The 243,793-nt window shown below is 40.3% G+C and overlaps 1 protein-coding gene and 3 long non-coding RNA genes across 7 annotated transcripts; 2 read left to right on the forward strand and 2 right to left on the reverse strand.

Moving 5' to 3' along the window:
* Window positions 1–24,213: 24,213 nt before the first annotated feature.
* On the forward strand, window positions 24,214–31,463 carry LOC306654094. 3 transcript variants are annotated; one of them, XR_013761879.1, is made up of 6 exons: window positions 24,214–24,311; window positions 24,406–24,660; window positions 27,464–27,499; window positions 28,548–29,395; window positions 29,708–30,642; window positions 31,093–31,463. It is a non-coding gene; the product is annotated as an uncharacterized lncRNA (long non-coding RNA). The 3 variants fall into 3 exon arrangements; XR_013761878.1 differs by having other exon boundaries at window positions 28,548–30,642; XR_013761880.1 differs by lacking the exon at window positions 27,464–27,499 and having other exon boundaries at window positions 28,548–30,642.
* Window positions 31,464–39,650: 8,187 nt separating this feature from the next.
* LOC306654628 lies at window positions 39,651–62,032 on the reverse strand. The gene is made up of 4 exons (XR_013762010.1): window positions 61,261–62,032; window positions 42,230–42,353; window positions 41,928–42,026; window positions 39,651–41,567 (listed from the first exon to the last, which is right to left on the reverse strand). It is a non-coding gene; the product is annotated as an uncharacterized lncRNA (long non-coding RNA).
* Window positions 62,033–67,208: 5,176 nt separating this feature from the next.
* Window positions 67,209–141,367, reverse strand: HMG20A (high mobility group 20A). Of its 2 annotated transcripts, XM_079128923.1 has the most exons (11): window positions 141,050–141,367; window positions 117,822–117,866; window positions 95,413–95,505; window positions 86,417–86,564; window positions 83,447–83,659; window positions 79,795–79,927; window positions 78,612–78,643; window positions 71,807–71,882; window positions 70,879–71,094; window positions 69,975–70,117; window positions 67,209–67,397 (listed from the first exon to the last, which is right to left on the reverse strand). In XM_079128923.1, the coding sequence occupies exons 3-10, from the start codon at window positions 95,499–95,501 to the stop codon at window positions 69,981–69,983; spliced, it is 1,044 nt and encodes a 347-aa protein (XP_078985049.1). In that variant the 5' UTR covers window positions 95,502–95,505; window positions 117,822–117,866; window positions 141,050–141,367; the 3' UTR covers window positions 67,209–67,397; window positions 69,975–69,980. The 2 variants fall into 2 exon arrangements, with proteins under 2 accessions (XP_078985049.1, XP_078985048.1); XM_079128922.1 differs by lacking the exon at window positions 117,822–117,866.
* A 14,953-nt stretch (window positions 141,368–156,320) lies between these two features.
* On the forward strand, window positions 156,321–231,203 carry LOC306654915. Its single transcript, XR_013762127.1, has 3 exons — window positions 156,321–161,034; window positions 182,435–182,489; window positions 229,030–231,203. It is a non-coding gene; the product is annotated as an uncharacterized lncRNA (long non-coding RNA).
* Window positions 231,204–243,793: the final 12,590 nt, after the last annotated feature.

Here is a 243,793-nt window from a genome sequence, read left to right on the forward strand (position 1 = left end):
CACAAATCGATCAGCCACTTGCTTTTTCCCTCACCAATATATTGTGGACATCTTCCAGGTCAGTACATACAGATCGATCTTGTTTTTAATGACCGTGGGGTGTTCCACGGTACTGCTGTCCCACCACTTAAACCTCGGATGCCACATCGATGCACACCTGGGTTGTCTCCAGTTTGGGGCTGTAGTAGTTTTTGGAACTATAAATAATGGTACCTGACAAGCCCCATAGCTTCATGTCTTTAAACAGGTATTTATTCTGCTCACAGTTTGCAAGTTGGCTGGGCGGCCGCAGGCTGGGCTGATTCCCAGGTGGGCTCTCGCAGGTCTGTGGTCAGCTGGAGGCGTGGCTGGGGGCTGCTGGTCTCTGATGGCCTCTCCTGGGATGACTCAGTGCTTGTCCATGTGGTGGTAGCAGGTTTCCCGAAGAGCAAGTGGGAGCGTAAAAGGACTCAGGTCTACACTTGAAGCTGGCACTTGATTACTTCATCCACATCTCTCTGGCCACTCAAATGGCCAAAGGTAGTTAGGAGACCAGTCCAGAGGTGAGGGATGGAGAAAGTGATTCCTTTTTTTTTTTTTTTTTTTTTTTTTCCCCAACAGTACCTGATATTGAACCCAGGGGTACACTACCACTAAAAGTCATTTTTTAAATTTTTTAAATTTTTTTTATTTTTGGTACTAGGGATTGAACCCAGAGATGCTTAACTGCTGAGCCACCTCCCCCGTCCCTTCTGTTTTTTTATTTTGAGACAGGGTCTTGCTAAGTTGCTTAGGGCCTTGCTAATTTTCTAAGGCTGGTCTCAAACATGCATTCCTCCTGCCTCAGTCTCCCAAGTTGCTGGGATTACAGGCATGCACCACCATGCCCAGCCTGATGCCACCTCTTGATAGACGAAGCTGCAAAATGACTTGGGAGATGTGGTGAATTGGGGCCACTGATCTGCCAAAGAGGCTGTTACTGACAATTCTGAGATGAACACTTTTGTACCTACCTTCTCTCTGTGCTGTCAGGCTGGCATTTCTGCAGATGCCAAAGGGGCGTTACCTGGGGTGCTGCAGCTCTTGCGTTGTTGAAGGAGGGCGCTATTGACTGTAAAATTGTCCCTCAAACGTTTGTATCAGTGTTCACGTCCACTGACTTTCGAAATAGACAAATTGGAGAGGGACGGAAAAATCTTTGCAGAGCCTTCCTATCTCACAGTGAGACCATTACTGACACTTGCCAACCTCAGAAGTCCAGAAAGAAAAAATGATGGTGATCATTGTAGAAGACCCAAAGAACCTGACTGCCTAGTTCAGCGCTCTCCTGCCTCTGGGCCCAATAGCCTGGTTTTCCCCAGCCCCGGGCCTTGCGTTCAGGACTTTGTTCATGGTGAGGTCATTCTGTGTAGTCGTGAGGAAGGGTCCACCATCATTCTTATGCAGGTGGCTGTCCAGCTGTCCCAGTCCCATGTGTCAAAAAGACTATTCTTTCCCCCTTTGAGTTGTCTTGGCTCTCTTCTTGAAAATCAATTGACCATAAATGGGAAGGTTTACTTCTGAATTCTCATTTCTATTCCATTGATCCATACGTCTGTCTTCATGCCAGTCCTACATTGTCTTGATCACTGCAGCTTTGTAGTAAGTTTTGAAATCTAGAAGTAGGAGCTTGCCAACTTTGTTGTTTTTCAAGACTATTTTGACCACTCAGGGTCCCTTAAATAGACTTTATTACTTAGAGTATGTTTAAGTTCATAACAAAATTGAGCAGAAGCACAGAGTTCCCATAGAATCCCTGCACACACCTACAACCTCCCCTGCCGTCAACATCCCAGCCAGACTGGTACATTTGTTACAATCAGTGAACCTACATTGACATGTCGTTATCATCCAAAGTCCATAGTTCACATTAAGCTCTCACTCTTGGTATTGTTCCTTCTGTGAGTTTTGACAAACGACTATCATTGTATCCTATGGAATATTGTCACTGTCCTAAAAATCCTCTGTTCCATCCCTCCCTCCCCACAACCCCAGCAAGCTCTGACTCTATAGTTTTGCCTTTATCAGAATGATGTTATGTAGTTGGAATCAAATGATAGCCACCTTTTCAGACTGGCGTTTTCCATTTAGTAAAATGCATTTAATGTTCCTCCATGTCTTTTCAGGGCTTCATCCCTCACTTCTTTTTAGCACTGAGAAATATGCCATTGTCTGGTTGTACTATAGTTTATTCGTTCCCCTACTGAAAGGTATCTTGGCTATCTACAAGTTTGGGCACTTACAGGAAAAGCTGATATAAACATCCACACACAGGGCTTAGTATGAACACACGTTTTCAATTCATTTGGGTAAGTAGCAAGGAGCCCAGTTGCTGGATAGTATGGTAAGAGTATATTTAGTTTTGAAAGAAAATCAAACTGTCTTCCAAAGTGGCTATGCCATTTTGCATTCCTACCAACATCCCCTTATGTTTCCATAAGAGTTTTAGGCTTATCTTATCAGTTTCTTCAAAAGACCATCTGAGATTTTGATAGAGATTGTATTGAATCTGTAAATCAATTTAAGGAGTATCACGTGTTTAATGATATTGTCTCCCAATCCATGAATATGGGATGTCTTTCCATTTATTTCAATCTTCTTTCCTTTCTTTTAGAATGTTTTGTAGTTTCCAGGGAAAACTTAAATTTATTCCTAAGTATTTTGTTTTTTTTTAAAGCTATTATAAATGGAATTGTTTTCTTAAGTTTGTCGTTCAGTGCCAGTGTATAGAAATATAATTGATCTTTTGTATGTTGATCTTATACCTCATGCTCTTGATTATTTAGTCCCATTTTTCCCAAATAAATCTGACCAGAGGAATGCTTGTTTTAAATAACATTGATTACCATCCCTCAGATCTAATATTCTAACAATCCAGCCCTACACAATTTCAGTGACCCACGTGGTCACATGCTTTCAAATGGTCACATGCTTTCAAACTTTATTCATGCTGCAACCCCTACAAGAAATGTTCTCCCCTCCTAGACTGCTTGGGAGTTTTTTTTTTTTTTTTTTTTTTTTTTTTGGGGGGTGGGTGCTGGGGATCAAACCTAGGGCCTTGTGCTTTCAAGGCAAGCATTCTACCAACTGAGCTATCTCCCCAGTCCCTGCTTGGGAGTTTTCTATGTCTCCTTTTGAAGCCCACTCAAGTCCCTCCTGCTCTGTGCCTCTTTCTCTGATGCTTACCTCTCCTCTCCACACTTGGACCATTACTTCATGTGCTGGTTTGTCCTGTCTCTTTATGCCTCTGTCTCCCTCTTAGGATAGGCTGTGAATGCCTCAAGTGCCAGGCTCAGAACAGGCAGCTTTGATATTTGTAACACAGTGGATTGACTGAAGGAATGACAAGAGGAGGAGGGCAGGTAATGAACCCCTCTCTGCTCCCTCACCCTCTTATCTCTTTGCCTCTCTTTGTCTCCTGCCCTCCCTTGCTTTCCTGGCTTGCTCTTGGTCCCCAGATCCCATGCAGGGCCAACACAGTCCTGATCTGGCTCTGCCCCGGTCAGCACCCATGTTCTAATCTGTATTCAGGACCAAGTATTGAGTCACCCTTTGGCCCTTTGGTGACTCCCTTTGGTGACTCCCGCCCTTCCAGTCACTCTTGGCTCTAGCCAGGAGAAGGAACTTATTGGAAGGGCTCAAGGGCTTGCTCTCCCACCATCAGCAAAGTGGCAGATCTGGGAATTTGACTCTGTCCTTCTTTGTTTCTCTGAGCCTGCTTGTGCTCACTGTCTGCCAGTGTCAGACCTGAGCATCGGGAGGACGCATAGGGCATGGCAAATTGCCCCACACATCTATCACACTGAGATAACATTCAATGAGCACCAGAGATAGAGTCCCAAGACACAGAGAGCAGATGCTGTGCTAATCATATGACTAGTATGCAACTCTCATGGGGTTTTCGTGCCTCCTGAGTTGGTTTGGGAACCAGCCTGGGGAGGTCACCAGGCCATGTGGCTTCTGACCACCCCTCCTCTCCATCCAGGCCAGTCTCCTCCCACCCCTCCACACCTTCCCTCTCCTTCAGGGGCCCTTCGCTTGGAGCCTGTCCCCATGAGCTACACCTGCTCCACACATAGCCCCTCAGTCCTGCCTTTCCATGAGTTCTCAGAAGACAGAGCTGGGTTTCCAGTAGCCTCCCCTGGATCCTGGCCTCCTTGCTGGGCACCCTGAAATATTTAGTTCCATTGGTGTATACAGCAAATGATAAGAGACATTTTTAGCATCATGTTGTGCATCAGACAGCAGTGTCTTTATGCTCATCCATCTCATTTTATCCCCACAATCATATGGAGTTAGTGCGATTATTATCCTCATTTTACAGAAGAATAAATGGAATCTCAGCCCTTGGGAGTATCTTGCTAAGATCTCAAAGGCATGATTTACCTCTGCATATACTGCCCTAGGACAGCCCATTTCAACCCCAGAATGCAGCGGAAGGATTGCTCTTGGGAAGCACTGGAGGAGAGATTGAAGGATTATAAAGTGAGATGATCCAAGGTCCCTTACCTTGAACCCTTATGATCCTGACCCATAGTAGATGCTCAATAAATATTGGCCAGTGAAGGACAGCAGGAACAACACCTGAGGATCTGAGGCTCGGTCACAAGCCCACAATGAGACATGGTGTCTGGGGTGTGGAGATGGTGGAGCACTGGCCCTTGGTGGCTGTGCCTTTGCTGGTCTTATGGGGCAGGACCTGGGGTGTCTCTGCTGCCTCCCCAGTCCTGCCTCAGTAGATCAGCCCCCAGCCAGCCAGCCAGCCGGGGAGTTCTGCAGCCTGGAGGCCAGGCTCCTATCTCCTTGGGAAGGAGGCTTTATCAGAAAACACTGCTTTGAAAGCCTGATTGTCAAGTATGGTCCCATCACAAGGGCCGAAAGGCAGGCTGGGCTGGCTCCCACGATGACTGGCGGGTGTGTATTTTAAAATATCTAAATGCAGCTGAAAATAAAAATTATTTACACTCCCCAACCAGGCCAGCAGCATTTTAAAGTGTGCGCTGACGGTGCCTCTCCCTCGCTGATAAAGGGCCATAAACAAGGCTGACACATTTGTAATAACCTTTTTCTTCGTCTCCTTCCTCCCTCTCCTGGGCTCCCGGCTTGGCCTCTCACTCACACGCGATGAGGGATAATTTTTTATTATTCTGCCATTAGCAGAGAATAGAGAGTTTGATGGGGGAATAAAACGTCAAACCATTCAGAAAGAGAGGGCGAAGAAAACAAGCTGGCAACTTTTATTTTTCCACGTCAGCAGCGACTGCTGGGATGTTACCATACAGGATCCAAAATCTATCTTCTAATATCTCTGACTCCCACTCTTCCATTTCATTTCCCGCTTTCTTTCCCAAAGGGACAGAGTCAAGTCCCACAGGACTGGGGTTGGGGGCCGGGTTTTTCCACCAGATTTCCCATGGAGTCTGGATTCAATGGAAGGTGGTGTGGGATTTCTCTGGACTTGAAGAAGGGGCCTGCAGGGCCCGGGCACCTCCTGTGAGCAGGTGTGGATGCCGCTGTTGATGTGAAGAGGAGGGCAGGCGGGGACTTTGGAACAGCTTTGACTTGAGATGCATGGGGGAGAGGCCTGAGCAGAGCCTGGAGGGGTTGTAGGCCCCAAGATGGGAGTCCCAGGAGCAGGCCCCAAAACACAGGGTGAGCAGCCCGGGATCCACAGGCCTCCCCAGCAGAAACCTGGCACTGGGGAAAGGGCGGGGGAGAGCTGTGCGGGCCACAGGAGATGGGGCCTTCCCAGGGAATGTGGGAGGAGGGCAGTGACACACCCCTCTATACAAAGGTCCTTTCCAAGGAGCCCAGACGAGGAAGGCTCTATGGCCCTGTGGCTTGTTGGGCCTGTGGAGCTACAGCAGGAGCCGATGACATTTCCTCCTGGTCCTCAAACTGGGACGAGCCACACCTTTTCTTCAGCTAAGTGACTGACCAGGATGATTCTCTTCCCCTGGGGATCAAAATCCTCCTCTGCACCCACCCTAACCCAGCTGCTTCCCGCCCTCCAGAGCCCCTCAGACGCTGGTGGAGGGATGGCTGGGTCCCTCCGGGTGTGCCCTGTCCAGGGAATGGCAGCAGAATGGAAGGGGCTGGCTTCCCCATTGGAGGAAGCCCAGCCCTCTCCTAGAAAGGACCCCACCCTGGAACCGGGGATCTTGGACAGGACACTCCAGGCCGCCACTTGCCTTCATGGAGAGCCGGTTGCAGGCTCCACGCTGGGTGCTGTGGAGGCCCCTTGCGCTGGGTGACTAGAGAGGGCTTTGCTGAGGAACACGGGCCCCAGAGAGGAGGGGCAGGGAGAAGGTCCCAGCCCTCACCTCGCAGCCCCAGAAGCACCGCTCGCTTTGTGTTCGTCCTCAGTCTGCGGCCGACGACAGGAACAGGACTGGAGAAGGGACACTTTTGCAAATTCTAACAAAGGCACCTGAAGACCTGGCGGTGGAACTGTGGGCAAGTCAGCAGGGAAGCCATGGGAGCTGGGAGGAGAAGTGGGACCCACGAAGCCAGGGGTGGCCAGGGGAGGTGCCTGCTAGCTGGGGTGGGGGGCAGGCCCCACACAAAGCACGTGTGCTCCCAGGACACACGTGAGACTCCTGACCCAGGTGACTGCAGGGCCGTGGTGTGAGGTGGCCAGCGGGCGTGGGTCCTGCTCTGCTTCATCTCCTTCAGAACACAGCTGTCTCTCCTTGGCCAGACTGGTCACCCCCATGTAGCCAGGAACACAGTGGCCCTTCAGGGTTCTGGGTACCAGGAAGTGGCCAGCAGTTGACCCCTGTCTGGACCCGATCCCGGGGCAGCTGCCCATTCCCTTTGCAGATGAAGATCCCAGTGGGGAGTCTGGCTTCACAGTCCAGGGGAGGTACAGGACGTGACACCAGTGATGGGCTCTCTTCTTCTGTGGGTGGCTGCAGGGAGCAGACTCCATCTCCCCTGCCCCCCTCACTTGCTGTACAACATCCTTTCTTCTCACCATCAAAGGGACATCTGTCTCTCTGTGGGAGGGAGACCAGCATCCTGGGAACACACTCTGGGCTTTGATGTCCAGCTCAGCCATCTTGGCCAGGCCAGCAGCAGCCCCTCCTCCCCTTGCCGCTGCCCCAGGGCTGCTGGTCGCTGTCCTCTGAGCCTTCTCCACGTCTGTCCTCTGTGCACCTGCCTAGCTCTGCTCTCTCTAACCTGGCCCCTCCAACCAGCTTGGCCAGGAAGCTCGCCCTCTGCCTGCCCTTGATCTGGATGGGGGCCCTGGAGGGCTCTGTCCTTGTGCTCCCAGTCCCCAGGGGCTGAATCTGCTCCTGCCTAAGACCCCTTAGGACCCGCTGTCCCCTCATCGACCTGTGTCACATCCTGGGCATCTACACATGTGTGTCTGTCTCTGGTTCCCCAACCTGCAGGAGGGAGGCCCCCGAGCCAGGGCCTGTGCCCGTCCTCTGCCTGGCCTTTGCTTCCTTGTTGTGCCTGGCAGGGCAGGCCAGGGCCAGCCCAGTCAGTGAGCTGCAGCTGCTGGGACCTCAGGAAGTCACAGAACCTGGAGAACAGGGAGGGGAGAGGAGCCCTAGGTCCACCAGGAGCCCTGGGACCCGGGAGCGCACAAGATGGGGCAGAATCGTCCGAGGGCTGCGGCTACCCGCTTCTCCGCCCAGGCCCATGCATGTCCCCAGGGAGGAGGAGGCTGGCCCTCCAGGGCAGCAGGACAGGTGGGAGGGGGGAGCTGGCCTTCCGCCTGGCTCCCCTCGTCCTCTTTCCTCTGGCAGCCATGTGCATCGCTAGCAGAGGGCGGGAGGAGACAATCAGTCCCTTAAAGGGCAGTGGGCCCCAGGAGGACAGGCCCAAGCTCCACAAGATGTGCGCCGGACCTGTTCCGCTCTGAGTTAGCGGGTGGGAGACCTCCCTGGTGGACATCAGTTGTTCCCTGACATCTCTCCCCAGTCTCTCTGTTGCCCTTTCCGAGCAGTGGGACCAGGGTTATGTGGGGTCTGGGATGGGGACAGATGTGGAGGGATGGAGGCCACCCCAATAGCCTATGCTCTGGAGATTTCAGGCTTCATTGAGAGACATGGGCATCCAGAGGGAGGGAGGTGACATACCGCAGATTCTCAGCAGGACCAGTCTAGGCAGGATGATGGGAGGGAACAACCTGCTCTCCCCGCAGAAAACTGGCCCAGGAGGGGGACAGTGTGAAGTCTCTTTCTGCACATGTCTACTGTGACTGGAGGCTGTAGGGACCTGGGGAACAGGTCCAGGGTTGAGAGTGCAGGAGCTGGGTGCAGTGGCGCATGCCTATAATGCCAGTGGCCCAGGAGGTGGGGCAGGAAGATCACAAATTCAAAGCCAGGCTCAGCAACTTAGTGAGGCCCTAAGCAACTCAGCAAGACCCTGTCTCCAAATAAAATACAGAAAAAGGGCTGCGGATGTGATTCAGTGGTTAAGCACCCCTGGGTTCAATCTCTAATACCAAGAAAAAAAAAAAAAGAGAGTACTGGACAAAGAGCTTTGGTGTTCCCAGGCACAAGGGGACACACGCTTCTCACACACACACACCCCTGCACAGTATCAAACAATTCCCACACGCTGGCATGCGCACCCCTCGTATGTCCACTTCACACACATGCCCACAGACACACGAGTACACACCGGCACATACTGCACACTCATGTTTGCAGAGTGCACATTTACCACCCACACAACGTGCTGGGCACACCCACAGCCCCTGCCTGCTCCCCCAGGCACAGGTTGAGAACTGACACCTCCATCCCTTGGCCCACAAACCCCTCAACAACTAAGGCAGAGAGAACCCGCTCTCCACTCCAACTCCTCCACTGTGCTCAGATCGTCCCCACTCAGCCATGTCCCTCTTCTGAGCCCATCCACGGGCACCAGGCAGGTGCCCCGCTCGGGCAGCCCTGGCCTCCATGCCGACTCGGGCCGCAGTGCATGGGAGTAAGAGAAACAGGAGACCGAGCAGGACTCCTCTCCCCATTTCATAGATGGGGCCGTTGAGGATCCAACAAAGCAGGATGGGCCCTTGTTTCTGCTTCCCAGGCCAGCCTGGGAAAGAAGGAAGGGAAAGACCAGGCGCTCCACATCTAGCAGGGCGAGGGCCGGGTTGCTCCAGGGAGAAGCAGCAGGACGCAGCCCCATCTGCGCTGGATGAAGAGGATCCACGATAGTGGCTGTTCCTCCAGGAGACACCAATCCCAGCAAACGTCAGGACTGGGAACAGGCAAGGGCTAGTGACAACAGTCGGTCCTTGACCATGCACACGGAGGAGCGGAGGGAAGGGGCTGTGCAAGGGGGCCTGGGCTTGAGTCCACAGGGACCTGGAGCCAGGCTCAGGCCTAGTGCTGGCAGGGAGCCCCTCCTGGCCCAGCTGTCAGCCTTGGCCTCACAAGACTATCTGTGCGGCCTCAGGGCCAAGATGGGGAGGAGCCTGTCCAGAGCAGGGCGGGGCCAGGGCTGGGCTGCTCCTGATGGGCACAGGCCAGGCACTCTCTGGGCCCAGAGGCTGCCCTGCAGGTGAGGCCCACTTAGCCCACCCTGAGATGGGTGGCACTCTGGAGCCACAGATGCCCCTGCTCGAGGACATCTTTATACTAAATAAGACTTTATTATTCGAGTAGGAGTCACTGCCCACCCCAATTCACTATTCCCATTGGTTAATGTGACTTGGGCGGAGTCCCAGCAGTGAGTCCCAGGAGGCAGCAGCTCCCACTCTCTGGCTTGGGCTTAGATCTGTTGAGGACTCACGTTTGGGGGCAGGCCGAGGGTGTTGCCCTTCTAGACTCTCCTTAATTGAGATCTCTGGGGAGTGTGGAGGTCCAAGGTCAAACCACTTTAAGGAACAGACTGGCCAAGGATGCTTCTTGGGACTCCAGGTTTTGCATGTTTTATAGTTTGCGTATCAATCTTTTGTTATTATTGCTGATGTTCTGTTTGTTCCAAGTAAATATCTGACGATGTTCAGGACAGAGGATTCGGCCGACGAAATGCTCCATGCAGCGTCCCCTGAGATGACCTGAAAGGGTGGCACAATCACAGGGCTTCCCAGCGCACATGCTTGACGCAGACGTGAACGTGGGAATGAGGTGGGGCAAGGCCAGTTCTCTGCTGCCTGCTCTGTCACCACTGGCTGGGCCCCAGGAGAGAAAGAAGGCCTAAGGGACAGAGACCAGAAGGACCCCACCTGTCCCAAGCAGCTTGGTAGCAGCTAAGGGAACATGGTAGGTGGGGACAGTGCATAGGACTGAGTCCAGGCAGTAGTTTGAGCCTTGGAGGCTGCAGGCCTCAGCAGAATCCTGAACAGAGGAACGTGGGTGCGTCTTTTAGGGAACAGAGGCAGGAATAGGCCCCACATGACCTCATGCCCTCCCGGGCCTTGGGCTCTTCTGAGGACCAAGGCAGGCATTAGTGTGCTTCTGGGATTCCAACCAGGAGGACCCCAGTTCCTGCGGCCCAGGCTTGGCAGCCTCAGTGGGCCTCCCTCAAGGCTAGGAGCTCCTGGGGACTAAGAAGGGGCCTTCCTCACAGGCGGGTGCTGGGGAGGCCCAGCCTGGCTGGACAGTAAATGGGGCAGGGAGGTCATAAATCCTGGTTCAGTAGACCTGCCCCGCCTGGCTCCAGGGCACTTAATTTAACCACTGCTGTCACAACAGCTTTGTGGGCCTACTTGCCTGGGCCTGTGGGATTTATGGCCCCTGAGAGACCATCTCGCTCCTCAGACACTGGCTGAAAGCCTGGCCCCACCCAGCCACAGCCAGGCCCGGGTCCCAGCGTGAAGCCCTGCCATGGAGGGTGTCCCAGACAAGAGCAGCCCTTCCATCCCTCCCGGGGCACCCCAGCCTCTCACGCCTCTCACGCCTCTCGTGAACACAGTCCTTGCTGCTGACAGGGCACGATTGAGGGTCTCTGAGATGGGGACACTAACATGGCTCTGCCAGGCTTCCGCGTGGGACGCGTTGGGGTTTCCTCTCTCGCTCCTTTGGAGGATCCTGAGTGGGCCAGGCCTCCTGCCCTCCTGCCTCTCCATTCCGCATGGGCCTCCTTGGAGGCCGCTGCAGATCCCCTCACAGCAGGTCAGGGGGCAGGACGTTCATGGACTGTGCTGCCGGCCTGGGTCCCACAGCTGCCTCCTTCCGCATCCAAATGAAGTTCTGCCAGGTCTGGTAATCAGGCTGGATTACCTGCATAATCCTCCCTGCCCCAGGGCTCCATGCCTGCTTCTAAATGAGGAATGATGATGTCTCCTGACCTTGGGGTCAAAGCAGAGTGAGGAGGAACATTGATACTTTGCTCATCTCTCCCAAAAGTCACATGAACTCTCCATGCCCTCCCCTGCCAACAGAGTGCATAACATCCTACCTACCACCTATGGTGCTCCTTTCAACCAGTACCAGCCATAGGACTAGGCCATGCAGGGTTTCTATTCTGAACCAGGCAAGATTGGGTTGTAATACCAACTCTTCCCATCCCTTGCTGTGTGACCTCGGGCAAGAAGCTTAGCCTCTCTGAGCCTGAAAAAATTTTTAGCATTTGAAATGGTGACATATAGGATTGCTGTAAGGATTCTGTGAGGTGAGAATCTAAGGCATCTGACCCAGAGGCTGACTCATCATAGGTGCTCAGAGAACACTGAAGTTTGATAGAATCACTGGATGGACTCCTTCTCAGTGGTGGGCCACTCAGAGCAGGAGAAATCAGCTGTGCCTCATCCCCTTCCCTCCTGTGACCAGTCTGGCAAGATGGGCACTGCCATTACTTTCTAGGGGCAGAAACTGGGTGGGCCCAGCTGCTTCCAGGTTCTTTGGCCCAGCTGAGAGGAGTCAGGAAGGCCACTGTTCCTGGCCTCTTATTGTCTATCTTTTCCCAATTCCAGCAGCTGGGTCAGGCCAGCTGTCCCGAATGCGTGGGCTGACTCGAAAGAGGCCTGCTGACCCTGCCAAGCCCACCCGTCCAGGGTCTTCCAGGCCACAATCCCAGCTGACTCAAGGCTAAGAACCTGAGTCAGTGGAGCAGGAGGAGCCAAGGCCCAGAGCGATCCCCTCGTATCCGAGTCCCAGGCCGGCGGATCTTGCCGGCAGCATGGACTCTCGCCTCTCCTGTCAGAGGGGGAGCCCCTGTGGGTGGGGACCCGTGCGATCTTAGAGCCAACCTTGCCCCTGCCAGCTGGATCCGTGCCTGGATCCACCCCTGGCCCTGTGTGCTCGGCCCTGGGCAGGCTGCTGCTGAGAGCCCACGGAAGGAGCTGCCGTCTTATCCTGGACCTGGGAACAGCAGGAGGAGCAGGGCCAGGCTGAGCCAGAGTCAGGGCTGGAGAACCCCGAGGATGAGCCCCTGGAGGTGGCTTCCTGGTAAAGGAAGAAAATCCGTGGGTGCAGAAAAGCGAGGCCTGGCAGTTGGAGGGAAGCAGGTATTCTTCATGGGGAGCCACCCCCCAGGGAACAAAATGCATGGCCCATTTCACGGATGAGGCCAGCGGGGTCTGGAAGGGACAAGAAGTATATTTAAGGGATCAGTCATGGTGGCACATGCCTGTAATCCCAGCAGCTGGAGAGGCAGGAGGATCACATGTTCGAGGCCAGCCTCAGCAATTTAGTGAGACTAAGCAACCTAGCAAGACCCTGTCTCTAAATAAGAAATAAAAAGTGCTGGGGTAGGCCACAGTGGTTAAGTGGCCCTGGGTTCAATCCAAAAAAAAAAAAAGAATACTTAAGGTCATGGGGCTGGCAAGGGACAAGACCAGGCCATCTGAAGCACAGCTGGAGCCGCAGCCTTGGGACCAGCAGTGTTCAGGCTGAGGAAGGGGATGATGGGAGACAGGAATGTGGGAGGGAGCCGAAAAGAGGCCTCAAAAACCCTCGGAAGGAGTTTGGTCTTGCCCTTCCCTCGCCCTTCACACAGCGGGAGGGACCGGGAAGCCTTGGGGAAGAATTTGGGGTCACAGACGGGGCCCACTTAGGTGGTGACGGTTCCTCAAGGCCTGGCCTCCACCCCCGCAGCTCTGGGAGGCTGAGAGGGAGGGGCTGCCCCAGCCCCTCTAATAGATTCCTCTTTGATCATGTTTTTGTGACCTTTGTAAAAGGCAATTTAAATTCTAATTGTCCTGTGAGTACCAAAGGAATCAATTAGAGACAAGAGCAGCTAATTGTGCGGGGGAGGCAGGTGGGGGGCAGGAGGTACAAGGAAGTACCACCCGTGCCCCACGCCCCCGGTGCCCGCCTGGCAGCCTCCCATCAGCCTCTTCCCCAGCAGGACCAAGGCAGGCTGCTGAGGCCGGGGCGGGAGGTGTGGGGAGGCCTCCCAACCCCGCAGGCTGTAACTGCCCTGCCTCTAGGCCCACCCAGAGCCCAAGGAAGCTGTCACCACCCCTGCAGTGGCACCTTCCTGTACCCCCTCTGCTGCCCCTCCCTGCCCTTTGGGGCTGTGGCTGTCCCTCCCAGCCAGTGGCCCCTGAAGATGAGGCTGGCGGCACCTCACAAGGGATCAGGTACACACTGGACACTCACTGCAGGACTCTCTGCATCATGGACTCACATTTGTTCCTTGTGTTTGGCGCTGGGCCAGGGGTGGCAGGTAGTGGCCTCTGCCTGCTCTCCCATGCAGGGGTCCTGCTTGGCTCAAAGGTAGAGTGGTCAGTGAGCAGGGTATCTCAGTCTGGCCTTCGAGGCCACTGTCAAGGCCCAAGCCCATTCCTGGGCCTTCCTCAGGTCCCTCAGCCAGGCAGTGGCCTCGGTCCCTAGGCCCCTAGGGATCTGCTCACACAGTCACCTGACACAGAAGAGGCTCAGGCCTCAAAACAGCCTCAGGCCTCTCCAATCCAACCCTTCTGAACCTCAGCAGTGTCTCTTTGATGTGAATGAGAATTGTTAGGTTGTAATATATCATCCTCTCATGAGGATGAAGTGACATAATATGTTTGGTACATAGTCAACACTCAATAAATGTTATGTATTACAAACATCCACCATCCCCTCAACGAGTCCATCTCACCTGCTTTCCCCCAACACAACACACAGGGTCAGCCAAGTACGCATCCCTGGGCAAAGCTGTGGCAACCCAGCCTGACTCAAGCACTCACTGTGCAGGGCACTCAGCGCTTAAAATAAGCACACTCATGTGAATCCTATGACAAACCTATGTGCTAGGTGCTGTCCTCATCCCCATGTTACAGATGTGAAATTGAGGTATGGGGAAGTGAAGTTATCAATCCATGATCACACCTGCGATGGGGACACCCAGGATTTGAACTCTAGACTCTGACTCCAGAGCCTGAAACTCAGCCACCATGCTGAACTCACCAGAGAAACATTCTATCTATGTCCAATGGATGAAGCAGTGCTAACCAGGTCCCAGGATGGAGATAGGGAACGACAGTATAATGAGGACAGTAAATAGCTCCTTCCAAAGACCACTCTGTCTTGAGGAACCGGGGAGCCCTGCTGCCGTGGGAAAGGCATTTTTCAGCAGGTGAGGCCCCTGATGCCACAGTGGTGGCTACCCAGATGTTGATGTGGCTCCTTTAAGGTGATTTTGAACCTTTCAATTGTACCACCGCAAGTTCCAGCATTTACATGTAAGCCAAGAACCCCAGGGAAGCTGAGAATCCTTGGGCCTGCACATTGCTTTCGTGACTCCAGGTCAGCCCCTCCTGCACTACTGTGTCCCTCCTTCATTCCTACTCCAGGGAGGAGAAGGGGAATGGAAACCAGAAGCCCTTCTTCAGAACCTCTTGCTGTAGGGGCTAGAGTTGTGGCTCAGTGGTAGAGCACTTGCCTGGAATGTGTGAGGCCCTGGGTTTGATACTCAGCACCACATATAAACAAAGAAAATAAAAGATCCATTGACCACTAAAAATATATTTTAACAAAAAAAAAAAAAAAAAAAGAACCTCTAGCTGTGGAGCCCAGGAAAACCTGCTCCTGTGGACTGTGACAAGGACCAGGGCTCAGTGTGTAGTCAGGAACAGGGCTCAGAGTGTGACCAGGGTCAGGGCTCAGTATGTGACCAGGATTAGGGCTTAGTATGTAAACCTGCTCAAAACTCAATCTAGGGCTGGGGTTGTAGCTCAGTGGTATAGTGTTACCTAGCATGTATGAGGCACTAGGTTTGACCCTCAGCACCACATAAAATTAATAAATAAATAAAATACAGGCAGTGTCTATCTAGAACTTAAAAAAAAAAAAAATTCAAACCTCAATCTATTAATAAAGTTGAGATTTAGTTCAGAGTCTGATCCTCAATATCCTCATTTTCCTGTTTGACAAGCAGGAATGTGACCTGACTCCCAGATTTTTCCAGGCAAATTTGGTATGGATTGTTGAGTTTGAATGCAGTAACTTCCCCTTCCCACATCCTCCTGGCTAGAAAGGTGGGGATTTTTTTGTTGTTGTTTTGTTTACTTTGTTTTTTGTACCAGGGATTGAACCCAGGGACACCTAACTGAGCCACATCCCCAGCCCTTCTTATTTTTTATTTAGAGTAGGGTCTCACTAGGTTGCTTACAGCCTCGTTAAGTTGCTGAGTCTGGCTTTGAACTGGCAATCCTCCTGTCTCAGCCTCCGGAGGAATTACAGGCATGCACTGCACCCCCAGTTCCAACCCCTAGGCTCTTAAGGGAGTGAGGGGAGACACCTGCAAAGGAAGAGGAGGCATGAAGGGGAAACTGGCAGCCAGTGCATATCATGGAGGCTGCAGGAAAAAAGAGAAGAGTGGAGGCCAGTTCACGGCACTCACTGTGAGGATAGTTTCCTGGAGGAGACATCCTTCAGGGAACAGAGGAGTGGGTAGGAAGTCAGAGAGCGGCAGTGAGTATAAAAACTCTTTCAAGAAGCAAGACTGGGACAAGACTGGCCGTGGCAGAGCGGAGGGGAGCGGAGGTCAAAATACAAGCACCCTCAGCCTGGGTGCTCCTTGGCACCTGTACCACTCTCCCCACCCTACGCTGCGCCTGGCTACCAACACTTGCCCTTGAAGACTCATGCTGAAGGAGGCGGGAGGGAGGGACATAAAATAGATTGTCAAGTTCAGAGGAGAGAGGTCCGGAGACAGGCCAGACTAACTCAAGGTCGTCTAGACCAGTTCAAGGTCATTCATATGCCAGCCACAGTTGCTGGTCTCCCTGTTCCTGCTCCCCATCTGCTCCCCATCTTGGGTCCTCAGGAGGAAAGGAGAGGCCGGAGGTAGTGGAAGGTGGGGGTGGAGGGCAGGAGGCTCCTTGGGCAGGTGAATTGCCGAGCAGACCCCGGGAGGAACCGTCCAATTCAGTCAGGGTGCCATCAAAATCCAGAGCTGGGAATCCGTGACAGTTCCAGGGTCCCAGACAGCCCCACCTTACCAAGTGATGCAGGGCCCTTCCCTGTCACATTCAAACTTCTGAGTCCCCATTTGTGACCGGAGGAAGGTAAGCGAGCTGCCCCCAAGGGCCTTCCTGCCACTTCTTCTGAGAGGTGAGAGGCAGGGGTCAGCGCGCTTCTCTGGAGCGCGGGCAGGGCCGGAGCCGGTGAGCGTCGCCGCACCACGTCCTGGCCCTCCTGTCTTGCGGAGGACACGGCAGTGAAATGTAAGTAAAAGCCGAGGCTAATTTCCTCGGTCAGAAGGAGGAGGCACTGCAGCATTTTCAGACCCTAATTAAACCCGCTCGGGCGGCGTAACACCAAAATCAGTTCCAAGATCAATATTGCTATTCATTTAGAAGTGTAACGAGGTTAGAGAGGTGAGCAAAGGAAATAATTAACTCATTTGCAGCCTTTTAAAACAGAAACAGTCATTTTAATCTCCAGGGTAATTAGCTATGCTCTGTCCATCAATCATGACGGTGGCCGTTATTTTAAGTATTTGATTCATCAAGGAGGGACGGGTTAAGGCACCCGGTCTAGCCCCCGGCCCTGGCCCCCAAGTCTGGAATGGCACCTGGGCAGGCTTGGGGACGGCTTCTCAGAGGAGTGGTCTTGGCCAGCACTGAGAGTGACTGGTGGGAGAGGCTAGCTGCATAGGTGTCCCCAGGTGGGGCAGGTCTGCAGGGACAGGAACAATTCCCTCTCCAGACTTGGATGCTGTGAGATGACAGTCCCTGCCCTAGACCTGGAAGCTTTGGGGACCTGGAATCCCAGGTTCTGTTCCAGGTGCCACCGCTGACTTGCTGAGTGACGACAGAGGTCAGGCCACCTTCTCCATAAGTCCTAGGTTGTGTTGGGTGCCAGCGGAATTAGACAGTTCACTGGTTCCAAGTGCCCAGGGGCCTCCGGCCACTGGAGGGCAGCAGAGCCCCAGGGACCCCTGAGCCCAAGGGCTGGGCCGTCCAGAAGGGGGCGGTGGCTTAGCCCGAACTGTTCCCTTTGGAAAAGGCTCTGGCTGCTCCTGACGGGAAAGTCTCCTCTGGCACCATCTCTGAGGACAAATCCAGCTGGCAGGGCAGATAGCAATTGCTGTCCCCATTTAGCAGATGAGAATTGAGGCCTCAGAGAAGGTCAGGATCTCCCCAGACCTCACAGCCCCTGTTTGGCCCTCATGCCCAGGTCCCTGAGACTCAGTCCTGAGACTCAGAGGAGGCCTTGAGGCAGGAGGAGGACAAGGGTGACCAGATTGTCCCCTGCCTTGTCTAACTGCCTGGACTTAGTTAGTCATCCTCACCAGATGAAAGGATCCTCAAAACCACTGGCCTGTCCCTCACATTCCAGATGGGAACACTGAGGCTCATAGAGAGGCAGAGTATTGCTCTCCTGATCTCCTCATTGTTTTGGTAGCACAGAATTTCTGGCCCAAGGACCTTCTGGTGCACTCAGGAGGAAAACGTGTAAACAGATGGTGACCACTGAGTGGGCGGGGAGAGCTGCAAGACAGGCCAGTGCAGGGGCCAGGGAGCCCAGCAGAGGAGCACACAGCCTGGGCAGTCAGGGGAGGCTTCCTGAAGGAGGGGGCCTCTCAGCTGAATCACAGCGAGGGCAGAGAAGAGCATTTCCAACCGGAGGCACAGAGAAGAGGGTGAGAGGCTGAGGAGGCAGGAGGCAGGCACAGGGGACTGGGGCGGGGACTGGGGACAGGCTTGGAGGGTGGCCACGAGCTTGAGCGCAGGGGTCTAGAAGGGGAGTTGACCTGAAAGTGCTGTGGCCTGGGGGTGTCACTGCCTGCTGAGGCCCCATCTGTCTGCTCTGAAGCAGCTGCATCCAGCGCCACTGGACACGCCCCCAGGACCGATCCTTGGCGCTGTCCTCCTCTCCAGGGCCCAGCTGAGGAAAGGCAGAGGCGGGGGAGGGGTCGCACTAAGGTCCTGGGAGTTCGGGGCACAGGGAAAAGGAGATGAGGATGAGAGGGACAGCAGGACAGCCATCAGCTGACCCTCACAGCCCTCCTTTTCAAGACTGCCTGGTCAGGGCAGGGGGTCCTCTCTGCCCTGTGGCCTGACAGCACCACACCATCCTCACTCCGAGGACTCCTCTTGTATGCCTCCAGCTCTGGGGAGCTCATCCCTCAAACAGCTCTCATGGGGAGAAATTCCCTGTGGCTGTTGAGAGCCCTCTCGTCTCTGTAGTCACTTGCTCTGTCCCTGGGGTCCCCTGAGAGCCTGCCTGAGAGTCCCCCCAGGACATCCCTTAGGCCTGCAAGACTGGATCCGCTGGACAGGAGAGAGAACATGACCCTCAGTCAACGAGGAGTAACCCAGAAAGGTCAGGGAGCTCGGCTGGGTAGTCCAGCTGGCTCAGAGTTTGGGGGGAGCCTTCTGATCCCCCACAGGTTGAGGGAAGGAAGGAAGGATGGGAAAAGGGGAGCAGAAGGAGGAAGAAAAGGAGGGAGGAAGGAGGATCTCGCTCATGCCTGGAGCTCGGTTGCTAGGGGCAACGGCAGGCATTGCATTCTAAGGAGGAACCAGATGCCGAGGAGGGCACAGGGAGCACGGGAGCTGGGGCCCAGGCTCAGAGCCACAGACCCAGGGCTCCGAGGGCTTGGGGTGGGGGTGCCTGTGCAGCCAGGACCCCAGGAGGCCAGAGTGTTTGTGGAGCCTGGCAGGAGTTCTGCGGTGCGGTTCTGACCCCAGGGCTCAGAGGCAGGCATTTCAGTGGGAGGAGGGGCGGGAGGGCTGGCCACCACCTTCCTAAGCTTCCCACAGCCCTCTCAGGGCTACAATCTGTCTGGGACTCCAGAGTTCAAGCAGTTGCAAGGCTGGAGTTGGGGCAGGGCTGGGGGAGGAATCTTAACCCAGCACCCGTGGCCGCACCCAGCACCCCTCCCCACCCTGCTGGAGCACCAGCCTGCCCTCCCCACCTTCCTGGCTAGAGCAACGGGAAGAACAGGCGGTTGCAGAAAAAATGCAAGCTGAAGACTGGAGTCCTCTGGGGCTTTGGCTCACTCCCAGCCCCTTCTGACTTCATTTTCTGTGTCTATAAAGTAGTACAAATAACCTTGTCCTTGGATACATTTATCAACAGTTAAGTCTATACACATGTGGGGGGGTCCCTTGTCAAGATAATAAAGGAGAAAAAAATGATAAAAGGAAGGGCAGTCACATTCACCTTGCATTTCCTCTGTACCAGGGAGGGATTTGTGCTCCCATTTCCCAGATCAGCAAACTGAGGCTTAGAGAGCTAGTTAGTGAGAGCACTAGGAACTAAACAGAAGACTCCAAAGTCCTCCTCTCCTCCAAAGCAACCTCTTGAGGTTGCTCCCACCAGGACTTCCCTGCTGTTGCCCCAGGGGTAACCCCCCAGGCGAGAACTCTGAGGTTGAAGCCTCCTTACCAAACTCCCCAACTTCATCCCCACTTTCCATAGCATCAGCCCCTGCTCAACCACCTCAGCCTCATCGGCCTAACCAGTCAGCCAGCATTTGAGTCCCACGCCATATCCCGTCATCTCCCATCTCCCAGCCCTGACACATGCCCACAGCCTGCCTGTTTGCTTCCCGCTTCTTCCACTACCACTACTGTATTGTGTAAGAAGTAGTGTGACCCGCCCCACAATGTCATGGCTTTAAACAGTGACCATTTCACTATGCTCTTGGATTCTATAGGTCAGATAATCGAACAGGGCACAAAGCGACTGCTGCACAATGTTGGGGGTGGGAGCTCAATGTCTGGAGTCAAGAATCATCCAGAAAGCCAGGTGCAGTGGCGCACACCTGTAATTCCTGCAGCTCCAGAGGCTGAGGCCGGAGGATCACGAGTTCAAATTCAGCAACTTAGTGAGGCCCGAAGCAAGTTGCAAGACCCTCTCTCTAAATAGAATATAAAAAGGTCTGGGGATGTGACTCAGAGGTTAAGCACCCCCTGGATTCAATCCCCAGGGGGTTGAACAAACAGAACCATCCAGAGGCTTGCTCACTCAAACCTGGCAGTTGATGCTGGTGTGGGTGGGGAGCCAGGCTGGGCCGCCAACCAGAACCACCTGCACATCACCCATACTCACCACGAACCTCAGGACATGGTGGCTCAGTCTGATAGGACACCTTACATGTTGGCTTAGGGCTGCAAGGGGGTCTCAAATGAGGTAGAAACTGCATTTCAGTTTATGACCCAACCTCAGAAGTCCCAGAGTGTCATCTCTGCCAAAGTCTATTGGTCAAAGCTGTCACCGGCCTACCCGGGCTCACAGAGGGACACAGACCTACATCTCCAGGAGCAGGGCCCAGATCACACTGTAGAAGAGCCTGTGGGATGAGGGAGACTGCTGGGTCCCTTTTTGGAAAATGCAAGCTTCCCTGTTGCCTGCCATCGCTGCCCATTTCCTTCTCTGAGCCCTGTCCCCTCCTGCCCAGATGCTGCCCTGTCTCCTGCAGGATCCATGCCCAGATTGAGAGCTACAGCTTCCATACTGAGGGGTCACGAGACAGGACCTCAACCCATGCACAATGCCTCCAGAGGAACGCCTGGGCTCCCTCTCCTTTCCTGGGCACGCTGGCTTCCCGGCTCCTCGTCTCTTGGCCACTACCTCATCTGTGCTTCCCGGGCCTCAGGAAACTCTGGATTACTCTCTGAGACTGGCACCCGCACCTACTTGCCGAGGAGCCTGCAGTCAGTAGTTCCAGCCCCAACACTCCCCAAAGGACCGCGCCCTCACTCGCTTGCAGGGGTCACTCGCTTGCAGGGGTCTCCGCCTCCCCGTCTGCTTCCACCAGCCTCCCCCACCCCAGTTCACGCTCCTGTGGGGAAGGGAGCTCTGGCCACCCTGGCACTCCAGCCAGAGGTGCTCTCCCAGCACCCAGCTCTCGGGCCAATCCAGCTCCAGGTCCTCTGGGCTCACGTGAGGCCAGGCCCTCCCGCTGCCTGGGCTCTCTTCCAGGTCACTCCCAGCTCTGCTCACCTGGAGGCCTGACCTTGCCTCTCCCGCTGAAACCCTTCCAAGACTCCCCGGCATTCAGCACACACCCCAGCTCCTGCCAACACAAGCAGAGGCTCTGGCTGCCATCTGAGTTCTTCCCTCCTGTCTGGTTTCATTTATCACTGTCCCCCTCCTCACACTGTGCTCAGGGCTCCAGGTCCCCAGGCAGGCCTCCTTTCTCTTCCAGGCCCTTCATGAGCTGCTCCCTGGAAGCAGCCTCTCTATGGCCCTTGCCCAGGGGAAGTCTGTTCACCCTCAGAACGCTGTCCCTAGACTTTTCTGTGACAATGAAGATGTTCTGTCTCTCACAATGGAATATGGTAGCACAGCCCACTTGAAATGCAGCCAGTGTGGCTGAAGAACTGATTTTCAATTTGTGGATCAATCAATTTAAATGTAAATGGCTACATGTGGCTAGCGGTCACTGTTGCTTGCAGCTCCAAGCTCCTGGAAGCCCTGCCTGACCCTCCATGCTAGGACAGAGGCCCCTCTTTTTTATGTTCCTACCGTGCTATGAGTGCTATGGTCTCTGAGGTGTTTATTTACCTGTTCTCCCTCACTTGCCTGAATCCTTTCAGGGACCACTTCTTTTTCTTTTTGCTTTCTTTTTTCTCTTTTGGCACTGGGGATTGAACCCAGGGGCACTTAAGCACTGAATAATGTCCCCAGCCCTTTTTTTTGTTTTGTTTTGAGACAGGGTTTCACCAAGTAGCTTAGAACCTTGCTAAATTGCTGAGGCTTGTCTTGAACTTGTGATCCTCTTGCCTGGGTCTCCCGAGTTGCTGGGATTACAGGCATGTGCCACTGCACCTGGCCTCGGGGCCACCTCTTAATCTTCATGGTGTCACCAACTCCAGGCTCAATAGCTACACAAAGTGACTGAATATTCTGAACCCAGATGTGGGCATGAACTGGACTTTCCATGAAGACCAAATCCAAAATCATTCTGCTGAAGATCTGAGTAACTGTGTGTGTGCACACGCATGTCAGCGAGCTCACGTGTGTGTGTGTGCACACCCAGGGGCCTCAGCAGGACCTGTGCAGGCCCCTACCGCACTGGGGACAGTGGTTTCACATGCATGCTGGCGCCCTGGGGCTGGACAGGAAGTGTGTACACCTCTGAATTGGCCTTTATGAAAATCAAACCCTGTTTCATTCTTGTTTCTAAGATGCTTCATCTGCATTGCTGATGAATCTTCAGGGAATTTACAAAGAAATGCTTCCAATCCTCCACCGTGGACTACCTGCCCACTCTGCTCCATGGACAATAAAGGGAAATTTGCCTTTTTTTGGTATGGGGTGGAGCCCAGAGGCACTTAATCACTGAGTCACATCCCCAACCTTTTTTGAAAATTTTGAGGGGGCTGGAGAGATAGCTCAGTTGGTAGAGTGCTCGCCTTGTAAGCACAAGACCCTGGGTTCAATCCCCAGCACCCAAAAAAAAAAAATTTTTTTTGAGATGGGGTCTTGCTAAGTGGCTGAGGCTGGCTTTGAACTTACCATCCTCCTGCCTCAGCCTCCCAAACCATTGGGATTACAGGCTGCACCACCGTGCCCAGATCATCTCTTGTGTTTTGATGTTCTTTTTAAGGTCTCGATATGGAGTTTCCTTCAGATGGGGTCTTAGTTTGTTTTCCCCACCCATCTCCTCTCCTCTCCTGCCCTGGCTCCCCATTTCTGCTGGAACATGGTTATCCACCACCCCCAATCTGGGACAGGTTCTTCCACCCAGTCACGCCCGAAGGGTCGGCTTCTGGGACTGGAAAGGGGACGCAGACATGGAGCTTGCCATCAAGGAGTTCCCTGGCAAGAGAGAACTAGTTGTCCTTCTGTCCTGTCCTCAATTCCCTACAATGTCTTTACAAAGCGGAATCTTGGAATTTTGGTGCTGGACAAGTTCTCAGAGGCCCAATGTCATTCCCATGGCACAGTCAGGGAGACTGAGGCGCAGGGAATGGACTGGACTCGCCACAACAACAGGGCGGGGAGCCTCAAGCCCCCATCCTCAGTCTGGGGTTCTAGGTACCGTGTCCCCGCATCGCCTGCTCCCCACCCATATTTCCTCCACCAGGCTGCTATGCCAGGGGCTCCCTGATTCCTCCTTGGCACAGGCTGGCGATTGGCTACCCTCAGCTAAGGCTGTGTTCTCCGAAGAGTCCTCTTATTTACAGAGTCACGGAAGACTGCCCCTCCGCAAGGCAGCTGACTGCTCCCCAACAGGGGTGCAGTCCTTGCACAGCCAGGCAGCAGTCGCCTGGAGGACTGCCATTGTGTCTCTTACAAAGGCATCGAAAGGGCGTGTCAAGACCTTGCACCCTGCAGTGGGACCCCCACAGAGGACTGAGAGCAGGCCACTGCGCAGAGGCACAAACAGGGTGCCAGGTGTATGACCTAGCCTGAAGCTTCCAGAAAACTGAGGAGATAGATTGGGAGAGGGCAGAGAATGTGGGCAGAGCATCCGACCTGCCATCTGCTCTTTTAGCCTCTTCCATTTCCCTGCCTCCATTGCTCTTGACCTTGAGGGAGGGAGAGAGGGGGGTAGTGCTACTAAGACCCTGCATGTGATGGGAACGGCACCCAGGGTCCTCTTCTCCCTGTGGCAGCCACTGCACCTGTGAACAAGTCCCATCCACCAAGCCTCCACCCCACCAAGGACACCCTCTTTCCCCAAACAGCTCCCCTAGCTCTGTCCCCACAGAGCCCTCCCCTGCCTGGCCCAGCCTCCCCTCGACATGCATGCCAGCTGAAGCTCCAGAGAACCAAAGGGAAGGAGCCAGTGTCCTCATTTGTTTTAACAATGAGAATGTCGGACAAAGCGCTTTCCAGCCCGTCGGACATTCGGAAGTGGCCTCCGCGCCCCAGACCCACAGTCACACGCGCTTTCTCTCACGTACACACAGTGTGCTGTGAAAAAGAGGCTCCATGCCAAGCAAGCTGGGGAAATGTGGCACCTTACATTCCCCCACGTGGTGGTTTCCAAAACTGGTGAGCATTTAAAAGCTCAAGCACTGGGGGAGTTCCACAAGAACTCAGCTCAGCCTGGCATCTCCCAAGCTTATGAGCCCGCACTTCTTTTTAGGACAACCTCTGACTCTCTTGGAAATTACTTTTGCCTGCTGGTAGAGGAGATCCAACCACAGCAACCGAAGCAAAGCGTTATATCTTTTACTTTCTGGTATCTGGAGGTCATCAGCCCAGGGTGGCTGCACTGTGTCATCGATATCCCAAACTCTCTCTTTAAGGACTCGTCTCAGCACTGGTGTCTAGCTCAGCATCACCTCGCACTCCAAAATGGCTCATCCTGTCTGCATTCCAGGCAAGAAGCAAGAAGCGGGTAAGTGGAAAGATCCCATGCTCTCTGCCTCTCTATTACACAACTTTCCCAGAAATCCTATCCAATTCTCTTGCTCCTATGTCCTTGGCCACCTGGCTTTACAGGAAGCTGGGAAATAGAAATGTAGTCTTTTAGGTGGGATAGGAAAAAGCAGACCGTGAGGACTAGGTAGATAAGGGCAGTCTCCTTACTGCTTCTTTATGTTATTATACTCTAGGAACTGGTTGAGGTCGGGAAGAGCTGGACCCAACCCCTATTTATACACTGTGTGGCCTTGGACAAGCTGTCTTCCCCGACCCCTAGTACTGAGTGGGGACTAAACCCAGGGGCACACTATCACTGAGCTACATCCCTAGCCCTTTTTATTTTTTATTTTGAGACAGGACCTCACTAAGTAGCTTAGGGCCTCACTAAGTAGCTGAGGCTGGCTTTGAACTTGTGATCCTCCTGCCTCAGCCTCCTGAGTCACTAGGATTACAGGTGCAGGCCACCATGCCCAGTTTAGATAAGCGTCTTAGCCTCTCTGAGCTGGCATTCTTGCCTCTAAATAGTGACTACTTTGAGGACCAAATTAGATAAAATATGTGCTAGCAGTTTAGAAACTGTAAAATGATATAAAATGAAAGTTCTTATTTTAATTTGTTCCTCTAAATAGCCCTTTGAAGCAGGCAGGGCAATACCTATATCCACATTTAACTGAAGGAGAAACTAAGGCTCAGAATTGACTTGTATGATGATGATAAAATCTATGCCCTGTTTTTGTTCACAGAATGAAACTTGATCCCAGCCTGAGCCTGAGCCATGACCTTGGTTACAGACTAAGTCTTGATCCTGGCCTGAGTTTAAGTTCTGAGTTTTAGACGGAACCCTATTGCTAGTTATAGAAGGAACTTCTATTTTCCCCCTCCTGCCAATCTAAGCCCTGATCTTGGGCTCTGACCTCTAATAAACACAGAGGCCCTCTTGAACCATCTAACAGCCCCAAAAGGTGTCTACTGGGTTCCAGAAGGGTGTATATGGGTGATGCCGATTCCCAGGCCTGAAGCACTGTCCTCCGGGGTGGGAGCTTCCTCCCACATTTCCCCAGCCATGGATAGTCAGGGAGAAAACAAGCCCCGTCTGTGGACCCTGGCGGAGAGAGCCAAGTGGGCGCCCAGAGAAACAGGAGGAGCACAGGGCCTGCTTCCCCCTAGTAATTTTCCCAGCCCAGACAGCTGTAATGGGGAAGGTATTGAAATTTAAATCAGAGCCCGGCCTAACCTCTCTGCCGGCACGGCGCTGCGGCTGCTGCCTGTAATCTCAGGCCGGCTATCTCCTCCTGGGGAGAACGACAAACCGACTCGGGAAAGTGATAAATTTTCAATTTTATTTTAAAATATACCAGATGGGAGATTTTATTGGAGCCATAAATATGTCAAGAGCAATGTTGGTGTGCGATGGGCGATGCCCCCTCCTCGGGGCCTCTCTCCCTGTTTAGAAATTCCATCAGATTCTTAATAAGAGGCTCCCGTTCGTCTGCAGCAAAATAGTCTCTATATTAAAGCAATTGAATTTCCATTTGCCAGACATCTTGTGCCTTAAGCTTCCAGGTTCCAGGGGTGTGGGGTTGCTAAGCCGATTCTAAATGAACCTAAACTAATAACTGCACAGCACGCTGGGGGCCGTGAGGAGTGGGAGGGGAGGGCGGGAACCGGAGGGGAACGGAGAGGACGCGCCACCAATCGCGACATCGGGGCGGGGAAAGGAGGGGCCGCCCTCACCTCTCCTCCGGCTGCCAGCCTGGGATGACAATTCTGCAGATGTCTGAGGAGCCAATCCCTTCCTGCACAATGGGGAAACTGAGACCGGGGCGACAGGGCTGGAATGCTCGTCCCTCCCGCCTCGTCTCCGTTGCTTTTGTTACCACCTTCATGGATTTGACATCAGGCTGTGCCCAAGGCCTGGGTATTCCCTAACCCCCTCGCCCCCAGCACCCTTCTCTCCATCACATCCGTCTTTGCTCCAATAGAGATCCCAAACTGTCAGTCAGCGACAGGCATCCAGAACAGGAGAAAAAGTCAGATGACAGGTTCAAGGACATCAGAGGTGAGATGATAAGAGGTCAGGGAAAGCGAGATCCAGAGAGGGTGCAGGGAACATAATTCTAGAACAATCCAGGGGTAATGCCTACCTACAACCTATGTACTCAGCCCACGGGGGCTACTTCAGCTGGGTCTCTGCAGCTCCTGCCTGGGTTTGGCAAAATGCCCAAGGGTGGCAGGTAGCGCCTCAGCAGGAATAGCACCTGAGAGTGGCCCTGCCTTGACTGAGCCTCCACTCTCTAAAATGGGTATGTGCTTCTGAATACCAAGAAGTCACAAAAATGCAGATACTGCTGCCTGTAACCCTGAATATGAGAGCTTAATGGAGCTCATCCATGGAATGTTTTGCCTAATGCTGGCTCCTCTTAAGTGTTCCAAAAGCATTACCTATTATTCCTTTGTTGTTATGATTGATATTACCTCCCTGAATGCTTCCGGTAGACACTGTATCTCCAGGTCATCTGACCTAGGATTGTGTAGACAGCCACGGTTGGATTCTCAGAGTTGTGGGTTTCCTGTCCATTAGATCTACATAGGGAACCTGGAGGCAAGCAGAGTTAGATAAACCCTAGTTTTCACTTCCTCTGTGTATTCCATGACCTCTCTGAGCCTCAGTTTCTCTATCTGTGAAATGGGTGACTAATCCTTTCCATGTCTTTTCTTTGGGGACTGTCCCATGAACCAGAGCTGGAGAATACATTCTTTGTTTTTTGTATTTTCAGTTCTGGGGATTAAACCCAGCGCCTCACACATGCTAGGTAAGTGCTCTATCCTGAGCTACATCTCTGGATCTTTTTAATTCTTTTTTTTTTTTTTTTTTTTTTTTTTTTTTTTTTTGGCCATACTGAGGAATGAACCCAGGGGTGCTTTACCATTGAGTTACATTGCTAGCCCTTTTAAAATTTTTTTTGAGTCAGTCTCACTAAGTTATTAACAAGTTTCTGACACTGGCCTCAAATTTGCAATCCTCCAGCTCAGCCTCCCAAAAAGCTGGGATTACAGGTGTGTGTCACTGTGCCCTTCAGAGTATACATTCTTATCTCTCTCTCTCTCTCTCTCTCTCTCTCCCTTTCTTTGGTACTGGGGATTTAACCCAGGGGCACTTTACCACTGATGTACATACCCAGTCTTTTTTATTTTTTATTTAGAGATAGTCTCACTAAGTTGCTGAGGGCCTCTGAGTTGCTGAGGCTGGGCTCAAACTTACAATCCTCCTGTCTCAGTCTCCCAAGTTGCTGGGATTATGGTGTGCCACCTTGCCCAGCTGTATATACTACATTTTAAAACTGTACTCCCAATCTTGCCAACCTGGGTCTTGCCAACCTGGGTGGAGTCACTGGGGACAGCATTCACCACCTGTCCCTGCCCCACCACCTCTAACCCAACTGCAAAAGTCCAGGGAGCTGCATTGAAAGTGTTTCTCGGACAAGGTCAGGGCAGTGAGCATCCGGGTTTCACGTGGGATGCTGTGGTAAGCTGACAGCGCAGCGCCATGGTTCAAACACACAGACTCAAGCAGCAGAGACCCAGGCCAGCCCCAGCCCGAACAGTGGCACCACCAGACATGACCACCTCATTGGTTCCTGGGGGTGATACTGTCAGCCTCCTGATGTGGACGTGTGCTTCTCTTTGGAGAGAAGATCCATAGTTTTCATCAGCTTCTTCCAGGGTGTCCAGACCCTAAAATCATTCAGAACCAGGAGCACAGGCCCTACCCAGGGTCTGCCCCTCACCCCCACACCTGAGGGGGAGCAGACAAGGGAAGGGGTGCATGCACGCCTGAAAGCTCCTTTCTCTGACCTTTAGGGAGACCTCGGACAGGAAGCTCCTGGGATGCAGGGAATTGCAAGATGGAACCCCCAATGCCAGATGCACACATGGGCTCAGGTGAAGGGTGACTGGGAGTTGTCACACCCTTGGACCAGCTCCCATTCCTCTCTGAGGGATGACCAGCGTCCACCCTGCTGACCTCCCAGATCCCTGCCCGCTCTGCTGTCCTCTGCTTCCGGGTGAACCCTGTGCTCCTTCCTCAGGGAGGAGGGGTGAAGTTTATTCCTTCCCGTTGACCCAGCAGCATCTGAACCTGGCGAACCTTTCTAGAAGGCTCACCAGGCCCGGGTGCCACCTGCTTGAGGGGCTTAGTCTGCTTCATTGCCCATTTCAGAGATGGAGAAAGAGGCTCAGGGAGGTCACAGCTAGCAAGTGTGGGCTGGATGGGGCAGAGAGTGGCAGGAGGGTCCTGTGGGTGGCCACCGCCCAGTTCTTTCCCAGAAACCATCTCTTTCACTGCTGCAGTCCTGTGAGGGGGACAGGATGAGGGAGACAGGACAAGGGTGCAGCTGGGAAGTCAAGGCTCTGAGATCCAGGGCGACTTCCCGTAAGCCACACTGCAAGGACACCGCAGAGGTGAGGTCTTCCAAACCCTGCCTTCCTGGGCTCCTACACAAACAACGGTTGTCACTGTGCTCTGAGAAGTTCTGAACCCGCCCATTCAGCCATTCATCTCTTCCACGGATGCGTACTGAGCACCTACTGTGTTAGGTGCTGCACCTTGTAGGGCTGGGAAGAGATTCCACAGAGCCAAGCAAACAAAAGTCCCTGCTCTCCCAGTGGAGGAGGAACAGAAAACAAAACAAATAAATTCATCACAGAGGGTAAGAGGGGGACAAATCTGTGGAATGCAACAAAGCAGGCTGGGGAGGGTGGGGAGGCCCAGAGAAGGCAGTTTAAATTGGAGTGTCCAAGGCAGGTCTCCAAAAACTGAGCGGAGACTAAGCAGAGCCGGGACCTGGGGGAGGAGCATGTTGGCAACAGGATCGCCAGTGCAAGGCCCTGGGCTGACAGAGGGCCCTGTGCTTGAGGCCAGCAGGGAGGCCCGTGTGACTCTAGCAGAGTGAGCAGGGTTGTGGGAGGTAGTGAGGTCGGAAGGGCCATGGGAATCATGTACGCAGGCCTTGGCCTTGCAGTCGCCATTGGACGGTGGGCCTCCGTGGGCTACTCTGAAGGTCTCTCTCATGGCGTTTCTGGCTCCTCACAGCCTGAGGTGGAAGCCCCTGGGACCAGGTGAGAAAGGCCCTTCTTCGCTTCTCCACACCTCCCTGCCCTGTCCCCCAGCTTCACTAGGCTAGGTGGAGTGAGGGAGGAAGCGCCAGAGCCTCCCCTGACTAGGCGCCAACTGGCCGCTGGTCTCTGTGGGTCTGGAAGCTGCCGGCCCCGCAGGAGCGCTAAAAACCATTAGCAGGCAGACGGAGGCCTGGGGAGGCCTCCGAAGCCACACGGAAGCCTGCAGCTAGGTTTGTTTGGGATTTAATAAAGGCCCAAAGCCCAGCCATAACCAACCCTGCACCTGCCCCTCGCCCAGGCCTCCCCGGAGGAAGCACTGTCCAGGGAGGCTCCTCCGGGCCACACAGCAATTCAAGGCCAAAGCCTAGCAGTCCCCAGACAGGAGAGGCTTTCCATACCCAGCCCTGAGGCCACTGTCACTGCAGCCCAGGGGCAGGACTGGTTTCGGTAGAGTGGGCAGGGGACTGTTCAGAGCCCCTGCCTCTGCGTTCTAGGACTGAGGCCTTAACTCTCCTGAGTTCTAGTTCTTATGTCTGTAACACATCAGAATCATTGTATTTCTCTGTGAAGATGTCACCAAAAGAACATAGCCTTGTCCCTTCCCAGGGATGAGTCCAGCCAGGCACAGGCACGGCAGGGGGTTCTGAAGCCAGAATTCCAGGGTTCCCTTCACAGCCCTGCCACATACCAGCTGTGTTGCCCTGGGTAAGTTACTTAACCTCTCTGTGCCTCATTTCCCCAGCTGCAAATGGGGTTAATAATAACCCTCCTTCCCAGGGCGCTGTGAAGATGAAATGAGTTCACCTACCTAAAGCACTCAGGCAAGTGCCTGGCTCAGGTAGGTGCGATCTGATCGCTGCTGTGCAAGTTGATCGCACACAGCTGTAGCGGGGGTCTTTCAGAAGCCTAATGTGCACAGGACAACCTCGCCGGCCTCTTGTCTTCTTCCCATGCCTTCCCATAGGTGGGAGGTTGCCAGGCAGCCCCCGGGCCTAGGTTCCCAGAGCAGACCCGCGCCTCTCGTCCCTGAACTGAGCCTGCCCTCCACCCACCCACCCATCGATCCCGTGGAGGCAGCCGACCAGACGGGCGCTTTTAACAGCTTTTAAATGTGATGGAGCTCAGTGAGCTCCAGAGTGGAGGCGCGTCAGGGGTGGTGGGGGTGGAGGAGGAGGGTTTCAAGGTCAGCCAGCATCAGCTTGACCTTGAAGCTGGTCCCCTCCCAGGGAACAGCCCCAGGGCTGCTGAGACTGGGACCAAGAGATGCCTTTCTCATTCTCCTGTCAAGGAGGCCCTGGGGGCCTGAGCTAAGGAGAAGGACTGAAAAAAAATATATCACGGAGAGGCGTTAAATGGATTAAAGAGGCAGGTGGCCAGAGGGGACGAGGGGCAAAGCCGTGCCAGACAGCAGCAGCAGAGACCTTCTCCTCCACGAAACTGCAAATTGGCTTCTCCTTCCTCATCACTCGCCAGAACAGTCCCCGGAGCAGACAGGCTGGGAAGATGAACGACAGCCCCTCCATCCTGGCTTCTTCTCGCAGGCTCCACAGCAGGATGGCTCTGCTGCCTTTGTCCTGCAGATTAAGAAAAAGCAGGGCGAGAGGACTCCCATCACCAGCTCCCCTCACCGAAAGCAGGAGGGAGGCTGGCGGCCACAGGAACAGGGTGGACCTTACATGGCGGAGCCACCCACCAGGTGGCCCTCACCCCAACACTGCCTAGATGGGGCGAGAACTATCCGGGGTATCCAGATGTGGTGGTGCACACCTGTAATTGCAGAGGCTGGGGAGGCTGAGGCAGGAGGATTACAGGTTTGAAGCCAGCCTCAGCAATGTAGTGAGGCTGTAAGCAACCTAGTGAGACCCTTTCTCAAAATAAATAAATAAATACGAGGAGCTGGGGATGTGGCTCAGCAGTTAGATCGGGGAGGGCTCAGCGCCTTCACTGCTCCCGTGGGCCCTGCCACAGCCCCAAGTGGCAGCAGGCCCCCGTGGGCAAGATGGCTCTCCTGCCTCTGTCCAGCTGCTGCTGCGTGGGTGGGTAGATGGCCAGTGTGTGCTGAGGCCTTGCAGCTCACACCATGGTTCCACTCCCATCACCCTCTGAGAGGTGGGGAGTCACGCGTCTGCCCTATAGTCTAGGGAGCCGGCCCAGGAGCAGCGTGGCTTTCCTAGGCTGTCAGCTGGTAGGTGGGGGAACGGGAGTTCAAGTCCACATCCTGGCTCCCAGACCTGGACAACGCAAGCCTATGCTGGGAGGAGGGTTCTCAGGGGTCACCCAGCCACCACGGGGACCGTAGGGAGAGCCAGAGCAGTGGGCGGCCCCTTCCCAACTTCCCTTCTGCCCAGAGTCTGGGCCATGGCCAGGGTGCAGTGGAGAAGGCCAGGCCCCTTCCAGCACACATTCCCTGCCCCAGCCCTGAGAGAAGTCATGGGAAACACAGGGCTGCGGGTGTCCCTGGGAGTCCACCCACCCCAGCAAGGCCCTAAGGGAGGAGGGGATTCCAGGCCTATTGACAGAACCCTGAGCTGGGAACCTGGTGGCCTTATTCCAGGCTGACCTGCCATGGGCTAGGAGGGGGCCTTGGACAAGCTCCTGTCCCTCTCTTAGTTTCCACATCTGTGAAATAGGAGGTGGGGCTTCAGGAGGAGAAGATTCCTCTGGCCTGCACCCTGGAGGACCTGGCCACCCACTCACTCGAACCTGGCCCAGGTAGACACAGTAGCTGGAGAAGCCAGAGCTGAGTCCCTGGCCCACAGTGTGGGAATTCCAGGACCTGGGCTGCCGAATTCCAAACTTTCTGTTGCACAGCCCAGACTTTCCCACAGGACCCAGCCCAGCCCCCAGAGTAGCCCCTGCTGTTCCCACTGTGGCCCTTCCAAGTGGAAACCGCAATGCGTGTAGAAGCCAGGCAGAAAGTAAACATGTCCCCAGGACCTCGAGGCCCTGGGCCCAGCCTAGGGCAGCCTGGGGAAGGCAGCCCTGACCAGAGCAGATTCCTGCCGAGCTTGTCTGGACTGGCCTGGGGCCCAGGGGACCAACCAGCCGCCTCCCTGCCCCCTGCTCAGATCAGACAAAATGCTCTGCTTCCTGCTAAGGAGCTGGGGGTGGCTGCCTGGGGACCAGGAGATGGGGGCGCCAGGTTCTGGTCTAGTCCTCCCACAGGTATGCCCTGTCCCTCCCTGGGCCTCACTGTCCCCATCTTAACAATACCCACGGAGCATCAGCTGCTTTCTAAGGTCTTTTCCAAATGCTGAGAGTTTGATCCTAGAACATAACCCAAGATGGTCAGCTGGAAATCAGAAGAAGCGGCAAGCAGTCTCAGGGAAAAGAGCTGGGATCACAGGCCAGGTCTAGTAGGAAGGACCCACGTGGGCTTTTAGTCCTGGCCTCTCCCTCCCTCTCCACATACCATCTGATAGCTGAGGAGACAGAGGCCTCTCCAAGCCGGAGCTGGACAGTGGAACCGACTCCCTCGGGGTTCTGAGCCCAGGGCCTTGAAGAGGCCCAGGCAGCAGGCAAGTGCAGGCCAGGCTGGGGCGGGGGCACCGGGGTAGGGACACCGTGGCACGAGCCGGTCCTTCCTGGCCTTCTTCTTTCTCCCCACCCTGTGCTTTCCCCAGGACCCAAGCCAGCCGCTGGTGGAGGGGAAGCAAGTGTGCAAGCATGGTGGGGGACAAGGGCCATGCAGACCTGCAGGACAGATTCCTCTCCTTCTCTGGTCTCCTTATTATGTTCTCTGCCCAAAGATCCTAGTTTCTACTGTCCCCAAAGTGGGTTCCTTGTCTGCACCCACATGCTGGACTCTGAGAAGATAGGCGAAGGCCTCTCTCCCTCGGCACCCCTGTTCTCCCACAACTTGAATCCCTATTGGCTGGGCTCCACAGCACCCACGCCCTCTACCCCTGCTCCCTCTGGGCACAGGGCTTGAACTCATGTCCCTGACACTGGTCAAGAGTCAATCATACCTCAGAGAGATCCAGACCACCCCATCCCTCAAGCCAGGCTGCTCCCCTGAAGGCCTGTCAAAGTCACCCCGCTTCTCCCGTAGCAAAAGATCCTCTGTTGACGTAGGTGGCCCATGACACATATTCCCCTTTAGGACTCTAGCTGAGACCTATCCACTCATCCCTGTGCAAACAGAAGGCTCCTGGGAAGGGTTTCACCTCAGGTTGTCCCTCAGCAGGATCCTTTGGGATTGGGAGGCAGAGGAAAGAGACACTGCAGGATGTGGACAGTGTCTCTCAGTGCCACTTGCCAGGTTCCACCAGAAAAATCAAGGACTAGGTCCTGGGCCAGGAGCAGGGTCTAGTCTCCTTTCTGCTATTGACTTGCTATGCGATAGTTGCAAGATGCACCCTCTCTGAGCTACGTACCTGTCTAAGCTTAGGCAGTGTGAACTGATCTTCCTTGGGTTTTAGGATCTCACCCCACCCCACCACCATTGCTGCCGAGGGGCTGATGTCTCCCTGGCATCTCCTCCTGCCTGCCGCCCCTACCCACTCAGAGGACACAGGCAGCAGAGTGCAAGTGCCACCTCCCAACTGAGGCAGCCAGCAGCTCTGATTCCCAAAATCAAGGCTTACGGCAGCCCACACGGACACATGGACATACAGACACCCAACCACGCTGCCACAGGACTGTAGTCGAGAACCCTTCTCTCTGCCGAGCAAGCTAAAGCCTTAATCCCTTTACGCAAAACCCACGGAATCCCTCCTCCAGGGAAGTGGGGGCGCCAGTTGGCTTCATTCACTCATCCAGGGTGGCCCGCTGGCTCGAGCACCCATGCCCCACTCACTGTACACAGCTGCTGGCTCACTCTGATGGCACACATGTCCCTAGCAACCCCACTCCCAGGCTCCAGGAACCCCTGAGATTCAGGGATGTGGAGACTCCATGGTCCTCCCTGCCTCCTTCCAGATGAACTGCTGGCTGGGGACAGACAGGTCTGGGCTGCCAAGTTCCCACATTGATTTGATGTCCCCAGCCCTGGGGAGGACTGTTATGACTGCTAAGGACAGTCAGAGGGTGCCAGAACCTGGACACCATTCAAATACCACAGAACGGGGAATGTTTCTCTGCCTCCCTTCACTGGATTTCCAAAGGCCCACCCTGGGCCCCTCCTGGCCAGAAGAAAGATATGGAAAAACCTCAAAAAAAAAAAAAAAAAAAAAAAATGTCAGAGCAGTCAGAGCAAGGGTCATCTCAGAAGGAGGCGTGGTTAACGGTGGAACTAAGGGTTGGATGCTTTCCTGGTATCCACAAAAGCCCATGGCTCTGTGTCCAACCATGTGTGTGCACGAGGTCAAGGGCAGCGCTGGCGTCTCTAGCGGCAGGCAGGTAGGGGCATGAGAACAGGACCACACAGACTTGTCAAGAGCATCCACAATCAACCTCATTCTGAATAACCCCAAATGGAAACAACCCTGGTGTCACCGACGGGTGCCTGGATACCCTGGGGACAGCTTTGCTATGATGTGTGGCGCTGTGCAGGGGGAGGAGCTGCAGAGTTGATGTCCTTCGCCTGCATGGAAGCTAAGACACAGATACAAATGACTATGTAGTGTGTTCTGGGAGAGGCACAGGTGGTCCTAACGAGAAGAGCTGGGGGTGATGTGGGACAGTGGAGAGTAGGGAAGACACCCCTTTCCCCAGGTAACGGCCGGGGTATAGATGTGGAGATGGGCAGCCTGGCCATGCTCCTGGAATGAATGGATGAAAGCAGATGGGACTAGATCACCAAGGGTCTGGAAGCGGCTGATGGGGTTTCATCCTGTGGGTATCAGCCTGGGGGGCTTACGAGAAGTTTGGTACAAGAGAATTATCCAAACTGATCCCAGATGCTCACCTGGGAAGGCCTCCGCCCAGAGTCTCCCCACCTGGCTTCCACCATTTGAACTCCCTTCCTTAGAGATCTAAAGACTATTCCCACTCCAAGAGACCTTCCCAAAGTGAGAACTCTGGGTGCAGCTCAAACCTTAATGGACCAAGATCCTCAGAGAGATTTGATCTCCGAGGTGAGGGACCCAATGCTGCCCTCATGGAGCTGTCCCTATGGCTCCCCCAGGGTGTTTCCAGACAGACGCTGCAGGACGGCAGGCTTTTCAAAATACACCAGAGGCGGGTCATGGTGGTGCACACCTGTAATCCCAGTGGTTTAGGAGGCTGAAGCAGGAAGATCTCAAGTTCAAGGCCAGTCTGGGAAAATTAGTGAAAATTCATCTTTAAAAGGGCTAGGGATGTAGCTCAGTGGTAGAGCCTAGTATGTGCAAGGCCCTGGGTTCAGGCATTGCAAAAAAATAAAATAATAAAATAAAATAAATAAAATAAATCAAGGCTGCTAACAAATTCCCGTGGGACCTCGGTGGGCTCCTCTCCTCCCCGACACCTATTACTCAGAGCTGGTGTTCCTCAGAGCTCCACCGCAGCTCTCTCCTCACTGCTCTTCCTGCCTCACCCACAACCCTCGCCCCAAAGCTGGCCAAGTTTCTTCTCCAACCTCCACCTCAGGTTTCTCAAATGGTGAATGCAAACCTGTTCTGCCTGGCCTGCAGCATTTACAGAGTTTTGGAAATCAGCAGATTTCCAGAGTAAGTCAGGAGGGAGTTCACTCATGATCATTTTGCAAGCTGTTCACTTAGAATGTACGCCCTCTTTTTTTTTTTTTTTTTTTTTAAAAACAGGGGATTGAACCCAGGGCCACTGAACCACATCCCCAGCCCTTTTTATATTTTATTTAGAGACAGGGCCTTACTAAATTGCTGAGGCTGGCTTTGAACTCGAGATCCTCCTGCTTCTGCCTCCCTAGCTGCTGGGATTACAGGCATGTACCACTGTACCCAGCATATGTCCTTTTTTTGTATGCATACTTCAATTTAACAATATTAAAAAAAAAAAAAAACACATTCCATGTCAAAATCTGTTTCCACCTTCTTTTAAGCATTTGGGGGGCCTGTTGCATTTAAACAGTCTCCCTGATTCTATTGCGATCACTGGTCACCCCCCTCATTTGGGTGCCATCCTGGCCCCTAATTATAGGCATTCCAGCCAGTTCTCTGTTTTCTCCAAGTGTTTCTTCCTACTGTCTCCTCTGCTGCCCCCAAACCTCCTCCCTTCCAGGATCCCAGTCCCAGAGAATTCATCACAGTGCACTGCTCACCCAAGGCAAGATCTGGGGTCTCTGAGACTCCTAGCTCCCCGGTTCTACCTACCCATTCATCAACAACCAAAGGATTCTGCACACCTGCCCCCTGTATTCCGTCACCACTGCCACCAGGCTGGGTCCACCACATACTCCCAGGCTGGGACACAGCCATTCCTCATTCCTGTCTGTCTGCCTCTATCCCTGCCCCTCTAACCTGTGGAACCCTTTGTAGAAACTGCATGTGATTATGTCACTTCCTGCTTAGACCCCTTAGATGGCTTTCCATTTTGGGGCGGGTGGGGGGGTGGGAATCCAAATTCCTTATAAGGAAAAGAATTGAAACTCCATACAAGGCTCTGAGACCAGGTCCAGCCTCCCTCCCCAGCCTCTTCTGTCCATTCTCTGATCCTTTCTCCATACTGTGAACTCTGACCTTTTATCCGTTCATTCAGCACCACCTTCCACGCTTCTTGGTTTTTGTCAACAGGAGCTGTAACTTTAACACAGCAGGCCGCCACGTCTCACACATACAGCACGATTGATTTCTCATATGTAAACCTCCACATCACCACTACTCAGACTGAGACACAGAACCTGCCAGACCCTTGGGAGTCTCCTTTATTCTCCCCTCAGACCATGCCCAGCCCTTATTCCTTAAATCCACTACACCATAAGTTTTACAACACGTCTGTCCTTTTCCTGACCTGCATATAAATAAAACCACACAGTATGTTCTTTTGTGTTCAAATTCTTTTGCTTAAGATTGTGTCTTTAAAATTAATCCACAGGATTGCATATATTAATGACTTGGCCAGTCTCCTTGCTGGGTGGCATTCCACCTTATAAATGTACCACCAGGTATGCTTCCTACTGTTGGTGGCCATTTGAGTAGGATTATGGACTGAATTGTGTCCCCTCATAATTTGTAGAATTTAGTTTGTTACCAGGTATTGAACTCAGGAGCACTTAATTACATATCCCCAGCCCTTTTTTGTATTTTATTTCTAGAGACAGGGTCTTACTGAGTTGCTTAGGGCCTCACTAAGTTGCCGAGGCTGGCTTTGAACTTGCAATTCTCCCGAGCCTCTTGGATTACCGGCATGAGCCACTGTGCCTGGCTAGAATGAAGCTTTAACCCCGCAATATGACTCTCTTTGAAGATAGCACCTTTAAGGAGGCGGCGAAGGTGAACCGAGGTCATGAGGGGGGCCCTATTCTAATAACCCTGGTGCCCTTTTAAGAAGAGGAAAAGACACAAGAGCGTGCACACACAGAGAAGGGGCCATATGAGGACCCGATGAGAAGGTAGCCATGTCACAGCAGAAGAGAGGCCTCATTAGAAACCAGCCTGGCCACACCTTGATCTTGGACTTCTAGCCTCCAGAACTGTGAGGACAGGAAGTCTGTGGTCAAGCCGCCCAGGCTGTGGCCTTCTGTTGAGGTACCTGAGCAGACTGACACAGGTAGCTTCTACCTGGGGACTATGACAAATAAAGCTGCTACGAATATTCTTCTCCATGACTTTTGGTGGACATTAGCACTTATTCCTGTAGGATATGTCCCCAGGAGTGGATCACAGGGCAGAAGAATTGATAGAAGCAGACGGACTTCATTTTAATTTGAACCTAGGGTCTCACGCATGCTAGGCAAGTGCTCTACCACTGAGCCATATCCCCTACCCTTTTAATTTTTTATTTTGAGACAGGGTCTCACTAAGTTGCCTAAGCTGGCCTCTAACTTATGATCCTCCTGCCTTAGTCTCCCAAGTCACTGGGCTTTCAGGCATGTACCACCATGCCAGAGAGAGGGAGTTGTTTTTATCTGAACCACTTGAGAGTAAATTGAAGCAGATACACCCTCAAGCAAAACCACATATTACAACCAATGAAGTCAGGACACTATGTTACTAACATCTAATCCACACATACCATTCCAGTTTCACCATAATGTCCTTTATATCAAAAGAGTCAGAAAGTCAGGCATGATACCATATGCCCTTAATCCCAGTGACTTCGGAGGCTGAGGCAGAAGGATGGCAAATTCAAGGTCAGCTTCAGCAACTTAGCAAGACTGGGTTCAATCCCCAGTACCACAAGAAAATGAGAGAGGAGAGCGAGAGAGGAAGAGAGAGAGAGAGAGAGAGAGAGAGAGAGAGAGAGAGAGAGAGAGAGAGAGAGAGAGAGAGAGGGAGAAGGGGAGAGGAGAAGAGAAAGAGGAGGAGATGTAGTTCATGATCACCTGTTCATTTAGCCAACAAGTCTCTTCAGGTGCCTTCAGTCCAGGACGGTCCATCAATCTTTACTTTGATACATTGACACTTGTAAAGCATTCTGGCTGGTTATTCTGTTATTCTCCCCTTGAGTTTTTCTGATTCTGTGTTGGGGCTGGAGCATGAGGAAGTGACACTGTGTTCTCATTGCATCCTATCAGGTTACACGTGTTAAATTATCCCCATTGCTGGTGATACTTACCTTTGTCCTTTAGTTTAGATGGTGTACACCAGGTTTCACTACTGTTGATTTTAGAGCATAATGTACCTCTTAATTTATAAGTAATTAATAAATATTTTGTAAGGAGAGAGTTTGAGATTGTGCAAATATCATGTTCCTCATCCAGCTTTCAGCTAACAAGTTTTAGCACCCATTAATCATGTTTTCCTGAATCAGATATTTCTACGACAATTGCAAAAATCTGATTTTTCTAATCCCATTATTCCGTTCACATTTATTAATTCACCCTCTTTTCTAGGTAAAAGCTTTTTCTTCTATTTGTTTATTCACTTACTTGGAATGATATTGTCTCACAGATCATTATTTATTTTGATGCTCAAATTGTCCCAGATTTAACTATTGGGAGCCCCATGTAGATTGGCTCTTGAGTCTCTTTTTCTTAAATTTTTAGTTTTCAAAAAAATCATAAAATACACAACATAAAATTTACCGTCCTAATCATCTTAGTGTCCAGTTCAGTGGCGTTAAGGACATTCACAATGTTGTGTGCAGACGTCACCATCTCCAGAATTCTTCATCTTGAAAAATCGATAGCTCTGTATCCATTCATCATGATCCTCTCTTCCCTCCTCCCCAGGCCCCGGGGAGCGTCACACTACTTTCTGTGTCTGCAAATCTGACTACTCTCAGTTTGTCACATAAGTGGGATCACACGGCGCTTGTCCCCTCATGACCGGCTTATTTCACTTGGCATGTGTCCATCCATGTCGTAACATGTGTCAGAATTTTTCCTTTTTACGGGAAAAGGACATTTTATTGTACGTACATACCATATTTTGCTTATCCACTCATCTGCCCTTGATGGGACCCTTGAGTTGCTCTCACAATTTGGTTATTGCTCAGGGGTGCCAGGCAGACCATAAGGAGCTGGCCTACACAGGCTCTGCACTTCCAGGAACGAGCTATTGCTGGAGCTTCTGGCAGTGGGTGACTGTGCTCATGCTGCCCTGGGTCCCTCCAGCATTTGAACCTGTCCAGAGACTGTGGACCTGGTAGGATCACACAGGACGCTGGGGCCTTGGTCTCCCTCAACAGGCTAGGGGACCCAGCTAGGCCCATCCCAGGAAGTCAGGGGGCGAATTGGAAGAGATTCATAATTGACGCAGAAACTCTAATTAAGCACAGCCCCCTGGCTCCCAGTACATTAAAGCTACACCTTATAAGTCTGGTTTCCCTTTTATCTTGGTCACTGGATTATGACAGGGTTTTCTGGCACTGTGACTTCCAGCCCCCTCCCTACCACCAAGGACACCTGGGAGGAAGAGGGGCCTCTCTGTCCACAAGAGGCCTGCTTAGGTTTTGAACATCTCTGGGTAGCCAGACGCCCTCACTCTCCCAGCCCGGGAGGCCTTGAGCCTGAGTGTCACTGAGGCCTACCATGAGCAGGGTCTTTGGGGGAAGGGCATTTGGAAGGACTTCAACCCTCAGGGAGCTCATAGCTCATCTATGATTACACGGCCCTGCCCGCAGCAGGAGGCAGGCACCCTGGATACCCAGAGATACCCTAGCTTGCCCGAGGCTGATCAGCAGGATGGACAGAGAAGATGAGGACGAAGCAGAACCCTCGGAGAAATCTTCTGGATGGACAGGCAGGCTTCCCAGCAGGCTTCTGGGGTACTTTTGGGTTTGAGAGGCCCAAACCTCAGGAACTCTGTAGTTTTTGTTATGGTTTGTATCTGAAATGTCCCCTGAATGCTCATGAGCTAAAGGCTTGGTCCCCAAGGCAGCAGTGTCCAGAGGAGGGGCCTTTGGGAGGTGATTGGCTCAGGAGGGCCCTGGCGATAGAGGAATCCATCAATGGAGTTATAGTTTCACAGGCTGTTGGGAGATGGTGGAAACTTCCAGAAGTGAGGCCGAGTTGGAGAAATAGGTCATGGGGAGTGCACCCTTAAAGGGTGTATATTGTCCAGGGCTCCTTCCCCGCTTTCCTTGATTCTGGTCATCTTGAGATGAGCAGCTTTCCTCCACCACATGCTTCTGCCTCACCAGAAAGTCAAACACCACTGGGCTAGGTGGTCATGGACTGAAGCCTCCAAAACCAGGAGCCAAAATAAAAAGCTTCTCCTCTAAGTCGATTTGTCAAAACGGCGGGAAATAGATTAACACATTCTTTAAAAAAATAAAATAAAATTATGAATACAAAATTAGGCAACAGGACTTTGGAAGAACTAAGCTTCCCTAGCTAACTTGGACAGCTCCCCTCTCCACCTCCACCATCCATCTCACCTGGAGACTCTCAGGACTTCAGAGCTGGGCTGAGGACTCCCCTCTCTCCTGGGAGCAAGTAATTCTGCTTAAGTTTTTCTTTTCCCTTCTAGAGTTGGTTTTTATTTATCACTTTTTTTTGGGGGGGGGGTTTACTGGGGATTGAATCCGGGGACACTACCACATAGCCACATTCCCCAGCCCTTTTTATTTTTCATTTTGAGACAAGGTCTCACTAGTTGCTCAGACTGGCCTCAAACTTACCATCCTCCTGCTTCAGCCTCCAGAGTCACTGGGTTCTAGGCCTACACTGAAGTACCCAACCCTTCAGAACTCTGAAGGCCAGTTGTCACGTCTCTCTACCTGTCTCCAATAGAAACCAAGCATAATTAGCGTTAGTAGGAAAAACAGAAGAAAAGAAGGGAAGCATGAGATTGTTCAGGGGAAAGAGATAATCAACTCGATTTACCAGGTCACTTGTGTGAATTGTGCTCTAATAATCCCAACAATCCATTCTCCCAGTTTCTAGATAGGGAAGCGGAGGCTAAAGGAGGGGGACTGCTTACCTGAGTTTCCCTGTTGGGAGGTGAAGGAACCTCCACGATCTTTTCCCTGTGTGGGCCATAGAGAAGTGGTGGGTGTCGGACAGGAAGGGGAGCTGTCGAAACTGCATCCTGCCAGAGAAAAGCCCTGGGGAGACCCCATGTGCCTCTGTGAGAAGAGAGTTCTTGGGGCTTAAGGCCAAAGCAGGGAGCATGGGAACTAGGCAGAAGGGGACGGGGTGGTGTGGGACACATACTCAACAAGGAAACAGAGATGATAAGAAGCCAAGTGGAAGTCAGTCAGGGGCCCCTCCCGCACCTCACCCTTCTCTTAGAAAAAAACATGAGGTAAGCTGGGTGGGATGGCACATGCCTGTCATTCCAGGGATTTAGGAGGCTGAGGAAGGAGGATCTCAAGTTTGAGGCCAGCCTCAGCAACTTAGTGAGACCTCCATCTCAAAATAAAAAATAAAGAAGGTTAGGGATATAGTCAGTGGTAAAGTGGTAAAATGCCCCTAGGCACTAACCTAGGCGCTCTGTGGTGCCTGAGGTCAATCTAATTCAGAATGGGTTAGCCAGCATTTCCTGAGAATGGGATAGCCAGCATTTCCTGAGTGGCTGCTAGGTATGCTGGGCCTGGGTGCTGGGGACCCTCAAGGGAATCAGATGTGACCCCTACCCTGGGGAGCTGTAACTAATTACTGTCACACCTGTTATGAAGGTGACCTCTAAGCAGCACTGCCTTTCCTCTGCTCCCAGTTGGCCTGGCAAGGATCTCAACTTCACCCAGCAGACGAGCACAGGACTTTACAGTTTACAAAGTGCATCTGAATTTGGGATCGGGTCCAAGAGCAGGGAGGAAGGTGAAAGGGCAGCATCCTCTCCATCTTGCCCAGGGCCCTGCAGATCCTGCAGGTAGAAGGTTCGTGATTCGTCTTCACTGACAAGGGCCAGGAAGCCAGGGGCAGCAGCTACTCCCTGTGGTCCCCTGTGAGCCAGGGCTGGGCAGGGCCAGATGAAGACCTTATTTAATGGTCCTAAGCCCAGAAAAGAATGAGGTACCCCTCACTGAACATGTGCAAATCCAAAATAGAGCTAGTCCTGAAATACAGAAGAAGTGTAAGACGGCCTACAAGGTTCTGAGTTTTCCATTATGACTGATCACAAATGCTTCTCCACAGCTTCTCACTTGGGTGTGCCCTGCATAGCTGGTGCCAAAACACTTACTCACCCTGACCAGTGGAAGGAGGACTCAGTCACTGACCTAACCAACTCCATTTTGCCCCTCTCTGACTCTGTTTGCCTTTTTAATTTTTTTTTTTTTTTTTTTTTTTTTTTTTTTTTTTGCGGTTACCTTGGATTTTGGGAACAGAATCTGGTTGATAGCATCTTTATGACAAGGAATCAAAACTACCTCACAGAACAGACCACCCATGATGAGATGCTCCTGCCCATCATTTCAGAATCGAGGCTGCCCCACCATAGCAATCTGCTTACGCTGGGAGCTAATCGGCCCCTCAAGCGATGATGACCCTGCAGAGCTTCCCAGGCCTGAGATAATGATCAACCAGACCAGGATGACCGACTGCCAGCATGCGCACCTCCAGCCATGAAAGCCCCAACCCTTGCCTTTGTTCTCTTTTTTTTTAACACCTGGAAGTTACCATCAGTCACTTGAAGACAGCTCTTTCACTCTGTACCCCAACACCTGCTCTTCCTGCTGTGACCAAGCTGATTAAAGCTCCTCTCTCCGCTTTGCCCTGCTCCTCTCTTTGATTTGCATGCGGGAACAAATGGCTGAGCCTGGTCTGTTGGGTCCCCAGGGCTGGGGACTTCAACCCTGGCCCATCCAGTCCTGTCTTGGTGTCACCAACTCTTATGGAATCCAGTGTGAACTCCTGGGTACAAGGTCTCAGAGGTGCAGAAAGACCCCCCAGTGGTAGGGTTTGGCAGGACTGGCCTGGAATAGGACACCAGCCACTGACACTGGGCCTGAGGTTCCTGTGTCTGCATTAATGGGCTCATAGTAGCCGCTTCATGGGGACACAGGGCACAGGACTTGGCATGAGGGGCAATGAAGTCAGGCAAGCAAAGGACCTTGCATGAGATCTTCAGCACAGTGGGTGACTTGGATACCTGCTGTCTGCAGAGAACATGACAGCTTAGCTTTCCATGTTGCTGTGTGGAGCAGAAGCCATAGGCCACTTGGGATGAGTAGGCACTGAGTGGGGGTGCAGGGCCCAGAGGCCTAGAAGTTGTGATCAGCCCCACCCTTGACTTAGCTCCTGGTGTCAGCCCTCACTCCCTGCCTGAAAGTCCTCAGTCCTTGGGCCCACCCCTCCTGGCCTCCTGACTGGGGGGATTAGTCAGGAAGTGTGCACAATGGGCTTATTGTTATTAGAGTGAGACAAAAATAGCTTGGGATTGCAGACTTGCAAGGGCGGAACATGAGCAGAGTGTATTACTCACTTTCCTAGGGAAACTTTTTCTTTTTGTACCAGGGGTTGAACTCAGGGGCGCTTTACCATTGAGCCACACCCCCAGCCGTTTTTTATTTATTTATTTATTTATTTTTGTATTTAGAGACAGGGTCTCCCCGAGTTGCTTAGGGCCTTGCTAAGTTGCTGAGGCTGGCTTTGAATTCACGATCCTCCTGGCTCAGCCTCCCGTGCCACTGGGATTACAGGCGGGCACCACCCTTTCTTCTGAGGCAAACAGACTCAGAGGTGCGCTTGGGGTGGGTCACCCAAAGGCAAAACCTCCTGACCTACACCCAGCATGTCACCCTGTGTTCCTTCTTCATTTCCCCAGGACTTTACCCCCTCCTCCCACCCCCTCCCAAGAGCTGGTACCTGCCCCTGTCTGTTGGACGCCCCAGGCTCCAGATCCACTGTCTGCACGCACCCAGGACAGGAAGTGCCTGGACATCCATCCCCCACGGCTGGGAGTAAGGAAGTACAAGTACCCCAGGCCCCTTGCCCCTGACTGGGACATCTGTCAATTGTCCTGGGCTCCTAGGGTATTAGACCAAAGCCACCCTTGTGCGATTCTGTTGGACGCCACACCCTTGCTTGGCTGCTTTCCTTTTGCTTCCTCGTCCCCCTTGCCTTTTCCTCTGCCACGGTTTCCTTTTAGCTTCCTAATAAGTGACTCAGACTGCGACAGGGGAACCCAGCCTGACAGTCCCCAGCCATAGGACCAGGTGCAGCGAGGGGAGGCATCTGGGAGAGATCTATCATCTGACTGGCTTCTGGAAGGTGCTGGGGGAGGTGTGCCCACATGGGTCTCTTACAGCGGAAAGCGTGGGGAAGAGAAAGGAAGGGATCTGTGTTAGTCAGGGTTCTCCAGGGAAACAGGGGCAGTAGGATACATAGGTAAACACACAGACATATCTATTACAAAGAATTGGCTCACAGATTTATGAAGGCCAAAAAAGTCCAGAGCAGGAGAGCTGACAGTGTAAGTGCCAGCCTAAGTCTGAGGACAGAAGACCAATGTCCCAGCTGGAGGATGGTCAGCTGAAGGAGAGAATGTTCTCCTGATGGACCCTGGAGCCTGTTCAGGCCCTCAACCAGTTAGACCTGGCCCACCCACCCTGAGCAGGGCCACCTGCTTTACTGAGCACACTATGTAAGTGTTAACCTCATCCAGAACCCCTCACAGATGCACCCAGAAATAAAGTTTGGCCAAACAGCTGGGCACCCTGCAGCCCCTCCAGGGAGCACATACAGTTAGCCACTACAGGGCCTTGCTGGCCTTGCTCTCCTCTGCAGCCCTGGGGTGGAGGTCCTGTCTGGGATTGCCCACACCCTACAGGTGTGAAAACCAGACAGGGCGGTGGGAACCCTTTCTTCTGGAATCCTTTCCTACACCCCCACTTTGGGAGCTAGAGAAGAATAAACTGTGTTTTAGGTGCTTGTCAACAAAGGCAAGGTGACTGAGTGTTGGTAATGAAGAGCACACACCCAGAGTCGAGAGAGTCACGGCACTGGCACCGGGCCCTGCAGAGATCAGATGCTACACACAGAACGTGCTGCTGCGGCTGGCGGCAGAGGAGAACGCAGCTCAGCCTCTGCCACCAGCCAGCCTCAGCTGCAAGGAGGCCAGGGTGGAGGCAGAGTCACCGGGGCTGCTCATGAAAGACTTCACCACCCAACGGACAGGCCCTGTGGCCCTCTCTGTTCTTCTCCAGCTCTCCCCAGAGAGGAGTTAGCTAGGAGCAGGTGGGGAGTGGGTAGGATTGCAGATAAAATACAGGGCCCTCCAGTTAAGTCACATTCAGATGAGCAACACATAACTTTTTACATATTCGTTTACATGGAACTGGGGATTGAACCCAGGGCTGCTTTTCCACTGAGCAACGCCCCCAGCTCTTTCATTTTATTTTATTTTGAGACCGGATCTTGCTAAATTGCTTAGGGCCTTGCTAAGTTGCTGAGGCTGGCTTCAAACTTTTGATCCTCCTGCTACAGCCTCCAGTAGCTGGGATTCTAGGCATGCACCACTGTGCTAGGCCTACACCTAACTTCAGTATAAGCATGTCCAAATATTGTACAGTATGTACTTATATTAAATATTATTTGCTTGTTTATCAGAAATTCACATTTAATTTGGTGTCTTGTATTAATACATTATTAGTGTTTTCTAACTCTACCAGCCCTAGGTTGGGGGCAGGAGCCCACATGGGAGAAACTAAGAAGGTTCATCTGATGCTGTAGACTTTGAGGACAAGGAACTGCTTCCAGTTCCTGAGAAGCTGCCCTGGAATATTATATTTGGAAATAGCAACTATATGATCTGCTCTAAGAGAGAGTGGTGGGCCGGGGATTTAGCTCAGTGGTAGGGTGCTTGGGATTTAGCTCAGTGGTAGGGTGCTGGCATGCATGGGAGACGCTGAGTTCAATTCCCCAGCACCACACGAGGTGGAGGGATGGGGAGAAAGAAAGAAAAGAAAAAGAGAAGGAGATGTGGGACATGGGAACAGAAGGGGTGAAGCAGAGCCCAGTGATCAAGCCCCCTGGGTTTACATACTGCCCAGACATGACCTTGGGAGTCTCTTGCTCCATCTAACTGGACATGAGGTGACTGAGCCACCCTGAAAGCCCGTGGTACGCAGGAGATGCCCAGGGGGAGATACTTCTGGGCAGTCACTGGCTCCAGGAACTTTCTCTGCAGCAGTGCTTCCCCTTGGCCTTGGCAGGTTCTTCCTGCTTCAGCCTCGTCAGTGAGGGTGGACTCTCAGAGTGGACATCCCCACTTGGGTTTTGCTGGTCAGAACCTGTAGCCATCTGGAGCACAGGCCAGGACTGGGAGGGCACTTGGGGATGTCTGTGCCAACCCCTCTTCAACATTCACGTGAGCAGCAGGCCCCGGGACAGGAAGGCACTTGATGAAGGCCAGCCCAGGCCTCTACGACCACTCAAGTGCTCAGTCGTCCCCAAGCCTCAGGCATCCCACATCCACTTCTACCCCACAGCATCCAGCAGAGACGTCCTGGCCCCTATTGCTTCATTGCCCCTCTCACAGGAAACAGAGGAGGCTTGGAGAATGGCAGAAACTCGCTGCAGCTGATGAGTGGCAGGGCCAGCATTTAAGTCAGGGTCTCTACCTGCAAATGTGCCACTTTTCCCCTCCACTTCTGTTAGCTCGTAATGCCCAGCTCCCTGCTGCCAGTTTTCCCCAGGACCTTTGGGACTTCTCCAACAAAAGCCTTTCTTGCCAGCTAGCTTCCAGAGCTGCACCTCACTGCAGGCCCAGCTTCTGCCCCAGGACCCTGGCATTTGCACAACACTCTATAGTGTACAAAACTGTCCACAGTACACTGTGTCGTGTTGATTTCCCCAACCGTGACTCTGGCCCAGCAAGGAGCACCTGTGCCTCTTGGGCAATTACTCTGGAGACACCAGAAGGCGCACCCGCGTGCAGAGGGTTCCTTGCAAAATGTCAGTCTGTTCCAAGTAAACGGAAACAGGCCCTGAGCCAGCTCAGCTGTGGCAGGAGGATCTGGGAATTAAGGCCCCCCAGGCTGAACTCTCTCTCCTCGAAAGCCTCATCCCTCTTCTCAGCACCTGCAGCGAAGAACGCCCTGCTCATTAGCCACCCTGGGAGCTACAGACCAGAAGCGCAGCTTCCTTTCCTCATTTTTCAGGCCCTAGGTTGCCATTAGGCTAGGTGTGTGGTCACTTGGCTCCCTCTGGGTCCTCAGGGCCCAAACCTATGCAGACATCTACCTCTGTGTGCTCCAAAGGGCCTGTGCCGAGTTCTCCTGGACAGCAGGACAGACCTTAGTTTCTCCTTATCAAGCTTCTTCCAGATCCCCAGACACCACATTCCCAGAAAGGAGGTACTTTTTGCAAAGTCCTGGTTCAGTATCAAGAACACCAGACTTTGAGTCCAAAGACCTGACATTAAACCTCACATCTGCTACTGTGTACTTGGCAGGGTTGCTGTGTACAACTGTGCAGGTTGTACACTACCTGACTAGCTAGTCAAAGTGGGGTCCAGAGATCAGTATCATTCATATCATATAGGAGCTTGTTAGCAATACAGAATCCTGGGTCCTATCCCAGGGCAACTGAGTAAAAATCTGTTTTAACAAGATCTCAGTGAGTTAAACATCAACATTTGAGAATAACTGATGTATTATGATCCTAGGGAGCATCTCGCGCAGACTGAGATATGAGCGGCACCTTTGGAGTCCATGTGACACTCTGTCCCTGCTTGGGTAAGTCACTTCTCCTCTTTGAGTCTCATTTTCCTACCTGCCAAACTGAGGCAATAATGCCTGTCCCCCAGAGTTGTAGGGCTGCTTAAGTAAGGAATGGGTATAAGAGGGCCTCAAGAGGAGCTGCCGTTGAAGGAGGCTGCTGGGGGTCACACGGCAGCTTCTCCTGGGAGGAGAGCTTGGAAATTTTCATTGCCCTGAGGAAGACACGATCCTTAGATTTTGGGGCCGGGGAGGATTTCAGGGAATCCTGTGCTCAAGCAGATATCCAATTTTCGCTCCTCAGTTTTACAGGTGATGAAATGGAGGAAGGACAGGTGCAATAGCAAAACCCACGTAAGTGTCTGAGCAAGGACGGAGCCTGGGGCTTGTTCCACCTCGCTGGCCCTCCAAAGCCTGGGCATTCTCACAAAGCTGACCTTGCAATTTGCCTGTGCCTTGTCTTCAGCACCTCATGGTGCTCAGTTAGGGGAAACTTGGGTGAAATTTGCATCTTCCATAAAAGAGAATACCTAAGCACACACAGTAGGGAGACATCTCTCTCTCTCTCAGACTTCAATAGCGGAAATGTCAGGAAAGAGGAGACCATTCAGAAAGGAGTTATTGACATTTACTTTCTAAGTATGCATGATGTTATAGGCCTGCCCTGGGGCAGGGGAATACATGACACCATCCTTCTCCTCACATTGCTCCCAGTAGGGACAGGACACGTCATATGCATCAGTAAAAGCCCTGGGTGGTTAAGTCGCCGCCCTTAGTTATTACTAAGAAGGAGGAGAAACCATTGGATGGAGCAGTGATGGAAGATTCTAGAAGATGCTGGGTTAGTAAGGCCTGAGGTGGGTAGAATTTAGACAGAGAGCAATAGAGATCAGTTTGTATAAAACTGGAAGTTTGTAAGGTATGTTTAGAGGACCGGGGGGCTGGCTTAGAGCAGGCTTGGCAAACTTTTTTTTTTTTTTTTTAGTAGAAAGCCAAAGAAGGTCATGGGTTCTATGTTCAACTACTCTGCCCTTGCAGCGTGAAAGCACGGATGGGTAATTAGTAAACAAACAAGTGTGGTTTTGTTTCATACAACTTTATTTATAGAAACTGAAATGTGAAATCCATCTTTTTTTTTTTCTTTGGTGATACTGGGGATTGAACCCAGAGGGGCTTTACCACTGAGCTACACCCCCAGACCTTGCTTATTTTGAATCAGTACCTCACTAAGTTGTCCAGCCTGTCCTGGAACTTGCGATCCCCCTGGCTCAGCCTCCCAGGTAGTTGGGGTTACAGGCATGTGCCACTGAGCCTGGCATGTATCATTTTCATGTGTCACAACATATTATTCTTCTTTTGATTTTTTCAATTATTCAAACATATAAGTCTTTGCTTATGGACTGTATAAAAATATATGATGGGCCAGATTTGGACCAGTCTGTCCATTTCTGATCTAGGAGTGAGAGGAAATCTGGGACTGATGAAATGGGCTTGGGCCAATTCTGCCAAGCATCAAATAGTAGTTTAAAGAATCTGCTCTTCTTCCAATTCCAAGTCGGACGTTGGAATCCATGGTATTCAGATATTCCTAGATTGCACCATTATTCCAGGACACTTTCTTCTTCTTCCAAGAGAGTGGCTGCCAAGTTCCCAGGAAGAGAATCCATGATCATTATTGTTTTACTAAAGGGAAGGATCAAGAGAGGAAAGGCTTAGAGGGTAAAATTGAGAGTCAATTGCTAGGATTTTAAGCCTGAGATACCTAAGTAGCATCTAAGTGGAGCAGGTCATTAAATATTTGACTATAGAGCTGAAAGCTGAAGGTGGAGGCAGTATTTTAAACTGCAGGGAGTAGACCAGTCATGCAGGGGAAAGGAGCCCAGGACAAGCCAGAGGCTTCATCTGAGGGTCAGACGGAGCATGGAGAGAGGTGGAAAGGCAGAGAACACAGAGGCTGTGGAGCCAGGAGAGATTCACAGAAGAAGGGAGTTAACTGTGTCCGTGCTGCTGAGAGCGGGGCGGGTGAGGGCAAGAGAGAGTTGGGGGACCTGGTAACCCAGAGGACTCTGGTGACTTTGCCAAGAGCAGCTTTAAGTCAGAGAAAATAGACATCGGCAACTCTTCCGAGATATCTAATCTTTGCAAGATGGTCGAAATGAAGCATTCATCATAGGCAGGGATGAGGGATTGAACTAAACAAACTTCTACTGAGTGCCTACTGTGTCCCAGGCCCATTGCCAGGCTCCCAGGATACAGAGACAGCGCAGAGAAAGGCCTGAAAAGTCACACTTCAATACGATCAGCATGACATAGGTGTAAATAACAAGGGGGTTGGCAAAGGAAGGTCAGAGCCATGGCTTCTGTGTTTGGGGATCAGTAGAAGTTTCATAGGGTAGAAACTGACCTGGTGCTTGCAGACAAGGAAGGATAAAGGACAAAAACGGCTTGCCACCCCTGAGAAAAAGGATCGCAGAGACAAAGATAAGAAAGAAAAGGGAAGATTTGGGAAATAGTGAGTGGTCAGATGTGGCCTGATTGGTGGTGGTGGTGGTGATGAGCCAAAGGGAGCAACAGGAGATGCATTTGGGGAGGTAAGCCACCCATGTTGGAATAGGCCTCTGTATCTTGCTAAAGAAGGTAAAGTTTTTAAAAGAGGGGAATATAAGGAAAATAACTTTCGGGTTGGGGATGTAGCTCAATTGGTAGAGTGCTTTCCTCACAAGCACAAGGCCCTGGGTTCAAATCCCCAGCACCACCAAAAAAAAAAAAAAAAAAAAAAAAAAAAAAAAAAAAAGAAAGTAAGTTTGGTCCACCAGGTATGTGTCTGGTACTGAACTTACTACTTTAAAGACTTTCGAACCTGGGTTTTGCAATGTAAGACGGAGCTGAGTTCAAATCCTGATTCTGCAAGGTATGGTTGCTACATATTAGGTCTTTTAAGCTAGTCAAGTGTCAGTTTAATCCACAAAATAGGACAGTTCTTATCCTATAGAATTTTCCCAAGGTTTAAATGAGACGATAAAAGTAAAGGCAGGGCCAAGGTGTGAAGCCAGAGGTGCTTTACCACCGAGATATATCCCCAGCTCTTTTTTCCTTATTTTGAGATAGGTTCTCACTAAGTTGCAGAGGTTGACCTTGAACCTCTGATCCTTCTATCTCAGTCTCTTGAGTAGCTGGGAATCCAGGCCTGAGCCACCATACCCAACTGGCAGTGAAATTCTTAACTAAGCTGGTGGATGCTGGAGAAGATATGGGATTGGAGAGACTATGTATTTAATTTTGAGCAAATTAAGTGGAGAATTCTGCAGGACACCAGATGGTGAAGACCTGAGGGAGCCAGAAATAGAGATCAGGAACTCCAGAGAAGGCGGGGCTGGGGGGGGTTCAGATCTGGGCCATCTACATGCAGGAAGCAAAGCTGGCTCCAGAGGAAGATCACCTGGGTCCAGATGATGTTTGAACAGAGGGATGCAGAAAGGTCCCTAAGGTCCTTAAGGTAGTTAGATTGAATGGGAATAATGGAAGACATTGTCCACATAGACCGTATAATTAACTAGAATAGCATGTGGTTTTTGTTTTTTGTTTTGTTTTGGTACTAGGGATTGAACAGTATGTATTTTATTTCTTTTGGTTGAAACTTGGAGATTTGGAGCTGGAAGGGACCATCTAGTTGTTTATGTATTCAGAACTTTGTAGGGTCAGGCCCTTAGGGTAGAATGCGAACTAATAAAGATGAAGTGGGGTTCAGTGGTGCATGTCTGTAATCCCAGCAACTCAGGAGGCCGAAGCAGGAGGATCACAAGTTCAAGGCTAGCTCCAGAAATTTAGCAAGGCTCTTAGCAACTTAGTGAAACTCTGTCTCACTAAAAAAAGAGCTGGGGATGTAGCTCAGTAGCAAAGCATCCCTGGGTCCAATCCCTAGTACTGCCATGGCCCCTAAAGACGTAGCTGGAATAATGGAAATAGAAAATCACAGAAGGGCAGTGAAGACCCATCTCCTAGTGAAGCCTTTACAGTGCAACCCAAACCTAGAACCTGAGTGTCTGATGGAGAGATAGGTTGGGGGAGGTTTAATGGCTCCTTAGGTGAAGCAGAAGTGGCCCAGTTGGGAATCAGAGGATGGGTGTCTTTATAGACTCCAATGGCGTGTTTTTCTACCATGAGATTGTCATGTGTCAACAGCCTTTCCAGGTTCATGAGGTGGATTAGAATCTCCATTTAATAATGAGAATAATGAGCTTCTGAAAGACCTGCCCGAGACCACACCAATGCTAACAGGCACGGAAGTGGGGTGAATCCCAGAATTCCCAGCTGCCGCCACACACAGGCCTCCTTTGGCTGCCTGAGATAGAAGAACACTGCAGGCAGAGCCAGAGGGGCCTGGGGACTGCGGCCCATGGGGACGGGCATGGGGAGAGAGGAACACCACTTGAGTTTCAAGTTGCTAGTTTTGCACTGTGTAAAATTACGGCACCAGTCCCATAGAATAAACAGAGTTAACACCCCATTAAATACAATGGACTTCCACCATTCACGCCAGACGTGCCTAGATTGAAACTAGCTGAGCGGGAGCTGGTCCGTGAGTAAAATGTATCACACACGCGCTGCCTTCGTGCTTCCTAAAGACAAATCCAGCGGGGGGGAGAAAGCGCCGGCAGCAGCTCTGCAGGCTGGGACTGGAGGATCTGGTAATGAAGTCTTTTTGGAAGGTAAGAAGGGCTGTGTGCCGCGTGTGCTATTTTTAAACATGCTGGAGCAGCACCAGTATTCCTGCCCCTGCACTTTCTCCAACAGAGGAGGGGCTCCGGGGAACGCAGCCAGGAATTTAGATGCTATTTATTGTATTTCCTTTTATCAGTCAAATGATTTTCCTATTTCCCACCTAGATAAAGATCTTCCGCTCACAGCTCCAGCCTGTTGACCTTGTCAGGACCGCTCTGCAGTCTGGAAATTGGTCCCAGAGAGAGAAGGGCATTGTTGTTAACGGGCTGTTGGGCGGATTGGGCTTTCTCATCTCCCAGCAGAGAGGAGATCGGTTTACCGAAAATAAATAAATAAATAAATAGATAGATAGATAGAGCAGAACCGTCCCCAAATACAAAATGGATTGTCTTATGCCTCCTCCTTTTTTTTTTTTTTGCAAAACTGAAAGGTTGTCGAAGAATTGGTTTGCTGTGCTCCCCACTGCCCCACAAACCTGGTCTTTCACCAACACGCACGCACTTCTGGTGAAGACACACACACACACACACACACTCCTGCAGCAGCAAGCCCAGCCTGACTGCTGCGGAGCTGCTGTCTTGGCAGTCAGCAGGGCAGAGGGGGTGGCAGCTGGGTCTTAGCTTGTAAGCTGAGCCAACGTCTGGGTTGTGCCAACTCTTGAGGCCCCTGGGAGATGCCAGCATGCCTGAATGGGAGCAGCTGCAGCTTCCACTCAGCTGGAAGCCTTGGAACCAGCCAGGCCTCTGGAAACTGCCTTCCAGGCCAGGGTGTGGCATGGGGCGGCCTGTCAACCTTGGGTATGGGATTGCTCTTCCTGGGCAAGCTGTCCCCATTGTCTCACCTTGCCCGGGCCCACTGGCCAGGTTCATGGGCAGGAGACAATGCCACTGCTCCCCACCTTCTTGGAACCAGACTCAGCAGATGCTACGGGGGATTGGGGTTTTAATGTAAATCCTCATCATTTCTGGCTCATTCACAGCCACAAAGCATCAAGAGAGCCAGCTAGCTGGAGGGGAACCAGTCCTGTGCAGGCTCTCGGCGTGAACAGCAGGGAGCTTTGGGCCCCCTCCACACTGACTGGGCTGGCTGTGGATTTTAACAGAGCCCCTGGCTTTCCAGAACCTCTGGGATTTTTTTTTCCCCCACCATTGCGGAGCTTCCTGTCCAGGACAGCAGAGGGCGCTGGCTCTCCCGACAGCACTGTCCCAGGCTTCTCTGCCACATCTGGAAATGGGTTCTACCACTCCCTTACGAGAAATACCAGCCCGGGATCTGTCTGTGAGATGTGTTGGCACGCGAGAGAGCATGCATACCCGTCAAGAGCTCCACTTTCTCATGAGTTAGATTTCCCCCTCAAGAGCACTTGTGGAATGTGGGGAACTTGCCTTGCCAAGGCCGTCAGCACATCTGAGTCTTGGACTTGGTAGGACCTGGGTGGAATGCTTGGACAGACCACCTCTGGTCTGAAGACTTTGCCCTCCCCTCCCACACAGAGAGGGGAGAAAAACAGGAGGAGACCTCCCAGATCTTTTCCCCAGGGGAAGAAAACTAAGAATGTTTGGCTCTGACCTGCCTGGGCCTCCTTCTGAAGAAAGCAAATGCCCCACATTTCCTAAAGAAACAGGATATAATTCCAAGAACACATCTTCCTAAATAACAAGTGATTAGAAGTGCCAAAGCAACATGCAGAGAATGGAGATGAGGGAAAGGAGAGACTGGACAGAGGAGCACCAAGCTGGAGCCACTGAAGGCCCTGGTTGCTATTCTGAGACTGCTTCCTTGACTTCCGAAAGCTGCATGCATTTAAATGTCCACATTTTCCCGCAGAAGCCAGCAATCTGTACTTCTCTTGGCCAAACAACACATCAGTCTAATATGGTGTGGGAGAAATATGTTACATTCTTTTATGAACAGAATGTTAACATCACCCAGAATCAATATTTATATCCAAGAACACAATGAACTGGCTTGTTTTGTACTGCATGGGTTTAAGACAGGGACATTTGGAGGGAGTCGAGAGGTCCCCTCCTCCTACCCAGAAAGGCAGACCCATGGCCAACAAGCTGAGGCTCAGGCATTCCAAAAACTTTCTGCCTGTGAGACCTTGTTCAGTTCCCCTTCTGTCCCTCCAGTCCTCTGACCCTTGGGATTGCAAGAGGAAGCCACTGCAGCAAGCAGGGCAGGAATTGGTGGTGAGGGCCAGGACGTGAGGCAGCATCCTGTCTGTAGCAGCGCCCGGTTAGTGGGGGCTGCAGAGAGGGAAGGAGGGCCAGGACTGTACCCAGGCCTTTCCAACCACATATCAAAGTAAGAGCTGACAGATGTTCCACAAATCCCTGCATGAGGGGAGATATGTGGGGGCTGAAAAATAAGTAAGTTGATCAACATGACACTTCTTTTTTCATGCTGGTGATATTTCCTGGCCAGGCCATTATCCTCACCTGAAGCTGCCACTGTGAGAGGTGGAAGCTGAGGGTTCCTTGCCTCCGAATGCCTCAGGTTCCTTCAGAAGCTCTGGGCACACTCCATCAAGCTCCTGGTTTGTTTGTTACTTGCTGCTGTGTTTTACTTTTCTGTCTTGGTAGCTACGGGTCCTGCAACGTGCTTGCTCCTTATGTGTAAAATCCTTACCTAATCACAAAACAAAAACCTCTCCCAGGAGGTTTAACGTTCGCCTGCAACAGAGCATCCAAAGACATGAGCCTCTTTGTCAACTGGCAAACACGACTGGGCCTGGTCTTGCAGAGCAAGCATGCCCACTTCATTGTTACATTAGATGCTGAAGGTTACGGCTTTCAGCAGTAGCACTTGTCTCTCATTAATGCCTGCAGCTCATTATGGCATATCCTGCTAAAAATGTCTTTACTGCCTTAATAGACATGATCTTTAGAAAAGATCCTTTGGCTTATGTGTAAGATCAAGTCATGATTAATCTTGGCCCTGTTCAGCTGTAGGTCAAGTCTTCAGGCTACAGTGAAACCCCTCCTTGTGCATGATCACAATTTATAATTTTCTGTAATCTGTACCCTTTCCTCTGTGTTGTCAGCATGTTTTAGTTGCTGCAATGCACTTGGTCTGTCCTGTTATTTTCATTCAGCTCTAAGAGACGACCAGTAAGCATCACAATCACATTTGTTATGAAATCAGCCAAGATAAGCAGATATTACTTCACTGGAAGGAATGTCTAGCGTCTTTACAGCTGCAAAGCTCCCCCTGCAGAATCTTGTGCAGGAAACCTATGTTAGTAAAAGGTCCGAACAACTGCAGAGATGCCACCTGATTTAAATGGAGAGAAAAGTTGCACCTGGTCCAGATGTGGTTCTGGTGTCAAGGGCAGGACAAAAGAATTTTCAAGGTTGGCAGTAAGGCAAAGGATAAGACAGCGAACTCTTTGTTCAGGGATGATGCAAGTTGGTGAGGTCTGACTGCCTGCTAGCTGTGCCAGAAAAGGCTAACACAAAAAACTTCTTTGGAAGTTTTTGGTAAATGTCATCGCGCATCCAGACCTGTCTTTTAAGTTCTGGGTTGTCAGTAGAAATACTTACACATACCTACACCCCTGCATCTCAAGAGCCACAGTGATCTCTGATGTGGGTCACTCCTACCCTGTCAGGCCTTGAAGTTCATCCACAGTTGCTGTCTCCCTCCATCCCACCTCCAGGCCTGCCCCCACCTTGTTCATCCTGTTCATTCTACCCAGGGGCCTTTACCCCACCCTCTACCCCTTTCCTTCTTCATCACTGCAGCCTTAGTTCAGGTCAAGGCCACCTCTAGCAGGGACACAGCCACAGCACCACTACCTCCCTATTTCCATGCTTGCTCCCTACCATCTGCTCTTTGCAGAGCAGCCGGAATAATCTTTTCTTTTCTTTCTTTCTTTCTTTCTTTCTTTCTTTCTTTCTTTCTTTCTTTCTTTCTTTCTTTCTTTCTTTCTTTCTTTCTTTCTTTCTTTCTTTCTTTCTTTCTTTCTTTCTTTCTTTCTCTCTCTCTCTCTTCTCTTTCTTTCTTTTTCTTTCTTTCTTTCTTTCTCCCTCCCCCCCCCCCCCCTCTCTCTCTCTCTCTCTCTCTCTCTCTCTCTCTCTCTCCCCCTCTCTCTCCCTCCCTCTCTCTCTCTCTCTCTCCCTCCCTCTCTCTCTCTCTCTCTCTCCCTCCCTCTCTCTCTCTCTCTCTCTTTTTTCTTTCTTTCAGTGCTGGGCATGGAACTCAGGGCCTTGCACATGCCGGGCAAACACTCCACCACTTGAGCTACATCCCCAGCCCCAGAAGAATTTTTTAAACTGCAAAGTGGATTATATCACCTCCCTCCTTGAAACCTTCAACCGTTTCTCCCTGTACTCAGGAGAACATCCCGAACCCTTAGGATGGCGTGACCTCGCACAGCCTTACACCTACCTACCTACCTTTTACCACTCTTCGCCCACCTCCAGCTCCCCTTTTTCTTTCAGTTCCTCTAAAGCACCAAGAAAAGCTGGCCGTCACCTTCTTTCCCTGACCCATGCTAAGCATGTCCTCAGAGGGGCTTCCCCTACTTCCTGCCAACGGGCTCCTGGAATGGCACTGCTCCTTTCCTGCATGCATCCCCGGGTGGTGATATGATGTCTGCTTCAGTTGTTGAATCTTCTTCTTCCAGTAGAGAGTAAGCACCATGACAGCAAGAGCAAGTCCGCTCTGTTGTGTTCCCAGTGCCTGCCACAGAGGGTGGTCAATACTAGCTGAACAAATTCATGAGACCAGGCTGCGTGAGGAGAGTTGCCTGAAGGCTTAATGGTGCCTTGCTGCTCAGGTGGGATGTTACCAAGATCCCTGCTGGAGGGATTCCTCACCCAGGTTAGGAGGAACCAAGACAAACTCTGCTCTGTTCCCACCGCAGGTCTTATTATCTCTTGTCCTATTTTATCAGTTTCCTACCCAGTCTATCTCCATGCTGCCTTGAATTCAGGAGCCTGAGGACCACAAACATGGATGGGAAAATTTATCTCTTTTTTAATTTTTTTGATACCAGGGATTGAACCCAGGGGCTCTTAACCACTGAGCCACATCCCCAGCACTTTTTTATATTTGATTTAGAGACAGGTTCTCACTGAGTTGCTTAGGGCCTTACTAAATTGCTGAGCCTGGATTTGAACTCATGATCCTCCCGCCTCAGCCTCCCGAGCTGCTGGGATTACAAGCATGTGTCTCCGTGCCTGGCAGAAAGTTACATCTTGATTTTCATAAACCTCTACCTGAAAAGTTGCATTTCCTTTGATGATAAACATTGCCAACAAAACCCAGTAGTATTGGCAGGGATTTTGAATTTTGCCACCAATAGAATCACAGATATTTTTATACCACATCATAGCAGATATTGAAATATCACTTATGATCATTAGTACTTCAAATATGTCTACATAACACTTTTTTTCCCCCCTTGGTGCTGGAGATTGAACCCAAGGGTGCTTTACTACTGAGCCACATCCCCAGTTCTTTTTATGTTTTATTTGGGACAAGGTCTCACTCAGTTGCCTATGTTCTCCCTAAATTGCTGAGACTGGCCTTGAACTTGGAATCCTCCTGCTTCAAATCACTGGGATTAAGGCATGTGCCACTGTACCCAGGATGCAATGCATTTTTACTATTTTTGATAGTTATTTTTCAATATAGTGGACTTGCTTTATAACTTTATTTGTGCTTTATTTTAAGCACTTAAAAACATTATTTTGGGCTGGGGATGTGGCCCAGTGATAGAGCACTTGCCTAGCATATGTGAGACCCTGGGTTCAATCCTTATTATGGCAAGAAAACCCAACCCAAACCAAAACAAAACAAAACAAGAAAACATTCTTAGAAGGACCCACAGGAATCACTAGATTACCAAAGGGGTTCACAGCAGAAAAATATCAAGAACCTCTGGTCTAGTTTTTCATCTCATGGTATTGTCTTGCAAGACCAGCCTCGGTGACTGCAAAATAAAAGCTAAATCCTTCAGCATGGCATTCAAGGCTTCTTTATGATCTTTTCCAAAACCTCTCACTGTCTTTATTTTTTATCCATCCCTTGGATATAATGTGTTCCAGTCACAATTACTTGAGAGTACACCAACAATGTACTCATATTTCCAGGTCTATTTCTAGATTCTTTTAAAAACTACTCTTGTTCTAGGGCCCAGCTCAAAATATTATCCTGCTAAAGCCTTCTTTTGACCTCTGCCAAGCACAACCACTAAATTCTCCCCTCTGTTCTCCAGAACATTTTGCTCACAGCTGTTTGACCGCTTATCAGACCCTATTATAGTTAGCGTTTGTATCTATTTTTTGTTATAATGTGAGCTCACTGAGGAGAGGGACTTCCTCCTAAACTTTACACCCAAAACATAGTAAATACTTGGAAATATCTGAGTGAATGAATATGTCTAAAGTATTCTCCTGAGGGATGAGTAAAATCCATAATAACCACATCAGTCTGTCCTTAAAAATAGGCATACCTTTTGATAAATATAAGCTCACTTGAAGAATTCACCAGCCCCAAGAAAAATTGAAGGTTTTCATCTTGCTTTCTGCTGCCTGGTCTCAGCTGCCGTAAAGAAGGCAAAAGCCCCCCTAGCAGCAGCCTGTTTGCTGAGATGAGAAACCTCTTGGCTGTATCACTGATGTCTTCTCACATTACCCTTCTTTGAATGATGCCAAATATATTTTCAGCCAGTCTCCTCCAAGCAGACGCTTTCCATTACTTATCCCAGGATTTTCAAGCCATCAGGTTATGGTATGATTTTTATATCCTACAACATTCAGCTGCTTTTTGCCACTCTTAAACAAATGCAGATGCAAGGCTTCAAAACTTCTTTTCCTAAGGAGCTTGAAAAATTAACAAGGAGACCATTCCTTAATTTCATAGTTCAATGAGCAGCTTGAGTAACTGGGTCTTATGCTTGTGCGCATGCGCTGATCATGGAAGGAATGTTAGCAAATACTGACTTGAAGTTAGACTCTCGTGGAACCACGGGACTTAAGAACTGAAAGGAATTTTTATTTAACTGATAGCAGAGAAATTGAAGTGTGTTCCCCAGGGGCTAATCCTCTGGTGGAATCTCCAATTTAGCCAGTCCAAAACGGAATTCTTAATCTTTCCTCCATATTTTGTCCTTAAGGATTAGCCATCTCAGGCAATGGCACCTCTAGCCACTACCCAGCTACTCAAGACAAAAAAATAGGAGTCTTTTTTCTTTCTTTCTTGTTTCTTATGGTGCTGGGGATTGAACCCAGGCCTTGGACGTGCCAGGCAAGTGTTGACCACTGAGCTACATCCCCAGCAGGAATCATTCATTTTTTAAAAAACATTTTCATTAGTGTATTATAATTATACATAAGTGGAATTGATATCAGCCAGAATCATTCCCGATTCCTTTTCTTTCATTCTCTACATCCAATCCTCGTCCATTATACTTGCAAAACATAACCTGCATCCAGCCGCTAACTCCACCCCGTTGCCTCTGCTCTAGGCTAAGCTGCTGCTGCTTCTCTCTGGGTTCCTGCACCAACCTTCTAATCAACCTCTCAATTCTTCTCTTGCCTCCCCGCAGCGAGGGATCCTTTAAAACTACAAATTCGACCTTGTCACTGGTGTTAAGCCCTCTTCACATCACACTTACAGTGAACTTCAGGCTCTTCGCCATTTAACAAGGCTCCTATCCCCAGGCTCCGAAAGTCGTGCTCCTTCTCGTGCATTCGGCTCCAGCCTCCCCAGCTCTTTTCTGCCTTGGGACTGTGGCCTTCCTGTTCCTTCAGCCCCTCACCCGACTGGCTCCGTCCAATCAACCTGGGCCTTCTTTGAAAGATACTTTTTCAACGCCTTTCCTCAATCCTAGATTTTATCATTCCATCTTGGCAAGTGGCTGAGGTGAGTGTTAGGTCATGGTTTACAGTCTCTTTTTTTCCCAGCAGGATATAATCTCCATGGACCTAGAACAGCTCCTGACACAGAAAAGTTCAACAAATATTGTTGAATGAATAGGTCTAATTCCAGCTCTCACAGCCTCCACACGAGGCTGCTGCTGTCAACTCCTCCCAGAGCCATCAGACACCTCAAGGCCCTGCACTTACCATGGAACGTGGAGTGGAAGGATCCTTCTCCACCTGTTTCTAGTTGTGTAACTGTGTAAGTTACTTATCCCTGAATCTTTACTCACCTGCCAAATGGGTATAGTAGTCCTACTCTGTAAAGTTTTGTAGGAATTAAATGACATAATTTATACAAAACGCCTAACAGTGTGTCTAATTGTTTCTTTTTCCCTGAGTCTTCCGTAAACTGTAAATTTATACTTAAGTGTTTTCGACTCTGTGAAAGGCACTATTCTTAAGTGTTTTCCATGGATTCACTAATTTACACCTGAAAACTCTGTGGAGTTGCGGGGAGGTGCTAGAGTACTTGCCTAGCATGTGCCAGGTCCTGGGTTGATCCCCAGCTCCACAAAATAAATTCTGCTTATATTGCAGATAAAGTCTTTATTAGTTAAGTTACTAATCCACCAAGACTCAGATTTTCCCCCTTTTGAATTTATAGATAAAACCTCTCTTGTCAGGTGAGAAATAAGAAATTCCTTCACTCCTTAAAATTTTTTTGCCTAAGGATAGGAACATAGCTCAGTTAGTATACTTGTCTAACATAGTCATGACCCTGGGTTTGATCCCTGGTACTGCAAAACACACACACACACACACACACACTCCAAAAAAAAAACGCCCCCCCCCCAAAAAAAAAAAAAAAACCTTTATTAAAACTCTTCATACCAGTGCTGGGGATATAGCTCAGTTGGTAGAGTGCTTGCCTAACAAGCACAAGGCCCTGGGTTCAATCCCCAGCTCCGCAAAAAACAAAATAAAACAAAAAAAAACCCAAACAACAACAACACGAAAGAAAAACTCTTCATACCAGAATAGCAGGGCAGCTGGGTGTGGTGGTACACACCTGAAATCCTAGCGATTCAGGAGGCTGAGGAAGGAGGATCTCGAGTTCAGGGCCAGCCTCAGAAATTTAGCAAGGCCCTAGGCAACTCAGCAAAACTCTGTCTCAAAATAAAAATAAAAGGGCTAGAGATGTGACCCAGTGGTTAAGCACCCTGGGTTCAATTTAATCCCTGTACCCTGACCCCCCAACCACAAAAAAAAAAAAAAAAAAAAAAAAGCTGGGTGAGGTGGCCCATGCCTGTAATCCCAGTGATTTGGGAGGCTGAGGCAGGAGGATCTCAAGTTGGAAGCTGAGGACAGCCTGGACAACTTGTCTCTCTAAGTTAAAAAAAAGCATTAGGGGTGTAGCTCAGTGGTAAAGCACCTCTGAGTTCAATCCCCAGCAAACGGGAGAGGGATGGATGGAAGAGGACTCAATTTAAGAACTGTTTATGTACGTCTGTTTTTTCTATTAGACTATCAGAAACCAAGTTTTACACACACTTTTTATAGTCCCAAACAGTGCAACCCAGTGAAGAAGAGCTCTGGTTCTCCAGTGTTGGTCGGATTGTTGGAGATATAAGCAAGAGAACCCCTAGCCTTGCAATCTCTGGACCTTCCCACTGAGCCAGTGGTGCTGGTGATTACAAAAGTTCTATCTAGAAAACTGGCATTGCCTAATCTTAAATTTTCAATGCTATGCCTACGCTCTAATGGCTCCTTCTTTCTGCCTTTTGCTAGGCTAAGAGATCGTATATTTCTACCTCTGGTAAAAGTTTCTCCCTGCAGACACATAATCCCATTCTAGATGAATAAATGGACGCTAACATTTTCACCTGATCTTTCCTGACTCAGTCCTCATTCCTTTTATGAGCTAGCTTATGAGCCGGTGTTTATATCTACAGATATTGTAAAGTATGGATCAGAGCGCAGGCTATGTGTCAAAGGTAAATAAATAAAACAAAGAAAAACCCATCTTGGAACTCTCAATTGCAAGGCAGGAAATTCTTTCAGAGAGCAGGAAGTAGCTATGAGCTTTTCTGCCAAACAATCTCTCAATATCCCCACCCTTAGGGAAAGATTATCCTGGTGTTGTTTTAATTCAGCAGATGCAGAACAGTTAGAGAAAGGGCACAAACAACTGGGGGAAGTATTACCACCTGTTTGTGTTGACTTTTACCAAACAAGCCTGGCTGCCAGCTGTTGACCGGGAGGGGAGGAGCTAAGGTGGGAGCAGCAAATGCCAACTCAGACCCCCATGCTGGTTTTTTTGGGTTTCTTTTTCAACAGCCAGAAAACAAGGAAGTAGGTGGTTATTTTCAAATGGCCAAGAGGCAAAAGAAAGGTAATACATTCTGCTAACTAACATGGTGGGGCTGGGCTTAGTGGAGGTGAACGAGTTGCAAAACTACTCTATATTCATTTCCACCTTCTTCCTTACTAAAACTTGTGCATTGCTGTGTATTAACAGTAATGTCCACACAGAATGACATTTCTCAGTCTCCCTTAGAGTTAGCCACAGTCACGTGACTGAGTTTTGGCCAAATTAAGTGAAAGTGTTGATTATGATTTCCAGGAAGAGTCCTGGAACTAATCTAGGCTTGCCCGTTTTGTCCTTGCCTTCTCTTTCTGCTGCCAGGAATTTCAAAGTGATGGCTGTTGGCCAAGGGGCTATATTGAACCATGAGGTGACCTTGAAAAAGACGGCAGCCTGCACACTGGTCTTGGACTGGCTATGTTTCTCTGAGAGAGATCCCTTCTTAGTTTAGCTGATGCTGATTTGGGGTTCTGTTAAATGTGGTCAAACCCAATCATAACTGATATGCCATCATTCTCAGCATCGTGTAACAAACGCTTCCAATCCTCTGAAGTGTGGTGACTTCTGTTGCCCTAATTCTATTCCTCTAACAATACTAGAGGGGAGCTGGGGCATGTGTTATGTCAGAAGAGAAAGTGGAGTTGAAACGACTTGCTCAGTGCCAGGTGACCGGCTACCTGGAGAGCCGTGGGCTCTGGAAGTCAGGTTGCCTTACCCTGAAGGCTGTAAAAGCATGGCAGAGATAGGTGACAAACATCTTTTAAAAATATTTTGGGATGGCTAAGTAGCAGTTATTTTTAAAAAGCAAGCATTTAAGCACAACTTACCCTTTCTGTCAAAAGATCCCCTATCAAGGGGACTTCAGAGTCACTGACTTTCAAAGGCTCCTTCAAGTCGCCTCCAGAATTCTACTGCCACATTAAAATGAATTAGAACTCATTGTATTGTTATAACATACATTCAAAGAACTGAATTCTCAAACAGGTGAAGACACATTTTGAATAAGCAATTAGTAATATGAATGTGAAGTACTGTTTTTCAAAGCCTAACAGTTTTGATGAATGTAGGGTTGACAAAGTCTTTAAGAGGAAAAAGCAGAGGCAGGTCTTCTTTTTTCATTATAATGCAAGTAAACTGGATCAGGTGGATTCGACATAGAAAAGTTTTAATGAGACAAATGTCAAGCAAGCGTATCAACTTCTTAAAAAACAAAATCTAAAAGTTTAATTACAAAAACACTTGTACAGAAAACTTGGCATTTCAACAGTTCCAAACACATGTACACAATATTTTTTCTAAAATTTGTCAGAAATAAAACAATCTTTTCTCCCTTTCTCCAGCTGCTGTTTGTGTTTTAATAAAAGGAAAGAAGGAAATCAGAAACACTGAATAGGCAACAGCTTATTTCTTGAGAACACAAAATTGCAGTAACCTCTTCAGATTTATTAGGGAACATGACATAGGTCTTGCACCAGGCTGTAACCTCACCTCCACTGCTTGGTGAGCACAGAGGAGAGGTTCTGTGGCAGCTGAGTTCCAACCACCCCTGCCAGGTGCAGGACTCCCGGGAAAGCCCTCATTTGGGAAGCAAGCTTCGGCTTCTGCACTGATGACTGGGTACCGCAGGCTCTGGTGAGCTCAGGCACATGCCTGGTCACTGTGAGGTATCCCAGGCTAGGGTCAGGGATGACTTCTGGACCAAGTTACAGCCTTTAGTGGTTACAAAAGTAGTGCTACTGAAGCTGCACAAAACTTCATAGGAAGGAGAAGCAGCAACACCAGGAGGAAGGAAGAAAGGACAGAAGCATTTGGCAGATGGCAGACATAAACTTCCCGAACCAGTTTGGACATCCTTCTGCCATGGACAGTGAGTTCTAGCTCAGAGTTAGCAGGCAAGGAATCTAAGAGAAGTGGCAAAAACAGCAGATGAGAGCAGGGACAGTGGAAAATACAGAGAGGCAGGAGACTTGGCTGGCTGTATAGCAATAGCTAATAAAGGGGTCTTATTCTAAAACATTGCTAAGTGGTGGTGTGTGGGCTTCAGTGCATGGAAATTTGATGTGTGTCCACATAAGAAATTTTAAAAAGAAGATTTTTGTTGCTGTTGTTTTCCTTTGGACTAAGAAAGAACAAAGAGAAGGAGAACACAGTGCTGAGAAGCCAGGATGGTGCAGCTTCGCGATGGGGTTTCTGGCTTGCACCCTGGCTTGTCAGCATGTTGTGAGGGGCCACACTTCCATCCACCTGCCTTTGATGGTGGGGTGCCTAGACAATGGGCTCAGCATGCTCTGCTTTGGTTCCAAAGATCTCAGCTGCCACCTTAGCCTTGTGCTCTAGAGCGTAAAGAAGAGAGAGAGAGAGAGAAAAAAGACCCTGAGGAGAGAATCAGAACCCTCACTTTTGCTGTTGAAAGCCAAAAATCCCTTACTAAGGAGAGTGAAGGAAGGGAAGCCTGTCTTTTTCACATAGTTTTGGCAGTTAATGGCCAGGGAAGGAAGACAAAGGGCATGAAAACACCTCTCTGCCCATTCAGTCAGCACAAGAGACTATTCCCAAAGCCCTTTCTACCTATATCCACGGATCTGATTACCTAAAAAAGACAGGGATTCCCTCAGTTTTCACTTAGGATCAACTCTGGGTGTTTTTTCAATACCAATTCAGAACTACCCCTTTCCTTTTTGTTTACCAATGACCTTTTCCTCAGCGAAAATGCTCCGCAAGACACTGCCAACAGACGGGGACAGAAGAGCCTTGCTGGGGCTGGACTCGGGGTCTGTGCAGGAGCCATGCTCAGAGAGCAGCAGGCGGCAGGAGGAGGAAAGTGAGCGCATTCTCCTTCAGGGCTGCAATCGGGAAGCCGGCACCCACCGAGCACCACGTGGGGCAGGAAACAGCCTCACTCCGCAGGGCACTGTCAACAAGAAGCTCCTTTCTTTGGAGTCACAGCAGGGCAATGATGGGAGAAGACTGGGCCCATCCAATGAGAGAAAGTCTCTTTCAGAGCCCTGCTGAGCAATGAGGCCCAGAGGTCAGAAATGGAGATGTACAACTTGGTGGGGGTGAAGAGAAGCAAAAATCACCCCCAAAGGCATTAAAAAAAAGCGACAGCTAGGTAAGAAAATTAGAGCTCTGCTGATAAAAGGGTCCAATCAGAATGGCAACAATGGGCAGTCTTCCTTTCTGCTGCAGAAGATGTCAGCTTCAGGGTCACCTAGTCAGCAGAACATATGCAGATCTGTTTGAGCAGAAATGGAAATGATAGGAAACTGAAGATTTGGGAGAGGGTTGTGCACTTTGAAAGCTTCACTGGAGGATGACTCCATAGGAAGTTCTGACGCATGTGCCTTTTGCTGCTCCCTCACAGGGCTTCCTGGGGTGAAGGTCTCTTATTGACAATTCTTTCCCAAGTAAAGGGATCTGTAGTCCTTCTCTGCTCCAACTCAGTTCAAATTTTCATGGATGGCTTCTCATTCCGCACAAGTAAAAATGCTTACAGAACAGCTTGGGAGCTCTAAGACCTGTAGACTGTGGGGAGATACCAAGAAGGAAAATATAGATCAGAAGAGGTTAGGGTTAATGAATTTAAAAAATGCTTTGTTTTATTTTCATAGGGGTTAAGGGGTACATGTAAATTAAAGAGCTGGTAGAGCTGCAAGCAGGCAACTTCATGGAGATGTTTCAGATAACATGTCAATGAGAAACATGGCCCTGCTACAGTTCAGCAACAATGGGAAGTAGGAAATGAGCAGCTGAACACAGAGGAGCATCAGGTCTGATGAGGGGCAATCAGGATTCCACTTTAGTCCAAAGAATGTATGGTTAATCAAAACCAGTTTTCTTCAAGTATAAACCTGAGGATATCTACATGTGTAGGAATGTGTTATGTACATATGTCATCATATGTCAGAATACATCTTCTTACATTGATAAAAAATGCAATATAATCATATATTGCATAAAATGCAATATAATCATATGTAATCACATGATTTTTTTTTCAGTCCTCAAATATATATCATTTGGGTCAACTGAAATTGGGCAACACATAGATTTTAAGAGTTTATGTGAAGGCTGGGGTTGTGGCTCAGTGGTAATGTGCCTGCCTAGCACTTGTGAGGCATTGGGTTCAATTCTCAGCACCACATAAAAATGAATAAAGAGTTTATTTAAAGTGGTCATCTCTCAACTCAAAATCACCCATGGCTTCCTACTGTTTCCACTGGTGTCTAGGTACCAGTGAGCCCTAAGAAAGGTGAGAGCTGAGGAAGTTCTTTCATTATATACCTATAAAAATAATTTTTAAATGCACTGGCCAAAATTTTGTTACTTCATAATTGCTGGATTGTAGTATTTTCTTCTTTATCTTAATGCTCTACTACAAGAATTTTTAGTACTTTTGCCCCACCCCAACAGTGCCTCCTTATTGTAACAATGTTTTAGAAGCCCCTCTGAATGAGAAAACTTGAGATGTCTGTGTTCTGGTCCTGGTTTTTTTGCTCTTCTACCCAGTATTTTCAGGCAGGTCACCTCATCTCTATGGGAGTCAGTTCTTTATATATGAAGTGCTGGATTTCTAAAGGTCCCTTCCAGCTCCAAGAGGCTCCTCTAAAACTCGCAGACCATTAGCTTCCCTTCACTCAATGGTTCCCGACAGTGGAATGAAACCTTTGCCAAGCTCATGTCAGAGTAATTAATTGCACTGTGAGTGCTGGGGACATCAGGCCTAGCTGTCTGTACATATTTGTATAATGAGGCCAAGCTAGTATTAATCACACTCTTTATAATTGTTTCATTTGACAGTTTGGGGGGGTGGGAAATATCTATTCTTAGTTATGTTTCATGGTTAGATTTTAAGAATCTGTAGTAATATAACAGTTTACATTTTCAGGTAATTTTTCAAAGACAAAATACTTATGTCACTAGGCATGGTGGCACACATGCTTGTAATCCCAGCTACCTCAGAGGCTGTTAGGAGGATTGCAACTTGGAGACTAGCCTTAGCAACTTAAGTCAGACCTCATCTCAAAAGAAAATAAAAAAAAGGCTCAGTGCTAAAGTGCTTGCCTAGCATGTGTGAAGCCCTGGGTTCAATCCTCAGTACTACAAAAGAAATATATTAAAAAAAAATTGTACGTTAAAATCAAGGACAGAGGTAATAATCTATGCTTTTCAAAGACACTTCAGAGAACATGTACTACAGTTTTTATTCTTAAGATAGATAGATCTTTAGGAGAATATGAGTGGTAAAATGGTCAAAATGGAAAACCACTCTTGGCTTCATACTTGCATTCACTGCCTTACACCTAGGTGAGGCGACACCATGTTATCAATTACTATTTTCTTTGACAATCTTTCATGCTGTTTTTCTCAGCTCTCTCTTTTCAAGCATACAAGAGTGCTAATTGAAAACACTGTGTGAAAACGAGAAGGATGATGAGCTCCTGAAAATCCCAGGCCTAGATGTACAAGCTGTTTCTTTCATAAGCAGCAGCAGTAATGCCACTTCTTTATTCTGCAGGGAGTCCAACCATCTCTTAGAAGTACAGTCCGTTCCATCTGGCTACTCACTAGAAGGATCCTTTCCCCATCTGAGCCTGGTGGAAGCTAAAAGTATAATGAATTGTCTTGCACAGTTACCATCCAAGGGCATGACCAAGAAGGATAAAGACTTCTGCCTTTGTCTCTGCTAGCAGATGTTGCCTCATTAGATAAAGAATAAAAAATTAAAAGGGCTGAGGATTGGCTCAATTAGAGTGTCATGTCTCTGGGTCCAATCTCTAGAACTGTCAAACAAACAAACAAACAAACAAACAAAAAGCCCCCAAAAGAATAAGTTGCATATCCAGAACTGAGGTCCAATCACAAAAGTTATGTTCTTTCCTTAAACTATTCTGATGCATACATGAGAAAAAACTGCTTTGATTCTATTTTCTAATATTATTTAGAAAGACTTTTTAGCAACTATGCAAGAGGAACCTAAATCAGGTTTCTACCTCATTCATTCAATGTAATTCCACAGTTTAAACTGTACCAATAAAGTCTGATAACATCGTATTTTTGATGAAGTACTGGCATACAAGTATCTTATTACTGGGCACTCACCAGTCCCTAACGATCGAGCCTATTCACAACTTCTCGAACTGTGGCTATGAAGTTTTCATTGTCCTGGGGATTAGCTAAAATAATACTGTGCAGTCTGTTCATATATGAGTCAATGGTGTCCATTGTTGGTGTCTCTCCACTTCCTGAAGTGAAATAAGAAGAGAAAAAGTAAGAAAATCTTTCCCATTCAGTTCATCTACAAAACATTTAAGGAAATACACAGCAAAAGAAATTGTGACTCTAATGTGGTTTGTTCCATAGGCAGATTTTAATTCTACAGGTGAAACTTTTTTTTTTTTTTTTTTTTTGCGGTGCTGGGGATTTGAACCCAGGGCCTTGTGCTTGCTAGGCAAGCACCCTACCAACTGAGCTATATCCCCAGCCCTGAAACTTTTAGACTTCAAAGAAATGAAGTAAATCCACATACTTTAAACAGACGGGTTATATACTACAGTATATATAAGTACTTAGCTATATGTAACAAAAGGTTAGAGGCTCATTAACTTTCTGCTGTGACTTTCCTCAAAATGAAAGAATATATAAAAATAATAGTGCTTGTTTCCTCTTCCTTCCCATTAATAAAAAAATACAAGGAAAGCAAATATACCTAAGAGAAAGTGCTCTCTTCAACATTTACTACTGCTCCCATTGTTTTGAATATCAATTTAAGTTTAACAAAAAAGAAAATAGTTTATATTAGAATAAAAAATGGACAAAGTTGAAATGACCAGAGAACCTGAAATTTTGGATGATTTTAGCCCAATGCTGACATTTCTATTACATAACCAACAGAAAATACTGAGGAGGAAAAATATCTTAATTTATTGATTTTCTCAAATATGAATAAAAAGAGCAACCTCCTGCCCCACCCTGCACTAGAAGTGCTCAAGTAGGGTGACATTACCAGGTAAGGGCATGCTGGCAAAGCTGCTGGTCAACACCTGCCGCAGGGTCTCCAGGTGCTGCTGTAAGACTGTGTTGCGGCTCCTCTCCTGGATCACATCCACCTCCAGCTTCTCCACCGCTGTGCGCATGCTCTCCACGTGCTTTTGCAGGGCTGCATTCCTCTCCTCAAACTCCATGTTGGATTTACGAAGCTGGCGAAGCTCTGCCTCCCGAGCTAAGGACACACCCCCGACACCAAAACATATGCAGCATAAGAAGGAGTCTCGGAGGAGTCCCAGTGACTCTTATAAAAAAGTTCTGCTTAGCTGTCTCTCATTAGCTACCCCACCTCATCTCCCTATTCTCATTACAGCACTCTAGATAGCAATTTCAGCAATGAAACGCCTGGTTCCCCAGAGCTATTTTAATTCTTAAAGTTGAACATTCTGTACGTAAGACTGCAACAAACAGTGGCAATTCCTCGTATTTTTTGTTTGTTGGTTAGATTTGGCTTTTTAAAACTGTGCAATGAGAAAACTGAGGGGCTTCGCAGGGGGATCCTGGGAGACTGGCCAAGCACAGCTGTTGGTACCCATCTGTACTGCAATGGGATCAGCTTTGCAATTACTTACTTTATATTTTGGACTCCCAAGTAAGCTTTCACTTGTGCAAAGGGTTTCAGGCTACACATCTAAAAGCAACTGCATTAGTGATTTACATTTATTTCTTTGGATCCATAGACCAAAGAAGCTTTGACAACACTGACCCAGCTTTCTTTCACTGATCTTTGAGTAACTACCTCTACTACAGGGAGAAAGAGGAGCAGTTATTCTTCTAGACTAGTCCTAAGGAGGGCTATCACTATCACTGATTTTGAGCAATGAACTCCTTCTGAGAAGTAATTCCCTGTCAAACTGGAGGGACACAAAAAACACTGCAGTAATCACCTTTGCTGTGGTTTAGGAATTCCTCTGTAAATATAGGAATGTCAAAAACAGATCGTTCCTTTACCTCTGTTTCTTTCTGTGAATCAAGAACAAAAGTTAATTCTTAAACAGAAGCTAAATTAAATAATAGTGCCTGAGGCACAAAGATCATGTCTTCCTTAAAGAAATAGGGTTAAAGGTAATCAGTCCAGATGAGCCTTTAAGGGAAATGCATTCACCTTTTCACTGGAATCAAACTTTCACACAGCTCAAGCTGGTTAAGTACTCAGTTCTCTCAGGTATACAAGTGCTGTGCAATGAGAAACCTTAAAACAAACTTACATGTATTTTTCTAATATAGAATTTGGAAACGATTTGTGTTTTGAATAGTCAACCGTATTCGGTTGTGTGAAGTGGCTGAGGCAGGGATTGAGAAAAGGTGTTTTTCAGTCACTTGGTTATGCATACAAAATGCTCTCTGAGACAGGACTATGCAATCCACATTTGCAGAGTGGACAGCAAGAATTTTGAGGAGAGATCTTCCAGTCAGAGCAAAAATAATGGTATTCCACTGGTACTTCTATGTATTTACAATGGGGCAGTCTATCTCCGGGGCTCTTGTAGCCTTTCTTCAGACACAGAAAAAGAAATGAACAAAACCAAAACAATCAGAAACAATCAAAAACAATCAGGCTCTACAAATGAGAGTTAAGAATTGTGTGGGATACAAAAGAATAACAAAGCCTAACATTAATTCACCAAATAAACCATTAAGATAAAAATCCCACGAAACCACACAAAATATATTCAACAATGACACTTAGAATATAAAGTCAATATTTCAAGATGCTTTGGCTGATATTTCTATAGTGAAACCAAAGACTCCAAAACCTTTATAAAATGAAAAACAGTAAACAAAATACTTAGAAATAGTTTCTATACAAACATGTTTAAAGCTAGAGAGAGAATATATCTTTTATCTTATTGTTTCTACTAGTTTTTGTTTTTGAACTTGAAGACTATTTATGCCCAAGCAGTTAGGAGCCTCTGAGGGAATCCCAACAGCCAGGGTCCTGTTTCATAGTGGTGTCTATTGAGGAAGCAGGGTGAGCTGCATGACCTGCCTGTCAGTGAGAGAAGAACAGGATAGATATTCTAAGATGGAAATCTGCAAAACTATGTATTATCTGAGGAACATTTCAGAGCACTTAATTTTTACTCTTTTTTTCTTTCTAACGAAAGAAAGCAAAGTTTTCCAGAGCAATTTAAAAATAACAAATTATCATTGAAAGCCTCAAGTTTTAACATGTAAAGCTCTACCTCAAGCCAGTTCCTAGTAGATTTCACTGAGAACTAATGGACAAGAAAGGCTGGTTCCAGCAGTGATCTTAGACATATTTTCCAGTGGCTCTCTCTCCATTCTGCTGGATTACTATATGCTTTAACTCTGTTACTGGGTTGCTGCAGGAAACCAGAAAACTTTGGACACACAATCCCAGCATGCATAAGATGTAACATACAAGTGTAAGTTCACAAGGGACTCAGGATGAGTGCTATGACTTCAATCATCCTACCTTGTTCAGTCTCCTACCTCACTGCATAGCCATATATGAAATCAATTACCTCGCCATAGGTTTCAGTGTTTACCAGTTAGAGGGTAAGTGTGGGTGCCTGGCTCCCATTTTCACAATACAAAGATCCCTCTCCAAGGTCTCAACTCGCCTCAGACTGGCAGTTCTGTTCTCTTCATTGCTAGAGCAGTCCAAACCAAGCTAATGGCAAAGGACAGCACCACATAGGTACATTAACACTCTGCCCCTTGGTACAGATTCTTAGAGTACAAAACAAGAAACATTAAAGCAATTAAATGAAACTGTTCAGTGTCTGAAAGCAACAGAGAAATTCTACTTAACGGAAGAGTGGTAATAAAAACCATCAGCACTCTTCCATTACTGAGTGCATTACTCGGCATGGAGAGGATCCTCCTGGGGGCTTGGATATACTTAAGCAGCTCCAAGGATCGCTCAAGGGATTAAAATCATAAGGATTTGATTACCTCCTCATTGAAAGGGTCTAATTTGTTCAGGCTGAGTGTCATTTTGTCATTTCTCATAAATTAAAGGAGAAACAAAATTATTGTTTCTATCTTAGTCCTCACATGAGATGTAGACACATTCTTGAGGGTAATGCTAGTTGACTCATGGGTCTAGTGGGCTGGCTTTTGATTTGACAGAAGCATGAATATCTTCAATTCAGTTTTTCATTCTATACATTGAGTGGAGGCTCTTTTGAACTAAACCTATTTTGCTGTAATCTCGGCTCAGGGCCAGAATTTCAGAGTGTGATATGCTTCCCTCAAGTGCCCTTTTCTTTGGGGAACACTTTTAATATTGTGTACCAGGCTAAAGTGCCCCACTGCTATGCAGAATGGCTTTCAGGTCAGCATGTCTTTAGCTCTTATATGCACTTTCCAGCACCTGGCTAGGTAACAACATCTGAGGGATCCAAATTCCATTTAGAAATACAACAGGTTGGCCAGGCACAGTGATACATGTTTGTAACCTCAGCTGCTCAGGAAGCAGAGACAAGAGGACAGCAAGTTCAAGGCTAGCCTGGGCAACTTAGTGAGCCCTGTCTCAAAATAAAATAAAAGATGCTGGGGATGTAGCTCAGTGGTAAAGCACTTGCCTAGCCTGGGTTCAATCCTTAGTAATGAAAAAAAAAATGAAATAAATACATAAAAAATAGGTTTCTTTATTGTACATAAACCAAATAATCTGCCTTCACTAGCAACAATTTTTGCTAACATCTCAGGCAACCAGGCCTATTTTCACTTTCAATAGTTTTTTCCTACATAGCATGGCATATGCTGCCAAGAGTGATAGACTGTTATATAGAAGGCCTGAGTTTCAGCCATACTTCTGCCTCTAATTTAGTTCAGTAAGTTATTCTGGGTAAATTCTTTCCTATCTTAGGCAAGTCACTTCTCTCACTGATAAAATGCATTGGTCAGTTAAGAGGATCTCTGAGGTCTTACTATTCAAAGATGAGCCTGACGACTATTCTATTGCTCATTTTTCTCCGCATAGGATAAGGGAAATATGTATATGTATTCAGAATCTATGTTTTAGGCACTTTGCAAGACATTTTCTCTTTTATGAACTTATAACTCTGTTCAGACACCTCCCCCATTCCCCAAACCAGGGTCACCTTTAATTCCATTTTTCTTTTCAATGGGAGCTTTTGTGGCTACTTTTTACCCATAGTGCGTTCTTATTTTTTTGCTACACTAAGAAGTACTATGAAAGAAGCTGTGTGTGGTGGCACACACCTATAATTCCAGTACTTGGGATTCTGAGGTAGGAGGACTGATAGTTCAAGGTTAACCTAGGCATCTTAGCAAGATTATGTACTAAAATAAAATGAGAAAGGGGCTGGGGTGTAGCTCAGTGATAGAGCACTTGCCTCACATGTACCAGGCTCTGAGTTCAAAGCACACACAAAAACAGAGAAGTTATTTGTAAGTAACATCCTATGAGTAAATTTTTAAAATTGTTTTAAAAAACTTTTAAACATAAAGGACATTTATGTTTAAAACGATTAAAAAATTTCAAACTAGTCCTTTTATGTTCAAATCATACAGAAATTACCCACTTTAGGAAATATATTATTCAATGAAAGATAAAACTGATAAAGTGGGGAACATTAATTTGATCAACAACCTAAGAGATGCTTATCCTTTTTTCTTTTTGATGGTAATGTGTATTAAACTCATGGCCTTGCACATGCTAGGCAACTGTTCTACTACTGAGCTATTACCTAGAGCTTTTATTTTTAGTGTATTTTGAGGCAGGTTCTCTTTAAGTTGCCCAGGCTGGCCTCAAAATTGTGATCCTCCTTCCTTAGCCTCTTTAGCAGCTGGAATTATGAGCATTATTCTGATGTGGGCACAGCAATGGACAGGCATACAGAACCTACTGCTGGTTCTCCACCTACCCACCTTTTCTTTTTCTTTTTTTTTTTTTGAGTACTGGGGGTTGAAACTCGACCACTGAGCCACATCCCCAGTCCTATTTTATATTTTACTTAGAGATAGGGTCTCACTGAGTAGCTTAGCATCTTCCTTTTGCTGAGGCTGGCTTTGAATTCACAATCCTCCTGCCTCAGCCTCCCAAGTCACTGGGATTACAGGCGTGTACCGCTGTATTTGGCTCTTTTTCTTTTCTTTTCTTTTTTACTTTGCTTTAACAAGTATCTGATCCTCAAATAGGAAAAAAAAAATCACACAAATCATAGAAATCACAAATATTCATATCATACAATGTATTTTCATAAAAAGCTTTACTTCTTAAATCAGCAGCAACAGCAGCAGCTTCTCCAACTGATTAAATTCACTACATCTTTTTTGACTGTGCCTATCAACATTGCTGAAGACAAAAATGGCAAATATAGTTTGGCCAGAAAAACCCAGGTTGATGAAATCAGTTAGTGATGGATTAGAAGATGTGAGACCTAATGTTTCAGATTACTGTTCAAATTCTCTTTTGTAACCATTAAGGATAGAGGTGCAATATAGTAAGGAAATTTCATGACATTGGTGAGTGGGCATACAGACAAAGAGAATTAAATACTAATTGTGCAAGTGTCTGATAAAAGGAAAATTTGCAACATTTCAATTATTTAAAATACAAAGTATACATACATACAAACTTTTTCAAGCAAAAATATTCATAACACTTCATCCAAATTAGAGCACAGAAATCTCATATGTAATTATTCAAGTAGGATTTATGTGAAGAATAAAATGCTAATATTTACTATGCTTCCCACTTTATAATTCATGAATAGTAATAAATCTACTTGTTTTGCGAATCTGAATTTTTTTTCCATAGTTTGAAGGTTACCAACATCAAATCAGGTACAAGGACTACAACCTCAAGATAAATAAGTTTTTAATTTGAAGAAATAATTTTCTTAATTTAGTAAAAATGAAAATACCTGTAAAAGAATATATAAGCTGGATGTGGTAACACACACCTGTAATCTCAGTGACTAAGAAGGCTGAGGCAGTAGGATTTCAAGTTCGAGGCCAGCCTCAGTAATTTACTGAAACCCTAAGAAACTTAGTGAGACCATGACTCAAAATAAAAAATAAAAAAGGCTGGGGATGTGGCTCAGTGGTAAAGTGCCTATGGGTTCAATTCCCCGGTACCAAAAAACAAAACAAAACAAAACAAAACAAAACAAAACAAAAACGAATCAAATAAACCTAAAGAAGAGTACATAAGAAAATTCTTTTTCAAATTTCCATTGTTATTTCAAGTAAATTTTGTTTTTTTTTTGTTTGTTTCTTTATTTTTTAAAATTTTGTTCTAATTAGTTATACATGACAGTAGAAATGCATTTTGACACATTGTAAAACTTTGGGTTCTTCTATACAAATCAATAATTATTTTTGGACAGGCTCCACGCAAGGGCTTCATGTTAGGTGGTATGGGGTTGGATACAAAGATAGAAACTAGACCACAGAGAGGTATACCTGCAGCGAGATCATAATCCACTATTGTGAATAACAGGAGTACCCGAATAACCAACCCCAGGCCAGATCAGCCAGAGCATAGAAGTACTGAGATCAATGAGGGTTAAAGGAAGGGAAATAGGGGTTTGGAGGATGATTAGGGAGTATGAGAGCCACAAAGAGGAGGGTAGGAGGTGAAGAACTGTGTGAGGGGAGGGAGGGAAAGCACTCTCATAGCAGAAACAAGAGCACAGAGCAGGGCAGGGCACCTAGAGGAAGGGCGTGTATGCTACCTAGAGTTACGGTATTTAGAAGTTGGGACTTAATTATGGAAAACCCTGAATGCAGAATTCCAATGAGATTTAGTAAGCAACGAGGAGGCACTGAGCATTTTAAAGCATGAAATTACCATGGCTTTTCCCGTCTTATAACCATATATATTTAAAGCATATACACACATCGTCAACACAAACTGGCCTAAATCTTGTACATGGAGAGGAACACAGGCCTGAATTCTATTGATTGGGTTGAATCAAAGGAAAGGGAAGAGGCCTTTCAGAAAAACTGTACGAATGAGATGAGGGAATAAGAAAGGAGGTATAGGAATTGAGCTACTGTCAGTTGTGTTCTATTGACATTGTAGTTACTCATTTTAGCCAGGCTGGGTGGTACATGCCTGTAATCCCAGCGGGCCTCGGGAAGCTGAGGAAGGAGGATTAAAAGTTCAAAGCCAGGCTCAGTAATTTAGGGAGGCCCTAAGCAACTCAGTGAGACTGTCTCTAAATAAAACATAAAAAAGGGCTGCTCAGTGGTTGAGCACCCCTGGGTTCAATCCCTGTTATCTAAATAAATTAAAAAGTAAGTAAATAAATAAATAATAAATAAAAAATAATAAAAATAAATAAAAAAATAAAGATAAAAAATTTCATCTTAACCAAATGCTGGATTACTTAAATAACATCCTGAGAATGAGACTATGGTATCTGGTGATGATAAACTATGATCAATTCAGACCCTTCATCTGGTTCTCATTTCTATATTTCCCTCTGAATTCCAGCCATCTTTGGCATTTAAAGCCAAATTCTCAGACCACAGGAACAGATTGGGGCTAGGGCATGTAGTTCAAAGGCAGACTCACGACCTAAGTGTCTGCCATATGTTAAGAACCTCTGAGCTAAAGCAACTCACCCAATGTGAATTCTGGGATAGGAAACACTCTGTCATTCATTAAAAAAACAAACAAACAAAAGCATTTCAAACAACATTATTATAAATATATGCATGATATATAGACAGAAGGTTATTTACCTCATGATCATGAGTGGCCTGTCGGGCTGCATCTAAAAATATGAAATAAGAAAATATTAAGTCGAAAAAGAAAACAGTAACAAAACCCAAGCATTACACTGTGCCAAACTACAAAACTTGCCAGTATATGTACTTTTACAACATACAATATTTTCCGTTATGGCTTTATTAATGGGTCAGTCAACAAAGGTTACAGAGAATCCAACACCTACAGAGAACACAGGCATAAGAGAATAGCAGACACAGTTCTTATGTTTGAAGAGAACAGGGTGGGAGGGTAGGCAGGAAACCCATACCAAAGGCTGTTTGTACAACACTATGATTCTGGCAGCTTAGATGCCCAAACGTGGAGAAGATGCAATGGCTGAGGCATGACAGACTAGCTGTGGGTGGTGCTTCTTTGGCAGTGTTTCCTGAAGAAGGGGAACTGGAAGCAATACTTATAAGGGTGTGATGAACACTTTTAACAGAGAATAAAAAACCATGATTTATCTACTTTGTTCACTGCTGCATCATTAACAGCTAAAAGAGAGCTTAAAGAAGGTGCTTAACAAATTTTTTTTCCCCTAGTAATAGGGACAGAACCCAGAGGTGCTCTACCACTAAACTACATCCACAACACCTTTTCCATTTTATCTTCAGACAGAATCTCACTAAGGTGCTGAGGCTGGCCTCCAACTTGAGATCCTCCTGCCTCAGCCTCCCAAATTACTGGGATTACAGGTGTGTACCAACATGCATGGCTTCAATAAATATTTTCTGAATGCACGGAGGCATGAATGAATGAATGAACAGGATCACTGGAGACTGGAAGAGATGGCACATGAAAAGTTTAGAAATGAAAGGTTTAGAAGTGTCAGAGCAACTCAGTTATATAGTTTAGTAGACAGACCTGTTTTGAGGCAGAAAAATGCCTAAACTGAGGATTAGGAAAAGAAGGGCAGGCAACTAATATTGGTCTTGGTATACAAGCCAAACTGTTGATCCTGGATATGGAAATCTATCAGAAATTTCTAAATGAGAGCAAAGTGATTTTTAATACAACTGAAAGATAATACTTGTTCTTAAACATAGGATAAAAGAGAAATAATAGAAACATCTTTTATATTTGTCACTCTTTAACAGTTATGTCATTATATCATGCATGACAAACTACAAATGAACTTGGTTCTGGTACTGATACCTTGCCTGTGAGATTTGCCTTTCTGACGGTCCTGAGTTTTTCTACTGAAGACCTTGTAGGCTTCTGTCTTTTGATATTGCTCCAGTTCCTTCATGTAACGCTCCTTATCTCTGTCTGCTTCGTCAAGGTAGCGCTAGGAAAGAAATGTGGGGTTACAGTTACATTTAAGAAACTGAGAGCTCATTTAGGTAATTATTAACAATCACTTTGAAGAAAACAGGACAATTAGAATATAGAAAAGAGTATTCAGAAAATATATTTAAGGGAGAATCAAGAAAGCACTCATGAATAGAATAATCTCAATTATAAAAAGAAATGAGTGATTCTCACTTTCTACCACATTTATTACCTTTTTTAGTTTAATGAAGATAAGTTCTACTGAGATCACACTCATTAAAAATTCAAAGATGATTACAGTTATTCCTTAACACCACAGACAGAACTCCACATGGCCACTAGAATCTTTAGGAGGTCTACCAGCCACACGGGCACGCTTAGCTTTCCCAGGGGAAGGAAAGGAATATTACTTTGTTTTTCTATCCCCAACTCATTTTGAGGGAATGATCTCATGTATCAATTGGCTTTTTAAGAGCTACAAGAGTAGAGCACTAAAGCCAGAAACAAAGAACATAAAAAGAATGACCTCATCCTATGTATGTGCCTAAAAATGGACTACTTTGAAAGAGCCTGTATCTACATACTTTGTTTTATGCTATTAATTATTTAAACAAAGTTCATTGATTTACTAGGACTATTTTGTTTAATGCCTTGTCTTCTTCATTCATCAAAATAGGTATAAGAAAGCATACCAAGATATTGCTTCTAAGACAGCTCAAACCAGAGTGAGAAATTATGTTAAAAATCTTGTTACACAGGCTGGGCACAGTGGTACATGCCTGTTATCCCAGCGACTCTGGAGGCTGAGGCAGGAGGATTTTGAGCTAGAAGTCAACCTCAGTAACTCAGCGAGACCCTGTCTCAAAATAAAAAATAAAAAGGGCTGGGGATATGGCTCAGTGGTAGAACACTCCTGGGTTCAATTCCCACTATCAAAAAAACCCAAAAAACAAAAAAAACCCCAAACTTCCCTCTACTAAAAACCCAAACAAGTTGGGTGTGGTGGCCTATACCTATAATCCCAGAAACTTGGGAGGCTGAGGCAGGAGGATCAAGAGTTCAAAGTCAGCCTCAGCAACTTAGTGAGGCCCTAAACAACTCAGCAAGACCCTGTCTTAAAATAAAATATAAAAAAGGGCTGGGGATGTGGTTCAGTGGTTAAGTGCTCCTGAGTTCAATCCCTATTACTACAAAAACAAAAACATAAACAAAACAAAACAGAACAAAAAAACCAAATAAACCTATTCCATAAGAGCCAGATGTATGGGATACCTAACTGGCAAAATCTAGGACAACTTAAACACAAAAATAATTAAGTATGGCAATAAGTTATTAACCATTAGAAAAAAAAAATCATACCATTAATAAAAGATATAATACAACCTAAGTTTATCATAACAATAATAACCAGATAACAAACAAAAGGGGGAAGGAGGAGGCTCTTGATTAGGTTAAAGAACTAAAAGCCAACTCAAATGTGGGGGCAGTGCTACAGCTCAAAAATCCTCATTTTTCAACTATAATGATAAAGACTAGATTAGGTAAAAATCATCAATAGATGCTAAATTCAGGGGAAAATTATGATGTGGAAGAGGCAATTTACATGTTCTTAAAATGTCTCCCATAGATTGCTTACTAATTATAAGAGAGAACTTAAAACATTTACCAGGTAAACAAAATTAATATCACTAATGAGGAACAAAAGGATACTGTGTGCCTGTGTGTGTGACAACACACAGAGGGATACAACACTACCTAATCAGTATTCTGACCATGAATACATAGCTGCAATCTAATCACAAGGAAATATCAGATAAACACAAAATGAGGAATGTTCTGTTAAAAGTAAATTAAAAAAAAAAGGGGGGGGGGCTGATGGTGTGGGAAGACAGGGATTATATTCTTAAAAAATATCAAAGTTATAAAAGACAAAACAAGTTTCTGGAAATAACTCAGTTTAAAGGAAGCTAAAGAGATTTGGTTAAAGACAAAAGTGGACATTAGACTAAAACCTGTATCAGAGATGAAACTTACAAAGGAACAATGTTACCTCAATATATAGATGAAGATTGTTATGTTACTATAAAATCATTAAGTTAGTAAGTAATTATATTATAGTTATGTTAAGAGACTATCTCTATCCTTAGGAAATACACACTGAGCTCATCAGGGGTGGAGGGATACAATGTATGTAATTTACATTCAAATGATTCAGAAAAAAAGTTCTGTGTATGTGTGTGTGTGTATACATGTGCAAGCCAGAGAGAGAGACTGGATGTATGGAAGAACAGTCCTTATGCAAATGAAGAAATAGGATAAACTATGGTACTAATAGGTGAAGCTGCATAAAGGGTATGTGGATACTACATGTACAGTTTTTATGCTTATAACTTTTTGTGCACTTGAAATTATTTTCAAATAAAACAGTTAATAAAACAAAACCAAACACAAAACCCCTGTCCTACTCAAGTAGGTTATCCCCAGAGATAACTCTTACTTTTGCTTTTTGTTAAAACACTTCTGCATTATCTGAAAAAAAAATTTTAAACAAGGAACAGTATTAATTTTGAAATAAAAAGAAAAAAGAAGAAAACAACCAAGTATGTTCAGTCCACGATCCCATTGTTTTGTAAAGCCAAAACAATGGCTGATATAAACTGCCTTCTATGAGCTTTCCACCACAAAGACAGTTTCAAGTTGCAACTTAATCTGATCTCTTTGAAAATTTCTGAATTCAATTAATTCCCAAGAGAAGAGTTTTCAATTTGGTTTTAGTCTGGAATTCATTTTAAAGAGTGTAAGTTATAGAAGAGTTTAAGACAAAAGAAATATAGATCTTTCAGATACTGGGAAGGGTGGGAACTTTTAACCCAAAGCCAATTCCACAATCACTATCCTTACTTTGCGTTAATGGCATTTCACCTGGCTCATGGCTATCTTGTCCTTAATTTCCCTCCAATCTCTTTAACAAATAGATTTGTTTCAATTTGGCAACAGTAAGTTTCTGTCTTAGAGAAGAGAGAATTCAAGTAGTTCTTCCTTTACTTTCCCATAGTGGGTTACATTTGCCAGAATACTAGTTAAATTATTAAGTAGTAAAATCTTTTTCCTAAACAAAATTCTTATGTGAATTGCAGAATTTTATCAAAAGATTTTTTCCTCATTTAATTCATAACTTTTCATTTACCTCAGTCAAATACATTACATTGATAGATTTCTTAATTTCTCAATATTGAGCCACCTTTCAAAATAATCTTATATGAACACGCAGCATATAAATCAGATACAAGTGGAACTGGTTTGGTTAATGGAAGTCCAAGAGTTCTTCCTGCTCATATCCCTGTAGCAATCCTGCTGTAGTTTAAAAATCACTGTGCTAGAGAAAAGAGTTATGAAGGGCCCTGTTATTCTGTGTCTGCTAGGTGCTGTGACAACATTGAAAAATCAACTGTCTAATCCTCTTTGTTTTTCTGACAGAAGTTATTTTTGAGATATAATCAAGTGCAAGCAAAGGATCAGGAGTAGGAACAATTACCTGTTTTTCCTCAGGAGGCAGTTTACTCCATTCATTCCCTAACATCCTTGTAATTTCTGGAAATGGAACCTCTGGTCTTTTTGCTCGAAGCTGTTCTCGACGCTCATTCATGAACCGAACATATCCTGTAAGGGGGGATTTAGGTGCATTGCTGTCTCGAAGAGGTTTCTTCCTCTTTCTCCCTTTAGACCAACCTCCTCGTTTACTTCTTTGCTATAAAACAAAGAGGAAAAAAAAAAAAAGACCAAACAACAATGATCACCCCAAATAACCCAACAACAACAAAAATGAACAAAGAAAGCAGGATACGAGTTGCATTTTTCTGTGAATAAGGCCCTGGGTATTCAAAGCTTTCCAGATGTGTCATAGGACAAATGACTGTAATGTTGAGTAAGAAGGGATTCCAGATAGTTCACTTGCAGACCTTTTGAGGCACCACATCACAAACCTCAAAAAATGAGTCTAGGGGGTGCCACGATCATGCCAGTTTTGGCCTTCATATGTATGCAACAGGTCCTGAGTCCTGACAAGGGAATATTCCATGCCCCCCCTTTAGTATCAGGATTGAATCTAGGGGTGGGATGCTTTATCACTGAACTACATTCCTAGCCCTGTTTAAAAAAATTTTGAGATAAGATCTCACTAAATGTCCCAGACTAGCCTAGAATTTGTATCCTCCTGCCTTAGTTTCTCAAGATACTGGGATTATAGCCATGTACCACTGTACCCAGTTACAGATGAATATTCTAAGTGAGAATATTCATACATAGCACTGTGTCAGAGAATCACAGATCAGAATAAGATGTCATATACATAGGGCAAAAGAAGAGACAAGCTGTATCACAGGGATCAAAAATAATTCATGCAAGTGTTTTTCACTGATACTATTTGAAAAGTTTTTTTTTCCACAGCAAAGAGCATATAGATTTTTAAATTAATATCTATGTCTTAAAAAAATTTCAATAAAGGGGGGGGGCAGGAACTGCAGTTCTACTGATGTTTTACCATGGGCTTTTTTACTTGGCCTTTTAAATGAGAATTAAGGTACATCCAATTTTTTGCTTCACAATTTAACATACACAGAACCTATGTAAGTTAATAATGTTTTATGGATACAAGAATTTTTTATTTCAGAGAAGAGGAAGATAAGAAGGGACAAAAATATTAAGTATTAATTAATTATAGTATGGTACTCCTCCAAATACATAAATATGGTTCAATAATTCCCAGTTTGGAAAATGATGTATTTGGTAATATTTATTTAAAATAAACCTGGTAGTGTTAAAGCTACTAAGAGGGTTGGACATGTAGCTCAATTGTAAAGCATGTGCTCAGCATGACCAAGGCCTTGGGCTCAATCTCCAGTATCACACATACATACACACACATATAAAATAAATAACTAAATCTACCAAGATTTTAAAGTTGTTTTAAGAAACTTTACTTGTTCATTATAACCTTTAAGAATGCCAAAGGTAGGCTGGGTGAGGTGTGCACACCTGTAATCCCCGTGGCTTGGGAGACTGAGACAGAAGGATTACGAGTTCAAAGCCAGTCTCAGCAACGGAGAGGTGCTAAGTAACTCAGAGACCCTGTCTCTAAATAAAACACAAGATAGGGCTGGAGATATGGCTCAGTGTTCAAGTGTTCCTGAGTTCAATACCTGGTATCTAAAAAAAAAAAAGCCAAAGGTAGCTGGGCGTGATAGCATATGCCTATAGTCTCAGCTATTCAAGAGGTTGAGGCAGATGGATCACAAGTTTAAGGCCAGTCTGGGCAACTTAGTGAGACACCGTCTCAAAATAAAAAATGAAAGGAGTTGGGGATGTAGTTCAGAGATAGAACACCCCTGGGCTCAATCCTAGTACTATGAGGAAAAAAAAATAATGCCAACAGATAGATGAAAAAAACCAGTTCTTTTAAAATAATAATATAGACGTAGACAAAAATCAATGATGATGTTCTTTCCTAAGTAAAAAAAGAAGAGTAGCTTAAAACAAACAATGTAGCTCAGTGGTAGCATTCATCTATAGTCCCAGCTACTCAAGAGGCTGAGGCAGGAGGATCACTTGAACTCAGGAATTTGAGATCAGCCTGGGCAATACATCAACACCATTTCAAAACAATAACAAAAATACAACTCCCCCACCCCCCCACACAGAGTTATCAGTCATTTGTAAGGCACACTGAAAATCCAACCAGGGCATGACTACCCAAGCCTATATGGAAGCGTCACATGAAACAGAAAAAGGTAGCTTATATGGGAGGGTAAAGTTGGTGATGATATAAAATATTTGGGCATATATGGCTCCATGCTGCAGTGCTTGAAGAGTAGAGTGGGGTCCTGAACCAAAGATACATGGACTTCTCATTAATTACTTATTTAATTAAATCATTCATTCATTCAAGAAGTATTTGTTGATTTTATTTGTTTGCAGTCCTGGGGACTGATCCCAAGGCCTTACACATGCTAGGCAAGCACTGTACTACTGAGCTACATCCCCAGGCCCAACAAGCATTTATTGAGTCATCTAATATGAAGTAGTTATAATTTTTTTCTTTTTTAGTATTGGGGACCGAACCCAGGGGCACTAAATCACTAAGCCACATTACCAGCCCTTTTTTATATTTGATTTTGAGACAGGGTCTCGGTAAGTTGCTTAGGGCCTTGTTAAGTTGCTGAGGCTCACTTTGAACTTGTGATCCTCCTGCCTCAGCCTCCCAAGACATTGGAATTATAGGCATGCACCATTGCGCCTGGCTATAATTTCTTAAGCTAGGGGAAAAAATAGTCTGTCATTAAAAGCCTTAATATGGTTCTATCTAAAGCAAGAAATATACAATAGAAAATTCTGCAGGTATCATCTTAAGAAGGTAAGAAGACAGATGATCAACACCTCAATCAACACTTTCTTGGTTGACTGCTTCTTTGGAAGCTTCAAAGCACAGTAACAGGAGACCTTAGCTTACCTCATCTTCATGTCTCTGTTCATTGCCATCTGCAGTGTTTGAAGACTCATTCTGAAGCAACTGACCTTGGGACAGATCCTCCACAAATTCTGGATTGTTGGTGGACGATGTAGCTCCACTGCCATAAGGAACCTCTGGGTGTGTTAATCTGAATAACAGGCAGAAGTGCAAAAGTTCAGGATCAACAGCATCAAAAACTTTTATTTACAAAGGTTCAAGAGCAATTTTCCTGCCAGCAAAGCACATGCCAGTACTTGAATTAATTCTCCCACTACAATCTGTGTAAATGTAAACAATGTCTCTATAGAAGTTACAGTACCTTTGAAAAAATATTTTAGTGTTTGACTGAATCAGGATGGTGGCACTAAAACTCCTACCAAAAAACAGATACAATCTCTTTCCTTCAAAAAGTGACCACTCCTCTCTACATAGACTTGTTTTAGTTCTGAGGCTGCAACAGAATCTGAATTTTAGATGCTACCTTTCATGTATCTCTGATATGAAGGGGAAACATTATTCATGGGTAAGATGAATAGACTCGGGAGCTGTGGAGGCAGTTTGTCCCCAGCACAAAAGAGAGATTTCTTAAAGGGCATAAGAAATAACTCTATGGCACATAACACAGGTTATTTCTCCTTGGATTACTGTATATATTAACAACCAGAGCATCCAAGAAAAATACTAAGTTCACTAAGTTCAAAAATGTTTTGTTTTTGAGGTACTAAAGATTGAATCCAGAGCCTTACACATACCAGGCAAGTGCTCTACCATTGAACTACACCCTAATTTAAGTATAAATGTAAATAAATCAGGTAGACATTTATTTTTGTTCCTACTAATCTATTATAGATGAGTTAGCAAACCAAGTTTCATCCTTCTGAGAAGTGGACAAAAAAGGTATAAATGATGGTGGAGACTGATTTATTCTATCACATGTGAATAAAGGAATGGAAGAAAAGGTGGGCAACGTGCTAGGGAGTCCACCCTGCTCCCACCCAGGGAACTGAACCCAGGGGTCCTTTACCACTAAGCTACATTCCCGCCCCCCCCCCCCCCTTTTTTTATGAGACAGGATCTTGCTAAGTTGTCCAGGCTGGCCTTGAACTTGGCAATCCTCCTGCCTCAGCCTCCTGAGTTGCTGGGATTACAGATGTGTGCCACTAACCCCGGCAGGTTTTTTTTTTTTTCAGGGAAGAATTGGGAAGGTTGAGAAGGGCAGGAAGAAAGGCAATAGAATAGCCAAAGCAATCCTTAGCGAGAAAAGTGATTCAGAAGGCATCACAATACCAGACCTTAGATTATACTACAGAGCTATAGTAACAAAAACAGCATGTACTGGCACCAAAACAGACATGTAAACCAATGGTACAGAATAGAAGAGACAGAGACAAACCCACATAAATACTGTTATCTCATACTAGACAAAGGCACCAAAACATACATTGGAGAAAAGATAGCCTCTTCAACAAATGGTGCTGGGAAAACTAAAAATCCATATGTAGTAGAATGAAACTGAACCCCTATCTCTCACCATGCACAAAACTCAAAGTGGATCCAGGACTTAGGCATTAGACCAGAGGTCCCATGCTTACTAGAAGAAAAAGTAGGCCCAACTTTCCATTATGTTTTTATGTTGGTTTAGGAACTGATTTCCTCAATAAGACTCCAAAAGTGCAAGAAGTAAAATCAAGAATCAATAAACAGTAGTATGGTATCAAACTAAAAAGCTTCTTCACTGCAAAGGAAACAATCAGGAATGTGAAGAGAGAGCCTATGGAATGGAAGGAAATCTTTGCCACCTGCACCTCAGATATAGCATTAGTCTCCAAGATATATAAAGAACTCAAAAAACTTAACACCAAAGAAACCAATAACCCAATCAATAAATGGGCAAAGGAACTGAACAGACACTTCCCAGAAAAAGAAATATGGTCAAAAAATATATGAAAAAATATTCAAATCTCTAGCAATTAGAGAATTGCAGATTAAAACCACACTGAGATTTCATCTCACTCTAGTCAGAATGGCAATTTTAAAGAATACAAGAAACAATAAATATTGATGAGGATGTGGGGAAAAGGTACTCTCATACATTGCTGGTGGGACTGCAAATTGGTGCATCCACTCTGGAAAGCACTATGGAGATTTCTCAGAGAACTTGGAATGGAACCATCATTTGATCCAGTTATCCCACTCCTTGGTCTATACCCAAAGGATTTTAAATCAGCACACTACAGTGACACAGCCACATCAATGTTTATAGCAGCTGAATTCACAATAGCCAAGTTAGGGAACCAACCCAGCTTGTCCTTCAATGGATAAGGAAAATGTGGAATATAAATACACAAGATATATTATTCAGTCATAAAGAATGAAATTATGGCATGTGCTAGTAAACGAATGGAACTGGAGAATATCATGCTAAGTGAAATAAGCCAATCCCAAGAGGAATGTTCTCTCTGATATGTGGATAGTAACCCACATCAAGGGAGGGTGGGGAAGGGAAGAATAGAATTCCATTGGTTAGACAAAGGGGAATGAAGGGAAGAGTAGGGGGAGAGGACTAGGAAGAACAGTAGAATTATCAGACATAACTTTCCTATCATTGTAGTTGAATGTACGACTAGGGTAACTCTGGATCATGCGACCACAAGAATAGGATCCTATTTAGAATAAGTTATACTCCATGTATGTATAATATGCCAAAATACATTCTGCTGTTATTAGTATCTAAAAAGAACAAATAAAATTAAAGGGCAAAAGAGTAATATTCAGTTATTATTCTGAAAGAATACATACTCCACAGGGTTGTTATAGGCACCAATTACAATACAAGTACTAAAATAGAGGTTTGTAAAAAATGTCACAGAGGCACAGTAGTGGGTATGATGAATTTTATATTTATGGAGAGGCTGTTAAGGAGGATTTTACCAAAGAGGTTTTAAAAGATGAATAGGTATTCATTAGGTGAACAACATCATTCCATTCTAACAGAATAAAGGAAGACCTATCAGAATGGTGTGTAATAGACTAAGTAAGAGATAATGCAGGATGATGGAGGTAGGAGAGAAAGCTAAGGGGTAGAAAGGAGAGAAAGTGATGATTGATTTAATTTAAATAGTGGGGAAAAATAAGAGTCAAAGGTAATGCTGAGGTTTCTAAATTGGTGATTATGTACTTAATATAAACCAAGCAAAAAACAGGGTAGGTTGTGTGAGAGAGAATTGAAAAAAACACATGAGAGACAGGCCTTAGCCCACAGAAATCTCAGCAGTGCTAGAAGGGTTAGAAATGCTGGGAAAGGTATGATGTTGACCAAATTATATTGACAGTTATGTACATATGAATAGGTAACAACAAGTCTCATTACCAGAGACCCTGCATCTTATAGAAGAAAAAGTAGGTCCACATCTTCACCTTGTTGGCTTAGGATCAGACTTCCTTAACAGGACTCCCATAGCACAAGAGACAAAAGCAAGAATCAATAACTGGGATAGATTCAAACTAAAAAGCTTTCTCTTAGCAAAGGAAACTATCAGTAATGTGAAGAGAGAGCCTACAGAGTGGGAGAATATCTTTGCCACTCATACTTCAGATAGAGCACTAATCTCCAGAATCTATAAAGAACTCAAAAAACTCTACTCCAAGAATACAAATAATCCAGTCGACAAATGGGCTAAGGAAATGAATAGACACTTCACAGAAGAAGATCTACAAGCAATCAACAAACATATGGAAAAATGTTCAACATCACTAGTAATAAGAGAAATGCAAATCAAAACCACCCTAAGATTCCATCTCACCCCAATTAGAATGGCGATTATCAAGAATACAAGCAACAACAGGTGTTGGCGAGGATGTGGGGAGAAAGGTACACTCATACATTGCTGGTGGGGCTGCAAATTAGTGCAGCCACTCTGGAAAGCAGTGTGGAGATTCCTTAGAAAACTTGGAATGGAACCACCATTTGACCCAGCTATCCCACTCTTCGGCCTATACCCAAAGGACTTAAAATCAGCATACTACAGAGATACAGCCACATCAATGTTCATAGCTGCTCAATTCACAATAGCCAGACTGTGGAACCAACCTAGATGTCCTTCAATTGATGAATGGATAAAGAAACTGTGGTATATATATATACAATGGAATATTACTCAGCTATAAAGAATAATAAAATTATGGCATTTGCAGGCAAATGGATGAAATTGGAGAATATCATGCTAAGTGAGATAAACCAATCTCAAAAATCCAAAGGACGAATGATCTCACTGATAAGTGGATGATGACACATAATGGGGGATGGGAGGGAGCAAGAATGGAGGAAGGAGGGACTGTATAGTGGGAAAAGAGGGGTGGGGGAAGGAAAAAATAACAGAATGAATCAAACATCATTACCCTATGTAAATGTATGATTACACAAATGGTATGCTGTTACTCCATGTACAAACAGAAACAATTTTGTTTACAATAAAAATAAATTAAAAAAATACATATGAAACAAAAACAAGCTGGGAAAGAAGACTTCAAAAGAATTAGGACACGACTGCAGGGGACAAGACCGGAAGACTTTTAAGAAGAAAAGGTGTTAACCAAGTAAAAAGCTGCAGGTGTCAAATAGGATAAGCTAAAAAGATTGATACATTTGAAGATCTAAGTGTCTCTGGCAATTTTAGGGAGTAAGTTTTTGCGGAATTGGAATAAACACCAGACTAGAGTGGACACAGAAATGAACAAAAGCAGATGCACTCTGTACTGAAAATGAAAGAAATTACTTTCCTGACCTTTTGTAGGAAACACTGTAGATAAATAAAAGCAGGTAGTTCCTAGATTTTTGAGGTCATTTAAAAAAAAGAGTATGTAAAAATCTGAGACGAATGCAAATCATGTTCTCTGAAATGAAGTACCACCGAAGATCCAGTTTGTTCTTGGTGGTATTATTTTCCAAACATTTCAATCACTTCAGATGTCTTAGGCAACTTGTTATTTCGTTGTCCTTTTCTTTTCTTCTTTCTTTTTCTTTCTCTTTTTGGTGCTGGGAATTGAACCCAGGGCCTTATGCATGTGAGCAAACACTCTACGCACTGAGCTGTATCCCCAGCCCTCACTGTCATTTTCATTTCAACTATGCCATCAATTTTTAAGCTATTATATTTTGTATATTCTTCTTTTAGTAAAATATGACAACAAGTTTGGGAAAGAGTTCCCCTGACTGAAGTGGACAGGCATCAGAAGGGAGTGGTCAAAGCCAAAGTCTTTGTTACCATGAATGAATTACCCCTGCTCTCAGCCAGAGCCAACAACCTTCTGTTTAGGCCCTTGATCTCACATTCTCTTGCCTAACCAGGGACAGCATTTTTGACAATTCTGCCCTCTCTGTCATCACTAATTCTTTCCTTTCTACAGGAACGGCCCAATCAATATTATTACTTTTATCTTAAAGTAAAATGAAACAAAACAAAAATACTTTCTCCGTCTCACTTCTGAAATCCTTATTTTTCTCCTTTCCTGTACAGAACTCCTGGAAAGATCTGCTTGTACCTCCTCCATTCTCTTCCATCCTCTTAAACCCATTCCAAGGGAGATAAGAACTTGCAACTCTTGTGTAAGCCACCAATGACCATGCTACATCCAAATAATTTTTAAGACTCCACCTTATCCAATCTACCAGAAGCATCTGACACAAGTAGATCTCTTCCCGTCCCTTCCCTTTTTACTCATTTTACTTGGTTTTCAGGCCTCCACGTGCCTCTGGTTTTTCTGCTACCTCTATAAGTACTCATTTTGGCCTTTGCTAACTCTTCCTTTTCTGCCTGTCTTCTAAATGCTGGAATCAGAGTTCAGGTTTTCAAGATTTTTTTCTCTTTTCTAACTGCCGAGTGCTCATTTTTTTTGGTGATCTCATCTAGTCTCAAGGCTTTAAATATCAGCTACATGCTGATTCTCCTGTTTGTCTTTCAAGCTTAAACCTCTCCTAACTTCAGAACCTGGTATCGATCAAACTTCTTATTTGAAAACAAAAAATCACAACAAAAAACTTCCTATTTGACATCTTTGTCTGGTTTTCTTCTTCTTCTTCTTTTTTTTTTTTTTTTTTTTTTTGGTACTGGGGACTGGATCCAGGGGTGCTTAACCACTAAACCACATCTCCAGTCTGTTTTTATATTTTTATTTTGAGACAGGAACTTGCTAAGCTGCCTAAGGCCTTGCTAAGTTGCTGAGGTTGGCTTTGAACTTGAGATCCTCCTGCCTCAGCCTCCAGATCCACTGGGATTACAGGCGGGTACCACTGTGCCTGCCTCCTGATCTTTTTTATTTTTTATTTTGAGATAGGGTCTCACTAAGATGCCCAAGCTGACCTCAAACTTGTGATTCCTCTACCTCAGTCTTCTGAGTTGCTGGGATCACAGGCATGTATCACTGTGCCCAGCTAGATCTCTAATAAGTACCTCAAATTTAAGATTTCCCAAACTCAGCTCCTATACTTTCTTTACTACTTGTTCAGTTTCCTCATCTAAGTTAATGGCAACTCCACCCATCTGGTTGCTTAGGCCAAAACACTGGAATTGTTTTTGCTTTTGTCTCCTTCCTTACATTGCTCATCTGGTTTCTCGGGCAAATCCCGTGTGGCTTGTCTTCAAAAATATGTCTAGAATTTTCTACTTCTCACTGCCCCCATTCCCAGTGTCTTTGAAACATACTCCAATGAGTGCGCCCCTATTCTTCCACCAAAAATATTCCTGTCAAAGTCACCAGTGATCTTTACCTGGTTGATTTCACCCTTACCTGAATGATTTCAAGAGCCTCCAAACTGGTCTCTTTGGTCCAGCCCCCCTGCTCCTTTCACTATTATCAACATTACAGTCAGAGGGATCCTATTAGAAATATTCAGATCACATCACTCTGCTCAAAACCCTTCTATGTTTTGCCATCTCAGAGTAAAAATTAAAGTGTTTGTTCTTCCATCTGAAGTCCTACTTAATCTAGGCCCTCACTTTTCAAAGCATGGGACTCATATTAGCAGTTCTGGCATTACCTAGGAGCTTGTAAGAAGTGTACTCTGGCCTAATTCAGGCTTTCTGAATCAGAACCTGGGGCGGGGTCCTAGCTCAGTGGCAGAGCGTTTGCCTCGCATGTGTGAGGCACTGGGTTCAATTCTCAGCACTGCATATAAAAAAATAAATAAAATAAAGGTCCATAAACAACTAAAAAATATTTTAAAAAATCAGAACCTGCATTTTGAGAAGATCTCTAGGCAATTCATACATATATTAAAGAAACACCTATGTAGTCCCCTCCGGTACCTCCCCTGGTACACACCAGTCTAGCCACACTGGCTCCTGGCTATTTCTTTTTTTTTCGGTGCTGGGGATTGAACCCAGGGCCTTGTGCTTGCACGGCAAGCACTCTACCAACTCTCTCCCCAGCCCCACTCCTGGCTATTTCTATGAAGGAGAAACATCCTTATCTCAGGGCTTTTGCACCAAGTGCTACCTCTAGAAAAATCTTCCCTAGTTAGCTGCATGCTAGTTGTATTATTTTCTATCATTACATTATTTTCAGATTATTATTCAAGTTACTTTCTTGTTAAATGTTTTTTGGCCACTGTGTCTAAACCATACCCCCAAACCCTCTGATTCCTCTTCACCACTTTATTTTTTAATCATAGTTCTTATCAGTGTAGCATGTATTCACTTGATTTATCCTGTTTAGCATTTGACTTCCCCAGCAGAATTTGAGCTCTAAAGAGGCTAGCTAAGGTTTTTGTCTGTTCTGATCACTTCTTTAGAACTAATGCCTAGAAAATTATCACATAGATACTATAAAGATCTCTCTCTCTCTCTCTCTTTTTTTTTTTTTTGTAATGGGAATTGGACTCAGGATGTTTTACCAGTGAGTCCCATCCCCAGTCCTTTTTTATTCTTTCTTTTGAGACAGGGTTTCAGTTAGTTGCTGAACTTGCAATCCTTCATTTGCAGGTATGTGACTGACACTCTGAAAAAGCTTTATTGAAGGAACTGGATTTGGTAACTATGCAGCCTTTAGAAAAGTTTTAGAGAACAGTTTCATGTGAGTATCAAGGACAGAAGGTAGATATTAATGAGGTGAGAAATGAACATGAGGGAAGGAAACAATTATAGAGTGTAGTCTAATTTTTAAAGTGCTCTAAAGAATATTAAAATAATTTTTCTTAGAAATTAGCTAGCACTTTAATCTATTAGCTATATTTCCTCTTTGGCAAATAACTTCTAAATATCTAGAAAAGATAAAAATTCAAGTGAAACAGAGACTTTTTAAGGAAAGAGGTGAACTATTTCTATTAATTCTTTTCTATATTCCTTTATTTATTTTTTCAAAGAGCCCACAGATGGGGTGGGAGGTAGGGACAAAAAGAGCTGAAGTCAGCTAAAGCTCCTAAGCAACCTTTTTAAAAAATTTATTTATTTTTATTCTTTTCATACATGTGTATGATGTCTGTCTCATTCTACTGTGATCCTAAGCATCTTGAATAAAGAGCCACACTAAGGGTGGGGCTGTAGCTCAGTGATAGAGTGCTGTCCAGCACGCATGAGGCTCCATATTCAATGCCCTGCACTGCAACAAACAAATAAGAAAACTGAAACATTTAAAAAGCTGACCTCTGAGAAAAAAATTATTTTAACAACTGCAGCAATTTGAACACAAACGAATTTGTTTTTTAGAGCTAGCTCTGTGGCAGGTGTTTCCTTAAGGGTGACTATGTGATTTTCTTAACTGTAGTTATAGTCGGTATCCTACATATTGCTGTTACCAGTTCACAGGAACCAGAGCTCTGCGAAAGACAGCTGAAAAAAGACTACAAAGCAGTTTACAATGGCTCTCGCTCTATTTGAAAAGCACAACTAATGCACCTTCTATTCTTATGATACAAAACTGCCTCTTTTGCACCTCATACTTTGTCAGAAGCTTGTAGTGAAGTCTACACAGAGGCCCAATGTCCCAAAGCAGCTGCTCACCCAGTTGTAGCCAGATCATTACTCTCCTTGGAGCCATCTTCATCTGCAAAAAGGGGCGGCAGGGTGGAACTAGTCATCAAGCTTTCCATCTTCCTGAAAGAAAGAATAAAAAATAATTAATGGCTTAATTATTTCCAGTTCAAGTTCTACTAATTTAAGAGCCAGGCTTAACTTTACCATATCAGCTGCAGAACAGAAACTGACCTAAATATTTTCCTGACTTGGACAAATCAATTTAAACTCTCTGGTTATGGACTTTTAACTCTAGTCTTATCAACTGACCAGTCAAAAAACAAGTTAGATTTTAACAACTAGTAAGTGGTTTGGAAAAGTCCTTTTTATTCATTCAGAGTATCTTCAAAAGTACCCTTCATTTCCTCCAGAAATTGTTAAGCAGAGTAACTCAAAAGCACTGCAACCTTGAGCAAGGTATTTAACCTCTTTGAGCTACAATTTCACCATCTTAGACACAGATAAAATTGCTGACTTAACCTACAGGGTTGTTGAAAGGGATTAAACTGAAAATGCCTCATAAGAGAAAGGCTAAGATAGTAAGTGCTTTGAGTATTATCATATAAAGAAAAGTACTGTCATTACAGTATTACCAGTTCTCAGTCCCACATGAATCATGCTTAGATTAAATGGCGACAAATGGAGTCCTGCGAAAGGAAATAATGCAAAGGAAGTGGAGGGTGGAAGATATACTGATGTGGTTCTGAGTCAAAGAAACCACACTTCCAGGTCAGAAATATGCTCCACTTCGCTATCATACCATCAGCAGAAATAGATGCACCTGGGTACAGGAAACAGCTAAGCTTAATTGAAGAAAACAAATAAATCACAAGAACCTGAGGTTATCAGACCAAAAGGATAAAAGGACAAAGTGACAAAGAGAGTAATTTCATTTAGCATATCACTACAAAGAATTTTTTTTTTTCCTTTCAAGGCTTGCCACCAAGGACTTCACCCCACAAAGCTAAAAGTAGCAGTTTCTCATTCATTATGAAAGAGATATTCAAACAAAACATTCAGTAGTGACCCCAAACATCAGCCCTCTTAAGTGGAACTGTAAACCACTCAAGAAAAGAGGGCCTCCATCAACTGGTAGAATCGAGAAGCAAATTATGAGAATTCATTTAGAAGCTCCCTCAGCAGTTCTTTCAGGTGCTGCTGCTTGGGAGACCTAGTGAAACAGCAATTAAAGGAAAGCACAGCAGCCACAGCCGAGTTAGGATTCTTTCAGCTCTGGGAAATATTAAGAAAATGCAGACAACCACAATACCATGTTCTCAATGTCTAGTTGAGTGGTTTCTCAAATGCTAATACTGATGTTTTGCTTCTTGTTCTTACTTATTTTCACTTCTAAATGTATTATTTAGCAGACCAGCTCCATAAGTAGCTTACCAGCTTAATGTGACAAAAAAGCATCTCAGCATATATCATACCCATTACAGTGGGTAAAATCTGGAATGCAGAGAAGAACTTCTGCCATTCAGTCACAGAACAGGGAGTTTAAGCCATGTGCAGGGATGCTCAAACCATTTTCAAGACAGAATGTTTATAAGCAGAATAGCTCTAACAATTCCACAGAATTCCATTCTACATGCTTTCTAGAATGATCCTGACTCACATGTACTTGAATTTTAATTCATATTATACAAGACAGATGAAATCGCAGGCTTTCAGAGCTGCTAACTTTACCTTACACCAGTGCCAATGCTCATTTCACCAAAAGAAAACTATCGATTCCTGCATTCTTCCTTGAATGTCTATTCACCTTCCTAAATAAACCTCTGTCTATGCTTAAAAAAAAAAAAAAAAGAAAAGAAAGAAAATAAAAAGAACAAGAAAAAAGAAAACAATCACACAGAGCCTAACTGTACTGGGCAATCATTCGAACAGCCAGGTATAGACCTTCAAACCTTAAAAGGGCTCAGTAGACTAGTGTCTTTCTAAAAGTGTCCCTGGAAATTCTTGGCTTTTCAAGAACCTCAAGATTCTGCATTTGAAGCTCTTGGCATTGCTCCCACACCTCCAAAGTAGACACATTATCTTGTGGGAGACAAATGAAGTGTCTTTTCATTCACTATGCCAACATGACCCCCTAAAGAATGTAACCCAGATATCTTTGGTCATTTCTGAAAATTTAGGAGGCAGCTGGACAGCATAACCTTAACCTTAACAACATATAAACAGATCATATAAACAAAGGAAGTTCAGAGAACACATATTTCTTTCCCCCACCCCTCTCTCTTAAAGTTTGTTTTACTCAACCCATATGGCTTCAGATATTTTCTCAGTGTTTCTGAGTAGTCAGGTCCCTAAGAAATGAGTAATAAAGTGGGTGGAAGGTGAGGGGGCCAAGAACAACAAAAGAAGGAAATGAAGAAAAGTCCAGTGAAACCCAAAGGTCTCTGAACTAGTCTAATAAGTTGGAAAATAAAATGATTCCCAAGAATATGGCATGGATCCTGCAAGAATGTGCTTTCATTTGGTCTGTGAGAGGGTGATTCAAACTGAATCATGGCTACCAAGTCACTGAATGCCAGAAACCATTCAAGTGTAGCATCTGTGCCTGATAAAGCCCCAGTACAGAGGTAAAACTGAACTTTGAAATCCTATGCAAAGCATTTAAGAAATGCAACGAATGTTCCCCTGAAAGAGGAAAGAAGACATATTCGTTCAAGATAAAACAATATACAAGTCTGCTTCTCCACTGCAGTTTACACAGTAGGTCTATCATGCCGATGTTTCCTTGCAGAGGGAACTTACCCAGTGAAGGTAAGCTTCAAAAACGGTATTACTCAGGAGCTTACACTCTGAACCAGCTTTGGTAAACCAAAGATTCCCTGTAACACTAATTACACACACACACACACGCACACACACACACACACACACAGGCATCTACCAAAAAATGAAAGGTCAATTTAAGATATTTTAACAATGATTACAAAAACTGTAATGAGAATTATATTAAGTATAATTACTGACAACACATTCTGTCTCTGGAGAGACAAGTCATAATCAGAATATTGCTTTAATCAATTTGGGGTCAGAACAAAGAAAATTAGGTGAAGTTTGAGAAATTTTGCTTTAGAAACTTTTCCTGTCGAAGGGGACAATCTCATCAATGAGACTACGTTGCTCCAAGTGTACTGGACAGTGCTGGAAGCATCATTTGTACTTCTGTTTCCTGGAGCTGGCTCTTTCATGCCCTCTCTTTTCTTTACACGTGTCAGTCCCACTTCATTAGGTCCTCTCATGGAGATGCTGCGTGACTCTTCCCTAAAACACCACTCTCCAATCACACCAGAGCTGAGAGGAGGGATTTTGCACTCCTCCTTTTCCATACTTCAATCCTTATGGCAAAAACTCTCAGGTCCTTTAAAAACCAGGTCACTTGGCTCAAGCTTGAATTAAAAATCCTGGACCATTTCTATCATTTCAGCTTTCTTAATTTCTCCTATTACAACTGACCTTCTCCTCACTGACCCTTGATTTTCTCTTCTTTGTCCAGCTGGGATTCCATAGTTACATTTCAAATGTTCTTTTGCTAACTCTGTTTTGTTTTTTGGGTGGTACTGGGGACAGAACCCAGGAGCACTCTTATCACTGAGCCACATCCCCAGCCCTTTTCATGTTTTTTTCTTCTTGAAATAGGGTCTCATTAAGTTGCCTTGAACTTACAATCCTCCTGCCTCAGCTTCCTGAGTGCTGTGGATTAGAGAGGCATATGCCACTGGGCTTGGCTTGCCAACACTTCAATTCCCTCGCCTTGCTCTTTTTCTGTATACTTCATGTAGATCAACATTAAATTCTGGCTTAAAATGGAGGGAAAAAATGACAAAATAAAAAATGTTACTGTAAATTTATAGACTCTAACCATACCTAACCCCTCAGTGCTCTCAGTAATCTTTCTACATATTCTTAGGATATTTCCTAACTGCCACTTCATCTCCATCAATATGTTACAACCCAGTTCAAACCTAACTCACCCAAAAGCCACCAACCCAGCTTCATCTTTTTATATTCCCCATTCCTATACCAAATAGCATCCTAACTTGTTTTTTTAAATATAGTCCATCATCCACACTGTAGGTGGCTCCACATCTGCAGATTCAACCAGCTGCAGAATGAATACTTGGGAAAAAAAATTGTCTCTGTACTTTCACTGTCATTATTCCCTAAACAATACATTATAACTGTTTACATATGATTTATGCTGTATCAAGTATGATAGAGATGATTTAGACTGTATGGGAGAATGTGTGTAGGTTATATGCAACTACTATACTATTTTATACAAGGGACTTGAGCATTTCCAGAATTTGGTATGGGGATGGGTTCTTGCAGTTAATTCCCAAGGGATATCAAGGAACAACTATCATAAAATTTACAAGTGTAAAGTATCCAGCTTGCTTATTTTTGGTATATTTATAAGATTGTGCAATCAACACTATAATCAATTTTAGAACATTTCTATCACCCCAGTAAGAAACCTGATACCCATTAGCAGTCAGTTTCCATTCTCTCCTCTTCCTGATCCTGCACAACCACTAATCTATTCTTTGCCTTTATGAATTTACCAGTTATGGACATTTCATGTACAGTAAATGAAATCATACAATATGTGGTCTTTTGTGTCCAGCTACTTTTATTTAGCATACAGTTTTCAAGGGTAGCATGTGCATTTCATTCCTTTTTATAGTTGAATAATATTCCATTCTATGGCTATAACACATTTTGTTTATCCATTCATCAGTTAATAGACTTGGGTTGTTTCTACTTTTTGGTTACTGGAACGTTGCTGCTTGTGAACATCCATGTGTAAATTTTTATATGGATATATTTTCATTTCTCTTGGGTATATACTGAGGAGTAGAGTTGCTGGAACATATAGTAAATTAATTTTAATATTCTGAGGAACAGTTGAACTATTTTCCAGAACACCTGCACCATTTTACATTCCTACTAGCAATGCGTTATGATTCCAGTTTCTTCACATTCTCACACACTTGATTCCAGCCATCCCACTAGATGTAAAATGGGATCTCATTGTGACTTGGGTTTGTATTTCCCTAATGAGTAATGTTGCTGAGCATCTTTTCATATGTGTATTGGCCATTGTATAGTGTATCTTTTTTGGAGAACTGTCCATTCAAATCCTTTACCCAGTTTTACATTGAGTTAGTTGTATATTTGTTGACTAATACTAGACCGTTTGGGCTGACATTAGACCATTATCAGATATATTATTTGCAAATATTTTCTCCCATTCTCTGGACTGTCTTTTCACTTTCTTGATAGTGTCTTATGAAGCACCAAGGCTTTTAATTTTAAAGCCCCATTTTTTTTTCTCTTTGGTTGCTCTATGCAACCACTGCCTAAACTGGGCACAGTGGCACACGCATACAATTCCAGAAACTGGGAAGGCCAAGGCAGGAGGATCACAAGTTTGAGGCAAGAGTCAGCAACTTATTGAGACCCTGTCTCAAAATAAAAATAAAAATGGACTGGGTGTGTAGCTCAGTAGTACAGCGCCCCTGGGTTCAACCCCTAGTCCCTCAAAAACAGAAACAAAACAAAACAAAACAAAACAAAAATTGCTTAATGCAAGGTTGTGAAGATTTACTCCTATAATACTTTTTATTTTTTAGCTCTTACTTTTATTTCTTTGATCTATTTTGAATCAATTTTCATACATTATGTACATAGAAGTCCATATTCATTCTTTTGCAAGTAAATTATCAGGTTGTTTCAACATCATTTGTTGAAAAGATGATTCTTCCCTCATTAAATTGTCTTGACATCCCTAAATTAGCTTTCTACTTAAAAAAATACCATGTTCTCTCACTTCCACATCTCATAGCTGCTATTTGGTGTCTGACATTTGGAATACTTTGGTATCCCAATTCCTTTTGTACTGGCTAATTACTTACTCATCTTCCAGGTCTCACTTCAGATGAGCCTTCTTTCAGTATATTTTCCTGGATCAATCAAGCCTTTTATGCACTCCCAGAGAACCCTGTTCCGAATCCCCATTATAACATCTGACTCACTGTCAGAGGCACAGCCTTGTTTACCTTTAAATTCCCCTCAGCCTAGTTTTGAGCACACCAATGGTATTTGTGAAACATATATTTGATGAACAAATACAACTATGGGCAGACTTTGCTTAAAATCCTTTGTCCCTCAACTGAAGGAAGCTCTGCAGTTATTCAATGATTATTTTTCTTTTTTTAATGATTATTTATTTATTGTTCAGGTAGGTGTTTTGGCAGATGGCCAATTTTATTCACTATGCAACTTTTAATGGGATAACTCCTGAATTATGAGGACTCTTTGTGTGTTTTCTTTCTTTCTTTTGTACTGGAGATTGAGCCCAGGGGCACTTTACCATTTGGCTACTTCCCCAACCTTTTTTATTTTTAATTTTGAGAGAGGATCTCGATAAATTGCTGAACCTAGCCTTGAACTTGTGGTCCTGCTGTTTCATTTTCCAGAGTTGTTGGGATTATAGGTAGGTGGTATAGTGCCCAGCAGCCCCTTAGTGTATTTCCTAAATGTATTCTCTATAGGTTTTCTTCTTTATTCTTATAAAGACTGAGACTGTCTTAAAAAATGGAGTTAAGGAGGTTTCAAGATGGCGGCCTAGAGGGTGGCTGCATTTCGTGTTGCTCCAGGACTCGGGATTCAAAGGAGGAGATATTGGGACGCTTGGGACCAACTCAAAGCAGCCGGGTGACTCTCACCCCTTGGGAGGGCATCCCGGATGGGACGGTGGTCCCGGAACGCAGGAGGCTTTGTGAAGTAGAGCTGCCGGCGAGATGCCCCTCCCCCCGCTGGAGCGGTGAACTCGGACATCTGGGAGCATCGTAAAGGAGGCCGCTCGGCACAGCGCTGGGACTCGGAGCAACCACTGGGGCTCCGGCGGCTGCCCAGGGGAGGAGTGGCGAGGAGAGCTGTGTGGACTCAGGACACCGGGGCCTGCCCTGAGGAGGAGGAGAGGAGCGTGGCCACTTGGATTTGGAGAGACTGCACCAGAGCTACAGGCGGTTGCCAGAGGAGAAGCTGCGCGGCGAGGTGTTTGGACTCAGGGCAACTGCTTCTGAACCCCGGGGCCTGCCCTGAGGAAGAGGAGGAGGAAGAGGAGCGCGGCCACTTGGATTCGGGGTGACTACACCAGAGCTACAGGCGGTTGCCAGAGAAGGGGCTGCGTGGCGAGCTGTTTGGACTCAGACCCCTTCTGAACCCCGGGGCCTGCCCGGGGGGGTGGGAGGAGGAGGAGGAGGAGCGCGGCGGGACGTTTGGACTCGCAGTGACTGCATTGGTGCTCCACGTGGCTGCTCGGAGGAGAGGCGAGTGGTGAGTTGTTTGGACTTAAAGTGACAGCTCCTGAACACAGGGGGGCTGCCTGGAGGAAAAGCGTGGTGGGTCGCTTGGTCTTGAGTGGCTGCACCAGAGCTCCGGGCGGTTGCCCAGAGGACCCGTGCAGCAGGTCACGTGGATTCAGAGCCACTCAGAGTGACCGCTCCTGAACACCCGGGGGGTTATCTGGAGAAGGAGGAGGAACGGGGAGGGTCACTTCGACTCGGAGTGATTGATTGCCCAGGGCTACGGGTGGTTGGTGGGAGGTGGAGGCACGCAGTGAGTTTCTTGGACTCCTGGTGACTGCACCGGAATACTGGGCGGCTGTCTGGAGGAAGAGGTGTGTGGCGGGTCTCTGGGACTCAGAGCGATTGTACGGGGCCCCAGGTGGCTGCTCAGAGGAGGGGCCGCATAGTCAGGCGATTAGGTGCAGAGCAGGGTCCCAGGATCTAGGAGGCTTCTGGGTGGAAGAGCCGCACAGAGACAGGCTTAGGGCAGAGCGAAGGTTCCAGGCCTGCGGGCAGATTCTCTGAGGAGGGGCAGCCTAAGGAGATTCATCTGCGAAGGGTGAGGCTCCCAGGCCCACGAGGTAGGGCCGGGCCCCTGGGAACTTTGCAGAGGAAGGCAGCCCAGCTCAGGCGGTAGCTGTAAATTGAGGGGAACCTCTAGGAGGGAACTGACCAGCGAGACCTCCCCACTGGGTGAGTCTTCCCTGCTGGGTGAGGTTTCCCCTCAAGGATGGTAAAACCAGAGACTCAGGCCCAAACAGGCCTTGCCTCAGCCCGCAGCCTAGGTCCCCTTTGGATGACCATTGGTCAACAAGTGGAGGCACCTCTGCCCACTAGCAGGGATTATACCCCACCTGAAGGCCACCACTCCTAGAGAGGCAGCTTCCTTGTGGAGCACCGCATTATCAACTTCCTCCAAGACTTCAGCCTACTGAAGGCTAAGAGGGGATATATATAGAAATCTTCAGGGACATTGTAAGTCAATAGAGGAAATCTGCAATATCTCAGCGGTCCACTGATACCTGAACAATATGAGAAAACAAGGAAAGAAAATGCTGCAAACAAATCTAGATGTTACATCAATAAAACCCAGTGACAGCATGGCAGAAGAAATGACAGAAAAGGAGTTCAGAATGTACATAATTAAAATGATCAGAGAAGCAAACGATGAGATGAAAGAGCAAATGCACGCACTGAATGATGAGATGAAAGAGCAAATGCAAACATTGATTGATCACACCAATCGACAGTTAAAAGAGCAAATACAGGAAGCAAAAGATCATTTCAATAAAGAGTTAGAGATATTGAAAAAAAACCAAACAGAAATCCTTGACATGAAGGAAACAATAAACCAAATTAAGAACTCCATAGAAAGCATATCCAATAGGATAGAACACCTGGAAGACAGAACCTCAGACATTGAAGACAAAATATTTAACCTTGAAAACAAAGTTGAACAAACAGAGAAGATGGCAAGAAATCATGAACAGAATCTACAAGAACTATGGGATATCATGAAAAGGCCAAATTTAAGAATTATTGGGATTGAGGAAGGCCTAGAGAAACAAGCCAAAGGAATGAACAATTTATTCAATGAAATAATATCAGAAAATTTCCCAAATCTGAAGAATGAAATGGAAAATCAAGTTCAAGAGGCTTATAGGACTCCAAATACACAAAATTACAACAGACCCACACCAAGGCACATTATAATGAAAATACCGAACATACAAAATAAAGACAGAATTTTAAAGGCTGTGAGAGAAAAGAACCAAATTACATTCAGGGGGAAACCAATACGGATACCAGCAGATTTTTCAATCCAGACCCTAAAAGCTAGAAGGGCCTGGAACAACATTTTTCAAGCCCTGAAAGAAAATGGATGCCAACCAAGAATCTTATACCCAGCAAAACTTACCTTCAAATTTGACGATGAAATAAAATCCTTCCATGATAAACAAAAGCTAAAAGAATTTTACAAAAAGAAAGCCAGCATTACAGAACATTCTCAGCAAAATATTTCATGAGGAAGAGATGAAAAAGAAAGAAGCAAATCAGCAAAGGGAGGAATTATCCTAAAGGGATTGTCAAATAAAGGAGGAAACAAGTTGTGTCAAACAAATAAATAAATAAAATTTAAAAAATGAACCAAATGACCGGGAAACCAAATCATTTCTCTATAATAACCCTGAATGTTAATGGCCTGAATTCATCAATCAAAAGACATAGACTGGCAGACTGGATTAAAAAGAAAGATCCACCAATATGTTGCCTGCAAGAGACTCACCTCATAGAAAAAGATACCCATAGACTAAAGGTGAAAGGATGGGGAAAAACATACCATGCACATGGACTCAGCAAAAAAGCTGGAGTATCCATCCTCATTTCCGATAATGTGGACTTCAAGCCAAAGTTAGTCAGAAGGGATAAAGAAGGTCATTTCATACTGCTTAAGGGAAGCATAAATCAGCAAGATATAACAATCATAAACATCTATGCCCCAAACAGTGGCTCATCCATTTATGTCAAACAAATCCTTCTCAATTTCAGAAACCAAATAGACCATAACACAATAATACTAGGTGATTTTAACACACCTCTCTCACCACTGGACAGATCTTCCAGACAAAAATTGAACAAAGAAACCATAGATCTCAATAACACAATCAATAATTTAGACTTAACGGACATTTATAGAATATACCATCCAACCAAGAGCGAATACACTTTCTTCTCAGCAGCACATGGATCCTTCTCTAAAATAGACCATATATTATGCCACAAAGCTAATGTTAGCAAATATAAGAAGATAGAGACACTAGCATGTATTCTATCAGATCATAATGAATTGAAGTTAGAAATAAATGAAAGAGTAAAACACAGAAACTGTTCCAACATCTGGAGATTAAACAATATGCTATTATATGATGAATGGATAACAGAAGATATTAGGAAGGAAATTAAAAAATTCTTAGAGGTAAATGAGAACAAAGAAACATCATATCAAAATCTCTGGGACACTATGAAAGCAGTACTTAGAGGGAAATTTATTTCATGGAGCGCATTTAATAAAAGAAGTAAAACTCAACAAATAAACGACCTAACACTACAGCTCAAAGCCCTAGAAAAAGAAGAACAGAACAGCACCAAAAGTAGTAGAAGACAGGAAATAGTTAAACTCAGAGCTGAAATCAATGAAATTGAAACAAAAGAAACAATACAAAAAATTGACAAAATAAATAGTTGGTTCTTCGAAAAAATAAACAAAATTGATAAATCCTTAGCCACACTAACGAAGAGAAGACGAGAGAAAACCCAAATCACTAAAATTCGGAATGAACAAGGAAATATCACAACAGACAGGATTGAAATACAAAACATAATTAGAAGCTATTTTGAAAATCTATACTCCAACAAAATAGAAAATTTTGAAGACATCAACAGGTTTCTAGAGACATATGAATTGCCTAAACTGAACGAGGAGGACATACACAATTTAAATAGACCAATTTCAAGTACTGAAATAGAAGAAGTCATCAAAAGCCTACCAACAAAGAAAAGTCCGGGACCAGATGGGTTCTCAGCCGAGTTCTACAAAACCTTTAAAGAAGAGCTCATTCTAATACTTCTCAAAGTATTCCATAAAATAGAAGAGGAGGGAACCCTCCCAAACTCATTCTATGAAGCCAATATCACCCTGATACCTAAACCAGACAGAGACTCATCAAGGAAAGAAAATTTCAGACCAATATCCTTAATGAACATCGACGCAAAAATTCTCAACAAAATTTTAGCAAATCGCATACAAAAACATATTAAAAAGATAGTGCACCATGATCAAGTTGGTTTCATCCCAGGGATGCAAGGTTGGTTCAACATCAGGAAATCAATAAACGTAATTCACCATATTAATAGACTTAAAGTTAAGAATCACATGATTATTTCAATAGATGCAGAAAAAGCATTTGATAAAATACAGCACCCCTTCATGCTCAAAACACTAGAAAAAATAGGGACAGTGGGAACATTCCTTAACATTGTAAAGGCCATTTATGCTAAGCCCATGGCTAATATCATTCTAAATGGTGAAAAACTGAAAGCATTCCCCCTAAAAACTGGAACAAGGCAGGGATGCCCTCTTTCACCACTTCTATTCAACATCGTTCTTGAGACTCTGGCCAGAGCAATTAGACAAACCAAAGAAATTAAAGGGATACGAATTGGGAAAGAAGAACTCAAACTATCCCTGTTTGCTGATGACATGATTATATATTTAGAGGATCCTGGAAATTCCACCAGAAAACTCTTAGAACTCATAAGTGAATTCAGTAAAGTAGCAGGTTACAAGATCAATGCCCATAAATCCAACGCATTTTTATACGTAAGTGATGAATCTTCAGAAAGAGAAATTAGGAAAAATACCCCATTCACAATAGCCTCGAAAAAAATAAAATACTTGGGAATCAAGCTCACAAAAGAGGTGAAAGACCTCTACAATGAGAACTATACAACACTAAAGAAAGAAATTAAAGAACACCTTAGAAGATGGAAAGATCTTCCATGTTCTTGGATAGGAAGAATTAATATTGTCAAAATGGCCATACTACCTAAAGTGCTATACAAATTCAATGCAATTCCAATTAAAATCCCAATGACGTACCTTACAGAAATAGAGCAAGCAATTATGAAATTCATCTGGAAGAATAAGAAACCCAGAATAGCTAAAGCAATCCTTAGCAGGAAGAGTGAAACAGGGGGTATTGCAATACCAGATCTTCAACTCTACTACAAAGCAATAGTAACAAAAACGGCATGGTATTGGTACCAAAATAGAAAGGTAGATCAATGGTACAGAATAGAGGACACGGACACAAACCCAAATAAATACAATTTTCTCATACTAGACAAAGGGGCCAAAAATATGCAATGGAGAAAAGATAGCCTCTTCAACAAATGGTGCTGGGAGAATTGGAAATCCATATGCAACAGAATGAAACTAAACCCGTATCTCTCACTATGCACGAAACTAAACTCAAAATGGATTAAGGACCTCGGAATCAGACCAGAGACCCTGCAGATTATAGAAGAAAAAGTAGGTCCAAATCTTCACCTTGTTGGTCTAGGATCAGACTTCCTTAACAGGACTCCCATAGCACAAGAAATAAAAGCTAGAATCAACCACTGGGATAGATTCAAACTAAAAAGCTTTCTCTCAGCAAAGGAAACTATCAGCAATGTGAAGAAAGAGCCTACAGAATGGGAGAATATCTTTGCCAATCATACTTCAGATAGAGCACTAATCTCCAGAATCTATAAAGAACTCAAAAAACTTTACTCCAAGAATTCAAGTAATCCAGTCGACAAATGGGCTAAGGAAATGAACAGACACTTCACAGAAGAAGATCTACAAGCAATCAACAAACATATGGAAAAATGTTCAACATCTCTAGTAATAAGAGAAATGCAAATCAAAACCACCCTAAGATTCCATCTCACCCCAATTAGAATGGCGATTATCAAGAATACGAGCAACAACAGGTGTTGGCGAGGATGTGGGGAGAAAGGTACACCCATACATTGCTGGTGGGGCTGCAAATTAGTGCAGCCACTCTGGAAAGCAGTGTGGAGATTCCTTAGAAAACTTGGAATGGACCCTCCCTTTGACCCAGCTATCCCACTCCTTGGCCTATACCCAAAGGACTTAAAATCAGCATACTACAGAGATACAGCCACATCAATGTTCATAGTTACTCAATTCACAATAGCCAGACTGTGGAACCAACCTAGATGCCCTTCAATTGATGAGTGGATAAAGAAACTGTGGTATATATATACAATGGAATATTACTCAGCCATAAAGAATGACAAAATTATGGCATTTGCAGGCAAATGGATGAAATTGGAGAATATCATGCTAAGTGAGATAAGCCAATCTCAAAAAGCCAAAGGACAAATGATATCACTAATGAGTAGAGGATGACATAATAGGGGGGAGGGAAGGGTTAGTGTTAGGGTTAGAGTTAGGGTTAGGGAGGGGGGCAAGTATGGAGGAAGGAAGTACTGTATAGAGGGTAAAGAGGGGTGGGAGGAGTAGGGGGAAGGGAAAAAATAACAGAATGAATCAAACAACATTACTCTATGTAAATTTATGATTACACAAATGGTATGCCTTTACGCCATGTACAAAGAGAGAAACAACATGTATCCCATTTGTTTACAATAAAAACAAAAACAAAAACAAAAACAAAAAAATAAAACAAACCGAAAAAAAAAAAAAAATGGAGTTAATTCTTGGGTCAACTATAGTGAACATGGTTCCATTTATGCCAAATAATGAACATGGTTTCCATTTATGCTAGATATTCATGTCTAAGCATTTCTTTTCTTTTTTTTTTTTTGGTACCAGGGATTGAATCCAGGAGTGCTTAACCACTGAGCCATAACCCCAACCCTTTTTATTTTTTATTTTGAGACAGCATCTTGCTAAGTTGCTGAGGCTGGCTTTGAACTTGTGATCCTCCTGCCTCAGCCTCCCGAGTCATTGGGATTACAGGTGTGCACCACTACACCCAGCTATATCTAAGCATTTCTTCTCATCATTTTTGCTCAAGATTTACCTAAGTGACTTCAAGTTCTCACCTATTAAAACAAAGGAAAACTTTTCCTGCTTATTCATTCATTTAGATAATTGTTGAACGTCAACTAAATGCCAGGCACTGTAGTAGAGCTTGAGAATTAAATACAAGTAATATGTTGTACACATGGAACCTGCCCTCAAGGTATAATGTACTTCCAGTAGATGAAATTCTTCCCCTTTCCCAAAACACAAAGAAACAATCAGGGCGGGGGTATAGCTCAGGGGCAGAGCACTTGCTTAGCTGTGTAAGATCCTAGATTGATCCCTAGCATTGCAAAACAAAAAACAAACAATGGAGACACTTGAAAAAATCTTATTCTAGGGATTTAATGAAAAAAGTAAACAATATGCAAGAGTATATGAACAATGTAAGCAGGTAAGTGGAAATTCTAAAAAGAATAAAGAAGAAGTGCTAGTGAAAAAGAATTGTAATAGAAATGAAGAATGCTTTTGAAGGGCATTTTGATAGGCAAATGAAGATGTAGTCACTGGTAGGTGAGATGGCAAGTCAAAACAGGGCTGTGAGAAAATTGAGGAATCTTCTTTAGGCACATCATATCCTAGAAGATTTAGATTTTCTTATACAGAAGGCTGGATTCTGCTGCCCAGTTTGTTTCCTCTTCTACCCAGGTGAAAAAGCAATGACAAATCACTGCAAGAGTACACATCATAAGCAGAATACAGAGAAGTTCATGGCCAAGCAAAGAAAGGAAAAGGAGCAGAATGAGACTAAAGACAGAAGCTCTAAGTGACTGGGGGAAAGGGAAAAGAATTCATCAGAAATTTGTTTAGGGTCCAGTTGATTTGTGTATTTTTGTTATCACTTAATTTATGATTTTTGTTTCAGAAGCAAATATTCATGTTGTGCAAATTTCTGATTGCCCTTGATGTAGAGAGACTGATGGGGAAAGTATGATGGGTTTGATTTTTATATCAAATTATCAGACCTAGAGAAATGTCTTCTAGAAGTGTTAAAATAAATGTTCCTACTGTATATTTAAAATACAACAAACAAACAAACAAACAAACAAAAACCCCGGGGCTGTGAAATATTTCAAGTGTTGTAGGAAAAAAACAAAAACTGAAATTCTGCACCCTGCAAAATTATCTTTCAAAAAATTATCAGACAAAAAAATTTAGGCAATTTATTATCAATTGCTTTGACTTACAAGCAATGTCAAAATAAATCCTTCAGAGAAAAGGAAAACGATATAGTTCATAATCTTAGAATTATATAAGAAAAGAGCATCAGAGAATGAATAAAAAAGATTAATGATTCTTATTATATGGCAAATTTTAATTCATCTATATCAATAATCACCTTAAATATCAATGATCTAAATACATCAATTAAAATAAAGAGACCATCAAAGTGAATTAAAAACTAAGACCTAACTACATGTCATCTAAAAAGAAAAACACTTTAAGTATAAAGATATATAAAAGGGGTAGAGAAAGATATACCACACTAACACCAATCAAAAGAAAGTGGAAATAACTATACTCACTTCAGACAAAAATTTGTATTCTGAAATAAAAAAATCAAGAAAATGAGAAAATAAGTCATGTTACTGGGAGAAAATATTTGCAAAAGACATATCTCATAAAGGGTCAATTTGGAAAATGAGTCAAAGACCTGAATAAATGCACCATCAAAGAAAATATGAAGATGGAAAATAAGCATATTAAATGATATTCAATATGTTAATAAGCACTTGCCTATTAAAACAAAATTAGCTACCCATCACATACTTATTAGAAATGCCCAAGTTCAAAACACTTACGGTTCCATATGCTGGCAAGTGTAGTGTGTTAGTTAGCTTGTTGTTACTGTGACTAAGATAGCTGACAAGAACAACTTAGAGGAGGACAAGTTTATTTTGGGCTCATGGTTTCAGAGGTTTCGGTCCATGACTGGTCAACTGCATTGCTCTGGTTCTTAGTGAGGCCAAGCATAATGGTGGAAGGGTGTGGTGGAAGAAAGCTGCTCAGCTCACTATAGATAGGAAGCAGAGAGAGGGGGGCAAGTAAAAATATCTAAGCCCTAAAGGCACACCTCAAGTGACCTACTTCCTCTAGTCATGCTACCATACCACCCCGTTACTCCATTTAAATTATTAACCCATCAATGAATTAATCTGCCGATTAGGTCACAGTCCTCATAATCTAATCATTTCATCTCTGAACATTCCTGCATCAACATAGGAGCTTTTGGGGGATACCTCATGTTCAAACCATAACATGGAATAACAGTGATTCTCCTTCATTGCTAATGGGAATGCAAAATGGTACAGTTACTATGAAATATACAGTTTAGTAGCTCTTAAAAAAACTAACCATAGTCATATGATTCAGCAATCATACTCTGGTATTTATCCAAATGAACTGAAAACTTATGTCAACATAAGAACCTGCACATGGATGTTTATAGTAATTTTATTCATAATTGCCAAAATTTGTATACAACCAAGATGTCCTTCAATAAGGAGTGGATAAACCATAAAATACCTCCACAATAGAATTATTCAATGATAAAAAATAAACAATCAATCCATGAAAAGATGTGGAGAAAATTTAAATGCATATTATTAAATGAAAGAAGCCAATCTGAAAAGGCTATATACTATATGAATTTACCTATCTGACATCCTGGAAGAAATGAAACTATAGACAGTAAAATGATTAATGATTGTCAGGGTTTAGTGTGCAGAAGATGAGCAGGTGGAACACAGATTTTTTTAGGGCAGTGGAACTCTCTAGCAGGATAACACAATGGAGGACACATGTCATTATGTTTGTTAAAACTCATACAATGAACAACACCAAACAGAACCCTAATATAAACTGTGGTGATAATGTGTCCATGTGAGCTCACTGTTATAGTTGGGGATGCTATGCTTTGTGTGGAGAAAGAATATATGGGAACCCAGTACCCGCCCCCCCACCTTTTTTTCTGTGAGCCTAAAGATGCTTTAATAAAATACAGTTCATCCTAAAAACATACTGTATATTATATACTTAGTATATCATAATTATTTAATCTATTTTAACATAAAACTGGTATAAACAGGTTTGGGCATAAATACAACTGACTTCAGTATGCAGACAAATTTAACTGGAGGAAGTGAAAGCACAAAGCCTTACTAGTGCGTGTCTACCAGCTGTGAACATTTAGCCAAGAACATTCAGCAGGCAATCGTCAATATGTTTTACAGTGGGAAAGACAACACTGGCTAATCCCACCAGGCAGTTAACTGGGGTTCATTTAAGTGAAATTCAGTTAATAACTTTTTCACTACAGGGTTTTATATGAGAGATAAGAAGGAAAAAGATGAGAGATATTCTGGGAGTAAGTATTTACTTTTGGGGGAGGGTTGGGAAAAGGGGAGGCAGTTAATGTAATAAGGCTCTTTAAGTAAGGATTTAAGAGATGGGCATAAGGAGGTGTGTCTGCTGGAGTGGGCAGAAAATATTCCTAGAGTTTAGAGCTCAGGCTCCTATAACTAATACTATTACTATTTGATTTTTCAAAATGTTGGTAGGATAGCCTAGGAACTAAACTCTATGGAAACTGATTCATTAATTCAACAAATATTTATTGGGCCTCTATAATTCTAGGCATTTTCTAGGTAGGCACTGAGGATAGATACATCAGTGATTAAGACAGGCAAAATCCCTGCCCAGACAAGGGTCACAGTATACTGGGACAGACAGATAAAAACAACAAAAAGTAAGTAAAATGAATAATAATACATAGTGACAAGTACTAAGAAAAAACTACAGTAGGGAAAAGAGGTTAGAAAGAGTTCAAGGGAAGGCAGTATCTGTACTTTTATATAGAGAGGTCAAGAAAGGCTTCAATGAAGTCATCTTTTGGGGAAAGAGTTAAAGAGATTCAAGAGGGAACCGTGCTCAGATGTGGGGGGAGAGCAGTCTGCGGGGTGCAGACAACTAATACCTAGGACTGTGCTTGGTGTGATTCAAGGAGGTGGCAAGTGTGGTTGGACTGAGCTAGTCTAAGAGTTAACTGGGATATCAGATTACGGAAGGCTCTGTAGGTTTTAGTAAGGATTTGGCTTTTACTCTGAGATGAGAAGCGTCTAGGAAGTTGTGAGTAGACGAGGCATGGGATCTAACATTTTTATAGGATTACTGTGGTTGCTGTAATCTACTAAGAAGTAGAGAGGAAAAAGGGTGAAAGTGTGGCGATCATGTGGGAAGTCTCAGCAATGATCCAGCTGAAAGCAAATAATGGCTTAGATCAGAGTGGTCACAGTGGAGGTGGCGAGAAGGAGTCAGATTCTTGGCATATTCTGAAGGCAGAGTCAATCAAGTTCTAAGTTTAACTAAACAAAATTTAGGAATAAAATCTGTTAAATGAGGTCTTCAAATACTTTTAGCTAAATTCTTATCACCTGATTAGTGATAAAGGGTGGGCTATACTGAAAACGTACTACTTGTAATTTTTTTGAAACTAAATGTAGTGATTTTTTGGCCATAAAAGAAATAATTAAAAATTCAGCCTCTACCTAATGAAAATGCCTAAAGACTGTACATTTCAGCAACAAACTTTTTTTTTTTTTTAATCACCTTCACAATGTGATTAAGATTATGCTTCAAAGAGCTGGGGAGATAGCTCAGTGAGTAGAGTGCTTGTCTTGTAAGCACAAGGCCCTGGGTTCGATCCCCAGCACCAAAAAAAAACAAAAAAAAAAAATTGTGCTTCGAGTCAAACAGTAGTAGCTCTGCTTTATAATCTCTGTTTGGAAGGCATTAGTATTCTCAAAAACAAGCAGGAAGAGAGCAGAATTAGAAACAAACATAAAACTTCTATCTTTGTATGACTTTTTGAAGTAAAAGTCTGTAAAACTTTTGAATCACATTCTTAAATATCATAGAATTACTGGATCATCAAAAGAAATTGCAAGCTGCATGTGGTGGCACACACCAATAATCCTACTACGTGGGAGGTTGAAGCAAGAGGTCCATAAGCCTGGGCAACTTAGGAAGGCCCTGTGTAGAAAAAAAGGTCAGGAATGTAGCTCAGTGGTAAAGTGCCCTGGTTCAATCTCCTCTACTGGGGCAGGGGCTAGGGGGAAGCAGAGTTAGATTTCATTCTAGACAGCTGGATCACTGTATATGCCCCACCCCCATGAACCCCAGAGAGAGAATTATTATTAGAACACAAAATGTGCTGTGACGAAAAAACCTCCACAAAACCCAAGCATCTAGAAAAAACAGTATTTATGTACTGTACTAGAAAAAACAGTATTATGTAAGTCACTGTGATAACACAGGGAAAATAAAAAAGCACTTTATTCTGCCAAAGCAAAATTTGTCATTTTATAAGTAGGGTGTGTCTTTTGGAGTCACAGTCCATTTATTTAGCTGTTTTATGGTACCTGTTGGTCCCTGCATAAACCATCTAAGCACTGCTTTTATTATTAGTAAACAAGGAGATGAATGCCTAAGTAAGTCAACTTGAGCCAGCACCAGAACTGAGTTAAAGTCATCCAATAAAATGTGGCATTACTTCCCAGCGTAGAGTACTTTTTCCTTATTTCCTGGGACACTGGAGTACTATGAAGCAGTAAAAAGATGGGTGTGTATAAGGGGAGGAAACCAGGATAGCCATATTCCCTCTAGGAGGTCATGTGATATATGAAAAGGCATTTCCAATGACATTCAATTTTATATTTGGAAAAAGGAACCAAGTTTATATTGATATACAAAGTATAAAAGGTTCATGTTCTTGCTGGGCATGATGGCGCATGCCTGTAATCTCAGCTACTCAGGAGGCTGAGGCAGGATTGCACGTTGTAGGCTAGCCTCGGCAATTTAGTGAGAACCTGTCTAAAAAATAAAAAATGAAGGGCTGGGGTTGTGGCTCAGTGGTAGAGTGCTTGCCTAGCATGTGTGAGGCACTGGGTTCGATACTCAGCACCACATAAAAATAAAATAAAGGTCCATCAACAACAACAAAAAATTAAAAATATATATACTTTAAAAAATTTTAAAAAATGTAAAGGGTTGGGGATATAGCTCAGTGGTAAATTCCCAGTACTTGAAAAAAAAAAAAAGTTAATGTTCCTGTTTGGTGAAAATGTATGTATTTTCCACTCCCATCTTGGTAATTCTCATAGAGGGTTTAATAGAATAGTTTATGAATAATTTATGTTAATCAAAAGGGGACATGAGTTTTAAAAAATCTGAAAAACACAGCCTTTAACAGTTTACTATATGTCACTGTGTTAGGTACCAAAGACAGATTTTAAAACAGTTACAACAAACCCTTGTCCTTTTACAGTTCACAATCTGATCAGAAACGGATGGATGAATAGCTAAAACGGGAGAAAGGTGATAATGTGCATTAAGGTATTTATTTAAGTACATAAGAAAAACAGGGATGAGATATTGATGAATTGAATGAGCGAGGTAAACAGCTAAGATAACTACCACTTATCATAATAAATTCACAGATGCACTACAAAACTGAGGGAAGCAGAAAACAACAGCTGAGTAAACACCTGAGAAGGAACACTTAGCTCAGAGTACTTAAATGTTTGGAAATCCAGCTCATGCCAAGGTAGGTAGCTCCAAGGTAGGTAGGATTCAAGGACGGAGTCTGAGCAAGGCCATATATAAGAAAGAATCGAACAGAGGTCCCTAATATCCAGACCCGAATAAAAAATTAATAGTTAACAACTCTAGGGCAAGGGTCCTTATTGGCGCAACAAACACTGTCCCTCTATCTTCTTACATTTTTTTTTTACATTGCTTTCTCTAGCTCAAATCTGCAGCTGTGAAACAACACTGAATAGGAGGAAAGAATATTGCTTTTCTTTTATAGGCCAATAAATCCTAAATCTTTACCTTCTCAAGAGCCAATGAAGACTACAAGAATGACATGTTTGAAAAGGAAAATCAAAAAGAACATTTATAAAAACTATAGGGTAATCAGATGGGCCCAGTGATGTGCCCCTGTAATCCCAGTGACTCGGGAGCCTGAGGCAGGAGAATCACAAGACTGAATCAGCCTGGGCAACTTAGCAAAACCCTATTTCAAAATAAAAAATAAAAAGGGCTGGGGAAGGCGGGGGCTGAGGCTCAGCAGTGGAGTGCTTGCCTCGCACACATGAGGCAGTAGGTTTGATCCTCAGCACCACATAAAAATAAATAAAATAAAGGTTTTGTTTCCATCTACAATTAAACATATTTTTAAAAAGGGAGGGGCCTGGGAATGTAGTTCAGAGGAAGAGCACTCCTGGGTTCAATCCACAGTATCACAAATAAGTAAATAAACTACTACTGTAATAAAAGAAAACAGGGCACATCAAAGTGTTCTTAATTTCTATCAGCTGATTTACAAATTAAATTCTCTTTAAAAGAAAAAAGAGAAGATACTGGGTAGTAGAGGAATTTCTTCAGCTAGAAGTTGAAGACAAAAAGAAAACTTTAATTACAGGGAGGCAAAGTCGTTAGTGGTCATCACTAGTGTGAACAATAAAATGAAATTTAGAGTTTTCCTAAAGAAACAAATAGGCACAATTGGAATGTGTTTAACAATTTAAACTGAAAGAAATTTAAAAACTCAGAACTATTTTGCTTTTAAATTCTAAAGTTGATGATGCTTGGGACTTCAGAAAGTTACAAAATAATAATAAATTTAAGCTTCACATATTTAAAACTCTTGACAAACCAGTTCCCAAGAATATGTCTCCTCTAATAACAGATTTGACATAAGGCCCCAACCTTCATACAGAATCCTCCATCACAATGAGAACAAGTGGTCAGAGGTAGTAACTTCTTTAATGTATAAACTTCTGACTTTGTTTCCCTTGTTTCTAGATCAAATGAGAACAAAAAAGTTTAAAACCATTTCAGCTGAAACTTTAACAGGAGAGTAACCAGACCAATTAAGGCACTTCAAGATTCTTGATGTTTTATGTATTTACTAAAATCTGTATTTTCAGAATTGCCTACTGCTGTTCAAAGGTTCCCCTTGGTTCAATAAGGCAGGACTAGGTCCCAGGGAGTAAGAATTTGCAGAAAGAACCAAGTGCAATGAATGACAAGCACCTATAATTCCAGCTACTCCAGAGGCTGAGGCAGGAGGATCACCAGTCTTGGCAACTCGGCGAGACTCTGACTCAAAATGAAGGCTGGGGATATAGCTCAGAGGTCAAGTGCCCTTAGGTTCAATACCCAGTAAATGAGGGGAAAAAAAAAATTGCAGATGACTTGTTCTGTACTTCTTTGCAAACTAAATGTACCCACTTGCCTGTGTTAGCAAGTACTTCTGTCATGAAGTATGGACCAACTAGAGACTTTATATGATTTTCTGCTTTCCATACCTTTAAACGTAAAATGTGACTAATATCTACTCTACTCACCTCAAAAGGGCATTGTGAGGATCAAATACTAATTCCTGACATGCTCTGCAAAAAACAAACAAAAGTGACTTTTGTTAACTGTCACAAAATTTCCAATGAAATATCTATGAGTTTACTATACAAATTTTAAGTATATTAAAAGAATGAATATATAAGAAAAAAGATTTAAAGGAAACACACCAAAATGTTCAAAGTAGTCATGTTAGGGTGGAAGAATTATGACTAATTGTTTTCTTGTCTTTCATTTAGCTTCCCAACTTTCAGTAAAATAGTTATGTTACTTTAAACAAAGTGGAAAGTACCATCAGGAACCACAGTCTTTTTATTTACTTATTTTTAGTAAGGGGGATTGAACCCAGGAGCACTAAACCACTGAGTTATATCTCCAACCCTTTTAAAAAATAATTTACTAAATTGCTGAGGTTGGCCTTGAACTTCCGATCTTCCTGCTTCTGTCTCCCAAGAAGCTGGCGTGCAAGCACTTGGCTAGACTAGAGAATCATAGACTTTCTGAAATTAAATTTTAATTTCATATGCAATAGAGAAATAAATTTAAAAAATATGATTACACAGAGATAAAAATTTTGTTACCTAGATCTCCCTATTTCCCTCTCTAGAAAAAGAACCTATGTAGTAGTATTTTGCTTATTCTTGAAAGAAGCTTTAATGATAAGTTTCTAGTCTGTGTCTTTTCTTCTCTCTTCAGAATTAGCTCTACAGGGCAGAAAAGAGTAAGCATTGCTAGGAGGGAGAGTATGAGGGTACAGTCATATTTTCTATTAAAAATTCACTTAAAGTTGCATTCAGTTTTATAGTGTTTTTTTAACAGAAAAATTAATATGCTAAATTACAGGAGGTTAGGAAATGACAGATCAAATTCACCTTCTGACAGGCAACTGATAAATTTTGATACTGAGGGTTTGAAAAAGTGCTGCTTCTTATTTCTTTTCCTCTAACAGAATGAGAGAAATTCCTATTCTTGGTTAGAAATATATGGCTAATTCAATTTATATCCTGTTAACTTTCTAGATAAAAGTACATAAAAATACACTAAAATTATCATAAAAAAATCCGATTTAATTATGGGAGAACAGACCATGACAATGAACTTGGTATTTCCTTACAAGGTTTAATTTTGAAAATTTTGAAAACCTTGTAAGGTTTAATTTAATTAATACATCAGAGGTTGACAAATGTACATTTTTATGTAACTGTTAGGAAAGCAATACACTTTTAAATAAATAAATCATTGTTTTAGTTTTTGCTAGAATAACTTAAATCTCTAGTACAATATAATTGATTCATCACTAGTTCCACTGTTATCTCTTAGACTTCAGAAATTTGACTCCAAGTTGCTTTACATAAAAAAGAAAAATTTATGGTACTTTTAAGCTCATCATTATAGTCTTTTCACAGAAGCACCTTCTCTGGAGTCATTTATTCTTTTTAAAAAATTAAATACACACACACACACACACACATATATAATTAGTTGTAGATGGACACAATACCTTTATTTTACTTATTTATTTTTATGTGGTGCTGAGGTCGAACTCAGTGCCTCACATGTTCTAGGCAAGCGCTCTACCACTGACTATAACCCCTGCCCAGGAGTCATTTATTCTTGCAATGAAGTTTCTACAAATATCTAGCTTGACTCTGGGTGTTTAGAAACATTTAAAAGACAAAATTGATTAATTCAATCAAGATGTAGCAATGTCAACTCTGAGGAAAAAAAGTGTAACTGTTGTTTTCTACAATAAATTCACTCAAAATTTAGTAAAGAAAAAAATAGCACCTCAACTGTAGGATTTGTTTCAAGAGGTAATCCCTGTAAATGAAAAGAGGGTGTACTGACAACACACAGTAAAAACCTATTAACAGTAATGACAGCTGGAATAGGAGCAAACAATTTCTCTTTTCTAAGTACCAGGCTTATATAAGAGTTACTCCTTTAATGCTCACAACCACCATATTAGGTACATATTATTATTAGTGGTTATTTTATGGTGAACAAACTGATCCACAGAATGGTTAAGTAACTTACTTGCCCAGGTTTACTGTGACAGAGCAGGACTCCACTTCCTTACTGCCTCTGAGCTAGGAACTACGACTATGTAACTCACATGATCACTGAATGAAAATGATATATGATTCTTCTGGATAGAAAAATGAGAGTCCTTAAGCAATTTGCCATTTCCCTTCTCATGCAAGTATGTATTATGATGGAGTTTATGTCAGCTGGGTTGCCAAAGTGAACAAAATACCACAACCATCTATACCCATTACTGACCCACTCTGGACAAGCAATATTGATGATGATGATGATGATGATGATGATGATGATGATGATGATGATGATGATAGAGGAGGAGGAGGAGGAGGGGAAGGAGGAAAAGGTAAAAGAAAAGCTACTGAGACTTTGTGGTAGTTTATTACCAGAGCAATAACCTATCCCATCCTCACTGGTACCTTCACAGTTATAAATTTCATATTTAGTATCATGGCTATCTACGTACCTAATGACTGCTGAGATCCCTTTCAGCTCCCCAAATTCCAGATTTGTATAGTTTTATTAAGTACATGTTTCTTTCATTTGCCTTGTTCTCCACACCTCTGGATTTTATTTTATTATTATTACTATTATTTTTTGTACCAGGGATTTAACCCAGGGGTGCTTAATTACGGAGTCACATCCCAGCCCCTTTCTGTATTTATTTAGAGACAGGGTCTCACTGAGTTGCTTAGGGCCTCACTAAGTTGCTGAGACTGGCTTTGAACTTAAAATTCTCCTGCCTTAGCCTCCCTAGCCACTGGGATTAGAGGCATGCACCACAATGCCCAGCCTGAACTTTGCTCTTTCAACCCAAGTATTCTAAGGTTATGATTCAAGCTGAATAGGTTACTAGCTTGTAGAATTTTACTCAAAATAGGAATTTTAAAGATATATTAATATTTACAGTATACAGCTGGCCACATGTGTATGCTTATAAGAGCAGGAAGAAAGATCTCTCAGTTTAACATGCTAGAATAGCATGCTAGAGAGTTCCCCACAAAGAAGACCTAGCTCATTTGAATTTGGAAAATGCTTACTTCCATTAAATGCTTAGACTGGGAAGATGGGAAGTGTATCTCAGATAAAAAGTAAATTAAGTCAGTGGTGATTATTTTGACAGACACTGGGAATAAGGATGAACACATGGAAAGCACTGGTTATGCCTAAAGAATGATTCATAATGAACTTCATGAGCAAACAGAAAAGTATTTCCCTAACCTCAAGCTGCCAATTGAAGAATTCATGGAATTGTGCGTTGTTAGGCATTCAAAAGTCTCTATGGAGTCAAGTTTAGTAGTTAAATGTAAAAACAGAATTAGAATTTCACACTAAAGATGTGTGTTCTAATAGTTGTTAGGACTTCTGTTTAAAAAGCCAAATCCTAACAGTTGCCCATATTATCATTTCATGAGAGTCAAAGCTGCTACAACCTCATAATCTTATTGTTTTTTTTCTTTATTAGACTAGAACAATAAATGTATCCAAATTAACTCAAGATTACTGGCTACATGAATTATATACAATAAATCTTGATTCCAAACAAAATATATTCATTTTGTAACTCTGTCAAAGTTTTGAGGCAGAATATATACTATGAATGAGAAGAGACATTTGCTTTTGGTAGTGCTTTATTGTAAGCTGAGAGAGAAATTCTGGCATGCCTATGCGCTCCAAGGGAAAAGGTACCATGAAACTGATGGTTCTAAGGAGTTGGCAGACAAATAAAATACCTGAAGTCAATGAAGGTCAGATGTCAGATTTAACCAGGGAATTCAACTTAGAAGCTGAATCATCACCAGACTCAGAAAAACAAGGGTCGAATATATGTGAAAGCTAGAGTAAAATAAGGGAAAAAAAGGAGTTTCGAGTGGGGGTCAGCTGTCATACAAAGATATAGGGAAGATCAGTGGACTAGAAGGAGAGGGAGGAAGTATGGGAAAGGGGAGGAAATATGGAATAAATTTAACAAAATCATACTATATACATCTATCAGTACACAAAAGGGAATTTCTTTATATGTAGAAAGTTATCAATTGAAAATAAATAGTTAAATAAATGAGTGAAAGGGAAATCAGTAGAGAAAGAAGAATAGAGAGAGGTGGGGTAAATGGGGGAGAATGGAGACTGAAATGAAATTCCTTGCATGTAAAATTCTGTCAAAATGTACCCTACTATGTAGAACTATAATGCTCCAATTAAAAAAAAATGAAGAAAAGAAGAAGAGTTGACTCATTAGTAATACTGAACTCAAAGTTTATATTGCATACTGCTCAATGGTGCACTGATTTGCACATCTAAAATTGAAATGTAGGAGGATATCCTACCAAGTTTACTAAGCACCTGACATCAAACTACCATGCTTTTCTAAATTCTCTCAGAGCTACTGGTCCTTTCCTTTTATTCATTTAATACTTGATACTTCAACTCTAGTATCAGAAATCTTATCACTTTGTGCTGTAGTTTCTTGTGTACACAGCTGTCTTCTCCACAGAAGCCACCATGTTTTAACTGACCTTCTAGCTTCTTTAAGGACTTTGGTTCTCTTACTATCAGTTTAATGTCTTGCAACAATGATTGTTCCTTTTTCTTTCCGATGTAAATAAGCTCTGGTTCTAAAATGGAACAAAACAAAGCTCATAATAAAACCCTCCAGTGATTTCTGTCTTCCAGTATTCTAGGAACTGCCCATTCACTTACTTTTTCCTTATAATCAAGCTACTGGAAAGATTACTCCAGTCACCACTGCTACTCAATCTGAAACCTACAGTACCCTGGCTTCTATCTCTAACTCACCCTACAGATTGTTTATTCACAGATACCAGTAATCTCTAAAGTGTTAATTTTAATCGACACTTTAAAAAACATTTAAAAAATTTTAAAATTTCTGGTGCTGGGAATTGAACCCAGGGGTTCTTTACCACTGAGCTATATCCCTAGCCCTTTTTATTTTTATTTTTAGACAGGGATCAGTAAGTTGCTTAGGGCATCACTAAACTGCTGAGGCTGCCCTTGAATTTGCAATCCTCCTGCCTCAGCTTCCCAAGTCACAGGGATTACATGCATGCACAACCACACCGGGCCTCAATGGACACTTTTAAATCTTTACTGTTTGGCTTCTAATTGAACTCTGAAGCTGTAAATGCCTGCTCTTCAAATGCTTCACCCATTGTTTCCTGTATACCACATTCTTCTTTTTCCCTATTCCTTTAGCCATTCCTTCAGGTTTTGCCCTCTTCTCTCTCTGAGACCCTAGTGCGCTCTCTCAGTTCCTATGTTCAATAACCACTTATACTGATGGCATATAAACTCACCTCTTTTAAATTCTTAGCCTATATTTCAAAGGGCTAAAATAATTACCCCCCACCCTTGGAGTGTCACAGGCAACATTTCACATGTAAAAACACTGAATTCATACTCTTCCTCAAAATCTGTTTTCGGGCTGGGGATATAGCTCAGTTGGTAGAGTGCTTGCCTTGCAAGCACAAGGCCCTGGGTTCAATCCCGAGCACCGCAAAAAAAAAAAAAAATCTGTTGTTTTCCATGTTCTCTAAGTCAGCTGAGGCTACTCTACCCTGTCCACTCAGGCTAAAACTCTGAGTGTCCTGATTCCCAAGATTTCCCCTGTCCTCCCCATCATATTCAATCCCTTACCAAGCCCAGTTGGTTCTCCTCTTCTGTGTTCTCATTATTATTGTCACAAAGTTTTTTTTTTTCAACCCTGACTAACAGCCTTCAACCCATCTGTCCTTCCTGTCTCAAATGTTTCCACCCAGTTGCACAGTGATCATTCTAAAATACAACTATAATTATGCATAATATTCCTTATTTAAAATCATTCCAGAGATTACCCACTACATGTAAATTTTTATTTTTTCTTTTAAAAGTTGTCTGTTTAAAAGAAAAAAAAAGTTATACTTATTTTGAATGCTTTAATACTTGGAATGTTTTGCAAGAAGGATACCATTTTATCACTTAAATAAGTGATCAAACTTGGTACCATAATAGTGAATGACTAAACTAGTTTTGGGATCAGGACAAAAGGAATCTTGACATGTTAAAATGAAACAGAACATGCAAAGTTTAAAGCAATATATTAAAATAATTAAATCTTCTCACACTGGATTCACATTTTTGATACCCTTTATGTGTTCTCAAATAAAACATTATACAAACTTACCCCTTTAGGGAGTAAGATTCAGTTGACAAGCTAATAAGGCTGATATGACTATAATAATAAAAATATGCAGTCTTGACTTCCACTTCTCTTTAACAAAAGAACAATAAAATATATCAAATAGCTTATGTCCAGGAAATAACCTGGATATTAAGAACAGAGATGGAATAAATGACTATCATTAGATTTATGGCTCAATTTACATAACTACTTATGATGGAGTTTTACTCTAAATTTTCAAAGTAGGAACATCACCTTCTGTGGTATCATACTTAAATACATGTTTCAGGTCTTCAAATTAACAGGTTATCAGATAGAGTTATTTTTAGCCTTTCTCATAACCCTCTTAATTACAGTATCTATCTTCTTTCCTGCAATACATTTGCTACAATCAATTCTAAGACCTCTTGAGAGTGAATGCCACTCAGTACTATTATACATGCATTACCAAGTAAGGTAAGAAAGCTGTAAAACCAACTGAGATCCCATGATGCTAGTTATGCTTCAATCTTCCTTCCACTGGCTCCCCAAACATGTCAGTGCTATTGTAGTAAAGTGGGTTGTAAGTTTTGGGTGATGTGATTAGCTTGAAAGATAAAGAGAACAGAGTATAGAAAAGACTATTATAGGTTATAGCAGAGTACCTTTGGAGCAGCAGCTACATTTCATCTTTTTTATGAATAATTTTTACGTACCCAGGCAACAAACATGAAGCCCAGCTAGAGCTGCATACATCAGGTTAAACACAAGTCTTCCCTGTCTATAAGACAGCACAGTTTGCAAAAAACAATATTTTGGGGGTGTAGGGGTACCGGGGATTGAACTCAAGGGCACTTGACCACTGAGCCACATCCCCAGCCCTATTCTGTATTTTATTTAGAGACAGAGTCTCACTGAGTTGCTTAGGGCCTTGCTTTTGCTGAGGCTGGCTTTGAACTCACGATCCTCCTGCCTCAGCCTCCCTGAGCTGCTGAGATTACAGGTGGGTGCCACTGTACCTGGATGAAAAAAGCAATTAACACTTTAAGTGGGTAGAAAGACAAAAAGTTCTCAAAGCCATTATACCATACTCACTGATTTCTAAAACAGTTCATTAAGTAGTACTCTATTTACTGACAAATCCATTTACTCTATTGAAAAATAATATTGTGAATTAACATCTTTGAACTCAAAGCATCCTATTGCATCACGACTGTTAATTAACAGTATATTACTTTTGATATAAAATGATTGTTATTTCACCATTTGTTAGATATTTGCTAACTTAAAATAACAAGAATGAGATTATACCAATTCCTCCCTAGTCTTCTACCTAGCTTTCTTGCAGTAGCAAAATTCACCTATAGGGCAGCACTAGGGTGGAATGAAACAGAGAGGTCAGTTCCAATCTTATGTGTCTGAATGATTTCATTACATGACATTATGCTACAAAACTGCAATTGAGTTGCAATTTCTACCATGATAGGTTTTACTTATCTTGGTAAACATTAAACTCTTTTTTTTTTTTTCTGGTACTAGGGATTGAACCAAGAGGTGCTTAACCACTGAGCCACATCCCCAGTCCTTTTATTTTTTATTTTGAGACAGGGTCTCACTAAGTCCTTAGGGCCTAATTGCTAAATTGGCTTTGAACTTGGTGATCCTCCTGCCTCAGCCTCCCAAGCCACTGGAATTACAGGCATTGTACCTAGGAAAAACATTAAACTCTTTACAGAAGGACAATTCTACTGATGTGGACATAGATATAAATAGACTATAAAAAGTGTATCTAAATCTTTGCCAATGATGATGCTGCTAGACAAAATGGCTAAAATAAAAAGGACGCATAATTTAAAAGGCTGAAAGCTAGAGAGATAAAGTTGACCCAAGTCTTTCTCTGAACATTATCCTCAGTATCATGTGTTGCTAGTGAAAGATTTTAATTGAACACCAGGAAGAAGAAATCTAGCAATTAGAATTATGTGAGTAGTATGTTTTGCTAGAAAATACATGGCTAGCTCCTGACACTGTATTTCTGGCAAAATGAAGCTGCTCTTTCCCCCTTTTCAAAATAAACACAAAACCATTGCATTACATTTATTTAACACAGTCCCTAAAATGGCTATTAGCTTGAGAAGACTACTTCTTTTTCTTTTTCTGGAAATTGAACCCAGTGGTGCTCTAACACTGAGTTACATTCCCAGTCCTTTTTATTTATTTTGAGACAGGATCTTGCTAAGATGCTGAAGCTGGCCTCAAACTTGCAATCCTCCTGCCTCAGCCTCTTGAGTTGCTGAGATTACAAGCATGTATCACTTTGCCTGGCAAGAGGACTGTTTTTAAGTATGGCAGTTTTCTGTATTCTAACTCCCCTTCCCTCTCTACAACCCAAATGTAACATATTTACATAATACTGTAGTACTATGGAAATAACCTCAATATTCCTCATATTCTTTCACCAACTCTAGAGTCACTAATCTATATTTTAAAAACCAAAAGAGCCTGTGGTAGCAACCAGAAGATTATGAAATCCCAAAACTTATTTAGTCATACCCAGCAGCAGATACTTATAAAATCTTATGAGCTCCTAGTTTTATTGACCCAAGAATAGTTATGAATCTCTGGTAAATCTGCAAATATCAAGAAATAGATGAAGTTTTAAAAATTATTTCACTCAGAATAACAATCTTGCTAAAGGCAGAATATATAATATTGAAGTTGGAAACTTGGCCTTTTCTAAGTATTCGAAATACTTCTTCCTATTCTACCCCCTTCCCCACCAGGGCCTTGAATCTGCTAATATGCATATAAATATTCATCATGTTTTTTCAATTTATAACAAGTTTTTAAGTGGAGTATCCAGACTTTAGGAATAAACAAGAACACCTCATTTACTATACATTAATTGTTTTAAGAAATACAACAAATCTCTAAAACATCTCTTCTTGAAATGAAATTTACCTGTTCTAAAATTGGTACTAAACTGGCATTTTTTTCATGGGTCTTTTTGTTTTTTGTTTTTGGTGCTGGGGATTGAACTCAGGGGCACTCGACCACTGATCCACATCCCCAACCCTATTTTGTATTTTATTTAGAGACAGTGTCTCATTGAGTTGCTTAGCACCTCACTTTTGCTGAGGCTGGCTTTGAACTTGAGATCCTCCTGCCTCAGCCTCCCAAGCTGCTGGGATTATAGGTGTGTGCTACTGTGTCCAGCTTTTTCACGGGTTTTGAAAAATGCTAGTCACCTAAAAGCTGTTTCAGACTACTAGACTTATAATTTTCTGTTGCATATACAATTAATCATCTCATTTTACTGAAATCAGCTTTAAAATTTTTAATTAAAAACTGAGCTACAGTCCCAGTGCTTTTTAAAAATTTATTTTTATTTTATTTTTCGGTATTGGGGATTGAACCCACGGGTACTCAACCACTGAACCACATCCCCAGTTCTTTTTTTTATTTTGTACTTTGAGACAGGGTCTTGCTGAGTTGCTGAGTGTCTCACTAAGTTGTTGAAGCTGGCCTCAAATTTGACAATTCTCCTGTCTCAGCTTCCCAAGTTGCTAGGATTATAGACATGCACCACCATGCTTGGTTCCCAGTTCTCCATATTTCTGGTTTTTATCTTAGCACTTAAATTAAAGAAAAATTTTTGTTGTTGTTGTCAATGGATCTTATATTTATTTATTTATTTGGATAGGCAGAAATAACACTGTCAAAATGGCCATAATATCAAAAGCACTATACAGATTTAATGTAATTCCTATTCAAATCCCAATGATATTCTTTATAGAAATAGAAAAAACAGTCATGAAATTCATTTGGAAAAATAAGAGAGCCAAAATAGCCAAAGCAATCCTTAGCAAGGAAAGTGAAGCAGGAGGCATCAAAATACCAGACCTTAAATTATACTACAGAGCTATAGTAATAAAAACAGATGCCTGCTGGAAACTGGAAGCTCATTGTCTGGTACCTCTCATGCATCAGACTACTGAAGACTGGGAGGCTTAAACACTGTTATGGTATAGATGTCCCCCTCCCCCTTTTTGAAATTTTAAGTTTTTATTTCTTTATTTTTCTTGTTCTATTTTCCTTTTGTTTACCTGTTTCCTCGGAGTTTTTCTCCTTTTTCCTCATGCTAACAATCAACTAATTCTTCTTCTTTTTCTTTTTTTTTTGTGGTGCTGGGGATTGAACCCAGGGCCTTTTGCATACGAAGCAAGCACTCTACCAACTGAGCTATATCCCCAGCCCCATCCAACTTCTTTTGATTCCGCTTTCACTTTTCATACAATCTAGTACCTCTATATACTCTTTGTTTATTCCCTTAACAGTTACATCCTCTCCATCCTCTTTGTCCACCATTAGAAACTGTAGACTTCATTGCAAATCTACTGGTTGTACTGTAGCTAATAATATAATTGAAATTATCATCTGTTTATTATGACAATACTGTTAATGTCTTCATAGGGGCTATTTGGTTTAGGGCTGCATATTGTCTGTACCGGGTGCTGCTATTATTGATCACCCCTTAAAAGAGAGGTTTTGGAAACCTGCAGGGTCACTATAAGCTTATGGCGGGAAAATTGTAATACCCCAGATCCGCACTGCTAGAGGTGAAGATATGTGAACAACATGAAAAAAAACAAGGGAAGAAAGTGTTCCAAACAATCCAAGATTCTATATTAATAGAGTCCAATGACAGCATGGTAGAAGAAATGTCAGAAAAGGAGTTCGGAATATACATAATTAAAATGATCCACGAATCAAAGGATGAGATAAGAGAGCAAATGCAGGCAATGAACTATCACTCCAATAAGCAGTTAAAAGAGCAACTGCAGGAAGCAAAAGATCATTTCAATAAAGAGAGAGATTCTGGGAAAAAAAAAAAAAACCAACAGAAATCCTTGAAGTAAAAGAAACAACCAAATAAAAAACTCAATAGAAAGCATCACCAACAGACTGGACCACTTGGAAGACAGAACCTCAGACAATGAAGACAAAATATTTAATCCTGAAAATAAAGTTGACCAAACAGAGAAGATGGTAAGAAATCATGAACAGAACCTCCAAGAATTATGGGATATCATGAAAAGACCAAATTTAGGAATTATCGAGATTGAGGAAGGCACAGAGATACAAACCAAAGGAATGAACAACCTAGTCAATGAAATAAAATCAGAAAATTTCTCAAACCTGAAGAATGAAACGGAAAATCAAATACAAGAGGCTTACAGAACACCAAACGTACAAAATTACAACAGATCTACACCAAGGCACATTATAATGAAAATGCCTTACATCCAAAATAAAGAGAATTTTAAAGGCTGCAAGAAATACATAACATAATTAGAAGCTACTTTGAAAATCCATACTCCAAGAAAATAAAAAAAATCTCAAAGACATTGACAAATTTCTAGAGATTCATGATCCACTCACAGAGTCAGGAGGACATACACAATTTAAAAAGATCAATTTCAAGCAATGGTCCAGGACCAGACAGATTCTCAGCTGAGTTCTACAAAACCTTCAAAGAAGAACTCATACCAATATTCCTCAAAGTATTCCATGAAATAGAAAAGGAGGAAAACCCTTCCAAACTAATTCTATGAAGCTAGTATCACTCTGATACCAAAAACAGACAAAGATGCATGGAGGAAAGAAAACTTTAGACCAATATCTATGATGAACATAGATGCAAAAATCCTTAACAAAATTCTGGCAAATTGCATGCGAAAACATATTAAGAAGTCAGTGCACCAGGATCAAATGGGGTTCATCCTAGAGATGCAAGGTTGGTTCAACATTTGGAAATTAATAAATGTAATTCATCACATCAATAGACTTAAGGTTAAAGTTAAGACTCATATGATTACTTCAAATAGATGCAGAGAAAGCATCTGCCAAAATACAACACCCCATGCTCAAAACACTAGAAAAAATAGGGATAGTAGAAACATACCTCAATATTGGAAAAGCTATTTATGCTAAGCTCATGGACAACATCATTCTTTTTTTTGGGGAGGGGGGGGTGCTGGGGACCGAACCCAGGGCCTTGTGCTTGCAAGGCAAGCACTCTACCGACTGAGCTATCTCCCCAGCCCCGACAACACCATTCTTAATGGAGAAAAACTGAAGCATTCCCTCTAAAAACTGGAAAAGATAGGGATGCCCTCTTTCACCACATCTATTCAAAGTCATGCTTGAAATACTAGCCAGAACAATTAGACAGACCAAAGAAATTAAAGGGATATGAATAGGAAAAGAAGAACTCAAGCTATCACTATTTTCCAATGACATGATTCTATATTTAGAGGATCCAAAAAACTCCACCAGAAAACTTCCAGAACTAATAAATGAATTCAACAAAATAGTAGGATATAAAATCAACACACATACATCTAATGCATTTCTATTTATAAGCGATGAATCCTCTGAAAGAGAAATTAGGAAAACTACTCCATTCATAATAGCCTCAAAAAAATAAAATACTTGATAATCAATTTAACAAAAGAGGTGAAAGACCTCTACAATGAAAACCACAGAATACTAAAGAAAAAAAATTAAAGAAAACCTTAGAAAATGGAAAGATTTCCCATGTTCTTGGATTGGCAGAATTAATACTGTCAAAATGGCCATACTTCGGAAGGCACTATACAGATTTAATGCAATTCCAATTAAAATCCCAATAACATTTCTCAGAAATAAAGAAAGCAATCATGAAATTCATCTGGAAGAACAAAATACCCAGAATAGCCAAAGCAATCCTGGGCAGGAAGAGTGATGCAGGAGGTATCACAATACCAGACCTTAAACTCAACTATAGAGCAACAGTACCAGAAACGGCATGGTACTGGCACCAAAATAGACAGGTAGATTAATGGAATAGAAGACACAGAGACAAACCCACATGAGTACAGTTATCTCATACTAGACAAAGGTGCCAAAAATATACATTGGAGAAGAGATAGCCTCTTCAACAAATGGTGCTGGGAAAATTGGAAATCCATGTGTAGTAAAATGAAATTAAATTCCTTTCTCTCACCCTGTACAAAACTCAACTCAAAATGGATCAATGATCTAGGAATTAGACCTGAGACCCTTCACCAAACAGAAGAAAAAGTAGGCCCGCATCTTCATCTTGATGGCTTAGGACCAGACTTTCTTAAGAAGATCCTTAGAGTGCAAGAAATAAAAGCAGGAATCAATAAATGGGATGGATTCAAACTAAAAAGCTTTTTCTCAGCAAAGGAAACAATCAATAATGTGAAAAGAGAGCCTACAGAGTGGGAAAAAATCTTTTCCACATATTCGTCAGAGCACTAATCTCCAAAATTTATAAAGAACTTAAAAAACTTTACACCAAAAATACAAAGAACCCAATCAATAATAGGGCTAAGGAAGTGGGTAGACACCTCACAGAAGATATACAAGTGATAAACAAATATATGAAAAAGTGCTCATCACCTCTAGTAATTTGAGAAATGCAAGTCAAAACCACCCTAAGGCTGCCCTCAAATTTGTGATCCTCCTGCCTCACCTTCCTGAGTCACTGAAATTACAGGTGTGTGCTGCACTTGACAAGAGCATTCTTTCTGTTTTTTTGGTAATGGGGACTGAAACCAGGGGCACTTAATCCCTGAGCCACACCCCCAGTCCTTTTCAATATTTTATTTAGAGACAGTATTTTGCTGAATTGCTTAAGGCCTTGCTAAATTGTTGAGGCTGGCTTTGAACTTATGATCCTCCTGCCTCAGCTTCCCAAGCCACTTGGATTACAGGTGTTTAACACTGTGCCCAGTGCATTATGTCTTAATAACTGCTCAATACTGTTTCTATAACACTTTTAATATTGTTCCTGACACCAGTAAGTGCTCGATGTCATGTTATTATATATATATATATATTGTAATATATTATATGGAGCAAATATAAATGCTCCATAAATATACACTAATTACATTTGTTTTTCTATTTTGTGTTCCCCTATATTTTCCTCTTCTTTACTTTTTTCTTCAGTTTTGCAAAAACATTCTTATAACATCTTCAATGCATTTTAAAGGAACCAATGGTAAAAATGTCTAATGACCCACTGAAGAGATAGGTAACAATCTGCTTAACCACTTTCCCATTGTTGGTTATTTAGAAGGTTTCAAGTTTTTAAACAGTGTAAATGTCAGTGATATTAACATTTTGTCTTTATCATCCTTACTTAAAGTATTTCCCTAGAATAAAGTTCTGTAAGTGGAATTACTGGCTCAAAAATATGGACATTTTATTACCGTTCACTAGTCAGCTATATTGTTTCCCAAAATAGTTGCAATAATTGTGCTACCACCCGCAACAAAAATGAAAGGTATGTGTCAAGATCATAAAAAGTAAAGCAACAGAGTAAAGGAATGAAAAGTATGTGGAGATGGGAAAGAGAAGGGAGAAACAAATTTTGCAAATGGGTAAGAAAAAAGAGGAGTAGGTGGACACTTTTTTTGTGAAGGAGTATTAGTTTCACTTAAAGGGGAAGGGATGGAAGAAGAGAACTGGGTTTACTGAAAATTTAAAAGCTTAAATTTACACACAAGGCTACATCATTATCTTTCAAGGAAATTGTTTCTATGATAGTTACTGCTTCCATTTAGTTCAGACAATTCAGTAAAATGGACTCGGAAGGAGGAGGCCTATGTTCAAGGGCCCATTCAGTCACTTATTTGGTATGTACTCTTGGGCTCTGATTGCTTTATCTATAAATTGGAATTATATTTTACCTAAAGTCATAATTGAAACATGACAACTTTTGTTTTATATTTTTGATATTAAATTTGAAGAATACTTGAATGAAAATAAAGGAATCTCTTCTCTTGCTACCACATTCCATACTTTGAATATCTAGCTTGTTATATAGTCATGCACTGCTGAATGACAGGACTCATTCTGAGAAATGTGTCATCAGGTGGTTTCATTGCAGTACAAAAATCATACTGTGTACTTACATGAACCTAGATATACAGCCAACTATACTCCTATGCTATATGGTATGTACCATTATATATGCAGTCCTTAGTGATTGAAATGTTATGTGGCATGACAATCTATCACACTGTTATATTAGATGTGAAGTTACTATTTTAAAAGGTTACTTTGTGGCACTCTTAGTGTCAAGCCACTTATCTGCCCATCTTATAGGCAGAAATATCACTATCTATACCACTTCTTTCCTTCTCTTTCCCCTCTGCCCTCATCATAGAACTTGGAGTAGTATATACCTGATCAGCAGGGAAAAACAAAGAAAGCCTTGAAAATGTGGGCTTAACTCTACCAAGATCTTCCTCTTCATGCACTAGAGTCTCCCCAGTAAAAATAAAATAAATAAATAAAAACCAAGAACCATTTCTGTTAAATACTCTATTGCATAGTAGGTAAGTCTGTGTTTACTTGTCCAAGTTCTATTTTAGATTGTTTTTCCAGTTTCTATTATGCCCCAGTTAATTTAGCAGTGATACTGAAGGATCATAAAATATGAGAGTCATCAAAGGATCTGCATTCAAATATTTCCTCTATCACTTACTGGTAAGCAACTTTGGGCAAATGACTTAATATCTCTAAGCTTCAATTTCCTCATATGCAAAATGCCAAATTATTAGAATTAAGATAATATGTGGGGAGCTGGGATGTGGCTCAAAGGCATAGTGCCTGCCTAGCATGCATGAAACTCTGGGTTCAATTCCCAACACAGGATGGGGGAAACAAAAAGATAACATGTGGAAGCACCTAGCATATTACCAACCAAATGGGAATTGGAATTACAGTAAATGTGATTCAAATGTGAATGTCATTTAGAAAATAAGGTGAGCGCCACTGAGCTGATTAAAATTAGGGGATAGTTTGATTTCTAGGGTCTTCAGAAATCTATACATTTAAAAAAGTCATTCTAGATGGGAGAAGCAAATATAAAGGCTCTGAATTCATTACTATTCCAACAGATGCAAGTTCCCCTGAATGGAAACACGTTAAAAACAAGTACCAAAATTAAAAATAATTTTATGCCTATTCAATTAGTCAAAAATGTTGCCATAAAGTTGTGGTGAAAACAACGTATTTTTATCTTGCTGGTGTCATAAAAAATCAGAACAATGTTTTAGGGAAAAACAGGTATTGTACTGAAAACTATAACATGTCCAGACCCTTGAACAAGACTATAAGACTATCCAAAGAACATCATAATTCAAATAAGGAAAACAATTATAGTTTTATTTAATAGTGACTGGCACATAAAAGGCACCAAAATATTTCTTCAGATGAAGACTTTTATTTATGAACTTTTCCAAATCACTGTTCTTGGTTCCTTTCCATTAGGATTTATCTCTGTCAATCACCTAAGGATAGTTTTAGAATCAAATTAGAATATCTTTGTCTAGTCTCTGTTCGCTCATTTTCTCTAGTAACTTCATGTTGCTTGCTATCAGACTCTTCATGATACTTTCACCCTCTGAATTCACTTGACCTTTACACAGAAACTGAACAGCCTATATACCACATCCTTGACGGAATCAAGGAGAAATCGAGCCAGTTAATCTCACCCACACGAGAGCCTGAGGCAAAAGGATTGTGAGTTCAGGGTCAGGCAACACGAGATCTCATGGAAGGAAGAAAAGAAGGGAGGGGAGGGAGGAAGGATGCTAAGATGTCCTTGTCCAGTGGTTGTTAACACCCCCACAGTCTAACCATTCACCTTGCTGCCTGCTTCCTTGAGATAAAGGACAGTCATAAGCTATCTTCACATTCATCTTTAACATACCTCTAGCCCTATACCTAACCATTTCTACTTCCCTCTAGAAGATGAGGAAAAATGATCACATCCATGCTTTCCCATCTTTTGCTTCCTTCCAGTGCCATCCAAATTCTCCATTTTTTAAGTCTCTTGTTTTTTAGAAAAATTTAATACCTGTGTATAGTACATGGGTTTTTAGAATACCGGTATCAAGTTGTGCAACCAACACCGCTATGCAATTCCAGAATATTTTTAACCTTATCCACTAGCAGTCACTCCCCATGCCCATCCAAGAATAAAGTTTCTATCTTTATGGATCTGCTTATTTTATTTACATAAATGGGATCATACATAAGCGATTCATTGTGTCCATTTTCTTTCACCACAATGTTTTCAAGCTTCATCCATGTTAATATAGCATCATCACTACTTTATTCCTTTTTATCACTGAATAATATTTCATTGGCTAGCTATATTACATTTTGTTTATTTATTCATCAACTGATGGATATGTGAGTTTGTTTTCTTTGCTTATGGCGAAAAAATGCTGCTATAAATATCTGCATACAAGTTTTTGTTGCGAACATGTTCAGTTCTCTTAGATATTAAGTAGGAGTGGAAATACAAGTATCCAAATACTTGATATCAAAATCTGTGTAGTTTCTGAGTTCAGATAGCAAGGGATATCTCTTAGAATACAAACAACTCTGTACTGATCTCTCCACCCCACCCCTACTCAAATATCTCAGTCTTCCTAGTCTACAAATGTTAGTTACAATTTACTCTTATTCCAAATAAACTGAAGACAGGGATCAGCTGTCATAGTTCTGATCATAAAGTAGGTGTTTAATATATGAACATCAACGTAACACCTTAGAATGCTCACAAATTAGAGAATGATGACTTATCCACCCTTGCATTCTACAAGTATTAGAGTGTCTATTTTATGCTGGCCACTGTGCTTGATCCTGAACATAAGTAGCGGTGGACGTAAGTTATTAGTTTCATCATCCCAAGTGCCAGTTCAACTTCACAAATATTTACTGAATGCCTGTGCTGTGAATGGAATTGTGCCAGGAATGACAGCAGGTCCAGAGAAGAATAAGATATAGTCTGCTGCCTTTTTTTAAAAAAATACCTTTATTTTTATGTGATGCTGAGGATCGAACCCAGGGCCTCATGCATGCTAGGTGGGTGCTCTACCACTGAGCCACAACCCCAGACCCTAGTCTGTAGCCTTTTATGGGAAGAAATAAACTGTATATATGACAATAACAACAACAAAAATAAACAACAGGAGTACTGGATATTAAATGCAGTAAGAAAGGTATAAAATGCTCTGGAGGGTTGAAGGATGGAACACATAAGGTTTGTCAGAGTGGAAAGAAGACTGACATCAGAAAATATTTCTTGAAGGTGGTGCTTGAAAAAGGGCTTCAAAGGTGGCATTTTGATGGGAATTTCTAGAAAAAGAAGTATTTCAGGCAAAGGATAACAAGAGCAACAATAGACAGACTAGGTATAGTACAGAATTTTTTTCAAAGATCATCCAATTTGGAATGTGTAGAGAATAATGAAAGATATGGTAACAGTGCAAAGGGGTTTAGTATTTAAATAGGTTTAGAAGGAGTTGAAAGTCTTCTTTAATAATTAAAATTATTTTAGTTATGACATTTTTCTTGAAACTTTTCTATTATATATATTTTCTAAATTAATCATGGAAATTAGTGATTTCTCCTTCCCACAAGAAATGACAAACAATCTTGACAACCAGGTGAGCATGCTGACAGAGGGAGAACACAGACTCTCAATACACCTAATACTGTACTTCACACTTTTGGAATAAATAAGGCTTAAAAGACAAGGAGGGGTGGGGATGTAGCTCAGTAGTACAAACACTTATTTGAGGCCCAAAAGAGTGCAAAAGAAGGAGGAAAACAAAAACAAAAAGAAGGAAGAAAACAAACAAAAAACAAAAACAACAACAACAAAAACCTATCAGAAAAGTGGGCAGCTCTGGGGTTGTGGCTTAGTGGTACAGCACTTGCCTAGCATGTGTGAGGCACTGGGTTTGATTCTCAGTACTGCATATAAATAAATGAATAAAGGTTCATCAACAACTAATAAAAATATTAAAAAAAAAAAAAGAAGTAGGCAAATCCCAATAGCCAGAATAGCCAAAGCAAAAGTAGGGGTAAAATAACAGCATTTATTAAGCTCTAAGCATCTGGATTGAACCAGGTGATTTACATATCTTTGTTCTACCAACCCCCCTGACCCAGTTTAGATTTAGGGAAACTGAGGCCCAGGGAGATTAAGTAAATTGCTTAAGGTTACCAAGCTAGTAAAATGTACAAACTAGTTTTGAATCTAGGCCTGTCTGATCCCCTAGTTTCCCTACTATTCACTTTTACTTGTTTATACAGTACAAAGGAAGCTAGAATCATGATGCATTTGTCAATGAAAGGGTTGAATCCTAAACCCAGGGGTTTATATGGTCTGGAGAAAAATTAAGATGAAATATTCCAAACTGGGTTTAAAATGGCTAGAGATCGAGACCAACAAATCAAATTCACAGTTGCATCTTGATCCAAGATGAACAATGATTACAAAATAGGTCTCATTTAGGAATAGAAAAGAAACAAAATTCTAGTTTTGACTTGTACACTATTAAGAATTAAACGCCAAGAGAATATGGTATTTGTCTGTATTTACTATATTTAATTCCCTAGAATAGTGACTGGCACATAGTAGGCACTCAATTTTTGTTGAAATAATGAAAAGTCCCGTAAAAGGAATTCTCATTTGAATACCCTTGAAATCTCTGAAATAAAGGGGGCAGAGTAATAAGTTTAAAAACCATTTAGGGCTGGGGTTGTGACTTAGTGGTACAACACTTGCCTAGCACGTGTGAGGCACTGGGTTCTATGCTTGGCACAAAATAAAAAAATAAAAATAAAATAAAGATATTGTGTCCATCTACAATTTAAAACATTTAAAACAAACACTAAAAAAACAAAAACCATTTAATGCTGGGTGAGGTGGTGCACACCTGAGGCAGGAGGACTGTAAGTGTGAGGCCAAACTTAGCAAGACCCTGTCTGAAATAAAAATTAAAAAGGGTTGGGGTTGCAGCTTAGTAGTACGGTGCCTCTGGGTTCAATTCCTAGTGTGGCACAGGGGTGGGGGTAGGGAGAGAAAACCCCAAAAAACATTAAGGTTTTTAGGATACTCCCTTTAACTCTCTCAACTCCACGGCAAAACCAAAAACCAATCATTACCAAAACATCAAGTGAGAAAGCAGTCAAGTTATAAAATATTAGCATGATTTTACACAGTAAGGCAGACACAACAATGAAAAGACACTTTTGTATTATGTATAACTTCTCTGTGGATAATCAAATTTCAGTGAGATGGAATCTAGAGTTTTAAGACCTCTAACTGCTCTGAACAGTGTATCCAATGACTGCTTTTGGAAAAGAAAATGGTTATTTAATCCAAGTACTCTAAAAATATCAATAATTTCTTTATTATAGATGACAAGTCACAGAATGAAAATCTCTAATTCAGTAACTCAAGGAAATAACTGAGTATACTTAACAAAAATCTTTATTTTTCTGATTTTGATACTATGTTTCTACTGGAAGGTGCAAAGAAAATGCAGCAAAGGGCATTAAGAAACAACACCACATCTTTGGAAGACAAGCAGCCTCTTCACAGAAACACCTTTTTAAAAAGAAATACAAACGGGGTCCACAGACCTTCCCTATTTTTCACAAGCTTTTCTAATATTTCTTCTTTGAAGGAACCCATGAGTAACTGTCACTTATCACAAGACATCTTCTTCCTGATATGTACTTTATATATTGCTGTCTTCTTAACAGACAGTACTTCAAGCCACTCAAGTCTTTCAGCTGTGGCGATTTTTCTTCGTTCTATTATACTGCACTTCTTCGATGGAAAATCATGTGGACCAATTTAATAAACTCCTTTGCTTTCCAAGACATTTCCAAAAGGCTATACTATAGCATCTTAATCAATATTTTAACATCATTTTCTTTTTCATTTAGTTCTACAATCTTTCCACACTTCAACAATTCTGATGACTGTAGTTTAATTTCAGGGTGATTATGCTTTCTTCTATATTAAACTAATATATAAGAGTGAACGATTTCTAATCACTCGATATGTATTTGGGGCAGCTTACATGCTCTAGCCTTTTAGTAACAATACAGACATTACTTTGCCTTGCCTTTTCAATCACTGCAGCAATTGTGTGATTTTTCAAACAATTGATTTTAGGGTCTCAGATCTATTTTTAAAAAATAAAACTTTTTTTCAGAGCTGGGAATTGAAATCAGGGCCTCCCATGCTAAGCAAGGACTCAATCAATGAGCTATGGCCCTATCCTTTATTCTTTTTAATTAATTTTTTTTGTGGTATATTGGGGATTAAACCCAGGGGTGTTCTAACACTGAGCTATTACATTCTCAGCACTCCACTCCCCTTTGAGATGGGATCTGGCTAAATTGCGCAGGTTGACCTCAAACTTGGATTCTCCTTCCAGAGCATCCCAAGTAACTGGGATTACAGGTGTACACTACTGTGCCTGGTATTCCAAGCCTATCAAACTGACTTTAAAAAAAATAAAGGCTATAGGTTAAAATATTTTAATTTTCACATTTAATTTAAAATATTTTCCAATCAACTCCAAACCAAACAGCTTTTTAAAAGAACTAGAATTCGAATAATTGCAAAATTTGAGGCTAGACTAATTCCAAAGGAAAAAATACATTGGCCTTATTATTTTAAAAATTCTTGAAAGACATTCAGTTCTAGGTTTTCTTGATAGATATCCTAAAATTACCATACAAGTGCTGTGATTTCACAAAGCAAGCTCCAAAAACATTGGTACCTTCTAGTACATACACCCAAGTATTGGTACTTGACAAGAGAAGCCAAGGAATCAAAATTGTTGAGTGTTCATTACCATCTGACATATAGTTTATTACACAAAATAGAGAATATAGGAGATTACTTCTTTATTATTTATCTTTTGTGAGCCATTTTCCCCATACTTAAAATGTAAGCTGAGGTCATGACCATTGCACCATGCTTTAAAATCACAAAGAACAAGTATCATTTCTTAATCAGTGCCAAATTTATTTAAATTGCAAGGTGGAAACTGTACTAAAACACCCTTTCACACGAGTTACATATAAAATACATATAAGAATTTTATAGAATAATTTTTTATTTTATTTTATTTTTTGTACTGGGGATTGAACCCAGGGGTGCTTAGCCACTAATCCACATCCCCAGCCCTTTTTATATTTTATTTAGAGACAGGGTCTCACTAAGTTGCTTAGGGCCTCGCTAAGTTGCTGAGGCTGGCTTTGAACTTCAATCCTCTTGCCTCAGCCTTCCTAATCGTTTGGATTAAAGGCGTGAGCCACCACACCCGGCTCATGGAATTTTTAGGCTGATGAAGCTGTTCTCAGGCACAGGGACCAATCGCCCCAAATCAACAGGTCTAAGAACGTAAGATACCAATTATGTCAATTTAAGTAATATCAAATTTGACTACTTCAGTATGATGCTTTCGCCTGCTAAAATGAAAATGCCCGGTAATGTGAGATATTTAATGCTCTGGTAATCCTCCTTAAAGGAGTATATACGGAGTTCCTGTTGTATAGTCATGGCAGAGATCACTGTATCTCAGTCAAGGTTGAACTTGAGTAGGGAAGCAGGGATGGGCAATTCATGAGTCACACAAAAAAGGCATGTCCATCGGGTAACAGGATTTTAACAAGGGGTTTCGAATTCTTTGAAGAAACTTCTGTTGGGGAGGAAAATTTCCATCTTACAAGTGGAAACCAAACACAAAAATACTGATTGGAGGCTGAAGATGAGCGTAATTTGGTGGAATAATCTAACTTTGACATAAAACACAATCCCAAAGCTCTAAGATAGCATCTCTGCAAATAATACCAAACACCACCTTTCCAGGCCTTCACCAGCACGGGAAGCGGGTTGGACACCCCCAAACCACCATCCTACCCTCACAGGAAGTGAGTTATGTTCCCCCTCCCCCATGACGGCATTCCTCCCCTCCCCCAACCGGAAGTAAGGCGCCCCCACTCTGTTGGCCTCAAACCGAGACAAACCAATAACAGCAAAAGCGGGATGATCATCAAGGGGCGAAGGACATCTCGACTGTGGCCACCCCCAAGCTCGCCTTGCTTACTGACCTGCTGATGATAGGGGCAGGCAGGGGCCTGAGGCCTAATGAAAGTCCCTTGCACAGAGGACAATTCCCTCAGCCCCTCTCAATCGCCTTCACTCTTCGCACTCCGTTGTTTCACAGCTTGACAGAAATTCCTCCGCAGCACTTTATTTTGACATCCTTTCTTTCTCTTTACCTAACCGCTTAACCGCCGCCTCATAGGTAACTTCTCCTATCGTGGTAACATTTAAAACTGTTCCAGTAAGGAGAAAAGTGAAATATTATTGCTGATACCTTCAGAAAAATGAAGGGATTATTTTGTCCCAGTGCGGCGAAAGCCTACGTGATTACGTAAGGTGAGACTCGCGGAGCTTCATGGGAGATGAAGTTTTTTAAATTGAGAGGTAATGGGACTTAAACTGGTGATTACTATATACTGGAGTCCTTGAAATCACATATTCTCTATTCGATGACTTGCTAAGATAGGAGGCTCCGATAACCTAAATTGGCTAAAACCTCGTTGCACTTTTTCTTTACCATTTAATTGAACCCGAATTTCCTGTCACGCGTCCCAAGGTTCCAGTCGCCCCGCCTTCTTTCTTTGGCCCCGCCTTCCTCAGCCAATCAGGAAGCCCTCTAGGTCTCTCCCTGGGAGGTTGGACCGCAGAGGGGCAGGGCCTCGAGGCGACTCCTCCCACGAGACTGAGGAGAGAATTGGGAGAGGGCTGGGGCCCCGTGCGCGTGCGCGTGCTCGCTCCTCGAGGAGCGCAGCGGTCGAGGACGCGCGCGGAGGGGTGGCGCGCGGGGTTGGGAGGAGCGGGCAGGCTGGTGGGCTGGGCGGGCGGCAAGCGGCCGGGAGCGCGCGGTGGACTCGGCGGCGGCGAGTAGTTAGTTAGTTGTTGTTAGTCAGTGTCAGTTGCTCGGCGGCGACGGCCGCGAACACCAGGAAGGGAACGGGACGGGCGGCGATGCTGGTCACCGCAGGAGCGTGTGCGCCCCTCAGGTAACGGGGGCAGGGCTGCCCGCGTCCCCTCCGTTCCCTTCTCCTCACGCTCGGGTTGGTGGGGTCGGGGTCGCCGCGGGGTGAGGGTGCTGACCTGGGGGAATCCAGGGAGGGCGGCGCCGTGGGGGCTCCGGCGGCCGGTGCGTCCTGCCGGGCGCGGGCTCTCAAGACCCGGCCACCCCCGCGCCCCGCCGGCGCCGCGCGCCCCCTTGCGCCCCCCGCCGTCCCAGCCCCCTCCCGCGGCGGCGGCGGCGGCGGCGGCCCCGGTAGCGCGGCGCCCCCCAGAGGAGGGAAAGTTGGGACCTGGCGGTGACGGACGCCCCCGGGCGCGGCTGGGAAGCTGCCGGGGAAAGTGAAGCCTGGAGGAGCTGGACTCGGTGAGGCTGGAGCAGGAAGAGCTTCTCTCGCTCCTGCGAAGTCTACACCATCATCCCGCTCCCAAACCCGGGAGGATCCGGCGCAGCCTCGCCAGCAGCTTCAGGACCGGGTGGGTTTCCGTCTGCTCACTTCACGCAGTGGCTGGTGAGCCCCTTTCATGAGGGCTTGCTGGGGGGTTTGAGTGGTTCGGTTGGTCTGTTTGTTTCTTCTTTACCATTCGGCTCGTCGATTCATGTAACTTTTCTCCTTCAAAGAGGACTTGCCGTCTGAACCGCGTCCACCCCGCTTCCCTTTCCACATCCTATGCACCATCGGTCGGAGAGCTTGATTTTGTTTTTTCCTCCTTTGACTAAAGACTGCTGACAGCAACAGGAGAGAGGCTACCTCCCTTTAAATGTTACTTCTGCAATCCTTGTTTTTGGAGATCCAAGTTTAGGAAGCAGAACTGTGGAATGGAGTTATTGGAAGACTGGCATTGAAAGGATAGTGATGAGTTAGAGGAAAACTATGATTTCATCTTTATTGGCCTTACTATAGAAAACTGAATGCGTTTTCCTTCTGCCTTTATCGAATGTGGTAAGATTATGTTGAATTAAGTACTAGGAGGCTTACATAAAGGTCTATTTTTAGGTCAATGGGTGATGTACGTGAACAGCTTTTCACCTGAATTGGGATTGCTTCGAGGATTCTGTTTTGGGGCCTACCTACAGATTTTTTTTTTTTTTTTTGTTCAGCCACAGCATTCTTTCTTTCTTTCTTTTTTTTTTTCCTGATAAATGAAGTGATGTAGTAATAGGTATGGTCAGAGAACCCATATTGCTCTATGCAGTGTGAAAGTGAAAAAAACTTGAATTATCCACAAGGGTAAAACTTTCCAAGAGCAATCTTGGATACTCATTTCATGATGGCTTCTTTAATCTCAGAGAATTTCGAGATTGCTCAGTTCATTGCCTATACTAATTACTTTCCAAAGTGCTTGGCATTTCTTTTCTTTGGTGGCTCATTTAGTAAACTATAAAGGCAGGTATGGTACATTTTCTTTTGGTTTCAAAGATGGAAGTTAATAGCTTCAGCACAGAGATTAACAGTTAACAATGGAAAGAGAACTCATATCACTGCTAGTGAGTTTTGGCTATGACCAACTCACAAACTATGTGAAAAAGCAAACATCCCTTTCCCATAGAAGTCAAAGGGGAAGAGGAGAAAATATTTTATCATGTCTTTATTTTGGAGACTAACATGATCATAAAATGTTTGTGTGTGTAAAGAGGGAATGTCAGATTATTTTCTTTAAAGTTTTTTGATGCATGGTCCACCTCCTCTCGACTCCCCATGTAGGGGCTGACATTTATGTTTGGCTGGTTTCCAGGGTTGGAAGAGAAGTGTTTTGGTGAAAGGAAAAGATAAGATTGCTTTGAACTGTTATAATACTATTACTATTCATTTTGCCCAGTGATAGTGCAGAGAAACTTCTAGGATGATGTTTGTACCCCATTAACATTCTGTCAGAATTCATTTTTAAGAGTCTAGCTTGAGGCCCATAAAGAAATAATACCACTTCATAACTGTTTCCTAACAATCACATTAAAAAGTGTGTTCCTGAAATGCATTATATGTGTAGTCATATAAACATTTATCTTTGTACATTTATGGTAATGTAAATATTTAAGTCTAAGAACTTAAAAACTTTTATTTGCTTATTTGCATGCATGCTTTTCAACATCTAGCTGTGCCAACCATATTTGCCAAATAAGCATCAGCCATAAATTCACGCTTTGGCACATTTCATATAATATAACTCTTCTGAATTGCTCCATGGTGAAGCATCATGAGATTAGCATTTGCTTCATGAGAGAGATTTGTTGTTTTTAACTGTAATGATGTGCTGTTTAAATGGAACAGGTGCTGGGCTCTAGCTGTTTGTGTTGAAACCTGCCAAATCATACTTTTTTGTTGGATGGGTTGCTTAAGCAATTTAGGAATCAAACTGTGGCCCCTGGCATGCTAACTGTGAGTTCAAGGCTCCATATCACTGTTGCAAATCCCTAGTTTCACTGTAAGAGGCAGGTACATGTAATGAGCTCTGTCATTTGCTGATTTCTTTATTAGGATTCCTACTTCTACACTCGATGCCCCAGTTCTTTTTTTACTAGATCTCCTGGTAAGTTTTAGGCTCCTTCCCTGCTGGTTGGTTTTCCTTGGAGAACAAGAAATTCTGTTAACTTCTAGACTAGGTATGTAGTTCTCATTTTTCTGACAAATGTTTGAGTGTACAGTGTTATTTATTTATTTATTTTATTTGCAAGGACCTTAGAGTTTAGGAGAAGATAGTTGATAACCAATACATTTTGGTGTGTTGCACGTAGGTTCTCATGAATAGGAGCACAGAGGAGAGTACTGACTCAGACTTGGATTCCTGGTGGCAGGGAATGTCCTGGAATCTAGTGGGTTATTTGAGCTAATCTTGAATGATACATAAATTTGTTAGGTTCAGAAAGAGGGGAAGTACATTGTACACCAGTGTTGTCATATTGAAATACAAGCCACAAATATGTCACATGTATAATTTTAAAAATTTTAATAGCTACATTTTAAAAATAAAAAATTAAAATTAAATTTTATAATATGATTTAACTTAATATATGGAAAACATTGTAATTTCAACATATAGTCAAAATGAAACAGTGATAAAGACATATTTGGCATTCTGTTTTTAATACTACTACATCTTCAGAATCTGGTGTGTATTTTATACTTACAACACATTTCAGTTTGTGCTATCTATATTCATGTATTCATGTGAACAGTACACCTTTAGAATGGGGCAAGTGAAATAATATACCAAATCATTGTTTGGGAACCCGGTTTGAGTATTTTAACTTCATCCTGAAGGCTCCAAGGATTTAGTTTAAAAAAAAAGAAAAGAAAAGAAAAGAAAAGCCATGCTGTGAAACAATCAGATTTGTGTTTTACACATCATTTTGGCAGGGAAGTTAAAGCTGGATTAGAGAGGGGCAAAACTAGAAGACCAGTTAGAAAGCTGTTCCTGGTGAGAGATGATGTAGAGGGTGTAGAGGAGGGGGTGGATGGATGAGAGATTTGAGAAGTATTATCAAGGAGATAGGATGATTAATCAGATTATAGAATTGAGAAAGATAGAAGATTTAGGATGAGTCCCATATGTAACTTGTGAACTGCTAGGTAGATGGGGCCAGCGATGGAAGAGAAGCCAACCATCTGTGCCAGACTGACCAAAGATGAAAAAAGGAAACAGATTTGTTGGAAACTGAGGGAGGAGAATATTTCAAGGACTAGGAGTGGTCAATACTATATCCTGCTCTGAAAAGGACAAGTAAGATAAGGACTGAATAAAGTCTCTGAGACTTGGTGATTAAGATGTCTTAATGTAACTTCCCCTGGAGCAGTTAGCTACATTGTAATGGCATTGAGGAGGTTGAAGAGTGAATGACAGCTGAAAGTGTAGCTAATTGAGAGGGATACAATGTTTTCAACAAAGGACTCCAAAGGGAAGTATAATGAGAGAGGGACATGTGGTGGATTTGGGGAAGTTTGCTTTATTCTTTTTCTTTTTTAACTTAAAGTAAGAGGGTCTTGGGCATGCTTGTACAGGGCTGAAAAGAACCAAAGAAGAGAAATTGAAGGAAGGAGGCAGGAAGAGAGTAAAAAAGGGACAACTCACACATTAAAAAAAAAAAAAAAAAAAAAAAAGAATGAGAATGACAAGTGTATATATGTGTGTGAGTGAGTGATGAGGGGTGGGAAGTGATTGGAGGCAAATAAGAGGGGCTGAAATCTAGAGCATGGGTAGAGAAATTGACCTTGAGGGGAAGGTAGTCTTACTTTTCAGTGAGCAGTAAAAAATAAGGTAAAGATGGATAGTAGGATAAATAAGTTTGGAACTGATGGGCAGAAATGAGGAGTTGACATGTCTTCTATCATTTTTGATCACGTGCTAAGAAGAAAGGGAAGATGGTAGAATAAAGAGTATGTGAGTTTATAACAGCTTAGGAGGGAAGGGCTTGGGGAGTGGAGAGGCAGACAGACACATGACTAGAAAACTGAAGAAGCATTGAAGAACTATTTGAGGTTTTAGACCTTGGATTTGTAGTGGTACCAGTTTGCATGGTTGTTTGATTTTCTCTAGCAGTGGTCAGTTTAAGTATATCTGAAGAAGCTATTTAATCCTAACAAGAACTCTGTTTTACTGTTACTGTCCTTGTGTATAAGATGAACCTCTGGGATTCAAACCTTAGCAGTCAGTTCCAGACCCCAGGCTATTATACACTGCTTTGCAGATGTCTGTCTGGTAGAGATACCTGAAGGAGAATTGCTCAAGGGAATTAATAATATTGAGGATTCCAACTCTACTAAAGAACTGTGGAATCCAATTGGATCATGAGCAGAATAGCTGGAAAGGGTGATTTGATTGGGAGAAAATGAAGGATACGAAAGGCTGGAGGTCAGTGTGATGTTGAAGAGCCAGTGAGGAGGAGTAATAATAATAGCTCCTACTTATAGAGTACCTGCAATATGCTATACCCTCGAATACCTTATTTCTCCTAATGCTAACTCTGCAATGTGCTGTTAACCTTATATTCTCCCATTAGTCATTCTCTTTTAGATGAAGAAACTGAGGATTAGAGAGGTTAAATAAGGGCTGGGGAGATAGCTCAGTCGGTAGAGTGCTTGCCTTGTAAGCACAAGGCCCTGGGTTTGATCCCCAGCACCCCCCCCCCCCCAAAAAAAAAAAAAAAAAAAAGAGAGAGAGAGAATGGTTAAATAACATGTTCGGAGACCCACACACTATCAAGTAATGGAACCAGGATCCAAAACCTATTCTTTATTCTCCAAATCATAGCTTTCTCAAGTAAAATATGATAGAAAATGTGGTAATGATGACAGGTGATAGAAGGATACTGACATTTAATTTAAAATTTCCAAGGTTTATCAATTTAACAAATGTTTGTTGAGCATCAAATATGTGCCAGGTGTTGTTTTATTTGCAGAGGTTATAATAGTGAACCAAACGGACAAATATGTTACTGTTATAATATAGTAGAAGGTGATAGTACTGCAGAGAAAAATAAAGCAAGGAAATGCCAAGGAGTATGTGTATTTATAATAATGATGTCTGGGAAGGACTTGGGGAGAGCAAAGACTTGAAGGAGATAAGGGGTCACACTGTGTAGAAGAAACCTTTTGCATAGGTCCTAAAGCAAAAGCATACTTGCTGTATCCCCAGAATTTTAAGAGAATAGCGGGCCTGAACTGGAGTGAATAGGAGATGAGTAGAACTAGATAAGGTCAGAGAAATAACTGGATCCAAATCGTGTAGAACCTGTAGGCCATTGCAAGGACTTTAGTTTTTACTTTGTGAGGCAGGAACTATTATAATAATGACTTTGAGCAGAGGAATGACATGACATAGATTGATGCTTTTAAAAACTTCATTTTTGAGCTAGGCATAGTGGTACATGCCTGTAATCCTAGCTACTTGGAGGCTGAAGCATAAGGATTACAAGTTTGAGGCCAGCCTGGGTAGCTTAATGAGACCCTGACTCAAAACACACACACACACAAACAGTGGAGGGTAGATGGGATGTACCTAAGTGGTAGACCACATGTCTAGCACACAGAAAATTCTGGGTTCAGTCCATGGTCCTGTATCAGTGTGTCTCAGCCTCAGCACTATTGAAATTTTGGATCAGATAATCCTTTGTTTGGGGACTTGTCAATGTATTGTAGGAGATAAGCAGCATTCTTGGATTCTGTTCACTAGATGCCAGTGTCATCTCCCAACTATGACAGTCAGAAATATATCCAGACGTTGTGGAGTCAAAATGCTCTCAGAAACTACTGCCATATGCCCTTTACCTTTACCCTGTTTCCTCTAATGTTGACATACATAATTAGAGCAAATTTATTATGCTAAGAAATTCACATTGGAACAATTCTTCAAGCAAATTTCAGATTTTAATTGCATTTCACTACTTTTTCCACTAATGTCCCTTTCCCATTCCATTACCCAAACCAGGCTACTACAATGCTTTAGTTGTCGGGTTTCCTTTGTCTCTTTCAATGTGATGCCACCACTGCTGCAGCTTCCTCCTCCTCCCCCGCCCCTCCCCATTTCTTCATTCTTCCTCATCCTCCTTCCTTTTTTCTCCTCTTCTCCTCTTCCTTTCTTCCTCCTTTTTCCCCTTCTCCATTTTTTTTTTTTTTTTTTTTTTTTTTTTGTACTAGAGATTGAATCTAGAGGCATTCTACCACTGAGCCACATTCTCAGCCTTTTTAAAATTTTGAGATAGGACCTTGCTAAGTTGTCATGTCTGTCCTGGAATTTGGAATCCTTCTGCCTCAGCCTCCCAAAGTCTGGGATTAGATGCATGTGCTATTAAATAACTTGGCTGGTCTTTTCTTTTAAAGAGTCTGGTCAGGTATTTTGCAGATGTTCTTCAAGTTAGCTTTCCCTGGTGCTTCCTCATTAGACCAGGGTTATAGATTTTGGGGAAGAAGACCACAGAGGTGAAGTGTACTTCTTACCACAACATATGAGAAGCACATGCTATCAAATAACAGGTCAACACTTTGTTAAGGTGATTTCTCCTCTGTATAAATTACTGTTTTTCCTTTACATACTCTGGTCATGGGAAGCACTTACTAAGTCCAGCCCACACTCCAGGGGAGGAGAATTAAACTTCGCTTTCTGGAGGGAGGAGTATCAGAGAATTTGTGGACGTATATTAAAACTTCCACAGTAGTTGGTAAGTATTTGGGGAGAGATACATTGAGACTTTGCCAGTGTCCTGTTTTCTGCCTAGTAATTGTAGCATTCATCAGTTGATCTTGCTTGCAGTAGTTATTGCTATGGTATTTTGAAGATACTTTTAAAATTTATCTTATTCATCATGTTTATTAATTGGAATTCTTCTATAAGGAAGGGTTGTTCTTCATCTGTTCAATCATTTTTATCAGTTCAAGTTCATGGGTACTTGTTTTATTCTTAGGGTTATAATTTTATACCATCTTTATTTACTTATTTATTGTGTATTGGGGATTTAATCCAAGGGTGCTTAACCACTGAGTCACATTCCCAGTCCTTTTTATTTTTTATTTAGAGACAGGGTCTCACCATGTTTCTTACGGCCTCTCTAAATATCTAAGGCTACCTTTAAACTTGCACTCCTCCTGCCTCAGCCTTCTGAGTTATTGGGATTACTAGCATGCACCACTGCACCTGGCTATCATTATTTATTTTGTTGCTCAGATTATTTTGACTTTGTCCATTGGGAGCTCTTAGATTGACTTCTGTGTTCTTTTGATATGCTCCTATCCTTTGCATAGGTAGGTGTATACTTCTTTACTCTCTGGCACTGCTAGATGCTTCAGGCTCATCTTGTTCTTTCCCCAGTCCTAGAATCAGTTATTTCTTCAGGGAGCCTGGTTCTTTTTATTGGAGAATGGTATTTTGAAGCCATATTCTGAGTGCTACTCGTGGTCCTTGCTACTGCAGTATCACTGCTTCTAGACTTTCTCAGTGAACAGAGCTACAGAGAAAAACAACATCAAATTATACACACACACACACACACACACACACATACATGCATGTACACACACATCTGTATTTATTTCTGTATATAAAAACATGCATTCATGCTAATATCTCTTACTCTAACTATGTATGTTTTGATCCAGGTAGGTTGGCTGATAGATTGGGTATGGAATATTAAAAGATTTCATACGAAGTTACTCTAGCCATCATTCTACCCTCTGTCCTACTTATAAATGGGTCAATCACTTTATCAACCCTTATAACCCAACAATTCACATGATTACTTCTACCAATATTAACTTTAGCAATAATATGATTTATTTCAGCACTAGCACAAATTGAGCTCCTTTTGACCTAACAGAAGGAGATCAGAACTCATATCAGGATTCAAAGGAGAATATGCTGCAGGTCCATCCACCCTAATTTTTATAGCTGATTATTCCAACTTTATCATAATAAATGCTTTAATGACAACCCTATTTATAGGCACACTCCTTAACCCACCAATCCCTGAAACTTTTACATTCACTTTTGCTCTCAAAACCCTAGTTCTTACTTCAGCATTCCTGTGAATTTGAGCATCATATCCATGATTCCGATATGACCAACTCATGCATCTATTGTGAAAAAAATTTTTACCTCTAACACTAGCCTTATGCATATCACATTTCCCTATCTATTATTATAGCTTGTGTGCCCCCTCAAACCTAAGAAATATGTCTGATAAAAGAGTTACTTTGATAGAGTAAATAATAGAGGTTTAAACCCTCTTATTTCTGGAATAATAGGATTTGAACCTAACCTTAAGAATTCAAAATTCTTCGTGCTACCTTATACACTAAATCCCAATAGTAAGGTCAGCTAAATAAGCTATCGGGCCCATACCCCGAAAATGTTGGATTATACCCTTCTTTGTGGTCTCTTTTTGTTTATTTAAGCAACTGGAAGGATGGAGTCGACATTGGTTCAGGTTAGAGCAGTTTCTGAGAGAGTTCAAGAGTTCTGTTCCAGGCTGATTAAGTTTTTGAGATGCCTAATAGATGTGCTATAGAGATGTCAAATCAGCAGTTGAATATATGAATCTAGAATTCAGAGGCGAATGGTCTAGGCTGGATACATTTGGGACTTGTCAGTGTACAGATCACTTGAGGGGTGAGTGTAGCTAAGAGAAGAGATTTAAGAACTGACACATGGGCATGCTTGTAATCCTGGCAACTCAGGAGGTCGAGGCAGGAGGATCTCAAGTTCCAAGGCCAGCCTCAGTAACTAAGTGAGGGCCTAAGCAACTTAGGGAGACCCTGTCTTAAAATATAATAATACGGGCTGGGAATGTGACTCAGTGGTTAAACTAAGCTCCTGTTCAATCCCCAATACCAAAAAAAATAAAAATAAAAAATAAAAAAATAAAAAACCACTGACCCCATGGGTCATTCTGTTCAGAGAGATGAGGAGCAGTAGTGCATAATGATAAGAACTGGATGGAGTTCTAGGGTGGATTTCATATTTATCATTAATCAATACTTATTCAGTGCTTATTATTTGCAAGATACTGAGCTATGTTTAGGGTTAACATTGCTCCCTTCCTTTATACATTTGAAATCTAGGATGAGGCAAATCACAGAGTTAAGAAGAATAGTGGAAGAAGGGAAATACCAGATAATGATACAATATAAAGTACTAGCGAAGCCTGCAAGAAGACATAGACATAAGAAATGATGAGCTCAACCATGTGCCAGCAAAATTTAAACACTGACAAACGTATATGTTAGCCAAGAAACATGTCAGGGTTTCATGTATATACTAGTTAAGTATCAACCAGCTAAAGTTCCTCCATATTTTGACCTTGACTTCTTAGGTTGCTTCTGTTCTTGCTTCTTTTCCATATAAGGTCTTGGGTTGATAATTATCCCTGGTTATCAATTGGGCTACTTGAACTGAATAGGAGTGTTTCTGTTGCACTTTTTAACTTTTGGCTCTCTAATGCCTTTTCATAGTCAGTAGGATTTGATTTAAGATAGGATACAATCAAATATTGACATGTAAAATCTAGCAGTAGTGACCTTACCATCCATTGTCTGTGAATGTACGTATTTAAATTTAAATTTATTTTTTAATTTTAAAAAACTACTTCTTTTGCAGTATACCTTTTAGACATTAACATTTATCATTTGGTTATTAAAGGTTTTCTTTGCCAGCTGCTAAGAAGTAGTATAGCATGAGGCAGGCAAATAGCACCTATCTAGTAATTACTTAGGTGTCAGTTACTCTTCAGGAACGTAAGAAAAATAAGGGGTTTATGTACTTTGTAGGATAGGGGTCAGATAATCACAGTATTCCATTTTTCAATGCTATCCCTGAGTGGTTGGCAAAGCTGTTATCCATGCTTATGTTCCACAGTGTTGAATTTATTAGCTGTGAGAAACCTGTGCATATTTATTTGCTGAATGGGATGAGCCTTTGTGTTGAGTGCAAAGATTGTGTGTTAGCTTGGTCCCTGTTGCATAGTAGATACTCATGTTTGCTGAGTGAAGGAATCACTTAAGATACTGACCCTTATAAAATAAAACTTGAAGATTTATTTAATGTTTTCAAGAAAGCATAAGATACTAAAAATTTTAGTTGTCTAAGTCAGGGAAAAATAAAATACATCCATGTGGTAATATCTTTATTTTAGATTAAGCCAAATACTACTACTCTGTGAAAACATGATTACTATCTTTTGAGTAGCTCATAAACTTACCCTCCAGGAATAGTCAAGAATTCTAATTTCAGGAGTCAAACTGCCAGATTTGAATCCCAACTCAGCTATTTACAACTTATGTGACCTTAAGTTAGTTTTAAAACTATGCTTCAGTTTTCTCATTTGTAAATGGGGGTAATACTTACATGTACTATATGAGTTTGTAAGGTAAAATTAGAATATCATGCACATAAACATAAATGTTTGATATACTAGTGTTAATTTAAACTGTTACTCTAAAAGTGCTGAGAGACTCGTACCTTTATAGTTTTTTCCTAGAAAATATATATGTTGAATGTTAATTAAAGGAAAAGAAATCCCTTTGTGAACAAGAAAAAGCACTGATAGGAAGTATACAGTATATTTATAAATCACATGTTGGAATTGTCCTGTCTTCATTTTCCCTCTTGTTTAGTTTCTCCCTTCTCTCTCTCTGTTTTCCCCCTTCTTTCTTGCAGTGCTTAAGGATTAGACCCAGGGCCTTGTGTACACTAGGCAAGCACTCTACCACTGAGCTACACCCCCAGCCCATTGTTTAGCACATTTTTATTAAATGCTTCACTGTGAGCTCTCATGAGCATATTACTTTCTGAGAGTAAGTGTAGTATTGTGGTTAAGAGCATGGCTTTTGAACCCAGACTGTCTGGGTTTGAATCTCGTATATGTCACTTACAAGCTGTATTATGTTGGGGAAGTTATTGTCTTTTTCTTTACCTCAGTTTTCTTATCCATAAAATGGGGATAATGAAAGTATTTACCCTGAGCATTTTTAATGAAATAATATTTGAGAAGTGCTTAGAATGATGTCTGAAGCATTGTGGACTTTTTTTCTTTTTTTTCTTTCCATATTTTTAAAATTGATGCATCATAGTTGCACGAAATGGGATTTGTTGTTACATATTCGTAATGCACACAAATATAACAATTTGGCCAGTATCACTTCCCAGTGTGATATATAAAGGATTGTAGAAATATTTACATTTAAAAATAAATGAAAGTTTATAGTTGTCTAGTATTATTTACACTTTCAACAGGAGCACATTGTTTAGAGTTAGGGCCCCCCCTCTTACTTTTCAAAGTAGATTTGGTTACTTTTCTTATTATAAGGTAAGATGCCATGGTATAAGTCTTAAATAATGAGTTGAATATTTCAAATGGTGAAAAACTTACAGGTGTGTAACAGTATTTTTGGATTTTATTTGAGTATGCAGTAGGTGTAATTGTGGGAGTTTGTGTGAAGATTTAAGGTATTAGAGAAGCTGTAGAAAGTATTTTCCTAATGCCATTTCTCTTCTTTACTTGAAAAAGTATTTTTTCAGCAGTATCTCTAGACTGTTTTTTACCATTTACTTTTTGGGGACTTACCACATGCACAGTGCTAAACCTCACAACTAAATATTTCAAGTAAACTGCTAGATCTTAATTCAACCTTTGATCCTGAAATTTTGAAAGAACCATTGGTTCCCAGATTCAGTGAGGAAGTGAGTATACTCTAAATGAGAGGGAAAGAGATGAAACCCATTGTTTTGATAACCTTATTTTTCTTTCTCTACAGTGTAAGAGCAAATTTAAATTGTTTCTTTAAACTCCTTTCTATACAAATGCAGCTTGTGGAATGAGCATTTGTGAATATGTAATCCCATCATCAGTAGCATAGAAAGTCTTTAGGTACAATAGTTTCTAATTTAGAAGCTGAACTTTTGAGTTCTTTAATTTTTGTCTTTTTAAACTGGGTGTCGAACCCAGGGTTTTTGCAAATGGGAGGCAGACGCTTTGCCTCTGAGTTACATCCTGGCCGTTGAGATCTTTAATTTTATTTCACGTTTTTTATTGAATATATACAAATAAAATTTGAAGCCTATTATAAATGCAACTTCTAGTTCTCTTGTCAATTTTGCATTCCAGATGTCTAGCAGAAAATCTTGTCGTCTGGGAAAGGATATATTTTGTCTTTTATAAAAGGCAACTACAGAGCTTTACAAATGAACAAATGCTAATCTTCTCTTATCTCCTGTAGGTCTGCATGATCTGATTTTTTATGGACTTGCTGTGTGACTAGTACACTGAGTCCTTCTGTACACAATGACTTAACCTCCAGTTTTCTCTGTCCTTTTTGGTTAAAGATCTCGAGTGTAGTTTGACATATATTATACCACGCATCTTTAAACAATTTTTTAAGATGGGAATAAGTTAACTTTTATAGCAGGGAATATATGTAAGTTAAAATGAAAACATGTTCTACCATTCAGAGGTAAATAGTACTAATAATTGGTTCCTTTTAATTTATTTATTTATGTGTGTATATACATTTCAAAATATCTAATTGACATTATGCTAAATATAGTAGGGACAAAGTTTATCTGCCAGTTAATAATCAGTGCAGTAAGCTAGTCACACTGTTAGAGACATGCAGAAAATTGACTGGCAGAAGAGATAGCAGATTCATGCTCATTGTAGGAGATGCTCTTCATTTAGAGAAGTTGGTATTTCTCTTTTTTCATACTACTAAACTACATTTGATTAGCATATTTGAAGTAACTCCCACTTGTCAATACTCTGATAAAACCTGCCTTTTCTAACAATATAGCTTGGGTTTTTGCTGTATCATTAAAAGAAATTCTCCCTCCCTGCTCCATGATCACTCTAATGCATTGAGAACTGTCTACCACATAGTATATATTATTAGAGTACGCCTTTCATAGTTTCAAAGAATTGCTAATCTCTAGTCCTATTTAATAGAAATAATGCAAGCCAAATATATAATTTAAAGTTTTCTAGTGGCCACATTTTTTAAAAAGAAATAGGCAAAGATAATTTTCATGGTGCATTTTTTTTAATCTTACACAAAATGTTATCGTTGCAACATGCGATCAATATGAACAATTATCTAAATGCTTTACATTTTTTTTGCTAAGTCTTCAAAATCTTGTGTATATTTTCTAATTACAGCACATCTTAGTCCACTAAGCTACATCTTAACTACTAAGTAGCTACATGTAGTTACTAAGAGCACAGTCCTAGAACATGTAATTTCTACTATAAGATGCAATAAGACATCATTTTGCAGGTACTATGGAGGGTTATGGTGAGACGAAAACAGCAAAATCAAGTTGCCCTCTGAAGACTGAGTACTCATTTTTTGTCTCATGAGATTATAAACCTTTGTCTTAATAAAATTACATATTTCTGTATTTATAGACCTTCATGTCACACAATAGTGTTAAATTTGTAGTTGTTTAATTCTCAGAACAGTCAATAAAATCAAATGTATTTTGGAAATCTAAGAGTTCACAAATATACCTTGTGGTTTAAGACCTGAGGACAAAAAAAATGTTATCCTTCCTTGGAGAGATGCTTTGTTGTTGTTGTTTTATTTAATTATACATGACAGCAGAATGCATTTCAATTCATTGTACACAAATGAAGTACAACTTTTCATTTCTCTGTACATGGTGTAAGTCACACCATTCGTGCAATCATATATGTACATAGAATAATGATGTCCATCTCATTCCATTATCTTTCCCACCCCTACACCCTCCCCTCATTCCTCTCTGCCCAATCCAAAGTTCCTCCATTCTTCCCTTACCCCTACCCCCACCCCATTATGTGTCAGCATCCACTTATCAGAGAAAACATTTGGCCTTTGGTTTTTGGGGATTGGCTTATTTTGCTTAGCATGATATTCTCCAAATCCATCCATTTACCTGCAGATGCCATAATTATATTCTTCTTTAAGGCTGACTAATACTCTATTGTGTATATATACCATAGTTTCTTTATCCATTCATCTGTTGAAGGGTACCGAGGTTGGTTCCACAGTTTAGCTATTGTGAATTGAGCTGTTATAAACATTGATGTGGCTGTATCACTGTAGTATGCTGATTTTAAGTCCTTTGGGAGTGAGCGCTCATTCAGCCCAAGGAGTGGGATAGCTGGGTCAAATGGTGGTTGGAGAGAATATGAGTAATAACACACACACACACACACACACACACACACACACACACACAATATACTAAGAAATTTGTGGCAAGATCATAAAAATCTGTAAGATTAATGATGTAGACTGAATATTTATAGTTTAATAGGAGATTATTGAAAAAGCTTTGCCTTTAATTTAGTTTGTGGTCATGTGAAGTAATTCCTTAACATCTCTAAGCTTTATTTTGTTCTGTAAGATGGAGATAATCATACTTTTTCCTTAATATAGTTTCGATTATGAAATGAGATGAATGGAAACTAAAGGGATATTTTACTTATCTTTATGTCCCTAGGACTTAATATAAGGCCTGACATATGGAAACTACATAAATACTGAATTCAAAAGCTGACTATGTGTAAAAGAATTTTCTAAGCTAAAAAAGCAACCAGTGAAAGCTATTATTATGTTTATTGTATTATACTTATTTAAATTTTTTTAAGAATACATTTTATTAATAGCCAACATATTGTATAAGAGATTTTTCTTTTTTAAAAATTTTTAAATTTTATTTGTTCTAATTAGTTGTACATCACAGTAGAGTGCATTTATACATTTTGATAGATCATACATAAATAGAGTGTAATCTCTCATTTTTCTAATTTTACATATTGCGGGATCACATCGGTAATGCAGTCATACATGTTCTTGAGTTCTTGTTTAAATTCTTTACCTTTACTGGAATATAAGAACTCTTTGCATCAAACACCATTATCCTATGTAAATGTATGATTACACAAATGGTATGCCTTTACTCCATGTACAAACAGAGAAACAACATGTATCCCATTTGTTTACAATAAAAATAAATTAAAAAAAGAACTCTTTGATAATTATTTGCCCATGTAATCAATAAATAAGATTGTCTGTCATAGTAGTATTTTTACTTACCGTTAGTATTTTATGTGTCACATCTTGGCTGTAAATAAATGTTTCTGAAAATGTTATATTTATCTTATTTTAAAAGATGTTTAGTACTTAAATGATTTATTTGTTTATTTATTTTTGGTACTAGGGATTGAACCCTGGGGCATATAACCCATATAATGAGCCACATCCTCAGCCCTTTTTATTTTGACACAGGGTCTTACTAAATTGCTTAGGGCCTCACCAAGTTGCTGAGACAGGCCTCAAACTTGTGATCCTACTGTCTCAGCCTTCTGAGTCACTGGGATTACAGGTATGCACCAGTGCACCCAGCATAACACTTAAATGTTTCTACGTCTGTTTAAATGATTAAAATTCTTTTTTTAAATGACTCTACTTCTGTTTAAACAGTTAAAATCTTTTTGTTGGTATTGGGAGATAGACTTGACTGCTTTCATTGTACTCAATCTTTATCAGTTTAAAAATTAGCAGTATTTGAAAGACAAAATGTTGTAGGCAAAGTAGCAATATTTTAATTGACAGAATATAGCTCTAGTAATCAGAAAATCCCAAGTAAAAATAAAATGACTTATTTCTATAATAATGAGAGAAGCTCCATCTTTTTTCTCTGTAAGGTATCAGTACTTCATAAGTGCTTACAGTAAAAGTAAAACAAAATCATAATGCAAGAGCAAATAATGTTCACCCAGAACAGCATTTCAAAGTGATCTTCATGAAAACACTAGCTTTTTCTAGCATCAGCTATGAATTTCTGTAACTGCCCACTCAGTGAGTCATCTGTAGCAATTGAAAATTTGGATATTTCCCATTTGTTAGGTTTTCTTTTTAAAATATAAAATGGTTGCTTTTATAAACTATCCTGAATAAAGTAAGTAAACCTCATATAAAAGCTGTGTGAAAGTATGCTTTATTGTTTCCTGGGAGTGAGTGAGGAACTTAAGGGAAGAGTTGAATGTGTTCAGTGTACTAGGACACCATTAACTAAACCATATACTCTAGGAGTAGTTGGCACAGTTTCCCATTTTTGTGATATTTCCCTTTCTACCTACAACCCAGACCTTTTAATATTTTTCAGTATTTGCGACAGAAAATCAGACTAATCTTTATATTTTTGTTGTCTTCTCTTTTTCCCAACATTTTTTTTAATTGATGCATTATGGTTGTACATACTGATGGGAATTGTTGTTACATACTCATACATGCACACTTTTGTCTTTCTTGACAGTAAATACTAAAAGTGTCAGTATGAGGAAATATAGCACATATTACTAAAAAAGGTATATGCAGTGACAATGTACACCACTTGACGGAATTAAAAGCAAATAAGATGTTGATGGAATAGAATGACTGGCCTCATTTAAAGGAAGAGAAGAGGGAACTTATTTCTTCTTGTTGATTTTGCCTTCCTTGGTCTTCTTTTCTCCCTGATGGTTAGCATTACTGAAAATACTCTGCTTGTTTTGATCCCATTTTGAAGTTCGATGTTTGTCACTGGGCTCAGGCACAAGGGAAAGAGGATTGAAATCTTGTCCTTTTACCTTAATTCTACTGCTTTTGTATCCTGCGTCTGTTCATCCTTAGCAAAGAAAATACTAATAATAGTTGGTTAAAGCAAGTTGCTCCTGATGACTGCTTATTGTAATCTAGTTCTAAATAATATTTATTAGTAGACTTTTTAAACTCTAATCCAAATCAGCAAAACCTCCCTAGGAAAGTAAAACTGGCACCTTTGGTATATACCAAGTCATAACTAATTATAGTGCATGCAATTTGACAGTATGCTCATTATTAATATGTGGTTCTTTCATGTCAGTTTGATGAGAAGTTCAAATAAACAATAATCTATGAAAAATAAAAAAAGACATGTCCTTAAAATTGGGGAATTTATTTGAGCCATGAGCTACAACTTTTGTGTTGAATTTTTTAAGAAAAAAGAAGAAAGGGAATATGATTTTAGTTACATAAGTACTTCTCATACCCGTAACTGTCATATTATGTACATACTAGTATAGATTGACTGTCATGGTGTCTGGTCCTTGGGTATCCAGGAAATTGTTGAGAGAAAAGAATATATTCTTAAGTTTTAGTGCTAATGTTGAGCCACTGGTTAATTTGCCAGTCAGTTGAACTTTTAGGAGGAGTGGAAATGTCGTGTATAGCAAAATTTCTCTCCAAGGAAGAAAAAAAGAGTTGTTCATATATATGATGATGATTTTGGAAGCAGTAGTTTGAGAATATTTTTTGTGAATGTTTAAAACACACTTATTATGAATGAGTTATAAGGTACATATGAAAGCTGGTATCCAGCCTAGTTCCAATGGCTTATGAGTTTTGACAGTATAAGACTTTTTTCTTCTGACCTATTCCTTTTAAAATTAAAAAGAAGCTGGAAGCTGGGCATGGTGGTGCATGCCTGTTAGTCTATTAAAAGGAAGGCTGAGACACAATGATCCCAAGTTTGAGGCCAGCTTCAGCAACTTTGCCAAGACCCTCAGCAATTTAGTGAGACCCTATCTCAAAATAAAAAAGACTGAGGATGTGGCTCAGTGATCGTTAGTTTTAAAAAAAATCTAAATTCATTCCAGCACTTAGAATAGTGCCTGGTATTTAACAGTCTTGTAAGTATTATTGAATCAATGATTCAAATCCCTGCCCAGAAGACTTTGTGAATCTTTAGTGCACAGATCTTGTTTTAGAGCAAGGGATGATATTCTTATTTTGATATAAAACTATGTTGATTCTGTATACTCTAGCACTAGTATCACAGGATTGAACTGCCTCATAATCAGTATCACTTGCAAGGGTTACTAAGATGATTTCTACTGCTAAGCTTACCCAGAGACAAGGAGAGACACTGTAAATGAAGTCTTCTGAGCCTGCGGGCAATTAGGGTATCCAAGATCCCTGTTGACGTTAAACCTAAATCCTGGTGGGTAGAGTAGACCCTTACAGTCCCAGGAAGCCTTTTTAACTTATCCTAGAGAGGCAAAAGTTCTTATCTTTGTGATTGTGGCATCTTGCAAGAAGTTGCTGAAAGTTCCAGGGTACCTATCTACCAGGTCATGTCCCAGGGAAAATCTAGAGACAGTTTATTGTCCTGTTTAAAAGTCAGAGATCTGCAACCAGACTTCATTGTTGGGATCTTGGCACTGCCATTTCCCTTATTTGTAGTCTTCAGCAAATCACTTATTTTTAAGTTACCTCATCTGTAAAATGGAAATAAAATAGTACATTATTAATAGTATCATTTTTTAATTAATGTAGGCAAAGGGCTTAGAAGATAGTAGTATTGTTCAATAATATTAATATTTACTTAGTTGATAAAAATTCATACCTATTTTTCTCATTTCCATTTTAATATGCTTCCCTGAGAAAGATGAGGGGATACAGAGAAGCAGCCAGTACTCTGGGAATTCCATGCAGGCTTACTTGGGACCATGGAGGTATGTTGAGCACATGATGGAACACAGCATCGGCTTCTGATGCCCTCACCCATCACCATGTGTCAGGTGGAAAATAGGTGGAGGGCCTTTGCTCTGGAGAGCTCGAATTATTCCCCAAACAGGCCATATTCAACTTGGCAGTATGATGATTTTTAATCAAAAATTCTAGAATTGGAACTATGAGATGTAACCCTTTCTTCTACCTCCTTCTTGCTTTTGCTTATACTGTTGAGTGAATATGATGCTGTACTTCCCACACAGATACCCAAATAGCTCTGCCTGCTGAAATATTAGGTATCTTACTGTTAGCACATAACTTGTTGCTGTGTTATTGGATGTTTGAAATCCTCACTATTATTTGGGTTTGAATCCTAGATCTGCCAAGCTTCAGTTTTTTCATTTGTTAAATTGGACAAAGGAATCCACTTCCTCGCATGGTTAATAGGATTAATAATGATTACAAAACAGCATGATGCCTTGGCATATAATAAGTCTCAAGTATTATAAAGTTAATATACTTATCTTCATCATCATCAAAATTGTTATCCTGTTTCAAGTCAGTGATGAAATATAAACTACACTAACCCTCATTTCTGCTTGGAACTGTGAGTCTTGTAGCAGTTTCCTGCTTGAAATATATTGTAACCTTCCTATTGCTGTCAAGATTCTACTACCTTCTAGGGTATACAGGATTGCCAGAACACAGTGAACATTGAGATTTGGCTATCCTGGCCTTGTGTTCCAGTTCCTCTCTGCCAAAATGTTGTATGCTAGATTTCCATTACCCACTCTCCTTAAGGCCTCCCTCCTCCAGTAAAACTGAAATGTAATTTATACTCTATTCTTAGATTGAGAACAGAATTACCAAGTACCTTTAGTGCTCTTGCTAGCAAAGTTCTAAACTGGCCTTTAAGCTCATTACTCATAATAGCATACAAAATTTCATGTATAACCATTAGTTACCAAATTACTGTTTATAAGTTATTACAGATTTGTTATGTTTTTTCCTTTAATTTGAAAAACATCCCTGCATAACAGGTATTATAGTATTATCTTCCATTTATGAATGAGGAAATTGAGGGTCAGATAGGTTAAATAACTTGCCTAATATTGCACGCTATTCAGTGATTTACTCCTTGGCTTTTGCCTTAAGATTAAAAAGTTGAATCATGGGCCATAAGTGTAGCTCAGTGATAGAGTGCTTGTCTAGCATGCATGAAACCCTGGGTTTGGACCTAGCACCACAGAAAAATACTAGGCCCAAAATTTTCCTGAAAAACTTATAAATGATATTACTAAATAAAAGGAATAGGCAAAATAAGGTAAACAGGTAGAAAGAAGGTGTGAAGAAGGTTAAATTGACAAGAATGGACCAATTATAAAAAGATGGAAACAGCAGAAAATACCATTCAACACCTTTGATATTGAAAACATTCATAGAAGACCTGTTTGATGGGGCACCCCCACCCCTGGGGTGTGAACTTTCTTAATTTTGAGACTCTGAATTCATTCTGAAACTATATCTAAAAGAGAAGATGAAGAGGATATTAGCAGCGGAAAGAGAAATATAAAAATAGAAATGTTATGTATATTTAACAGAAAACAATAATCAAGGACTGGGATGTAACTCAGTGGCAAAGTGTCTGCCTCCCATTCGCAAAGCCTTGGGTTCAACCCCAATTAAAAAAAAAAAAAAAAAAAAAGACAACCCCCCCCAAAAAAAAAAAATCAAGATGAGGTATTAAGGATATATGTGCTAAGTGGTGGTTTAATTTAGATATAGTTAAAAGAAAGTTAATTGCAAGTATCTTTGATGCAGAGAGAAGATTCAGATAAGCATCCTGGAGTTTGTTACCATAGTATTAAATTATATCTTTCTAGAAATGTGATCCCAGTGTGAAGCTTCCATCTTTTATTTGGAATGTTCAAGCAAGGGGCAAGGAGGCAAACACTAAGTAATTATTTCAACTATCTAAGGAAGCGTTCAGATATGAATTTCATGAGCTACGTGTTAGCATGTCTTATCTGTTACTCTGAAGCTTTAGTTTTTATCCAAGAAGCCCACCTGGGTAATTTAACATTTCACATGTTTAAACCCCAGCAAGAGGCACAAACACTGCACCTTCAATTTACCTATGATCCAGCTGCATATACCTACGATACTTTTAAAATATACCCACTTGCTAACATGCACTTCAACAGGATAAAACTGGCCTTATCTCCATTCTCCATCCACCAGCTGTCCTCTAACTTCTGGGCTTGTTGAGGAGGCCATCACCCACGTAGTTGCTCAGGAACCAAAATATTGAGATCTTTTTTTTTCCTTTACAGTACTGGGGACCTAATTCAGGGCCTCTCACATGGGAGGTAAGCATTCTATCCCCGAGCTATGCCTCTAGCCCCTGAAATAATTTTTGATTTGTTGACCCTTTTATAATCTAGCCAAGTCTGGTAGTTCTTCCTTTGGAATATATTTGCTTCTTTCTCTTCATTACTACTATTTTATTTTTTTCTGTAGAGGAAAAAAAAATTATTGATTGTTTTTTGAGAATTCTCATAAGCCTTCCCAAGTAATTTTTGTAAGACATTTGTCTATGTAGGTCCTTTTCATTTGTTAAATTTACCTATTTAATCTCAGCTTTGCTACTAGATGTTGCACTGGAGAATTTAGTCCTTATGAGAGCCATAGTGCAGATCTTCTAAAAGAAGAGATCATACTCATTAGTCAGGGTTGGCATAACATCAGCTGTTAACAGGTAATAAAATCACTTTCCATATGTGATTGTTTTGAATTTGAGCAACAAATCTATCTGTTTTGCCTTAAACAGAAGGTAAGATATGTTTGAAGATAAATATTTGTAACCTACTATCAGAGTATTCCTACCCTACAAAATTATTTTAGGTGCAAGCTAATTGTGTTTATACCTGGGCATTGAAAACCCATTTTCCGAGAGCGTGGTAAAGCATTTGATAACTCACTATTATAAGTGTGCGTGTGTGTGAAGGAAGGGGGGTTTTATAAATCATATAACTTAAGTGGAAAAGATCATCATAAGGTCATAGTGGCAGGTTTCTTATAGGGTATAGCAGCATGAAAGAGATAATTTCTGATGGAGGTTTATGTTGAGAGCACAGAAACACTTTAGAAGAGCATTAGGAATGTTTCCACATTTATGCCTGCATTTTGTTCAAATTTAACAGGTTTACTATATATTGTTCAAATACATTCTTTAATGTATTTAAAGGAGCTTTGATAAGAGGATCCCTCTCCATCTGCTGATTTCCCATGCACTTCTCTTGTACAGCAACCTATGTATGGCTTTTCATTTGAGGTGGTCTGTAAATGTGGTGCTGAGTTTGCAGTTCAGTAGGAATCTAGACCGAGTGGTATGTGGTGGAAAAGTCGTCTTGCACCTGGACTAACATGATTGATGACTAACCTTGGGACAAGGAGAGAGCTACACTTCTCTCTTGGCTTTATTTTTCACTTTGTAAAATAAGAGAGTTAGACCAAAGACCCTTTTAGCTGTGAAACTGTCTTTCTGTGATGCCACCCAAATCCCTTCTGAGCTATTTTGTTTCATAACCATTTTCTTTTCTCTGATGGATGTGGGCAAAGCCTGCTAATATGTTCTGGGGCCTAGGTAAACTTTTTCCCTCCGTTTGAAGTTAGATGACCTAAACAGGTATTGAACTTACAACAATAGTGTTATTAGGTTTGTGCTTCCAATGGCACTTTAACAATAGAGCAGGGTCATTTCTAAACTAAAAATCTATTAAAATGCAAATGTCGATAAAGAAGGCTGAACGCTTTGTTTTACACAAAACCATTCTTAAGAATACCTCTAATGCTGATTCTAATAATAAGCAAAATGCAATAGTTGAGAGCTTACTTGCTGGAGTTGCACTACCTGGGTCTACATCTGTCTCTGCCATTGCTAGTTTTGTGACCTTGGGCAAGTTATAATAGTAGTCCCAACCCACTAGGTTTTCTGAGGAATATATGTCTGGCCTATAGTTTTGTATGTGTTTAGCTGCTATTATTAATTATTTTTACATTCCAGGGGTCAGACCCTCCTAAGATATCTTATTTACTTGTCATAATAATTCTATGAAAGTAGTTCCATTGTAATCTCATGAAGAGATTGAGTGTCTGAAAAAAAAAAAAAAAGACTCCTTTGCTAGATAGATCTATGTTCTTAACTTTGGAGAGAGAAAATTGTAACATATAATAATTGCAATGATGGTAACAACTTGAGCATCCACATTACTCCCTTTATTCTCAATATTTATTCAATGTCTAAGTATACAACATTTTAATCTGGAATTTAATCCTTGGATTTGTCACTTAAAAATTCAAAAATGGCTTTGCAGTGAAAAAATGTTATCGAAGATGTAATACCAGTTTTTTTTTTTTTATTTACAAAACTTTGAAGTGCATTCATTTTAACCACCTCTAGCCATTTTTTTCCCCACTTGAAAGTCTTTTGGTAGAAACAATGGTACACAAATAGGTTTCTGTAATTACTCAGCCTCTTTATGACAATACTATACTTATTGCTGAGTAACAGTAGGGTGGTGCTGGGTCTAGACATATTACATTTTGAGTCCCAGAAGATTTTTGCTTCACCTAAGTGGTTGAGTCAACTCTACTTGGTTTAGTAATTCAGGAAGCTATCTTATTCATGAGATCCAAGTAGTATAAATATTAAAAAGTTAATTACATATAAGAATCTTTAATTCAGTAGCACTGTCACTATCATAGATAAACAGTGAAGACAATGATAAGGGATGATAATGTTTCTATGAAAATAAAAGCAGTGATTTGAAATATCACAACTATTAAGGGCCACTCTCATAGGTGTTGTTTCCAAAATGGCAAAATTTTGTCCTTGGTGTATGTTTAACAGGTTTTGTTTAATGTATTATTAATTTGTTCAGCTATATGTGCATATTTTTAGCTTTTTTGTATATTTGAAAATGATAAATGGAAAATGCAGTACCATTCAAGGGAGGAAATGCTTAATACTTAAATAGCTACTTGCCAAATCACATTTTGGGTTCAGTTTCTATTTTTAACTGACATACTGCCTTAAGTTTGCCAAAACCTGGTTGCATTTGGAAGGAAAATGGCATTGTTGCTATTTCTTCTGCATGAGAACATGTAAAACAGGTGGCTAGCAGCAGGGGAAGAGTGAAGGTAAAGGACAAAAAATATAGTATGTTGTGAGCTTGTTTTTTTTTGTACTGAATTTCAAGTCTACCTAATATTGCTTTTGTTTATTCTGATCTGTTGAATACCTAATTTATTTTCTACATTTCGTACCCTCCCTCAAGAAGGGAAATTTCATTGAATTACAATTAGTATTGAATTTACTAACATTTTTATTATTGATGTTAATTATTTTGTTAAAATTTTACCTTTTGATTCAAGTTGATTAGGGTTTTTATATGCAATCTGTATTTTACAATGTTTAATTCTAAGTATGTTCCTATAAATGTATAGTTTGATTTTAGAGCTGAAGTAACTGATTGAAGGTGTACCAAGTGGCTTAGAAAATGTTTTAAGGTAGTGAATTTTCACTTAATGAAATTTTGGTCTTAAAAAATAGAAAAGATTAGACTGAGTGTGGTTGCACATGCCTATAATCCCAGCAACTCAAGAGACTGTGGCAGGAGGATTCCAGTTTAAGGTCAGCCTTAGCAACTTAGCAAGGCTCTAAGCAATTTAGGCAGACACTATCTCAAAATAATAAATAAAAAGACCTGGGAATGTGGCTCAGTGGCTAAGAACTTCTGAGTTCAATCTACAGTACAAAAAAAAAAAAAAAAAAAAAAAAAAAAAAAAAAAATTGACCAAAGTCATTTTAAAAGGCAAAAGAAGTGAGTATTTTTTATATTTTATCTTAGATTGCATTTATATGCTTTTATTAGAACCATTGATTTGGTAGTATCCTATTAAGTATTATAAAAATGGTTGTATATGGGACATTTGGGGGCTGTAACTGGCAGTGGTGGTTGTTTTGTTTAAAGCTGCCTTTTGTTTTTCACACTACTTGTATGAGGACACCATGCAACTCCCAATATGATCCCTTGTAGAAGAGTTTTGAACAGTGTTCTGAAAAGTACAATTATCAGATTTTGATATATCCTTTAACAATTATCTAAAAAGATTCACAAAAAATGGAACTGAATATTCAGTGATTATTTTTTCTCAAGGCAGGTTTTCCCTATTACAGTGTGAATAGCATTCTGTATTTAAAATAATATAAACTGATTTCATATTTCAACTTTTTGATCATTTAGAAATTGGCATATGAATGTATTTTCCAAATAAAATAAACATTTAAAGTTTTTTAAAAATTTGTTTTAGCAGCATTATGAATATTCATAAATGTTCATTTTGGGGGCAGATGAATCCATTGGAGTTCTATATGGGAAAAATTTCCTGTATATTTAATATTAGTTGGATTCTCTTTTAAGAAGCTAATACCCACATTCCAAATGTGCTTTAAACTGTAAGGTTAATAGGAAGAATACTTAGCTGTCTTAGATAAAAAAGAAGAAAAATAAGAGAAAAGCAGCTGTGCTATAGGAAGAATATAGAATTGGAAACCAGTGATAATTTTGATGCCTATAAAATGATTGACACTCATTAGTTTTGGAATTGACAACACCCTTTGAGAAGTTTGATAGAGTTTTGTATAAAGGAGGAACCTTTGTTAAACTTGGTGAAGGTTAGGAAAGGATATGTTAGGATCTCAGAGGAAGGATGTTAGAAAGAAAGAACTTGAGCTTAACCTACCAGGCATGTAAAGAAGAAGAGTAATCTGTGAAGAAAAATGTAATGAACTGGAAGGTCTGGGGGTGTGAGATGGTGTTGAATACTGGAGATATGTAGATACTCAGTAGAAATAGCTGGTGAATGAGGGAGTGGAAAGTGGTATGGTAAAGGATGAAGTTGGAAAGGATTATTGGGTTTCAAATATTGAAGACCTTATATTCCAAGGCTATTGGGTCAGAACTTTGCCCTAATAGTGGCAGGGAGATCTTGAAGGAAGCTTGGGTTGTATCCTCTTTGATTTATTAGGTGTGTCTGTTAGCTTTTTTTTTTTTTTTTTTTTTTTTTTTTTTTGGTGGTGCTGGGGATCGAACCCAGGGCCTTGTGCTTGATAGGCAAGCACTCTACCAACTGATCTATCTCCCCAGCCCTGTTAGCCATTTTTGATCCACTAAGAGCAAACAAACTTCTCTGGTTTTTTTTTTTTTGTTATATTAAAAAAATTTTTAAATATATATAAGGCAAAGAATATATGAAGATTATCTTAAAACTCTGACATTAGGAGTTTAAAACTCTTCGCTTTGATTTTGGTTTCATTAACTACTTTTGGCATCTAATCTCATTCAGTCTCTCTTACAGATCAGATAAAATTATGTTCTTAGACCTTTGTTTTTCTCTTGGCCCTTCTTATCAGTGTGGGTAGGGTGCAGGGGTGGAGGTGGGAGTGCCCAGCGAAGGTAGGTAAGCAAGCAAGCTGATTGTCATCAAAGCAGCAATGATAGCTAAATGAGTTCTTAAATTGCTCCTCCTAGGGCATGTTGGGAGAAAATGCCAGGAGAGTGTTATAATTGAAAAGGATGATTTGCTGGTGGTTGAATTTCAGGCATTCTGTAACCTGGGTAGAGGAAGATGAACCTTTATCTCACATGTGAATCTTTAAGACCCCTTTTCGGCTATTGGGCAAAGTAGAAACATAATTACTATACTTGTGCCCACCTGTTTCCAGGATAAACTCATTTGTAATAGAAGATTGTTGGTAATGTCAGATTCAGCTCATCTTTACTATTCTTAAAGCCACTGTGTTATTCTTTATGGACTAATCATCATATCAGGTTGACCTGGATACCCTTGCTTCCATTGTCTCCCAACTGTAGTACTAGAGTATTTTTGTGATATTATCAATCTTCTTAAAACATTGTTTTTTCAACATGTGACTCCCTTTTTGTGGTTCCAAAAAATGTCTGGGAAGTTCTCTGTGACTAAGGGGAGACAGGGAGACTGGGGATGTGCTTGGTAATTTAATTGACCAATAAGGCAAATCATATTATTAATTTGTATTATCTAAAAAAAAACTTTTTAAATTTAGCAACTATCATCCACTTTGAGATTATCTAAGGAAGTCCCTTGTGAAAGACTATGTAATTAGGTAGTTATAGCTTGGTGAAAGTAGCGTACCACAGTTTTTTAGAACACACCTTTCTATCTGCCATTTGTACTAGTATGGGGATGCCTGTCTTTGAGAAAAAAAATTGTTAATTATTTTCTCTTATCTATTGATGGAGGACTATATATGTGATAAACCAATAGAATAAAAAGGGAAGTTGCTTTCAAAATCAGTCGTGTCTTACCTCCCAACATTGTTCTGGTCAGCATCACCATTCAGTGTTCAGAGAGCTGATGTTTTTGCTGAAGTGGTGATTCTAATTGCAGATTTTCAGGTTCACACAGGGCATGACCTAACCATCAATCAGACCTATGAGCTTTCGCTTTCCCAGTCTGTGGCAAGGGCTATTGTGCTGTTGACCAATACTAACTCTCAGGCTATTATTTATTTGGCTTTTTTTTTTTTTTTTTATGAGGAAAAGGGGATGAAAATATTCTTGAAAAGTTAGTATTATTAAAGAATATAACAAAGTGAAACTAGAAAGAAAACAAGACAAAGTGCTGAGGGTTTTTTTTTTTTTTTTTTTTGCTGTTGTTTTTAAACCAAGTGAGGAAATGCAATTATTCAATAAAGATAACTGAGTAATTGTTAAGGAAGAAAAACCTGGCTTTTAGAACTTGAAAAGACGGGCTGGGGGTAAGGGGTATAAATAGTGGTTATCCTAATTAAGGATTGCAAAGTAGCGTTTTGGATAGGATAGAATGAATTCATGGATCTATGAGATTGGTTGAAATAGGTACCATTGAAGTGAAATAGCATTTGGTTTTGTTATCCCCTAGTTAAGTGCTGTTCTAAGTGTAAAAGTTTCCTTTTGTAAGAACTTCTGCCACCTTTCCAAGCTGATTAAACCTGGTTAAGAAGGTTCTAGATCCAGCCAGTCCTCTCAAGGGTCTCTTGGTGTGGTCTAATGTTGATGAGTCCCTGCTTCAGCAGTGAACAGTTCAATCATGGCTCTTGGACACACTTTTACAACATGCCCAGTAAACCCACCTGCCTATGTTGGATGCAGGGAATCTTATCCTAGTATGTCCAGTTTGAGTATGACTTCCCTTCACACGTGCTATTCTTCCCAGAGGGTACAGAATTGTAAGTAGGAGGGTATTTGATAAGTGTTATTTTTGTTAAGTTGTACAAAACTTGGGACATGTATATATTTCTAGATAGTTTCTTCAATTTCCCCTTAATACTTGAAGTGTTTTGCATTTAATTTTCATGGAGGTCTTCAGAAGTGACTCACATTCTTTATGACTTTTAGTTCTGTGGAGAATGCTAATCAGTGACCTCTCCAAAGGACTGCTAGAAAATTGTACTCGTTATAGGAAGATTTATGAACACCCCCAAATTCTTGAGTTTCCATTTTTAAATACATGATGCTCACTACTTTTGTTTCATTGGAGAAATGTTTATATTTCCTCAGGTTTTCAGCATTATTTTAGGTTGCCTTTTTCCTTCTTTCTTGTAACCTAACTGAACAGAGTTAATTCATTACCAATATAACTTGTAATCCCACTGGAGAGGACTGCAGTGCTTTTAGGCAAGTACCATTTAAACTGGTAGAACTCTTTAAAAAAAACAAACCAATTAAAGACAGGCTCAGCTGAGCTACAGTTGTTTCTCACAGACCAAGGAAAAGATGAGGTGGGGAAAGCAGAATCCTTTGACTTTAACAGTCCATCTCAGCAAACATGTTTCTGCTTGACTAAAGACATGCCGATTACCTCTTTTCTGTGAATAGTACGTGAATGAATCAACAGAATTCTTCTTGGTAGTAGAGATTGAGGGTCTTTATGTAGTTTAAGCCAGACTTGGTCTTCAGGATCATTTCATATGCATCTTGATTTATTTGCGTCCAGTTTAGTTTTTGACAGGTTTATTTTCTGGGGCCAGGCAGAATTGGAAATGTAATTATTAAAAGAATTTATTTATTTCACAAGTATGCAATAGTATTGGCATTCCACAAACTACTAAGACATAAAATTTATTGTTATGAGCTTTTAGCGCATAGTAAAGTTAGAAGTGCATTAGTGTCAACAAAGGAAATGACTATCTTATTTTCCATTAACTTTAAAATGTAACAAACTAATTAAATGTGATTTGTAATTGTGTAAAGAATAGCTTAAAATTTCAAAATTCCTGGCAGCTGGACTACTGAATTCCTTACTCTGTAAGAAATAATTAACCTTTACTCATGCCTTACATTGTCCATAGCTGTCAAAGAAAGGTAGATCATCTTTTAATAGTTTGCTAAAGAAATGAGAGCTTTATAAACTCATTATGTGGCTGCTTTTCACAAATGAAATAAGAATTACAAATTATTTGCTTAATTTTTATGGGTTGTACATAGTGTTGCTACAGAATCAGTACATTCCTCAGAAGCTTATTGTTTTAGGAAATATGACAGGCAGACATGTTTTTCTTTTTAAACTCATACCTAAAATAATAGCATATTCAAATTATAGGGTAGGTGTTTGGTGTAGTGGAAGGAAGAGGTCAGTTCGTCTCATCTTGCCCAGCCTAAAAGATATTGTTGTGCTAGGTGGGGGAAGAAAGATAGATACTATGTATAGTGCCCAGAGTTGAACCCAGGGACTTGTGCATGCTAGGTACTTTATCACTGAGCTATATCTCAGCCCCATGTATAGTCTAAGTGTTCAAACTCACTAAGTTTTATGCGTTCAAGTAAAAAGATTTGGGTTGTAAGGTGATTTTTAAATCAGGTGATACAGTAAATATGTGGGAGATTATTCTAGTGTTCACAAACAAAACGAGAGTGGAAATAATGGTTTTTGGAGGCTTTTTTTTTTTTTTTTTAAAATAGGTAGAAAATAACTCATGTAATAAGACCTTTAAGAAAAATTTTGGGTTCTGGGAAGTAACTTAGTGGTAAGCACTTGCTTAGTATGCACAAGGACCTGGGTTCAGTCCCCAGCACTCCAGAACAAAGCAAAATTCTTTGCAAATAGTTTGCAGATGTAGAAGGATTGAAAATATTTCTAGAAAGAGGCTTTTCAGGATAACAGAGGATGTCATTTTTGATATAAGACCCTCACTTAGGAAAGAAGTAGTTTCTTTGGACACGATATGAGAAGGAGATTTCTCCCAGGGCAGGTGAATTCAGAAGGACTGTTTTTGGCAAAGAATGTCAAGAGCAAGTACTACAGGTTGAGTATCCCTTATCCAAAAAGTTTGGGTTCAGAAATATTTTGGGTTTTGGACTTTTTCAAGTTTTGAAATATTTGTATATATTTAATGAGATATCTTGGGGGATGGGACTAAACAGAAATTCATTTACATATCACATATACCTTTTATACAAAGCCTGAAGGTAATTTTATACATTATTTTTTTAAATAACCTTATGCATTTTATTTTTTATGTGGTGTTGATGCACCTGCATTTTGACTAATTTGTCACAAGATATCAGGTGTAGAATTTTCCACTTGGTATCATCACATTGACTTTCAAAAAGTTCAGATTTTAGAACATTTCAAATTTTGACTTTTTTGAATTAGAGATGCTCAACCAATGTGTATTTATGTGAGAAAGATCTTGGAAAGAGGTTAACACTTCCCTTAGTTTTCCCTTTCTTCCCCATTTCATTTTTCATCTTCATTTAGCCAGGTTATTAATTTTTTCATCAAACATTTGTTAGGTGTATCATGATTTTTTTACATTCCAGTTTATTTGTGGTCATTTATTTGGAAGACATTCAAGATGCCAGTAAATTTTCTGTTTTGCTAAGTTTATTAAATGTGTGCACAAAAGTTAGAGGACAGTTATTTTTCAATTATTCTAGTCACACTTTTTTTTTTTAATATTTTGTCCTGAGTGAGCTCTATAACATCTGATTCTCTTTAGTAATTTTGTCATTTAGATCAAAGTGAGTTTAATGAAGATAGAGTTTTGTGACAAAGCCTTTAAGCTAACTAACAGCATCTTTGATTTTCCACATCAGAGTCAAAAATACAAGTACTAAGTTATATTGTTTTCCTTAGATATTCAGATGGTCACATCCATAGCCTTCACCCATGTGGAACAGCTAATATACCATGGAACTTCAGTGCTAAATTGGCTTGCTTTAATTCTGTTGAGACCATCTTGACAGTCATTGGGTCAAGAGGCCAGCACAGGGGCTGTGAAGTTGTTCAGAGTAAGTTTGAATCTTTACTCTGCCACTTACTAGTTGACCTTGGCAAGGTTATTTGTAGCATCATTTCATCATTATTAAGATAAGGATGATATTTAATATCTGCCTTCTAAGGTGGTTGTGAATATTAACAATCAGGGTAAAGCATCTTATATTCTGTCTGGCAAAGTATATAGATAGTGAGTAAATGAGAGCTTCAGTTATTATTATTTACCTATCCTTTGTATACATTTTTTGCTTAAATTCATATGCTTATAGCCAAAGATTTTTTATGTGATTATTCCAAATTAAGATTAGGCTTTAAGTTTTCATTCCAAATAAGATTTATTATGAACTAAGTTCCAAATTTCTAATTTACTGAAAAGAAAAAAAAAACAATGTACAGTGCTTCTTGTTTGAGATTTTGTCACTGTCTATAATTTTGTATTAGCATAGTATGTAGTACAGCATTGTCTTACAGAAGATTAATGTTAGATTAAAGGAACAGTGTTGAAATTGGACAAGCTTCTGTTGCTGTGATTTTTCCCTTTCATTATTATTTTTAACATTTTAGTTAAATATTAGTTTTATGGTTGTATGAAACTCCCTACAGCATGACTGAAAGACAGTTTTTCCTGGAAAGTAAATAGTCTAAAGATTCTTATATCACCTTTTATAAGTTCAAAATTCTTGTTATTAAGACTACATGTTGGGCTGGGGATATAGCTCAGTTGGTAGAGTGCCTACCTCACAAGCACAAGGCCCTGGGTTCAATCCCCAGCACCGCAAAAAAAAAAAAAAAAAAAAAAAGTCTACATGTTTATCCTTTTTTCAGCCACTCACTTGTTCCCTTATGACTTTTTTAGTGATTCTGTTACCCCCTTTAGTAATGTCCTGAACAACTTGATTTTAATGGGATATATATTTTATTGATGACTTTCAAAATAATTATCATATTATTGAACATTTAATTTTTAAATTATAACGATAACTTAAACTCCGATTTTACATACTCAGTATATTCCTGTGATTAGAAAATTCTATCATGGTGTTCTATTTATAATTAATATATCAAGTAAAACTAATTAGAAGTAACTGAAGCCCCTAGCAAAATCTGTAATTAGACATGCCATTTATAATTAACTGACTCTTCTTATTATTGCCTTTTCCTCTCCATTTGAATTAATCACTTGTGTTCATCCTTGGTGATACCTGTCTTCCTCACCAAGATGCTAATCACTGTGGTATTGTTATGGAGACTATGGTTTCATAGGAACTTTATATTATTAAATTAATTAATTTTCTTTTGTTGGGGATTGAACCCTGTGGTGCTTTACCACTGAGCTACATCCCCACCCCTTTTTCTTTCTTTCTTTCTTTTTTTTGTGGTGCTGGGGATTGAATCCAGGGCCTTGTGCTTGTGAGGCAAGCACTCTACCAACTGAGCTATATCCCCAGCCCTGCTTTTTATTTTTTATTTCGACACAGGGTCTCTAAATTGCTGTAGCTGACCTTGAATTTGCAATCCTCCTGTCTTAGGCTCTGAGTTGCTGGGATTACAGGTATCTGTAAGCCTGGCCACAGGAAGTTTCTTTTTAAACTGTTTAAAAACAAACAAACAAAAAAACTTGAGTTATATGCTCTATATTGAAGATTTTTGTCCACATTACCAAATTAAGTACTTAGTTTATCAGAGGCTGAAGGCAAACAGAAAATAGGTAGAATTGACCATTTTTCTTCTTTAGTACTTAAGGACCTGAATTAATCTTTTCAATCTGATTATCGGTATCATTTTGAAAGCATACTCATTGACCTTGGGCCATTCATAGGATATGTCCTCAGTTATTTTGACGAAGAGCTTAAGGTCTACTCTAAGTTAGGTATTTTCCTGTACTTTGGATACAAAGAAGCTCAAGTGATAATTTACCAGTCAGTACAACACAGGTACCAACTAATCAAGATGGCAAAGCAATGGATTAGTATCTTAAAGGACCTCTCTATTCTTTATTCTGTGCCATGCTTTCCTATTAGTTGCTGGGTTATGCTGGTGGTGGGAGATTGGACCATCAGCAGGTATCTTAGGGCTGGTGAAGTTTGAGGCAATGACAGTTAACCAGACTATATTACACAAATATTTCAGTACTTCAGTACAGTTTTCAGTATGTGTTGGTGTGTTAGCTCTGCCAAGAGGTGTTAAGTCACTTCCTGCAGAGAGCTTACAGGTCTCTCTAAGAAGCAGTTATAATGCATTTTAAGAAGTACTTAATGAAAATATGAAAAAGCACATAGGGCAAGAATTATTTGAATCTTTTTTTTTTTTTTTTTAAACCAAGTACGACTTACATGAGTGGAAATTTGCCAGGCAGATTTGGGGAGATACTAAATAAGGAGAGTTTGAGAAAACAGCATTTGCAAAGTCATAGGAGCGTAAGAGTGCATAGGAGATTCAGAGATTAATAAGTAGGAACAGTACAAGATGAAGATTTCTTTTTTTGACACTTGCTTTTTAGGATGAATAAATATATATTAAGATCACATTTGTCCTTTGAAATTGTTCTATTTTGGATAGAAAACTGCTAGACCTATATCTAAATTATTTAGACATGGGAAAAGAAGGAGGGTATATAGAAATTTGTTATAGTTTAAGGGTATACTAAACATTGATAGAGCAAGAATGCAATTAAAACCTCTCTTCTGATTCACTGAAAGGCTTCTAATGAGCAAACACAGATTCAAACAGATTGAAGATGGTAGTTTTTTTAATGACATAAAACTGTTGCCATGGGGTTTTTTGGCTGACATCATGAAACTAATTTTGCTTAATGGCTATGGAGGCCTACAAATTCAAATGTGCAGAAAATGCAGTAAATTACTGGCCTGTCAGATTCTGGTTGCCTGTCATCTTTTATCTGAATAGCAGCCTTTGTTTCCAGACTGTCAGGAGCAAGTTATGTGGACCCCTTCAAGGTTGTATTTGTACATGCTTGAATAATTCAATTCAAAGCCATCTAAATATAGCAAATTGACAACAGTGAAACAATGCATCTTTTTACATTCTTTACTTATGGAATCAGGAAACACATCTGTGGATATCTCATCTCATTTTGGAGAGCTCTTAAGACTTGTCAAGCATTTTTAGTGGTATAAATTCTGGTTTTATTGCCAGAATTGATGACTCATACCTTTGAAATATATCAGAGTCATATGGAGAGCAGAAAAAAACATTTTATCTATGACTTTTCAACCCAATGAATGATTCTTAGCACCCACTTTGTGCTAGGAATTGTGTGGAATAGAAAGGTGAACAAGTAGCATTTTTCTGGGTATCAAACTGTGATTTTCCTCCTTTAAGTTATATTTAGTAAAAATGACTTTGTGTGTATGTGCTCTGTAGTGTTAAAAGCTATAGTAAAGATTCTAGATACTTGTTAACAGGTTGTTTCAAAGGTGGTTTTGAAATAGTAATCGTTTAATTTTTTGATGACCTCATTTTATAACTTTCAATTAATGTTACTTGTCTCCTACTCTTCTACTCTTTAATTATTGCTCTGAATAATTAAAAAAGAATATTTTCAGTGACATATATATCATTCCAATATTATTAACTCATCAGTTATTTAGATGGCATCTACTAGACCCTAGATTTGAAATAAACAAAATATCAACCATTGCTATCCATGGAATAAAAGTACACAGCAAAAGGAAACCAAAATAACAATGCTTAATGTTATCAAAATAACAAAATTCAACCTTAAATGCACAGAATTTATATTTGGTTTTGTGGGTGTATTGTGTTTTTATGTTTACAAAGGCTATCTGAAAACTTATGCAGGAATAGACCATTTGCTTTGAATATTGATTACCTAATTAGCATATTTAAATCTCTGGGTTTTCATGACTTCTTATTCTGTATCATGAGTGATCAAGGGAGTTTAGGAATTAAAGTGTTCTGGGGCTGGGCGTGTAACTCAGTGGTAGAATGCATGGAGACCCTGGGTTCAAGCCCTAGCATCAAAAGAAGGGGAATTACGGACATTTGTATGTCTTTCCATCACATGATGAGAACCAATCTAGAGAAACAAAAAGGCCCTGAGAAGCCCTGTCATAACAAATTGTTCTTTTAGTATCCTTGATCATTCCATTTCCACTGCCTGAAAGCCCCTTTTTCTTCTCTCTGTCCTTTAATTACTTACTCAAAAGACTGCCCAAAACCATTCCTAAACATTTTCTCCAGAGGTAACATTTTACTTCTGGAATTTTTATAATTTTGTTTGTTACATCTGAGAATATTTTCTATATTTTCGTGTGTACCTGAGTTATCTTTTCTATTGTATTTTTCTCTCTCTGTCTTTCTCTTTTCCCCTTTGGTACTGGGAATTGAACCCAGGGCTTTACCACTGAGTGATATCCTTCAGTCCTTGTTATTTTGAGGCAGGGTTTCACTAAATTGCTGAGGGTCTTGATCAGTTGCTGAGGTGGACCTTGAACTTGTGATCCTCCCACCTTAGGCCTCCTGAGTTACAGGGATTACAGGCGTGCCTTGGATTATAAATTTCTTGAAGGTATCATGGATGTTGAGTTGAACCATGAAGAATGGTAAGAATTTGGATAGGTGGAGAAGGGAAAACTTGTCCATAGGAGGGAAACTGCGTAAACCACAGTTCTTATGGTAAAAAGAACAAGATGCTAAATAGAATTTTTTTGGTTAGCTTAAAGAAACAGAAGTGAAATAGAGGGTGATGAAGTTGGGAAAATAGGAAATTACTATTTTTGTTTATTTTTTTGGTACTGGGGATTGAGCCCACTGAGCTACATTCCTAACCCTTTTTAAAATTTCTTATAGAGACAGGGTCTTGCTAAGTTACTTAGGGCCTTACTAAATTGCTGAGACTGATTTGCTGAGATTACAGGTATGCACCACCATGCCTGGCCAGCTCACTTTGTTAAGCCAATTAGTTCTATGTAGGAAGGGCTCAGTAGAGAATTGGAGCAGAGAGCACTTGTTCTACCATACCTCCCTTTTATTGTTATATTACTCCACTAGAGGAGAACAGCACCAATATCATGATGGGATGTAAAGTGCCAGTTCTAATATACCATGATGCCTATGGTACACTTTTAAATCTCCAGAATTGAGCCATCACTACAACCTGTTTCATCTGTTTATGAATTATTTAGTTAGAGGTCAGTAAACTTTTTGTAAAGGAACAGATAGTAAATATTGGAAGTTTTGTGGCCACAGAATGCCCCTGTTGCATATTCTTCTTTATTTGTTTACAACCTTTAAAAAATGTAAAAAGCATTCTTAGCTCAAGGGCCAGACATAAACGTTCCATGAACTGGATTTGGTCTCCAAAATGTAGTTCCATTCCTGATTTAGTTGACTGGGGTGGTTATTACTGAGCTTAAAACTTCTAGAATTTAGAAATCAAGACTGGCTTGATGATGGTGTTTTCCCATCTATCTGTATTTTCGTTGTCTACTCACAGGTTATATTTTCTAGGGTCAAGAAGCTAATAGTTTGATATGCGGATGCCGACTCACAATGTGATGGGGAATGGAGGGTCACTGGATTGTGGGGGGAATTGGGAGAAGGGAGTGGGGAATGGGAAAGACAATAGAATGAATTGGACATAACTCTTCTATGTTTATGTATGAATATACTACCAGTGTAACTACACATCATGTACAACCACAAAAAAGGGAAATTATACTCCATGTATGTGTGATATGTCGACATTCTGTCACATATAACTAAAAAGAACAAATAAAAAAGTAAAGATAAAGAAACTAATAGTTACTGAGAATTCTCCGTTCTCTTTCCTACAATCTTGATAGTTTTGTGTTTCAGGTTGTCTTCCATTTCTAAATGCTTTGAAAACTTTCTGATGTCTGAAAACTATTTTACTCCTCTTTACTAACTGTATACTCATTAACGTGTTGTTCTTGAGGATCTTAATGGTTACTATAAATAACATACTTTATTTGTATTTTATTATAAATTATGAACAATTTAATACCTTTTATGACAACAGAGTTCAAATATTAGGCTTGAGAAAACAACATATAAACTGTGATTTAATCTCAGTGCTCATTGGTTTAAACACATTTCTGGATTAGACGCTCCTATATGTTCTCTTGTTTTTGCTTTACATATATTCTCTGTAATCAAGGAGGTATTTCAGATTTTTTTTATTGTTCAATTTATATTGTAAACAAATGGGGTACAACGTGTTTCTCTGGTTGTACATGAAGTAGAGGTGTACCATTTGTGTAATCATACATTTACATAGGGTAATGGTGTTTGATTCATTCTGTTATTTTTTCCCTTCCCCCCCACCCCTCCCACCACTCTTCCCTCTATACAGTCCCTCCTTCCTCCATTCTTGCCTCCCTCCCACCCCCGTTATGTATCATCATCCGTTTATCAGCAAGATCATTCGTCCTTTTGTTTATTGAGATTTGCTTATCTCACTTAGGATAATATTCTCCAATTTCATCCATTTGCCTGCGAATGCCATAATTTTATTATTCTTTATGTTTGAGTAATATTCCATTGTATGTATATACCACAGTTTCTTTATCCACTCATCAATTGAAGGACATCTAGGTTGGTTCCACAGTCTGGCTATTGTGAATTGAGCAGCTATGAACATTGATGTGGCTGTATCTCTGTAGTATGCTGATTTTAAGTCCTTTGGGTATAGACCTAGGAGTGGAATAGCTGGGTCAAATGGTGAATCCATTCCAAGTTTTCTAAGGAATCTCCACACTGCTTTCCAGAGTGGCTGCACTAATTTGCAATCCCACCAGCAATGTATGAGTTTACCTTTTCCCCCACATCCTCGCCAACACCTATTATTGCTTGTATTCTTGATAATCTCCATTCTAATTGGGGTGAGATGGAATCAGGGTAGTTTTGATTTGCATTTCTCTTATTACTAGAGATGTTGAACATTTTTTCATGTATCTGTTGATTGCTTGTAGATCTTCTGTGAAGTGTCTGTTCATTTTCTTAGCCCGTTTGTTGATTGGGTTATTTGTATTCTTGGTGTAAAGTTTTTTGATTTCTTTATATATTCTGGAAATTAGTGCTCTATATTTCAGATTTTTCTATCATGAGAAGTTTCAGCTATATACAGGAATCCCCAATACACACTACCTTCAGCACTAAAATATGCACAATCATAAATGCACATACACACTTGTACACATCTGTACTGTTACATACAGGAAAACATAACACTTTTACACATACAGATACATACACAAATAAACACTACACACATACAGACATACACATGTTCCCAGTATGGTGACTTGCCATGCTCACTGCTGAAACTAGTCTTTTCTATACTGTGTCCTTCCTCATTGATTAGTTTGTTAATTGCATTTATCTATATTTCTATTTGATTAACATAACACTTCTTGCTTCTCTTTGTTTAATGGTCTTATTGTCCTTTTTATTGCATTCTGCATTTCATTTATTTTTTCTGTAATTTCTTAGAGTTTTAAATCCTTCAGCCATTTTTACAGTCATAAAAGCTTTTAATCCTTTAAGTAAGCAAACACTCCAAACTCACAAAAAATTTAAGTGAATAATCAATGCATATCATCCTTATAAACACATTTTCTCATTTGCAGTACAGTCAAAATATGTGATATGTATTCAGTGTTAAACACTGGAAATTTTAAACTTATTTTCAGGAAGATTAGGTAAACAAATAATCATTAATGCAAACAGATCTTATAAATACTCACAACCTACCTGTAATTTTTTTGGCATAAAAAGTATAAACAAACAGATGTGGTTTACAGGTGATTGGTGGTGCTTGCACATGCACTGGTTACAGATGCAAGCTGAACTTTGGGGGAAACACATCCAAGTGTAGAGGCATCCTTCTTTCTCTGAGCTACACCCCTAGACCTTTTTATTTATTTTGAGACAGGGCCTTGCTAAATTTTCTAGGCTGGCCTTTAATTTGAGTTCCTTCTGCTTAGGCCTCCTGAGTAGCTGGGATTATAGGTGTGTGCTGCCAAGGCCCAATAGAACTTGAATTTTTTAAGGTTCTTGTTGCATATTGCAAAATTGCTTTCTAGAAAAATTTTACCAGTTTATGCTATCATAAGTAGTGTGCACAGATGCCTGTTATATTATGTTGTTATAATAGTATCATATTACATTATCATTTGTAGCCACCATTATAGTCTAGATTATGCTGTAGTTACAGTCTTGAAAGGCTCTGTGGCTTAATACAATAAGCTTATTTCTTGTTTATGCTATATGTCTATGTATATCATTGGAAGTCTTACTTTTCCAGAGTCATTTATTTAATCATCCTCACCAGAAGTTCCATCTCATCACTTGCATACATAACCACTGTAGCAGTGGGTAGTTCTTCCAGCTATGTACTGGTTCTTGAAGTTTATATTTAGAAATGTCTCATATCTACACATATTTCAGTAATTAAAACAGGTAATGTAGCCACACCTAACTTGAAAGAAGGCAGCAAATTACAATCCTGCCATGAGTCTGGCAAAGAGAAAAAAATGTACTAATGACTTAAATCTTATTTTTAAAGTAACTCCAATTTCATTGATGAAATGATAGTTCATTTTAATTTTTTATTTAACTTTCCCTTTTACTTAGGCTTTATAAATATGTGCTATTGGTTTACTGTTACATTTCCAGATTTTTAAATTTTATATTTTTTTGTGGGAGTGGGTGGTCAGGGTAGGGGTATTATAGGGAGTGCAGACTTTTAGAAAATACTTAGTTGAGCTAGTAAAAGAAGTTGACTTTTTTCTCCTTTAATGTACTGTATGTTTTGATGTATTTCAAGAATTGTTATTAATATTTAATAATCAAAGTTAAATTCCAGCAGAAGTTGTTAATTCTCAATATTCTAAAGATTTCTAAAGAGCAACTTAAACACAAAAATTTGGAAGGAAACAATCAAGTTAGGATTCTTCTATTGGAAGAATTAAATTACTCAATCAGATTTAGTTGTATTGACCACATCTTAATTTTTTTCCTTCTTTAATTCAGGTATCTGCCTAAACTGGAACTTATGCTGTAGACATTTCTTTATGGTTTGTCTAAGGTGAGATACTTTATGGATGCGTTTGCATTTTAAAATATATTTTATAATAAGAAAGAATTGTTTCTGAAAAATTTAAGGCAACGCCAAATGTCTTTACCTTTGAGTGTTTTAATAGGAATCATATATTTATAATAAAGCTACATATATAGTGTGCTTACTCTTTCTTTGTAGGGCATTTGACTGAAAGAAATAAAACTGGTACTAGCAATAAAATACTTTTGAGTGTATTTTTCCATAGTTTTTATACCAAAAAATGGAGTCACACTAATGTTCTCTGACACACTTGAGAAAGATGTTGGCCTTATGATTTTATAGTCTTGAAGACAAATCCTTGATTAATTAATCATAGATTAAAACAGAACTGCTTTTAATAGGCCAGTTGGTAAGGGTTTTCTCTACTTTCTTGGACTTGCTTATTTCTATAATTCCCTCTATTTGTGGGGCTTATGTAATAAAGATATATCCATTAGTATGTTAATAGTTGCTTTCTATAGAAAGGTTCCCTTCTATTGAAAGCTTCTATAAATAGCATTCTGCTATGAAGGTAAGATTATAGCCCTGTCCCTATTCTTACCTGTCTTAATGCAAGTTTTCTTTATTTTTTAAATTCCTCATTTAAAAAAATTTTAGATGGGCCATTTTAAGTTTCTCTTTTGGTATTTCCACCTGAGTCCAGCTGCTCTCTTAACTATTCTTGTCATTGTCAGTGGGTGTTTTTTTTCCCTAAAAGGTAAATGTCAGCACAGAAATTCAGTATTCAGAATCATTCAGTATCTCTACATGGCTTAACGAATAATTTACAAACTCTTTTATAGAATATTATAATTTTTTCCCATTGTTCCATCTTACTACTGCCCTAGGCATGATTGTTCAATTCGTATGATACCTTTACTGAGAAATAATTTGCATACCATAAAATCACCCATTTAAAGTATACCATTTAGTGGTTTCTATTGTATTTACAGAGATGTGCAACCATTACTACGATCTAATTTTGGAATATTTTCATCATTCTTAAAAGTACTCATTTAGTAGTCACTACTCATTTCCCCTCACCCCCTGCCTCTATCCCTATTAATCTACTTGCTGTCTTTATAGGACAAATGAAATTGTACAATATATGGGTCTTCTGTGACTTATCTTTCACATGGCGAAAAGTTTTTAAGGTTCATCCATGTTGTAGCATTTTTCAATACTTCATTACTTTTTATTACTGAATAATATTCCATTTTCTGTGACTGGAGTTGAAGTGGAGAAAGAGCTGAGCTTCTAGGTATCTGGGGTAGTCAGTTTTAAGAAAAGGGCAAAAATGAAAGTAATAGTCAAGCCTTTAATCATTTACTGCATTAGGATAAGTAAGAGGTTAAGCCTGAGAAAATGTAGGCTCCCTGAGGTTGGGGTGGTCTCACTGCTGAGGAAGCCTCCAACAAAAGTTTCCTGACATTTATGGATCCAGGGACAAGGTAAATGGGCTAGGAGTGGGAAAGTCCAGAGTCAGCCTGGGGAAAATAACCTCCGTATTTCCTAACCTCAGGCTGGGGATATAGCTCAGCTGGTAGAGTGCTTTTCTCACATTTACAAGGTTTGGGGTTCAATCCCCAACACCATTAAAAAAATTTTTTTTTCCTGGCCTCTTCAAAGGGCCTGAGGAAAGGCCTCAGCCAAAAGCCATGAAGAGCTTTCTGGATGAAGTCACCTGGGCTAGGAATGCTGAAATGTTTAATTAAGAGCATGGTGAGCTGGGGCCCAAGTCTTTATGTGTTGCTACACACTGGCTGTGTCAAGTCTGGTCAGGAGAACCCTGCTACCCCTGTGAAACCTTTAAATTGTAAATTGTTTATGGTTGGGCTGGAAAAACCATGCATAGGTATTTTTATGGCGCGGAGCTGGACTTAATATATACAGGCCATATTTTATTTTCCAAAATTCGTTAGTTAGTGGACATTGGGTTGCTTGCATTTTTTGGCTATTATGAAAGTTTTCTATGAATATATGATTGTGTGTAAGTTTTCATGTGGATGTATTGTGCTGTTTTTTCCTGAGGTAAGTGATGACCCTGTTTTCAGGTGTTTCCTATTTTCAACAGTGCCACAAGAAACATTCTTCTGTATGACTCTTGCAGTACATGTGAAAGAGATTCTCTTGGGTATTTATACCTGTGAATGTAATTGCTGGGTCATAGGGTAGTAATGTTAACCTTAAATAGATAAAATAAAGTTTATTTTCAGGAGTTGTATCATTTTACCATCCTACCTTCAATGTATAAGAAATCCTGTTGTTTTACAGTCCCTCCAATGTGATATTTTTTAGACTTTTTAATTTTGCTAATTGAACAATACAAAGTTGTATCTATTGTGATCTTTTAAGACAAACTTTAAAAAACTGAGGTGTAATTTCTGATTTACAATAAAATGCAGATCTTAAATATTTAGTTCAATGACTTTTGACAAATGCTTATACTCATGAAATCCACTCCCCTATTAAACTTTAGAACATTTTTTTACTTCTTAAGTTCCCTTGGACTCCTTGATATTCTTTTCTCTTACCACAGGGAACTACCAAAGGGCTTTTGTCACTTTTAAAATTGGGCTGTTGACTTGCTTAGAAGCATTCTTTATTCATTCTGGGTGTGAGTCTCGTGTCAGTACAATATTGAATAGAAATGGTAGGGCAAACATTTTTGGCTTGCTCCTGATTTTAGGGGATACATTTTCAGTCTTTCACAGTGAAACCTGATGTTATCCTCAGATTAATGATGCTTTTATTGCTGAGAGGTGTCTTTCCCCCTCTCACATAAAAAGATAATGTTGAATTCTAAGTGTGGTGTTAAAGGATAATTTTTAGGAGAGGGTATGATCACGATTCTCTTATAGATAAGAAATGAGCACTTGTCAACCCATTTAAGATGTTAAAACCATTTTGGAGTAAAATATAAACAGCTATTCATTTATGTGCAATAAAGGAATAGTGAAATAAAATTTTCAAATAAGTACAAAACTAGCCTCTCTACTGGATAATTACCAATTTTATTCCATTGGACACAACTAATTTGCTTTCTGTAGACAAGAATAATTTGCATTATTACTAGTGTTCTCCATCTGATAGAATTGAAAGTTTGAAAGATGGAAGTAGTGGATGCTTGAGCTAGGGCTAGTCTTTTTTTCTTTTTAAGTTCACTTCAAAGGCGTTTACTGTTTTTCCTGAAAAGTGTGGTCTTGCTTTAAACTTCCCTGATCCCTAGTGATATTGAATGTTTTTTGTGTATTTATTGGTTTAGTGTATGTATTGTGTGTGAAATGTCTCTTGTCTTTTGTATACTTTCCATGTTTTTCTTGGTGTATGTTAATTTATGTTTTTGATAATGCATTACAGATTGTATGTATTATGAACATTTTTCCTGGTTTATAACTTGTATTTTTTCTTTCTTTTGATGGAGTGGTACTGGGATTGAACCCAGGAGTGCTTTACCCCTGAGTCTTTATCTCCTTTCTATTTTTCATTTTGAAACAGGGTCTCACTAAGTTGCTTAGGTCCTCACTAAGTTGCCAGGGCTGGCCTCAAACTTGTGATCCTCCTGCCTGAGCCTCCTGAGTCACTGGGATTATGGGCATGTGCTACCATCACACCTGGCCAAGGTGTTTTTAAAATGAACAAATGGCTTTTAGTTTTAACATAGTCAAATTTATCTTAAGAAATGTTTTTGACTGGGGTTGTGGCTCAATGGTAGAGTGCTTGCCTGGCATGTGTGAGGTTTGAGCCTCAGCATCTCATATAAGTAAATAAATAAAATAAAGGTTCATTGACAACTAAACAAAAACTTTTAAAAAATGTTTTGTTTATTTTTTTACTCAAAAAAAGATACTCTTTTTTTCCATTAAGCTTTTTAAAGTTGTCATGCATTAAAGACCTTAATCTATCTGGTATTGATTTTTTTTCATGTGGTATGATATTAGTATTCAGTTTAACTTTTTATTTGAGATGGGAGCTCATTATGTTACCCAGGCTGTACTTGTGAACTCTTGGACTCAAGTCTCAGCCTCCTGAGTAACTGGGACTGTAGGCAGGTGCTGCTGTGCCTGGCCCAAATTTCACTTAAAAAAAAAAATACATCTTTTGCTCTGGAGATGGCCCACATTCTGCCTTGAATGTATCTGTGCTTTTGTAAATAAACCCCATCTCTTAAAAAATATATATATATAGATGTTATGGCCTAAATGTTTGAGTTCCTGAAAGTTCATATGTTTAAGCTCTAACTCTTAGTGTGATAATATTTGGAGATGGGGCCTTTGGAAGACAACTAGTGTTAGGTGAGATCATGAAGATGGGGCCTCAACAGAATGAAACTAAACCCATATCTCTCACCATGCACGAAACTAAACTCAAAATGGATTAAGGACCTCGGAATCAGACCAGAGACCCTGCAGATTACAGAAGAAAAAATAGGTCCAGATCTTCAACATGTCAGCTTAGGACCAGACTTCCTTAACCGGACCCCCATAGCACAAGAAATAAAAGCTAGAATTAACCACTGGGATAGATTCAAACTAAAAAGCTTTCTCTCAGCAAAGGAAACTATCAGCAATGCGAAGAAAGAGCCTACAGAGTGGGAGAATATCTTTGCCAATCATACTTCAGATAGAGCACTAATCTCCAGAATCTATAAAGAACTCAAAAAACTCTACTCCAAGAATACAAATAATCCAGTCGACAAATGGGCTAAGGAAATGAATAGACACTTCACAGAAGAAGATCTACAAGCAATCAACAAACATATGGAAAAATGTTCAACATCTCTAGTAATAAGAGAAATGCAAATCAAAACCACCCTAAGATTCCATCTCACCCCAATTAGAATGGCGATTATCAAGAATACAAGCAACAACAGGTGTTGGCGAGGATGTGGGGAGAAAGGTACACCCATACATTGCTGGTGGGGCTGCAAATTAGTGCAGCCACTCTGGAAAGCAGTGTGGAGATTCCTTAGAAAACTTGGAATGGAACCACCATTTGACCCAGCTATCCCACTCCTCGGCCTATACCCAGAGGACTTAAAATCAGCATACTACAGAGATACAGCCACATCAATGTTCATAGCTGCTCAATTCACAATAGCCAGACTGTGGAACCAACCTAGATGTCCTTCAATTGATGAGTGGATAAAGAAACTGTGGTATATATATACAATGGAATATTAGCCATAAAGAATGATAAAATTATGACATTTGCAGGCAAATGGATGAAATTGGAGAATATCATGCTAAGTGAGATAAGCCAATCTCAAAAAGCCAAAGGACGAATGATATCGCTAATAAGTGGATGAGGACACATAATGGGGGGAGGGAGGGCTTAGTGTTAGGGTTAGAGTTAGGGTTAGGGAGGGGAGCAAGTATGGAGGAAGAAAGTACTGTATAGAGGGAAAAGAGGGGTGGGAGGGGTGGGGGGAAGGGAAAAAATAACAGAATGAATCAAACAACATTACTCTATGTAAAGTTATGATTACACAAATGGTATGCCTTTACGCCATGTACAAACAGAGAAACAACATGTATCCCATTTGTTTACAATTAAAAAAAAAAAAAAAAAAAGATGGGGCCTGGTCCAGTGGGATTCATTCTCTTATAAGAAGAGACACCAGGGAGCTTGCTTTCCTTCTTTCCCTCCCATGAGTGGACATAGTGAGAAGGTGGCCATCTGCAAGCCAGAAAGAGAGCCTTCACTAAAACCTGACCATGCTGTCTCCTTATCTTGGACATTTTGCCTTCAGAAATGTAGGAAAATGTATTTCTGTGTTTTAGCCTCGTACTCTATGGTATTTTGTTATGGTAGCCCAAGCAGACTAATATGTCTTGTTTTACATTTATCCTTTGGTATTTGATGCTTTATTTGTTAGACACTGCTTGTGTAGAGAGTCAGGAGCAAGAATTAGAGAACCCAGGCTTTGGACAGCTTACATCAAAATGCCTTACCCCACACAGGATTACCCCAGATCACTTTAAAACTTTCTTTTGAGGAAAAAGCTGCTTTACGAGGAGGCACTCCTCAGATTATGGTTACAAAATTCTGGGTTTGTATTGGAGGAGAGAGGGATGTAAAGCAGCAGCCAGGAAAGATTAGTGTGTAGCCAGTTCTTTTATTCAGCTCCTAATTCTCCTGAAGATTCAAAAAGACAAGATATTTGAGTAACGTACATATGGGGCCAGCTTGTATACACATGGGTGCTGAGATACAAGAGATGCAAAACAACTTCAGCAGTTCTTTTTCTGGCTTGTTATTCCAGGGTGTTGGCTGGGCTGGCTCTTGCCTCAGGCCCAAACCACCGTCTCACACATAGCATATCAACATGGATCCTGGATGCCCTAGCGCTCTCTCATAGTTCTGTCTTTTCGTGGATATTTTCTGCAGGGCAAATAGTCTAGGAGGGAATCAGAAATTTTGCTAATTTAGCATCTTTGAAGGAAATAGAACCAGTGTAAACTTTTTGTCTACCTTCTTAAAGACTTCCTTTATCTAATTACAGGTAGCTATTCCGGTCCCCAAAATGGATGGGTTCAAGACTTCTCAGTCATGTGTGAGATCTGTAAGACATTTCCCTCTATGGAGGTTGTATAGAGTATTGCTTGACTTTATTAGCAAAAGGTTCTATGCAATCTTTGTAACTGTCTAATGGTGCTTCACTGAAGTTCATTCAGCCAGAGTTGACTTTTTGGATAAGTGGAGTCAAAAGCTCCTCAAGATGTTCTGACTTGGTCAATTCTAAGAGGGTCTCTGACTTAACCTGGCTCCTCTTTTGCTTAGTAATGTTCCTGTAACTTTAAACTCTGGACAGTTATTCTTGCCCAAAATGGCCCATGAATTTTAAATCTTTCATGTAAATTTTTTATTTTACTTAAAATAGGCATATTAGTACTATATTAAATGTTTGAAATTATTTACATCAAGAAAACTTGCTGTTTCAGGAGAAGTACTGTATTTATTGTTGCTTTGTTTATTGCCTCTCATACCTCTCCCTCCTCCGGAGAATCAGTCTATCACACTATGCTCTTTTCCATCATAAATTTCTTTGTTGTACTTATGTATTTTCTTTTGGCTGTGTGTTTCTAGAGGAAAGATAGTTCCTGTTTCTCATTTATTTTGCCACAGAGTAGATGCTCTGTAGTTCTTGTATTAAATTAATGCATAGAAAAGTACTTAATGTTCATTGTAGGATATATTGCATACTAGGTAAAAAAAAAAGTCTGTACTCCTAATGATCATGGGTATGAGTCTTATAATTTTTTTATATGGTTGGAATAAATGGTATGTGGTGGCAATTTGTAAGAAGGGCCAGATCACAAAGTACCTACATATGAGCTATGTCAGGGGGTTTAATTGTTTTTTATAAGTTGAGGTCTTACTTTGTTGCCAAGGTTGGCCTTGAACTCAAGGTTGGGGAATCTTTTTCTGGGTTATCTCACAGTGTTACTGGGCTGGCTTTTGCCTCTGGCCCAAACCACCATCTTACATATACCATATCAACATGGATCCTAGATGCCTCAGTAATTTTTCGTAGTTCTATTTTTCTTGTGTACTTTCTCCAGGGCCAGTAGTCTGGGAGGGCCCAAATAGTCTAGACTATAGGAACACCCAGTTGTCAAAGGGTTTTTTAATTTTGTTGTTGTTTTGACGGTGCTTGAATTTGAATCTGACTCTATTACTGAGTTACATCCCCAGCCACTTTTTTCCCTTCTTTTCTACATTTTTTATTGGTGCATTATAGTTGTACATAATGATGGGATTTGTTGTTACATATTCGTATATACACACAATATAACAATATAATTTGACCATTATTACTCCCCAGCCCTTTTAGTTTTAGTTTGAGGCAGACTCTCACTAAGTTGCCCAGGCTGGCTTTGAACTTGGTGTTCCTCCTGCCTCAGCCTCCTTAGTAGCTGGGGTTGCAGGCGTATGCACTACCACACCCAGCTATTAAAGAGTTTTGATAGAGTTATTGAATAATCTTAAGCAGAGGATTAAAATGGCTATTTATTTTAGGATGGTTTTTATAGTAGAATGAAAGATATTTTGGAAGCTGGGTGTGATGATGCTTGCCTATAAACTCAGCTACTTGGGAAGGTAAGGCAGGAAAATCACAAGTTTGAGGTCAACCTGGGCAACTTAGACCCTGTCTGAAGAAAAGCAGGGTGAGCTATGGATATAGCTCAGTGGTAGAGCACCCTTGGGTTCAATTCTCAGTACCATCAAAAAAAAAAAAAAAGTTATTTTGAGATAGAGAGATCATTCAAAAGACTACGTAGTCCAGGCAAGAAATAACTTGAAGAGGACTAGACTCCAGAGAAGTACAGACTCTGATAGAATCTATAGAAATTGATCATTGATTAGATCTTGCTGTGGAAAAGGGAGGAAAGAAGCAGAAATCAAGGATGATTCCCAGGTTGGGCATTTGAGTGAATAGTGGGGCTATTTATTTCCAGCACATGTTTAGGTATAGAAAGAACTATAGGGTAGAAGATAGGATTTTGAAATGTTTAGTTTGAGTTTTCTCTGACCTGGTCAAGTGGAGATGTGTAGATATGTCTGCAGTCCTTGGAGGGAGGTAGAGGAGAGAGAGAGAGAAAGAGAGAGATTGAGTTTAATAGAATTTCAGGAGTGGTTAAAGAAAGACTTGGATCAATTTTGAGGACAAACATCTCTGGGGACATCTGGACTTAGTGGATGTGTACAGAAAAGGGCACTGGGAAAAAGATCAGGAAGAAGAAACCACAAGAGAAACTGTTAGCAAAGGATTTTACAGCAGCAGCCTTGGCTTCATCTCTACCTTGAGACCAGACTTTCCGTTTTGCATCCTGTATTTGATCTCTGTCCTCGGACCTTTTCTTACTGAGCATTCTGCTGGGAGAGATTGTAGATGAGAAATAGTTTATTTTTGAATCTAGAAATTGATGGCTTTTTTTTTTTTATTTCCTCTAAATTCTGCTTGAAAACAAGTACTTTATTTTTTAGGTCATCTCCATTTGCCCGTTTTACTTTACATGTAAAAGAAACCAGTTGACACTTCGGACATTTTGCTTGGAAATTACCTTAGTTAGAAGTAACAGTTTATTTTCAACATTTTCTGTTTTCTGTCTTACTATAGGCAGTGGTTTTGCTAATTTTTTTGCGATTTTATAACAAGGGTCTTCTTTTTTCCAGCTTCTGAGATAACGTTTTACTTGCTCTTAAGTCCTTTCCAATAGCTTCCTCAAGGCTCATTGGGCTCTTGTTAGTGAGATCCTCCAGGCCCTTCCATCTTGTACCCACAATCCTGTCTTGAAACTAGTGTTACAAGTTTTAAGTTTTTGTTATGTCAGCACCCCAGTTTTATGTACCATATTCTGTTCTGGCAGTTGTTGCTGTGTAACAAGCCACCCTAAACCTAGTACCAGAACCTGCATGTCTTCTCCTGGCTTTGTCGTGTCATTTCCATCACCTTCCCTTGGTCATAAGCAAGTAAATGCCAACCTGGATGCATGGAGAAGGGACTTAGACTTCCCATGTTTATGGGGAGTGGTAAATTCACATTATAGAAGATTATGTGAAATTGAAAATATTTTTGCAGCATCTTTGAAAAATAGTCTGCCACGGATGGATAGAATAAAATGTATAGGATTGCAAATGAAACCCATTATATTACAATATTGTTATAAATTAATTATAACCAAGTAGTATAGGCTTATTTAACATAATATACTAGTTATAGTGGCAGTCCTAAAAACTATTAGTAATTTAGAGGTTGGAGAAAATAATTTATTTTCCCATCAAGGTTTTTCTCCTAAATTCTATCCACGGATCCAATGGCCTCTGGTTTAAAAACCCTTATGTTAGTGTAATTGTGTTAGCAGAAGTCATATTGCTGCGGACTGGGGAGTGTATTTGCATGAGGAAAGGAGGGTGAGAAGGCAGAGCCTAACAGGGAGGCCACCATAGAGTAAATTCAACATACGAGCATTTATTTTCCTTTCAAGATAAGGGTTTGTTTTTGTTTTTGTTTTTTTAGATAGATACTAAATGTGTTTATGTAATGAGGGAAAGAACCAATGAAGAAATTTGAATATTTAGGGAAGGTAAAGGGTATTTGATGTTTCTGAGAAGGCAGAAGAGAGTCTAGTCTGGAGGCTAGGTGAAAGCATTTATCTTGGACAGGAGGAGAGGCCAGAGGAAAGGCTTAGGTAATGGAAGGATGTTTGTGAGTGCTATTCATTTATTAGGTCATGTGGCATTCTGAGAAAAATGTAGGCATAATACATTTCAACACAGGAGCAAGGGAGACCAGGGACAAGTCTCAGAGAACATTGAAGCAAAGTGCTGGACAATATGAAACTGTTGGGAAGGGAATGGGTGGGGAGGAAGAGAAATATTGAAATAGGGGACCAAAAAAGTAATATAATGTAAGTGATTGGGTGATTGGATGTAGAAGACAAGCTTTTCCTAGTTTGCAGTTTTTTGGTTTTTGTTTTTAATGCCTTCCTTAGACCAACTATTTTCCTTCCCATGGGTATTGATACAAAGAAAAGTGGAATAAAAATAAAATGTATTTATATATTTTGACTTCTGCCCTTTTAGATTTAGCTTTTCTGAGTGTCTTTTTAGCATACATGACTAATACTTGGAATGCCATTGCCACAAAAAAAATGTAAAAACATTGGAGCTTCTTTTTCTTAGCTATTTGGGTTGATATTGAAAAGCACTATCTGTGTTTGTTGCTTCCACACTTACAACTGGATGGAAATTGGCCACAAAGTCTTCATAGTTTTCTTTGTCATTAGCCAACAGATGCTTGCTACAGTGTTTTTTTGCTCACTGTAATGTGAGGGCAGTGCATCTGTGTATGCTAATGAGAAGAGTAGTATGATATAGTCACTCTTTTTTTTAAATAATAAATAACTGCCTTTAGGCCACACATTGATTTTGTACTACATGATCTGATTTTTTTTTTAATTTTTTTTTTTCAGTTGTAGGTGGACACAGTACCTTTATTTTGTTTATTTTTATGTGGTGCTGAGGATTGAACCCAGTGTATCACACATGCTAGGCAAGTGCTCTACCATTGAACCCTCTGGTTTGTTTTTAATCAAGCTGTTATTAGCATCTGGCAAATCTAACTTCAAATTGCTTCAACTGTCTAATGCCTTAATTCTGACTTTGCTGTGTCTCATATAATGCAGATACTTTTTATCTGTCAAAGAATTGCTTCATATCTTCTTGAAATGTTAACAAATTTTAAACTGCAAGTCACTACTATATATCATAGATGACCTTAGGTGTCTAGGCACAAATAATAATTATGCACATATATGATATGAAATTGTTAACTCTTAAAATATGTATATATTTTAAAAATTTGAATTAAAATATATTTTTTTAAATTGTGGTTAAATGTCCAAGCTCTCTCCACAGTCCCCATCTCTCCCCAGCAGCTGTCCCTGTCTCCTCTTTAGGCTTAGCAGTAAGCCTAAAGTTACTGAGAACTTGTTACAACTTGTTACAAGTTCCTGAGAACTTGTCCCAGGAGTGGACTCAGGGTCATTTGAGCAGGAAGTCCTATGTGTCTGAACAGTCTCTAGAGGTGAGATGCACTGAGGCATTTCCTATTGGCCTTTTGCACTCTTCATCACTTTGGGAGAGGTGTGGCTACAGGAGGACCAAATCTTATTGCCTTGATCTAAGAATAGTAGTGATTTTAATAATCTTTTAATGGGTCCTCCAGACTTAATTGCCCCAAACTTTATTCTTTCCAGTCTGTTGTTCTGTTGTATGGCTGGAAATATTTCTCTAAAACTCTTGCTCAAAAAGTTTCAGTGCCTCACAATTTTCATGGAGATTTAGGTTCAAACTTCCTCACATGGCCTTTTAAAAAATAATTTATTTTGTTTGTTCTAATTAGTTGTACATTACAGTAGAATGCATTTATACATTTTGATAGATGATACATAAATAGAGTGTGATTTCATTTTTCTGATTATACATATTGCAGGATCACATCGGTCATGTAGTCATACATGTACATGAGGTAATAATGTCTGTTTCACTCTACTACCATTACTTCCCCCATACCCCTTCCCCTCCCTTCACTCCCCTCTACCTAATATAAAGTAACTCTTTTCTTCCCTATCCTTCCCCTTATTGTGAATTAAGGATGAAAAAGCAAGCAGTGGTCAGGACAAGGCACAAGGGACCCACATGACCTTTTAAAGGTCCTTTGTGCCTTGTCCTGACTACTGCTTGCTTTTTCAACCTTATCTGTTTTTTGAACTCTGTTGTTACTATGCCTGGTACTCTTTCCTACCTCTTCAACTTTGCACACAATTATTAATTAGATGTGTATTTTCTTGATGGCATTTAAATGCATGACCTGTCTTATAAGTGTGACTATTATTTAAATGCTTTATTGTTCACTTGGCTCATCTCCACTTGAATCCATTAAATCAGTTTCCCAGCCTACCTGTCCCTTCAGCTGCATAATAATGCAGTATTTGTAATGTAATTATTATTTGAAAATGAATCATCTTAAGTACAAAGAACTGATTGACCTATTTGCAGAAGGGTTAGCTTGAAAATGAACGGAAAGAACAACTTAAAGAATTGTTAAGTATGTGAGTAATGATAGAAATAATGGGTTACTTGATTATGATAAAATATCAGCAACTCAATAACCCAGCTATCTGTCCTATCATGAAATAATCTGTGTAAAAACAGAATAAAAATAATTTTTGTTATCTTGTTCTAAGCCAACATTAATTAATTTTAGTTTGGGAACTTTGTTAAAAAAACTTGTCTTTGGAAACTGAATTCACTTTTACTATGAATGTTTTTATGTTGAGAAACTGATTGATTCTGTTAAATATGGCATGGATATATATCTTTGTATATGACTGAAAAATTATTAACTGAATAAAAGAACGACACTTGGTAAGGCATCCTTTTTTATATTAGCCAAATTACGAGTAAGAATGGCTTTCAATCTGTTTTAAGAGATAAAGTATTGGGTTGGGGGATGTGGCTCAGTGGTAGAGAGCTTGCCTAGCACATGTGAGGCACATGTGAGGCACTGGGTTCAATTCTCAGCACCACATAAAAATAAATAAAGTGAAGGTATTGTGTCCATTTACAATTAAATATATATATATATAATGTATATAGGAGATATATATATTATATATGTGTATATATATATATATGAGATACAATATTGTCATAAGTTTTAGTCATTGTTCTAGTCAGGCTTGCTAGTGTTAGTGCCTTAGGTTTTTCTCACGAGTCAAATGAAGAATCTTATTGTAAAGATCAATTGGATTTTATTTATGAAAGTGCTTTATAAAGGTGTACCACACGTAGATGTAAAGCAAGTTTTTTGTCCTTTTGCTGCCAACTTTTTAACTCTAGGCTGGTGACTTCACTCCCTGAGATTTTGTGTATAGGTAGGTACTATTTACATTGTGTTCAGCTCTTACAATCTATGATCAGTTATTATTTTTTTCTTTCATCTGCTTACCTTCATCCCCTTGCTGATGTTATTATCAACAGTAAGGCTGGATTCCATTCATTTTCACCTATTTTATTTAATTTTTGTAAGGGCAGAGAGTATTAGCCTCATTTTACTGATAAGGAAAACTGAGACTAAGGGAGATTACACAGTTAATTATTACTAAAGGTAGGATTCCAATTCAGGTTTCTGATGCCAAGATTCCTTTTTTGAAAAGCATGTGCCCAAAGTAAAGACACATTACCATATACCTCAATTAAAGGAAGCTTTTGTTCTTTGTTGTTTTCCTTTTGCTTTTTAAAAAATCTCTGGACTATCTGAAATATGTAGGTCAAGTAAGAATTAAGACAAACACATCCAGAAATATTAATTTATTTCCTATTGAAAGCCTCAGACACTCCCTTGTCCAGGCATGCCAGCCTTAGACATTGACCTTACTTAGAACACCATTGCTTTTGGTGTGATTGACAGTGCTGATTTAGCCAGGACTCTGATGCTGATCCTTTCTGATTGAAAAACCTCCGTCCTGGTGCCGTTTTTTAAAACTCATATTTCTCTTTTTTTCTGTTGAAAGTTTCCTATGATCATTACTTGTCTAAAAATGAGTTCCCATGAATAGATCATTGGTCATAGTTTAATTTTTTTTTTCCCTAAGTGATGACTTTGAAATGGCTGTAGCACTTTGAGATCTCATTTGCTGCCCTTCTTGAAAACACTCAAGTGCACAAAACTGCAGCCATGTTTTCCTTTTCTCTGAATATATCAAGTTAATTGTGGCTATAGGGTCTTCTACTACTTACTTGTCTTCCTCCAGCCTACTGGTTTGTTAGATTCTTTTTCCTCCTTGACTCCTTCCTCCTTCTCCCCACCTTTTCTTCCTCCTCCTCCTTTCCTTCCTGTTTTTTTTTTTTTTTTTATTATTTTTTTAGTTGTCAGTGGATCTTTTATTTATTTTTATGTGGTGTTGAGTATCAAACCCAGGGCCTCACACATGCCAGGCAAGCTCTTTACCACCAATGTACAACGCCAGCCCCTCCTTCCTTTTCATTTTCCTCTTCCTCTTTCTTCATGGTACTGGCAGTTGAACCCAGAGGCACTCTTATCACTGAACTACATCCCCAGCCCCCTTGTATTTTTTATTTTGTGACAGAGTCTTGCTAAGTTGCCCAGGCTGTTTGAACTTGTGATCCTCAGCATCCTGACTGTTCTCTATTACTATTTCTAGTTACTATTTCTCATTTAAGTCTCAGCATAAATGTTCCCTTCCAAAGAGATTTTGCAACCCTCTTAGTTACATGACTGTTTTGTTTTCTTCTTAGCACCTAATCACTAATTGATATTTATTTCTCATTAATCTCCAGTGGGGGAAAAGGGACAATCTGTCTTGTTTACTGCTGAATTTCTAGAACTTAGAATAATGTTCACCATAATAGGCATTCCATTTTTGTTGAGTAACCAAATGAATGAAAACATTTTCTATTGGCTACTCTTTTTTTTTTTTTTTTTTTTTTTTTTTTGCGGTACTGGGGATTGAACCCAGGGCCTTATGCTTGCCAGGCAAGCACTCTACCAACTGAGCTATACCCCCAGCCCTATTGACTACTCTTAAAAATTTTTTTTGTTCTTTTTTTTCTTTTCCTTATCTGCCCCCCGCCCCTTTTTGGTAAGTCAGGAAGGTACAGTTAATGTTTTTGCAACTAACTTTTATGTATTTTTGATATTTTTCTTTTTCTTTGCTGTTCTGTGTCCTAGTAGAATTCTTTTGGAGGAAGGGGAAAACTTTGTAATTGCAAACTCTTGAGATATGACTATTTTAATCTATCTACTTCTTGCCAGATAGGTGCCAGAGCTGGTACGTCTAGTCATAGAAGCAGTTAACAGGTAGGAAAGCTGGCTCCTAACAGCTGTTTCAGGCCTGCTTGAGTTGGCCTCTCCCCCAAGGGACTGTCACTGTCTACCTAGAAAAATGAAATTGCCTTTCCATAAACATTTTTCTCTAGTTTTGCTGGATATAGGATTCTTGGTTGGCAACCATGTTCTTTCAGAGCTTGAAATATGTTGGTCCAGGCCCTTCTAGCTTTTAGAGTCTGGGTTGAGAAGTCGGCTGCTATCCATATTGGTCTCCCCCTATATGTAATCTGATGCTTTTCTCTCGTGGCCTTCAAAATCCTATCTTTATTTTGAATGTTAGGCATTTTCATTATAATGTGCCTTGGTGTGGATCTGTTGTGATTCTGTGCATTTGGTGTTCTGTAAGCCTCTTGTATTTGATTTTCCATTTCATTCTTCAGGTTTGGGAAATTTTCTGATATTATTTCATTGAATAGGTTGTTCATTTCTTTGGTTTGTATCTCTGTGCCTTCCTCAATCCCAATAATTCTTAAATTTGGTCTTTTCATGATGTCCCATAGTTCTTGGAGATTCTGTTCATGATTTCTTACCATCTTCTCTGTTTGGGCGACTTTATATTCAAGATTAAATATTTTGTCTTCATTGTCTGAGGTTCTGTCTTCCAAGTGGTCTAGTCTGTTGGTGATGCTTTCCATTGAGTTTTTTATTTGGTTTATTGTCTCCTTCATTTCAAGGATTTCCGTTTTTTTTTTTTTTTTTTTTGAGAATCTCTATCTCTTTTTTGAAATGATCTTTTGCTTCCTGCAGGTGCTCTTTCAGCTTATTGGTATTATCATTCATTGCCTGCATTTGCTCTCTTATCTCATCCTTTGCTTCGCGAATCATCTTAATCATGTATAATCTGAAGTCCTTTTCTGACATTTCTTCTAACATACTGTCATTGGATTCTATTACTATAGAATCTAGATTTGTTTGGATCATTTTCTTCCCTTGTTTTTTCATGTTGTTCATGTATCTTCCCCTCTAGCAGTGCAGATCTGGGGTATTGCAGATTTCCCCCTATAGGCTTATAGTGGCCCTATAGGTTTCCAGAACCCTTTCTTTAAGGGGAGATCAATATTAGCAGTGCCCGAATCAGACACTATGCAATCCTAGACCAAATAGCCCCTATGGGGACAATAACAAAATTGTTAAAATAAACAAAATGAGTTCAAATGTTATCTTCGGTAAAACAAACAGGTTTGCATTAAGGTATGCACATTTTTCTCTAAAGCAGAAACAAATTCTAGGTTTATAAAATGAATTAAGAGTGTGTCAACAGAATAGAGCAGAGTAATGACCTGCTGCTGCAATTTAAATTCAAGTCAAGGCAGCAATGTTTATTTTTAGAAGAGATAACATTGAAATGGTGGCACTTTTAGTTGTATTGAAATGACTTTATTATGCTGGAAGGGTAGATTTAATAACTTACCAGTATTGTTGAGGAAAGTGATGGTTGTATAAGATATAATTCTGACCCTCACACCTTTGGTTTATGTGATAGTCCTTGAGTCCTTGCTTTAATTCACTTTATGGAAGGGGGCAAGCATTTTTGAATAAATGCTACTCGATTTCTTTTCTGTTTCATTCTTCCACTTGTTAATTCATTCAGTATGGATTGTTTTCAATCATGATAGACCTTAACCATGGTTATGTGCCATGATCAGTATATACACAAAGGCTTTTAAAAATGGATTTAAATAAGTTTTATATTAATACTCTGTCAGTTCTGGGTTGTATATTGATATGCCTTAATGATATCAAATGTGGTATTGGTCTTCCTTGATCCTTCCTGGTCTTATTTGATGTGATTCCCAGTCTGAGCTAGTAATGAAATGTGTTTCCTTTGAAAGTTGCCTTCTAATTAGTATCCTCTTCTTTAGAACCTCTGGCCTTTCATAAAACTCAGAGAATTTGTGTCATTAAATTCTGCTTTAAGCATTTTGTTACAAAAATTAAGAGAAGCTCCATGCAAAATGAGGGTGTTAACTTTTTGAATGAATGAGAGATGCCTTAGAAAACTATCAGGTTGTTTAATGAAGAACAAAAATCACATAATCACCTCAGTTGATTCCAGAAAAACATTATACAAGATTTAACACTCTTTCATGATAAAACAGTCAACAAAGTAGCAATAGAAGAGAACTATTTTAACATAATGAAGACTATTTATGAAAAGCTACAGCTAACTTTATACTCAATGTGAAGAACGTAAGCTTTTCTTCTAACATCAAGAACAAAGCAAGAATACCCATTCTTGCAACTTCTGTTTAACACAGTATTGGAAGTGCTAGCCAGAGCAATTAGCAAAAGAAAAAAAAAAAAGTTATCCAAACTGGAAAAGAAAAAGTAAAATTATCTGTTTGCAGATGAGACGATCTTATTTGTCGAAAACCCTAAAGATTACACCAAAAAATTGTTAGAACTAATAAATTCAGCAAAGTTCACAAATACAAAATCAACCCACAAAAATTAGTTATATTTCTATATGCTAACAATGATCAGTCCAAAAAGGAATAAAACAATTTCATCAAAAAGAATAAATTACTAACAAATAAATTTAACCATGGAGGCCAAAAATGTAATGAAAATTACAATGCTTGTTGAAAGAAATTAAAGAAGACATAAGTAAATGGAGACGCATGTTTACAGATTCAAAGACATAACATTAAGATACTACCCAAAGTAATTTATAGATTCCATAACTTTCAAAATCCCAATAACTTCATTGTAGAAGCAGAAAGATTTATCCTAAAATTCATATGGAATCTCAATGGGTCCCAAATAGCCAAAAAAAAAATACTGAAAAAAGGTAAAGTTGGAGGCCTCACACTTCATTATTTCAAAACTTATGACAAAGCTGTGGTAATACACATAATGACAAACTTATAGACCAGAGGAATAGAAGAGCCCAGGAATAAGCCTTTTCACATATAGTCAACTGTTTTTCAAAAAGGGTGGCAAAACCATTCAATGGGGAAAGGACAGTTTATTTTTAACATATGACTCTGGGAAAACTGGATATCCTTAAGCAAAAAAGCAAAATTGAATCATTATACTTTATGTAAAAATTAGTTCAACATGAATCGAAGACCTATATTTAAGAGGTAAACTTATAAAACTCTTAGAAGAAAATGTAGGTAAAAACCAAGCTCATGACATTAGGTTTGGCGGTTACTTTTTGACACCCAAAACACAGGCAACAAAAGATAAAATGAATATATGGGACTTAATCAAAATTAAACCTTTGGTTAGTCAAAGGTCACCATCAGTGGAGTTAAAAGGCAACTTATAAAATGGGAGGAGATATTTACAAATCATATACCTGATAAGGAATTGTTATCCAGAATATACAAAGAATTAAGCCTACCTTAAACATGTTCATATGACTTAACATTTGCCTATAGTTGGGCATAGTCATCTACCACAAAGCCTATTTTATTATAGTGTTGAATATCTCAGACACACAGATGGGTGTTTCATAGACATCATGGGATGTGAAAATACAATGTCCAAAAGATGCTGGCCACACAGTACACTGAAGAGTATTGGTTATGTACCCTGGTAATCCTGTTGCTGACTGGGAGCTGTGATTCACTGCCACTGCCCAAAGTCATCAGAGAGTAGTATCATACTATATATTGATAGTCTGGGAAATGATCAAAATTATAAATCTGCTGTCTATTAAATGTAGATCACTTTTTTCCTTACAATAAAATCGAAAAATTATATGTCAAACCATCGTAAGTTGTCTGTATTACCTGTATTTCTGTGACTTGCCTTATTTAAATCTCAGAATTATTATTATTATTATTTGTGTGTGTGTGTGTGTATGTGTGTGGTACTGGGGATTGAACTCAGGGCCTTGTGCTTTCGAGGCAAGCACTCTACCAGCTGAGCTATCTCACTAGCCCCAGAATTATTTTTGAAATTTAGAGAATTTTTTTCATAAGGCAAGAATATATATATGTATATATTTTTATATATGATTCTTTTTAAATTTATTTTTTATTATAAACATTTGTTTACAACCTGTACAACTTGTACAACTTGGTACAACTTGTTTCTCTGTTTGTACATGAAGTAGAGGCATACCATTTGTGTAATCATACATTTACATAGGGTAATGATGTTTGATTCATTCTGTTATTTTTTTCCTCCCCTACCCCTCCCACTGCTCTTTTTCTCTCTATACAGTCCCTCCTTCCTCCATTCTTGCCTCCCTCCCCACCCCCATTAAGTATCATCATCCGCTTATCAGCAAGATCATTCATCCTTTGGTTTTTTGAGATTTGCTTAATCTCACTTAGCATGATATTCTCCAATTTCATCCATTTGCCTGCAAATGCCATAATTTTATTATTCTTTATGTCTGAGTAATATTCCATTGTATATATATGTCACAGTTTCTTTATCCATTCATCAATTGAGGGGCATCTAGGTTGGTTTCACAATCTGGTTATTTTGAATTGAGCAGCTATGAACATTGATGTGGCTGCATCACTGTAGTATGCTGATTTTAAGTCCTTTGAGTGTAGGCCAAGGAGTGGGATAGCTGGGTCAAATGTTGGTTCCATTCCAAGTTTTCTAAGAAAGAATATATATTTTAAGGCAACTTAATCTTAATTAACTTATTATAAGTGTTAATTTTATGTTAGCACAGATATTTAGGTTTCTTAATTTAGCTTAGATAGAAATTCCATTGTCTTCTGGAATCTACTAACTACGATTTAGTTCTGACCTGATGATTGTATTGTAGGGAATATTTTTTTTTTTTTTAGAGGTTTACTAAATTGATTATGAAGAGTTATTTTTTGTTTTAGGAATTTATTTTTGGTAGGAATTTTTAGATGCACACATAATTGAGGTTATTTTTGTAGTGTTCCTCTTAAGGATACTCAACAGAAGCTAGAAAGGCTTAATTATTTAAAATATGCTACTAGTTGAAGAGCATACCTTTTATTGATTTCTTTCTGGGTCTTCTTTTCAAGTTACAGATTTTCTTAATTATAGGCATCAGTTTCTGAAAGAGCACACATAAGTTTAATAAGCTGATCTGTTTGATTCAAGATGGGGTAAAGCTGTTGTTTTCCTCCCTCAGTATGATGAAAGTGACTTGATTTTGCTTGGGATAGAGAAGGTTGAGCCTAATTATTTATGCTGATGAATTCAAGAAATTTCATCTGGGAAAAGCAGAAGCTGTCAGATCTTTGCAGAATTTTCTGTGTCCTAAATTAAATCTGTACTATACAGGATTGCAGTCTTCAGAGAAGACTCCTTCCATTGTCTGCTGTGTTAATTGTGTATGCTCACTTGTCACTGCTGGTTTGATTATCATTGCTCATTTTATATCCTTTGGAGTGTAGTTTGAGTCTAGTAGCAAAACAATAACAAAGCAAAACAAATACCCCCAAACCCTTGAATTTCTACTGTTTTACACATTTGAAAAATAATGCCCTCCCTCTTCTCCCAAGATCATTTATTATAGGTTCCAGAAAACTATGTAATGGTACTTCCTATCCAGAATATTTTTCAATGAACACCTGGAAAATTTTCTTATATTTTAAAGCATCATTGACAAATTCATTTGTAATTTAATGAGAACAGACTAATATGCCAAGGGAATTGATTTTTAAGACCTGACTCTTCCTGTTTAGCTCTGTTGGATGAAATGCTAGAGTGGTTTCTTCCCCATCTCCCTCAGGATGCATGTTCCAGATTTTCTTTCCCCATTCACAACTGTGCTATAATAAAAGGGTTACTGATAAATGTCGTTTTTTTCCTATTGAGTTTTCTAGAATTCACTTTTTGCATGATGCCATGTTTTTTTGTTTTGTTTTTGTTTTTGTTTTTTTCCCACGCAACAGACTTTATTAAGCAGACAGGCACAGTGCCTCCCTGCAGGGTGATAGAGAGAGAGAGAGAGAGAGCAAGAGTGAGAAGAGAGAGAGTGAAAGCGAGGAGGAGAGACAATGCCATGGTTTTAAGATGTCATTTCTTTCACAAGAATTAGTCCATCTGTGGTAAAGGTCTTGTAACATGGTCCATAAGGCAAGTTAAAAATTGAGCTGATGTAGAACCTCTGTGTAAGACTATATTTAATCTATATCTTTTCTCCTGTTTGGGATTTTATGTTCAGGATCTTTATATGCCAGAATGATGTTCTCATATTAATCTCAGGATGTGCTACAGACCTATTAATTTCAAACAAGTCATCACATTCTCTCTAGGCAGGTAGTTACTTTATTGATTATGATCTTTAGTGATTATTCTTCCTTATTTTAAAATAAATATTCACTGAGGTTTTCTCAAATAAATGACATATTCTTGGCTTCTTTAAAAATAAGGTATATTGCTGGGCACAGTCACTCATGCCTGTAATCCCAGCAGCTCCGGAGGCTGAGGCAGGAGGATCACGAGTTCAAAGCCAACTTCAGCAAAAGTGGGGTGCTAAGCAACTCAGTGAGACCCTATCTCTGGGGTGGGGAGTGAGAGAATGGAGGAACTTTAGATCATGTAGAAGGAAATAAGAGGAAGGGGGGTATGAAAAATGGAATGAGACATACATCATTACCCTACGTACATGTATGATTACACAAATGGTATGAATCTACATTATGTACAACCATAGAAACGAATGATGTACCCCATTTGTGTACAATGAATCAAATTCAGTCTGTAAAAATTTTTTTAAAAAAATTAATTAAAAAAAATACAAAAATAGGGCTGGGGATGTGGATCAGTGGTCAAATACCCCTGAGTTCGGTTCCCAGTACACCGCCCAAAAACTGTATTAATTTTTTCTTAGCATACCTAGAAGATTCTTTTTACAAATGGAGTTTTTATAACTATATTATCTTGCCCAATTGAATTTATTTGGCCTTTTTTTACTCCCCTATCTGCTTCCCCAACTGTAGGGGTAAAATATAACCATACCTCTTACTACTGGCAACCTAAGGGCCAGACTGACCTCTTCATTGATTATTTTGTTGTCTTTTTTCTCTCATTTTTCTATCTTCACTTAATGTTGCTCTCTCCCATAAGCATATACTCTTATCTAGTTAATTTTTTGTCTTTGGATTTTGTGTACATCTGGAAAATGTATTGTATTTCCTGTGCATATAAGTTTATAATTTGCATAAAGGCCTCCAATTGTACACCCTATTTTCTTTTTTCAATTCAGTACAATGTTTAAATGATCTATCCCTGCTGCTATATACAATTCTGTTAATTCTGACTCCTATAGAAGAATGTATCATGTGCTTGCTTTTATCTATATATACTGTGTATCCATCTTATTCATAAACTCTCCTACACATGGCTAAGTATATTCAACTCCATGTACCATTAAAAATACTGTGGTAGAGGCTGGGGATATAGCTCAGTTGGTAGAGTGCCTGCCTCACATACACATGGCCCTGGGTTCAATTCCCAATACCACACAAAAGAAAAATACTCTGACAATTATATTCTCTTTATCTTATGATGATAAATATTCAAGAATGTGATTGGTAGATTGTTGGGTGTCTTACAAAGTTCTCTTAAGTGTTGCCAGATATGTCTTTAGAATAGCTAGTTTATTCTCCTTTGAAATACTTGAGGATTCAGTCTCTATTTTTCATGTAAGCAGCTGGGCAACCAAATTAGACTAAAGAGTTTATTTTATAGATATGATTAACAAATTATCAAATTGTTTATTAATAAAATAAAATCAGAGTACATTATAATTAACTCTTCGCTCATCAGGAGCACATGTATTGAAACTACCTATAAAGAGTGCTATTTGGTGAGAGAATATGAGGGTGAGCCCTCATGGCCAAATAACTGCCCACCAGCCATGTGGACATTTTAGCTCTGCAAGCTGTGAATGATTTGATTCTTTGTGCCCACCAAGATCCTTGGAAACGCAAACATGAATGAGGCTGATTCTCTACCCTTGAAGCTCTGTGGTTGTAGGATAAGTGGTTGTAAGACTTGTGTTCATTTGCCCTTTCAGGAGACTTCTTTACTTTGTTTCTGAGAAGTTGACCCTTGCCATGCAGTCTTTCATGACAACCTTCCTTAAGTTACTGTTTTTATTCCTATTTTGCTTTCTAAAATTAAAACACATAGGGACATGGGCCTATTATGTGACATGGGTCACATGGGATCCTGAATGGTCACAGGAGTTATATCATCGTAACTAACATGGTAAGGATTCCTCGGAAGGAGTATTGTTAGTATAGCATTTGTTTCTTGAAGTGTGCTGATTGGAGTGGGAGGGAAGGCATGTTGGTAAATACCTTTGAATTGGCAAAATGGAAATTGGAAAATATTACTCAAAACATGGAATAATCAAAAGTAATAAGCAATATGCATACAGATAGATAGGTATAGATAATGTAGATAAGAGTATAGATAATACTGTTGGGCAAAATAGAAGAATAAATGTAGTATCCAATCTTTACATATCTAAATTCCCACTAAAAAGACTAATAGATGATGGGGGGGTGTGGAAATCCTTCATATGCATTTGAAATTAAATCTGATGGTACTTATGCCAGAAAGCCCAGGATAATTTTTGTTAGGCAGCATTGCCAATGGGCCTATAATGAAAGAAGTAATTGGGGGCACGTCTCATGAGAACCTTTCTAAGAATCCTTATTTGGGTGGGTGGTTGTACAAGGCATAGCACTTAAACTTCTCTCTTGCCTCTCAGACCAGAAATATTGATATTTTGCAAAAAGTGTTCATAATCCAGAGTTTGCTCATAGTACCTCTCTAGAAGAAGCCTGTTCATGTAAGTGGTTTAGTCACCAAGCTCCCACTTCACAACATCCTTGCCTCAAACACTTCGGGTTGCTGCATCTCAGCTAGCAATCTGTTAAGGTTTTTGTTGTCAAAAAGATTCCGTCATTAAAGCTGTGAAAGCTGGATGTCAGTAATGAAAAGGGAGCAAGATGATAGGATTCTGAATGCAGGGAAAACACAGTTCCTAAATTAAAATTTATGCATGCAGTGAATAGCAAATTAGAAAACTACAGAAAGAAGAACTTATGATATCTTTTCCTGACTACAAAGGGAAAAGATGGGTAAATGAAAGTAATGAGAAAAGAAGACAAAAGGAAGATAGGTTAGGCAATATGATGTCAAATAGTAGGAATATCAGAAAGAAACAGAACACATGCATTGTTCTCTTTGAACAATAAAAGGGATTGAGGGTGTGGCTCAGTGGAAGAGTGCTTGCCTAGCATGTGTGAGGCATTGGGTTTTATCCTCAGCACCACATATAAATAAATAAAATAAAGATCCATTGACAACGAAAAAGAAAGGAAGGAAGGAAGAAGATAGAGATGGAAAGAAAAGAAAGAAAAAGAAACAATAGAAGAAAACATCGCTGACCTGAAATTAATACAAAGAGAAACATGAAAACATTTCCTACTGGACTTTTAAAAATTGAAGGCATTTTTGCTACAGACAGTATGAAAGGAACTGAATTGTCAAAGGCACAGAGAGAGCGAACCAACTCATAAGTTCTCCCATGAAAGAGCACACTACCTAGGTCATGGGAACAGATACCAAATAAATCAGTGTGTATGGTCCACTCTGAGAAACAAGGGCAAGCCAGCACAACAAAGTAGAAAGTTGGCAAGGAGGGAAGGCTTGGAATAAAGGATAGCCAGGACTAAGAGACTGCATGATGGGGGACAGTCCTTACAAAAGGTAAGGTGGGATTATTGTTATTCACAGATGGTATTATCTACCTAAAAATCTTATGGAAATTACCTTGAAACCTATTTGAAGAAATATTAAGTTATGTAGTTGGTTACAATCTAAATATCTAAAATCAGTAATTTTATTCAGTATTCAAGCAATAACATAATTAGATACTATAATGAAAAAAAAACCCTAAGTATTTTTAAAGAAACAAAGTACAGATATTAATTTTTTAAAAAAACATAATTTTACAGCAGAACATAAGGATACTTGAGTAGAGAGATCAAACATATTTCTGAAAAGGAAGATCCATTATTATATGAATTTTTCCTGACTGAATTTAATACAATTACATGAAAATCCTAATTAACTTTTTTGATTCAGAGGTAGGATGGAATAGAGAATTTTAATAAAATTTGTCTGAAATAGATCTAGAATAAGTTTAAAAGAATATCATAGAAAAATTATCAGAGCTGTGCAAGAAGTTATTTAGCCAGTAGTGCCTGCCTGAAATCCTAGTGACTTGGCAGACTGATGCAGGAGGATTACAAATTTGAAGCCAGCTTCTCTAACTTAGGGAAACCCTGTCTCAAAATAAAAAATAAAAAGGGCTGAGGATTAATAGCTCAGTAGAAGAATGATCATGAGCCTAATTTCCAGTACTGTCAGAAAAAAAGAGACATTCAAATTTATACAAGTATATATAAAGACACTTATGATAATATGTATATATATTTTGTCATTTATTTAGAAACACCTAAATATTCAAAATAGAAAATAGATTGAATATACTAAAGTATGTATCTAAAATAGGATGCTATGCAACAGTTAGGAATGCTTTACCAGATAATAGTAAATGATAAGAATTGAGTTTAAATTTTAAATACAGTCCGATCTCAATTACTCATGAAGTTATTCAGACATTTTATTCAGTATTCAAGAATTATTAGTCCCCACATCAGGCATTAGAACCCACTTTAGGACCTAGAGATACAGGTACAGTGTAGGGAAAAACAAAATGGGCCATTTGCTTATCTCTGCAGAAATTAACATTGTAGAACTTATGTTCTCCTTGGTAGAGATATAACAATAAACAAATAATTTGTCAATTGGTAATAAGTACTATGGAGAAAAATATAACAGAGTAAGAGTGCTAAAGTGTGCCTAGTGAGGGTAAAGGGGAATATTAGTATTTTATATAAGGTTGATCAGAGAAGTCTCTGAAAAAGGAAATTTGATTAGAGATTTAAAAGAAGGTGGGGAGGACAAAAGTAATGTTGATTTCTGGGGGAAGTGTATTCCTTGTGGAGGGAACTGTGTTCCAGCAGGAGCATGGATGTCAGCTTAGTTCATGCGGATTAAGCTGAGCATGTGTGTAAGAAATAGAGAAAGCTGAGTGGAAGTTGGGGGCTTAACCCGGAGAGCCTTTCTGGCCATCATAAGCACTTTGGCCTTTACTTTCTGATGAAATGAGAAGCCATTGTAGAATATTGAGGAGAATAATGAAATATGCTATTTAAAAAGATTGTTTTGGCTTTTTGGGATAGAATAGACTGGAGAAGAGCAGGAATGGAAGCATGGAGATAGGAGGCCTTTATAATAACTCTAAGAGATAATGGTAGCTTGGACCAATTATTAGTAGTTTGATTCTGGATTTGCACCTCCTACAACAAATCTTTAGTTGAGGAATTTACGTTAACTTGTCAGTAGTTACCAACATGGTGGCAGGTATCTCTCTTTGGTATGATTATTGGTGATTTGTCTTTTCTTTATGCAGGCCAGTATTTTTCAAATTCTCTATAATTATTTTAAAATAAAAATATTTAAAGTAACTTCTACTTTTACTGTATTTTCCTGATTTCAAACTATTCAATGCACTTAAAAATTTAACAATTGTTTCTTTTGTGTGTGTTCTGCATTTCCACTCCTTAATTCATAGGTTGAATCTAAGCCCAACCCGTAGATTAGAACCAACCAAAATGTAGTTGACTGACAAGTGAAATTAAGGAAGGAAATTATACTTTTTTTTTTTTTTTCAAGCTAAGGAAGACTGTATCCAGCATTTTCCCTACAATCTTTGTTTTCTATTATAAAAGTCAACTGTACAAATCTGGTTTGTTACATCATTGATATATTTGGTACTATAAAGATACATGTTGACTGAAGTATTCTGTCGTACTTAACCTCATCACTAATGCAGAATAACTCAGTGATAAAAAACTGTGCAGTATAGTTTAACAGAATGTTCACGTCAGGTCCTTCTTACTAATGAAGAAGAGTTATTTTGTTGATTTCCTGAAAATCATTTGTATGTGTCAATAGAATGTACTAATGTTTCTCTCCTCTTACTTATCCTTCTGATTTTCTTGGTAATATCAAATAGTAAAACACTTATAAACCAGTTTACTCTTCCTTACGTGAGAAGTGCCGTGGACCAAAATGTGTTGGTTGGCAGAGTAGGGGTGGCGGGAAAAATCAGGCTGGAATTCAGATGTGGCTAAAGACAATCTGGAATTGATTCTGATCCTAAACAACAATAAAAATGAAGTTCCTTCATTATTTGGAATCATAACTTGAATAGTCTTTGTCAAGAATAATAACCCTTGCTTTGTTTATAAGTGTTTATATCTCTAACATTAGCTAGAAAGTGGAGATTCTTTGAGTTTTTGCTCTGAGGAGAACCTTTCCAAGTGATTTGTGAGTGCATTGGCCAAGATAAAATTTTGTTTTTCTTTTTCTTTGGGTTCCAAATATGCTTTCCATGTAAATTACAAATTTGTAGTGGTACTTCTATAAGCAGCAATCTTATTTCATGGCCTGTTGGATGTACTTTTAGTCCATTAATAAAAAATAAATATCATTTATTTTTCATGAAAATATCTCATCTTACATTCTAAGAAATCTAATGCATGAACTGTTTTTTTAGACTCAAAGTTTATATACCTTCTCAATCTTTCTATGCCTACTAAGCAACTTGTGTGTTGAATGAATAGTTTACTATGGTTTTTATTTTTTTTTATTTTTTTTTCTTTGTGGTGCTGAGGCTCGAACCCACGGCCTTGTGCTTGCAAGGCAAGCACTCTACCAACTGGGCTATCTCCCCAGCCCTATGTTTAATTAAAAAAAAAAAAAAAAATCTTTGTCTAATTGGCACGTAGATTTTTCAGTTCAGTTTTCCACTGATCCAGAGCTGGTGTTTTTACCATTGCTCCTTCAACATTTAAGTGAAAATCAGTCCTTTGTTTCAGAAACAAGCACTTGTCTAATATTTATGCTTTCCAGATTTCTTCATTACTTTTCTATGAATTGTGTGTGACACTATGGAAAGAAAATCATCTTTGGTACTACATAAACCAGGGTTGAATCCCAGCACTGCCACGGAATAGCTGTCAGAGCCTCAGTTCCCTCATCAGTAAGACTACCTACATTATAAATTTCTTGGGATATGCCTCTAGTATTATGCCTAATGTGTGGCAGGCAGCCAGTAACTATTACTTTGTCCAGTTTCCCTTATTTTATATTTTAAATTTGTCTCACTGAACAGAACCTTTGGTGATTTTGTTACAGTTTTAAGGTAATTTTTATAAAGAGCACTTTGATGGTGAGTGAAAAGAATATCACTTCTCTAAATTTAGTTTGCATGAATCAGATCTTCAGTTGAGGTCTTGTTTCTTTCATTCTTTTTAAAGATGTTTATTGTGCAACTTTATGGTATATTCAAAATATGTAATTTTGCCAGAAACCCTGCAGGATCCCTGTGTATATTTTGTCTTTATTCCTTACAGTTGGATAAGATATACTTTTTTTTGTTCTTTGAAGAGGAAATTGAACATTGTTTAGGAAAGCGTTTTAAAAATGTGTATGCACTAATGGACCAATCAGTGGATTAAAGTCCATGTGGTATATTGTAAAGTGATCTTTTGCCATGTTACTGGAGAGGGAAGGTTCCATTATCAGATTAGAGTCATTTCCCTTGGGACTGCAGAATAGTGGTTGTAAAGAAGCTGTGAGGGAGTTGAGCCGTTGTTTGTGACGTTAAAGCATCCTTGAAATCGGTGTGAACTGTTGCTCTTTGCTGATGCTGTGACCAAGGTGTGTGTTTCTCTTTCTTTTTCAATATCTTACCAGTTTGATTCTTAAATTGTTAAAGCATTAGTACTTTCCTTAATTTTAATCATTTTATCTTTGGCTTTTGTAATGCTGTATTTTTTTCTTAAACAGATTTTTGAGTTCTGATCATATCAAAAGAAAAATCCATCATTTGTATGAATTTTATTTTTTACTCTTGGTATGGTGTTTTAGTTATTTAGGATTCACATAAAAGAATCCAAGAATAATTCAAACCTAGTTTTTCTTTTCTGTTAAATAGGAATATTTAGTTATGGTCTTAGTATACTTTATTATAAAAATAATTTGCAAAATGCTCCACTAATGCTTAAATTAATATTGGCCAGTGTCACATATATGTTGCAAAAAGAAATTTGTTTCATAATTATGTGTTCTTTATTTATGTGAAATATGAATGATAAGGAAATATAGACAAATGTTTAGAATATGTTAGAGCCAAGTTTGAGTTTTTATCTTATTGGCATAGGAATTTAAAATGAGACATTGGATTACTTCTTTAACTGACTGGTTTCAGTTTATATGTATTTACCTTTGCCCCAATGATGATTTACTTCATTTAGAATCAGTCTGATGAGTACAGAGACCAAGTTAATCTAACATCCAAATATTTGATTCTGTAGTTATTAACATATCACTATATTATAATACATCATGCTGGTAATAGTTTGGGAATGCTTTGGTTATTTTTCAGTTTCTAAAATCTGCATTGATTATTTTGTTTTTCATAGTACAGTTTGTCCAGTGACACTAATTACTGTGGAAAACAGAGCCACATAAGAAATGCTTGGATTTTCTTTGTGTATTCTCCTCTTTATATTTAAATAATAGCCAAATTATTTTCTGATAAGAATTCTTGGATGTAGTTTGCTGTTGAATGTTTGCTTAAAGTAATAATAGTGATCCCAATTAGGATCGTTTTACTTTACTAAACTTAATTTCTAAAGATTTTCAAAATTTAGTATATGAAATAGCTTTTCTTCTATCTGCTTATCATATGAGCTCATTTGCCACTAGTAATTTTTTATACATTTCACATGTCAAGCTGTTTCCTACATAGAATAATAATAAGAATATAATTCTCATTCTCTGTTGGGAGAAAATGAGAGACTGGCAGTTTCAGAATCATCTTAACATCTTAGTGAGTTGTCTTTCCACATAGCTGGATCCAGGAGCCAAGAATGATTTATTTTTTTTCCTCTTAGAGATTACAAAGTAGAAACTTTCTGTGACAAAGGAAATATTCCTCCTATTCAGTGAATGCTGTCATGAGGTGGAACTGCAGATTGAAACAAGGAAAAGGAACCCTTGGAACAGAGCTTTATAACCACTTCATTAACGATAGGAGAAAATATCGATTAATTTTCATTCTTAGGAAATGGGCAGAACTCTGTTTTAAAGTGATTCTGGCATATTTGCTTCTATTGGATATTTCTGTGCTTTTTTTTATTTCTCCTGATTTAAAGTTTCCATGTTTATCCTTCTGTTTGAAAGATTATAAAGATCTAAGGTGTATGGTTTGTCATCACAGGAGAGTAATTTGAAAGTGTTGATTATTGATGTTTTTGAGGGTCTTCTTTATCAAAGATAATAAACCACTAATGTTGGAGTTCTTGTGTCATTCATTAAAATCCAAAGATGAATCTGTGTTTCTCTGTGTGTGTATGTGTGTGTGTGTGTGTGTGTGTGTGTAAGTAGGAGGGAGATGTTAAGTGCTTAAGGTGCATGGGTAAAATGGCTTAACCAATGGGATAGTACTTTGCCTATGGTCTATACAGAATATTTTGAGGTCATATTTCTCTTCCAACTTAGAATGTTTAGTAAACAATTTGAAATTATGTAGGTTTAGATTTGTAAACTACAGAAGTTAGTCAGTTGGGTGTAGTGGCACATGCCTGTAATCCCAGCAGCTCAGGAGGCTGAGGTAGAAGGATTACAAGTTCAAAGCTAGCCTCTACAGCTTAAGAGTCCCTAAGCAATTTAGTGAGACCTTGTCTCAAAACATAAAAAGGGCTGGGGATGTAACTCAATGGTCAAGTGCCTCTGGGTTCAATCCCTGGTTTTTTAAAAAAAGAAACACATTCGATTTGTCTGTTGTTATAGTTTATTTTTAAATTACAAATTGTGCCAGTTCTCTCAATACATTCATGCTGTTAATCACCTTAATTTGTGATTGGGTTTTTCTTTTTAGTCCATTATTCCAAGCTAATCTAGCATCATATAATATAACTAAAATTTATGTTGATTATATTTCAGGATGAACCAAGTTCGTGTCCAAGAATCTTAGTCACTGTGTGGGAGAGGCATTAAAAAGCAGAGGGTAGGACACAGCTGGATTTTCAGATCCTAGTAAGAAAAATCATCATTCAATATACAAGCTGAGAAAATTTGATTTATATATATTATCGAGGGAAAGTAAATCCAAAGACCTCACAAACATCTTTTAAAAATCAGTTCCAAAATAGAAATGTAGCAGTTCTTCTTGGGAACATAAATTTGCCAAGAAAATGTGGACTTTACAAGGAGGTTAACTACTTCTGACTTTTCAGTTCCCCTATCACTGTTCATTTATCCTTCCTATATAAAAGTGCTTGACAGCTCAGGTCCACCTGTTTGCCATAGTCACACTAAGGGAAGAGTTTTCAGAGAATATATAGTTTTTTATTTTTTATTTTATAAAAAAATAATTTTACAATGTCAGTGATGATTGTCAGGAGAAAAATAAAATTATATTGTAAAGGCATAAGAATATTTTTGTTACAAAGAAGACATTTTGGTATTTATAATAAAACCTCAAGTTGGCCCTGCTTTGTAGTTGATCTTTCACAATATTTTCCATTGGGAACAATTTCCCTTTTGCTAATGAATAAAGTAAATAAAGGAAGAATAAAGGATCATCCATAGCAATACTGCCAGAAATGGCAGTCAGTTTGCTCTGCTCTGATTGGGGTCATCTGTATATTTGGAATAGGAAGGTTATAACATTAAGACAGATAGCCTTCTGAGTTAGAAATAACTATTTGAAAGGGATTGACAGTGCATAGCATTACAAAGATCCACATCCAGTATCTTTATTTCATATGTTGGGCAGTTAAAGTGGATGATATTATCTTTTCTTATTCCCTAAAGCATCTTAAAAAGTGAAATACTTCAAGGACTCTTTTATCTCTACGCTCTACATCTATTAGCTAAAGTGTACTTTTCCATTAGTATCATGAGCTACTCCTAGAGTCCTCTGTGTATCCAACAAAAGTTTCTTGTGTGGTAGTTACAGTTTTGTTTTCCCATACTTTCTTTTATCTAGAAACTTTCAAAATTAGTAATTAACTCTGGTTATTTCAGAAACAATGATTGTAGTTACTTAATATACACATATTTTTCATTATATAAATATTTTCTTCAACAATTCCTTTTGAAATTAAAGGTGCTTATAAATCACTCAAAAGATTCAAAGCCTTGAGTTTTACAAGTGTTTGCTGTATGCAAATGATTCTTTACCTTCCATTTGCTAGAAATGTACTTGTCCACTTTTTCTGTAAGAGTAGAAGAGGGGCTAGGGATGCAGCTCATGGTAAAGCATGAGGCCCTGTATTTGGATCCCCAGCATGGTCTTCCCCCACTCAAAAAAAAAAAAAAAAAAAGTTTAGAAGGTGAATCTAATTTTATTAAGAGTGATGAAGTGCTAATAGGTCATTAGATCAGAGTAGCTATTAAATTTCACAGTCTTACACCATAGTGATTATGATTTCTGTTGCAGCTGGAGGCAATCTTCTCTGGAACCATTAGGTTATTAATCTTGGTTCTAGATCAAAGCTTGGTAAAGCTTTTCATTTTGAATTTGGGTTACTTATGCCATATATTTGCTGAATTCATAAAGGGGCTGTAAAATAAGTATTTAGTCCATTTTATAAATTCTTGAGTGTGATATCCTTTTTAAGAAAATCCCTTTTAAGAAAATCATCTTTTCTGTTCAGAGCCCTTTGTTGGGGCGTTCTCTGCCTATGTGAGACCCCACTCTGTTTGGACAACTCCTCTAAGAATTCTCTCCTATATTATACATATTCTCTCCTATACTGTATACTAACCCTAACCTTCCCCATCCAGTTATTAGTCTGATTGAAACCCTAATATAAGGGGTTTCTTGGTAAGGGTAAATTATGAGATTTTAATTTTTTATAAATATACATGTATTTTTGTTTGTAGGTGGACACAATAACTTTATTTTATTTTTATGTGATGCTGAGGCTTGAACCCAGTACCTCACACTTGGGAGGAAAGCTCTGTACCACTGAGCCACACCCCCAGTCTGAGCTTTTAATATTTTTTATCCTGAATTTTTGCCCATTTAAAAACATCATATTTCAAAACAAATATTCACAGGAATGCCAAAATTCTAGTTTCCATCAGCACTCCCATTATTTTCCATCAATGGTAACATTGTACAACACTGTCTTGTATTAATAACAAAACCATGAAATTGACTTTGATATAATCCACAAAGCTTATTCAGATTTCACTATTTTTATACCTGAAGCCCTAACCCCACCCCATGGGTGTAGTTCTACATCTGTAGATTTTCTAATGCTGGCATAGAACTATCATAGATACAGAATTATTCCATACCCACAAAGATCTCATAGTACCCTTTTATAGTAATCCTTAATCTTGTCCCCTATCACGCATGAATCCCTGGCAGCTACTACTCTGCTCTCCATTTCTGAAATATTTGTCATTTTGAGAATGCTCTATGAATGGAATCATGTAGTATATTAACCTTTGAACTTCTTTTTTCACCCACTGTACTTCCCTTGAGATCCACCCAAGTTGTTCAATGTATCAGTAGTTACGCTTTAAAAAAAATTACTGATATATTTCTTTCTTAAGGCCATAATAAATATTTGTCTATGAAAACATTTTAAATATTCTAAAATGATTAAAGTTGTAGAGCTATTTAACTTGAATTCACTTGTTACATAGTACATATGACATCTCAACTTTGATAACTTGTTGCTGAACTGTTAGGGCTAATGAGAAGTGAGTATAAGAGTCAGGAGGTGCTTTTCTTCTGTCTGCCTCTGACCAATACTGCGACCTCACACTCATCAGTCAGTCTCTTTGTACCACTTCTTCTGTGGCTAAGGGTTGTCTGCCTGGCAGGGTGATTGTAAGAATGAAATGAGATGTAAAAGTCAAAATACAAATTTCTGTGCCATGTTAAAAATAAATATGTAAGCTAGGCACGGTGGTGTCAAGCCTGTGATCCTAGTGACTTGGGAAGTTGAGGCAGGAGAATCAAGAGTTCAAAACCAGCCTCAATGACAGTGAGGTGCTAATCAGTGAGACCCTGTCTCTAAATAAAATACACAGTAGGGCTGGGGATGTGGCTCAGTGGTCAAGTGTCCCTGTGTTCAATCCCTGGTACAAATAAATCAATATGAAAGTTACAAATTAAAAGGAAAATATACTGAAATGTTAGCTGTATTTGTATCTGATGTAATGAAGTTGACAATAAGAGATTTTTAAAAAAGAACTTGGTTTTATTTTTCAATTTTTCTGTAATTAATACATATTTTATCTTTGTTTTTGCTTGTAAAAATAACGCATACTTATTAAAAATTGAAACATGGCAAATACATGCACTGGAAAAAGAAAACCTATGACCCCCCCACACCCAGAATTAACTACTATGAACTGTTTGTTGTGTGTTCTATTTATTTTTGTATGTACAAAGTAAGCTTTTACTTTTAATTATTGAAAAAAAAATTAGGAATCTGTTGTGTACCTTGTTTTGCATTTGCTTCTTCACTAAGATACCTTAAACATTTTCCTGTAGCTATACATACTGTTTTAATAGCAATATAATTACTGCATATGTCTGTTCATTCACTTATTCATTTACCATTCATCGAAGCCTGCTGTGTTGAAGGTACCATGTGAGAAACCTACAATGAATAGTATATGATGCTGTGTTTTCATGGAAAGACATACATTCATAATGATTCATTTTTGAATTATTTGATTACAAATGTGATCAACACTAGGAAAGAGCAGCGTGGGGAACTACACAAGTGCCTGTCAGAAGACTTAACCTGGACTGGGAAGCAGGGAAGATTTCCCAGAAAAAATTAAATTTGAGGTGAAATCTAAGGATGCCTGTGTGAATTAGGAAATGGATGATGAATGAGTTGTATATAGAGGAATAGATATGTACATATATGACTGGAAGGCGGCAGATCAAAATGATAAATTGTGGATGGTAGTACTGCACAAGTTTTTCTAAATTTATATTTTTAATCTACCTACAGTGAACACGTACTTACCATTTAACTAAAATAAAAAGAAAAAATTATAAAACAACCTGTTGGATGTTTGACTGCTTGCTCATAGAAGAAAACAAAATGGATAAAATATACCTTACATTGGTAATACTCTGATGGTGTTACAGGTAGCTTTTGATTTTTTTTTGAAAACGGATTTTTTAAAAAGCAGTTTCAGATTTATAAAAAAAATTAAGGTGGCTGAGAGTTATCTCTCTCTCTCTCTCTCTCTCTCTCTCTCTTTCTCTCTCACACACACAGACACAGACACACACACACACACACACACACACACACACACACATCAGTTTCCCCTGTTAAAAACATCTTACATAGTATGGTGCATTTATTGCAGTTAATAAACCAATATTGATACATTATTATTAGCTGAGATCCATAGGTGATTCAAATTGCCTTAGTTTTCACCTGTATCCTTTTCTATTTCAGCCTCTCATCCAGGATGCCACATTAAATTTAGTTTTCAGGTCTCCTTATGCTCATTTTGGCTGTGACAATTTCTAGATTTTTTTTTTTCAAATGTCCTTGGTAGTAATGTAAAATATGTTTGTAGGATATCTCTATTGGAATCTGTTGCTGGGGATTGAACCCAGAGCCTTGTGCATGCCAAGCACACATTGTACCACTGAACTATACTTTTAGTCCCTCCCTTGAGAAAGTGAATAAATTATTAGGAATTCAGCAGAGGATATTTGTCTGTTCTCCCCCATTTATTTACTTAATCACATGTATGTGATGTCACATTTGGTATGAATTCATGGAGCTTTATTTTATACTTTGGGTTTTAATCCAGTATTACTTCACTTTATTGCTCAAATTATTCCAGTTGTGGCCATTGAATGTTCTTTCATTTGCTTCCTGTACCCCTTTGACATATCCCATCAACAAGGTTTTCTGATATTATGTATGTGTACTTGCTTTTAAGTATTTCCTTATTTCTTGTCAGTATAAGATGTTCCAGGCATATTTATTTCCCACCATAACCCCATAATGAGACATTTTTCTCAAGGAGTCCTGCTTCTTTTTATTGGAAAATAGTGTTAGAAATCAAGATCTGGTGTTATTTTTTTCTTACTATTCTGGTTTATTTCTTACTATTCATCTTCTTTTAAAAGACTTCTGTTAAACCAAATATAAATTCTGCCATGCCAAATATATGCTGAGTAATTTAATGTCCATTTCTAACTATTTAGTTCCTGCTCATCTTTCTCCTTTAGACATCTTTCAGGGTTGTCCTTGTGATGCAAGCTAGCCAGGGAAATCTAAGTGCAAGTCTCCTGGAAGGGCTTTTTTTCCCATAATCAGAAGTCAAGGAGGAACCAGGAGCAGTGGCGCACACCTATAATCCCAGGGGTTTGGGAGGCTGAGGCAGGAGGATCTTAAGTTCAAAGCCAGCGTCAGCAACTTAGCAAGGCCCTAAGGAACTCAGTGAGAACCTGTCTCTAAATAAAATACAAAAAAGGGCTGAGGATGTGGCTCAGTGGTTAAGTGCCCCTGGATTCAATTCCTAGTACCTCCTTAAAGCGGGGGATGTAGCTCAGTGGTAAAGTCCCATCCCCATCCCGCCAGCCCACCCCCTTGTCACTCCATTTCAATCTCTAGTACTACAAAGAAAAAAGAAAAAAAAAAAAAAAAAAAAAAAAAAGGAGGATATCTTTGGACCCTTCAGCTTCTTCCTGCTAGGAATATGGAATTAATGCCTGGAGGTTTTAGCTTGAGTTGTTCTGTGATGTCATTGCTGACCTGCACTTGAACCATCCCTAGTCTGCCCAACTCCAGACTTCTTGCTGCCCTGATCAAAGTAAACTGTGTTTAAACAATTGTTACCAGACTTCTCTGTAATTGTAGCCCAGTACTCTGTCTTAGCCAATTTAGATACCAACTTGGTTGATAGAATTATTGCTCATTTATTTACAAAACATTTGTTGAGGACCTGCTTAAGATTTTATAAAATAGAGCACGAACAAAGGAACTCTACTGATATCACCTGTTCCCTCTGAACCCAGGTTTAATTGTGGTATATGGAATCAAATAATTATGTAACCATAATTAAAAATGTCATGTAGTAAATATTGTCATTTATTTCTCTTGTATTCCTTGTATCAACAAAAGATTTCACTGTTTGCTTAGTTCCAGAACAGATACTAGATTTTTCCTTTTCTCTGACTCTTCACATCCATTTGGTTTTCACCCCATTTTCCAACCTTATAAATATTTTTTGCCCAATTTTTTTTATTTCCATTGTTCCTCCACTCAATTTATGAGTTTTGATCCTCACAAATTTCTCATATAGTTTATACACTTTTACTTACACATCTCATCTCCTGAAGATTCTTTCTAGAAGTCAGATTTAAAGTCTTTTCTTTCCTGTAAATTTTTGTATTAACTCCACATAGTCTGTAAAGTTCAACTTTTTTCTCTCTCTTGAAAGCCCTTCAGGATCAGACCCTGCCTCTCCACCCAGCTCCATCTTATGGTAATGTTCCTACACAAAACCCACTCCACCAGACACACCCTGACTTAATTCCAAACATTTAACAATTTCTGTCTTTGGTTTTCTGGGTCCTCATTTATCTCAAAACATTCCTTTAAGCCTGAAATTCTTACTATTTTCAATACCTTTAGTTTTTAAGACTTGGAATTTGTCTTTAGAAGACTTTCCTGAATTCTCAGCCTATCTCTTTGAAGAGTGCTGTATTCAACCTCTTATCACACAGTTGTGGCAGTTATCATATTGGGAATACCTCTTGAATTCTTGTATTTTTTATCTGTGCTACCACCACTTGCTGTTTTAGGCTGGCATTGTAACAATCTATTTCAATGGTCTCTCTGCTCCTACTTGGATAACTTGTAAAATATTTTACTATTTTTATTTTTAATTGACACATAATTGTATGTATTTGTGGGAGTACTGTGTGATAACACTATACAAGTATAGTATGTATTGAACAAATCAGTAATTGTCATTTCCCTCTTCTTAAATATTTATCATTTCTTAGCACATGCCTGTATTCTCAGCTACATGGGAGACTCAAATTTGATATCAAATTTGAGACCAACCTGGGCAATAATAGCAAAACCCTGCCTCAGAATAAAAGTTAAAAAGGGATAAAGATGTAGTTCAGTGGTCAAGCACTTAAATAGCATGCGGCAGGTCCCTGGGTTTGATCCCTAGTACTGCCTCTACCCCAAATCATTTATTTGTGTTGGAATACTTCAAACTCCTGTTTTTTAGTTCTTTATAAAGTATATAAGGTATGTGAACTGTAATTACCCTGCTGTGCTGGAGAACATTAGAACTTACTTCTCCTGTTTGTACATCAGTACTCATTACCAGACTTCCCTCAATCCTTCCTTACTCTACTTTTCCTAAGTTCTAGAGATGATTATTCTACTGTGTATTTCTCTGAAATCAACTTTGTTAGGTTCCACATATGAATGATATTATACAGTATTTTTCTCTCTATGTGTGGGTTATTTCACTTAACACAATGTTCTCTGATTCCATCTGTGTTGCTGGAAATGACAGGATTTCATTCTTTTATGACTAAATAATATTCCATAAAATCTATTCTTTATATAGTATCAAGTTGTTTTTTCAAACACTGGATGGATCTGATCATTATAACCATGTGTTTAAAAACGGTCTTCTGGTTCCCTAAGAATATTGGGCTATAAACTGAAACCTAACATGGCCTATAATGCCCAGCATTAGGTTTGCTCCTGCTTATCTACTTCTTGAGCTTCAATTGTTTTCTTTTTGTTCTTCAAATATATCATACTTCATGTTATCCCAGGGCCTTTTCACATGATATTCCCATCTGAAACATTCATCATTTAGATTTCATCCTTCAGCTTCCAGCACTTCCTCAGAATATCCCTAACCCAGGTCTAGGTCAGGTTCCTTTTTAATGTAAGTCTCCCTCATCGATTTTTTTTTTTTATTAGAGCTTTATAGTTACACATAGTAATTTGGTTCATCCTGACAAACTCATACATGCATGGAAATCTATTTCAGTTTATGACCCCCCCCCCTTGCCATTCCCATTTTCTCTTCTGTCCTCCTCCCTTTCCCCTTTCTCTACTCTACTAGACTTCCTTTCATTTGTCTATTAACTTATATTTGATCCTCACTCTGTTTTTTGCATAAACTTGTGAGGTTGAGCAAATTGAAGAGCATATAATTGCATTTATTTTTCAACCCTGATTATAGCTCTTATCTTTAAAAGTAGCTTTTCTGCGTCTACACTTTTAGAAATCTTTATTTATATACAGCAGCTCATTTCCCATTAGATCACTGTCCCTTCTGGAATTTATGGTCAATTCCTTAAATATGACTCTTATCAGTGTCCTAGATTCCTTTGCTTAAAACTCTTTACAGTCCAACCCATTTTTCTCTCATACTTGTAGTTCTGGTTTCTTCATTCTGTTTTTAATGTTTTGGTAAAAAAATCCCACAAGAGAATGCAATTATCACTTTGTTCAGAAAAGTTCTGAGTAATGTAAGCACTGCTTAAATGTGTGCTGCAACCAAACTAGGATCATAAGGGATTTTTAAAGGAGAAACTCAGGGACCCCCAGACCCAAATCTTCCCTTTAGTTCTTTATGTAATTTCATGAACTCCTGAAAAACATACAGATTTTATTATAAGTTTAAGCATGTATTATAAAATCATAGACTCAATGGTTTTAAAGAGACTTTAGATTCATTTAGTTTTAGTCCTGATTTCTCTGTTCAGTGTCACTTGATTTCTGAGTGTTCTTTATCACTATATATGTAAGAGATAGTTTTCCATACAATGAACTGAAATCACTGTCCAACAGTTTTCATGCCCTGGCTTTTGTTCTCGGCACTGTTTGAGGAATGATAGCTGACATGTTTGAAGACGGCACCTCAAGCCCTCCTCCCTAAGTAGTTTTTCTCCAGGAAGAATAGGCCTTGTTTCCCTATATTGTGGCCTGAAGTTCTTTTGTTATCCTATTTGAATATATAAAATGTTGAATTTTTTGAATGTTTTGGATTATTTATCACTATGTCCCCTTTCCCATCAGTATAAGTAATAACAGTGAGGTAATATGAAGCAAGTTAATAGGTTTTATGGCAAATCAAAACTATACAAGATAAATTAATTGAAGGAACCTACAAGATACTATTTGATATTTAGCTCATAGATCAGAAAAATATATTTATCCAGTTTTTTTAAAAAATGTGTGTGTGTCAAAATGGGAGTGGGAATAGAGGACAGTGGGATGATAGAAACTAGTATAGGTGATGATTTATCTGCTCTATGACCACTTCCTTCACTTTATTATATCATTTGATACTAGTTACCATTACTACCATTGATTAGCTGCTCATTTCATAAATACAGTTTTCAATATTTTGTCACCTTCCACATGTAGATTGTTATTGTTTAGCTGTAAAAAGGTGGATTTTTCTCCTTGCTGGAAAACACACTTTGTTATTAATGATAACTTGCAGTAGCTTTATGATCATTCTTCCTGTCTCTATGGAAGTACAGATCTATCACTTGCTGCTTGAATTAGGAGAGTCAAAAGTAGTGGTGACAGTTGAATTTTATGAAGCATAAAACCTTAAGGATAATTTGTCAGCGATTTTTAAGATTTTTCCTTTAACTTTTCTTTTATCTTACTCTGAGATAAATGAGACAAGATACATTCGTCTCTGGTAATGATATACACTGGTGCCCTTCTGCTCTTTTGTTACTCAGTTGCTGACATGCTCATATCAAATGAAAATTATAAAATGACTTTATAACTAAGTATTTTATTTCCAATGAAAAATTGAAAAGGAAATATCCTCCTCCTTTTACTTGATATTTGTGGTTTTACTCTTCTTTTGAAACTCAAACATTTCAACTAGAATTGTTATCTTTCCAAGGGACAGCTTTTTCTAGATTTTTTTTCTTTGATTTTGTCTTTTAAAATAAAGAACTTTTGCATGATGTGATTTTGTTGACCCAGCTTTTCAATCCCCCCACTACTATCCTCCTCATTATAACCTTTGTTGAAAGGTGCAGGCCAGAAAGGGTCCTTGTGTATCATAAATAAATATTAATTTAGGGGTAATGCCAGCAGTACCAGAGTATCTGAAGTGAAACAGAGATGCTTAATCAGCCACAAAAGCTATTTACTGCTTCGTAAACTTCAGTGTTCAGGGTCACAAATATTATTACTATTCTAGGACTTCAGAAAAGTAATGATATATGAAAATTAATTTTTCTACACTTATAGTATGGAAGGTTTTCCTTCCAATAGAACTTGAAGTGAAGCTGGTATTTGGGAGAGGCATACATATCTGAAATTTATTAACTGAAATGTGTTCTGAAGGGACTTAAATACAAGTGAGGAGTATATTGAAAATGAATCAAGGAAGAAAAGGCTTTGTCTCTATAAAGTCTGAAGTTATACCTGTGAGTAAGTAGCAAAATCCTGCCCTATATTTATTGAGCACCTACTGTGAACTTGGGCTAGTAGATGCATTCCATGCATTAGCTTTGTTCTTTGTAGCCATCATGTAAACTGAAGTGATTTCATTTTTACACATGAGGACTTGGAGGCTGAGAGAGATTAAGTCACAAGGTATGCTTATTATGCCTGTGCTCGCCAGTGCTTCAAACTGTTACTGTTTATTAGATGGAAGTTTACATTAAAATAGCCATTTTATATTCATTCTGCTAAATATCTGTTTGCATACTTGACAAGTTAAATTGTGCCATGTACTTAAAATTTCAACCTTTTATTTATTTTGTTTAATAGGTATTAATGAGCTAGCATATTCCTAACACTTAGAAGTATTATGAGGGAGGTAACCAAATAAGAAGATCCAGCATTCCTCCTCAGGGTTATAAATGAAATATTTCAGTCTTATTTGAGGGCAGAATCAGAGAGCAAGTTTCCATTTTCCAGTATTTTGCCAGACCTTTTCCAAATTGTTCCCCTTCTGTTGGGATTGGGAAGGGCATATACAAGTTAAAATACACAATCCAAATACAAGGACCAATATGGAAAAAGGAGCTCATAATCTGGTTGAAATGCTTTGATTAAGATGAAATTGTATACAGTGGGAACCTAGAAGTAGTTATTAGAAATGGTTTTTCAGATAAAATGTCATGTCATCTGAGCCAAGGTAAAAGAAAAGTGGTTTGCACAAAATATAAGGGAAGGATTTTATTATACTAACATATGCTTGTATCTTCAGGTTGCTAACATAACTGTTTCCTTTATGATCTCTACTATGACTGTAGATCTTTTATTTTGGTAATATTTTCAAAAGGACCCTATGTTCTTTGAAAAAATGTCAGCATCAAATGTTAAAAAGTTTGGATTGTTGATGCTTACTTAAGATACTTTACTGACCATCAGGTTCACTTTCCTCATTTCACACATGAAACAGTTAAGGCCCAGATGGGCCATGATTTGCTTAATATCAGATACTATAAGCATCAGGCCTGGGGTGTGGCTTGGCTATTAGTCATGATATCTATTCTAATGTCTAGTTGAAAAAGGCATGGAGAGGAGTAGTGGTTTAATAATAAAAATAATTTATATTTTCATTTGTTATTTTTCTTCATTGGCTGTGGGAGGGAAGTGATTGAGGAAATATGTAGTAATAGAAGTATCCAAGATAGAATATGGACAACAATTTACTTAAGTGGTGCATGTGGAACTTTTACTTCAGAAAGTTCAGCTTTATAAAGTAAAATCACTTAATTTCTGAAGATATTTATAACGAATAATATAGTATGAAAACGGCTAATTTAATAAAAAGCCATATTGTGTGAGGCAGTGGTGGCAATAAAATTTGTAAGCTCAGATTTATTCGTGCATTCTTCCTTTAACTGGCCTTTCAACTCAAGTGACATTGATGGGAAAGCATGAAGTTGTGGAGAGTTTGGGATTTGGTTGACTCTAATTATCATCACCTTGAAATTGAACCCTGGATGACAGAGGAAAACAATTGAGATGTAAGAAAATGCTAGAAAGACAAAATAACCTTCAACTCGTCTATAAAAGGAATAATGAAGTGGTTCAAAATATAAATGCCAAATTCTATCACAAAACCATATCCTGGGATTTTAAATCTCTGTTTTTTCTCCCCTGAATCCAGAAATGCCCTTCAATTTCTAATGGTATTGGAAAATATTTTGTCTGTTGTTAGTGTTCTTCTAGTTGCCCCACACAGACTATAGAGTGCATACAGATAAACCAAATAATTTCTGAAAAGCAATGCAAATGATATAAAAATGAAAGAACACAAGGTATCTTCAGAATTCCAAACTTAAGTCTGAGAGTTTAGACTTGAAATATTTAAGAGGTCTTATTGATTCCTTCTTTTACTTCCTTAAACTCTAACTAGTTGTTCTTCCTCCATCACCTTTCTTAAAAATGCTCTGAAAAATTCAGGATCAGGACCAAAAAGAGAAATGGCTGAGCAAAAATGTGCATGTTAACTGCCATTATAAGGAGAGCAAAGTGGGTAGTGCCATATATACTTGCTGGTAAGCATAATCAACAGTAAATATAAAAAAAATGCATTATAAAAAGAAAGAAACAAAAACAGTAAATATAGAGTGAGAGCATAGGTTAGATTATTTCCAAGTTCCTTTCCTGTTCTAAAATTCCTGCCAGGACCCTATTTCATAGTTCTTCCTGCTCTCTGTCCATTTTCTATTTATTCTACTCTATCCATCAATCATATCTATTTCCAGAAAACTCAGTAGTAATTATTTCTTCCTTTGTCTAGTTCAAGAACTTTAATGACTCTTCATTACATGTAGAATTCAGTCCAAACAGTGTTTCTGAGTACCTTCCTAACCCTCTTTATGGGCTTTCCCCTCTGCCCACTTTTGTTTATTTAATATAATTCTACTTTCCTATGAGTATTCTCAATTGTTGCATACCCCAATAAAATTTTGTTAAGCAACATAACTTATTAGGAATTTAGTTTCTTTACCTTTATGTGGAAGATAATTAATGTCCCTTATGTATTAACTTAGTGATTTCCAATATACATACCATTTCCCCATATAGTTTCATTTTATCTTTCTAATTTATAGTAGTGGGAAATGAATTACACACACTGTACACAAAGTACCTATAAAAAAACCCAGGTCCAAATAGATGAGGTGATTTGTATATGACGGTTGTTCTCAAACTTTGTAATCTCAGGAAGTACCATTCCAGTAGTACCCCGCAAAAGAAATATTTAGGAGGAAATCTAATAGAATATTTACAGAATCTATAGGTGAAAGACTACAAAACACTGATAAAACAAAAATCAAAGATCAAAATAAATGTAGGGAGATATTGTGTTCATGGTTTGGAAGACTCAATATTGTATATTAATTCTTTTCAGTTTGGTCTGCAGATTAAACACAGTCTTATTTAAAATCTCAGCAAATTATTTTATAGATGTCAACAACTTGATTCTAAAGTTCTATGTACTGCAAAAGACCTACTATAGCTCAGTATAATTCTGAAGAAAATGAACAAAAGTTAGAGTACCTGACTTCAAACTTACTATAAGGCAATAGTAATCAAGACATTGTGGTACTAGTGAAAGAATAATTTATAGATTAGTAGAACAGAATAGAAAGTCCAAAATAAATCCACACAAATATAGTCAACGGATATTTTTAGAAATATTTTTAGTTGTAGAGGGACACAATACCTTTATTTTATTTATTCATTTTTATGTGGTGCTGAGAATTGAACCCAGAGCTTCACACATGCTAGGCAAGTGTGCTGCTACTGAGGTACAACCCCAGCACTAACCAACTGATTTTTAATAAAAGAGCAAATGGAGAATGGATAGTCTTTTCAATGGTGTTGAAACAATTGGATGTCCATATGCAAAACAGACATAGATTTAACTTAGACATCGATTTTACAGTTTATACAGTAATTCACTAAAAATGAATCAGATATAACTGTGAAATGCAAAATTATGAAACCTATTTCAAAAAATGGGAAATCTATAAGTTCTTAGCTTTGGTGATGAATTTTAAAATACATTTATGCAAGGAAAAAAATTGGTTATGTTGAGGCTTTTATAATTAAAACTTCTGCTCTGTGAAGGACAGTTAAGAAAATAAAGAGAAGCCATAGATGGTGGAAAATATTTGCAAAACACCTATCTGATAAAGGATTTGAGTCCAAAATATACAAAGAACTCTTAAGACTCTACAAGAAGAAAACCCAGTTTAAAATAGGTGAAAGAGGGTTAGGGCTGTAGCTGAGTGACAGAGAGCACTTGCCTAGCACCTTTGAGGAACTGGGTTCAATCCTTAGAACCTCATAAAAATAAGTAAAATAAAGGCATGCTGTCCATTTACAACTACAGAAAATTAAAAAATGGGTGAAAGATCTGAAGAAACGCTTCTTCAGAGAAGGTATAAAGGTGCCAAAGAAGCAGATAAAAAGACGTTCGATATGTCATTAAGGAATCACAAATTAAAACAATAATGAAATACTAGATAACCACCTCTTAGAATGGCTAAAATCCAAAACACTGACATACCACATTTTGGTGAGAATGTGGAGCAATAGGATCTCTCATTCCATGTTGGCATGAGTGCAAAATGGCATAGCCACTTTGCAAAATAGATTCTTCCCAAACTAAACATAGTATTATCATACATAGCAGTCATTCTCCGAGGTAATTTTTCAGCTAGTTTGAAAACTTATATCTCCATAAAACCCACACACAAATGTTTATAGCAACTTTATTCATAATTACCCCAAACTTGGAAGCACCCAAGATGTCCTTGAATAAGTTAATGGATAAACTGTAGTAGGTTAATGGATAAACTGTGATATATCAATGCAATGGAATATTATTTGGTACTAAAAAAGAAATGAGCTATAAAGCCTTGAAAAGACCTGGGTAAGTCTCTTATATAGTTTTTTTTTTTTTTTTTTTTTTTTTTTTTTTTTTTTTTAATTGTAGGCAGACACAAAATCTTTATTTTTATGTGGTGCTGAGGATCCAACTCCGGACCTCACACATGCTAGACAAGTGTTCCACCACTGAGTCACAACCCCCAGGCCCCTGGGTAAGTCTTAAATGTGTGTTTCTGAGTTAAAGGAGCCAGTCTGAAAAGGCTGTATGAATCCAATAATATGACATTTTGGAAAAGGCAAAATTAGGAGAATTGGTAAAAAGATAAATGGTTTCCAAGCATTCATGGGAGCTGGTAGTTTGGGGTAGATTACAAAGGAGAAACAAGGGGCTTCTTAGAGTGGTGAGTATGAGACTGTAAGGGTAAATATAAGACATTAAGCCTTTGTCAAAACCATTAGAACTTTATAGCAGAAAGTGGAACTTGATGTGTGCGAATTTTTAAAAATTCATTTAGGAGGTCAGGGATTCCAGGATATAATGCAAAATGTGGGAAAAGAATTTAAGTGTATCACAAATGTGAAGCAAACTTATTGAATGGGGTGTAGAAATAAGATGCTGTTCTAAGTAACTTTAGAAATGGGTGAAATCTGTAAGATTGAATGTCAGAAAGAACTATGTAAGCACTATACTAGATAAGTAAAGTGGGAGACTGGGTATGGGTTAATAATTCTGAAACTACTATACACGAGTAGTGGAATTGAACAGTTATGGAAGTGGATGGCAATTAATGGAAGCTAGATTTCTCACTGTTATAAGAAGTTATAGCAAGGAAAAGAGACTAAAATAATCCATATGGTAATGGATTAGAGTTGAAGAGAGTTGAAGATATTAGTAGGAACTCATGTTTAGCTTAATATATAGATATAGATAATTACATATAGAAATGTTTTCATGTTTATATATACAAGTTAATATACACTTTTTAATCTCCTGTCAGCTGAGAAGGCAAGAAGCATTGAAACCCTAGTATAAATGACCACACCTAATGCTGGTTTCTAATACTTTTATCCAATATTAAGAATCATGGCTTCTTGGAGAAGTGACTCAGTCTAGCATTGGGACAGGAAATATTCAAGATGAGCTTGGAGCATCTCCTAGTTCCAGAAATTAAGACACCCCCCCTACCCCACATATATTGATTGGGATATGTCAAAGGAATAAAGACATTATCAAAAGATCTTCAATGATCAAGGCTGGAACAATTTGAGCAACAAAATAAAGTAGTATTGAGCTAAAATTCTAAGTGTAAATGTTCCCAAGTCCATACTATATAAACAAATGATTGATGTTGACCTTGGGAGGAATAGGCAAATCTCCAATGAAAAAAATGTCTAAATAATTTAGTTTCTCCACCCTCAAGAAGTGGGACATAACTCCTTATTCCTTAGTCAAGTAGCTTACAGTGACTTTTCTTCAAATAATACAGTACAGAAAGGGTAACATTACAATGGAAAACCCGACACACTATCTCAAGCCAAATTATCAAGGTCAACATCAATAGTATAAATTACATATCTTCAATATGATGAAAATAGCCCTTCATTTGTGTAATCTTCCTTTCTAGAACACATCCCAGTCTAATGAGAAACCAATTAAATCACAGTTTTACAAAATATCTGACCAGTAATTCTCATAATTGTCAAGGTCATTAAAGTGGGTTGAATGAAAACACTGCCCCCTCTGAATATACGTACACATCCTAACCTCTAGAGCCTGTGAGGGGACCTTACTTGGAAAAGGGTCTTTGTAGATAGATTTAAGTTAAGAATTTTGAGATGCAGTTACTCTGGATTATCTAATAAGCTCCAAATACAATGGGAAATGTTCTTATAAGATGCAGAAAAGAAGATACACAGAGGAGAAGGCCACGTGAAGACCCACAGAGATTAGAATGAGGCAGCTTCAAGTCAAGGGAGCCCTGTAACCATCAGGAGCTAGAAGAGTCAGGAATGATTCTCCCCTGGAGACTTCTGAGGGATTGCAGTCCTGCTGTTAACTTTACTTTGTAATTTTGTGTCCTCTTCAACTGTATGAGAATGACTTTTTGTTTTCTTTTTTTTATTTTTACAGACTGCATTTTGATTCATTGTACACAAATGTGGTATAACTTTTTGTTTCAATGGTTGTACATGATGTAGATTCACACCATTCATGTAATCATACATGTATGTAGGGTAATGATGTCTGTCTCATTCCACTATCTTTCCTACCCCTGCCTCCTCCCCATCTCATTTTCCTCTACAAATTCAAAGTTGACTTTTTGTTTTCTAAGCCATTAAATTTTTGTTAATAGTAGCCACAGAAAACTAATACAGTTATCAAAAACAAGAAAGGTCTGAGAAACCATCACAATCAAGAGTAGCCTAAGAAGAGAGAGTGTAATTACCAAATGTAATGTGATGTCCTGTCTAGGATCCAGAAACTGAAAAAGGACATTAGGGCAAAACTGATGATATTTAAATAAAACATGGGTTTTAGTTAGCAATAATGTGTTTATGTTGGCTAATTAATTGTGACAAAGATATCCAATCAATATAAGATGTTAATGGGGGAAACTGTGTATGGGACACAACCCCTGTACTATCTGCACAATTGTACATCTCAAATAAAGTGTATATTTTAAAAAGAAAGGAAAAGGCACTCTTCTTCAGAATAAAATAAACCCAAAATATTCTACCTCCAGAAAGGGAGGATCTCCTTCTTTGACAGTTGTGTGGTAGGCAAAGTTTACATGTTAACGATACTTCTCTCTTTCTTAAAATGAGCCTGGCTGGTGGCGAATGCCTTTAATCCCAGAGGCTTGGAAGGCTGGGGATTGCAAGTTCAAAGCTAGCCCCAGCAACTTCGTGAAGCCCTGAGCAACTTAGTGAGACCCTGTCTCAAAATGAAAAATAAAAAAGGGCTGAGGATGTGGCTCAATGGCTCAATGGCTAAATGGCCCTGGTTCAATCCCCAGTACCCCCCCCCCCCCCCAAAAAAAAAAAAGCCTTGCCATTCATTAAGAAAACAAAATCAGTGTAAAGACCATTAGTGTAAGCAATCCATTCTTAATATTAACAAAGTAGCCCTTTGGGTTTCTTAAGTACTCTCCTCCTTAAATAATTCTAAAAGTTGTGAGGTGGGACCTGAAAGTAGGTGTCTGTGCTAGCTCCTTGGAGAAGTGGCTGATTACAGGACTGGGGCAGGGAAAGAATAGAACAAGATGTGCTGAACAAATCTTCCTGTACCAGGAAGCAAGGAAGATTTCAAAGAAGGAAGGACCTATATCTAAAGAACACAGAAGCCTCCTTGAAGGGGCACTCATTGGCCAATTCTTGGAACAGTTTGAGCATCAAACTAAATAGTTACATTGTCAAATTATAGATCATTGAATAAAATAGGAGTCTTTGAGTCCATATTGATATAAAAATTAATGGGGAGAAGAAAAGGAATAATGGAATTAGAAAAATTATCATTTGGAAATAATTGTAATCAGTTTATCCATGAAATTTAAGTAGATATTAAAATTAGTTGGTAAATGTTTGAGGAACAAGACACTTGCAGAGTCTTATCTCTTCACAATATATCAATTATGAAAGGAGGAAAAGGAATTTTGCTGAGAGAAAACCTGACAGATACCATCCAATCAGGTGATGAGAGAGACCATTAATAGTAGCAAGACAAAATACAGTCATATATTTGTAAAAGGACGCAGTGAGAGGAACATAGTGTCATTTCTGCGATACTTTTGCCTGAAAATGCATAACCAAAATCTAATCTTGAAGAAACGTTAGAGAGTTCCAGGTTGAAGTTACTTAACCTGTAACCTTCAAATTTGTAAAGATTATGAAAGTCAAGGGAAATTTTAAGATAATAAATGCAACCTGACCAGATCCTTTTGCTACAGAAGACATTAGTGGGATAATTGGTGAAACTCATAGGGGAATATAGATTATAGGATAGTAATGCAGTATTGTTAATTTGTTGATTTTGATGGTTATGTCTTGGTTATTTGGGAGACTGTCTTTACTGGAAGAATTACAAACCTAAGACTCTCCAGTGGTTCAGGATTAAAAAAAATTCTTCATACTTTGTATGAAATCTTCATACTCTTAAACTTTTTGTAAGCTTAAAATTATTTTAAAAGTTTTTAATAAAAACCATTGTGACTTGGGATAAAAAGGGGAATTCACTTAATATCTCTGATGAAGAAAGATCCCTAGAACTTGAGGAAAATTGGAGACCCTTAATAGATTAAAGGGTAATAATAAGACAATACAAAAATCAATTCTAGAAGAAAGAGATTGTAGGATAAATTTTTGTAAGAAAAAAAATTCATAATTTTTGAAATTTGGTATTGGGTAAGTTTTGGTAGTTACAGTTTTTTGTTGGCCTACTGAATTGCCAAGGGTGGAAAAAGAAGTTTAGCTCCCTGTTGGGTCCCACTGGCATGGCATAGCAGGAGGGATAGAGGAGAAGGGAAAGAGAGGTACCAGCAAGCACAACCTTATACCCTCTTGTTGTGCTGAGGTGCTGCTCAATGGGTCAGAGGTTTAGCTTCCAGTAGACCCTGCTAACACCAGAGAAATTTGTAGAAGGGGCAATTCTTTGGAGGCATGAAGGAATTTGATTTTGTTACCTGACGATGCCAATAATGAAAAAAAGGAAGAAATTCTGAGCCGAGTGTAGTGTTGCATGCGTGTAACCCCGGTGACGTGGGAGACTGAGGTGAGAGGAATTCAAGTTCAAAGGCCAGCCTCAGCCATTTAGGAAAGCCCTAAGTGATTCAGACCCTATTGCAGAATAAAAAATAAAAGGGGTGGGAATATGGCTCTGTGGTTAAGTGCCTATGGATTAAATACCTGGTGTCAAAAAAAAAAAAAATTATGTGTATAATCTTTAGGAAAAAGTTCAAACATAACATTTCCCTACTCTAAACTATGATCCCTCATATATCAAGGCAAATAGACTCTTTACACAGTTTGAATTTGGTGTTTTATAGAGAATAATTTGTAAAGGACCATTTTATCTGTTACGTTCCATCTGGCAATGAAGAGTCTAGGTAAGACGTGGTTAAGAAGAGTTATTGAAGGAAAGATAGTAGATAGACTAAGACAGACAGTATTACCCTACGTATATGTATGATTACATGAATGGTGTGAATCTACATTGTGTACAACCATAGAAATGAAAGGTTGTACCCCATTTGTATATAATGAATCAAAATGCAGTCTGTAAAAATTAAAAAAAAAATTAATAAACAAACAAAAAAATAAGGAACAGTTATTGGGTCTCCTCAAAGTTGGAATTAAGGATGCCAAACAGGAGACATAGGGCATTTTTCATTAATAATAAGTATAATTTAAAAAAGTATAGAGGGCATATTATTTACTGTAATGACATAAAGTATTGTGACATTATTATTTTTTCCTTCATACTAGAAAAACTGCTGAAAATGACTGGTCTCTCCTAATTACTATTAAACCTTGAATATATCCTGGCTCCACATTAGTTTTGTTTAGCTAAAATTAAAGATGGGTAGCATCTCTGACTAATAGGAACATTACTGTTATTTAATGTTTTTAAATGGTTGAGTTTTCATTGAAAGTAGAAAGCCTAAAACATAACAATAAAAATAAAACTATCTCTTTAAAATCATGTAATGAACAATGTCTTAATATTTAAAAAATATGGTCCTTATGTTCTTATGTTCTTTGGATAATTGAAGAATCACAGTACCTAGAGCACAGTAGATTCAATAAATATTTGTCATGAAATAAATGTCAAATAATAGAAAGATTGACATTAATTTCTCTTAGAGAGAAAATTAACTGTCTTACCTGTGTTATTCAATTTTCATTCTCACTGGAGAGTTTGGGTTGTGATAGAAATGGAGTATGCTCACATTAATCCTACACTAAAATCACATAGAGGGGAGAGAACCTAACGTATTCTTTAAACAGCCTGATCAATTTCCTTTTTCTTTGCCACAATTAAAAAAAGTAGCATACAATGTAGTTGCAGTGATCACTGCCATTTTAAAAGGGACTCTTAAAATCTAGTAGCATTTGAAAAACTGTTACTATATCCACTATCTGCAAGTGACTGGTTGCAAAGTAGAGAGTGATTGACATGATATATTGCCTAGTTTACATTTTTGGTTCATAAGAGAAATCCTTTCCAGCTCAGAGATTTTTTTTTTTATATTGTTAAATTTCCCAAGGATGCTGGAAAAATGCAAAATTCTGCCTATTTATAACAGAATTCCTCCCCTGCAATCAATTTTCTTTTTACTCAAACTAACCTCCCCAACCCCATCCTAAGCCAGTATTATGAGAAGACTGGTACATCTGAACTTCTAAGGCATAAAATCTTTTTGTAGTCTCCCAAACCAGGTGCATGGGTATCTTAGTTACAGGAAATGATGGTTGCTTCAAGTCATGTTAATACTTTCTTATAGGAGCTGAAATATAGCAAAATAATTCAGTGTAAAAAGTGAAAAAGACATGACAAAGACGTTTTTCATTTTCCAAGGGAAAAACTCCTTTATCTTCAGAGTTCCATCATTCAAGTGCCCAAAGAAGAAGCAGCAGGAAGTACTCCTCTGCTTCATTTGTTGCTAGGGATTCTTTGTGATTTTTAGTTCTACTACCTGATTTATTTATTTTGTAATGTTCAGGTTTGTGATTACAAAAGATATGTATACAAAACCTTAAAAGAAATCTGTATTCTTTCATAAATATTATTTTTATTTAAAGGTGTAGAAGAGAAATCACGGACTATTTCTTTTTTTTTTCCCATTTTTTTTATTAAAAATCACAAATTTACATAGGGCAATGTTGTTTGATTCATTCTGTTATTTTTTTCCTTCCCCCACCCCTCCCATCCCTCTTTTCCCTCTATACAGTCCTTCCTTCCTCCATTCTTACCACCCTCCTTATCCCTAACCCTAAACCTAACCCTAGCCCTAACGCTAACCCCTCCTACCCCCCATTATATGTCCTCATCCGCTTATCAGCGAGATCATTCGTCCTTTAGTTTTTTGAGATTGGCTTATCTCACTTAGCATGATATCCTCCAATTTCATCCATTTGCCTGCAAATGCCATAATTTTATCATTCTTCATGGCTGAGTAATATTACATTGTATATATATGCCACAGTTTCTTTATCAACTGAAGGGCATCTAGGTTGGTTCCACACTCTGGCTATGGTGAATTGAGCAGCTATGAACATTGATGTGGCTGTATCTCTGTAGTATGCTGATTTTAAGTCCTTTGGGTATAGGCCAAGGGGTGGGATAGCTGGGTCAAATGGTGGTTCCATTCCAAGCTTTCTGAGGAATCTCCACACTGCTTTCCAGAGTGGCTGCACTAATTTGCAACCCCACCAGCAATGTATGAGTGTACCTTTTTCCCCACATCCTCGCCAACACCTATTGTTGCTTATGTTCTTGATAATCGCCATTCTAATTGGGGTGAGATGAAATCTTAGGGAAGTTTTGATTTGCATTTCTCTTATTACTAGAGATGTTGAACATTTTTTCATATATCTGTTGATTGCTTGTACATCTTCTTCTGTGAAGTGTCTGTTCATTTCCTTAGCCCATTTGTTGATTGGGTTATTTGTATTCTTGGTGTAGAGTTTTTTGAGTTCTTTGTAGATTCGGGATATTAGCTCTCTATCTGAAGTATGAGTGGCAAAGATTTTCTCCCACTCTGTAGGCTCTCTCTTCACATTACTGATAGTTTCCTTTGCTGAGAAAAAGCTTTTTAGTTTGAATCTATCCCATTTGTTGATTCTTGCTTTTATTTCTTGTGCTATGGGAGTCTGCTCCTAAGCCAACAAGTTGAAGGTTTGGACCTACTTTTTCTTCTATAAGATGCAGGGTCTCTGGTTGGATTCTGAGGTCCTTGATCCATTTTGAGTTGAGTTTTGTGCAGGGTGAGAGATAGGGGTTTAATTTCATTCTGTTGCATATGGTTTTCCAGTTTTCCCAGCACCATTTGTTGAAGAGGCTATCTTTTCTCCATTGCATATTTTTGGCCCCTTTGTCTAGTATGAGAAAATTGTATTCATTTGGGTTTGTGTCTGTGTCCTCTATTCTGTACCATTGATCTACCTTTCTATTTTGGTACCAATACCATGCTGTTTTTGTTATTATTGCTTTGTAATAGAGTTGAAGATCTGGTATTGCGATACCCCCTGCTTTGCTCTTTCTACTGAGGATTGTTTTAGCTATTCTGGGTTTCTTATTCTTCCAGATGAATTTCATAATTGCTTGCTCTATTTCTGTAAGGTACATCATTGGGATTTTAATTGGAATTGCATTGAATCTATATAGCACTTTTGGTAGTATGGCCATTTTGACAATATTAGTTCTTCCTATCCATGAACACGGGAGATCTTTCCATCTTCTAAGGTTTTCTTTAATTTCTTTCTTTAGTGTTCTGCAGTTCTCATCGTAGAGGTCTTTTACCTCTTTTGTGAGATTGATTCCCAAGTATTTTATTTTTTTCGATGCTATTGTGAATGGGGTAGTTTTCCTAATTTCTCTTTCTGAAGATTCATCACTTATGTATTAAAATGCATTGGATTTATGAGCATTGATCTTGTAACCTGCTACTTTACTGAATTCACTTATGAGTTCTAAGAGTTTTCTAGTGGAATTTCCAGGTTCCTCTGAATATATAATCATGTCATCAGTGAACAGGGATAGTTTGAGTTCCTCTTTTCCAATTCGTATCCCTTTAATTTGTACTCTATCAGATCATAATGGACTGAAATTAGAAATAAATGACAGAATAAAAAACAGAAACTTCTCCAATACTTGGAGATTAAATAATACACTATTATATGATGAATGGATAACAGAAGACATCAGGAGGGAAATTAAAAAATTCTTAGAAGTAAATGAGAACAAAGACACATCATATCAAAATCTCTGGGACACTATGAAAGCAGTACTTAGAGGAAGATTTATTTCATGGTGCACATTCAACAAAAGAAGTAGAAATCAACAAATAAACGACTTAACATTACAGCTCAAAGCCCTGGAAAAAGAAGAGTAGACCAACACCAAAAGTAGTAGAAGACAGGAAATAGTTAAAATCAGAGCCGAAATCAACGAAATTGAAACAAAAGAAACAATCGGAAAAATTAACAAAATAAATAGTTGGTTCTTTGAAAAAATAAACAAAATTGATAAACCCTTAGCCACACTAACAAAGAGAAAGAGGGAGAAAACTCAAATTACTGAAATTCAGAATGAACAAGGAAATATCACAACAGACATGAGTGAAGTACAAAACATAATTAGAAGCTATTTTGAAAATCTATACTCCAACAAAACAGAAAACCTCGAAGACATCAACAAGTTTCTAGAGACATATGAATTACCTAAATGAACTAGGAGGACATAAACAATTTAAATAGACCAATTTCAAGTACTGAAATAGAAGAAGTCATCAAAAGCCTACCAACAAAGAAAAGTCCGGGACCAGATGGGTTCTCAGCCAAGTTCTACAAAACCTTTAAAGAAGAGCTCATTCCAATACTTCTCAAAGTATTCCATGAAATAGAAGAGGAGGGAACCCTCCCAAACTCATTCTATGAAGCCAATATCACCCTGATATCTAAACCAGACAGAGACACATCGAGGAAAGAAAATTTCAGACCAATATCCTTAATGAACATCGACGCAAAAATTCTCAACAAAATTTTAGCAAATCGCATACAAAAATATATTAAAAAGATAGTGCACCACGATCAAGTGGGTTTTATCCCAGGGATGCAAGGTTGGTTCAACATCCAGAAATCAATAAATGTCATTCACCATATCAACAGACTAAAAGTTAAGAATCACATGATTATTTCAATAGATGCAGAAAAAGCATTCGATAAAATACAGCATCCCTTCATGCTCAAAACACTAGAAAAAATTGGGGTAGTGGGATCATTCCTTAACATTGTGAAGGCCATCTATGCTAAGCCCATGGCCAATATCATTCTAAATGGTGAAAAACTGAAAGCATTCCCCCTAAAAACTGAAACAAGGCAGGGATGCCCTCTTTCACCACTTCTATTCAACATTGTTCTTGAGACTCTAGCCAGAGCAATTAGACAAACCAAAGAAATTAAAGGAATACGAATTGGAAAGAGGAACTCAAACTATCCATGTTCTGCTGAGAAGAAAGTGTATTCGTTCTTTGTTGAGTGGTATATTCTATATAAGTCAGTTAAGTCTAAATTGTTGATTGTGTTATTGAGATCTGTGGTTTCTTTCAGGGCTTGGTAAATGTTGTTCCAGGCCCTTTTAGCTTTTAGGGTCTGGATTGAAAAATCTGCTGATATTCTTATTGGTTTCCCCCTGAATGTAATCTGATTCTTTTCTCTCGCGGCCTTTAAAATTCTGTCTTTATTTTGAATGTTAGGTATTTTCATAATAATGTGCCTTGGTGTAGGTCTGTTGTAATTTTGTATATTTGGAGTCCTATAAGCCTCTTGTACTTGGTTTTCCATTTCATTCTTCAGATTTGGGAAATTTTCTGATATTATTTCATTGAATAGATTGTTCATTCCTTTGGTTTGTTTCTCTAAGCCTTCCTCAATCCCAATAATTCTTAACTTTGGCCTCTTCATGATATCCCATAATTCTTGTAGATTCTGTTCATGATTTTTTACCATCTTTTCTGTTTGGTCAACCTTGTTTTCAAGATTAAATATTTTGTCTTCAATATCTGAGGTTCTGTCTTCCAGGTGATCTATCCTATTGGTTATGCTTTCTATGGAGTTTTTAACTTGGTTTATTGTTTCCTTCATTTCAAGGATTTCTGTTTGTTTGTTGTTTTTTTTTTTCAGTATCTCTAACTCTTTATTGAAATGCTCTTTTGCTTCCTGTATTTGCTCTTTTAACTGTTGATTGGTGCGTTCATTTAATGCCTGCGTTTGTTCTTTCATCTCCTTGTTTGCTTCCCTGATTGTTTTAATTATGTACATTCTGAACTCCCTTTCTGACATTTCTTCTGCTGTGCTGTCATTGGGTTTTATTGATATAGTATCTAGGTTTGTTTCGGACATTTTCTTCCCTTGTTTTCTCATATTGGTCAGACGTCAGTGGGACTCTGTGATATTGTAGATTTCCTCTATTGGCTTATAGTGTCCCTGTAGATTTCCAGTGTATCACCTCCCACCCTTCAGTAGCCTGAAGTCTTGGATTAACTTGATAATGTAGTGCTTCCGAAGAATGCTGCCCCTAGCCCTCTACTGTTTCCAGGGAGAGAGACCTGGAGAGGTCTCTTGCTGCCCAGCCCTGGTCCCAGAGGCTGCTTGCAGGTCAGAGGTCTCCGCTGGCTTGGGGACTTGTAGCTGGCTCTGTGTAGACAGGCTCTCACTGGGCTGTCTGCCCCGAGAAGCTAGTCTAGAAAGGTGCTTCCCGCCCGAGGGGGCTGGGCCGCTTGGGGAAGTCCCTGGCGCCCTGTGCTGGTCTCTGAAGCAACCTGCGGGCGGGCTGGAGCTGGCAGCGGGGCAGGCCGGAGCTGGCCGCGCTGCTTCTGTGCAGAAAGGCTCTCACTGGGGGGCTTGCTCCGCGAGGCTGGAGAATCTGGCCCTGTGGGAGGAGCCCACCGCCAGAGTGCACAGAGCTGCCTGGGGGAGACTCTATCTGCCCTGTCCTACTCTAATAAGCCACTCGAATCTGGGCCTGCCGCCCAGCTGAGCTTCGCCGGGTGGGGGAGACTCACCTCGTGGTTCTATTTTAGTCCGAGTCTCTCAGTGCCTCCCCTTCTTGAATCCTGGGTTCTGGAGCGACTGGAGATGCAGTCACCCTCTAGTCCGCCATCTTGGATCGCCCCGTGGAAAATGGACTATTTCTTAATAAATCAGCAACTACAGGATTTTAAAAAATATCTGAACCAAAGGTCATTATCAGGTTACAATTTACAGAGCTTGAATTTTTAGAACCCAGTGCATTTTGTAGTTAGTAAAGCAGTGACATTGGTCCTTTTGAGGTAAAAACCTGGTAGGTTTTTTCCCATTCTCTTCTCAGATTTCATGTGCCTACAGAGTTTAAAGAGTTGTAGGAACATATTACTGTGCTAAGAGAATCCCCTGTGAGAAATACTTTCACCTGCTTGACCAGCACTATTGACAAGGCAGAGCTGTTTTGTCAGCTCAAGTGACACATGCTTTAGGGAGGAAGCAGTCACAAGTGTTAGTAACACATGCTTTGCTGTACTGCTAGCACAAGTTTATAAGAAAATACACTTTTAAAATGTTCAGCTTTAGAGTAAGTTTGAAATTGAAATATTTCACTTCTCTTAACTGTTAAAAGTAGTGAAAATGTTGATTTTAGGTAGCTGCTGTGAAGCATGTGCATTTTTCTGTGAATGGCAGTAGTACTTCCCCCATAGTATCCATTAAGTCAGCTGCTCCAGGGAGTATTTCACATTCTGTGTCTCTTGAGACTTAATTTTAGCAAATACAAATCATCTAAACTCTTCCAAATTTAATTTGATATCCTAACGGAATGACAGTGAAATAGTCTGGACCTTTCAGATCTTCATTTTTTACAGTTGATTACTTCTGATTAAGTTCAATTTTGGTCATTTTAGACTAAGCTGGAATTTTGATCTTTGATGTCATAATATGACAGTGATTGATCTCCTGGGGTATTATTTATGCTGCAGTACTTGGTACTTGAGCCAGGGTTCAAAGTCTGTGCATGTGTGTGTGTGTGTGTGTGTGTGTGTGTGAGTGTGTTCCTTCCTTCTTTATATTTTTCTAATATTTTCAATTTTAAGAAGAAAAAAGTTCAACCCTTTGAACATGAGGCCTTCCAACAGCTATCAAAGTTAATAGTAATCTGTTAAAAGGTAAACTTATTATTCTCTACCATTTCAAATCTTTACCTGAGAAGGATAACTTGTGTACCAAGAAAGCATGGCAGTCTTAATTCATTCTCTAGTGGTCCACTGGTTTTATCTTGCTCTGTCTCCCTCTTTCCCTCCCTCCCTCTATGTACATATGTTATGCGTATGTGTGTTTAGTAGTAGGGATTAAATACCACTGAGTGTATCCCCAGCCCTTTTACATTTTTATTTTGAGTCAGGGTCTCACTAAGTTGCTGAGGCTAGTCTGAAACTTGCCATCCTCCTGCCTCAACTTCTCAAGTTGCTTCCTTCTCTCATCTTAGATTTTGTATGTGTGTGGTGGTAGCAATCTGCCCCGGGCCTCACATCTGATAGATAAGCACTATACCACTAAGCTATATCCCTAGCCCCTCTTCTTAGTTTTTAATGAAATAAAATAAAAATGTTTCAAAAACTATGTCTTTAAATTATTGTACTTTTTCTATATGCAAAATTAAATATTTTAAAACTCCTTATGATAAATGTGTTACTTACAACTTTTAATTTTATAAATGCTGACACATTGACAAGTAATTTACTGCTTATTTGAGGTACCCCAAATTATCTTTGTAGGAAAAACTTTCACTGTTCAACTTTTAGCTGATGAAGCTATGAATACAGGTAGAACAGGAAGAGAAATTTTCTCCTCCTGCTAAAAACCAAAAATCTCTATAGTTGAAACTGGATAGCTGCTGCTAAAAAACATAAAGTCATTCTTACCATGCTGACAATTTTTACTTCCTGTTAGAATTGATGCCCTTCTTGTATCCATAACTGTAAGATAAGTCTGATCCTCTTTCAGTTGTGTCTATGGCCTCATGATGCTTTATGCGGTGCTGTGTTCTAATTTACCAGCTTACAGTCTTAAGGCAGTATTTTGCATGGAGAATGGTTTCTGCTTAAATGAATTAGAATATTAGAATATAGAATAAGGTTAAGGTTGTTGAATGTCTGAGAAATTAGAGTTAATTAAATGGACTTGACAGAAGATCATGTTCTTCTTGAAAGCATCTGTTGTCTCCAGGAAAAGTGAAGATGCCTCAGTTCTCACTATAATATTCCATAGAAATTTTATTGACTTGGAACTGTCATTTTTTTCTTCCTTAGTATTAGTTGCTGTTTCATGTCATACATACCATACTTATTTTAATATAACACTCTTTTGGATCAAGAAATATACAGCTTAGTTAATTTTTTTTTTTTTTTTTTGAGTACCTAGAATTGAACTAAGGGGCACTCGACCACCCAGCCACATCCCCAGCCCACCTCCTTCCTTTTTTAAAAAATATTTTGTTTAGAGACAGGGTCTCACTGAGTTGCTTAGTGCCTTGGCTGTGGCTGGGGCTGGCTTGAACTCCTGATCCTCCTGCCTCAGCCTTCTAAGTCGCTGGAATTACAGGCATGCCCCATTGCCCAGCTAAGTTAATATTTGTTGAACAGACCATTCAGGTTTCATTTTTAGAAATACTTTTGACTACCAGTATGGTTTGTTCATTTGAGTCTAAGGTCATCCTGAAGGTTACTCTTTGTAAGTTAAATCAAGGATTGTAAAGCCAGAGAAAAACTAATATTTAATGCTCCTACTCTTTGATGTATCATTTGATTTAACTTAGAAATTACTTTAAGCTGGGTGTGGTGGTGCACACCTGTAATCCCAGCAGCTCGGGAGGCTGAGACAGGAGGATTTTGAATTCAAAGCCAGCCTCAGCAACAGTGAGGCACTAAGCAACTAATGAGACACTGTCTCTAAATACAATACAAAAAATAGGGCTGGGGATGTGGCTTAGTGGTTGAGTGCCCCTGAGTTCAATCCCCAAGACAAGAAGAGAGAGAGAGAGAGAGAGAGAGAGAGAGAGAGAGAGAGAGAGAGAGAGAGAGAGAGAAATACTTTAGGATCTTGGTTTGCTTTAGTACTGTTGAATC

Source organism: Sciurus vulgaris (genome assembly GCF_902686455.1).
Source record: "Sciurus vulgaris genome assembly, chromosome: 2".
Taxonomy (NCBI): domain Eukaryota; kingdom Metazoa; phylum Chordata; class Mammalia; order Rodentia; family Sciuridae; genus Sciurus; species Sciurus vulgaris.

Coding starts and splice junctions, on each gene's coding strand:
- HMG20A (XM_079128922.1), bottom strand. CDS start 95,501: ATGGAAAGCTTGATGACTAGTTCCACCCTGCCGCCCCTTTTTGCAGAT. Junction 86,565..95,412: donor AATGATCTGGCTACAACTGG/GTGAGCAGCTGC, acceptor CCTGTTATTCAG/ATTAACACACCCAGAGGTTC. Junction 79,928..83,446: donor TGCCTCCTGAGGAAAAACAG/GTAATTGTTCCT, acceptor TTTCTTTCCTAG/CGCTACCTTGACGAAGCAGA.